We start from the raw sequence: 287,543 nt of genomic DNA, 5'->3' as shown, positions 1-287,543 counted from the left end.
GCCGTATCAGACGGGGTCGACATACTGTAACTCCCTGCACCGGTTATTCATGCTTGTCTACCCGGAGCCAATTATAATTGCAGCTGTTGCCAGACCTTCAAGTGACATTAAGAGGCTATTAAATCAGCACGAATTAGACTTAGTCTGTAATACACTGCCAGACAAAATGCCCGTATCATACAGCTCTTTACCAGCTAGAATACCATATCATTTCCTCTCGTCTTAGCAGGAGGGATCATGAAAATGAAAAGTTGAATCAATCCAACACATGATAATGTCTGTATTTACTTGAGAACGTGAAAGGAAGTTTTAAAAAAAGTAAATTATACTTGATTTCTGTAGTTTGTTTAAAGATGAGACGGAGCAACCACAATAAATATAAGTACATATAAGGGTCAGATTATTAACAAAGAGTATTTTCTTGCAGTATTTCTAAGTTAGACAGAACTGGATCAACACAGCGACACTATTTTCTACAGAAATCAACTGATAAAGTTTGGAAAATCACGTTGAAAGCATACCTCATGTTAATTAACCTTTGTTTTTTAAATTTACAGTCAGTTTTTAATCATGACTGCGGCTCTCGAGTTTAAAACAGTTCTTGACAGCAGGCGAATTAAAGCTTAAATTTCCGTTTAAAATTAAAAATAATTTCCTTCCAGTCATAAGAAAAGACACCCTGCTCACCCTGAAAAGAGAAAAAAGGTTTTACATTCTTGGAATAAAGACTTAGTGAAGATAAAACACTCAAGCAAATCTTCTAGTAAACTCATCCTTCACATATAGTAACTTAATAACTTAAAAGCGCATACTTGGTGCTATATTGACTTTGGCAATTGAGACACATTTATAGAAACCTACTCAGAGGATTCTGAATGGATCTGTGGAGCCACAGTGGATTTATTGTTAACCTTGTTATCTGGGAAATCGCCTCTCAGTCACACAGAAACAAGGCCGGAGGGTTTATTTTTGTTGAGCAGGTTGGAATTGTGAAAAGTTGAAAGGATTTTTAGTAGAATTCAAAATAACTTTGATCTGCGAAGACGAGATGAGCAGCAGATTGTCTTTATCTTCATCTTCTACTAGTGTCTGGCGTTCCTTACTTCAATATTCTTGCCTGGTCTGACATGAACACAAGATACACGACAAATAATAAAAATAAACAATACAGAAACCTACATAAAATACAATGCTCATCAAGTGTATTTTATGTAGGCTGCAACTAATGATTATTTTTGTTATCGATTAATCTGTAGATTATTTTCTTGATTAAATAATTAATTGTTTGGTCCATAAAATGTCAGAAAATGGTGAAAATGTCTTATTTTGTCCCGACCAACAGTCCACAACCCAAAGATATTCAGTTAACTGTCTGAGAAGAATAAAGAAACCAGGAAATATTCACATCTGAGAAGCTGGAACCAGAAAATTTGGACTTTTCTTCCTAAAAACTGATTTAAAACGACTCTAATTAAATGACAACATCACATAAAACCTGGAGTACATCCAGCCGTCGCTACCCAACCTAATAATCAGCGGTTAAAAACAAATCTTCATTCCCACCAAACCATTATCTATCAGAGAGTTATTTCATTTTATGCTTTCATCAAGTATTAAATTCAAATTGGATGTTTCTGTCTTTTGGCTGATTTGCTCCACTTACTTTACTTACAATAAAATACACACTAATTTACATTTTTATTATCCAAATATGCTGGATTTAACCAAACGGCTGATTGTTAGCAGCTGTCAAACAATCAAACAAACAAGAAAAGAAAAACTGAGACAAAATGCAGACAAAAATAACTAATTCATGCTCTCACTGTGTTATCTCTGAGATCTTGTACTGTAAACACTTTCATGCTCCTGTGGATGTCATCCAGGTCATAACAGCTCAGCTTTGGATCCAACTTGGATCAGAAACTGATGTTAGACATGTAACCAGAACAGGAGAATATCTTCTTTGTGTTTAGTGCTCTCTTCAAGAGGGGAACGCGCAAAATAAATCTTGTGCAGTGGTCCTTGGCTCTGTAGAAAAGCCTAAAAAGCCAAATACATCATGCAAACAATTCAAATGCATCAAATGCAACTTTTACATAACAACAGCCAAGACCAAACATCACAAAGGAGAACAAAATATAGTGTTACAAGCCAATAGAAGAAGAAAACACAACACACAAAAGAATCAGTATTGAACATCAACAAGCAGAAACATCTTTAACAAATGTGGGTTAATCGAGACAAGCCTCAGTCTGGAATGTGCTAAATGTTGCCCGTCAACCCCGGCTGCCCCCAACACAAACCCAAACAGTCCTGTGTAATCAGCTCTGCTCCCCAGACAGCCAATGCCAGAATTTCAGCGATGCCCTAACAGACCTAATCTTCCCTGATCCCAGAAAATGAGGCCCGCCGTGTCGGGACCGTAAGCCCTCTAAGCTATCGTCCTTAGCATTCATTGCTTTTTTTTAATGGACAGTCTGAAGGATTACAATTGAAACTGTTTAAAAGTGACACAATACAGCTATACATAGACAGTTCCTAAATACAAAATGGACATACTTGACTTTTCCGAGTTGGCGTAGAAGCCAGATCTCCAAATATAGGAGAAGCTGTGAAAGCAGGAGTGAAAAAAGCCTGACCATCCCTTATAAAAGCTGTCAAAGTCTTGTTAGGGGTGAGGTATGTCTGTGGCGTATTGTTGAAACAGTTAGCAACAGTACAGAGTCACATTCAAAGGCTCTGAAACGTTCTCTGAGCCTTGTTGGATTCGATCATCTTATAACCTTTATTTAAAGTCTGCAACATTCAAGTAAGTATGATGCTACAGCCATTTTTTCCATTCTTTCTGGTTTAAATTATTTTGAGTGTATGTGTTTGTCCTGATGATGCAGGTGGAAAAAAAATGAGTGATGCCGAGATGGAGATATTTGGGGTTGCTGCCCCGTACCTCCGTAAATCAGAGCGGGAAAGAATCGCAGCGCAGAACATGCCGTTCGATGCCAAAACAGCCGTCTTTGTGCCTGATCCGAAGCAGGAGTACGTCAAGGGAAAAGTCAAAAGCCAAGACGGCTCTAAGGTCACTGTGGAGACCGAGGATGGAAAGGTGGATGAATTTTGTAGCATTTTATCTGTTTTTTTTTCATTCAGAGAATCAAATCTGAAGCAGTCAAAGAGATTGAAGAACATTTGTAGGCTTTTACATCACATTTCCTCACTTTTTTCTAACCTTTATCTGTTTTTATCTCCCATTTAATTCACTGGATGTTTGAATTCATGCTTCAGGTTGTCACAGTGCACCAGGACGACATTCGCCCCATGAACCCTCCTAAGTTTGACAAGATCGAAGACATGGCTCTGCTGACGCATCTGCATGAACCAGCAGTGTTGTTCAACCTCAAGGAGCGCTACACTGCCTGGATGATCTACGTAAGGACAAATATATGAAATCTAATTATATTTCATTCAAAACTTGATAAACATCCTATAATTTGAGTCGTTATTTCCTTATCGTGGTGGTTTTTGTCTTGCCGTTTGTTCACAGACCTATTCTGGGCTCTTCTGTGTGACTGTGAACCCCTACAAGTGGCTTCCAGTTTACAACCCGGAGGTGGTGGCCGGGTACCGCGGGAAGAAACGCCAGGAGGCCCCCCCACACATCTTCTCCATCTCTGATAATGGTTACCAGTACATGCTCACAGGTCTGGTCTCATCATAATGCCAACCATATGCCTGTTATTATTGATTCTGCCCCTATCTGACTAACTCTAACTGGTTTAATTTGATTCATGTGCACTTATTTGAATAATTGAAGCTTCCTTGATATTATTGGAACATTAAAAGCATCATAAAGTTTAAACTACTGATTTCTACAGAAGAAAACACAACTATCAGTGTGATTTATTAAAGTTACTACAAGGAAGTTTCATTTTGTGTTGATTTAAGTGACCCCTGTGGATAAAAGCGGTAGTGTTTTCCTGGAATGAAGACTGCGTTTCCCATGAGCACCACCACCTCATGATCAACAAGAGGCCTAATTTTTCTTCACTAAAGTTAGACCAAATGGTCTTAATTTGTTGACTAAAGTTAGACCAAAATGATAATTAAAATGTAATTAAAACTAATTAAACATTTCATTATCAGGAAAATCTAAGGCACAACCATCAGGGTGCTAAAGATTGCTAATAATACACCTTGAAACAAATAATTAAACTTCTAAAACTAGACTAAATTGGCTCAAGTTGTCGACTAGCAAAAGATTAAAAGATTGAAATAACTCAGATGTGACTAAAACTAATTAAAAGTTTCATCAGAAGAAAAACTAAGGTACAAACATCAGGGTGCTTAATGAATGTTTGTTGCAAAGAAAACTTTAAAAAGAACAAAGAGACTGAAATTGGTTTTAGTTTCTGACTAAAACTTATGGTAAGGTTTGATTAAAAAAGACTAAACATAAATAAAATAACATACTAATAATTAAGAAAACATAATCATCAAAATAAACACGGATAAAAACCTCAAATGAACCTCAAATACAGTTGAAATATATCAATATCCACCCAATTTCTTTCCTTTTAACAGATCGAGAGAACCAGTCTATCCTGATCACGTAAGTATGACTTTATTTGTTGTTTACTTACAAGTCTTTTATTTACTTTATTTCCCATCATTCATATCATGCTGTACTTTTGTCAGTGGAGAATCCGGTGCTGGAAAGACGGTCAACACGAAGCGAGTCATTCAGTATTTTGCAACAATTGCATCATTCGGTGACTCGAGCAAGAAGGAGCAACTCCCGGGCAAAATGCAGGTTCAGTCATATCGTACATTAAAAACTGAAATTATATATGTTGCAAAAACTACTTTGAAAACACAAGCTTTTTATTCTTGAATTTATTTACCAGGGAACTCTGGAGGATCAAATCATCCAGGCCAACCCTCTGCTGGAGGCTTTTGGGAATGCCAAGACTGTGAGGAATGACAACTCCTCTCGATTTGTGAGTTTAAATGTGATTAGTGTGGAATCCGAGAGATGCCATGATCGCAGTCGTAGTTTTTTATTCTGTTATCTTGAGATAATGAGAAAATTAATCAGGTCTTAGAAAACAACTTTGTTATATTGATATAATGAGGTGATTAACTTGTGATAACATGTTTTTTTTTTTTTTATTATGTTGGCCATTCTCAGCTTCCATACAGCCGAGCAGCTTTTAATTGAAATATACTGTAACTTCTATGTTAAACTTAAATAATAATTTAACTTTAGATGATAAAACATAATTTGTGCCTTCAATTTTAGCTACATATTTAATCAGTACGGAGGCTGAGAGTGGCCATTACTGCATTTAGTTTTTAATCCTGTTATAATGAGAAAATTTGTCTTCTCATAAGAAAACAATATTGATGTAATACGCTGATTAACTTGTGATCTTCAGATATTCTTGGTTTCCATATGTCAGAGCTGTTTTTGGTAGAAATATATTGCAACTTATATGTCTAACTTAAATATAATTTAATACCTTTTCCAGGGAAAATTCATTCGCATCCACTTTGGAACAAAGGGGAAGTTGGCATCAGCTGATATTGAAACTTGTAAGTTTGCTTATATCAGTGTCATAAATATTCCACTGTTGCTCTTAGTTTTGTAAAATATATTTCATCTCTGTTTATGTTTTATGCTTTTAGACCTTCTGGAAAAATCCAGGGTGACGTTTCAGCTGCCAGCAGAGAGGAGCTATCACATCTTCTATCAGATCTTGTCAAACAAGAAGCCTGATTTAATTGGTAAATATACTATATATATATATGTGTGTATTATACTATACTGATGACCTGAGCTGTCTTATTTGTTTATTATTCTATATTTTATTTGTTTTCCTTTGTGTTTCATCTTAGAGATGCTGCTGATAACCACCAATCCGTATGACTATCCTTTCATCAGCCAGGGTGAAATCACTGTGCTGAGCATCAATGACACAGAAGAGCTGGTGGCCACAGATGTGAGTGTACATGGGTCAAACATATATGTAGGGCTGGACAATGTGGTCATAATTATAAAATAAAAAATAGTTTTATGAATGAATATATATCATGATATGGCAAATATGTGACCAATCACATATAAATTAATCAAGTTATTGTTCAATGTTGTAAACTCTGTTCCAGTGTCATGAAATAAATCAGACAAAACTTTTAAAACTCTTATTAAACCCTAAATGATCGAACTTTTGAAAAGCTATGTTTTGATTTTTAAAAAAGTATCATAAAATTTGAGTGTTTTTTTGGGATCTGAAAAAGGGAGATGAAGTTATCTGTAGATGGAATTATATTGAAAAGGTATCTGAAATTACATTTTGAGGTGTAATTATAGACCATAAACTCTCTTTGAAACCTCACATAGCTTATATAAAGACAAAAGTGTCCAAAAGTATTGCAATTATAAACTAAGCAAAGTACACGTTGGACCACAAGGCACTTCAGATGTTTTATTTTTCACTTATTTTACCATATTTTAGTTACTGTATAGAGGTTTGGAGCAACACATATACTGTAAAACTATTATATACACTACGGAAAAGAGCAATGAGAGTTATAGACGTGGATTCAAGGGAGCATACTAACAAACTATTTATCAAGTCATGGGTCATAAAACTGAATGGTTTAGTGGAATTATGAACAAAGCCAAAAACAGATTATTGCCTGAAAATGTACGAGGTTGAAGGAAATATTATTTTAAAACCCGATATGCATGTACTTCATTAAAGCAGAGGTTCATTTCACTGTGCAGAATCAAACTGGAATCATTTCAAATGTTGTTCAACTATTATTCAATTTAAGCAAATGTACAGAGATCAGATATTTGGACAATATGAACAAAATTAGTAATGTTTATGTTTTGTCCTCTGTCTTTGGTTGAGTGTTTTGATATGTGCACATGTGTCTTAAATGATTGTTGAAAGTACTGGCAGACCTTCTAGACCATTTAGGTAATATAAGACTACCCTTCCCCCTGCTCCTTTTCAGTCATGGACTGTGTATAAGAAGGATGAAGAATTGATTTAATAAGCTTGACTTAATTACAGTTTGGTTGTAATAATTAATTTGGACGACAGAATCATGTAAAACAACGCTGGAATATCTTAATATCATCATGATACGACTCCACTGACAGTTGATAAACTAAGACTGTGCTAATTATAATGCTTCCACCAGAGTGCCATTGACATCCTGGGGTTTAACACGGAGGAAAAGGTCGGCATCTACAAGCTGACTGGTGCTGTGATGCACAACGGGAACATGAAGTTCAAGCAGAAGCAGCGGGAGGAGCAGGCGGAGCCAGACGGCACCGAGGGTGAGACGACGACTGAGCTGTTACTGCAGCTTTGAATTAAAACCGAATGAAGCGACATCACAGTTTCACATGTCATCACTCTCCTTCTTTACACTTCTCAAGCCTAGTGTGTGCTTTACAAATAAAACTATATATACATCCTATAGTGGCTGACAAAGTGGCCTATCTCATGGGTCTGAACTCCGCTGATCTGCTGAAAGCATTGTGTTACCCTCGAGTGAAGGTTGGGAATGAGTACGTTACCAAAGGCCAGACTCCACAGCAGGTACAGTATATATTTCCACATCTGAAAACAGATTTTCACCACAATCAATCCGAGTAAAAGGTCACTGAAAAAGATGTTTGATTCTCAGGTGAACAACGCCATGGGTGCCCTGTCTAAGGCCGTGTACGAGAAGCTGTTCCTGTGGATGGTCACGCGGATCAACCAGCAGCTCGACACCAAACTTCCAAGACAGCATTTTATCGGCGTCCTGGATATCGCAGGGTTTGAGATTTTTGAGGTGATTCATGCCTCTGTATGTCTCTTTCTACAAATATCGATATTTATTTGATTAAAATGAAATGTTGCTGTTTAATTCAGATGAACAGTCTGGAGCAGCTGTGCATCAACTTCACCAACGAGAAGCTGCAACAGTTTTTCAACCATCACATGTTTGTGCTGGAGCAAGAAGAATACAAAAAGGAAGGGATTGTGTGGGAGTTCATCGACTTCGGCATGGACCTGGCAGCCTGCATCGAGCTCATTGAGAAGGTACATCACCTTTTTATAAACTCACATATTCATATCGATGCAGAGAAATAAAGCAAGTGAATAAAACACCAATATATACTGTCTGTCCTGCAGCCGATGGGTATTTTCTCTATTCTGGAAGAGGAGTGCATGTTTCCAAAGGCGACTGACGGCTCCTTCAAGAACAAGCTTTACGACCAACACCTGGGGAAGAACATCATCTTTCAGAAACCCAAACCTTCCAAAGGAAAGGCGGAGGCTCACTTCTCACTGATGCACTACGCCGGCACCGTAGACTACAACATCAGCGGCTGGCTGGAGAAAAACAAGGACCCGTTAAATGACACTGTGGTGCAGCTTTATCAAAAAGCTTCCCTTAAACTGCTGTCTCAGCTTTTTGCCACATACGCATCTGCCGACGGTCAGCTCACTTTTAATGACGAACATCATTCAGATCACAGAAACACTACAATGACAACATGTGCTGTGATTATGTTTAATATGTGGGTTCTTATGTTTCTGTAGCTTCTGCTGATGGAAGTAAGAAAAGTTTCAAGAAAAAAGGATCTTCTTTCCAGACAGTTTCTGCACTCTTCAGGGTAATAACTAATAATAAGATCACAGAGGAAGGAATTACAGTGATAATATGTACTTTTTTGGTGGTAAAGTGTGTGTTGATGCACACACTTAGGAGACATAGACACTGTTTTTGGAAATATTGAGGTCATAAATCCAAGCAGCTCTCCCCCAACCCCAGGATAAAATATAGAAAAGACACAAAAATTCAGTAAAAATATCTATTAATATGGATATTCTTCTATGTTTAATTCATTTTTATACGTTTTTTAAACTTTTTTTTTTTACATTTGTTGAAAAACTCCCATTTTTCTCTACACGATGGTCTAAAAGCTGCTTTCGTTACTCTGCTGCATTAATTTCTTTCTTTGTTTTTCTGAAAATTGACAAATCTGAGCATGCTCAGTCTAAAAATGTTATCTGCCTTTTAAAAATCAACAACTGATAACTAAATTATAAAATGTAAACTGTACCTCAGCTCCCCAAATTTGTGTCCTCAATTCTAGCTGCAACTCTGGACATGTGAGGCAACACGTCACGTGAATTAAAGAGTCGAGAACAACAGCAGAACACGCACAAGTTTAGATGAAGATTTTCAGCCACAACAGAACATGAACAAAAGTTTAACTTTCGGCATATCAAGCCGTCAAATGAACCAGTTACCTGCCAGATAAAGTGAGCAGCACTGAGTTATTTATGTAAATCTGTCCACATTTAATTCTGTTCATTTCTGTTCTGTGAGCCACCAGCTGACTGCAAGACGACTAACCTCAGATCAGCGTCACTACCTGGTATGTTCGGACTTTTAAGTTTAAGTGTTGCCTTTTTATCTCCTGCAGGAAAACCTTAACAAACTGATGGCAAACCTCAGGTCCACACATCCGCACTTTGTACGATGTATCATCCCAAATGAGACAAAGATACCAGGTAATAAAGAGAGAAAAATGGAGAATCTTAATTACATTTTCACTCCAAAGTTAACCTGAAATGTTTCGTCCGTGTAGGCTCGATGGATCACCATCTGGTTCTGCACCAGCTGCGCTGTAACGGCGTGCTGGAAGGAATCAGGATCTGCAGGAAGGGCTTCCCCAGCAGGATCCTCTATGGAGATTTCAGACAGAGGTAACACACTGACCAGAAACACCAAAACTCACTCAGGTTCATCAAATTTATGATATCAGCATAAACCGTCTGAGATGTAATCATGTAGTTTTCAAGGTGGTTCCAAAACATTCACTCACAAGAGTTTGAACTGTTTCTGAGACAGATACAGGATCCTGAATGCCAGCGCGATTCCTGAAGGGCAGTTTATCGACAGCAAGAAGGCTTCAGAGAAACTGCTGTCCTCCATTGATGTGGACCATTCCCAGTACAGATTTGGATACACAAAGGTATTTTTAAGACAAATGAGTATGTGTGTGCCTGCGTCTGTATTACAGGTTGTGAGTATGATGGTATTTTATTAGATATCAGACAGCAACAGCAACTTTGTTTATAATAACTTTATTTATATAACAAAAGAACATATAAATAATAATACTTTTTTAAATTAAAACATTAAAGCAAAATGCAATAATGTCCACAGGAATAAGATAAGAGGAAAGAAAAGGAGATTGTCGTGGAGATTGTCTGAAAACACTAAACACACATATGGAATAATACACAAAACACTGCTGGGTTGAAGATTAAACAATTGTTATTGTACAATAAGGAGACAGAACACACAAAGCAGCAAGCAAAAAGCCAACCCCACTCTATTGTAGTTGAAGGAGCAAAGAAATGATCTGTGATTGGTCAAATCCATAGACTGTATAAAAATATGGACGTAGTTACCGTGACGTCACCCGTTGGTTTCTGAAGAGCAGTTTTGAAGCTCAAAGTGAGCCGCTCCGGCCGTCACCATCTTGGCAGTACGTGACTCTGCCTAACTCCCAGCCAATCAAAGATGGGCGAAGAGGTGGGCCGAATGGCTGAAACAAGCGGACCTGTCACTCAAAGCAGCCATGTCCTTCATTATGCATAACTTTACGGCTTAATAAAATTTAAACGGGTGAGTCATAAAAAAATTCATCCCCCGTACAGTTGTCATGAAAGAGGAAATTAGCTACAGAGACCAAAACCGTTGTTTGCACCAGGCTGTAAACATGTTTATTTCTGCTGTAAAGTTGGGCATTTTAACATGGGGGTCTATGGGGATTGACTCGCTTTTGGAGCCTCAAGTGGTCATTCAAGGAACTGCAGTTTTTGGCACTTCCACATTGACTTCATTTTTCAGCCCCGGAGGTTGCCGCTTGGTCAAATCACACAAACTTATGGATTACAGCCAATGGCAAAGAGCCACAAGTTACATTTACATGCACATGTATATTAACTAGGAGCCACATCACCTAAAGACACAAATCAAGAAGGAGCCTCGAGCCATAATGTGGCCTTCGACTCCTCAACGTGTCCCGTTTACTGCGAGACGCAGAGATTTACCTTCTTGAGGATGAAACAGGATAGAGAACAATAACAAAAGAACATATCTGTCCAAAGGCAAACACGTTAACGAGTTACAGAGAAAATGTAATAATCTCACTTTGCATTTGTATATTAAAATGATAAGCCAATCCTTTCATCTTTCATTACTTTTACAAGATCAATAGGGAAATTAATGAGTGTTAGGAGATAGAAGATAAGAGGTAAAAGACGATAAAAGATGACATCACATAAAAGCACATCTCATGTTTTAGTCAGAATTTGTTGAATCTGACTTTGACAACTCATACAAGCAAACCTGTCAGAGAAAATTCAGAGAGACGAATACGAAAAAGCTCTCGCATAAGGTCCAATGATGCCACAAATTGAACTGTTTCATGATGTGACCTGTGAATATTTTCTTCATTTTTTTGGCCTGATGGATTCAAACATACATCAGACAATCTGACATTTATCTGTCAAGTTACTGCAGTTCCCAACATGGATTTCCACCTCACTAATGACTGAACATTGACTCAAACAATCTACTTCAGTGTAAAATTGTTAATTGAAAAGTCAGGAGAAGTTTCTGAATCCATGCCACGTAACTGAAATGATCTGAAATCCAGTTCCATTGAACTTGCAGGTGTTTTTCAAAGCCGGCCTGCTGGGTCTGCTGGAGGAGATGAGAGATGAGCGGCTGGCTGTGCTGATGACTCGTATCCAGGCTGTGGCCAGAGGTTACGTCACCAGGCTGAGGCTCAAGGAGATGTCAAAGAAAAGGTCTTAGAGAAATGTTTTCCTTTCATATAAGTGGAACTTCAGTTAAATTAATGGATGTAACATTTCTTGAGTACCAATGTACAGAGGTGTTATCCAGATTTAGTTAATTACATAAGAAATATCTGATAAATTGAGGAAGGATTTTACAACTGGGTCACTTAGTTGTAAAATTATTATAACTTAACTCTTTCATCTTGTTTTAATTTAATGATTATTAACAGTGGGAAATATGCTGCTCTTCCCAGAAAATGTGTTTTTTAAAGTTGAGTAAAGTATCTTAAAGCAGCTATAATTGTTATTTTTCATAATAACAATGTACAAAATGACGTGTGTAATGTGTTAGTTGTGGCTTGTAGTGATGAACCTGCAGAGAATTATCAGTGACTCTGCACCTCCTCTCAGCTTTACGGAGCTTTATAGTGACTTTCAGCTCGTTGTTTAGATGTCCGGCTGCAACTTTACTGTTTTGGTTCACTCTCAGCGCTCTCATAGCGTCGTTTTGGCTTCAGCAGGCAGCTGTTTTCAGAGAAAAAGCTCTAAAAAGCCACTGTACACTACCTGCTCAGCACCAAACGTCAAACAGACACAGTTAGCTGTAAAGCTGCAGCTAAAGAGCCAGATATTTCCCTCAGGAGGTGGTGGAGACCAAACACAGAGCTAAAAGAGAGTGAATATTGGACTAACATTCACCAGGTGGACAGAAACACGACTCCAAATGAATGATAATGTAATGATAATAATAATAAAAAATAATTTGGCCAAAAAATCAGTTAATGCAAGTTTAAAATCATTTCTTTTTTTTATCCATGTCTAACTCCATAAGTACTTTTTTCTCTCTTTCTTGAACTTTCTTGAACTCTTTTGAAAGTAAACGATTACACTCAGACATCTGATTTTTTTTTAATTAGTTATGGAAAGCCTTGAAAAGTTCATTCAGGTTTTCATCAAAGTCCTGGTTGAATCCTGTCAACAGCTTGTTTTGTTAAAAGAATTTTCTTTTTTCACTCTTTAGAGAGTCAATTTTCATCATCCAGTACAACATCCGCTCATTCATGAATGTGAAGAACTGGCCTTGGATGAGGCTTTTCTTCAAGATAAAGCCTCTGTTACGAAGCGCGGAGGCCGAGAAGGAGATGCAGACCATGAAAGAGGAATTCTCACGACTCAAGGAAGAGTTTGCAAAGTCCGAGGCCAGGAGGAAGGAGCTGGAGGAGAAGATGGTCATGCTCGTCCAGGAGAAAAATGACCTTTACCTTCAAATCCAAGCAGTATGTAAACACTCAGCTCTGCGTAGAACAAAGTGGTCTGTTTGTATTGATTTAGCTCTGTCAGATAAAGAGATCGGGGGGGAAAGAGACATGTTTTCTACAATTCAGAAACATGATCAATAATGAGGTAAGATAAGAGGAAACTTCATTGATCCCGGCGGTGAAACCAGACACTGCAAAAGCAAAATAGACCAAAGTGAAAATAGAATAAAGTTAAAGTACGGAGCAGATGACGATCATAACACTAGAATATGTTATGAGAAAATTGTATTTCTGAATTTCAACAGGGTATATAAACTGTAAAAATACATTTAAAATACAGTATGTGCAATTTTAAAACGTAAAAATTAGTCAGAACCAACCAAATTGGGAAAAACAGTGTTTTTGACAATATACACAGCACACAATATGTGAAAATGTGCAAATGTCTATAAAAATAATAAATAAATAACTGTATGTAAATACTTATACTGTAACAAATACTGTAATAACACAACAAAAGAGCTGAAAAAGAATAAAATTAACACAAAACAACAACTATCGTCTATAGTAAAACAGTCAACGTTTACTGCACTATAATAATCCATCATCATGTTTCTGTACTTTAGGAAAGGGAGAACCTGTGCGATGCCGAGGAGAGGTGTGAAGGTTTGATAAAGAGCAAGATAAACCTGGAGGCCAAAGTCAAAGAGTTCTCGGAGAGGATAGAGGAAGAGGAGGAGATCAATGCCGAAATCACTGCTAAGAAGAGGAAGCTGGAGGATGAATGTTCAGAGCTCAAAAAAGACATAGACGACCTGGAACTTACCATCGCCAAAGTAGAGAAGGAGAAATATGCCACAGAAAATAAGGTGCCTTTCAAAGAGGTTTTGGTTTTATTCCAGATTGTAAGAAAACATATCAGCTCTGTCGTGTCAGTTGTTGTTCAAAAAAATTGCTTCTTTCCTTAGGTGAAGAATTTGATAGAGGAGTTAACCACTCTGGAGGAAAATATGCTGAAGTCCTCAAAGGAGATCAAAGCTTTGCAGGAGGTGCACCAGCAGACACTGGATGACCTTCAGGCTGAGGAGGATAAAGTTAACTGTCTAATGAAGACGAAGATCAAGTTAGAGCAACAGGTTGATGACGTAAGTATGAGAAGGTCTCTTGTGTGAGGTACAGTACGTGCAGCACTTCTTCATGTGCATGTTTTCCATGTGGTTCAGTGGTTGATATAAATGTCTCTTGCAGCTGGAGGGCTCACTGGAGCAGGAGAAGAAGGTGCGTGCAGACTTGGAGAGATCCAGAAGAAAACTGGAGGGGGATCTGAAGCTGTCCCAGGAAACCATAATGGACCTGGAGAATGAAAGACAGCAAATGGAAGAGAGACTGAAAAAGTACATTGTTTATTTGTTATTCAGCGCCATAATCCTGAAAAGTTATACAAAGATATACAAGTAGCTTTTATACTGCTGAAGCTTTAGTTGAGACTCAGACGTAATAAAGGTTTGCACAAGGAGGAACATGAAATATATCAACATCTATAATGATGATGATAATAATGAAAGGAGTTGTTTGTTTTCACAATACTCTTCTATAAAACTTAAAAAAAAACACTATATACCAACATTTTTAGCAATTTAAGTGTAAACAAGACAAAGAGCAGCTCTGTGAGGCTGTACTTATGTTGTGTTCATGTCCCGTGGGATTGATGGGAAAGATATGAACTCAGGAGGGTTGTATGACAACTGAATTGGTCATATGAGGGTTTAAATACTGTGTATTTACAAAATGACTTTACTTTTCAATTCAACTTGGGTTTAATTACATTGATTGTAATTAACTTGGCTAACACGAGGCATCCAGGATTGCTTGGCTTTCTTATTATCAAGTGCTATGTAAAGTCAAAAATATTGGAGCTTTTAGAAAATCCCAGTTTCCCAGTCATAATTATGACTTGGAGGTTTATGTGGTGGTTATTTACAAGACAAAAACTCTAATTACAGTAAAGACATGAATATGACATGAATACAGTTTTAGTCACAGCGGAGCGTTGAGCTAAATGCTAACATTAGCATGTTAATATGATCACAGTGACAATACTAATGCTGTGTTAGCATTGTCACTGTGATCATATTAGCATGCTAATATGAATGTAGAGAAGCATTACAGCATTAGCATTGTCACTGTGATGATATTAGCATGCTAATATGAAAGTAGAGAAGCATTACAGCATTAGCATCGTCACTGTGATCATATTAGCATGCTAATATGATCACAGTGACGATGCTAATGCTGTGTTAGCATGCTAACACTTGTTAATTAGCACTAAGCACAAAGTACAGATGAGGCTGATGAGAGTACCATTAGTTTTGCATGCATGTTAAACCAAAGTATTAAACAAAATTAAATTTAAATGAAGTCAGGGGATTACCAGAGTGATTACAATTTATCCTGAGGGGTCATGAATGTCATAGTTATCCATCTAATAGTTTACATCTAATATTTCACCCATGTTAAGGGATGACTAAAATCTTTAGGACTCAACATGGGAATCATGAATGTCTGTACCAAATTTAATGGAAATCCTTCCAATAGTTGAGAAATTTCACCAAAAAACACAAATGTGAACCCCATGGTGGCACTAGAAAAAAGTCAATGGATCACCAAAGAAAGTCATTTCATCCAAAATGTCATAGCATTCTAATATTTGTTCACATATTTCAGACTGGACCAAAGTGGTGGAGCAACAGTCCCACATTGTTGTTAGCATGACTAAATGAGCCACTTGACAAGAAATTTTAAGATTTATGCACTGAAAAATAACAATTCTTTTCAGAAAGGACTTTGAAATCAGCAACCTGCAGTGCAAGATTGACGATGAGCAAGCCCTTGGCACTCAACTGCAAAAGAAGATTAAAGAGCTTCAGGTATGTTTTATTATTTAACAACAGTAAACATATTTCAACACATTTTCTTTCATATTTTAAGTACACAAATTATTACAACTTGACTGTAGGCTCGCACTGAAGAGCTAGAAGAGGAAATCGAGGCTGAGCGCTCGGCCAGAGCCAAAGTAGAGAAGCAGAGGTCTGATCTGTCCAGGGAGCTGGAGGAGATCAGCGAGAGGCTGGACGAGGCCGGAGGAGCCACCGCCGCTCAGGCTGAGCTCAACAAGAAGCGAGAAGCGGAGTTTCAGCGGCTTCGTCGTGATCTGGAAGAGTCCACCCTCCAGCACGAATCCATCGCTGCGACTCTGCGCAAGAAACAGGCCGACAGTGTTGCCGAACTCAGCGATCAGATAGACAATCTTCAAAGGGTCAAGCAGAAACTGGAGAAGGAGAAAAGTGAGCTGAAGATGGAAATCGATGACATGGCGAGCAACGTGGAGAGTGTTCTGAAAAGCAAGGTAACAAGGAGACTGTCTATCAAAAAGGCATGAATGTTTTTCCACAATATTGTGTGTTTCATCTTGTTCGTGATAACCAACACTGAATTTTTCAGGCTAATCTGGAGAAAACGTGCAGAACCCTTGAAGACCAAATGAATGAATACAAGACCAAATCAGATGAAGCCCAGAGGTCACTGAGTGATTATACTACACTCAATGCTCGTCTACAAACAGAAAACGGTAGGTTTCTGTTTATAAAGACTGAAAAAGGATACTAAAGATCACCTAAGATGTGCAGATGGGTCAGTTTGTATCATCTTTGTCTTGAATAGGTGAACTTTCACGTCTGCTGGACGAGAAAGAAACTACTCTTTCCCAGTTGAGCAGAGTGAAATCCGTGGGGAGTCATCACATCGAAGAGTTGAAGAGACTTTTGGATGAGGAAATAAAGGTTTGAAAAACACAATTAAGCCTGATATACTGTATATGTTCGGTGTATATGTCAGAAAATGGTGAAAGATGCCCAACACAGTTTTCTAGAAGCCAAGCTGAAGTCGTAAAATTGCTTGGTTTGACCGCCGAACAGTCCAAAATCTAAAGATATTCAGTTTATAATAATACAAAATGGAGAAATCCTCACATTTGAGAAGCTTAAGACTGAAACAATTCAACAATTGCCAGAATTGATGTAGTTTGATTTTCTTTTTTTGTCAATTTATCAATTAACTGTATAATTAATTCTCCACTAACACTGCATTCATGTCATTTCGGATGGATAGTGTTTGCGGGCGTTCACGTCATGTCGGCAGAATGGGAAGAATGGGAGTTGTTCCCATAGTAACGAGTCAGGAGCGTTATATACACTCACCATACAGCGAGTGAGTAAATTGTGTAGTTGCCACACTGCGAGCTGTCACACCCAATAATATTAACACAGTTAAATGACAAAGTAGCCTTAATTAGTTAATTAATTCATAATTTCATTCTTAATTAATTAATTTCTAACTGTTTTTTGAACAAATTAAAGCAGTTGTGAACACATTGTCCAAACTATTTCAGTCTATTTTCAGTTTTATTTGTGTATTTGTGTAAAATATCAGGTTTAATTACCTTGAACTTTCAACAGCAGTGTTTTGTTGATGCTTCCGAAAATCTTTCTGGAAATGAGACACTCATAATAATACTCATAATAACAGTTTCATGTGAATGCAGCATAACCTACACTTGGGAGCTTTGCACATCAGAAGCAAAAGCTTCATAACAGCTACGACCCAGAAATCCTGTAAGGTGATATTAGCAATCAGCCAGGTGGGTCTGTAATATTTTATACCAAAGGATACTGAAGGAAGATGAGATGTAGTGTTGCTCAGTGCAGCTTCCTCTCAAAAGTGTGATTGAGGTAGTTCAGATTTTTGATTCATCACTTCCTGTGGATGTGCATGATTTTACATCATGTCAAGGGTGTTTTAATTGAGGCTATACACCAGATTTTTGTGTATGTTCTTGCTTTTTCAGGCAAAAAATGCCCTGGCTCACAGTTTGCAGTCAGCTCGACATGACTGTGAGCTGCTGAGAGAGCAATACGAGGAGGAACAGGAGGCCAAAGCTGAGCTGCAGCGCTGCCTGTCCAAGGCGAACAGCGACGTGGCTCAGTGGAGAACCAAATACGAGACAGACGCCATCCAGCGTACTGAGGAGCTGGAGGAGGCCAAGTAAGAACTGTGCAGCATATTTCTGAAGTCAGTGCTGATGTTGTTTGTCTTAAACAATTTATCTATGGTTCAAAGGAAGAGGCTGGCCCAGCGGCTGCAGGAATCCGAGGAGATGACAGAGGCAGCAAATGTCAAATGTGCATCGCTGGAGAAAACCAAGCAGAGGCTGCAGGCTGAGGTTGAGGATCTCATGGTTGAGCTAGAAAGGTCAAACGCAGCTAATGCCACATTGGACAAGAAACAGAGGAACTTTGACAAGGTTTTTTTTTTTCTTTTCTCTTCTCAGAAACACTTCCTAATTAGCATATTGTTGAGGCTGTGCTGATTACACATGCTGTTTCCTCCTCTGTTAGGTTCTGGCTGAATGGAAACAGAAATACGAGGAGAGTCAATCGGATCTAGAAGTTTCCCAGAGAGAGTCCAGAGTACTGAGTACAGAACTCTTCAAGCTGAAAAACTCATACGAAGAGGCTCTGGATCACCTGGAGAACATGAAAAGAGAGAATAAAAATCTTCAGCGTAAGGCTTCTAACTTGTTCTTTTGGTGCTGAGAAGCTGTAGTGGTCATGTTTTACTGATGAAGAACATGCTCTTCTGTACGTTTTCAGAGGAGATCACCGATATCACTGACCAAGTTGGACAATCTGCTAAAACCATCCACGAGCTGGAGAAGGCTGCAAAGCAAGCCGAACAGGAGAAAAGAGACACCCAAGCGGCTCTTGAGGAAGTTGAGGTTTGTATTGTCCTTACGTGCCATTATACCTTCAGTTTCATTAAAAATGATTATTACTTCTTTTCTTGTAGTCGTCCCTGGAGCACGAGGAGGCAAAAATCCTGCACCTTCAACTGGAGCTGAACCAGATCAAGTCAGAAGTGGACAGGAAGGTGGCAGAGAAAGATGAAGAGATCGACCAGCTCAAGAGGAATTACCAGAGAACCGTGGACACTCTGCAGAGCACGCTGGACGCCGAGACGCGCAGCAGAAACGATGTGATCCGCATGAAGAAAAAGATGGAGGGGGATCTGAATGAGATGGAGATCCAGCTGGGTCACACCAACCGCCAGGCAGCCGAGGCGACCAAACAGCTGAGAAACCTGCAAACTCAGTTAAAGGTTTGGGTTAATGCGCCGGAAAACATAGAAATATTAACAGAAATGTTACACAAATGTAATGCTCCAAAACCTTTTGATCCTCTTTGATCCAGGACACCCAGGTCCATCTGGATGAAGCTCTCCACAGTCAGGAGGACCTGAAGGAACAACTGGCCATTGTAGAGCGTCGCAACAACCTGATGATGGCTGAGATTGAGGAGATGAGGGCGGCGCTGGAGCAATCTGAGAGAAGCCGCAAGCTGGCTGAGCAGGAACTGATCGACGTCAGTGAGAGGATTCAGCTGCTACACTCTCAGGTAGGACGGTACAAGACATAGCAGGGCATGGCAAGGATAGCTAATGGCAGTGCAGGGCCTTCCCTTTTACCCGTAGTGGTCATTAACTTACAGCTGTTGTGCAGATGTAGCACAAACTGTTGTTTTTGTGGTTCTGTGATTCGCTCGCTCACAACCCTGTGCAGCTCCGGTGTTTCAACAGAAGACAATGAGATGTTTCTGACATCCAGTTTATCCTGAGCAAACAAAAGATCAGAAGTGTATCTGGCGTTATTAAGCCTGGATTGGTCTCCATCTTGATTCTGTCAGCTCAGGACATCCCGTTTTTCGCTTTCATTTTAGCCTGCAGGTCATCATATAGTTTATTATTGTTTTAATAATACCTGACTTGAGATACTAATTTTTTTTTGCCGAGAGTTAGACGTGAAGCTCAATACCACTCTGAAATCTGTACAGTAAATGAAGTTACTGCCACTGTTTTTTTAGGTAAACCCGTTTACCTATTAGCTTAACTGTAAAATCTGTAAATAATTTAATCTGTAAAAAATACTATTTCTTTGGTTCTAAACATACCTATTTAAATTATATGTATTGAGCAGAACACCAGCCTCCTAAATGCTAAAAAGAAGATGGAGTGTGATTTAGCTCAGCTGCAATCAGAGATGGAGGACACCATCCAGGAAGCGAGAAATGCAGATGAAAAGGCCAAGAAAGCCATCATGGATGTGAGTCTCTCTCTCTCTCTCTTCTATCCAATTCACTGTGGAGAGTCATTAATTCAAATGAGGAACCACTCGACTTTGTTGGTTTTGCAGATTAAATTTCACAGTGAGTTCACATTTGCATACAGGCTGCCATGATGGCTGAGGAGCTGAAGAAAGAGCAGGACACCAGCGCTCACTTGGAGAGGATGAAGAAGAACCTGGAGGCCACAGTGAAAGACCTGCAGCAACGCCTGGATGAGGCCGAGCAGTTGGCTCTGAAAGGAGGAAAGAAGGAGCTTCAGAAACTGGAAACTAGGGTACGAATCAATAAAGGACAAAAACATTCTGTAGAAAAATAGAAAAACAATTTAAATTAGCTGGGGGTTTTTTGTTTAAGGTCCGTGAGCTGGAAAATGAATTGGAGGCAGAACAGAAACGCAGCGGCGAGGCTATGAAAGGAGTGCGGAAATATGAGAGGAAAATTAAAGAGGTCACATATCAGGTAAGAGGTATATCCGGTTATATAACAGTGAATTCCACCAGAGAGGAGACTTCACTGCTTAAAGCTGAACAGAAAACAGGTGAAACGAGATATGAGAGCAATACTTTAAACTGTTTTAGGGTGAGGAGGAGAAGAAGAATGTGGCAAGACTTCAGGATTTGGTGAACAACCTGCAGCTGAAAGTGAAAGCATATAAGCGGCAGTGTGAGGAGGCGGTGAGTAAAAATAAATGATTACTGTGTGAACTGTATGGCATGATGTGTACCTAAAAAAAAAAAAGTCTTCAATCATATATTGTTTTCTGTGTCACGCAGGAGGAACAAACCAGCATCCATTTGGCTAAATTTCGGAAGGTGCAACATGAACTGGAGGAAGCCGAGGAACGAGCTGATATCGCAGAATCCCAGCTGAATAAATTACGAGCGAAGAGCCGTGATGGTGTCGGAAAGGGGAATAGAAATCTGCACTTGTCCGATCCACTTTAGGGAATATAACAATGTATAGGATTTGGATAAAAATCCGACATTGAATCAGTAATAGTAATAACTAATAACTAAAATGGCATGGCAGTCAAACAAATCATAGTAAAAATGTAATAAACTGAACTTCTAGAGAGCTGGAATGTCATAAAATATGTTAATGTAGTTAAATAATATTATTATGATGAGGGGAAGCATTTGATCAATGATGCGCTAATCACACTGATTAAAAATTTAACATTTCTAGTTATTAAAGTCTTTATTTTTCTTTTCCATGAGTGATAACATGAATAGTAACAAGAATTATTACATCATTAGTAAGAAAAAGAACAATAATCGCAAATTAATACAGTAGCATATCTAATAATTTATATATACAAGACATTTTGTCTTTATTTAATAGTAAAGAGTAGCACTTATAATAATATAATAATAGAAACTGATAACAATATAGGTATAAAAATAAATCTACAACCATGCTAGCAGCTCTGAGGATGGTGCTTTGAGCTAAATGCTAATGTTAGCATGTTAACACATTAACAATGACATTGCTAACATGCTGATGTTTAGCAGGTGCAATGCTCACCATCACAGTTTAGTATGTTAGCATGCTAACATGTGCTAATTAGCAATAAACACAAAATACAGCTGAGGCTGATGGGAAAGTCTTTACATGTATTTGGTCATTATACCTAATAAATATCAAAAACCAACGGATAAAAATGTAATTTTGGCGCAGAGGTTCACCAAAGTCATCTGGATTCAGCCTCTGTGGACCATTAATGTCAATTTCATGGCAATCGGTCTAATATTTGTTGAGATATTTCAGTCTGGATCAAAGTGGAGGACCAACCAGCAGTCAGGCTGACAGTGATATCCATATAGCTAAAAATGATTAAGCTTTGTCACTGTTTACATCTCTGTATTGACAGACTGACTAGTCAGAACTGAACCATTAATATGTTCAGAAGAGAAGCATCTGGTCACCTTTCTGCATGGTTAATCCTGGGATCTGTCTAGACTGAGCTGGGTAAACAGTGACAGCTCAACATGTTCCAGAAATAGTGACTCTACACTGCAGTTATTTATGCATGAACATGAACTAAAACCTAATTATTCCCAAGACACAGAAAAATGCATTTCATGAAGGTCTGTGAAATGTAACTGGACTTAATGGCAAATTGCTGGATGACAAATCCCTCATGAACATATCACATAATGATTTTATTATTTTATTTCATTTCATTTCCTTTATTTTGCTAGAAAAGTAAATTTTTCAATCAATAAAAGAACCAAAAATACACAGACAGTGACTTAAAAAATGAATCACTGTTTCTTATGATAAAGGCTCAAGAAAAAGAACGATTCATCTTCAATTTGGAGTATTTCTTCCATATTAACCTGTTACAAATTCATCAGAGTTTGATATGAATAAAAAACACCTCATCAACAGTCTTGTCCTGCTACCTGCAATAAAATTTGGCCGCCAACAGATGGAGACACTTTATCCATGTTTAACCTTATTCCTGGAACATGGAACCAATAAAGACCATAAAAGCTGATTCTCAGGAGAATGTCTTTTATTTCACCCACATTTACATCCTGAATCTGTCAAGAATCTTTATGAAGAGGTGGAAAGTAACTAAGTACATTTACTCAAGTTCTCTACTTAAGTACAATTTTGAGGTACTTGTACTTTACTTGGGTATTTCCATGTGATACTACTTTATACTTCCACTCCACTACATTTCAGAGGGAAATATTGTACTTTCTACTCCACTACATTTATTTGACAGCTTTAGTTACTTTTCAGATGAAGATTTGACACAATGGATAATATAACAAGCTTTTAAAATACAACACATTGTTAAAGATGAAACCAGTGGTTTCCAACCTTTTTGGCTTTTGACGTCTTACAAAAAGCAGTGTGTAGTCGGGGTCACATTTCACATGTCTATGAGTTGTTAACAGCTCCACCAAATAGTGATTTTTCCCTCTAAACTTCTCACATGCTTTCATTTCAATAAATGTTCAAATGATCCAATATTTCACCAGAAATCAAAGATTAGAGAAAAAGTCCAGAAACTGAAAACAGATTATCAGACAGTGTATCAGAACTTTGTTTTTTCTTCTTTCCTCTCCCATTAATCATCTCACGACCCCTCAGATTTATCTGCTGACCCTTTGGAGGGGCCCGACCCCTAGGTTGGGAACCACTGGACTAAACTAGCTAACTGTATATAAAGTAGTGTAAACTAGCTCCACCTCCAGCAGCTACAACAGTAACATGCTGCTCTAACACTGATGCTTCACTATTAATAATCTAATGATGTCATATATAATAATATATCAGTCAGAGGGACCAAACCACTACTTTTACTGCAATACTTTAACTACATCAAGCTCATAATACTTATGTACTTTTACTGTAGTAGGGTTTTTCATGCAGGACTTTTACTTGTAATGGAGTATTTTTACATTGTTGTATTGGTACTTTTACTAATGTAAAGGATCTGAATATTTCTTCCACTGCCTTTATCTACAAAGAACAAAAAGGAAACACACAGCTGAGTAAAACTGATATCTGATACTCTAGATGAAAATATTTGGGGAGCTGAAATCTGAAATTTTCAGACATGCAGTAAGATAATAAGAACAGACACACACACACACACACTTATTTATGCACACAAATGAAGACAAATGAATGCAGAATGGTCCCACTCAGACGCTGCTACCACGCTGGTGACTTTAACTTAAAACTGAGGCACACAGCTGATAATGAAAAGCTGCTCGTTAACACTGCAGTCACTCACCAATTCAACTGTAAAAAAAATCACATTAACATCGGCTCACGGCTTCAGCTGAAAGCCAAGAGATGAGATAAAAACCTAAGTAACACAGGGCTGACATTTGGGCATCGTAGAGAGCCTGCGAGTTCAAATGGACCTCATCAAAATCCACCTTTTTTCACTCCTGTCAGCGGCGCAGTAATCAGCAGCAGCTGGTATGTTCATGACATTTGTAGAAATCCCTGTCAAGCAGGGTTAGAGTTACTGCTGTGCATGTGTGACTTTCAGCAAGCAGGGGAGGGTTACGGGAACGACTGCTGAAGGTAACCTCCAAGTGACGAGAAAGTACAAAGACAAGGAGGAGGAGGAGGAGGAAGAGGACTGGTGGTGCTCTTCAGGAGCTGACAGGTTGTTGTTTGCAACATCAGAAACAGGACACAAAGTGGACAGCCGGAGGGACAAACACTGTCCACCAGCTCCTCAACATTTACAGTCAGATTTCTGGGTTGTTTACTCACCACACAGTGGACTGGAAGGCTTGTAGCAGAAAGATTTACAATGAGAACATGTACAGCATACAAACACAGAACAAGAATTCATTCATCTTATAGTATTTAGCATTTTCTGATTTGTTAAAGTGTTGCTGTCCAGCTCCAATTATGTCAATTCAAAGTTAAACCTGCAGTCTGGAACTTTTGTCTCCTTCTTCTGGCCTTCAGCTCTGGCAAACTGATCACTGCTGGTTGATGTAAAACGCATCACTACCGGTGTTGCCTCAGACACCAGATTTAAAAACTTTGTGAACTTTGAAATACAGCGAGATTTACCTGATGGTGATTGGCTAATTCAGCATTGTGTGAACTTGTTTGGCGAGGGCTTGAATGTAACAGTCATTCATTCAGGGATGAAAACAGTACAAAAAGATCAGATAAATTTTGGTTTATTTTTTCAGATAAACTGAGGTATTAAATGTTTATTTATGGGCTGAGAGAATTATCCCATTTCTTTATGTTAGATATACTTAAAAATCCTTTTGCCTATCTGAAAAGTGGCATCAAATGAACGACATTTCCTAAATGGGACACAAAAACTCTCCACTGAAACACAGGATGACCAAAATATTTCATTAAATTTTCTTTATGTTATTGTCTTCCTGCAGGTAAACTGTACAGTTCTCAACTCTAACCAAGCACAACTACATATTATATGTCACATCATATCTGACAACACTGAGCGCAACATTTTTCCTTTCATCAAAACAAGATTTCAAGCACTGATTTAGTAACTTGTTGTAATTTCTCCTCGTTACAGAGCCTATAAACACACAATCTTCCTCACTGCTGCATATTAACAGATGATGTGATGTATTTTCAAGCTGACAAGCTGCTGTTCACACTTGCCTCGGTGCACTACTCCCCCTAATATGATGAGAGCTTAAGTTTCAGACACTCTCCCATGCTTATTCTAAATGTGGTACGAAGCGGTCGTCATGTGTTTCCACCCACTTGTGATGCTCACAGAGCCTTAAGTATAGCACACGCTGAACATCATTATGTGTTAACTTGTAAACAAAGCAGACAAACCAGAGAACTTCCCTCAAGGTGGCTGGCTAGCACTAACCTTGGCATGGACCAGCATCCAGGAAAAAGGCGAGATATGTTGCAGGCATTCAACCTTTTCGAGGTAAATCTCTAAGAAAGGCTGAATAACATGCACATAACATTATTAAAAAAAAGCAGTTAACAGATGATAAGCAGCTGCAACGATTAGACGATTAATCCCGTCGAGTCATTCCAGCTTTTTTCAAATCTGATTTGAGATGCTTCTCCACACATAACGTGCAGACGAGAGAGTGATACGGATCTTCTCACGCAACATTTCCATGAGTGTTGAAGGATTCCTTTAAAAGTTTCACATCAGCAAAGGCAGTAATTGTTAAATCTTCGACTCAACATGAGGGGCTTCCCGAATCTATTTTTGCATTGACCGTTTGGCTGGATGCAGGTGTTGCTGCTGTATGTCGTCTCCCTGCAGAATGTCAAACTTCCTTCCAGATTAACAGTTACATGTTGTGTCAGAGAAAGCTTTGGTAATGATAAATATGTGCCTGGAAACAGTGTAAAAAATCAACTGCAGGCTTCTTTTTGATGCCATTCAATGTTACTGCTGCAGATGGATCCCTTTTCACAAAGGTTAACTTTATAATAATGTTATGGTTCCAAACTGTACATGCATGTATGACTGGTTTAGACCCCAACAGATGTACATATGGACGTATCAAAACAATGATAATGACCATTTTCTCCTGACACAATCCCAAAAACAAAATGTTGACATTGTCCTGACATCTGTCCAGAGTTAAGGCCAGTAAATCCAAGAGAGGGGCTTTGAAGGTGAATGAGCAGGTGGTCCAGGATGAACATGAAGGTCATGATGCATCACGGAGACACTAAGAGTTACATACGGTTCATTTTTTCATGAACTAACACAAAGACAATCCCTCTCTGAATAAATATTATTACACTAAACGCAATGATTAGGAGATTCCTGGGCCATCTGAGCAGCAAACACAGCATAAACGTTCAGTAGCTAATGACAGTGCTTGACGGTATGGAAGGCATGTAAAAATAGTGCGTGAGGATCATCACCTGTTGCTGCTGACATGTTCCTATTACCACTAGAAGATCCTGTGCCATATTTAAGTGTTGGGTAGAAATCGATAATGCGTCTTGATTGACATTTGAACAGAGTGACTTTGCCGAGTTGGGAGCATCCTGTTTGCTTCGTCAGCACATTCATCTTGATAAAAGGAGCTTCAACCTCCTGCTGGTGTTCACTTAGAGGCCTGGACCACTGGTAGGAGCAAACACTTACCCTTCTAACACAGGCATCTGTTAACAGCTGTGCATTTGATTCAAACTACTGAGGTGTGCAAACCCTGTAAGTAAGTCACACAAATATCCTCAATTTCGGTGAAAATCTTTTGAGTTTTGAAAGAGGATGTGCTTTATTTTCTTTGTTGTTTGTCTTGAGGAATCAATATGAGCTCTGATGCCGAGATGGCCCAGTACGGGCCGGCGTCAATCTTTCTCCGTAAACCCGAGAAGGAGCGAGTCGAGGCTCAGAACCGGCCGTTCGACGCCAGAACAGCCTGCTTTGTGCCTGATGCCAGGGAGCTGTACATCAAAGGTGTCATCCAGCAGAGAGAAGGTGGCCAAGTCACCGTGAAGACCGAAGCTGGGGAGGTGAATCCGTTTACCAAGTACAGTATCACTGATTCATCCATTTTACCACAAATCAGGCATCAAGCAGTAATAAAGCAGAGTAATTTGCAGGTATTTAATGGTTCATTTTTAGGACAAATTCAAAGAAAAAACAAAAATAAGTGTGAAGCTGGTTTACTTGGTTGTGTCCAATCATATTTGGGTTCATACATAGTTGTTAATTTGCAAAAGTTCTTAATAAATTTTTTAATTGACAGAAAATATTTAGTTTCAGTGTGTAGTTTTGTGTGTCAAACGATATATTAGTATATTAGGTTGCTTCAATAATTTTTAAAAAATGGCTGCTATGTAAATTCTTAGGACATTTCTTTGAAAGAGATGTAATTTGGTCATATATGGGAACACAAGTCAGTCTCTAAACGCTTCGCTCAACTAGAGACTGAGGACAATCTCCTAGCTTTCACTGTTAAAACTGGGTGGAAACACATAAAGGGTTTTAAAAAAAAAACAACCTGTATTGCAGAACGAATCCAAAGTCTTTAGGGTGGCCCTTCATATTGGGGTGCTGACATGCAGTTCACTGTGGAGGAGAATGGGGGGCGGGGGGAGAGCATCATTTTCAGTAAGGCGGTCCTTGACAAAATGTAAAGGCCGTAGGTTTGTTAGCTGCTGTACTTGCTGCCGTTCAAGCAACTACAGTACAATTAGAAATCCCTAAACGATCGGTAGGCAGGGAGATCTTTGATTGTCTGGTATTGCAAGACTAGAGAAATGTGCTCGTTATAGAGTTTAAGAAACAACCTAATATGCTAACATGTAGTTTGACACACAAAACTACACACTGAAATGTCACTGTGTTTTGTAAAATGTTTTGTTTTGTGAAATGCTGTTATGTTTTGCACCTCAGGGCCACCGTAACCTTCTGTTTAATATCTGCAAATTACACAAAATGAAGCGTTATCCATCAAGTGTCGTGTTCTAGATGTCGGAATCTAGAGGCAGCTATTTGTTTACGTGTCTACTTTTATTGTTTTATAGCTCATGGACTCAATTTCCACTTATAACTGCATTATCCAAAACTATTTGAGAGCAATAAAAGCATACTTTACTGCAATGAAGTGTAACAGGTGGCTGCCTGGAAGGTGAGAAAACACAATCAAAAACACTACAGTGTGCTTTAAAAGTGATCAGTAAAGGCTACGTGATTTGTTTAAATTACTACACATTATAATTCATTTTTATTCTTTCATTTAAGTTGTTCTTGTGTGCTATTTTTCTTTTCTCTTTGCTGAATCCTATTCGTTCAAGCAGCAGGGGACATTCTATTTTCACCAATCAATAAAATCCTCTTCTTTTCTCTTCTCAATTTATTTTTTTCCAGACTGTAACAGTCAAGGACGAAGATTGCCATCCTATGAATCCCCCAAAGTACGACAAGATTGAGGACATGGCCATGATGACCCACCTCAACGAGCCTTCTGTGCTGTTTAACCTCAAAGATCGTTATGCAGCGTGGATGATTTATGTAAGTATGCCGGCGAGAACGGGGCCTTTTTCATCTCATTTGTCTGACTGATTCTCTTATCTCTTATGTCTCACATGAATTCTCGTCTGCAGACCTACTCCGGGCTCTTCTGTGTCACCGTAAACCCCTACAAGTGGCTGCCGGTGTACGACATGCAGGTGGTGGCGGCCTACAGAGGGAAGAAGCGCATGGAGGCCCCGCCGCATATTTTCTCTGTCTCTGATAATGCATATCAAAATATGCTTACAGGTTAGAGAGAGAAAGGAGTGTTTTGATGACTGGTGACTAAAAAATGTTATTCATCTTTATGCGTGTCACATAATCATTATGTCTGTATAGTCTATTGGCAACTTCAGTTCCCATTTGACTACCGATCAACCCTTATTTTTAAAGTCAACCCTTTTTATTTCCATTTTTATTCGACATTTAACTGTGATAAAACTGTCACTGAAGCTTTCTCGTATCTCCATGTCTCCAACAGATCGTGAGAACCAATCTGTCCTGATTACGTGAGTCTGTTGTAGAGCTGCAACGATTAGTTGATTAATCGTTTGGTTGATCGACAAGAAATTAATCGGCAACTATTTTGCAGATTCAGTAATCTTTTAAGCAAATGCTTGCTGGTTTCAGCTGCTCAAATGTGATGATTTAATGCTTTTCTTTGTCATTGATTACAGTAAACAGATTATCTTTCATTTTTTTAAAACAATTAATTGACAAAATAGTCATCAGATTAATCAATAATGAAAATAATTATTACTTGCAGCCCTAAACTAAAACAATGTTTCATGATAATTCAGTCGGTATGTTTTTTAGTTGCATGCAGGTGTCTTCTGTTCTGTGTCCACAGTGGAGAATCCGGTGCAGGGAAGACTGTCAACACCAAACGTGTCATCCAGTACTTTGCGACAATCGCAGTGGCTGGTGGCGACAAAAAAGATCACACACCTGGCAAAATGCAGGTACTGGAAACAGGACAGAAATCTAGTTCATAATCCCTCAACAAGACACAAGACTGAAAATAAACTTCATGGAGTTCTGATGATTGCTGTTTTGTGTTTTCCAGGGGACACTGGAAGATCAAATCATTTCAGCGAACCCTTTGCTGGAGGCTTTCGGGAATGCCAAGACTGTGAGGAATGACAATTCCTCACGATTTGTAAGTATGAACCATAGCCTGTATGTAAAGATGGACATAGCAAGGTTTAATCATGGATGTATAAAGAGAACTGGATACAGGAAGAGCGCCAGGCTTTGAAGCCAATTTGACATAGCGGCCAAACCGTGTAATTACAACGTCACGTGATGCACACTGGCCCAAAAAGACTGTTTCCCATAGACCTACATTGTGAAAGAGACATCTGTAAATCAGCGGATACATTTTTCTGAATGTCATAACCCTGCAAAATGACTTGTCTCACCATCAGAATTAAATCCGTTTGGTCCGATCACATTTCAAAAGCCTAGAAGAGCCGCATGATTGAATTGTTTTATCCCCATTCAAGTTAGCCGGAGGGCTAAACCAGCTAGACTCGGCCAGCGAAAGTCGCTAGTGCGCATGCTCTATGGGCCGCACGATGCGGTAGATCTGGGTACTTTCATACCAGGAAGTTCATTTTTTATTGCTTCATGCGCCACTGAGCAACTGTATCCAGTTCTCTTTATACATCCATGGGTATAATGTAACCATTGGTTACAAGCCTCCAGTCGTGGTAGCTGCTGCTTGGTATGAGCTCTCATAAGGAGATTATTGACACACAAAATGATCCAAGAAATGTAATCTTGCCTTCTTCATTCTCCTGATATGTATTATCAACATTCATGATTTTGAGAGACGTTTGCCTGATTTCACAGAGGTTCTTATATTTCACAGGGTAAATTCATCAGAATCCACTTTGGAACATCAGGGAAATTGGCTTCTGCTGATATTGAAACTTGTAAGTTTGTCTTTCAAAATGAATAATCTCCAATATATTTATACTTGCAACAGCTAATCTTTACCTGACGTGTTATTCCATGTAGATCTGCTGGAGAAGTCAAGAGTGACGTTCCAGTTGTCTGAAGAGAGGAGCTACCACATCTTCTATCAGATCATGACCGGCCACAAGCCAGAGCTTATAGGTACGGTGAGAGCAAATTATGGGTACGTCTCAATTCCCTCGTTTGATCTTTTCTCACTCCTCGTTTGACCCAGAAATCATTCGAGTCTGCCATGAAGGACAAAAACCAGCCTTTGAGGAAGTGTTTTAACAGACTGACACCATTGAACATCTGTGATTTGATGCTGTAGCTTATCGGACTGCTCTGTTTTATGTTTTATAACAGGACTCATTTTCTGATTTACCATTTAGTTAAAAATACAGAATCTGTGTTAACTGTATGCCTGCAAATATTCATGAACAACAAGACTTTTCTTTTTGTGAGCTGTTATTTCTCATTTTAATCAGAATATTTAATAATATTTATAGTTAGAGAAGATTAGTTTATGATCATTTCTATTAAGTCCCACGCAAGGCTGAAAAATCTCAGTGCGTCGGGTAGGAACTATAGTTTGATGTGAGTTATATTTACATAACTTCCACTTTCCCTAAACCATTTGAACTAATAAAAAATATCTCTACAGTATAGAAGACATTCTGATCCTAGATTATTAAATAATGAATTACAATCACAATATCAACAAATGCAGTCCGCTGCAAAATAAATGCATCAACAAAACTGTAAAAGCCGAGATGCAAAGAAAAGACACAAGTGAGGGAATTGTGGATGCAGTTAAGGGATTTGGGATTTGTACCCTGCAGTATATCTTTCAGAGTGAGATATTTGTAAGACTAGATGTGAAGAATAAAAGTAATCCTATGTGTTTCTATCTGCAGAAATGCTGCTCATAACAACAAACCCATATGACTTCCCCATGGTGAGTCAGGGGCAGATCACTGTGGCCAGCATCGACGACAAAGAAGAGCTGGTGGCCACAGACGTGAGTTATCTCTTGTCGGTCCTTTTCAATGTTACACACATGCATTTTATTGGTTTCCACTAAGTGGTTGTTTATTATATTATTTTAAAGGGTTGAGTTTTAATGTAATACTTTTATTAAATGGGCATGTATGAAGCAACAATAGAGATATAAAAAAAAGAAGAAGGTTGTAGTGAACAAATTCAGATTTTGAGACATATTCTAGTTTTAGGTCTTCCTATTTTTGTCAAGGATTCATTTATAACATTCATGTTCGAACAGGGAACAAGACTTTTCCCTCATTATTATTAGCGAGACAAGACCAAATAGGTGAAAGACAGAACATAACAACAGTAAAGGAGCAGTAATGAGGAATGGTTAAAAACTAGTGAGTCTTAGGAAATTTTTAAAAAATCATAAATTAAAAAATAAACCTAATAAAAAAAAACTTTACTGACTGATTTTTAAATGTGATAGACTGCCACTGATGTCTTGGGCTTCACCAACGAAGAAAAGTTGTCCATCTACAAGTTGACCGGCGCTGTGATGCATTATGGGAACATGAAATTCAAGCAGAAGCAGCGGGAGGAGCAGGCAGAGCCTGACGGCACAGAGGGTGAGGCGCTGCACTTTTAGTCTTTCTGTTATCAGTAAAGACATGAAGGTAATATTAACAAAACATTTCATTTTATCTCTCAGTGGCAGACAAAGTCGCTTTCCTCATGGCGCTGAACTCTGCTGACTTGTTGAAAGGCCTCTGCTACCCCAGAGTGAAAGTGGGGAACGAGTATGTCACCAAGGGCCAGACGGTCCCACAGGTACTGTGACAGCTCCGAGATTGAGCAAGTGATAATGCATGACAAGGTCTATTTATATAGACGAATCTGGGTTGTAGGTGGAAGAAGACGCGCTGCCATTAGCGCCTCACTTGTAAACCTGCATATAACACTGTAATGTATTTAAAAGGATCTCACTCTTTGTTAAGACATCCCTCCAGGAGATCCCGTAAAAGTGGTTATATGTTGGAAATATAGCCATCATATACCATTAAAATGAAGGTTATAATTTTAAAAACTTTTAATGAAGTGAAATGAAATGTATGAAAGTTTTAATAGACGGCTAGACATCTTTTCTGGGCTGTTATTGGCTGCTTCAGCAGTGCACATCAAATTTGGAAAAAACCGTAAAAGCTGCGAGCTCCATAAAATATATTTTACTTTCATAAATCATTAAATCCTCAAGTTTCAATCGGATCCTGAGCTGCATGTCAACCAGGCACCACTAAAGACTGAGCAACAGTTGCCATTCCACATATTTCTTGCTAGCTTGGTGCTAGCGTTATGTTTCCTGGACAAAATTTAACTTTTACATTATCATGTGTGTCTGATTTTTAATACATTTGTAATAACTTTGTAATAACTAACATTTTTTCCTCAAGTCAGTGTCATAATCAATTTCAGACTCATGTTTGACTGAATAACTTCCACATTCACACAGACTTGCTTCAACTGTCGACCGTAGTTAACTTAAACATCTCTGCTTTCACTGTCTGTGTAAATGTGTTAATTTACTCTCTGCTCTGCCACTGCAGTAAGCAGCAGCACATAGGAGCGAACAACAAGGTGTTCCAATATTAAAAGTAATAGTCTCGGCAATTTGAAGAAATGCTACTCTGCTTAGCATCAGTTTGCCTCCACCTCATGTATTATTTTCTTGTAGACAAATCCGGTGTCTAATTTTTGTGTTGCATTAATGTATTTATAGTATATTCTGACTTGTTGCCAGAGGAAATTTGGAGCAGTAATGCAAATGTGTAATTGATGCTTCAGTTTTTACTGAATATTGTGTTAATAACACCTTGATATAGAATTTTTATCAGCCAGTCAGAAACTTCTTTTATCTCGTGGCCAAGATATAAATTATAAGATGCCTGTTTGCAAAAAATACATGTTTTTTGTGCTAAGGATTACTCCAAAACAACAAATTCTTGACTTTACATATCTTCAAAATCTCCTAATCAGGTCGCCAATGCAGTTAGCGCTCTGGCCAAGTCTGTTTATGAGAAGATGTTCTTATGGATGGTTATACGAATCAATGAGATGCTGGACACGAAGCAGCCCAGGCAGTTCTTCATTGGAGTCTTGGACATCGCTGGATTTGAAATATTTGATGTGAGCATGTGGACTCATTGATCATTTTTGGTCTTTTAATAGTGATAGGTTTCCATCAGTCAAACATATAATTTTATGGTATAAGTTAATACTCAGTTCTTGTCACAGTTCAACAGCATGGAGCAACTCTGCATTAATTTCACCAATGAGAAGCTGCAACAGTTTTTTAACCACCACATGTTTGTGCTGGAGCAAGAGGAGTACAAGAAAGAAGGGATAGACTGGGAGTTCATTGACTTTGGTATGGACCTGGCAGCTTGCATTGAGCTTATTGAAAAGGTAGGATAAATCTGCTGCACACAAAGTGAATATCCCACCTCATTTTAGACATCATCATATCTCATATGTGCTTGTAAAACATTCAACAGCCAATGGGCATCTTCTCCATCCTTGAAGAGGAGTGTATGTTCCCCAAGGCCTCAGACACGTCTTTTAAGAACAAACTCTACGACCAGCATCTTGGAAAAACAAACGCTTTCCAAAAGCCCAAGGTTGTCAAAGGCAAGCCTGAGGCTCACTTCACCTTGGTGCACTATGCCGGCACCGTGGACTACAACATCACCGGCTGGCTGGATAAGAATAAAGACCCCCTGAATGAGTCTGTGGTGCAGCTTTACCAGAAGTCATCAATGAAACTGCTGGCTTTCTTGTATGCCTCATTTTCTGGTGCTGAAGGTACGACATTCATAAAGCATTGAAATAATTCATATCAAAGCCCTGAAAAGTGCCCTAAGATGACTTTTGTTGTGATTTGGTGCTATATAAATAAAAATGACTGAATTGATTGATTGAAAAAACAAATTTGTGCTCTCAACTCATGTTTTTGTTGTGTAGAATCAGGTGGTGATGCTGGCAAAGGAGGCAAGAAAGGGGGAAAGAAGAAGGGTGGCTCCTTTCAGACGGTGTCTGCAGTTTTCAGGGTACAGAAATGATGATAATCTATGTAAAGATTACTTTCTTGCCCTGCATTGACCCCCCAAACTCCATTAATTAATAGGTAATGGTTGGTTAGACTGTTGCACTTTAAGGAGGCATGATCTGCATGTAGTTATAATCTCATCTCTACCTTGCAGGGCCAATTCAGGGCAAGAAGCACTAATTGTTTTTTATTTGTGATAAATTATTTCAAATTTTATTCTCAGTGTTTGATGTCCTCAAAAGAAGGTGTAATGACAACTGTACTTTTGTAGGAAAATCTTGGGAAACTAATGACCAACTTGAGGAGCACACATCCTCACTTTGTGCGTTGCCTGATTCCAAATGAGGTTAAAACACCAGGTACAGAGTTACAAATACTTCAGCACCAAATACTCCCAACTCGAAATACAAAAACACAAAATCATGGTGTTGAAATATGCTCCTTGTCTCAGTTGCCAATCATTTTCTGTCCGCCTCTCCGCAGGAATCATGGACAATCACTTGGTCATCCACCAGCTTCGCTGTAACGGTGTTCTGGAGGGAATCAGGATCTGCAGGAAGGGATTCCCCAGCAGGATTCTTTACGCTGACTTCAAGCAGAGGTCATTGATTCCTTACTTAACACACTTGATAAAGACAACTAAAACTAAATTATTCCTTGGTGATAGTTGGTGATGATCTTTTTTTTATCCAAATCTTAACAGATACAAAATCCTAAATGCCAGTGCCATCCCAGAGGGACAGTTCATAGATGGAAAGAAAGCCTCTGAGAAGCTTCTTGGTTCGATTGACGTTGATCACACACAGTACCGATTTGGGTCTACAAAGGTATGTGTCCGAATGGATTGAAGGGTAAAGTTTAGAATAGACTTGAGCCTTTACTACCAACTTAATTGGTTCATTGTAATGCACTAGATTCAGCATGACTACACTGTATTGTTGCAGGTCTTCTTCAAAGCTGGCTTACTCGGTACTCTGGAGGAGCTGCGAGACGAAAAACTAGTTTCTCTTGTGACGCAGACTCAAGCCCTGTGTCGTGGTTATCTCATGAGAAAAGAATTCTCCAATTTAATTGCACAAAAGTAAGGTCAGCACCAATGTTATCATGGAAACTACAAAAAATACTGTACAGACTAAGAATTGTTGCTGTATATCTTACAGAGATTGTGTCTGGATCCTGCAATACAACTTGCGTTCATTCATGAATGTCAAACACTGGCCATGGATGAAGCTCTTCTTCAAAATCAAGCCACTCCTCAAGAGTGCAGAAACCGAAAAGGAGATGGCAACCATGAAAGAGGACTTTGTGAAATGTAAGGAGGATCTGGCAAAGTCAGAGAGCAAGAGAAAAGAGCTTGAGGAGAAAATGGTTTCTCTGCTGCAGGAGAAAAATAACCTCCTCCTGCAAGTACAGTCTGTGAGTATTCATCATATCTGAAAGACATTGATCTCATGTGAAACACTGTCTGAATGATCAAACATTAGTTTCATCTCCCTATTCTTCTAAGGACTCAGAAAATCTTTGCGATGCAGAGGAAAGATGTGAGGGCTTGATCAAAAGCAAAATCCAGCTTGAGGCCAAACTCAAAGAGGTGACCGAAAGGCTGGAAGACGAGGAGGAAATGAACGCCGAGTTGACCGCCAAGAAGCGGAAGCTCGAAGACGAATGCTCTGAACTTAAGAAAGACATAGATGACCTGGAGATTACCTTGGCTAAAGTTGAGAAGGAGAAACATGCCACAGAAAATAAGGTGCGTTATTTCACCTGGACTGTCTGATTGGTGCTTGTGTCAAGGACGTTGTGATCCCTTTGCTTGCTTGGACATCTCAACAACTACTTTACATTTTAATTAAATTGGGCAGAAAATAAGTCCGCGGGCCACAAAGGAAAAGATTAGTTTTTGATGCAGAGAGCGTCACCATGTGTCCATTTATACAGCAATTTGCAGTCATAACTCCTGAATTGCAAGTTATAGAAGAAAATTTCCTACCATCCCATCTCAGTGTAGCTCATGTTCATTTCAGCCAGATTTGAAAACATTTTGGTTTAACTTTTTTTTTTCTTCCAGTCCACACCTACTGGTACATACCATGTTTGGACAATCATGAAAAATATTTTCTCCTTTCCTATAATTGGTTGCCAATTGTTGTAGGTGTGGCCTATTTTACATAAATTGCCATAACTCTTAAATACATCATGCATTTGCAACTGTATTTAGGTTTTTTTCAAACCATAATTTGTTTGTTTTTGTCTGAATCAATGGATGAGATTACTTTTTCCTCTTGGTTTGGTTTCTTTTCACACAGAATAAATTAAGGCAAATCGAAACGCATCACTAAAAGGCACCTGAGAACGTTCATTCTGCTCATTGGTCAAATCTGTCTGGGAAAAGTAAAAAAGAAAAAGTAAAGAAAAGGTCCTATGTGCCCAAATATCAAGAGAACATCATACTACATTGTTAGTCCAGGTCAGACCTCAATGCATTCTCCGGCTAGCTGCTAGCTAGCTAGTTCATCAGCATCTCAGTATGCAAAATGCACCTGGCTACACAAGCCGTTTAGCTCAAACTTGCAGAGTATGCTTAATAGTTGGGTCGGATCAAGGTTGGATCACATTTCACAAAAAAACTGCTCCTCTAAAGGGTGTTTTGGTCCACACCTGAGTGTGATTGCTGTGTTCAGATCTGCCCAAATGAATCAAACCAAGGGGGAAAAACAACCAGAGCACTTTTTAACTGGACTTAATGCAGGTTTGATAATTAGATGGCATTTCACCTAAAGGTGTTGCTGCTCCAACATGATTATTTTACATGGCCAACACTCAGTGGGTCGTGAGTCTGACATGTTTGAAAGTTTTGCACATTTCATTCTAATATTCTAAACATGATCGACAGAATGATGTGTATCACCATGTCCAGATGCAGATTAAAAACTTCTGACAAAACTTTAAACATTTTAAACTATTTAAATAACAAAATTGAAGATTGAGTACAGCCTTGCTCTTTTTAGTGTTTAGTGTTTTTATTCATAATGGTGCATATGCATACTTCCTGTTTCAGGTTAAAAATCTTATGGAGGAGCTGTCTGGTCAGGATGAAAACATTGCCAAACTGACCAAAGAGAAGAAAGCCCTTCAAGAGGCCCATCAACAGACACTGGATGATCTGCAAGTTGAGGAAGACAAAGTCAACTCTCTGACAAAAGCAAAATCAAAGCTTGAACAGCAAGTGGATGACGTGAGTTAAGTCTGTAGACAATAATACATGCAAACACCAATGTTACTAAACAACCTAATTAAATTCATACAACTTGCTTTAAAGCTCGAAGGTTCACTGGAGCAAGAAAAGAAGATCCGCATGGACCTTGAAAGAGCCAAAAGGAAGCTTGAAGGTGATCTGAAACTTACGCAAGAATCCCTAATGGATCTGGAAAATGACAAACAACAATCTGAGGAGAAAATTAAGAAGTAAGTCAATACACTGATTGTGTGTATGTATGAAGGAATTAAGTCTTGGGATTTAAATTGACGACATTTATCTTCTTGTTCTCACAGAAAAGAATTTGAAAACAACCAGCTGCTCAGCAAAATCTCAGATGAGCAATCAATAAACAACCAGCTGCAAAAGAAGCTGAAAGAGCACAATGTAATAAAGCTTACATTTAATACATTAATCACACTGATAACAACCAAACCCCCCCTCAATGACGGTTTATCATTTTCTGTTTTTAGGCTCGCATTGAAGAACTAGAAGAAGAAGTTGAGGCTGAACGAGCGGTCCGGGCAAAGATAGAGAAGCAGAGGTCTGACCTCACCAGAGAGATCGAGGAGATCAGCGAGAGGCTGGACGAGGCCGGAGGAGCCACCGCCGCTCAGATCGAGATGAACAAGAAGCGGGAGGCTGAGTTCCTCAAACTGCGACGCGACCTGGAGGAGTCCACCCTGCACCACGAGGCCACGACCGCTGCACTGCGCAAAAAGCAGGCGGACAGCATGGCCGAGCTGGGAGATCAGATTGACAACCTCCAAAGAATCAAGCAGAAACTTGAGAAGGAAAAGAACGAATTGAAGATGGAAATTGATGATTTGGCCAGCAACATGGAAACTGTTGCAAAAGCTAAGGTGAGAAATGTATTTGATAAGAGAATCCAGAACTCACTTAAGCGCTATAATATGTGACTATTCTACATTAAAATGTCTAAAAACAACTAGACCTATGTTATATATTTTGTGTACTTACATTATCCCAAATGTTTCCAACAATTTTCAAACCCAGAGAAATCTGTAATTTTAATCAAGGTAACGGTCCGTTTCATTTGGTCGTCTGTCAATGGCGTCATACCTCCTCTACCAAAGAGTATACGGATACAAGATAATAAATTGACTTTTATTCAGTTTTAAGCCACATTTTTATGATAAACCTTTTAGATCTTGATTGTTTTTAACTGGATGAAGGATTTTAGTCATTTGACGTCTGGATCTTAACTCCTGTCCCAGAGAAGCTGGTTGTTTAACAATGAAGACAACAGCTCCTATGATCCCATGTTACATCACACCGTCATCCAACATGTTCGCACTCCCAACTCGTCAAATATCTACGCTTGGTCAGGACCCCCTGGCGTCACGTTTTAAAGCACGGGGTACCCCTTTAGCGTCATTTTTCAACGCGCAGTATCATGTCAGTCACTGTTAAAAAATAACTATATTTTATGGTGTGAAAACGCGGTGGTAAACAAAGATCATGGTTTGAGTTAAAATCAAAAATAAAATAAAAACAGCGAGGTGGTCTCGAACCGTGCTCTGCGCTGACTCTTTACAAGTTTCTGCCACTCTGTCTTTTGTTATTGTTTTGATTGAGAGACCCCTAGTGGCAGAAATGACATATTGTGCGTTTAACTGGTTGAAGGTCTAATTTGTGTTACCTTCACTTTATAGGTCAATCTGGAGAAGACGTGTCGCTCACTTGAGGATCAGCTTATAGAGCTGAAGACCAAGAATGATGAAAACATGCGACATATGGCAGATCTCACCAATCAGAGGGCCCGTTTTCAAACTGAGAATGGTAATTCCGTTCCTCCTTTTATTACAAATTTGTGAAATTACAGCCTTTAATTTAAAATGTTTTCCTGTTTTGCTTGTCGTAGGCGAACTTTCTCGACAAATGGAAGAGAGAGAGAGTCTCATTTCCCAGCTGACCAGAGGAAAGCAGGGATTCACGTCACAAGTCGATGACCTGAAAAGACTGGTTGAGGAGGAAGCAAAGGTAGTCAAAGGTCACGTTTGCAAACACAGATACTTTTCCTGTTTTACTTTGATGATGATGTTCCATATTGTTGTATTCCTGTGTAGGCTAAGAACGCCCTGGCTCACAGTTTGCAGTCAGCTCGTCACGATTGTGATCTCCTTCGTGAGCAGTACGAGGAGGAGCAGGAGGCCAAAGCTGAGCTGCAGCGCAATTTGTCGAAAGCCAACACTGAGGTGGCTCTCTGGAGGAACAAATATGAGACCGATGCCATCCAGCGCACAGAGGAGCTTGAAGAAGCAAAGTAAATACATACCAGGATTAGATCAATAGATCAGACTAATGCTGGATTTGCAGTTTATTTCTTAAAGGACCATTTCGCTGACCATGCTGCCGATGTTCTCTGTGTTTCTGGGGCAACTGCTACAAAATCTGTTGATAATATTGGTTCACTGTTCACAGGAAGAAGCTCGCCCAGCGTCTCCAAGAGGCCGAAGAACAAATCGAAGCGGTGAATTCAAAGTGTGCCTCACTGGAGAAAACTAAACAGCGACTTCAAAACGAGATGGAGGATCTCATGGTTGACGTGGAGAGGTCCAACAGCTTAGCAGCTACGCTTGACAAGAAACAGAGAAACTTTGACAAGGTATTTTTGGTTTGAAGTACATCTCATAGCTTTATAGCACATCAGTAATTATTACAGACTAATGTTTTAATGAATTCAGATCCTAGCCGAGTGGAAGCAGAAGTATGAGGAGACTCAGGCAGAGCTCGAAGGCGCTCAGAAAGAATCTCGATCTCTGAGCACTGAGCTTTTCAAACTGAAGAACTCCTATGAGGAAGCCCTTGAACACCTGGAGACGATGAAAAGGGAAAATAAAAACCTGCAACGTAAGTGTGAGGAGCAACTTTTGAAGTAGATTATTTCAAAAACCTCTCTGTAATTCATTTTTCCTTTCAAAACGCAGAGGAGATCGCTGACCTGACAGAACAGATTGGGGAGGTTGGGAAGACGATCCACGAACTGGAGAAATTCAAGAAGCAGGTGGAGACAGAGAAATATGACATGCAAACTGCGCTGGAAGAAGCTGAGGTATAACTGGTAGCCGAGGTGTTCATTTAAAACACAGCATGCGTGTTGTTTTCACGTAGAAAAAGGACAGATTATTGTAACACACTGTAGATGTATGGTGAGAGTAATCACAGACGTTTAAATGTTTTTTAAGGCCTCCCTGGAACATGATGAGTCTAAGTTCCTGCATGTGCAAATGGAGCTGAACCAGGTGAAAGCCGAAGTGGACCGAAAGGTGGCGGAGAAAGACGAAGAGATGGACCAGCTGAAGAGGAACAACCAGAGAGTGGTCGAGTCCATGCAGGCCACTCTGGACGCCGAGGTCCGGAGCAGAAACGACGCCCTGAGAATCAAGAAAAAAATGGAGGGAGACCTCAACGAGATGGAGATTCAGCTGAGCCATGCGAACAGGCAGGCGGCCGAGGCTCAGAAACAACTGAGGAATGTTCAGGGGCAACTCAAGGTACAACAGCATTTAGCATTGATGTCCACTTTTCATACCATTAACAGAGAGTAATAGGTTTAAGCAAGACTATGTAACTTCTGAAAGAATAATTAAAGAATAACGCTGGCAATGTTCTATATTTGTCTTATTGTCAACAATGAAGCCATTTCTAAACAAACTACTGTAGCCTTCATAATGAAGGAACAGTGATCACGTTTTTAGTCTCCAGAGAGTAGTTCTGTGTGTTACATATCAAGGTCAAGAAGTTGTGATTTGTAGCACAACAAGCTAATGAAACTCTGTAAACAGAACCATGTGCCAGACATGCTCAATGGCGTCTGCCTTACACAGAACTACTCTCCGGAGACTGAAAACGTGAACGCTGTTATTAGCCTTTGGAGCCATTTCTAAACAAACTATTGTGACCACAATATTCGTAGTAAAGGAACATGTCACCCAGTGCAGCCGTGTGGCTCACTGATGTGTTTTTAATCATTTTTGGACAACAACAGAGGTCTACAGCACAGAGGATTAAGATATATCAGGCTTTGGATACACACACAATACTTGTAAGTAGATAAATCATTGCTGGTTTGACTCTGCCGACCAGAAAGCCTTATCCTTTAACACATTCTTTCTCTCACGAATGAAACATTGAATTGACAAGCAATATATTGTAACATGAAAGGTTTTGTCGCTACAAAAGGTCTATGTGGATACCTTTACTATACAAACCACATTTCGGCGACCCACTTAAGCCAGTTGTAAGCAGCTTAGCATCTCGCAGTTATGAGTCAAAGCAACTGGCACAATTTGGCCATTTGGAGATGTTTTGGATAGGTTTGGGGACACCAGTCACACCACAAACTTGCTACCTTAAATTAGGCCTAAAGGTCTGGAATTTTATGCAGGTGTGGCTGAGAAGAAGGTATGTGGTGATTTGCGTAGTTCTAGCATAAAGTGTGTCCTAGTTATTGTTATTCAAATATGACTCATTATAGACGAGAACCAAAAACACTTTTTTGAGCCACATTTGAGCTAATGTAATTTTGTTTGTGTTTTAGCCACATGCTAAACAAGTACGTTTCCAGGAATGAAACCTAAGTCATGCATTTTGGCCTTACAGTTATCTGTTATAAGCTTTTCTATTTGTGAAAATTCAAAAAAAAGGGGGTAGATGTTAAGAGGCTACTGCATTTGCATTGTCAGGATGCCCAAATCCACCTGGATGACTCTGTCAGAGGGCAGGATGATATGAAGGAGCAGGTGACCATGATGGAGCGCAGAACCACCTTGATGCAGGCTGAGATCGAGGAGCTTCGAGCGGTTGTGGAGCAGACGGAGCGGAGCCGCAAAATCGCTGAACAGGAACTGATTGATACCAGTGAGCGCGCAGGACTTCTTCATTCTCAGGTAGGTTGTTTACCAGTGTTAAACGGACCCTTTTGAATTGTATTATTTAAATATATGTCTAAAATCTGCTTCATGTTTGGCAGAACACCAGTCTTTTGAACACCAAGAAGAAGCTTGATGCAGACGTTACTCAGCTTCACACTGAAATAGAGGAAGCTGTTCAAGAGGCCAGGAATGCAGAGGAGAAAGCCAAGAAAGCCATTACCGATGTAAAGTGCTCTTAAACGGCTGTTATTTGGGTTAAGACTGACTTCATTAAATTAAAAAGAAATCAACTCTTCCTATTGTGGCACTTGCAGGCTGCCATGATGGCCGAAGAACTGAGGAAGGAGCAGGACACCAGCGCTCACCTGGAGAGGATGAGGAAGAACCTGGAGGTCACAGTGAAAGATCTGCAGCACCGCTTAGATGAGGCTGAAAACTTGGCCATGAAGGGCGGAAAGAAACAGCTTCAGAAACTGGAGGCCCGGGTACGAATATCACAACGAACGGATGTGCACATCAATCATCTGCACGTCAGATATGCATCTTGTATAATGAGCATCTACTATAATTAAATCACAACACACAATTTTATGCATAAAACTTTGTTACTAATTTTGTTTATTTTGTGTTACTGCATGTCCTGTTTGAATCTGTGTGTTTGTATTTGTTCGTTTTCTTGGTAAATTTATGGAAAATGTGTTAGTTTAGGTTCTTTTATGATCAGGCAATCAACAGAAAATCAGTCTGCAGCTATTTTGATAATCGAATCATTGTTTTAGTCATTTTTGAAGCAAAAATGCCAAATATTTACAGGTTTCAGCTTCTCAAATGTGGAGATTTTAAGCTTTTTTTGTCATATACACAAAATAAACTGAATATCTGGGTTTTAGACAGTTTGTCGGACAAAACAAGACGTTTGACAACTTCGTCTCCGGAAAATTATCACCATAATTTTTCACTAATTTCTGACATTTCATTGACAAAAATGATTAATCAAGAAAATAATCAGCAGTTTACTCAAATTGATTTATTTATTTGGATCACCATTAAAAGCTCTAAATTCAAAATACTTCTGCAATAATTTCATGTGATAATGTGAATCAAAAGTAAGTAAAAGTAATATTACATCTACACATATATATGCAGAAATATAAACACCTGTATAAAACAGGTAATATAATAGAATAAAAAAAGGTACTTGATAATGTGAATAACTGTTAGTTGTAAGCCCTGAAGTAGATATTTTTGTACTTAAGTAGTTCAGCAAAGGATTCAAAATGTTACTAATAAAGTAAAAATACAGAACTATTATCAGCAAAATGTACATAAAGTATCAAAAGTAAAAGAACTCGTTATGCAGACTGACTTCTTTTGGAGTGATATATTATTACAGTATATTATATTGTTTTTTATTATCACTAACAAATACATGTCAGGGCATTTCAGTGTTGCAGTTCATCAATGTGGAGCCAATTTTACATACTTTGGGTAGATGAATAGTAATAGTACTGCATCATATTATATAAGTGTGTCTGTATATAGCACCTTTGACACACTAATGCAGCTTTAAGTGCTTTTTTTTTTAAAGAAAAGAGCAAACAATTTAAAAGTTAGACTATTAAAATACATTATTTTATGTAAATTTTCATCTGAAAAGTAACAAAAGCTGCCAAATAAATTTAGTGGAGTAGAAAGTACACTATTTCCCTCTGAAATGAAGTGGAGTACTGAAGTACAGTGCTTGAGTAAATGTACTTATTTACATCTCACATCTGAACTAACTTGCTCCTTTAGGTCCGTGAGCTGGAAAATGAACTAGAAGGTGAGCAAAAACGTTCTTCGGAGGCCATCAAAGGAGTCCGTAAATATGAGAGAAAGGTCAAAGAGTTAACCTATCAGGTAAAATCTACAACATCTTTGTCTCATTACTATATTTTAATTGTTAAAATGAACTTAGAGAGTTATAGAGAGAATTATTTGGAGGCCCGTCCAGCACTTCCCCTGAGAGAGGTTTGTTTTATTTCTTTCAGTCTGAGGAAGATAAGAAAAACATAACTCGACTGCAGGATTTGGTGGACAAGCTCCAGATCAAAATGAAGGCCTATAAACGCAACGCCGAGGAAGCTGTGAGTCACTCACACACATCAGCGAAAACCTACACAGTGATTCAGCGTCCCGTCACTAATACATTCAACATTATTCATCCCCCAGGAGGAGCAGTGTAACGTGCACATGGCCAGATTCAGAAAAGCTCAGCATGAGCTGGAAGAGGCTGAAGAGAGAGCCGATGTGGCCGAATCGCTGGCCAACAAGATGCGAGCCAAGAGCCGTGAAATAGGCACAAAGGTACTGAGTGTCCTGTGTTTTATAAAGACTGTAAATACTTTGCTGCTCCTTTGAAAAGAGGATCTCTACCCGGTATGTGCATCTCAATCACTGAGGCTGACACGATATGCATGTCGATGGCCAAAGTGCAAAACCTCCTATCTGCAGAATTTTCTGAATGGCGGATTTCGATTTGGATGATGAGAACAAGGAAGAGATAATCCCGCCCTGCGTTGAGACAGAAAAGTCACACAACAAAACAAATGCTGTGCGATTCAGTAAAGTACAGAGAGTTTGATTTATTTCTTAAGCATACAGCAAATTATAAATCAACTAAAAAAAGTGCCATTTTTACTTTACATATTTGTTTCTCTAGTACTGCAGCTCAGTAAGCATCTTGTTTATGTTGTTTCTTTCTGACCTTTTAAAAAAAACACTTGGACATGCATACGCGCCATGACTCAAACAAATACTGTCAAAATAATTTAATAATCACTTACTCCGACATGCGGAACAATAATTCTAGAGCGCGAGTTCCACCCGGGAACGTTTTGGCAGCGCACCAATTAGCTGTAGCATGTTAGCACCTCTGAGAGAGTTTAGAGAGGAGGATTCAATCTAAATATCAAATTATTGGTCACATTTCTGAATAATGAAGACATAGAGACTCTACTAATAATTATATATAAATAAATCAAATTTTGCTAATGCAAAGATGTCGAAATGATGCATCGTAAGTTCATCCTGCATTGTATCCGGTGCACACTCTTTTAAACCAGGTAACTGCAACATAAACGTTTATGGCAGTGCACTGATGTGAACCAGTGAATCTCCCCATCTCTAATATCTACACTTTGTGACCTCTGTGTTTATAGTAAACAGAAACTGACCTCACTTAATCACATCATCATTTTTTTATTATTTTATTATTTTTATTGAAGTATTTATATAATTTATCTATCTTTTATTTTATTTTTTGCTACAAGCATAACACACCCGAATCTCCGACCACCTCTGTCAGCGTTCGAGTTGCATTGTGGGTAATGTAGGTGCCACGTTTTGATGAGGAAGAAGAATGCGTGTAGTTAAAAAAGATGATATCTCTGGTTCTGTTGTTTTTTTTCTTTTGTTGACTGTCCGTCATGAGTCCAACAGTTTTATAGGAGTGCATTGCTAAATTGGTGGAGTGCTCCTTTAATACTCGTGTTAGAAATGATGCCTCCTTGTAAAAATTATGTATTAATATACAATAATTTTGTTTTTTTTTGATGTGTTTGTTTTCCAGGCACAGGAGGGACAAGGCGAGTAGCTGAACAAGACCCCGCCTGCTGTTTGAACACCAGCTGATACAAATGTGCATGACAGACAAATAAGATATACAGCAGTAGTTTATATTAATATTACAGCGTGTTAAATAAGTAAGTCTGATGGATCTTTGACATTAGCTACAACATGAACAACATCACAGCTGGTGTTTTGTAGCTACAACATTAAAAGTCTCCAAATATTCAAATGACAATAAATCTCCTTTAAGACGTGAGATAAATGGTAATTATTCCTGATCTTGAGGCTCCCAGTTTCAAAATCTAGTTTTAAAATCTACATTATTTAAACTTAGAGCTGCAATGATCACTCAAGTAATTAATCGTTCAACAGAAAATCAATCGCTAACTGTTGAGTCATTTTTAAGAAAATGGTTTCTTTAGTCGTCATTGATCATTAACTGAATATCTTTGGGTAGGACGTCACCTTCAGCTTAAGAAAACAGTGACCAACATGTTTTTAACCATTTTCTGACATTTTATAGACCAAACAATGAATTGATTAATTAAGAAAATAATCATTAGTTGCAGCTCTATTTAAATTTAATACTGTATATGTTACATATTCCTGAATTTATGTGATGAATCAATTTATTAAACAGCAAACCTGATTAATTGGTTAATTGATCTCTTCTGTTTAATAATCAATAATCAATCAATAATAGATCATTTGGTCATTCTGGTCAAACTGCTTTTACAGTTTCTTCACAGAAATGTATTTCCCCAATTCAAGTCAAAATTGATACATTTCTGTAGTTTCCTTCATTGTCATGGTTTAGTTTCCTGCATATTCTTGTTGTCTTTGTTTATTACAACAGTAATAAATATTTAAAGTTAAAAACAATTTGTCCTGTTTTCTTGCTCTTCTTCTGTAACAATCTGTGCATCCTGGAAGAGGATCAAAACTTCCTGAGGCAAATTTATGATAAATAAAAATTGACTTGACTTTTATCTATCATAATATATCAATACTTGTACAACTAATATTGAGCATCAATCATAGAAATAAAGGTGTCACTGATATAACTCTCTAGTAGGGATGTGCAGAGGTCCCAGTATTTGTATTTGTATCTGTATTTGTTGAGGCGGCAAAATTATTTGTATTTGTATTCGAATAAAAGTAGAAAGAGTCTTAAAAATCCTGTTTTTGTTTTTATAATACTTTTAATTTTAGAAAAAAGTGTTCATGAAGTGTTCCCTTGGGAGCACTCCAGGAGTGATGTCCAAATTATAAAATGTGCGTCATGTAGCAGGTGGATGTGACTCCCCTCGTTGAGACCTGCTGTTAGACGGAGCAGAGGAGAGAGACTGAGAGAGCGATGTAAACGACCTGCGCACTGGTATTTGACATGTTTTTTTTTCTTCCCAAAAACAAATAATTTTTTAAATATTTGTATGAAACAAATATTCGTAAAAACAAAACAAAACAAAAAAAACATTATTTGTGCTTTGCATTCAGGCACCCCCCTCCTCTCTAGATTAATAAAGTAAATCAAGCAGTTTTTTTTTTTAGATTTTATTGCAATTAAGGCAACATACATCCACTACTACAAAATAAAAGAAATTCAAGCAAGAATACACACTATGGCTTTAAATGAAGAAATAAATACATATTTGGTTAAGAGTATGTTGCAAACTACAATAGTTCACTCTTCAGAAACACAGCAGACTTTATCTTCTACGTGGCAGCTGATGATTATTCTCCGCTGTCTTTTGTCTGGTAAATGAGGAGAGACAGATTATCTGTTAGAAGTTTCCCTCTTGTGAAAGTATTAATAAGATGCCTGTTTGTTACCTGAAGCTGGCTGACTCACCTTGCCCATGTCACGACTCTTGACTTTCATCTTATTGATCTGGGACTCGGCGATGTCAGCACGCTCCTCGGCCTCCTCCAGCTCGTGCTGCACCTTCCTCAGCTTCGTCAAATGAGTGTTGGCTTGCTCTTCCTGTAGGGTACCGAGCGACTGATTAATAAAAAAACTCTTGAATAATATTTCAGAGTGAGAGTCCACAGAAAAAAAGTCACTCACAGCTTCTTCGGCCTGCCTCTTGTACACTTTGACCTTCAGTTGGAGTTTGTCCGCCAGCTCCTGCAGTCTCATCATGTTTTTCTTGTCCTCATCAGACTGTTTTTTTGATAAAAGAAAACAAATACTCCCCTCAAAATGTCCACATTTATAATTTATTGACCAAAATGTCAAGTCTTTGCATAAGAAAGAATGAAGTTTACCTGATAGGTGAGCTCTTTAATCCTGCGCTCAAGTTTGCGTACCCCTTTCACAGTATCTGAGCCGTGTCTTTGTTCCGCTTCGAGTTCATTTTCCAGCTCTCGCACCTGCAAAAGAGAAATTATAATCATGGAAAACACAGAGTTGACAACATTTCTTTAACTGATTGTGAAGTTTAAACAAACTCTGCTCATCCTTGCTTGTGATTTTTCAGCAGTGATTGTAACATTTTACATGATTACACACTTTCAGGAGCTCCTCTACCTGAAATAAATGTTTTTTTTTACCCTTGCTTCCAGTTTTTGGAGCTGCTTCTTTCCACCCTTCATGGCCAGGTTTTCAGCCTCGTCGAGACGCTGCTGCAGGTCTTTCACCGTCATCTCCAGGTTCTTCTTCATCCTCTCCAGGTGAGCGCTGGTGTCCTGCTCTTTCTTCAGCTCTTCAGCCATCATGGCAGACTAAAAAATACACAAATGGTTATAAGATTGCTGCCTTTTTTTTCCCAGATGAAAAAAATAAAAATCCCACTTACACAGACTTACATCAGTGATCGCCTTCCTGGCTTTCTCTTCAGCATTCCTGGCGGCTTGGACGCTTTCATCCATCTCACCCTGAACCTGAGACAGATCAGCCTCCATCTTTTTACGACTATTGAGCAGGCTGGTGTTCTGTAAGAAATGCAATACAGTATAATATTACAGCACTATAATGTATGTATGTGAGAAATTAACTGGAGGCATTTCAAGAAGGCTGTACAGATGATTCACAGTTCGCGCCTTCATTCAGACAAACTGGACACTTGTACCTAAGTGGGTCACAGCACCACCTGCTTGATTGGTCTTTTGCTTTAGATTTTATTTATTTATTATTATTTATGTATTTATTGCGACCATGTACAGTGTTAAACATAAATGATACCATTTGATGTACTGTACTGAGTTAGCTTATAGCTAATTTTCATCTGCAGTCCCTTAGGCAGGTCACAATTAATACATATAACAGTAAGTATGGCAAGAAATGGACCAGGGGTCAATAATTAGGTTCAAACATGAGCCAGTTTTCCAGGATTCTTTATTGGGGAGCAGTGGAAACACAGGGCTATATGTTTTCTTTATTTATTTTTAATTGATTGAAGAAAGAAAAGATTTATAACAGTGTTTAGGGTTGTATCTGAGCACAGATGTCATGTTTCACATTACAGCTAAAAGGGGCTAAAAGAGTTAAAGCTTATTTTAATACTCATTTGAAGGTGAATATTATATATATATATATATATATATATATATATATATATTATACATGTTCTGTGTTGCACTTGGAGACTTTATCAGTCATTCACACACGATAAATTATAGCTGATTGAAAGTTCAGTTGGCATCAACACACTGTTTCTGTTTGACTACAGATACCTACAGTATCTGTGTTTGAGAAAGACAAATCTGTTCTGGTTGAGTCGGTTAATAGTGTGGAATTAAATCATTCACACATTTAATTTCTGGTCGGACTTAATCTCAGCAGCATACGATGTTCAAACAGCACAGTGGCACCATGGTTTTAATGCCTCTCCTGGTGGGATTTACACAAGCGGCAACCTCTGGGGCTGAAAAATGAAGCCAATGCGGAAGTGCCAAAAGCAGTTCCTTGAATGACCACTTGAGGCTCCAAAAGCGAGTCAATCCCCATAGACCCCCATGTTAAAATGCCCAACTTTACAGCAGAAATAAACATGTTTACAGTCTGATACAAAAAACAGTTTTGGTCTCTGTAGCTAATTTCCCCTTTCATGACAACTGTACGGGGGGTGAATTTTTTTTATAACTCACCTCTTTAAGTTTTATTAAGCCGTAAAGTTATGCATAATGAAGGACATGGCTGCTTTGAGTGACAGGTCCGCCAGCCGCTAGGTGGCTTGTTTCAGTCATTCGGCCCGCCTCTTTGCCCATTTTTGATTGGCTGGGAGTTAGACAGAGTCACTTACTGCCAAGATGGCGACGGCCGGAGCGGCTCGCTTTGAGCTTCAAAACCGCTCTTCAGAAACCAACGAGTGACGTCACGGTAACTACGTCCATATTTTTATGGATTTACAGGAGCCATTTTTTTATATCAACTATGAAAGTCAAAACTTTCAAAACCACTGAAACAGACCATTTAGATGTGAAATCATGCATAATTTTACACCTAACAAGCTTTGACAGTTTGGAGATGCATATCTATGTAATTGTGCTTTATGTTTTAAGTTTATAGCAAGAGAGAGGTCGTCTATGAGGCTACTTTTACAATAAAAACTGATGATTTGAACCTGTGAGTGAAGCAGCTGCACTCTCTCGCTGGCGTCCAGCAGCTCCTGCTCTGCTAACTTGCGGCTCCTCTCAGTTTGTTCCACAGCGGCTCTGATTTCCTCCATTTCAGCCTGTATGAGGTTGCTTCTGCGCTCAGACATGCTGACCTGCTCTTTCATGTCATCGTTGTTTCTCAGGACGTCCTCCAGATGAATCTGAACCTCCTGAGATCGTAAAATAAAATCAGATCTTTATGTCACTAAAGCAAATTCAGTTGGTCTTTAGATGTTCTTCTCTTACGAGGCTCACCTTCAGCTGAACTTGTATGTTTCTCAGTTGTTTCTGAGCCTCGGCTGCCTGCCTGTTAGCATGGCTCAGCTGAATCTCCATCTCGTTGAGGTCTCCCTCCATCTTCTTCTTGACTCTCAGGGCGTCGTTCCTGCTCCGGACCTCGGTGTCCAAATTGCTTTGCATGGTGTCGATGATTCGCTGGCTGTTTCTCTTCAGCTGTTCGATCTCTTCGTCCTTCTCGGCTATCTTCTTGTCCACCTCGGACTTCACCTGGTTCAGCTCCAGCTGCACTCGCAGGATCTTGGACTCCTCGTGCTCCATGGAGGCCTGAGTACAGAGGCAGCATGCAGTCATAATGATCAGAGAAGGAAGAGTATGTGTAAATATGATTTGGATATGTTTTCTGCTCTTTACCTCCGCCTCTTCCAGAGCACTCTGGGCGTCCAGCTTCTCCTGTTCAGTCTGTTTCTTTGATTTCTCGAGCTCGTGGATGGTTTTGCCCGTTTCTCCCAACTGCTCAGTGAGATCCATTATTTCCTCTGGAACAAAAGGAGATGTGATACGTTTCTATCGTTTCCCTTCATGTAAAAGACATTTCCTAACATTTCCTATCAGATGCAAACATACGTTGGAGGTTTTTATTTTCCCGTTTGAGCGTCTCCACTTGTTCCAGACATTCTTCGAAGGCGTTCTTCATCTTGAAGTTCTCAGTGCCCAAAGAACGCACCTCTTTCAGAGCAGACTCCAGTTCTGCCTGACCTTCCTCGTATTTCTGCTTCCACTCAGCCAAAACCTAAAGGCAGACATTTTACAGTTGAATATTTAAGCCAAAGATGTGACTTGCTCAGGATTATTTCAGAGAGAAGTCGGGTCAAACTTTGTTAATTTATTCTACAACAGAGTTAAATAGCCAGTCATCAGTAGACTATTTGGTGTTGAGCAAGTTAACTGTAATAAATGATCATGAACATACAAAATCTGTGGCCCCTACTTTATTCTTGGGTACCTGTTATACTCTGAAAAAGCAATTCAGTGTGTGATAACCTGAACGTTTTAGTTCTGTCATGGTTTTTCAAGCAATGTTGCACCAGAGAAGAGCAGCAGTAATGCTTTTAGTCCCTGTTATGATAAAGAACTTAGTGGTTTTGGTGGCTTTGTGTAAAACTGTAAAATTAAAATTAATTGTTAATTAATTCACAAAATATTCACCTTGCAGGTTGCTGCTGGGACTGTCATGTGAAACCAGCCAATTATTCCTCATCTTTGAAGTCTTTTTTTCCTTCTGATAACTCATAAATGTCACCTTTGAGCAGCTTGCCCAAGTTTATTTTTGAGTTTGGAATGGGCAGATGTTTAGCCCTGGTGGCAGATGGGAAAAATAATACCCACTACGATGGCGGTCCTTATCATCAGTAAAGTACAAGTGTTTTCTTCTCTCCAGCCTCAGGGGGCAGTAATAAGCCCAACACGGCCTGGCACACCAGAATGAGGGAAAGAAAACATCATATTTGAAAACCAAAAGTATGATCCATGGATGTATAATAAGAGCTGGATAGGGCGCCGCCGCTCTGCCTTGCAGCCATTTTTCCCAGTGGCCACTCGCGGTATTGCAGGCGAGCAATTCCTCTAGGACTGAATGGGCAGTATTTTTAGTCCGGTATCCAGCTCTTATAATACATCCATGGTATGATCACATTACTTTTTTGTTGTCCGAAATTTCCCTGCACTCAGCCCTGAAAAAGGATGTGATGTCACATTTGTGATGCAAGTAATAAATAAATATTGATCATAAGAAAGATATCTCAAATGATATCTCCATTTCCAAACACAGTGCAGCAGTGATTCTATTGGCCGACGGTGCACATCTGTCTGGTCAAAGTTGAACAAAAGTGAACACTTGAATTTGCCCGTCAGACGGGCTTCAATAGAAGTGAATGGGAAATATATTTGTTGAATGGAAACGTCATGTGACCACATCTTTACTTGGAGACATGCAAATGTGAGATTTGATGTATCTGAAGTGTATTCAAACAGTATGTTTAGGTTTTACAAGAGATCTGGTAAACTTCCCCACCGCTGATCAAGTGCAGCTCAAAGCCACTTTGTTAAACTTTTCAATGGGAAGCATCTGTTCACAACTCACAAAAATTATTAAATTATATGAAGTCTCAAGAGTAAAACCTTGTCAAAATTTCTCTGCTTCTTGTCCAAGGCGGCAGCAGCAGAATTGGACCGCTCGACATCCATCATTAAGTCCTCCACCTCTCCCTGCAGCCGCTGCTTCGTCTTCTCAAGAGAAGAACATTTGGAGTTAACGGCCTCCACAGCTTCTTCTGCGTCTTGCAGACGTAACGCCAGCTTCTTCCTGTAGGAGAACAGATACTGTGACATCACATGGGAGCCCGTTTTGTGTTGAACTGACTGTGGAGTTTGTTCTTACTTTGCCTCCTCGAGCTCCTCGGTGCGCTGGATGGCGTCGGTCTCGTATTTGGTTCTCCACTGAGCCACCTCGCTGTTGGCCTTGGACAGGCAGCGGTGCAGCTCAGCTTTGGCCTCCTGTTCCTCCTCGTACTGCTCTCTTAGCAGCTCACAGTCATGTCGAGATGACTGCAAACCGTGAGCCAGAGCATTTTTTGCCTTCAAAGAAACGACAGAAACAGCACAAACACTTAGCTACGTCTTTAAACTTTAAAACTTCGCGCTTGTCTCTTTAGTCAGACCTTACCTTCACCTCCTCCTCATGAAGTCTTTTCAGTTCCTCAATCTGCTGAATATAAGCTTGTTTCCCCCGAGTTAGCTGTGACATTAAGGAGTCTTTTTCTTCAAGCTGGCGAGACATTTCAGCTGGATGATAAATGTAATAAAAACGATTAGAGCCAACTTGTCTGTGTCTGTATGTGACTACTAGCTTTATTGCTCAGATATGCTAAAATATTTCTCACCATTTTCCGTCTGCAGCCGAGCTTTCTGGCTTGAAAGGTCGTTTATGAGTCTGTGATGCTCTTCCTCTTTGGTTTTTACCTCATTTAGTTGATCTTCAAGTGAACGGCACATTTTCTCTAAATTAACCTTTAAATTTGAGAAAGAAAATATTTATTGCATCTCATCTATTGCAGCACACACGTCTTACAGGACGTGGAACTGAACATCAAACATTTTACAACTAACCTTTGCTTTGGCCATAGTCTCCATGTTGCTTGATAAGTCGTCCATCTCCAGCCTCAACTCGTTCTTCTCCTTCTCCAGTTTCTGTCTGACCCTCTGGATGTTATCGAGCTGTTCTCCCAGTTCAGCCACGCTGTCTGCATGTTTCTTGCGCAGAGCGGCGGAGGTGGCGTCCTGCTGCAGCGAACACTCCTCCAGCTCTCTGCGCAGTTTGAGGAACTCAGCTTCCCGCTTTTTGCTCATCTCGACCTGAGCGGCTGTGGCTCCTCCGGCCTCCTCCAGCCTCTCGGTGATCTCCTCCAGCTCCCTCGACAGATCAGACCTCTGCTTCTCTACTTTGGCTCGGGTTGAGCGCTCAGCTTCAATTTCCTCCTCGGACTCCTCGATTCTGGCCTGCAGACAAGAGATTGCAATGATGTGATCTTCAAGTCATCTAGTTTTGTAATATCACCTCAAACCCAAGCCAGAGATTGAATTCTTCACCTGCAGCTCTTTTATTTTTTTCTGTAGCTGTGCTCCGAGCGCCTGTTCGTCTTCTATCTTTGTCTGTAGCTGCGACAGCTCAAAGTCTTTCCTGTAAAATTAAATGAGGTGAAGCCTTATGTTTATTTGAATCAAACTGAGAAAAGGCTGTTTTTAATTAACTTTATCTGTATGTCATAATGAACCTGTGTGAGATAATAAGCTAAACATTATCAATAGAAAGTACTTAACTAGGCAGTGTTTAAAGGCTCTTAGCCTATTATCTAGTAGTAGTATCTAAACAATGGTATATATATATATGTGTATATATACATATATATATATATATATATATATATATATATATATATATATATATATATATATATATATATATATAATATCTGACCTCGGATGTTGTACCTGGAATCTGCTGGAGCCACTCTCCCAGTTTGTGGGTCACAGCCCCCAGTGCTCCAATTACCACTGGCACCACTGTTGCCTTCACTCCCCACATCCTTTCTAGCTCCTCTTTCAGCCCGTGGTATTTTTCGATCTTCTCGTGTTCCTTCTTCTTGATGTTGCTGTCGCTTGGGATTGCTACGTCTATCTCTACTGCCTTGTTTGTCTATACATTTGTTGGTTTAATAACACTATATTAAACTTAATTTTAAAAATATTACCTTTTTGAGGAAACTTACTTTTTGAGCTTTTCATCCAGCTGCTGCTTCTCATTTTCCAGATCCATTATGGACTCTTGAGCAAGTTTCAGATCCCCCTCCAGCTTTCTCTTGGCTCTCTCCAGTTCCATACGGATCTTCTTCTCTTGTTCCAGCGAACCTTCCAGCTAAAAATCATAAGCGCTGTCATCACAGGCATCTTAACAATAGCACATAAAAACTATACTTAGCTATATGTGCAGTGACTCACCTCATCTACCTGCTGGTCTAATTTGGTTTTGGCTTTGGTCAGAGCATTGATTTTATCCTCTTCTGACTGCAGGTCATCCAGTGTTTGCTGATGGGCTTCCTGCAGGGCTTTCTTCTCTTTGGATAGTTTGATGATGTTCTCATCTTGGCTCATGACTTCTTCAATCAGGTTTTTCACCTTCAATCAACAGTAAGAGCTGTGTTGACAAATCTCCTTAAACGTAATCATACAGAAATGGTAAGCAGCATAAAACACTTGATATTACCTTGTTTTCTACAGCGTGTTTCTCCTTCTCCACTTTGGCTAAGGTGAGCTCTAAGTCGTCGATGTCCCTCTTCAGCTCAGAGCACTCGTCCTCAAGTTTTCGCTTCTTGGCGGTCAGCTCAGCGTTCACCTCCTCCTCATCTTCCAGTCTCTCTGTTACCTCCTTCAGCTTGGCTTCCAGTTGGATCTTGCTTTTGATGAGTCCTTCACATCTCTCCTCTGCATCCAGCAGGTTATCTGACTCCTGATGTCAAGTTTGTGCACCAATATTACAGTTAAACATCCAAAAATACAAACTCTTATTAACCCATTAGTGCTTTGGTTTAACTTACTGCCTGGACTTGGAGGAGGAGATCATTCTTCTCTTGTACAATAGAGACCATTTTCTCTTCAATCTCCCTCCGCCGGTTTTCTGATTTGGCCAGGTCTTCTTTGAGCTTTGTGAAATCCACCTTCATTTGGGCCATTTCCTTCTCAGCCTCAGCACTCTTCAGGAGAGGTTTGAGCTTAAAGTAGAGCTTCATCCATGGCCAGTGTTTGACATTCATGAAGGAGCGAAAGTTATACTGGATAGTGTAGATTGCCTCCCTGTCAATATAAAAGCAGGGTAAGTTTATTCTGCAAGTTTCAGGTTGGATGGCACTATTTTTCTTACTGCGATGGGCAAGATTTTTACACTCCTGCTGATTGAAATGATTTCCCCTCCTCCTTGATTTCTGGTGTTCCATCAGGCAACAGGTAGTGCTAAACTGCATATATTTTACATTACTGCCAAACATTTTCCACCATGTTTCAGATTTCTGAAGGTGTTTTTCTTTTCTTTCAGGCAACATGCGACCAACATATCTGTCTTCATTTTTGTCAAAGCTACATTATTGCTGCATCACCACCCACCATTGAGAACACTGAGGTCATGTCCTCGGTAATATTTCTGGAAATTTGGGGGTTTAATGACATGAAGAGGAAATTCAGTTCTACAATTACACACATATTATAAATGCTGAGTTTTTAAAATTATGATTCTGGTATTATATTTATTAAATTTGACTAAAAAGCAGGTCTAGTTGCCTTTGACATATTATTATCGACTATATTATATCAACTTTATAGCAGTAAGAATGATTACTTCCTGGCCATCATCTTCTGGTACTCCAGCCGGACGAGGTATCCGCGACACAGCGCCTGAGTGGACATCACGACCTGCGCTAACCGCTCATCCCTCATTTCCTCCAAAGTGCCCAGCAGACCTGCTTTAAAAAACACCTGAAATCACAGGTAAAGTATTTGTCTTTTATGTACATTCACTCTTATTATGTCCAGTACAACTAGCATCTCCACCAGTGCGCTCAAACAAATGAAAACCTTAGTGTGTCCAAACTTGTACTGCGTGTGATCCACATCAATGGAGCCCAAGAGTTTCTCTGCAGCTTTCTTGTTATCCATAAACTGTCCCTCTGGAACAGCGCTGGCATTAAGAATCCTGTATCTGTAAAAGGAATTAACAGATCTGAACATGAGATCAAAAACGATGAAATATTGACATGTAAAGCTTTATTTACCTCTGCTTGAAGTCCCCATACAGAAGTCTGCTTGGAAATCCTTTCCTACAGATCCGGATGCCCTCCAGCACACCGTTGCAGCGTAGCTGATGGATCACCAGGTGGTTTTCCATGACACCTGTGATGAAGGCAAGAATTTGTTTTTATCCAGGTCATTTTATATGGTATAAACCTCATAATGTATTATCAATGAAATATAATCACGGTGTACAATTTATGAGAGGATTATCAAAAGTGACCTGGTGTTTTTGTCTCATTTGGTATCAGGCACCGCACAAAGTGAGGATGAGTGGTTCTCAGATTGGTCATGAGCTTCCCCAGATTCTCCTGTAAGAAAATGTACATGTGAACATGTCTGTCGAGCGTTTTCTAGTTTTGTTTGTTGTTTCTTTTTTTTGCTTGTCAGAAAAGCAATGAGCAAAACAACAAAGAGGTTTTAACTCCATTCAGTTTGTGAGGAAGAGATTATGTTTCTAGTTCCAGTGTGGTGATTTTAATAAAGATAAACAATATTCAAATGTTTTAAATTTTGTGATGTCAGAAAAAAAGTCTCTTTATGTCTTTACCCTGAACAGAGCTGACACTGTTTGGAAAGACGCTCCCTTCTTCTTGGATCCTTTCTTGGTTCCTCCTGCAGCTGGATCTGCATTGATTGATTTTTTTTTTCCCTCATTAGCATCACCACTCTGTTTTTTTTCTGCTTTCCACAATTATGCAATACAAATGACAGTAAAAACTAACAATAATTGGGTGATAAGTAAAGATGCTGCTGGCAAGAAATGAGGACTGCTAATAAATGATTATGAAATGTAAAGTTACCATCTGTTCCAGAGAAGCTTGCATAAAACATTGCCAGTATTTTGACTGAAGACTTCTGGTACAGCTGGACCACAGATTCGTTCAGCGGGTCTTTGTTCTTCTCCAGCCAGCCGGTGATGTTGTAGTCCACGGTGCCAGCGTAGTGCACCAAGGTGAAGTGAGCCTCAGGCTTGCCTTTCACTATTTTGGGCTTCAAGAAGCAGCTGTTCTTGCCAAGATGTTGGTCATACAGTTTGTTCTTGAAAGAGGTGTCTGTTGATTTTGGGAACATGCACTCTTCCTCGAGGATGGAGAAGATCCCCATTGGCTACAGAACAAACCGCTTTTAATTAATTCATAACATCACAGTTGCAACAATTAAAGAATGGCTGATGATTTTCTATATTGTTCTTATTGTTAACAAATCTCATGTGCAGAGCCAAACCAACAATGAATTGATCAACTTAGTAGACCTCCGTTGTTGCCCAAAACCTATTAAAAACACATCAGTGAGCCACACCACTGCACTGAATGACATGTTCCTTTACCACGAATATTGTGGTCACATTAGTTTGTCGGCTCCGAAGACTAATAACAGCGTTCACATTTTCAGTCCCTGGAGAGTAGTTCAGTGTAAGGCAGACGCCATTGAGCATGTCTGGGACACGGTTCTGTTTACAGAGTTTCATTAGTTTGTTGTGCTACAAATCACAGCTTCTTGACTTTGATATGTAACACACAGAACTACTCTCTGGAGACTCAAAATGTGATCACTGTTATTAGTCTTTGGAACCGTTTCTAAAAAAAAAAAAAAAAACATACCCAAACTCTTCATAGTGAAGGAACCAGGGCAACAGTGTTTTTAATAATTTTTGGAAAACAACTGAGGTCTACAGCACAGAGGAATAAGATATATGCACATGACATTTTTTGACAATAAGAAAAATATAGAAAATTACCAGCCTTATCTTTTAACTTCCTTTTAGGCTAATACTTTAAATTACACTGTACCTTCTCAATGAGCTCAATGCAGGCTGCCAGGTCCATACCAAAGTCAATGAACTCCCACTCAATCCCTTCCTTTTTGTATTCTTCTTGCTCCAGTACAAACATGTGGTGGTTGAAAAACTGTTGCAGCTTCTCATTGGTGAAATTAATGCAGAGTTGCTCCATGCTGTTATACTGAAGATAAACAGAACAAATACTGAAAAAATACTTCTTCAAATAAGTATTCAGTGAGCCAGTGGAAAAAAACACCAACATTCAGAATTTAAAACACTTACATCAAAGATTTCAAAACCAGCAATATCGAGAACTCCAATGAAGTGTTGTCTGGGTTGTTTTGTGTCCAGCTGCTGGTTAATTCGTATGACCATCCACAGAAACATCTTCTCATAGACTGACTTTGCAAGTGCACCAATGGAGTTGTACACCTAGAAAGAGGTTAAGTTCAGGACAGACTAGTTTCTTCATCTACATACCATGCAGTCAGAAAGTCTTTGTTGGTTCTTTACTCTGGAGCATTAATATGAAGGATCAAACAGACAGACCAAACAGTAGGAACTGAAGCCCTTTTTATTCACAGTCCCCTAATTTTAGGGGACAGACTGCTTTGACAAGTTAAAGCTACAGTGTGGGACTTTTGTCTTGCCCTTTTGGCAGCGAGAGTTATTACAAAAACACTGTCAACAAGCTGACGTCATTGGCTCTGCTGTAGCCTTCTCCATTGCTACTGTTGCGGCTGTAAAACAGTGGATAAATTGTTTTGAGCGTCACACAACCACCATGAAATGACTCGTTTCACTATCAGAATTTGATCCGTTCAGTCTGATAACATTTGGAAAGTCTAGAAGAGCCACATGATTAAATTATTTTATTCTCATTCGAGATAGCAGAGAGCTAACCGGAAGTTATCCAGCTCAGCTAGTCTGTAGTGCGCATGTTCTGCACATAGAGCATGCACAGTAAGCATTCATCTGGCCATTGCAATATAAATGAGCAGGAGAAATCAGTATTGACAAGATTGTTTTGAAGTAGTCTTACCTGCTGCACACTTTGTCCTTTGGTTACGTACTCATTCCCGACCTTTACTCTGGGATAACAAAGGTTTTTCAGCAGATCAGCAGAGTTCAGGCCCATCAGATATGCGGCTTTATCAGCTTCTGTACAGAAAGAAAAATAAAGTTTTATATTTATAACTGTTTTCTTTACATTCATGACAGCATAAAGTTTAATGGAGGTCCTTACCTTCAGTGCCATCGGGCTCTGCCTGCTCCTCCCGCTGTTTCTGCTTGAACTTCATGTTCCCATAATGCATCACAGCACCAGTCAGCTTGTAGATGGACATTTTCTCATCAGCAGTGAAACCCAGAATATCAAAGGCCTCCTGTGTCATAAAAGTCAGATTTAAATCTGCATTAATAGATATTTTGGCCGCTTAGGGGCAGTGGAAACAAGTTTGATATATTTAATTTGTTAGCAAACAGTTGCTTATTTCCACATCCAGCAGTTACGGAGCAACATTATCATTCATTTGGAGTCGTGTTTCTGTCAACCTGGTGAATTTAAGTCCAATATTCACTCTCTTTTAGCTCTGTTTATTGCTCTCTACCAACTCCTGAGGGAAATATCTGGCTTTTTGGCTGATAAATGCCCCACTATGTTCACCAGCTAGTCTACAGCTAACTGCATCTGTTGCCGTTTGGTGCTGAGCAGGTAGTGTATAGTGGCTTTTTAGAGCTTTTTCTCTGAAAACAGCTGCCTGCTGCGGCTGGAAATGATGCTATGAGAGCGCTGAGAGTGAACCAAAATGGTAAAGTTGTAGCTGGACAGCTAAACAATGAGCTGAAACTTGCTATAAAGCTCCGTAAAGTCGAGGGGAGCTGCAGAGTCACTGATAATTCTCTGCAGTTTCATACGAGTGGTGCTCCACATTACATTTCATACATATATATTGATTACAGCTACTTTAAAGCAACTGGAATGACCACGAGTTCACTCACATCTGTAGCCATTAACTCCTCAGCGTCATTTATGCTTTTGACGCTGATTTCCCCTTGACTGATGAAGGCAAAGTCGTAGGGGTTGGTGGTGATGAGAAGCAGATCTGAAGTGAGAGAAATCAAGTTAAAGTTCTGTGTGCATTAAAAGAGAAAAAGAATAATGAAATTATGAAAAAGTGATTTATCAGATTACCAATAAGTTCAGGCTTCTTGTTGCAGGTAAGTTGATAAAAAATATGATAACTCCTCTCAGCTGCCAGCTGAAATGACACTCTTGATTTCTCTAGCAGATCTTTGTGTAAGAAAAGCAAACATTATATGTCTGTTGGGGCAATATATAATCTGTCTCAGTTAATATACAATAAAACATCTGTATTAACTTACATGTTTCAATATCTGCAGATGACAGTTTACCAGTCGTGCCAAAGTGTATTCGAATAAATTTACCCTATTCAACAAAAAAGTGACATCTTTACTCTCTGTGTTGAACAAATTCCTGGAACATCAAATCGAACCGAAGTCTTTCAAGCTGACTCACAAAGCGGGAAGAGTTGTCATTCCTCACAGTCTTGGCATTCCCAAAAGCTTCCAGCAGCGGGTTGGCCTGGATGATTTGATCCTCCAGAGTCCCCTGATGAAGAGCAAACTTGTAAATCTGAAACCCACTCCTCTCCAGAATAAACAAGAGGCTGCCTGTCAAAAACCTGCGTCAGCCTAACCTTCATTTTACTGTTCATCTCCTTCTTCTTGTCTGCAGACACTGCGATTGTCGCAAAGTACTGAATGACACGTTTCGTGTTGACAGTCTTTCCTGCACCTGATTCTCCTCTAAGCAAGAGAAAAAAAAGACATATTTCAACTTTTGGTTGTTTTATCTGTCAGAACTTCTTCCACAGATGTACAAAATCTGTGCTGCTTACGTGATAAGTATAGACTGATTTTCACGATCTGGAGAATAAAAGAAAAGAGAGTAACATGAGAGAGGTAGAAGGTAAATTATGATCATTCAGTTGAAGTGATTTTGGCCTGCTGCTGTACCGGTGAGCATGAACTGGTAGGCGTTATCAGACAGGGCGAAGATGTGAGGAGGAACTTCCATCCTCTTCTTCCCTCTGAAGGCCTGGACCACCTCTGGGTTGTAGACCGGTAGCCATTTGTAAGGGTTCACAGTGACACAGAAGAGTCCAGAATAGGTCTGCATGGAAAACACAGTCACATGCGTATTTAAATCACAGGACCTGGGGAAATTCAGCATCATTGACATGTTGTGTCATCCCTTAACTGAATGCTCGATCAGACTTTTAAAAGGAAGCTTTTTACATTCATGATCAGGAGAGGAGACAGAAGTGAGGAAGAACTGCAGGATGTAATGGTGTAAAGGATGTAAAGAAAAACAAGGAGAAAGTAAAGAAGATGCAACTGATTCAAGATCGAAAGAAAAAGTTGAAGGAGGAAAGAGAAACACATAGAGGCAGCCCAGTAGGGATGTGCAGAGAGCCCAGTATTTGTATTTGCATCTGTATTTGTTGAGGCAGCAAAATTATTTGTATTTGTATTTGTATTCGAATAAAAAGTGGAAAGAGGCTTAAAAATCCTGCTTTTATGTTTATTACACTTGTAATTTTAGAAAATTAAAGTGTTACAATAAGTGTTCATGAGTCTCCCAGACCATAGTTATACGACTGCACTGACTACTGAGCTAAAACTTTACTCATCGACTCATTGCAGACCTTTGAGTATTTATACACCCATAACACAGAGACAGCACACCGTGTAATGTGTGGTGCAACTTCAAAGATGATTCTTGCTTTGCAATTTTCATTTATTGCCTATTTTTTACAACCTAACTTTGTGGAAAGGAGAAGGGGAACAACAGATTATGGAGAGTCTCTTGGGACTCACCCCTGATATATGTAACAGTGGAGCAGAGGAGAGAGACTGGAGGTAATGATGTGACCGACCTGTAAACTGGTATTTGACATGTTGTTTTTTTTTTTCTTCCCAAAAACAAATAATTTTTAAAATATTTGGATGAAACAAATATTCATATAAAACACACTATTTGTGCTTTGCCAAACAATGTATTTGTATTCGGGCACACTCCTACAGCCCAGACGTCATGTGACGGAGCGACATGAACAAATTCAAAGCAGGAGGTAAAACTGGTCAAATATGACTTACACCTGTATCTAGATGAATTACCGTTCTGGTAAATATCTTTAAAAGCACAATCTGTTTGCAAAATGTCCAAAATGCAGATCCAAATGTACACTAAAGGGCATCCCCACCAACAAAAGTCAAAGCACAAGATTGAAACCTGCTATAAAAAGATTTACAGATCTTTGAATACAGGCACTAACACACAACAAGTCGATTAACGTGATGTTTTCGTAAGCTGTGAAAATGTAGTTGACCTCAATAACTTAACCTTGACGAAATAGGTGAGACGCTAGCCAAGACGCCACAAAGAACACATCAACCATCTGTACAATTACAGCAGGGCCGGCAGTAAAGGCACCTGCTGATTAGATCTCTGGAGCTGAGAGAGGAAACCCTTTTCAAAATGTAAAAATTATAGTCACGTTGGGTCCCAGAAAAATCTCCCTTATTTTCAAAGCCTAATGTTGAAAGGTATGCTTGAGATGTCAGTGATACATTTTCAGTACAAACAATGTATATGTTCATATTACAAAGATTTGTAATAAGCATCAAACCTGATTTGGGAATTGAGTTTTTCTACAGTTGATGGTCAACTGAGTGGATTTATTGTGTTTTTCTAGCTTTGATGAGGCAACAGGAACATCAATTTTGGCAAGATTGACCTCTTAAAGCACTTAAAAAGATCTCATTAAACCCATTTCATTATGATTTCATTATGGAACTTCAATGGAAAAAAGTGGAATTATCGCAAAACACAACCTGGTTTTTGTCCACATATTTAAAAGAATGCCAAATATTAAGTTCTGGCTTACACATTAAATGAATCCATACTGTGTTTATCTGACTGGCATCATATTCTGTGATAGACTTACATAGATCATCCATGCTGCGTAGCGCTCCTTGAGGTTGAACAGCACCGCAGGCTCATGTAGGTGCGTCATCATCACCATGTCCTCGATCTTATCGAACTTGGGGGGGTTCATGGGAAACACTTGGTCCTCTTTGACAGTTAAAGTCTAGGAAAAGAGGAACAGAAATGTGTGTTATTAAAACATTGGCAGAAAATAAACAGAAGGTTGAGACAAATGAGGATATTCAAAGGCCAAAAGGACACCTAAATGGTCTTTACGAACTTTAAAAACATAATAAGAACTCTTTTGGTGACCGCAGCAGTGTTTAGAGCTTCAGGCAACACTAAATGTCTCTATTGAGAGCCAGACTAATAAAATTTTGCAGGTTCTTTATTGCAGGTTTTACAGACAGACACCCTGAAGCTGTGTAAAATCCTTCCATATCACACTGGAATAACATCATGGTCAGACATCCGATATTAAAGAAAAGCCATATTCACCGGCTGTGTTCAGTGTCTAATAAAAGCTATGAATCAGAGTCCACCCACTCTGTCATCCACGGTCTTGACAGTGACTTTGTCATCTGCCTTGTCCTGGATCTCAGCCTTGACGTACAGCTCTTTCTCATCGCTGACAAAGCACGCCGTCTTGCTGTCAAACGGCCGAGACTGAGCCTCCATCCTCTCCTTCTCAGACTTGCGGAGGTACTGAGCAGCCGCCCCGAAGATCGCCATTTCCCCGTCTGTGCTCATTTTCTCCTCCTGAATCCAAGAAAAAGAAGCTGTTATATCATTTCATACAGTGGAAAATATGTGAAATTTAATCTAAAAAATCCATTATACTCACCCACTGATTGCACCAGTGTTTACCAGGAAGTACTGTAGAGGAATATAACTGAAGTTTGACAACAATCCTGCACAGTGGCTGTTACTGTATATACTGAAGGCCCTTTTTATATCACACCATTGTCCTTGGTGTGAAGCAGCCTTCTTCCTTTACATGGTCATGCACTGGTTGAGTTACACGAACCTGTCGCTCATGGTGGATAAGGATGGATCATGGATTAAGCAAAAGGTGCAGCACAGTTATATATAGCTTTTTCACTATAACATGTCTCTATTGAACAATCTTAAATGCACAATAACATTTTTTGCTATTAAAGTTTATAATGGAGAAACGAATGAACAAGCATTTATGGAAATTGCCAGACAATCCTATGAAGTAGAGCTGCTTTTAACTACAAAAAAACATTCATCTTTACAAGACATTTGGTCGCATATTTGGCCTTTATGGTTATTTTTTCAAGAGCAAGTAAATGGGTTTTCTCTATGATGTGAAATGTCAAAATTTCAATGCAAACCATAAAGTAGTAAAGCATCAAAAACTCCTCATCAGAAACCAAAGAATCCTGCACGCTGTCCATCACTTGAACTTTTATACTTTAATAACACGGACGGCTACTGAACTGCAACACCTGAAATATGCAACAAACTGCACTCATCACTTTAAATGACCATGCTGCTACAAGACAGAAATAGTCTCCTTCTCCTTTAACCGTGTACTGTCATTGCACAATCACTCAGTTTTTCACTATTTGTATTGTTGCTTTGATACACGCCATAGTCATAGTATCTAATATTTTTACTCATACGCTGTATATTTATTTATATTTATTTATAACTTTTAAATTCCTCATCTGCAACCGTTTTTCTTGTCTTTTGTTTCACCTTTTATCTTTATTGTTTATCTTATTATTACTGTGTGTGATTAGTTTTGTCTGCAGACACTGTGCCGAGCCTCATCTCAAGCATTTTATTGTACAGATGACGTGTTATTCTACATGAATGACAAATAAAGTTGAACTTGATCTCGTCTCAGTTCTGAAATCTTCATCAGGCAAAATTCATACAAGCGTGTGTGTGTGTGTGTAATAATTAAATGTCAACAAGTCAAATAATAAGACAGACAACTGCAGTAAAAACAAGATAATGACACTTGATTCTACAAAAAAACATCTAGAAAGAAGCGGATGTGTATTAGAAATAAGTGAAATAATCTCACCCCACTTGTCTGTATTTTAGGCATTGTATAAGAAATATGTTTTAGGACACATTAATAAACTATGCAATTTGTTAGATAAAAATTTTTATTTGCTGAATTCAGGACTTTCCTGCTTTTTAAATTATATTTTCGATATTTGTTTCATACTTTCATTTTAGACTAAAATCACTTTATATTCTATGTTTCAATTCTGCAAAATGCATTGTGATTGTTTTGGTTTTCTTCTATTGTAACCAACCTCAATGCGTATTTCCACCAGCAAATTAAAAAAGATCAATCACTTTGACATGATGCTGCAAGTTATTTTTACTATCCTTAGGATGTCGTTCACATTCAAACAAAACTAAGCTATATATTCCCTTTGATTACCCATCGCGTTTTAAAGGTCTTAAAGGTGCTATTTTTGTGGATAAAGCAAACTGAGGTGATTAGTGCCCGGAGACGAAAAGGCAGACAGCCTTTAAAAGTGGATTTGAAGAGGATTGATTATATTCCTTTTAGAGGATTATTGCAGGCAGCTGGTACGGAAGTAAAGGCCATCAAAGCCTGAGTGGGATACACTCGTTTTAACAATGAGACTATGGCAGCCGTCCAAAGTAAACAGTCCGTTGTGAGAAGTACATTGTTAGTCATGTGACATTTCAAGTGAAGCTTTCGTCGGAGGTTATCAAGTCATGTAACTGTAATGTCACAGCAAGGTGAGGTAAGGGACAGGATTTTAACATAGCGTCTGAGTGGCTTTGCCAGCAGGTTTAGGTTTCACTTATATTGGTATCAGCTGGACACCAAACATTTCATCCATCACGTGTCTTTGATCTCAGTTGTATATCGAGCCATTTTCCATCCAAAGTGCTTATAAAATCATACAACACCAAGGAAGATATAAACCTTTTAAAGAATTATTGTCTGTTAGAAGTCATATAAAAACTTGATCACCTGTGGAACGAGGACTTTTATTCAAGAATAGCTTAAAGGTTACAGAAGAGGAAAGCAGACAGCTGGAGAGTTGAGTCCTGAGGCAGCAAGTAATACATTTTTCTGTAGTGGTAAATAAAAAAGTGGATTAGATATAATCCCTGTTTTGAGAAGGTAAACCTCCACTGATATTAAACAAGACTAGGGTTTTACACTTGGTTGAGGTGGAAAAGTGAAGAGAAAAAACATAAGATCTGTGAGGAGACTGTGACGTTCCTCAAATCAATACATGAAACAAAGAGAAATGTCATATTTTCACCACGTTTCCACATGGTTTTCCATCGTTTGAGCTTTGACTGCCGCTTTCTTCTTTTGCAACAGTTTTATGGCAGCGACTGGAGAATCAGCTGTTTATCTTGATGAACCAACTCCTATAACTACATAATAGGAACAGTCGGTAAAAAAAGCACATTTATTTCCATTCTCTTTTGTCAAATTTGTTGAAATTCAGTAAAAATTTGTGCTACATTTGACGCTTGGCTTAAGACTCACAGCTAGTGGCTTTGCTAGGCTATATATAGGCAGAGTGGAGCTTTAAAGCTTCCAGGAACAGCACTAGACTGTGAATCCAATTTGACATAATGGCCAAACCGTGAAATCCCAACTTCCGGGTCCGACACGTGATGCGCACTGGCCCAAAAAGTCGTCATTGGAAAAGGAGCGGCTGTAAAATGGGAAACATATTTTTCTGAGCATCACAACTTCTGTGAAATAACTCTTTTTACAATCAAAATTTGATGAATTGTGTCCAATTCTGTCCCCGTTCAAGCAAACGAGGAGCCAACCAAGGGTCAGCCAGCTCGGCCAGCAGAAGTCTTGCTGGACAAGGACTCTAGTGAGCACACTCTGGGCCCAAAAACACTGAAGCTAGAGGAAGCCTGCCAGGCTTTTTTAGGCTTCATGCACCACTGAGCAACTTTCAAGAATGGGTGCCATCTTTAAACACAGTATCCAGTTCTCCTTCTAAATGCTAAATGCTAATAACAACATGCTGACATTTAGCAGGTTTACCATGTTCGCCATCTGAAATCACCAATATCTGCTTATTAGCATTAAACAAGTACAACTGAGGCTGATGGGAATGTCAATGGTGTTGCAGGTATTTTGTCATGAAGCTTTGACTTGCTGGTGGCTTTAGAGGAAAGGTCAGGGGATCACCAAAGTCAGTTGGATTCATCATGTGGGGACGATGGATATCTGCACCAAATTTAATGGAAACCCATCCAATAGTTGTTGAGAAATTTCAGTCTGGACACAGAGGTGGAAAAAATCAAAAAGGATAAAGTAAAGTAGATAAGAATTTTCCTTTATTCTACTTTCCTTTATTCTACTTTTTCTTTTCTAGCATTGTCTTCTGTTTATTTTGTCTTTCTTCTCTAGAGTTCATGGAATAATGCTGCATATTAAACTGATATCACAGTACTGTATGTTGCTTGTATTTTTATAACTTCTTCAGAGCTCAAACAGTAATGCTGCCTGTGTAAATCATATATTTCTTATGAAGAAATGAAAGCACTGACAATTAAGATGAACTTTGTCAGTTTCTGCCCAGCAGAGAGTGCTGCAACCCATCAGTTATTTAGTCTGTCAGTCTACAAAAGGGAAAACAAACTTTGTGAACCTGTTGCCTCTGATTTTATTAGCTGTTTACTGGATATAGAACCCAACTGCTTTAAAAACACCGTAATAGCCACAACTCTGTCAGCCTGGTGAAAAGTCAATAAAATGACAAACTTCCAAATGTCACCTAGCTCACATAAACCTATTTGGCACAACCCAGATTTTCATTTTTCTTCTATGTTTTATGTTTTGTTTGGGGTTTTTTTTTGCAGATTTATACATTTGTTCATTCTAGCAATATTTTATAATGATTTTGTTTTTTATTTTACAACAGTTGGACTGTAAACATGCGAATGATTAAAGGGGTATTTTTTATCGTTATTTGATGGTAAATGTTTGGCAACTTTTGCTGCCAGACTTTTTATCATTTTTTTTTACTATTTTTTTTCACATTTTTTTTTACATTAAATTGAGAGTTTTGCTGTAAAAAACAGAAAGTTGCCTTAATTTTACATTCAGTAATAGGATGTGTATTTTTTTTGTGTTTTTACATAGAATTCAATGTAGACCATTAAGTAATTGGAATCCTGTTAAAAAAAACCTATAATATTCCATTACACTCAATGTAGAAAAAACAAACAAAAAACTGTAAAAAAAAAAATAATACAGTAAATTTCTGTGAAATACTTTTTTTTTTTTTTTTTTTTTTTTTTACAGTGTATTGTGTTTGCACAATTACCTGATATACCAGAGAGGATTGACCTTTGCCCCCTCATCAATCACTATAAATGCTGTGCACACTTTCCTACTGATAAAGCACAGAAATTGGGGCTGATTTATTTCATATGATAACCAGCTTCAGTAGAAAAATAAAAGCAGATAAAGCTGATGCATGTGAGATAAGAAGAGACCTTATCCTGTCAGTCATGATGATGCTGTCATATTCAGTTTTCTTGATCTAAAAAGGAAAGAGAGATCACTCAGAGGTTTGTATGTGGTTGTTTCTCTCGTCTTAAAACAGCAGATTGGTGTCTAGAAGATGTAAAAACCATTAATATTTGAGCTCTTCTTGGATTTTGCTTCCAGTGGGACATGCAAGTGCTTTTGATCAGAAATAAAATGGACAATGTAACAAAAATAGCTTTTTTTTCCCCTTTTCTTTCGGCTTTTATTTTGGAGCTACTTTGATCAGTGATGACAGAATGAGGAAGAGAACATGCAAATGTTTTGATTAATTTATTAAAGCCCAAATTCTGAAACATTTTTTTACCAACTAAACATTTAAAGGTGAGAGAAAAATTAAATTTACATCACAAACTGCATAATCAAAACTTGTAACTTCAATGATAAATTAAATCATGAAATATGAGATGAACATTACAGAAAGATTATTAAAGGACCACTGGTGTCTCTGCTGGTCAAAATGCAATTCCAGGGTTACAGTTTTTGTGTGAGATTTAATGTGATAATGAGAAAAGTTGAGAGATGCTGGTAGGTAAACCTTTTTTAACCCTTGGGCCAGCCTTCCAGTCTTTATGCTAAGCTAAGCTAACCACCTGCTGGCTCTAGCATCATTTATTTAACACACAGACATGAGCGTGGTATCGACCTTCTCATCAAATCGACAAGAAAACCAAATGCTGAACTACTCCTTTAATTTAATTTAACATTTTGATTATTTGTTGATGTTTGCTGTATTGCGACACAGTTGATTTATATTCCAATGCAGATCCAAAATGAAAACAAATCTAAACACAATAATGAAATAATGAAATATCTTGTCTCTGCATCCCTTTGTTATTTGGATTGTCTTTGCAGCTTCGTACAACTCCTTAAAAAATTAGTTGTCTTTTGGAATTTCTTTTTCAGAATTAAAGAACTTGCCATAAACTAGTCAAGATTATGAAAATTATTAGGGGCACTGTGCTGATACATATTTTAAGTTTATGACCTAGTAAGTTTTTTTGGGTGCTGTACCAGAGCTAACAAAATTAGGGAGTGTATCTTAAGCCTGCATTAACTGATTTTTTTTGTCCACTTGGGGGCAGCAGAAACAAACGCTTTGAACACAACAAGGTCATATCATCAGATTTTTGTTGATATAAGTTGATATATTGAAGACCAATTCATTTGGAGTCATTTTTCTGTCCATCTGGTGAATGTAAGTCCAATATTCACTCTCTTTTAGCTCTGTTTTTGCTCTCTACCAACTCCTGAGGGAAATATCTTGCTATTTAGCTGCTAAATGCTCCACTATGTTCACCAGTTAGTCTACAGCTAACTGTGTCTGTTTGCTGTTTGGTGCAGAGCAGGTAGTGTAAAGTGGCTTTTTAGAGCTTTTTCTCTGAAAACAGCTGCCTGAAAGTTGCATCCAGAGCGCTAAACAATGAGCTGAAAGTTGCTATAAAGCTCTGTATGGATAAAAAATATTGATTATAGCTGCTTCAAGTTTTTGGATAGTTTTTATTTTTGCATTTGCCTTAAGAAGGACAGAATATTTGTTTTTTTGTTAACAGCTCTTCTTTGTCTTTGAGTTATTTTTAATTGCCATGAATTGTAGTAAACTGTTGCAGAGTTAACTATATGTCTTTTAAATCTTGGCCCCAGCCGGCGCTGCAGTATATCCACAAGTGGCTGCATTCTCCTGTGAGAGAAAGACCTTGTGTGTTTGAATGGAGGATGACCAGAATGACACTCGCTATATGCAGAGTCAATTCAATTCAAACAAGTCCTTGTTGTGCCTCCGTACATCACAGCTCAGTCTGACAGTGTCCGCTTTTGTGTCCATCTGTCAGACACACAACAATGACTCATAGAAAATGTCTCACATTGATCAAAACCAGGCCTTTTATTTGGCACAAGTAGGAAAAAAGAAGGCACTTAGCTTGAAACATATTCAGTGTTTCTTCATTCCTTCCTCTTTAGCCATAAGATCCCGCAGGCTTTGGGATCATTTTGGGTCCAATAAGTGTAAAAAGTTATCTGCTGTCCCTTCATTCATATTTCCAGTGGCTGGTTGACTGACTGGCTCTTCAGCACAACAACAGCATACAGTAGCAGCATGGTAAGAACTTCATTTTACTGGCCTCAAAACTGCAATAGACACAGTAAGATATGTATATATATAAGATATGGATGTGTACATTAAGCTGTATGGCAGGCAGGCTGTTTTGTCACTAGAGACTTTTGTGTACATTTTGCATGTTTGCATCTTTACCAGTAAATAACGCAACCATGCAGACATATCCACAGATGTTCATGGTCCCCCTACAGTATTTTTTTTTAAAACTCTTTTCTTTTTTATGTGTCAGAGTAAGTGTTTTACAGCAGATATGTAAAGAAACTTCAAATCTCACCTTGCGTCGCTAAAAGAGTTATTTTCGTATTTATGCGTATTAACTGCTCATAATTAAAGTTCCAGATGAGCGATGAGCATAACAAGAAGATGCTGGATGCATTCAAAATCATAGCTCATGCAGAAATAAAGAAAAACATGAAGATATTTGGTTTGAGGTGAGATCTGTACTCCAGACCAGCACCCCATGGAGGGAATCCTTTCAGTTATGGAGGAGTAAATAAAGTTTTTAAATTAGTTGCTAGCGGGGTTTAGCCTCAGGATCCTGCTTTTCTTGAGACATCAGGACACAATCTTAACTGAACAGCCATTCAGACAGCTAAAAAAGCAAAAGGGAGGTGTAGTTTTCTCTGCACTGACAAATTAATCATTGTTTATCTTTATTAAGATCACAAAGTTTCAACTTCTAGAAACTCTGGAAAAGATCACTACAGTCAACAAATGTGCAAGGCAAGGGTACATGACCATCAGAGCTGGCATTGATAGGTTACTTATGCTGTAAAGTTGCAGGTTGTTGCACCTCTACGCATGAAATGGTACTACAGTAAAAACACTGTTGTGCTAGAAAACAGTGAAATTTACTGCAATTCAAAGTAACCTGCCTAAATGCTCATGATCCATTCAGAATGAACCAGTTGGGAATCACTGTTTCAAACCTAATTGCTCAGAAAATATCAGATTACCACCATTAGGTTGTACAATCTATGTCCACATTTCCCCCTCAAATGTTGTGTCGTAACTGGGACTGTTTATGTATTTCAAACATTTGGTTTTAAGATGCGTCTCTGCTGACACACTCAGAGCTCTGCAGGAAGAAAAGCTGCCAGTGGGTTGATTTATGCATCACTATATGCTCATTTAGCCTCTGAGAGAATAAAGGGCTCATTGCTGTTTCTATGCCCGCCACTGTTTTTTTTTTCTTCTTCTTCTTCTTCTTTATCAGCATCCTGTGTGGAGTGACTGTACATTCCTCTTTGAGGCTTCCTCTTGGTTTATTTGTTTTTTTTGTTTTTTATAATTGCTGCAGTTTGAAAATCTCAGCAGCTGCCTCGAGGCTCAGGAACTAACCATGTGAGAAATTGTGCTTTTGTCGGAGACGTCTAAAATTACACACAGAAGCTTTTCCTTTTTGATTATTTAAGATTGCTTATACAGTGCATTCAGATTAGGAACCCAAAATAGATTTCTGTTATGATAATGTAAAACTTTACTCTTTTTTTGGGGGGGTGAGATGTCCCATTTTTAACTTATTTTTCCCATCATATTTGTCTGGTGAAAAATTATGGCTCTATATGGTGAATAAGGTGCAGCAATGGAGGACAAAAGCACAGAAATTTAAACATCAGCTCCTCTCCATCACTTCCTTAAGAATGTTGAAGTCCATTAATCCAGTTTTCCAGGTATAAAGCGAGCTCAAAGCTTTCTTTCTTTCCACTGTCAGTCCTCATGAACCAACTGAAGCTCAGGAAAGCAGCGAGAGGCATCCTCCCTTCTGCGGGAGTCTGACACAGCCTGTCTTGTTAGTTTCTTCCTATTCAGAGAAAAGTGAGCTAACACGACTGGAGTGAAGATCCTGGTTTCAGGGTAACACTGATAGCACTGCCCCAGGGGACTATGGGATTTGGCAAGGCTATGTTAAGGATCTGTGTTTTTCTTTTTTCAAAAGAGTTTCCATAAAAGCTCAGATGCCATTCGGCTGCACTTCTCCTAGGCAGCCAGAGGGCATGTGAAATCATTATGAAAAGGAAGGAGGATAAATGGCTGATGATAAAAAAAATCTCACGATAAGGGTTTATCTTCAAGGTGGAGGATTTAATGATTTGATTTGTTAGTGTGAGAATAAAATATGGATGGTTTTCAGTGCGTTCATATTTTAATCCTGCCTCTTAAAAATTGCATTCATCTGCAATTATCTGCAGAGCCAAACCAACAATGAATTGATCTGCTTACCAGTGCTGTGTGTGTGTATCCAAAGCCTGATATATTTTATTCCTCCGTGCTGCAGACCTCAGTTTTTGTCCAAAAACTATTAAAAACATGTCGGTGAGTCACACCGCTGCACTGGGTGACATGTTCACTTGCCAAAAGAAGAGTTTGGGCTCAGTAGTTTATTTAGAAACGGCTCCAAAGACTAATAACAACAATCATGTTTCAGTCGCCAGAGAGTAGTTCTGTGTAAGGCAGACAACACTGAGCATGTGCTGGAACGCGGTTCTGTTTACAGTTCTTTGCTAGCTTGTTGTGCTACATATCACGACCTCTTGACTTTGTACTGAAGTTCTTTGAGAAATTGATAATGTAGTACTCTGTGTAAAGGTGTCTGCCTTACACGGAACTTCTCTTCAGAGACTGAAAATGTGATTGCTGTTATTAGTCTTTGGAACTGTTTCTGAAGAAAATAACGTGCCAAAACTCTTAATGATGAAGGAACATGTCACCCAGTGCAGCGTTGTGGCTCATTGACGTGTTTTTTCTACATTTTTTAGGGAAAACAGCAGAGGTCTACAGCATAGAGGAATGAGATTTATCAAGCGTTGGATACACACATAATACTTGTAAGTAGATCAGAGATTTGTTGATAATAAGAAAAATACAGAAAATCACCAGTCATATCCTCTAAGGTTAGGGGACGATCACAGTCATGGTTTTTAAAAAACAGTGTTGACTCGTGGTTGGAAACAGAAAATAAATGGTGTTTTTTAATTAACCTCTCTGAGTTTTTCCTCGCCGCTGTCGCCAAGTGCTTGCTGATGGGGGGATGTTGGGTCTTTGTAAATGAAAGAGTGTGGACTAGACCTGCTCTGTGTGAAAAGTGCCCTGAGATAACATCTGTTGTGATTTGGCTCTATATAAATAAAATTGACTTGACTTTACCTACGTGGACTTTCTCGCTTTGTAATAACGTCACCTGATTTCTTCCCTCGCTGCCATCATAATTACTACAGCTGATAGAGGCCATCTGTCACTTGAACAGAGATATATATAGTTTTGATGTACTTGCTTAAACAACTGATTCTGACGTCTTTCTTCTCAATGAAATGGGTTGACCTTACATGAGTCACTGTCAGCAGAGGACGTCACTTATCTTTTCTGTGCAGTAAACGTCCCCTCAGTGTGAATTCAGCTGCTAAAATACTGCAGCAAACCACAGCTGAAGCTATCCGCTGCTTTCACATCAAACATACATCAGAAGCAGAGATAGAAAGATCCAGTGAGTCCCTTTAATGTTATACATCAATCGCCTATATCCACCCACTCTGCCCTGTCGCTGGTGCGGGCAAAAAGAACATGATACGACTACTTTATCATTCCGTTAATAATCTCCGCCATTTATAAATCTGTCCAATCGCTTCCACCCACCTCCCCTCAGACGTCTCATTGGAGTCCTGAAGTTCAGCAGGGCCTGTGTCAGATTCAGCAGCCAGATCTGTATGGGTCGTGCACTGCTGCATTTGAAAATGAACAGTCAGCCAGATCCTGCAGATTAAAAATGACTTTTCCCTTGTAAAGCACATTGCAATAATTTCTGGCCCAGTGTGCTTAGAGTGGCTGCTATAAAACGCCTTCATGGTGGAGGCTCCTGGGGACTGCTGATAAGGTGAACCGAGCATTTATCATTATTTATCCATTCAGTGGATCACATTTCACCATATGAATAACACCATTACTTAGCAAGTGGGAACTGCTGAAAAGCAGAATGAGAATTTGATGATAATAACATCACTTATTGTTGAGGCTGTCACGACTCCCACATTTACATTTACTGCATATGCAAGCTTGTAGAAATGTTGTAACTCTATAAACTTTAACGAAGCAGCAGCAGCTTGACATTATACAGTTGGATGTTTGAAGCGCTTAAGTTATGCGAGTAACACTTACTGGGTCTTTTTAAGGCGATTGGTTTGCAACAAGTAAATCAGATTGATGCTTAAAGGTATAATATGTAATTAGGTCTAGTTGTTTTTAGACATTTTAATGTGGAATATGTTATATATGTTGTTGAGTTGTGTACTTACATTATCCCAAATGTTTCCAACAATTTTCAAACCCAGAGAAATCTGTAATTTATTCAAAGTAACGGACCGTTTCATTTGGTCGCATGTCAATGGCGTCATACCTCCTCTACCAAAGAGTAAACACGCACAAGATACATACGGCGGCGCTGTGTTTGTCCTCTACAATGGCGTCTACCAAAGAGTAACTTACACACATACAAGATAATACATCGGCGTTGTGGTTGTTCCACAGAAACTGTTATAAATAGACTTTTATTCAGTTTTAAGCCACATTTTCATGATAAATTTAGGTAATTTTTAAATGTGTCTTTTAGCCGGAAGAAGGATTTTAGTCATTGGACGTCTGGATCTTAAGTTATCAGTGAAATAAACTGTACTAACGTTAGCAGCAGCTCGGCTAACAGCCCCTCCAGGAAGTCCGGTGGTCACCAAACATCGTCGGAGAAATATAGATTTTTTAGGTGAAACAGCTTAAATTAGTATTTTTAACGATTTTAATCTGTGTGTACGTTTGTTTTTAGAGAGGAGGAGACCTCTGCGGGTAATTCGGCTCCCGGGAGAAACCGACCGAACATCTGGATCTAAAGTTATAAGAGAAATAAACCGAACAAGTGTTAGCAGCAGCTCGGCTAACAGCCCGTACCGGACGTCCGGTGGTCGCCGAACATCGTCGGAGAAACACTGATTTTTTAGGTGAAACAGCTTTAATTAGTGTTTTTACCTGTAATCACCGGGTCCGTTTGTTCTGGAGAGGAGGAGACCTCTGCGGGTAATTTGGCTCCCGCTAAAAACATCCCGAATGATGAACACTGGAGTAATCCTATCCCAGTGAAGCTGGTTATTTAACAACGAAGACAACAACTCCCATGATCCCTTGCTACTTCACACCATCATCACACTCCGTCTTTTGTTATTGTTTTGATTGAGAGACCCCTAGCGGCTGAAATTACGTATTGTGCGTTTAAGTTAGGGGTGTGCTTGAATACAAATACATTATTTGGCAAAGCACAAATAGTGGGTTTTATACGAATATTTGTTTCATACAAATATTTTAAAAATTATTTGTTGAGGGTGTTCCCCAGAGATAAAGTTGAAGGATGTCTTTTGATTGAAGTCACTGATTGACCATGAGGTCTCTGTGGGATCATCGTATGACTGTATTTATTTGTAAGAAGGTGTAACAGTTTGTGGAAGTCTCCTTTTAGGGACCTTACTGCTTTGCTTCTGGAGACGTATAAAGCTGTCTGGTTTGGGTTCACAGTCTTTAGGGAAATGGCTGACTGAACAACATGCTTTCTCTCCAAAAATACAAGATGATTGTATTTTTGTTTGGACATTTGTATAATTGTTACTGATGGTGTGATGGATTGTACAGTGTCTACAAAAGCTTCAGCAAGTAACAATGTTTAATGCTTTCTTTGTGTCTCTGTGTGGCTCTTGAGCAAAGATGAAAAATTTAGTTTTTTTAAGGCAATCGGTCTGCATGCTTTTTTCAAAATAAGGTTAACTAATTAGATTTTAATGTTCCTGTTACTGAGGATGAATTAAACTGTATGAGTTGGGTTGTTTCACTCAGAGAAAAACATTCATTTTCACAGCACTCAAGATCTTCAGTAGTTAATGACTACATTATGTAGTGAACATTATACCAGAACATTATACTTCTTTTTCATAATGTCCTAAATTAATCAACTAAATTAAGTTTTTACTGATTAGAACAGATTGGGCCTGCAAGAACATTTTCACATTCATATCCTGCATTTTTTCTGTGAGGTTTGCTCGTAAAAAATGTTCCAAGTCGGATTCAACAAACTCTCTTAACTGCACAGACTTGTTTCAGCCTGATGAACGTCACCTGTTCATGAGATTTGATCATTAGCATAATCCATGCCCTTAAAACACATATAAGGCTACAGGTTCCACTCCTTTTGTGGGCAAGTTTCATTCACAAAAATGTTCCTAAAGAGTTAAAAACAAGAATTTCACACTGAAGAGAGAATACTAAGTATGAGAAAATTGATTAATGCCACAAATGTTTTAAATCACCCATATGTGCCTCTTAAGAACAAATCAGTTCTTAAGTAACGAGTGGTTCTTGCATGAGGCTTATTGTTCTCAACATGACTTCCTGTAGTCTCCAGAAATTATAGCATTTTTTAACTTGATAGAAAATTAGGAGAAAAGCCTGTTAACTGCAAAAAAATGTGTAATTAAGTAGTTGAGGTTACAATAGAATGCAATCCAAACACAATAGCACAACAATAATGTGTTGTGATTTTGTCCATCCCCTGTATCGTAGGTTTTAAGCCCAGATTTGAGTCGATTATGGTAACATCCTTCAGGGAGAAAACACAAGTAAACATCACTGATCTGTTACAGTTTGTACTGTGGTGGTGAAATGTGTTTGTGTTCGACAGGAGCCAGCGGCCGTGAGCTCTGCTGCACCCAGGGAGGAGACAGACAGCCGGCCTCTTCCCCCAGGGTGGAGGAGCTACATGTCACCTGAGGGACAGAAGTATTACGTCAACAGCTCCAGTAAAGGTAAGAGCCGGAAAACAAAGAGAAAGCCTCAGACCATCTGCTGGGATTCATATCTGCAAGGAGCAGATTGGTGAAAAGTGATTTTCAAAAGGATTTCATGCCCACAAGCATCTGAAATCTGTTGTGTTTCACAATAAATGAAGTTGGACAGGCCAGAAGATAGTTCATTTAATAAAAGGTGAAGAGAAAAAAGCAAATATGTTGCTGATTATGTGAGTTTCAAGCCAAATACTGTCAGGAAGAGAAAAAAAAGAAGAGAAAGAACAAATAGACCAAAAGTTCTGCATGATCATGGTGAGTCAAAATTTGATTTAATAAGTTAATGTCTCATCATTTCATGGCAATGTTTTTTTTTCATTGGCTAAAATTGGCTTCCATTTCAAAGGGGACGTATCATGCGTATTTCCAGGTCTGTATTTATAATCTGTAGCTCTACTGGAATATCTTTGCATGATTTACAACGCAAAAAACTATCTCTTACTGGCTCTTTATGCAGCCCCTCAGTTCAGCCTCAGTCTGAAACAGGCTCCTGTCTCTTTAAGGCCCACCTCCTGATGAGCCCACTCTGTTCTGATTGGTTAGGAAGCTGCCCCTGGCATCTCCTGAGACTACGTAAACAAACAGTATTAGTGGGATTTTTCTTTTTCTCATTCTTTACTCGAAATGTCAACTTCTCAACACAACACAACAATGCGGGAGACCCCTGAGTCTGTTTCTGTCACATTTAGTGGAGCAATATCTCAGCAGGCAGCTGTTTAAATTACACAAATATCCTGATGTATATGTGTTTTCAACTTATAAACTGTATCAATAAATCAATAAATACAAACACTGTTGATTTTTTCCTGTGGAGCTGACATGCAAACTGTTTTGGTTGAGTAAATTTCTGCTGTCAGTCAGCCTGGTGAAGACAGTTTGTCCTATCAGCTCACCAGGAGCTGCAGCTGACAGACGACAGAGACACTGGACGCAGGTCGAGTGAGAAGTGGGGAAAGTGTGGATGGACTGTTGTGCTCACATGTTAACGCATCGCTCTGGAGTCCGCCATATTGGCAATGCGCATCCATGAGTTTGGGGGGCGGAGCTTCTGAAGCTGCAGGAAGGGAGGGGTGTATTTGTTTAGGTGCTTCGTTCAAATATCTACCATCTTTCTCAATAATGACTGACTCTACCTTTAACATAGACATCCAACATCATAAAAAATACAGAAAATCACAAAAAGCATATGTCCCCTTTAACCAAGTACTTGCCTAAAATTAACCATATGCGGGACCATACCCCGACCACCTCCCTATGACTTCAGTGTGGTACATAAACGTAGCATTTTTAAAAAACTGACATACTGTAACAACAACATAATCCAGGCAGACGTTACGTTTGTCAATGTAACATAATTGAGAAAAAAATTTGTACTATATAAACATAATTTGTAGGAGACAGGGTTGAAATCTGATTAGTAAACATACGGCAAACTGAAGATATCCTCCTCATGTTGTTTACTCTGGTTATCATGGCGTTCAGCTCTCATTGCCTGAACGCTGTGAACTATGATGACTCATTATCATTCCTCCCCATCATCGTGTCTCAGCAGTCCATTCATGTGGAGACAGACCCACAGATTCGACCCACGTTAATCTGATTATCTTAAACGTGTGGCACTTCAGGCCTTCAGCAGCGCAGCCGGTAACTCCACAGAGAGATCTGTGGATTCAGAGGTGGAGGGATGTTTGTCTTCTGCTCTAATACGCTGCTACCTAACAAGACACTAAAAAGGGTTACATTAATACAGTAGCTTGAAGGCAGGCGACCTTTCACAAACATGCTATGTGCTGTATGGGTGTGTGTGTGTGTGTGTGTTTGTGTGTTTTACACCTCATTTGGGAAGGCGTCCAGGGGGATAAGACAGGCTCCCACAGGACAGACCGAGGCTACATCAACAACAACTCTGGCAGTGATTGCACTTTGGCTCACAGCACACACACACACACACACTGGAGCAAAAAAAAAAAAAAAACACTCAAAAGCTATTTTTACATTCAGAAGCCATATGCTGCAGCAGTCACTCTTTATTTTGTTACAGGTTTTTTCGTTTCATGTCTGAATATGGAAACAAAAAGCTGCTACTGAGACTGTGTGTTTTACCGTATTTATTAGAAAGCAGAAGCAAAGCAAATCAGATGAAATCTTCCCAGTTAATCCCCTCGGAGTTGCAAATATGACAGAGGGATTTGGAATGATAAGAAAGAATTACTGTGTTTTAGTTGCCTAAACCTATTCGTACATTAACCAACCTTAAAGGGGACATAACATGCTTTTTGTGATTTTCTGTCATTTATATACTGTTATGGTATACATACATACTGGTATGTTAGTCTGATTATGTGATGGCTGAATGGAGCAGCAGTACAAGACGACACAGAAAACACTTTAAATCATGTTGTGGCAGGAAACGATGTTGGCCTACAGCCGAGTAACTATGATTGGTGGAAAACTACTTTACCTCACGGGTTAAATGGCAGCCTGGAGAGTTTAAATATATAACCAAGACAAAATATTCATCCAGACGTGTTTTTAACTACCGAGCTTCAGCACCAACCCCCAGTCAGCTCTCCCTAAGCTCGGCTCTGTTATCACAGCTGGGCACCAGGTTAGCTTGTTAGCTTGTATGCTAGTTGAGGGAGGCTCGCGCAAGGCTCCATGGTGTCCCACAAGCAAGAACTCAGTGTGTGCAAACTTGAGGTAGGTATGTATGTGTGCTGCCTTCAAGTCAAAATAAGCCAAATACCCCGATTTCCTCCTTGTGATGACATCAAATTGTTCGCACATGCCCATGGACGGCCGTCCACTCTGTCGTCTTTGTGGTTCTTATTGTCTATTTGCATATTTTGGGTCTGATGATTTTGGCTCAAACATGTATGGATGTATTTGAGAAGTTCATATTTTGAGTAAAGAACGAGGGAAAAAAGTGAAATCCTACTTCTATACTTTGTATACGTAGCCGCCAGAGAAAGAGGAAGCTTCCTGAAGCTGACCAATCAGAACAGAGTGGGCTCATTGTGAGGGTGGGCCTTAAAGAGACAGGAGCTAAAACGGCCTGTTTCAGACGGAGGCTGAACTGAGGGGCTGCATAAAGGGCCAGAATAAGATAAATAACTGTAAATCATGCAGAGATATTCCAGTAGAGTCCCAGAATATAAATATAGACCTGGAGATGTGCAGAATATGTCATATTATATAATATGTGTTACTGTGTGATGTGATATTCAAACTTTCACGTTCCCATCCACACATGTTTGGACATTTGTTCCTCGAGTTCTTGCCGTAGTAACAGCACTGGCAAAACATTTGTGCTGACAGACACTACATTATTTCTTTATTAGAAGACTCAGATTACACAGAACACTGCTATTACAGCGTAAATGACTTCCTGCTCTACTAAGTGGAATGGGTCCTGATATGTGACTTGTGCGTGATAGAGAGCTAAAACACAGCAAGCAAGTTGGAAATCATCCAGAAGAGTATTTCTTTCCCCAAAGGTTCACATACATGGATAAGTAGAATCTTCCTGTTTTATCTTTTTAGGAAATGAACTTTCCCCTTCCAAAATGTTTTCTCATGTCTGTTTGAAAAACACAATTTTAGTTTTTACTTTTACAGAGTGATATTTAAAAAAGGAAATTTAATGGTTTTTGGTGCTGAAATGGGGACACCAGATAGGCAAAAAGCATGGACTATATGAGAAAATCACAATAACAAGACAAAATGTCCAAAGTTCTTCATATAGCCAAGAGAGTTTGAGGGTGTGTGTTAATATTTTTTTTATTCAAAGATGACATATTGGTAGAGGAAGAAAAAAAGGAAAACATATTGATGGGAGTTTCCAATTTTTAGCCTTTGATTAAAATGTCAGACATTACCAGCAGCAGATTAGATCAACTGTAGTTTATTAACCTTAATTCTGTAATAGCTGAAATAATACAGTTCTCTGGTTAATTTGCTGCTGTCTGTATTCAAACAAAAACACATCACTCTGTAACACCTCTGTACAACCACCAGCAAGCTGTGTGTGTTTTTGTAGTTTCACAGATAAATGATCAGCTGATCAACCTCATATCATTCATATAAGATCAACCTTTTTATTCAGATTTATAAATGTAATCATTCTGAATCAGGACCTTCAGTATTTGGAGTAAGTGGGTGGTGAAGTGCAGAAGGCTGCAGCTGTTAATTAAATCTGTCAGATACATTTAATGAACACATTCATATATTAAACCACTGAGCTCATTTTCAGGTTGTGAACGTTAATCGGGCTTCAGCTGAAAACAGTTTCTGCCTTCTCAGACAACAAGAGTTGTAGTTATTTTAGCTTTTAGTTACCTTCAAATGTAGAAAAGTACATAGGATTTGAGAAGGGGTTCGATACTGGAATTGAATTTGATAAAATGCTATTGAACTCCATTCTTAAATGTGTCATATTCACATTAAAAGGGTTTACAGAGGACCATACACCTCATCAAAACTAATGATGTTTGATTTTAATGCAACTTTTTCACGTCAAGGACCCTTAAACTGACACAAAAAACTGACAATCCATCAGTGTGTTACTCATAGTGAAAATAAATTATTCCTCTTTTGCTGGGGACCCCCTGGAACCCCCAGAGCCCACTTTGAGAACCACTGGATTAAGCAATTAGTGGATCAACAAAAAATTAAAATCACCAACTATTTTTATTATTCCTTTTGAGTCATTTGAAAAATGACAAAAAATGTCATGTCAAAAATTCTCTGGTTCCGGCATGTGACTGTTTTTGTCTTATATGGTGGTGAACTGAGTATCTTTGGGTTTGGACTGTTGGCCAGGATATAAGACATTTGAGTATGTCACCTTGTGCTTTGGGAAAAAGTGATTGATCCATTTTTCACTATTTTCTGATATTTTATAGACCAAATTGATTTAAAAAAAAAAACAGATTAATCAATAATGAAAATAATGGTTAGTTGCAGCCTTAATTAAAACAAGAGGGGTGTTGATGTGGGTTCTGTATCAACTCTGTACCTTGTAGTGTTTTGTATAAAACTTGCCAGTTTGGGTGTGTACTAGGGGTGTGCCCGAATACAAATACGTTTATTCGGCAAAGCACAAATAGTGGGTTTTTTACGAATATTTGTTTCATACAAATATTTTTGAAAATAACAAGTCAAATACCAGCGCACAGGTCGGTTACATCGCTATCTCAGTGTCTCTCCTCTGCTCCGCTGTTACGTCTATCAGCAGGACTCAACGAGGGGAGTCACATCCACCTGCTACATGATGCACATTTCCTTATTTGGACATCACTCCCAGAGTTGGGGGTGTTCCCCAGAGATAAAGCTGAGCTACTGACACGAGCCAAGTGCTCCCAAGGGACTCTCCATAACCTGTTGTTACTCTCCTGCTTTCCACAAAGTTAGGTTGTAAAAATTAGGCATAAATGAAAAATGCAAAGCAATAATCGCCTTTGAAGTTCTTCCCTACATGTTACATGGTTTGCTGTCTCTGTGTTGTGGGTGTATAAATAAGTAGAGGCCTGTCTGCATGAGTCAGTAGTCAGCACAGTCATTTATCATCTGGGAGACTCCAGTTCGAGACCCGATGTAGGGACCTCCTTCGAAAGGTAGTTTATTCATGAACACTTATTGTAACACTTTAATTTCCTAAATTAAACTCTTTCCACTTTTATTCGAATACAAATAATTTTGCTGCCTCAACAAATACAGATACAAATACAAATACCGGACCCTCTGCACATCCCTAGTGTGTACATTATTACAGCACCTGTCCTCTTATCAAACATTCAGAATGAACAAAATGTTGACGTGCAAGAATTGCTGTGAAGGACTTGATGTTCTGTGAAATTGTGCCACGTTCTCTTCTTCAACCGTGATCCTTCCTGTTGATTGTGTCATTCCAGAAACAACATGGCGACGCCCCTCCATGTCAGCTGAGGCCCCGCAGAGATCACTGGCACAACAGAACTCCTCACCATATGGTAAAACTGAGCCTTTACATTTGTAAACATCCATTTTTGGACTCTATTTCTAAATCATGTACATAACAAACATCCACATGAGCAAACAAACACTGAAAAATGGAGGCTGAAAGTAGAAATGAGATAAAAGAGTTTCATGAAGGTTTCAGTGGTAAAGAATGACAAAGATATTAAGAAGCTCTGTTTCCTGTATTCACTGAGTAAATTGCTCTTTCTATTCAGATGGTTTCCATGTGGAGCTACAGGTCATGACTTAATTTGTAACATTTTTCCAGTCGGACAGATGAAGCCTTTTGGGCAATCATTCATCAGCTGTAATCCGCTTATTATGCTAAAACCAGATTCCTTCAGCAGAGTAGTTTAACTGACACAATAGTGCTTCACTGTATTTCCAAGAGACTTCCAAGAGTCACATTTCGTTCTTGACAAATCCCGCTTGTAAAACAATTTTCCGCTGTGTCCGACTTTATCATGAACCTCAGTTAGTGTTACTGGATCAAATCCTACATTTCCTTAATGACTGGCTTATTATGTTTCATCGCTGCCAGCAACACGCTCGCTAACAGCATCTTAGCAGATAGCAGATGGTTTTCTTCTTTCTGCTGGCATGCAGCCTAAACACACTTAGAGGCAGTCAGCTGCAGGGGAGTTTGTCAGCATTCAACCAGACAAGTGTGAGCCTCCTTAGAGAGAGAGAGAAGTTTAATGAAGGCCGGGTTTAGATGGTCGTCTCCTTCAACCTCTGGACAGGAAACCGAGGATTAAACCGACTAATGATGCAGCGTCCAAAGGGAAGTTCACGAGACAAGGCTGAATTGCTGAAAATTAGCATCGCAGATACACCTACATGAACACATGTACAACAAATACAGATAATGCAAATCTGCTTGTTTGTTTTTCTTTGCAAAGAGCAGGTAGAGGGTTATGACTTCGCTAGATGCTACAATTTCTTGTTTTTTAATAAGCTCATTCGTGCTTCGTCGAAGATCCTAATTCCATTTTAAGACGATCCCAACCTTTAAATGACAAAAAACATAAATAAAATGCATTTGAAATGACTGTTGCCCCTTCAATACATGGAGGATCAATTGAATTTTGTTTGTGCTGCTAAAAATATTAAAAAAAATACATTTTAAAAATTTAATAACAACATGTATAATCAGAAATTACTCAGGATAATCCATAAATGTTGCTACATTCATTTGGACTATTTCTGAGGTAGAAACTCATTCCTTAACTGAGTATAGTTTAACATTTTGGGAAATATGCGTATTTGCTTTCTTTCCGAGGGTAGATGAGAAGATTGATAACACTCTCATGTCTGTGCAGAGCTGGAGCCAAGAGGGGGATTTGCCTAGCTTAGCATAAAGACAGGTAAAAATGTCAATATCTGGTTTTAGAGTTATGGAGTTATGTGCTGTGACTTTTAATTGGCGGACCACAGTTTATCCTTCTACCTCCTGCCAGTCCAGGCTGGGATCTGATTCGGGCTTGAACATGCACGGATGTATTTGAGAAGTTTATATTTCAAGTAAAGAATGAGATAAAGAAGCAAAATCCGACTGCTACTGTTTGTTTACGTAGCCTCTGGGCTTATCAGGAGGGACAGGGAGTTAAAACGGCCTGTTTCAGACAGAAGCTGAACTGAGGGGCTGCATAAAGGGTCGGTATAAGATAAATAAGGATTTTTTTTAAAATTGTAAATTATGCAACATTATTCTAGTAGAGCCCCAGAATATAAATACAGACCTGGAAATGTGCGTGTGAAAATGTCCTCTTCAACACACAGACACGAAAGCAGCATCATCTTATCTAACTCCCACAAAGAAAGTGATAAGCGTATCTTCCAAAATGTTGAATTATATCCTAACTTGGTAAAGATTGGACTACAAGAAAGTCCGACATTTCTGTGAAGGACAAAGCACAATTAATATTCCAGTAGCCTAGATGGTAAAATATTCCTTCTGTTACTTTCTCTCTTTTGTGCAAATGTGACTCACTCATGTCAATCACAGGGAGTCTCAGAGAGTTGTTGACGCTGTTAAATTGAATCGGTCACTAACAAAAGTCAGTGAAGGTCGTGGACTTCTTAAGGCTCCTTTAAGCTAAGTGACCGCCATCGCTATTTTCAGAGTTGCCTCCGTTTTCTTCAGGCGGGTCCGGTCCTGCTCCGACCAGCGACCACAGCTTCAGGGGTCACTCTGCCGGACTCACGTGTTTACCTTCAGCCGGCGATGGGCCGATTTGATATGCAACGATCGGACAGCTCATGAATCACAGGCGATGATAGAACCATTAGCCTGTAGGATGAAACCGGGGGACGTTACTACAGAGCTGCTCACAAAGCTGTGAGCCCCCCAGGGCCGGGCTCATGTGTTCATATGTGGGTCTGAGAAGAAGACGGACACTGCAAATACCTGAAATAAGAACATTCAGTGCCAAGAGGAGCTAAAAAAAGCTCCGTCATGGCCTCAAATTGCCTCAGACGCTGAGTGAAATAGTCATTGTTTATTGTGAAGGAGAACAAATCAGTGTCTGTCGGCTCTGAAGCTGCCAACAGCTCGGACATCCCAACATTAGGATGTCACATATTAAAATCTCAGCAGAACGTGACCTTTCTGCTGTAATCGAATTGAATTGTCGATTGCTCATTCCCTTTCTGTTCGTTATTGTGAAGTAATTGTTTGAAAGTGAGACTGCAGCTGTCATTCTTGACAGTAACGTGTGGTTTATGATGTTTCTGTCTGCAGCCAATGGAAGCCACAGCAGAATAAAACCCAGCCAGCCCACAGAGACGGCCAATGTTGCTCTGAGGAAACCTGTCATGAACAAACAGGTACGTCTCAATCTGAACGAGGCTGTAGCAGAATGAGTTGTCAGCATTGTTTCTACACAAACAGTGACAGGTGTTCTTCTTTTCTTTCCTTCATGGTTTCTTGTAGTGCTGAAAGAAAATGTCAATTAGTCAATTTAACAACAACTTTGGACATTCATGGTTTCCAGCTTCTCATTTTCTATGTTTTAAATTGTTACAAATTAAATATTTTAGAGTTTTGGACTGTTGGTCAGACAAAACAAACTATTTGAAGATGTCACCTCCGGCTCTGGGAAATAGCCAAATGGACAATTTTCACTTAAAGAGGCTATAATTGACATGTTTTATTATACCAACATATACACTGTCATCTGTCTCTGCAGCTCCCCTCAGCTTTAAGGAGTTTCAGCTCATTGTTTATCTGTCTGGCTGCAACTTTACCGTTTTGGTTCACTCCCAGCGCTCTCATAGCGTCATTTTTGGCTGCAGCAGGCAGCTGTTTTCAGAGAAAAAGCTCTAAAAAATCCACTGTACACTACCTGCTCAGCATCAAACAGCAAACAGACACAGTTACCTGTAGACTAGCTGGTGAACATAGTGGAGCATTTAGCAGCTAAAGAGCCAGATATTTCCCTCAGGAGTTGGTAGAGAACAATAAACAGAGTTAAAAGAGAGTGAATATTGGACTTACATTCACCAGGTGGACAGACACACGACTCCAAATGAATGATAATGTTGCTCCATAACTGCTGGATGTGGAAACAAGCAACTGTTTGCTAACAAGTTCAACATATCAACTTAAAAAGTGATGATGCGTCAGTGTTGTGTTCTCTAATTGTTTCTGCTGAGAACATGTGACCAAAAAAATCAGTTAATGCAGCTTTAATGTTTAACTGATCAATCTGTAGATTAAAGGTTAATAAAAACAATCATTAGCAAGCAGTTCACTTTCACTGACACCTTCTCTGCTCCTGTCTTACGTTGGCTTATTGAAAAGACTCCAATACATTTGGCGCTTTCTCCCGTTAAATCGTCTTCAGTTCACAATATGATATCAGTATTTCTGTGAGACAAAGCTGCCCCACTCCGTCCACTAAAGCTCCGATGAACCCGGGCCAACATCGGTTACATGCCAACCCACGTGACTAATTACGAGTCAGATGAGGGCATACCGTGTCATGATCACACAGGAGACTAGATGGACAGACAGTTGGGCCATATGGGCGGTTGAGATTTGGACTACACGTGTCAGAGTTTCTCAGCTTTTGGAAAGGAGGCCAGCCAAAACTCAAAGCTCACACTGGGAGCGCTGGAGCCCCCGATCACAAAAACCTGCCTGATCTCCGGCAGCCCGGACTGGGATCGTGCTGGTCAGAGCTGCCGCCGCCATGTTCTGTGCAGCAAAGGTGAGAACGTGAGTCGACGCGCTCCTCGGTGTGGTTTGTTGTGGCTGTGATGGTGTTGTTGTTGGACCGGCGCAGGTGGATGTTGTTGTGAGAAGGTGTGAGAGGGCTGCTGCCCCTGCAGTGATCACGTGTGCCGTCGTAGCCGCTCCTGCTCTGCACACAGCTTGTGTTTGACGCCTCAGGTGAAGAGCAGTCATATGAGGAAGATGATAACAACGTAGCTGCGTGCATGCACATATTTACTGTAAACACTCAACACACAGAAATGCGTTTTTTTTTTCCCCACAAATATTTTTCTGTTATATGCCTCCTCAGCACACCTTTTTAACCCCTTCATGTGCATGCAGCTCATCCCAACACGTAAACACATAATCAGAGAGGTGGCATTTCATTGGCTGCCTGTTTTCCCTCCTGTGCTCTTTCTCCTCCTCCTCCCCCCTCCATCCTCCAGTTCCCCTCCCAATCGTAATTAGTCTTTTAAAGATCATCATTCAACCATTTCCATCAACCCCACCTCCACCACCACCACAGCTGCTCCCTCCTCCCTCACTATCTGGCTCTCTGGGGAGGGACGAGGGAGGTGTGGCGAGGATCATGTAAATAAATCCCCCTCCTCCTCCTCATCCTCCTCCTCCTTCTCTTACTCTCTTTTAACTCTCCCTGTCTTTTTCCATTTCTTTCTCCTCCATGCTTTTTTTAAAAAAAAAAAAATTTCCTCTCTTCCTACTCGCATGCTCTTTTCTCCCTCCCCTTCCCTTCATGCTCCAGCATCTTCATCCACAAAGCGGTTCAGTGGTCTCTCTTTCTCTCTCTGCATGTACGTCGTTGGGTGAGGGGGTTGCGACGCAGAGCCGCCCCCCTCGCAGGCAGCATCCATCTCTTCGCAGACTTCAACCTTAAAACTCATGTGACAGCAGCTTAACCGGAGGCTAGACTTCGTTACGCTCCCACAGCCGCCACTGTCCCCCCCCCCCACCACCCACCTACAAACCTCCCCTCCTCCTCCTCCTCCTCCTCCTCCTCCTCACCCGTACCTTCCCACTGCTACACACCCCCCTCTCCCTGCAACGCGACTCTTCTCCACTCACTCCTGGCTTGTGAGACTGGAGGCAGCCTCGGTGCGTGGCGGGGGAAAGATAGAGAGAGAGAGAGAGAGAGAGAGAGCGAGAAGGAGAGAGAGAGAGAGAGTGTGTGAGGCTTTCCCAGAATAGAGAAGCAGGAGGTGGTGAGAGGGATGATGATGGAAGCCAGCTTTGACACTGAGGAGAGTTTTGACGATCCCTCCTGTCTCGCCCCGCAGCCCCCCGGCTCCGTTTCGCCGGCCAAGAGGCAGATCAAGGAGATCAAGGAGACCAAGATAACTGTGAGTACCCAGGAGCTCCAACTTAATCCTCTTCTTCTTCTTCTTCTTCTTCTTCTTCATCTTCTGGTGCTTCCATCTGCTGCTTCTGTCAACCTCTCCATCCTCTGTGAAGCTCCTCATGTGGCAGAAATAAGTTATTGTCTCATCTTTCTTTTTTTTTTTTTTCTTTTCAGCTGTTATCTTTAAGCTCACAGCTCCACACTAATGCATTATGGGTTCTCGCGGAGTAACATGGGGTTCCCTGCATATTGGATACTACATTAGTGTGAATGAACAAGCTGTCCAGGAGTCCTGCGCTCATTTCTGTCTCACTGATTGACTCGATCTCCATATTATTGATTTAATGTCTGAATTTATGCTGAAATGTGTTTCCTCGCCGTGCAGTTTTCATCATATCGAAATGTTACTGAAGTGACTGAAAAGTACAAAGCTGATGTAGTAGCCCGCGGACCGCCGTTGCCATTTTTAGACTCAAGATGTCTTCTGTCTGCCAGATAAAGAAAGGATCTTGATCTCTGAGTGTTTCTGTCACGGAGTTGCTGCTCAGTGCGCTACTGTGTGTTCCCTTATTCTTCCTCAAAGGGGGACTTATCTGCAGGGCAGCGCAGGTCACACAGAACTGCCGTTTTGTCATCCGGCAGCATTTGGAAAGTGAAGACTTTGTGCGCCAGGCTGTGAAGAACTCGTAGTAGAATTTGGGCACCAGGATCTATTCAGATTTCTGTAAAGAAGTGTACAGTACCTTTGTCTTAAGATGCCTAGACAGTAGTCGTGGTTATGTAATCCTTAAGTCCATAATGATGACTGTGGGAGGTGGTGGTGGTGGTGGTGGGGGGGGGGGGGGGGGGGGGGGGGGGGCGTGCGGTGGTGATGGTGATGATTTGCTGGGCTGAGGGAAGACAGACAGAGGTGGTTTTGTGTCTCGCAGGGGCTGATTTTGCGCTCGGTGGGCTCGCTGACCTGCCGCAACCACGGGAGCCGTCAGTCTGGCTTTTGTGAAAACCCCACAGACCTGCGAGAGATGCAGCAAGTCCAGTTTCCATGGTGACAAAGGCAATAGCACTGATTAATGGGTGTTGAAATGGAAAACACTGCCATAGGAAAGAGACAGGGGGGGTGGGGGGGGGCCATTCAGATATTCACTGAATACGTACTGTTTGAAAAAGAAAGAAGATTATTTTCTTCCTCTTCCTTTGCAGGGTTCTTTCAAAGCTTCTCATACATCTTTTGTGGACACTTTGGCTTCACTTGTATCCAGTGAATTCTCATGAAGAGATGAGGCGTGACAGTGTTTTTTTTACAAATTAATCAGTATCTTAATTAGTTCCCGATACACATGAAGGCGAAAAAGTGTTAATTTCTGAAAACACAGACAGAAATGAAGCACGTTCTGTGCAACAGTGTAAATATTCCTGCTGCGGTTGACAGGAGTTGGAAATAACACAGGTGATAATGATTGAATCTGTGGCTGGATGATGTCAGTCCACAAAGGTGTCTTTTTGTTCGCCACGGTGCACCTCACATTACACAACCCCTTTTTACAGCCGTGCAGTTGTCATGGAGACGCACACATCCATGACTGTTGTGCAAAATGGACCCCTCGCAGGACGCCGAGGCGGCTCGCGCATCAGATAGCAGAAGGAGCAGTAACCTTGCTTTCACCTTCACCGAGCGTGATCAATATGAAGCCGTCGGATGAGGCGCTTCACTCCTCCGTTTTTTTAGCTTATTAAACATTCATTTGTGTGCTGTTTGACTTGTTGCTATGCTGCGCTCGGCGTAGGCACTCGGGGAATAGCAGCTCGTTAAGAGTGTCATCTGGCTTTGTTGGCGGGACTTGGATGGGGCATCTTGATTGGTCTGTTTTCAGTCTGTGAAGAAGAGAAAGGAGGAAGGAGGGAAGAAAAGGCGATTAGAGAGAGAGAGAATAGAGGGGAAGTCTGAAATTGTTTTGTTATGAGAAGGTGTGTGTGTGTGTGTGTGTTGGGGGTGAGGGGTGGGGGGGGGTCCTTTACAGCAAAAGTAATTTGTCGCTTAGCAACAGCAGCATCCTACAGTCTCATTCGCTGTATCTGCTCAGAAATGGATGTGGGAGAATGTTTCAGTTGTTTGTTGCTTTGCCAAATCATTGTTTTTTTTTGTGTGTCTCATGGGCCGCTTGTTCTTCGACTGTGTCATGAATTTTTTTTTTTTTGCCCTCTGTTCAACGAAAGAAAAAGAGCAACAATGAATAAATAAAAAACATTTATATGTGTAATGAAATGAACCACCGCCTGAAGCCGGCATACAAAACCCTCACAAGAGCGAATGTTTATGAATGCCGAATGAGGACAAAATGTCCCAATTCACCTCGACAAATCACTGTTACATGCTGCTCGCAGCTTTGTTTTGTGCTAAACTGTAACATTCATGGATGCAATATGGAAATACAGCCTCCCGCAACACCTCAACCTCAAACCAGAAAGGCTTAAGATCCCTCAGATGAGAAGGCTTTATTACATGCTGTGTCATAAAGGTAATCTATATTAATATTTTATTCCTAACCCCAGAGTACTTCACTAAGCAGCCATAAAGGAGAAGTAAGTTAGCCACACAGCCTTCCTTTAGATAAATGGTCTAATTTTCTGCTGGATGTGAGAGGCAGATAAACAACAGTCATGATAGATGTGGAGCCAGTGTAATGGAAAATCTGGTGCCCATGACAATCAGTATGATCTGTGAGGCAGAAAATGAACAAAGTGACTGGTCGACACGCGGAGTAAATCACATCGCTGCTTCTTCAGATTACAAAGTGTTATTGTGAGTTAATGTGTCTCCGTTGTGTATATGCAGGACGTTTTCAGTGCTCGCATTTTGTTTGTTTTCTGTTTATATTCTGCCGTATTGGTACGTGTGGATGGCAAAAAGCCATTTTAGTATTTCCTCTGGATTTCACTGATTATATAACAGAGGAAGTATTACTCATCTGTTTTTGAAGTTGTTTATTAGAAGCTGCACGGATCAAGTGCTGCGGTGGCTATGCAGAGAATGAAGGGGGTCAGTAGTGTCGAGTGTTCATTGGAACATCGGCTTTTTAAAGCTGAGTGTTTTTGATGCTTAAAGCCTCACTTTATGCAAAAAATATACAGCCATCTTATCATCAAGTCAGGCTGCAACAAAGAGGAGTGCTCCATTCGCTTTGTGGAAATGTTCTACATGAAAGTAATATTTTGAAAAATAACTCAAATGTGCGTGTGCAGTGTCAAAGGGGAAACTGTTATTGCAGAGCCCATAGAAAATTATCACTGCAGCTTTTTGATTTGGTTCTCTGTCAAACATTTCCATTACTGAGCTCTGACAAGCTGATTGTACAGTACACTTCCTGTCCAGCACTGAACAACAGAGAGTTAGTGACTATTAAAGACAGTAGATGTTAGACGATGGATTGATCAGATAAGGACAGAAACATGTGGAGGATAATGTTTCTCTGTGGCTGCTGGATCAACTAGGAATGCAGCTAATGTTTATTTTCATCATCAGTTAATCTTCTGATTATATTCTCAATGAATTGATTGTCTAAAAAATGTCAGAAAATAATGAAAAATGTCTGTTATAATTTCTTAGAATCAAAGATGACAACTTCAGATAAGTTATGAGAAGCAACCGCCAAATGTTTGGACATTCTCCTTAAAAAAATGATTATTCAATTATCAAAATAGTTAGCCTAGTTTTCTGTCCGTCGACTAATTGATTAATCAACTAATCATTGCAGCTCTATTGCCACCGTAACTCACAAAGCCAATGTGTCATACCTGTGTATTTATGAGTTTTTGTATTGTCTTTGACCAAAATATGTAATATATATCAATTATTAATGCAGCTTTCTGAGACTCTGCATTTCCCTGCAAATCTACAGAGCTGTTTAGCATCTTTCAGCTCTTTGTTTTGGTTTTATTGTTCAAATTAAACCTGCAGTAACTGAATTTTTGGCCGCTTGGACACAAGTAGTGAACACAACACTTACACATCATCACCTTTCAAGTTGATACGTTCAACTTGTCAGCAAACAGTTGCTTAATATCACATCCAGCAGTTACAGAACAACATTATCATCTCTTTTAGCTTTGTTTGTGCTCTCTACTAACTCCATCTGGCTTTTTATCCGCTAAATGCTCCACTATGTTCACCAGCTAGTCACTGTCTGTTCACCGTTTGGTGCTGAGCAGTTAGTGTACAGTGGGTTCTTAGAGCTTTAGAGTCGAAAATGACGCTATGAGAGCACTGATAGTGAAGCAAAACAGCTGCAGCCGGGCAGCTAAACAATGAGCTGAAACTCGCTATAAAGCTCCGTGAAGCCGAGAGGAGCTGCAGAGTCGCTGATAATTCTCTGTAGCTTCATCACTACGAGCCATGACCAACACATCACTGTCATTTCATACATCGTTAATATAAAAATATCTATCATAGTGGCTTTAATGGAATATAAACAATATACTGATTGGGTTACTGGACCTAATGGCTGGTTTTTATGGGTCAAAGGGTGTCACATGACCTGCAATTTCAACCATGGCCGCCGCTCTACATTCATCACACATCCTGGTGCTGTTCCTGAGGGCTTAGCAAGATATCTGTCTAAGGAAAATTCAATTTACCAACATCATATCTTTAACCTCCCACTTCCCTTTGGTGTTCTTTCATGAATATCTTGTGATTTTCACGTTGCTCAAATGATTCAAATAATTCCTGTTACACCTTTTTATTTGAGTAAAAAGAATGAGGCAGTTGGGATGAGCCAGCTGGTCAGCGTTCCATGTTTTCCTTCAGTGTTTGTGACAGCAGTACAGTGGTGAACTCATGCTGTGAGTCAGTGTGTTTCTGTGTGTTTGTGGATGAAACATCCTGTCTGGATGTCCATGTAGTTTGCAGCAGCGGTTGACATGGCACAGAGGGTATCTTGTAGTGCCAGGAGGGAGGGCTCACAGATGGTGAACATTACATAATTGCAGCCCCAACAGTAATTGAAGACGCTTTGGACCATGGAGTCTGTATTCAGGCTGATGCTGGGTGTGTTTATCTGCAACGGTCCACATTTTGTTAAGTGTATAAAGTGTGTTTGTTCAATCGAAGGGATATAGTAGAAAAGGTTTCTCTTTGTTTTCAAGTGATTATGGTCTCTCTCTCTCTCTCCCCCCCCTAAAGGCTCATGGGTCACCTTCTGGAGGGCAAACATCCCCACATTCATATGTTTACTCATGCCTGACCTTTTTCCTCTCATCTGCATGATCCGAGTGAAACTCAGACTCAGGCTTTCAACAATATCATTTCCCACAGACTCCGCCGCTCATGTCTTCTTCTGACTGCTGCAGATCAAATTAATTCTCACAGAGGTGTTTGGCTCGGAGCCTTTAGCAGCTCTGTTATTTCTCATATTTTTCATCAGTTAGGTCATTGCTCTTCATCTCTGTTTCTTCTCCTTTTTTTTTTTTTCACCTTACAGATCAACTGCGTGACTTTCCCTCTGCCTGGAGAAGGCCCGGAGCAGCAGCTCCTCAAACCCAACGAATGGAGTTACTGCGATTACTTCTGGGTGAGTTCAACTAAAACACAGGAACTACAGCTAATCTTTGTGATATTTTGATGATGATGAGAGCCACCTTTATCTATAGACCACCTGACTTGGATAGAGGATTACCATTGAGGAGTATATACAATTATGAACTTACAGATCCGCCTTCTCTTACACTTTATTTGCCAAAAAAGCTGAAACTGTTTCTCGACAATAATGATTATAATAATAATAATAATAATAATAAACTTACCTTATAATAAAACCACCTACAAAATTCGGCTCATATTGCTTCTCAAATACATCCACACATGTTCGAGTCTCAGTCAGATCCAGAATATGTGAGCAGACAACTTGAACAACCCACTGAACAAATTCAACTAAAGTAAAACAGCAATGAGGACTATATATATAAACATGAAAGCCAACAACCACTTTCACCATCATCATCTTAATAATGGCAATCCTGTAAGATTGAGGAGCTGAGTACATAATCAAGAATCGGCAGCGGAGACGTAATAACAGATTCTAGACTGAAAAAGTGTTTGTCGAATTGGCTTTTTTAACTCAAAAGCAAAATCCAATTTATCTGAAAACATGAAAAAAAAATCACCAAATCTGGAGTAGAATGTTTTTCCCTCACAATATTTTAAAAAATGAGCAAAATTAAAATATATTACCCAACATAACGCGGAGTATATGTGACTACAAACAGCCAGTGTATTAGGGATGTGCAGAAAGCCCAGTATTTGTATTTGTATCTGTATTTGTTGAGGCAGAAAAATTATTTGTATTTGTATTTGTATTTGAATAAAGGTGGGAAGAGGCTTAAAAAGCCTGTTTTTGTATTTATTACGCTTTTTATTTGTAAAAAAAAAAAACAAAAAAAAAAACATTATTTGTGCTTTGCCGAATAATGTATTTGTATTCAGGCACACCCCTTCAGTGTATACAGGTTGAGCCTGACTAATAAATCATGGGCATGGATCCATTATCAGCCTGAGAAATTACAGCACAGAAATGCCAAAGACATGTTTGAGAGCATTAAGCGAGTTTATTTTTCAATTATAAAATGTCCTGCCCAGTTCATGTTTGTCTTTTATTTCAAATTAAATTCAGTCTAGTATCAGTCGAGCTTGAACAGGTAGCATGGTTGAGTTTCTGGTACGTAACTGTGGTGGAAATTTAAGATGAATTCACAGAAAGCAAGATGTCTTTCAGAGGTTTATCACAATATCCAGAATACACATTCTCCCAGTTTACTCGGCTGAAGAGATACTGTATGAAGTTCAGTGTTTGTTCATACATTCGTCATCCCCACAGGTGTCTTTTAATGAATACACAATGTTCCTTCTATTCATTCATAGCTTCTTATCTGTTTTTCCTGCTTAGGGAGTTTTCTTCTCTGCGTCTGTTTACTGAGGAATAGAAGTTGAAGGCCGAATCTCAGCTTGCTTTAATTAACTGATCCACACCTGTTGGGAGGCAGCGATGAGACACATGAGAGAAGAACTATGTTGTTGACCTAGCTGTAAGACAGTATAACATAAAACAATAAAAAATAATCTTAAGACAATAAACACAAGAGTAAAAATATCCATTACAGTAACCGTGACCAAGTTGTCTTGTTGCCAAACCTTGTAATTGACTAACTTTAGCTAAACTTCAGGCTTTACCTGAGTCATTTTCTTACCTGAACCATACCATACCTTATTATAATGAAACAAAGACAACTGTATTCTGCACATACAGTATGAAAGTATTTGGGTGAATTACCACCAACCCACAAATAAAAAAAAAGCTACAGACGGTTACTGTCAACTCGTTTTGTGACCTTTACAACATGTGTTTGCCGGGAAATGCTGCAGTCAAAAGCTTAAGGCGTTACATCAAATTGCTATGAGACTAAAAACATGGGAAAATGGTCGATATGCCTTTTGCCAGTTGAGAATGGATCCAGCACTTTACTGCTCGTTCAACAAAAGATACAATCGGCTTTCATGTTGGAGTGGGTGGATCACAGGTGGAAGGCTGATCGACCGGCTTCTCTGCAAACACAAGTGATGATCGCTGCTTCAAATGTCTCCCTCGTGTCTGCTGTAGTTTTCAGTTTCCATACATTTCCATCCTAAATTAGATTTGTATTGAAAAACCCTTGAGCCTGCATAATCGAGTGAAATCCAATGCCAGTTTCCTCCTCCTTTATTGCTGTGTTGCTGCTTGTTTGCGGCCTGTCGTGTCATGTTGCTTGTGATGCTTTGTACGTCCGCCGACCTGCTGCTCAGACCTGCTGTGTGAAATAAATCTGGCACCTTCAGTTCCACGTGGCGACACACATCACTCCTGTCACAAACGAGACAGAGTGCTGCACGACGCCCATAAAGTCTTTGGTGTTCTTGTGCTCTAAAAGCACACATAACACACATATCCGCCCGTCCAGTGATTGACACACACACACACACACCGACGCATGCCCTCCTTGACATGCAGAGTGTGAGTCACGCATTCATGCACATAGTTTCTGACTCACAAACCCCTCTCAAACGTAAACAACAAAGAGGTGTTACTGGACGTTCTATAACTCAGAGCTGTGTTTGTTTACTGGTCCGCTGTTGTATGTGTGAATGATGCTCTCCTCTTCCTCAGACCGACAAGAAAGACCCCCAGGGGACCACCTCTGTGGCGGGCTTCGAGGTTCTTCTGCAGAAGCAGCTGAAGGGCAAACAGATGCAGAAGGAGATGTCCGAGTTTATCCACGAGAGGTAAAAGTCAGATAAGACTCGACTCCACTGTCATAACAACAAAAAGGAGACTGTAGCTTGTTGAAGGCAGTTATGAATTATGCTTTGGATGCAGATATCATCCCCCCTGGTGGAGATGATAGTAACCCCAGTGACCTACTATCCTAATAGATAAGTCTGATGATATTCTGTATTTCTCTTATTGGTTATAAATCAGATTAAAAGACCAAAACCAACAATGAATTGATCGACTTACAAGTATTGTGTGTGTACCTAAAGACTGATGTCTTATTCCTCTGGCCCGTAGAGCTCCATTGTTGTTAAAAAACTATTAAAAACATGTCAATGAGCCACACAGCTGCACTGGGTGACATGTTCCTTCATTACCATGAACACACATACTGTCCTGCTGCCAGAAATACTCACTAGTGCACCACATGTGGATTCATCCACTACAAAAAATAGACCCTAACAAATGAGCAATTTATTCCTGTTTGAGTAACATTAGCTAAAAACTTTTACCTTTTTAAAAAAAATGAAACTATATATTTAGGAATCATTTTTAAAGACTTACAGTATATCTTCAGTAGAAACTAGGGATGTGCAGAAGGCCTGGTATTTGTATTTGTATTTGTATCTGTATCTGTTGAGGCAGCAAAATTATTTGTATTTGTATTCGAATAAAAGTGGAAAGAGGCTTAAAAATCCTGTTTTTGTTTTTATTAAGCTTTTAATTTTAGAAAATTAAAGTGATGAAGCATGTGTCAGTAGTTCAGCTTTATCTCTGGGGAACACCCCCAACTCCAGGAGTGATGTCCAAATTAGGAAATGTGCGTCATGTAGCAGGTGGATGTGACTCCCCTCGTTGAGACCTGCTGACAGATAGACTGAGATAGTGATGTAACCGACCGCTGGTATTTGACTTGTTTTTTTTGTTTTTTTTCCCGAAAACAAATAATTTTTAAAATATTTGTATAAAACAAATATTCATAAAAACCCCACTATTTGTGCTTTGCCGAATAACGTATTTGTAGTATTAGTAGTACCCCTAGTAGAAACCAGTGGGTTTTGGGCATATAGCAGAGTCTGTGAGAGACGAACTAACACAATATTGCCTGAATATTATCCTTAACATGCTGCTTTTTCAATGGATTTTTTTTTTTTCAACAAATTCAGTTTTGCCAGTTCTTGTAAATATCAAGGTCCTGGCTTCTCAAAAACTCAACCAGAAGCTGCCAAAATGATGCCAACAAGAGCTGCATTTGCACCTACAGGCTTAACTGTTGGCAGAGGGAATAAGAGCTACTGTAGCTCTGTGTGTGGGAAGTGTGGATTATAAAACATCTTTAGTTCAGACCAAACAAGCAGCATAAGATGGATTATTGATATAATGTGTCATTAAATACTACAGATTCAGATTCAGTAAAATTATTTCCTGTGGTCAAAAAAAAAACAGATATTTCCTAGCAACACTTTTTTTTGTTGTTGTTCATCGGGTTCAGAAAAATCAATAAATCTACCTTATCAGTCAATGTTCAGTAGGTCTTTCTGAGGTTTATCTTTGTGTTATCACCAACGGTTTTTGTATTTCTGTGCTCTTTTGTCATTGTGGTGGCACTATGGAAGATTTGAGTTATTTGAGTCACATTATTTGTTTTTTGAGAGAAATATTTCATGTTCAAATGTGTACTGGCCTTCATAGTAATGACATTTACTGCACCTTATTACATTATATACACTAAACTTTATAACCACAATTACCCAAATTACAAAGACACTTTCTGATGCGTGCAATGAAGAGAAACCATGTCGTATAGTGTCAAAAAATGTCATGTCTATGTATACATACATAGCAAATGCCTTTGTTTTGCCAATATATGAAAACAAAAATTAAATTCATTGAGATGATGCTACTAACGTGGCAAAATGTATTTCAGCTCCAAAAACAATCAGAGAAACAATCCAGAGAAAGCTCAGTTTAAAAAAAAGGATCTCAAGGGTGTTTTGTCCCAAATGTTTGTCTTACAGGAGGTTTGCGATTTATGCTCGCAACTGTTAATTAAACGAGTCGTAGATCCCGACCAAGTAACTGAACATACAGGGGAATTCACAGATTAGTAGTTCCTCCTGAATCCAAACCAGGATGTCAAAAGCAACATGAATAATAAGCAAATTCGGTTAAAACTTTTACATCCGATCTCACACCTCTCTATATAATTAGCTCCACCTAATTCTACAAAAGCTCTATTCACGCACAGGTCGTGGGAAGTTAACGAACGTTCCCCTTTGAATATATGTAGCCACACATTCGAGGCCGCCGTCTTCCAAATCAAGTAGATTTCTATTCACCGCTGACCTTTTCTGTGTTGTTTAGCTGGGTTGCTCGGCGCCGGGAGTATCCTAAAGTTACATGTAAGAACGGGTGTTGTGACCTTCTTTAGATGACAGATTTACTCAGGTGTGGATGTTAAATGTGAGTCCGGTGGAGGAGGTGAAGATCACAAAGTACAAAAACACGGCTGTCCTTGTTCCATGTCTCATTTCCATCTCATTTTTAGAGATGGAAACTGTTCTGTAAAATACTGATGGAGAATTTTTCACAAGCACAATGGGGGCTATTGATGTTACATTTGGTTTTCAGCCTCTGTGTCAAATTGTAGAAGTTTCTGTCATTCTACTGCAATGTGCCCCTGAAATTATCTCTGTTTTTCTTCACTAAAGCAGCTTCCGTCCTCCCTCACAGCTCACAGTTTCACATCTTGCTCTTTGTGTTTCAGGATAAAGATTGAGGAGGAATATGCCAAGAACCTCTCCAAACTGTCTCTGAGCCCCCTGGCAGCACAAGAGGAAGGGTGAGTGCAGTAAACATTCGCTGTAAGACAAAACCGTGTGTGTGTGTTTGTGTGTGCAGCCTGAAAGCTCCTTCTCTGCAAAACAGGACATAGATTTAGTAATTAACAGAGGCGTGTCTAAAGATAGGACTTTTTAAATAGATGTATTCCCACACTACTTTTTGTGTTTCATACACCTTTCAAAGACTGTTATCTAACCGATGAATGGATGCTTTTTCATGTTTGTCTGTCAGTAAAAGAACAAAAAAACCTTTGAGGAGGAGATCTCACAATCAGTAGAAAGGAAAAGATAAGGTTTGGGCCGAGTAACAGTCAATTTCGGATGCTTTCCTTATCCGATAATTCCATAATTACGGAGCATTTTTGTTTTGCCCATGAAAATGCAACGAATGGAGACACAAAGTTGAGTCCAAATATCAAGTGTGTTTCTGCAGGTTCAAGGAATTAAATGAAAGGAAAATTACTTCTCAGAGAGCTTAAACACTCAGCTATTGTCCATCAGGTTACAGTAAAGATATCACTTTTTTTTTTTTTTTTACACCATTAGTTTTATCAGTTATAAGATCGCTGAGAACTCAGAGCACAACGGCAAACAAGGAGAAAGATTGTGAACAAACCTCCAAGTTGAACCATAAATCACAATTTAAACTGTCCGTTGTAAACATCCGTCACAACTTATACCTTCAACTTTGACCCACCATACATACTGTAGTCGTTCACACACAGTTTTCCAAATAAAGTGGACACTAATCTGATTGTCTGACTGCAGTTGTTTGTTCAAGATCACAGCAATTACTTCAGTTAGTTCAATGTTACTGTAGCCAGTGGTGGAAGTAGTATCGAGGTCTTTTACCCCAATAAAATTAGCACTAACACAAGATAAAAATACTCCATTACCAGTAAAAGTCCTGCATTCAAAATGACCTTAAAGTATCATGAGTAAAACACTTAATATCCAAAATGGTCTTGTGTTTGTTTGGATAGTCTAATAATGTATCTTAATGTATATTATCTCTCCAAAGATTGTTTAATTTATTTCACAATCTTTTCTCAGGACTCTGGGAGAAGCCTGGACTCAGCTGAAGAAGAGTCTCCACGATGAGGCCGAGGTTCACCTGAAGTTCTCCAACAAGGTGCTTAAGACTTTTATTAGGGAAAGAAATGTTTTATTATCGTAGAGAGCTAAAAACAATTTGACTTTTCTCTCATTTTCCAAGCAAAAATGTTGAACACACTCTGATTTCAGCTTCTTGTTCTGTCATATATGATAATAAACTGAACTTGGATTTATGGTGAAATAAAACAAGAAACATGAAGTTTCCACTCAATGATAAAAAATAATAATTGGCTGCAGTATCTTAAAGGTTTTAGGAGTAAAAAGTAGTAGCTTAGTTACATTTATGCATTTATATCTTTCTCTATTGAGAAGAGTCTTCTTTCATCACTGTGTGGAAGCCTTCGGTTCGCAGTTTTCTGCACCTTCAGGTCAGGTGTTAAATGTTTTCAATCACCTGAAGTAATGGATATTTGATCTGACCACATCCTGAGGTGACCAGTGTTATTTACCTCAACCTTGTCGGTGTTGACACAAGAAAGTGACCCGTCCGTGGTCCGATTACCAGCGATGCAGAAACCACACGCTGGCTTCAGATGCAGCCTTAAATAACGCTTGGAGCTTTTCATAGCCCTCTGTTGTCTAATTAATTAGTTACGTGTTCTGATGAGCTCACACTCATGGCCAGGCAGACTCTTCCGTGCTCCATTTGCACTCTGACGCCTCATTATGAACAGGAGTGAGGAGAAGGTAATGCCTGGTTAGGCAGAGAGTCTTATCAAGCCTGCAGAAGCCCCAGCTCATATTTCTCCTCTGAGTTTCTAATAAGCTACATTTAAGCTAATAGCTGCTAGTTTTGGCATTTGCACCAGGTTAGCATTCTGTATGGAGAGCTAACACTGCTGACACGCTCTCTGTGGTTTATTGAGGTGTCAGAAAAAACACATTTTCTAATTATTGGACATCACAGTAACAGTGTAATAGTCTCCCTTTATGGGTATGGATCTCACTTTGTAGAACAGAATTTATTAAGCTATACTTTTCCATGGTTTTAACTGCGTCAAGCGACATTGATTTCAGAAAAAGGCTTTTGCACATAACTATGTTTTAAGAAACCAGGCAAATGTTTCAACATTTTGCCACAAATAAAAACAGTAAACAATAAATTAAAAATTCTTGTTCATTCAAGGAGCTTGGTTTATGAACAACACTTGAACAATGTGTTTGCAACACAGCACTTACTCTAAGTAGTATGAATAGGGGTTTTATATTGATAAAACTAATAAAAATGTAATATTTAGAAGAGGTTATGTAATCAGGTCTGCTCCAGGTGTTTTTTCTGAGCTGAACTACCCATATATAGATTTTACTTTCCAGTTCATAGACTTTATTGTCCATTTGGTGCTCATTAGGACATCAAATAAAGTTCTGACAAAACAGGGATACTGTATAATCCTTACAAGTTTGGAGAATATCATTAAGTAGTCCAAAGTTGTCTTTACCTTCTTCACATGATACTGCACAATAAGCATTGTTACCACGCTGTATTTCACCAACAGCTGAGTGACATGTTTTCACAGCTCCACAGTGAGGTAGAGAAACCCTTGTTGACGTTCAGAGGCGACAACTTCAAGAAGGACCTGAAAAAGTACGACCATCACATCGCCGACCTCAGGAAGCAGCTGGCGAGTCGCTACGCAAGTGTGGAGAAGGTACATCTGACGTGCCAGTATAGTAATACTTATGTAAAGGCCTCAAAGAGTACAAATTAAACACTGTTTCCCTTAATACTTAATGACCAATGTTTCCATCCAAGTGGTGCACAAATTTCCAAGTAAATCTCGAGACTCTGCAAGAGAAAAATACAAATCGATGTTTGTTTATATCAGAGAGATTACATAATGAAAAGATCTCCAGTAACTCCTACACTTTGTACAGGATAGTACACTACTTTGTTGCTGCTTCCCACCTGCTAAATCATTTCATGAATGAATTTGTTTTTCTCTGTGTACACATACCTTTTCTGTTTTTTATTTTTGCATTGCATGCGTTTTTAAAAGCAAGCCAAGAGAGAGGAGGAAGCAGGTTTAATCACTCTTGACTGCATTTTCTCGTTATAAACTTTTCCACATCAGTCAATAGTTAAAACATTTGCTATATTTTGGTCATTTTTACGATTTTATGGTGCCTCTGTTTAGGTTTTCTTAGACACATATTGAAAATGTGCATAAAAAAGTAGATGCTTACTGTTGAATCCCTACATACAAGAAAGTCCACATAGTATTTTTACCTAATTACACATATCTATTAAGCTGTTTCTTGCACGGCACATATGCAATGTAATTTTTGATACAATAGCCCATTGATTTCAGATAAAAGTAGACAACACACCCAGTTCTTGCACTCAAGGAAATCTTGTGGGCAGATCGTTAAATCCTAAACTGTGACTGTGAAGGGACCAAAAAAATCCTGCACAGTCAGCCATTTGTACTTACTCTATTCATGATGTTTTGGTTCTCGCCTTCATCAGGAAATGTTCAAAGTAAATTGAGTACAAGTGATTTTTTGATCCTTTCACAGACAAAAGTAGACAAAGGCAGCTCCTCATTTCTAGTTGGCAACTGTTTTACCAGATTCTGCTGGCTGGAACGACATCTGTCACTAGCAGATTTTATCAACTGTTGTAAGATGGCTGAGAACGTTAGCTCGATGAGTTGGTTTAAAATGCTGTCAGCGACGGATTCTTTAATGTTTCTACCTGACTTGTAGTAAAGAATCTCATAAAAGTCATCCCTAAATATGCACTTGACACTATATACAAGATGCTAAAAGATTAAATTCAGGCAACAAATCAGTATACTCACCAGTTGATGATCTGTGTCGAAGACGTGGAAATAGAGAAACAGCATTGTTCTTGTATATTGGACTGTATATCTAGGTCTAATATTACAGGTATGACGAAGAAAAATATAATATCTCACTGTTATTTCACTCTTAACATATCCCTGTTTGGCTGTTTAGCTTTATTGCATGTATCGTATTATCAAACATTTCATATGAGAAGAGAAAAGGCTTTGAGGATGAAAACTACACTAACTGATGTGTTTGGCGAACGTAACGGCGTACTATCTTGGGTAACAGTGGCTGGTGTTGCTTGAGTGTAAACGTACCTAAATCCAGTAAAGAGCAGGACAGAGCTGCTAATGATAGCATCCAAGACCGGCTTCCACACAGCAGGGAAATACTACACAGGAGTTGTGCTAGTTGTGAACAGGGATTCATTAAACATAACCTGTAACCTCACAAAGTAATGTAATTAGCTCACGTACTGATATTCTAACTCTCAGCCTTGGAGCTAATGTAGTTACTGTAGGTAGCAAGCTTGTTAGCCGGACATGTGCCAATGATTGCGGCTTAACGTTACAGAAGACATACTTTTGCTTCTGTGATTTAGGTTTTGGAACGGCTTAAAAAACCACACCACCCTCCACTGTTTACTATCACTGAAGCTATCCCAGCTATGAAAATGATTTCCAGCTAAAAACTTTTGGCTCCATCTCTGCTCCACTGCATTAGGTGACCTAATCAGTGGGTTTAGGCTGACTCCATCCCACATGGTTTCTTTTTGTTGTTGTCTGCTGAAAAAGAGATTTTCTTGGCTCACGCATCACTGTTACTGTATGTTTACCTTTCAAACACTCTTACACAATGACCTTGGAGAGAAGCCTCAACTCGAGAATAAACAACTCTATGATATGGATTAAAAATAGATTAAAGGATGAGTACAGGATCGGTGCGTGGATGTCAGTAGCCATCATGAAAAGGCTGTAATTACTCTTGTAATAGATGTAGGTACAGTAAATCTGCGGATTATGCTGAATGACTCATTGTTTCTACGTTCATACATGCTGCTTGATGTGTGTGTGTGTTTGCGTGACGCAGGCCCGTAAAGCCCTGGCAGACAGGCAGAAGGATCTGGAGGTGAAGACCCAGCAGCTGGAGATCAAACTCAGCAACAAGACGGAGGAGGACATAAAGAAGGCCCGGCGGAAATCCACGCAAGCAGGTCAGAGGTCACAGAGTCGGAGCTTAAATAGAGTTGGTCACAGCAAAACTTTGAAACATTTGCCAGATGTTACTAAATAACTTTACTGAGACACGGGGGAGCTGAAATGTTTGTTATGAGAGAGAATATATAGTACAGTAATCTGAACCAAAAGCAGAAAAAACTACAAAACTCAAACTCAAGGTGTCAAAGACTGTGTAGTAAAGCTAGAGAAGGTGAATCACAACAAAAACAAGTGTCACATGTTTAGCTAAAGTGAGGGTAACCACAATCTGGTACAATATCATCTGTTTTTGTGACATTTTGGGAAATACACATATTCACTTTCTTGCTGAGAATTAGATGAGCAGATTGAACCACTCTCTATCATCTTTTCATGAATTATCCTACAGATGCATCTCTATCATAACAACAACTTTTTGTTGAACTTTAATTACCTTAAAGTCCAACTGAAATTAAATTGCTTTTTTTTCTTGTCTGCTACAGCATACATATTCACCAATAAAGCATTTGCATAAAGCAGTAACAGTTTGGCAGAGCAGACAGTCACACTGAGCCTGATTGCATCCTGCTACACAACACAAGAACCACAGACTGAACAACAACCCAAATGAGCTTTCTTGCTAAAGTCTCATTATCTAACCCACAAACATAAACACACGTCTTGTCCTACACCTTCGCTTGTTGAACGAGCTGCCAAACAAACATTCACCAGGGAAAAGTGCACCGCCAAAACTCAGCAGGCTTAGCAGGCTGGATCGCTAATTAGCTGCTCAACTGCAGCACATTAAACAGCGTGTAAACATACCTGCAAATGTCACTTCTCTCGGTTTGTTTATATGCTGATGTGGTTACTTACTCTTCAATACCAGTGCTAATAACACACAGTCTGCCCATGACTTATAGCCACAGTACAAGTTCATTTATTTTGCCTCTTGCTCCGTACGGGGTTAGCCTGCCAGCTAATGTCAACCGAACACAGACACCGACACATCCTTCCAGTCAGCTGAGACAAAAAGGAGCATTTCTCATAATTCTCCAAAGACCGTTTTTCTTCATTTTAATAATACAAAACTATTAACAATACATTTTTAAAAGAACACATGGGGGATGACTAAATGTGATTTCTGTTGGACCTTAAATTGAAGAAACTAGAAAGACAAACACAGCAAAATAAATAAATCCTGCCTGAGATATTCTGTGTTTGACATTTTAATAATAAATAGGAGGAGTTCATGTTGTAATTGTTCTCTCATATAATCCTGCTTCAGTACAGGAAAAGTACTGCAGGAACGTATGTCCTTTCTCTCTTCCACTCAGTAGATTAGTCACAGTCCACAGCACTAATCAATAGCACCCATAAGGCAAAGTTAAATGATGTCAGCCTTGTGTCGGTGATCACCGCTACTACCTCAAGGTTAGACCAAATGTCGTTATGGCTCACTGCACACGCTGCCAAAGACAGAGATGTGTTTTTACCTTCACAGAAATTAATTTTAATAAGCCTCAGAGATGTTTTCTGTTTTACTATCTCACACATCTCCCTGTTTTTAGGATGAAAGGAGCTGAAATATCTTGCAGCATCTCAATTACATCTAATTTGGATTTGGGAGAGAGATATTTATAACTAGAAAAAAATATATACGATACCAGGAAAGTATGTCCAAACCTTTGACTGGTACTTGGAAGGTGACATTTAAAGAATTTATATAGAAACTTAGGTGATATTTACAGTGTTATTACAGTGTGAAGGCAATCTGACCTGCTGTTCGGTGTGGTGTCGTACTGGAATAAATAATCAGTATTAATTAATATCTAACCTTTCATAGTCAGGTATGAATCAGGTTCTATACTGCTACATATGGTCTTTATGCTTGGCATGTGGAGTTTGGGGTCACCAGTACTCCCAGCCAATCAGTGTAGTCAGCAATTAGGTTTAACCATGGGCCAGTTTTCTTCTGCACTGTTTAATGGGGGGCCGACATTAAGGCACAGTAAAAAAACAACCCGATATAGTTTTAATATGTTTTGTTTATGTCTTTAAATTAATTCAAGTTTAAAATTGACTTGACAGAGTTAAAATTAAATTGACAGATTTAGGGCTGTATCTGAGGGCAGATGTCATAATTCAAGTGACGGCTAACAGAGCTACAGCAGTTTATGTTAACACTCATTTGGCAAAAAATGACTCATAAACATGAACATATCTTCAGCATTACACTACGAGAATAGAAATGTAATTGATATGTTACCCAGCACTCAATAAATAGTGGCCTGCCTCATTTATTGCATACATTTATTGGGATTTATGTGAGCTGTGTTTACATTGTTATCTACTGTAGATTTATGGAAAGTCATATAAAAGATTTGTTATAATCTATAAAAGGGCACATGTTTAGTGTAATGGATGGTTAATAATGTTGTGTTAATAAAACCCAAGGAGCCTGTTTAAGAAGAGATCAGTGTGGTGCACTGTAAACCAAGTTTTCACAAAAATAGGAAACATTGTACAACACGATAAAAATCAGAGGAGAGCTTGTACATGGTAAAAAGCCATTTTAACAAGAACATGTCCACATTAAACCATGATTCCTCTGAGATGGAGTGATTCCTGAGCACCCTCTGCTGACCATGAAGGGTTTTGCTTCATGTGTACTGCATATTATGCACTCCTACCAACAACAACAGACATGCAGAGATGATCAGAGCGACCTACTTAACCAAATTACCTTGTAAATGCTGATTACTCTTTCCTTGAGGACTGACAGCAGACCTTTGTTGACCCTGACCTCTCCTTCACATTCCTGTCTATGTTTTCCAGGAGATGATCTGATGCGCTGCGTGGATCTCTACAACCAAACCCAGTCCAAGTGGTTTGAAGAAATGGTCACCACCAGCATGGTAAAACCCTCTCTGTTGAGTTCCAAATAAAAGTTTGCGGCTGTTTGACTCTGTTTCTGACTATAAACGTTTGTCTTCCTGCCACTTCAGGAGCTGGAGAAACTGGAGGTTGAACGGATTGAATGGATTCAGCAACATTTACGCCAGTACACCACTCTGAGGCACGAAACAGACATGTTCAATCAGAGTGTGAGTCTGTCTTCCTTTACTTACATTTTTCTGTAGATGTACTGTACCAAAAGTAGGTACTACAACAGGGAGTAGAGTAGAAATGTGGAGGCTAAACCCAACGAATATCAATTTATCTCCCTTTGCACCATGCATACATCACAAATCATAAAATCTATGTAACCTAAATTCATAGTGGCCAAACTGATGTAGGTTATATGAGATTATATGGCTTGTTTAGACGGGGTAAAACATTAATCCATAGTTTTCTCAAATCAAACAGTACAATTAATAACAATAGTAGTTATACTAGTATTAAGTAATATCAAACTGTTGTGCACCATGAATATTGAGTATTTTACCGGAAACAACCCTTAACACATTGTGTTTAAATTGGAGATTATTTGCATTTCTCTAGAAGTCCCTAACCCATACCTTTTTACTAACAGCTAATGAATAGATCAGCAACTGAGCAAACCATTATTAGACTTGCCAGTGATTGCAACTGGCTTTGATGTGATTTGCGTGCCACTTCAGCCGAGAGTGTAGAGCCCTCGGTGTTCCCCTGTCAGCCTTTCATCCAGCACGCTGCCTGTCATCACTCTGCGCCTCAGAGAAGCCCACCCAGACGCTCTGCTTATTTAGGAGACCAGAGTAAACCCTGTAAATCTAACGAGACGTATTCTGTCAGCACTGTGTGAATCTACCATAACAAGGGTGTTTCTGTGTGTGCTGGCCGAGAAATTCCACAGAGATGAAACACACACCAGAAACTCAATATGATGAAATGCTAGAAGAATGTACATTTCAAGTCATGATATTTTGTCATATTAACTGATTGTTGATGCCAGAAAACTGAAAGAGTAACCCAGAAAAATAAAATAGTGAGCCAATGATGAGCTGTTCTGTTAGCGTAACTACTGTTACGCTAGCTAGTTAGCCAGACACGCTAAAGTTTGCAGTTCACGTTAATCCATTCCTTACACTTTTGCTCTTGTGTTTTTGGTTTTGGAAAATGTTAAAAATGAAACCTTGAACCGTCAAAACTGTTTAAATACCATGTATTACTCTTTCTACAGCTCCACGCGCACCGCTTCTAGAGAGCCGAAAGTCCCGACATTATATCCTAGCTAGCCTTTGCTCCACTAGCCACTGTAACTCGATGCAACCCATTTAGCATTTCTTTCATTGATCATTATAAAAAATTAAAATGTGTTCCTAACTTTTCCACATTCTAAGGCAAATTGGCTCCATTATAGCACTTGCAATTCGAATTTGAAACCTTTGTGATTTTTAAGAAATTATAGCTACCATGACTTGAAACTTGAAAATTCACCAACACTATCTTCTGATATCTTTTAAAAACCTTTTTTGCTGTAATTCCTATTCCCTCAAAAACAATATCCCATCGTCTCCGTCATGTTGTTTTACAGACAGGTCTGAAATAACCACAGACACTTGACTCGTCTGCGGCCTGTGACGTTTAACCCACAATGGTCTAAAGTGTGTGGGAAATTCTGTTCATCAAAAAACTGAAATACTGAATAAACAATAAACAATAAACAATATTCAATCTTTTTTTTTTTTTTTTTTTTTTAAAAAAAAGCCATCTTTCTCTAAGCATATGAAGTGACCAACTAGACATACTGTTTAGACAGGCTATGTTTGGATTTTTTTGTGGATTTTTAGTTATTTACGTCACTACAAATGTCAGTGAATGAGACAGGCCTGCAGTGCCTAGATGCAGTTGATAAACTAAGACTGGACAATTGCTAGGGGAATTGGTTTTCTAGATAGTTTGTCATGGTCTTGAGACCAAGTAGTTGTTGAGAACTCTTGCTTTGGACCAGAGTGTTAAATGGACATGCCAACAAAGTGACTCCTCTACTTATTCTGTACACTTTATCTGATGCACAATCCTGCACCCAGTCGGTTTGTCTTATTTTGAATGCCCTTGACACAACCTTTCACCATTCAGTTCACGTCCTGTCAAGTAATAGAAAGTCACTGATGAAACAGTAATGTAGGCTAGCAGCTAGCACATCAAAATGGATGATGTAAAGACAAAAGTAGCCAGCGGTGAATACAAAATTGTGGACAATACCTCATCGAACTCTAAATCAGACATATAGGAGAAATTTGGTGTTATCAGAGACTGTGAGAACACTGTTAGTGGCTTTGCGGATTGTAAAAAGTGCCAAAAAGTATTAGCTTTTGATAGCTGCAAACTAGGCACATTGTCGCCAAGGAAACACATCAACTGCTGCAGGAGCACAGGTGCACTTTTATAAGAACACAACTCTAAAACCAGCAAAACAGTGGACAAAGAGGCCAAGACCCAGTTAGCAGGTAAATTTGCTGTTGTATTTTTGTATACACCAGGCTATGTTGCCCATGTGTTTACTTACAGATTCGGGTCGGGACTTACATTAACAGGATAATTGTTGGTAATAGGTTGGTTCTAGTAGCTTTACAGGTGCAGGTTTGCAAAATTGGACCCGTGCAAGACTCTGATCTGACATGTTGAGGTAATAATAATAAATGTACTGAATATACAAATGTGTATGTTTATTTCTAGACGGTGGAGCCAGTCGACCAGCTGCTGCAGAACGTGGATCCAGCCAAAGACAGAGAGCTGTGGGTGAAGGAGAATAACACCGGTGAGGTTCGGCCCGTGGACATGGACATTTAGACCATCCTGACCTGGCTTCAGCCATTCTGTCCTCAGTATTATAACACATCCACAGAGTCCCAGAACACTTCTAATAACACTGATCCAGGGACAGTGCATGTTCAGACCACTGAGGTCTGCTCATCCTGACTGGAATAACAGGAGCAAAGGTTCACACTTAACGCAGTCTGAGGCCAGAAAAACAGTAATGGATCAACCGTAAAAGTACCAGCATGTTCCTTCTAAATTTTAACCCTGTCATAATCAACATTAGCTTATTGAATGCCATTTAACATATTCTGCTGTATACCTGTTGTAAAGTTGAGACTATTAAAAAATTATATGTATTTTGAATCGTTTAGTTTAGCTTCAATCAACACTTTTCCAGTTTGAGTAAACCAAACACACACACACAAAAAAAGTCTGATTATTGATATTGCCTTTATTTTAGATACGGATATTGAAGCATATTGAAATCTTAGAATGAATATGATATATTTTCATATTTTGCTGGTTCATTTTGGTGGAAATGCATGTTTTGAATATCTTGCTTTTACTGTATATGGAGAGCTGCACAATTTGTGGAACCATGATGGTTGTTTTGGTATAGTGCAAGAGTTTAATTCACTGAATTTACACAAGGTATTCTCTATCTTGTAAGTGACTAAGAATCAATTTAGGAGCTTTTTCACAATACATGAGAATTCGCATGTACAGCGTTAATATCCAGTAACCTCAGTTGTTTAGGGAAAAAAAAAAAAACACACACACACACAGTGTTACAGGATGTGAAATTGATTTTGCTCGCCACAAGTCCCAACATGTGGTCAATCGAATTTAGGCCAGGGTCTATTTGGATCAGTCCGGAGGAAAAAGGTGGTCCAAGTTACACTGAAACACCTTTTAGTGCCTAACGGTTATATACCTGGAATGTCCTTGATATATCCTATCTGCATCAGTGTACATTTGTACATACAGGCTAGATGTATTTTGCTGTCAAATGTTAAACAGGCCTCAGATCTTTGGGCCGATGAGGTGTTTGTACTGTACAATGTTGTTTGTCTTATTTTTGGTAAATGTACAGAGAATATCCTCACGATGGTGTTTGGTAAAAGGGGCAACATGCAGCAGAAAGCAAAATTCACCAAATTACATATTGCAAAAGAGAAGATAAGGTAGGGAATTTTTAAATTTCACCAGTCATATGAATTGATCTGATGATCAATCCAGTGGAGCAAAAGCCACCTGACTCATCCCACCGATAAAACACATTTTATCAGAGATTGCATGTACCTACAGTATGTGTCTGTGTTTACATGTGTATGTGTGTGTGTGTCTGTCTTTGTCTTTACATTTTGTTGTGGTCTGTCTGTTCTGGATTTATTTGGATTATTACCTTTCTGTGGCCGTTCTTTAAAAGGACAAAGCCGATCAAATCACAAGTTGTAATCCAATCCAGTTTCCAGGCACAAGAAAAGAATTGTTATGAAAAAAAAAAGAATGCTTACCTGCCTTATCACCAACACATTAAGAATGCGTAATGTGCATTAAATTCACTTTGTGTAACATTATTTTTTGTGTTAAATGAATCAGGTAAACTGGATTCAATATGATCAGACCAGACTTTGCTTTGAAGCTAATCCCAAACTGCTCCATGCGCAGGTTTAAAATAGCATATCTGTTGTAGAGTTTTATCAGTGTGTGTCAATGTTGTGCACTAAATGTGACAAGTTATTATGTTCCAACTAAATGTTCTTGACAAAGAATCAACAATTTCATGATGAAGTAACGGTTGAGTTAACTGCCCTTCTGTGATGAACATTTTCATGACGTGCATTAAAATCCGATGTTCCCCATGTTTTAAGAATGTTTAATCATAGGTGACCTCTGTCCAGACAGTGTACTGTGGAATGCAGTGTCCAAAATAAATCTCCTCTTTGAAAAAATTAAATATCATGGTGTGTCGTTATGTAACTGTATTGGGAAGTTAGGATTTCAGAAATGGCAAATAATATTTTCATGGTTTTCAACTATTATTTCATGCAGAGGAACACACACACACACACACAGTATCTGACCCTTCTGTTTGATCAGCTGAAATTTTGTACCTTTTGGTCGGCTCATGGGGGGCACCAAACGCTGCTGGATCCAGTCCAGTACAGATTGGAAAGGAAAGTAAGGCAGGTGGATGGACACTGATACAGTATTCTGCCAGGTGTTAACCTGGAGTCAAAACTGGCTTCAGGACAAGATGATGCAAAGCCAACCACCCGCTCAGCAGAGCAGTATATGAGCAACTAGACTTTGATTGTATATGCTCAGCGTCTAAATACTGCTGCACATAATGATTAATTTCATGATCAGTTGACCTGCTGATTATTTTCTCAATTAATCAGTTAGTCGTTGGTTTATAAAATGTCAGAAAATCATAAAAAACTGTCTGTTTCCCATAATCCAGGTTGATGTCCTCAAATGTTTTGTTTTGTCTCAACCGAAACTCTACAACCCAAATATAGTCAGTTTACTATAATAGAGGATTAAAGAAAACGAGAAAATATTTAAATCTGAGTCAATGAGCCACACCATGTTCCTCATATCACAAAGGGTTTGGTCACTAAGCATGTGCAGGAGTGCAGTTTTGTTTACAGGGCTTCACTAGCTTGTTGTGCTAAATATCACAACCTAATATTAAAGTTGAGATGAAATCCTTGGTCATATTGTGCACCTATTCAACAATATATGCCGATTTCTTTTTACTCTTATGTCAAAATCCAAGCATGTTTTCTTCCTGTAAAACTAAATATGACGTGTCCTTACACATGCTTAAACCAACCAATAATATCACGACATCCACCCATCAATCAATCTTTCAGCAGCGGAGAGAGACGCCTACATTTCAGTGTTCCAATGAAATTCACCCCAACGTTATGTGCCACCTGTCTGTCCTGTTTCACTCTCAAAACGTTGTTTCATCTGGACTTTAAAGTTACTTATAATGAATGAGAGCTTGTAATATGTAGCACAACAAGCTAGTGTAGCACTGTAAACAAAACAGTGTTCCTGCACATGCTCAGTGGCGTCTTCTTTACACAGAACTACTCTCCGGAGACTGAAAACAGGATCACTGTTATTACTCCTTGTAGCTATTTCTGACCAAACTCTTTGTGATGAAGGAACATGTCACCCAGTGCAGCGGTGTGGCTCATTGATGTGTTTTTAATAGTTTTTTTTTACAACAACGGAGGTTTACAGCACACAGGAATAAGATATATCAGACTTTGGATACACACACGATACTTATAAGTAGATGAGTTCATTGTTCTGCACATGAGATTAGTTGACAATAATCATAGTCATCCTTATCCTTTAATGGTATGACACAAAAATAATAAATTCATTCATTCATTAATCACTTAGCTTGCTAGAAATATCGATAACAGGACACTAAATGAAAACAAAGATGACAAAAAAGTGGCAATGAGATTAGATTTGAAATTAAAGTCAGACTGTGCAAAGTATAGAAGCCATCCAGAGGCGTGTATTCAAGCAGTGTATCCCTCACTGTGCCAAACCCATATTATCCTAACTAGACACTTGAGTAAGGTTGTTTGTCTCAACTGACCTTCAGCTCCTAATAGGATTGGCTGATACAGGTGGATTGTTAACCTGAGCCTAATTCCTTTCATAAGGAGCTCTCGTCCCGAGTTTCTTGCTGTCAACCTAATGAATGAATCCAGGTGTGAAAAAACATGCTGTTACGCTGCCAGACACGAGAGAGTAAATTGGCTAGCATGGTGGGGGGGAGGGGTCATCGTTCAAACATTGTTAAATGGGATATAGAGGCTTATAAAGATGTTGTTGCACTACATGTTTAATACAGAACCACAGTGTAATCGCACAAAACTCACGGCTTAAAATGCCATTTCCAGAGATCCTCAGTTGCTGTTTTCTAGTATCAAATGATTTCTGAACAAAACTGCAACACTGTTTGGCTGGTTGCTAAGACCAAGAAAGAAAAAAAGAGCAGCGTGGGTCAAGCGGACAAGCAGCCAGATCATGTAAGAGTGTAAACATAAGAATAAAACAGTCTTAAAAGCACAAGAAGGGCCTTTTTTCCTGCCTGTGTAACTATTGCTTCTTCTCTTTCAGCTTGTCTTTAATTTTCTGAGGTTCATCGTATTGTATCAACCGCAGGATGTCCTTGTTGTCCATCACACCTTGAATGAATTCTCCCTCTGAGATTTTATCTGTGAAAGGACAAAAACAGAACAAGTAGAGTGGCATAAACACATCTGGCTGCATGTGAAGGTACAGTATAGAGAAGGTTTAAAGCAGTTGGTAAAGAGTTAAAAAATTTGTATGTTACCGTTGTCCTTTTTCCCGAAGAATTCCCAGATTTTTTCAGCCCTCTTCTCCGGCGTGTTTTCATCCTCGGGGAGGTTGTCCTGGTCATCAGCAGGAATCATGTTGAATATTGACTGCATGAAAGTAATTTTATAAGATGTATTCAACAGTTCATCATGAAATACAAAATAATCACACAAAATAACACCTTAAAGTCTTCAAAGTATCCATGAACCTCAATTTGGTGTTGAAAATATGAGAAAATTAATCAATTTTGATAATCAGTTGATAGTCTAATTAATTTATCAAGCAAAAATGCCAAAAATTTGCTGGGTCCAGATTGTCAAATGTGACAATTTGTTGCTTTTCTCTGCTTTGTATAACTGTAAATTTAATACTATTTTAAACAGTTTTTACAGACTAGTAGATTAATCAAGAAAATAATATGTAGATAATTTAATAATTGATATAATAATAATAATGATAATAATTGATAAATGATGAAAATACAATTAGTGGTAGTAGCACTTGCCTTGGTATTTAGCCTGGTTATTATTCTGTAGAGTCATTATTGTATATTGTGTGTACATATAAGGATTTAAACCCATGTCATAAAATCGACAACATTATGGATTCATCACAGTCTCATTCATCACAAGGCAGAAGTGCTAAATTCATTCCATTAAAGAAATTTAGCTATGAGAAATAAAGTCCAATGGACCATCTTGTTTTCATTGTTTATCCATATAAAAGGTTTTTTATACAGAGGCCGAATGGAAGTCAAAGTGAGTAATTACTGCGGGGAAACAGGACATTTCTATCAAATATGTACAGAATATAATATCAAATATACTTCAGGTTGTTAGCAGTAAATAGATAATGTTTTCTGTTCCACCGTGATCAAAGAAGAAGGTATAAGTACCCTAACAATCTCTAGGATTTCATTTTTGTTGATGGTTCCATTCCCGTCCACATCATACAGGGCAAAGGCCCACTCCAGCTTCTGCAGAGTCTTTCCACCGGAGGTGAGGTGCAGAGCAACAATGTACTCCTTAAAGTCCAAAGTGCCATCTGCATTGGTGTCAAAACTCCTGAATACGTGCCGAGCGTAGGCTGTGGGGTCTGCGTTCGGGAAGAAGCTGGCGTAGATGCCTTCAAACTGCTGCTTGCTGATCTTCCCGCTGGGACACTCCTTCAGGAAGGACTGGTACCAGGTGCAGAGCTCAGCCTCGGAGTATTTGGTGTTGGACTTCAGGTCTTCCAGGATCTCCTTCGACAAAGCACTGCTCTTTGTATTCCCCATGCTGCAAACTGGCTTTCACAAAGCTGAAATTGGTCTTGTTCTTCTTCTTGTCTTTCTGTCCTCCTGCTCCTCGCGGTTTGGCGGTAAAACCTCTGCGGTGCTCGTACGGGTTTCTGCCTTGTGTTCGCCCTGGCAGCCCCTCAAGGTGCCAAATGGGATTATGGTCATCGCATCTCTAAATCCAGACAGCTGTCTTGAAGATTAAGGGGATAACCACGTCACATCATTATGACACCTCTTTAAAGACACAGTTAAATACTGTAGGTACAAGCAGATGATTAAACACAACAGGTGGCTAACACTTTAAAGGTCAACATCTGGGAGACTTTTTATGCCTTTTGCAGCATTTTATTGCTTACACTACAGTACCATCTGCCATCCCTGGGCAACAACGCACTAATAATAATAATATTTAGTTATATAACCCTCATCCTACCAACATATTACCATACAAGGACTACCAACTGGGGTCCCCGGGGACCCCAAAGAATAAGTAACCATCATAGCAAAATGTTATTTCTTCTCAAAATATTATTAGTTATGTAATTAATGCATTAATGTCTGAATATATATATATATATATATATATACATATATATTATTATTTTAGGGAAAATTACAGTTGATTTGCATACTGTGTAAAACGAAAATATAAACTTTTCTTTAATACAAATTGCAGCTTTTATCCCAAGTACAATCTTTCCACAAAGCCTTCAAAATGACTGACAGAGGGCCCCCCCACCCTACCTCACCCCACCCTGATAGAGTGTGATACTTTAAATTAGGACCCATGGCAAACATGAACTCAATAAATAGTTACATCTATTACAAAAAAGCATAGACGGCATTAGGTGCTTTTGACCGGGTTCCCTCAGAACCCTAATACACTGGTATTTTTATATAGCACTAATTAAAACAGAAAAAGAAAACAATAATATGAAGTCATCAGGAATAAATTGATTGACAAAGTCTTGTAAAATTGGAACGATAGAATAAAGAGGCACCTGTGAGATAGAACAAAAAGTAAACCTCTGGGGTCTGCAGGTCACCCAGTCGGTAGGATTAAGGATAAAGCTATTCATATAACATGATAGGTAATAAAAGAAGCATGTTATCAAGCCTTTGTATATTACTGCACATTTATTTTCCTTTACTTTAGCGACTACCCTGCTTCCCTCTCCTCTTTTTACTCTCTTTTCTGACTTCTATCCATCATTTTCCTTTTTTATGTTTTAATCCTTTGTTTGTTTTACTTACTTTGTGTTTCTACCAGAATAATAAAGAAAATAATTGGTAGAGTATTTAATAATGAAAATAATGGCGGGAGCCTTTGCCTTGGTTATTATTCTGCAGATTCATGATTGTACACTGTGAGTGCTTGTAAGGATTTAAAACCATGTCACAAAGTCAACAACATTATGGATTACAATGAAAATACATTTGTTTTTGAACCATGTTTTATCACTGGGGACCTCAAACAGAAGTATAAAAGTAATTTTCTGTAGCGACTTCTGAAACATGTCATTGGTTCAAAATCATGTTTATAAGCAACTCTAATAAAAATTTGTATCAAGCGGATAAATAATGTTTTTAAGCTGTTAAAGAAGGCCAGTTGTCTCTAGATACCCAAACTGATCATTTGATTTAAAAATGCATCATCAGTTAAAAATCTGGTATATCTGATAGGACGTAACAATGATAATATAAAAACATTACCAGATTAGTTGCTGTACAATTGTAGGAAAGGAAAAACATACCCGAACTAAGAATATCCACATTTTAAGTGCTCTTGCTCACCTTTAAAAGTAGTGAGTAGTGAGTAGAATTTAATGAGTTATATGAAATAAGTTTTCGTAAGTGAATGGGTGAGGAAAGGGAAACAGTTTACCCACCTTTTTTTAAACCATTTTTACCATAACATGAGTCTTGATCTAGATCTAGCTGGGGGGGGGGGGGGTCATGGTGAAGCTCTGCGTGGTGCGGGCGGGCTGCTCCACCACAATGGGATGAGATTATCTGTGTCTCCAGTGTAATAGTCTCAGGCCAGATTACAAGACCATCTGCTGTAGCGGTGCCGAAACCACAGCAAGTGAAGGTAATTAAAGAACCAAGATGAATGTATGTGCTGTGTAACGGAGTGTTGGAGTTGCGTCTAAGCTATTCTAAGTACTGCACTGACATTTAAACTACGACAAAGGTGTCAGATGTGCCTCAGAACCCTAAAATCCTGCCGTGCTGATGATGCTTTTTGATGAGAATGTCTGATTAATATTAAATGAGACCTACACCCATATTTATGTATTTAGGATAACAGTGAGAGGACAACAGAATTCATACTGTATGTGTGCGGATCAGATATTGTGACTGGCTTGCAAAGGATCAATCAGAGCCGGTTGTTTTTTCTCAACTGGGACAGATTTCCTGATTTAACTAAAGCTGCTTTCATCCCAATGAATGCATGTTGTTCTCTTATTTTCTATGTTGGCCGATCATTCATTAGAGTGCACTTTTTTCCCCCTGCTTTACAGGCTGAAATATAGAATTAACCAGGTGTTTATGTTTTGTGTGATATTTTCCTTTTCTTGGCATTTTTTAAAATATGCTAAAAATATGAGAATGTCATTGGAATAATTACTGATTTCCTCAGTGGATAACTTTATATGTGATTCCTTAAATAACTTTTTAAATACATGCTGAGTATGTGATTCACTAAAGAAATATAATATACACAAATAGAAATGCACACACAAATATTTTTGTGTAGTTTATTGTGGGTTTCCCATTGTTTCTGACATCTGAAACAACTGAATTTGGGAGCAATGATCTGGCAATCTGCATATCTAGAAAACCCCAAATTATTGCTTAGTCTTAAGAATATCATCACGTAATTTTACATAATCACATAACATTTAGGTTTTTGTCAAAAAGCATGTTGAGCATCCCAGGGGACGGAGAAATACGCCCACTTTCAAATCTATCATCTGGCTGTCGTATACTCTGATATTACAGGGTTTGTCAAAATGAGTCCCCCCTGGCAGGTAGTTATTATGTAAAAAGGATGAGTCAAGGAAATATACACTGTACAACAGGCTTATTGCTTCATTAAGTGTAACACTGGACTTATTCGCCCTGTGTTTACATTTTTATTACATGAAAGCTAATGTTCAGAATAATCTCTTTGTATTCAGGGGAATTACTTTGTGAAACGTTGGCTACGACTTGGTCACTCAATGTACTGCTGTCACGAATTTACTAAGCAGTGAAAAAAAAAATTTCGGATACAAATACTTTTCTCACAAACAAAGCTAAAATAAAGGCTTTGCTGTATGCTCACACTGTCAGATCCTCATGCTAATTTCTGTATTGCTGCTCATATCAGAGTTTTGTACACCTGTTGGTATGCAGCCCATATCTGGTACCACTATAAAATGTTAAAATGGTATAAAATGGCAGTTTAAAACACATACAGATACACAATAAGAAAAAACATTGCATGTATTTCACGTGTTATTCAACTACCTAAAGGCACTCCAATATTCAACACATTAAATAAGTTTAGTTTAAAACTCCTTGCAACACAACTGTTTATTTAAAAAAAACCAAAATAAAAACATGTCACTTGTGAGATATCATTTAATATGACCACAGTCAACCGTGGTTGTGTAGGTTGTGTATACATTGTACCTACATGAGTTTGACATGGTCAGAGTTGTGATTTGCAGCTAGAGGATTTAAATCAGAATAATCAATCTTCCTTTCTCTCCTTGTATATCTTTAAGCTAACCTTTTTATTCAGTGTATTTTGGATTTGGCCCACAGAACATGACAAGGTTGCTATGATTGAGGGAATATTCAAGTTTTATCTCTAGGTTGTGAAACAAGACTTAACATACTCCATCAGAACTGCTTGTTGGACTGTCGAATAGCAGGTTAGGATTAGGGTTAGGGTAGGGTTAGGGGTTAGGGGTTAGGGTTAGGATTAGGGTTAGGGTAAGGGTTAGGGTTAGGTATAGGGCTTAGGGTTAGGTTAGGGTTAGGATTAGGGTTAGGGTTGGGTTAGGGTTAGGGTTACGGTTGGGTTAGAGTTAGGGTTAGGGTTGGTTAGGGTTAGGACTAGGGTTAGGGGTTAGGGTTAGGGTTAGGATTAGGGTTACGGTTAAGGTTAGGGTTAGGATTAGGGTTAGGGTTAGGGTAGGGTTAGGGTGGGTTAGGGTTAGGACTAGGGTTAGGGTTAGGGTAGGGTTAGGGTTAAGTTGAACCCATTCCCCCACACCTTTAGGGTGGGTTGTAACTGACTATTTCAGTAACTCTCCAAAACTGATAATCCGATAGTCACACCCTCTTCATGGTGTGATTAGCCAGCTATGCAGAGATGAGAAAGGAGCCTCTCTCTAGCTCTCTTTTTTGACACAACTATTTCTGTCACTTCTCATGTGAACAACCAAGTGTAACACTGGGAGCACCCTCTTTAAGAGACTATCTGAAATACGTGCACTGTTATCCATGTATTTAAATGATATCATGCCCTCTACGTCTTTATGGCAGCCACTCCACCTTCGAGGCCATTCAGAACAACTATAAACACAACCCGTCATATAAATGACTTCTGATCGAGCATAAATCGACCCTCATAGTGCGTTCCATTCAAGTTTGAGGTCAAAAACTTCCAAGTTGAAAATGATGAATCCTGAGCTCAAAGTGTTCCACGACTCACAACGTCAAATGGAAACATTCAACATGGCTGACTGTGAGAAACTCATCTTCTACATATAGCTAGTTAACTAGCTTGCAACATTTATGACTAATTTTAAGCTCTACATAGATAATCGGTCTTATTTTATTTACAGTGTTTTTAGCCAGGAGAAATGACTATATAGCCTTAAGTTGATTACTTAACATTCACGGTGTTGATCTCCATGTTCACTTCTGTAGACGCGGCTATATCGAGTGATGTCAGAGCTTCGCTTCACGGTGAAGTCAGGGTGCATGAAATTTGGCCCAAGTTTCCCAAACAGAGCTCCAACTTCAAGAGCTGTTCCATCATAATTTTTTAAGTAGGAAGTTGTAAATTTTCAAGTTCTGAGTTGCCTGAAATGCAGCATAAGAGTCTTCGGCCGTGCTAGTGTCTCTGTGAGGTGGTTCCTTCAGGTAAATAATAACGTTAGCATGATAACATGCTCACAATTACAATGCTAACATTCTGATGTTTACTGTAGCAGGTATAATGTCCACCATCTTATTATAGTGTGTTAGCATGCTAACATTTGCTAGTTATTACTCAACACAAAGTACAGTTGAGGCTAATGGTAATGAAATAAGTTTTGCAGGTATTTGGTCATAAACCATAGTACAGGACAGATTAAAATTTTGACATCCATCCAACTCCCATCCATCAGACGCCTTTAGAGCTAAAACTATCCAGTATTTTGCAAGAAAATGGCTAAAATTTGAAAGAAGTAAGCAGATTACATTTTCTTCCTTATTTCCCATCTTGTTTATCATCTCACAACTTGTCATAAAATCTCAGACAACACTGATCTGACATTAGCAAGACTCAGGGAAACTGCATTTCAACATGACAACAATTTACCTGCAGTAAATTACAGCTCAAACCAAAGGCGACATGTTTGTTACTGAGAGTCTGAGCTGCAGTGTTTTATGACACGTTTAATGGAGTGATGGAAAATTATAGACAGGAAGAGACAAATGTTTCAGAGCAAAGGCAGCACGTGTTTTCTCCTAACATCTGTCATCTCCTTCACATACTCCTGTAAGTAATTTGTCTTCATTTGGGCAGTGCATCCCACTTCAGCAGGCTATTAGACATGAAGAGATTTTCCCTGCATGCACACACATTATGGATGGATTTCCATATGAGACTGTACACATTATGTCACGGGTCACTGACTGTAAAACATTTGATCTTATGTCTGTGGCTGCAATTACTCTTGAGATTCGCTTTGACATGAAATGCAGAAAAAATCAGGGAAATGTAAACAGGAAGAACCTTGTTCTGGATAATAATCTAAGATTATAGTAATCTTTTTTATTAATATGCTCAGAGGAAGTCTGGAATATAATTTGCCATTTGTAATGGATGATATTGCAGGCAAAGATTTGTAGAAGGGGAGGAGCGATGGGGTTGGACGAGCTGCAGAGAGTGAACAGTGAAATAGTTCAAATGAAGCAGAGAAAAACAAAGAGTTGTTGCAGTGCAATGGGTTTCTATTGTTTCTGTGGAAGTAGAGAGAATGAATCCTTTAATCGACGTGGTGGCACATCGTCAGAGTCGGCAGAAGGATGCACAGAATTCTCCTTCTCACCCAAGGAGCCCCAAACGCAACAAGATTATGAAGATTTGATATATCTGCTGGGAGGCGAAACACGGTGGCTACATATCGAAAGCCAGGATTAGTTGCCTTTTCATTTCATCTCATCTGGCCTGGCCTCGACCATGAGGCTAGAGCGCGGGCGACGGGCTTCTCTGGCACTCACCCTCAACTTTGTGGCGTTCGCTTTTGCCTTATCAGCGGTGACCACCAACTACTGGTGCGAGGGGACCAGGAAGGTACCCAAGCCCTTCTGCACAGGACCGCCGATGAAGGTGAAGCAGTGGTTCTGCATCCGCTTCAACAGCTCCAACATCAACGACAGCCGATTGGTCCAGTACATCTTTGAGACCGGCGAGGAGAAGTTTCTACTGAGGAAGTTCCACACGGGCATATTTTTCTCCTGCGAGCAGGCCGCTGACATGAACGGTAAGACAACTAACTGACAGCTTCAGCTAGGTGTTCAAGAACAGGAAGTGATGATGGAGGAAGCACTTAAATACCAACGTACAGTTTAGAAATATTCAGATGTTGCAGCAGCTAAACACAAAAATGTGGTTGCATGTGTTGCATGATGAGCTGTAACTTTCTACTTACAGCCATCAGGTTTGATCAAAGTCAAAGCTAAACCACATCAAACAGAATATTTCTCTGCATTTCACCAGAAAATCATAACAGCAAGTGAAGGTGCACTAGAGCAAGTATACCTGCGGTTTGGATGAATAACTCCAGCTAATAAAAGTGTGCCAGGTCCAGTGATTGTCCTCGAATGCTGAAATATAAGACACTTTACTCTGTAAATATTGCTTCAGAAGAAAACAGTAGGCTGTCCTGCAACGAAAACGGCAGTGATATAATAAACAATAGAAATCTTCTAGTCGTGAGCTCAAAAACACCTTCAGTTTCATATTGTTATTGTTGTTCTATAGTTTCAAATTTATGTGATCAGAAAGTCTCTTTAACAACTTTTCTATCAGGACAAGACCTTTGGAGTTTGAGTGAAATTGGTGATTTAATTGATGCAAGTGCTGCAAGTGCTAAAAAGAAGCGCAAAATGTCCATGTAATATTGCATAACCGAGATGTATTCAGTATGCCTGTGTGTATTTCAGGAAGTATCTGTTCTATGGGTCAATTATGGGTCAAAATGCAGAATAAGCAAATGCATTTGTAAGATTCTGTTATTAACGTCGCTTGCAAAGCTACTGTCAGTCAGAACCGGATTAAAATAATTTATCTTAGCGTTGCATGCAAGCCATCCCATTTGGTTTCATAATCTTTGGTAATAAGACTAAAATAAAGTAAATAAGAGTAAAATATAAGGATATAATATAAGGATTTGCATGCAACCCCGAGACAAATTGTTTAATATACAGTACAGACTTCCACCAATATGACCAGTATGTATGCAAGCAAGTTTCTCAGAAAAACAAGCTCTAAAAAATATATTTATCTGCCCCACAATCGAATTTGCATACTGTATATATTTAACACTGTGCAGCTCATATTAAATTGTTAATTAGAATAAGTCTCTCTTTAAGTAACAACAGAGAGACAAAACATCTGGAGACAAATCCTGGATCATCTCCAGTGAATAATGGAACTGCTGGGGCTCTTTAACTGGGATCTGGGCACATTTTTTTTTTTGATTCATTGCTGCAAGTTCTGCATTCAGTAGAGTCACTCGTTAATTCAGAGTCAAAGGAATAACTCACGAGATGATAATCAAGTCATACCTACAGCTGAGTCTTGTTTGTACAGATTGATTTCACTGTCTGAAATTATTCTAATAATGCAGTGTAAATTCTTTAGACTGGATTTGTTCTTTTAAGAGCAGGGTTATGATAGAACATCTTATGTTTATAAGGCCAATAAAATTTACATAGTAAATTTATATGCAAGATTTTATAGGTGATAATCTATACAACAGCAGAACTGGTGATATGATAATTACCTTTACATACATCCTGATGAACTGAGCAGCAAATTTTATGTGTTCTGCTTATTTTATTTCCTTTATTTGCTGAGAACAGTTATGACACTTCTCAACTGCTCATCTATACAGTATACTGTATATTCTATACATACAGTATATATGACATGTACATCCTGTAAAAATGCTGTAAATGCACAGTTTGCTCATCACTTTCTTGACAGTTGCATTATGTTGAATTATACCTGCTGGTTTATTCCAGCTCTGTTTACTTGATTGCAGTTGCTGCTTAAACATCTAATTTTGACTGTAATCATTTATTTCCATTAATTCTATGTGCTATAATAACCAAAGTAATCATATCTGAAAGTGTCAGTTCATTCCAAAAGAAGAACCGATTTTACTGTTGATTGTTTTCTTTTGTCTGATCACAGGGTTTGACTGTCGAGACTTCTCAGAGATTGCACCTGAACATGAAAGAGGTTGGTAAAATTATGGAAATATAAAAATGTTTAAATATGAGTAATTTTTTATAGATGCAAGAGTTTCATTTTGTGATGCAATCCTGATCACAGATAGCATATTAAAGAGGTCATGTGACAGCGGTAGCATGGCTGACAGAATCAGTAATTGTCTAAATTTCAACATTTACCTTGATGCCTTCTAAGATTAAAGAAGACCTTTTTAGTGTGAGCCATCAACCAATCAATCATATATTTATGAACACCCCAAATTACCCACAGATCCAGTTCCTTTGTTAATTTATCTTCAGTTTACCAGGAACTAGTTCTCATATCAACACAGTGAAATCTTATTTTTGCTTGTTATGAGCATCTAACATCAGTAGCTGCTGTCCTGATTTCATAAATCTGTCCAGTCCAGGCGATCAGGTTGAGAATTTCAGACCTGAGATGAGCAGACCTGTTGCAGTCACATACATGTCCGCCTTCAGACAAGTGGGATTATACAGCAGGGACATGGTATTATTAGGACAACACAGCTCAATTCTGTGTCCCTCCCTTCCTCCCTCTCTCCGTCTCTCTTCTGTGTTCCCAGGGGTCCTGTGGTTGTGTATAGTGGCAGAGAGTCTGTACCTCACCCTCCTCTTCGCAGGCGGGACTCTGATGACCCTGGAGCAGTGTCCCTGCTTTAGTGTTATGAACAAACTGAAGCTCAGTGCCTTCGCTGCCTTGTGCACAGCCCTGTCAGGTAATGCTGCAAAAGGAGCACGGGTGTTTTCTTTTTTTTTTTTTTTTTTCATCCATCAACTGTGTTATTCAAACAAGCCGACAGCAGGGATACTGTGTGATGTTGGCGTGGGCTTTGAATGAAAGCAGCTGGTGCCGACCTCCCACTGCCGTGATAAAGCTGGTACACATAGAAATCCCGTGGTGAGTTTGATTGGAGTTACAGTTATACAAACATTGCTTAGAGGCAGAGCTGTTCTGGACAGAGAAATATTCTCATTGGTTGAGGTAAATCTCAGTGGGCAGACCCAGAGACCTGCAGATCTTCTGGCTAAGTTGGAATGAATCACAGTGCAAAAGACGAGTGTCCAGTTAGCTTGTTAGCTGACTGATCTTTACAGTAGGTATGTGGATAAAGTGAAATATTCTGCTAACATTTAAAGCTGATAATGCTTTAAAAAATCACTGCCTTTACGATATAAATTTAGATTTTGTGGTGGTAAATTATTATAGTTTACTTAATTGATACATTTAGAAACATTGTGTAAAATGTTAAACCTACAATAACTGATTGTTTGTCCACTTGGGGCAGCGCGAACAAATTTTGAACACAATATTGACATTTACACAACTTTTAAGTTGATGTGTTGAACTTGTTAGCAAACAGTTGCTTATTTCTACATCCAGCAGTTATAGAACAACATTATCATTCATTTGGAGTCATGTTTCTGTCCATTCGGTGAATTTAAGTCCAATATTCACTCTCTTTTAGCTCTGTTTTTGCTCTCGACCAACTCCTGAGGGAAACATCTGGCTCTTTAGCTGCTAAATGCTCCACTATGTTCACCAGCTAATAGGGCTGGGTGTTACGGACAAAATCAAAAATCACAATGTTTTTGACCAAATACGTCAATATCAATTTTTTAGGGATGACTAAAATTTTATAAGATTTTGATAAATAATCATCAGTAATGTGAATGTAATGACTAAGTGGGTAAAAGGCAAATAATAGAACAGCTACAACAGTCTGGTAAGTTCAAAATTACATGATTTCACTGTAATTCAGCCTTTAAAATCAGGAAAAGACGACACTTATGTCATATCACGATATTACGATCCAAAATCTAAGACAATATCTAGTCTCATATAATGATATTGATATAATATCAATGTATTGCCCACCCCTGCCAGGCAGTTGTTAACTCGGTGTGCCTCCATCCACGTAAAGTTACAGATTTGCGCTACACTGTGCTTTGAGTGCAAAAATAACATTTAAAAGGATAGTGAAAAATTGTTTCATTTATCATTTGATAAATAGTTTGTTCACAATTTGAAGACAAAATCAATTCAATAAGATTCTTTAAGAGTATTTTGGGGCATTTTTTCCTTTATTTGACAGTTGAAAGTGCAGAGAGACAGGAAACATGTGACCTGGAACAGCGAACATCGACTTTGGGCTTTACGGTTATGTAGTTTGCATCTTAAACAATAGTCTACCAGACGCCCCCAATTACAGTAAATAAAATTATTAATTGGCACAATTATCATTTCACATTTTTTTCTATATAGAAATATTTTCTCAATACTTTTCTCTATACTTTTAAATCATATGGTACAAACATAAAAAAAAAAAAAAGTTTCTAATTCAGATTCTAATTAACCACTGACAAAATCTAATTATTCCCTGTGACACACTCAGGCCTCCATACATCACCTTTCAGGTTTGCTACAGTAGTTATCTAAAAACTGTGACGCCCTTCAGCTCCACTCACAGAGACTATGTTCTCAGCTCTGCCTGTTAGAATTGTTTGTTTACCTAAAACTGAAAAAGTCTGAGAGTTTTATACTGAACGATGTTGGGATAATACTGTACCGACTGGCACAGATCAATCAAAACCGTACACATAAAAGCACCGTTTTATAGGTTCCTGCCTTAAATCTGGATTACTTAATAGCTTTCATGTTTTTAGAATAATGTCTAAATTCCAAAAAGCTTCTATTCAACTGTGCTTTGTGGGTAATGAATTCAGTATATTCATGCAAGTGTGAAATGCTGTGCGACTCACTGCAATTTCTAAATAGCTCTTATCACAGCTGAGCTGAGAAAGAGTAATGGGGCTGCTTTGTTCGTTTCAGATTGATTAATCTGGTGATTATTTTCTCAATTATGTCAGAAAATGGTGAAAAAGGCACCTTACAATTTCCATTAGCCAAAGGTGATACGTTCAAAATACTTTGTTTTATTCAAACAACAGTCCAAAACACAGAACATATTCAGTTTACTATCATATATGACGGGGAAAAGCATCAAATCTTCTCATTTGAGAAGCTGGAAACAGAGAATGGTTGGCGTATTGGCTTGAAATATAATTTCAAAATGGTTGCTGATTAATTTTATGTCGATCAACTAACCAATTAATCAATGCAGCTCAAGAATTACCTTCCAAAACTAAATATAATGTACATTATTTTTCTAAAACTGTCTTTAGCAGATGTATGCTTTGATTTTATTCAAAAACATCTGCACTCCTTAAAAATCCCTCTATAGTAAACATGCATCTTTGTGAAAGACAACGTTGCAGTAAATGAGTAAGAAGAGGATCAGGGCAGCAGGTCAGGCTGGCTGCAGCAGGACCAGCGACCAGCGAGCGTACCGAGCAGTCAACTGTACTGTGTCCACTCACTGCCTCGGAGGATTTGCTGGTTTGCGTACTAATCGGATTGGAGCCGGGGCAGTGGTTTTGGGCCGTGCCAAGACCTGCCCAGAGGAGCTCCCTCCCACCCCCACTACTCCCCCCATCCCCTGACCCTCATCCCCCCCTGTTGTTACGAGTTAATCCCAAGAAAAGCAGCTGTGGCCAGGCAGACTGTTGGATGAGAGAGGGCCAGCATCCGACTGGAGGGAGAGAACAGAGAGGCACTGGCCAGTTCACCTCACCCACAATCTGTGAATATCACACATCCCAGTTTTTACCAGTCAGAGCGTGTTAAATCAGGCTTCAACATTGTGTCCTTGTTCCAAAGTGAAACACAGTTTCCTGTCAGTAAATACTTGTTCCATGTCGAACAAGACTACAAAGTGCACATTTAATTTTGTGTTTGTTACAACATACATAATGTTTATAAGTTCTACCTAGTTAAAATTCATCATTAAATGTGGATGAAATCAACTAATCCATTAATCATTATTATCTTTTTTAACATCAACAATAGAAACTTCACACTAAATCTTATATGGAGGAAAAGTATCGCTCCACTGTCTTCTATGGGTTAAAAGGTTCAACACTGTTGCACTTTTGTCAATATACAACATCACAGGTGGACAGGTGGACAGGTGTGGTCTATATTGTACTTGTGGCCTTTCTCACCTGTGATGTAACACTGCAGAACTGCACATATGACGTACTGTACTGCAAAAGGTGGGGACAGAGCACGCAGCTACCTTGATTGTTAATCATTAGCCTGGGTGTAGTTACTCCTTGAATTAATTACTCCTTGAGAACCATTTCAGAGGTTGTTATGAGTTCAACTAGGAGCTGAATGTTTGCTGAACAACTAACGATTACTCTTATTTTCAATTAATCTGTAGATTATCTTCTAGATTAATTGTTTGGTCTGTAAAATGTAAGAAAACTGTGAAAAATCACAATATCCTTAAAACCAAAAGTGACAAAAGTCTTGTTTTTTTCTGATCAACACTCCCAGACAATACAACCAGCAAATTCTCACATTAAATAACATGGAACCATCAAATGTTTATTTTTTAAAGAAAAAATTACATTAACAATTATGAACATAGTTGCAAGACAATTTTCTGTTAATCGACCGATCAATTTAATCGAACACTAGTGGCAGCTCTACTTCCCAGCATGCATTTTAATTGGGTCAGCGCTCCACAAACCCTTTATTCTCCTAGTTTAAATAAAGTAACATGATGTTTTTCTTGTTATGTGTTTTCATGCATGCACTGTATCTAGCCATGCATGGGTATAATTTGTGATCAATGTCAACCATTAAAGAGATTAGTACTCACTTCAATCCCTGATTACCATGTTACTAAAAGTCAACCTTCACCTTGTTAATGTGTTTATCAGAACCTAAAGAGGAATGGCATTAAGAGAAAAAAGTCACCGGAGGATTTCAGAGACACATATGACTGCACACAGGCTGATATTCTCTTGTTTTCAGGCCTTTGTGGGATGGTGGCCCACATGATGTTCACCACCATATTCCAGCTGGCTGTAGCTATGGGGCCAGAAGACTGGAGGCCCAAGACCTGGGACTACAGCTGGTCTTATGTGTAAGAGCTTCTTCCATGTATTGTAAAAATGTGTCATCCCAGCTGGTTAGTTTAAGACAAACAACAAATGTGCAGAAAATACTTATCTCTATTCATTGGGGCTATTTTGTAAGAGTTTGTACATGTGTTGTAGAATAATAATAGTCTCGGTTTGTGCCTCTCATGTGTTATGAGGATACATTCGTCTCACAGATGTAACCATCGGTTTCTCTGAGAGATAATTAACTGATGATGTTTGAAAAACCCAGACGGTTGTTTAAAAACGCTTAAGGGCTCTTCAAACCATCTTGAGGAAAAAATATTCCATCTGCTGATTGATGAAAAATGGATCCAAAGCCTGATATATCTTATTCCTCTGTGCTGTAGACCTCTGTTGTTGTCCAAAAACTATTAAAAACACATCAGTGAGCCACAGCGCTGCACTGGGTGACATATTCCTTCATTACGTAGAATTTGGTCTCATTAGTTTGTTTAGAAACGGCTTCAAAAACTTATAGCAGCGATCACATTTTTAGTCTCTGGAGAGTAGTTCTGTGTAAAGCAGATGCTACTGAGCATGTGTGGGAACGTTATTCTATTTACAGAGCTTCACTAGCTTGTTGTGCTACATATCACAATCTCTTGACTTTATACTAAAGTCAAGAGATTGTGATATGTAGCACAGCAAGCTAGTTAAGCACCTGGCTTACACAGAACGGAGAGTGAAAACATGATCGCTGTTATTAGTCTTTGGAGCCATTTCTAAACTAAACATGCGCAAACTCTTTTGAACACAAGATCTACAGCACAGAGGAATAAGATATATCAGGCTTTGGATACACACACAATATGTACGTGACATGTGTTTACAATGAGAAAACTATAGCAAATCGCAAGTCTTATCCTTTAATAATCTTTTAAAGAAACCTCTGGGACTGGAATTATGCTAATACATGAAAGGCACAAACTGGGGCTGAGTCTGACACTGTTTTCTGTTGATACTGTCTTCTCAGCTTAGCGTGGGGCTCCTTCGGCACCTGCATGGGCTCTGCGGTGACAGCGCTGAACAGGTACACAAAGACCATCATAGAGTTCAAATACAAACGGCGAAACATCGAGAAGAGCCTGATGGTCAAGCAGAAGATGATGGATCTGGATCTCCCCGAGCAGATGTGGGACATGTACCTGACTGCTGCGCCCGCTTATGCCGAGGCACCGCCAGAACTGCAGGTCAACGGCCACAAACCGTCCAAAGGCACAACAACATATGTGGTCGAAATGGACGATGTACCAGAACAACAAGGAGAGGCATACTGCTAAAAATGGAGTCACCATCCCTGTCCCTGTGCCCCACTGGAACACATTTCGGGCTGATTTCCTGAACCTAAATTGACTCTTGTTCCTGGATTTAAAATTCTAATACAGGAGAATATTTGTTTGTTTTGTTCCTTGCCACATATCAAATGTGTGTCTGCGAAGCCAGAGCCTAGAATCTTTCTCCGAAAATAATTTAACACGGTCGGCTCGGACACAACATGCATTTCATCAAATCTCTCCATGCGATATTATTTGTGGGATGAAGGGACGTCTTCACATTTCAACGTCTTCACACTAAGCTACGGCGAGCTGCAGGATGTGCAGGCTACTGCTGCAGTACAGACACTTCAATATCTGTTTCAACATAGAAGATCTTTTGTTGAATTAGCCTTTTAAACTGAAGTTGCAATCAAGTTTTTCTCCTCTTATCGGGGGACGAGGCTTGGTGACCTGCTCAATAAGAGAGACAATGATCTCACTGAAAACATTACTATGCTATACCGTAACACAGGAGAGGAGAGATTGTGCTTGTCAACAAAAACCACATCTTGTATGTGTCTAGAGGCGACACTGTGAATATTCTGATCACGACTGTTATTCAGGAACAGATGGGATGAGCTTTCTTCCCCAAGCTGTCTGTGCTCAGTTCATCATACAGCTCATACAAGGCTGAAAAGATCAGCCAGCACTTGTTGGTATATTGACGATCATTACTTGGCAGGTATATTTACAATTATGCATATGGGAGCATGTCTGCAAATATGCTTTTTTCATGGTACACACTCCATAGATGATACGTCAACAGGATGCTTGCATGTATCGCATCTTTTTTTTAAGCAGTATTGTCTCTGTGAGGGCCTCTCTCATGCAGCATTTGGATTCATTTAATCATGTTTATCCACACTTTAATTCTGTCATAGATTATCATTCAAAAATCAACTTTGTATCCAATTTTAAATCAAGAAATTCGCTTTGTATGTCGACTCACGTCCATTGAAACTGTCATCTCTGATGGTTAATTATGATTAATCATAAGATAAATGTTTTTTGATGGGATATTATTAGTGTAATGGATGTTGAACATTTTCCAATTTGAGATATGTATAAATCAAACATTGACAGTTCTAGACCAAAATGGGAGTGAAGGGAAATTTTCAGTGAAGTAAGACTGACATCTATTGGAACAAAAGTATATTATTTCAAGCACAACACAGAAATGCATGTTTTGCAGCATTGGATCATCCAATATACAGCTATATCACTGAATATGTAATCAAAATGCAAAATAAAATGTGGTTCACACTTTTCATGGCATGGTACAGTATATATCCTCAACCAAGAGGCAAACTGTTCAATGAAATTTTATTAAAACCTTGATTATTGTTGAACTTGTGCTTTACTACACAGCTGTGGCAACCCAGTGACTTTTGAGTGTGACAACCTGACACTATCTCACTAGAACACGGGAGTTATTTCTCAGAGGCGGAGCCGCATGGTGACAGAAATAATCTCATTTAAGTGGCAAGAATCCAAGATATACAATGCTCATCTAACATTCTCATTTCTTTCCTAGCTTCTAGGCTCATGGTGAAGTCTACAAGTAATGATATATTACATTTATTACCAAAACTGCCTGTGCTAAATGTCCATTAGATTTTGCAGAGCTACCCCCTTGTTCCAAATATATCTACTTACTATACATGTATTTTTAGCCACTCTAGCAGCTTGGTTCTAGGGATAGTAAAGCCAGTCTGCCAGTGGGTCAGTCCACCGTGACCGATACCTCAACAACTATAAAATGGATCGCCATAAAATTGTGCAGAGACATTCATGGTTTACAGATGATGAATCTTAATAACTTTGGTGATCCCCTGACTTTTCATGAAGTGCCACCATGAGATTCACATTTGTGGTTTTGAGTGAAATGTCTTGTTGGATAGATTACCATGAAATCTGGTTGACATTCATGTCTGTGCTTTGGATGAATTACAAGAACTGTGGTGATTGTTTAATTTTTCATTTATCATGACATTTTCAATTTGTTCAGTATTTTTGGTTCATGACCAAATAATCCAAAACTATAGTGACATTCATCCTCAGCTGTATGTTTAGTATTAATTAGCAATTGTTAGCATGTTAAAGCTGCAGTGCAGAACTTTAAACGTGTAAATGAACATCTGTTACATTCAAGCCCTTGCCAAACGAGTTCACATAGTGCTTATTAAGCCTATCAAGGCCAGATAAATCTCTCTGTATTTCACAGTATACAGAGATTTTAAATCTCATGTCAGGAGGGACATCCCTGCACTGGTTGTTTGAATGTGCTAACTTCCGGTTAGCCCTCTGCTAACCTGAATGGGGATAAAATAATTGAATCTTATGGCTCCTCTAGACTTTCCAAATGTTATCAGACCAAATGGATCAAATTTTGATAGTGAAACAAGTCATTTTGCAGGGGTTGTGTGACGCTCAAAACAACTTATCCACTGTTTTACAGCTGCAGCAGTACCAACTGAGTAGGCTACGGTGCCTATGACGTTAGCATGTGTTGTTTTTGTAATTACTCTCACTGCTAGAAGGGGGGAGACAAAAAGTCCTGCACTCCAGCTTTAACACACTAAACTACAATCATGAACATGGTAAAAATTATACCTGCTAAACATTAGTATGTTTGTTTGTGTGCATGTTAGCATTAACTGTGCCTACAAGTAGCTTACAGCCTCACAAAGCTGCTAGCATGTCTGTAAACTCGAGACACTGTAAAAGTAATGAATAAACTGTTGAAATAGTTAGCTAAAAGTTATGGATAAACAGTTGAAATTATTATAACAACAGTATCCACTTTATATAATTAATAGTGTTAAAGAACACTGTATTCTAAATAATTCAGTGACAGCTGAGGGTTTCAATGAGGAGTTACTTGAACTCATCTGACAGGGCTGTAAGGGTACAAAAAAGGTTGGGAACCTCTCATCTGTGTTTTCCACTTTAACATTTAAAGAATGACTTTTTTGAAAGAAGTACAGTGTTACCCCACATAGTATTTAAAAACATAAATAGCAACAGTTTGTCTTAATGTCAGAGCCTTTGGACTCTGCCAGTTAGCAGATGTTCTCCGCTAAGGTTAGATTTCCAACTTGACCTTGAATCTGTAGAGAGTTTAGAGAAACATTGTGCAACACCACTACTGCCCTGAAAGACTACAGATGTGACTACAGGTAGTTACTTCAGATATAATGAAACCCTTTGAGAGGCTGTTAGTCAGGTGGCACATCAGACACTCAGCAAAGGAGTTAGCAGACACCTCCAATTTACATACCAGGCCCACATAGACATGGACACAGCCATCATTTACCTGCTCCACAAGGTGCTGCAAAGGCCGGGAAACGTGGAGAGAGACACGTGCTTTGATGTCGTCAGACCTTTCAACACTAATGAGATGCTCCTGCCGAGAGACAAGCTTGCAAGTGGACAATCCGGTAGCATTGGCGATTACAAAGTGACCGTTTGTTCACTACTAGCATAGCATATTAGACACCCTGAATCAAATGGCAGGTTAATACTAACCCCAGGGAGTTGTAATACTTTTTTCTAGTTCTTCAGATCCAAGTCATTCACCTCCATAAAATCCCAGAGAATTCTTCTTTTAAGGTATACATCAAAGGAGGCAACGGGGACTGAAGCAATAACCCAGTAAGGCTGTAGAAGAGCCAAATACTTGCAAGACGCCTCAGGTCTTCAAAGAATCCCAATAAAAACTGATTTTGTGTTGGCTCCGTGCTTAAAGGATAGGATCATAATATTTCAAGCCGATCTTAAAACAATAGTCAGGAGCCCAAATGAACACTGAAACTGTTCTCGCTGTAATCATTCCTAATGTTCATACTTAGATCTCCTCCAAATGTACTAATAAAATCTAGTCCTCATTTTGAGCAAAAAGTTTATTTGAAGATAATATGAGGCTTCAGTCGACTGAGTTAGTCAAATAAAGTGGATCTTACATTTGGACACTGAAGCTTCATATTATTTTCAGATAAGCTTTTAAATACATTTTTGTGCCACATCACTTACATCACATTATGAAGGGATCTTCTAATGGTCAGTATGAACAGGAGTAATGATTAGAGTAAGAAAAACATGTTTCAATGTTCATTTGGACACCTGACTGTTTTTTTAGAACAAATTTGAAATATTGTTAACCTAGCTTTTAATGTTCCCCAACTGTAGGCCTATTTCTTCTATCTGGATGTACAGTATACTTCACTTTGCAGTATCACTTTCTCTTAATGCAGTCATATATTCAGTGGTCATATAGTAATATTCTCCCATGACAGCAATACATGCAGAGAGGAAAAGATCAAGTTTTAATTGTCAAAATAAGTTTCTATCAAGAAAAAGGTACAGAATATACTGGCAAAATATTATAATATCAATTTCCAAACATTATGGCATGATAAATATTTCAATGTCTTGTTCCAACATTCAATAATTGATAAATATTACATGTTTGTGAGAAAATATACCGGACAGGTCAGAGAAACAGGATTAAAAAGTGCAATCTGGTATCAAAATAAGCACCAATTTACTAGTTTCAGGTTGGTAAAAAGAATTTATATAAAATCAATATCATGCAGCCACTTCATCTTCAAACCCTGAATTTTATGGAGAGATAATGAGTAACTTTACTCACATTTATTCAGCATTCAAATTATGAATCTTTAAAAATAATACTAATTTCATTGCACTTATTCGTAATTGTTGTGATTTGGCATTTCAGTAGATGAAATTACAAGCAAATCCATCAAACAATCAATCATTCATAATGATAACTTCTAGATGTTGCACATTCTACAGATCAAGTACGCTGTGCTTTACATCCTCCATTTGGCCTCCATAGTAATTAACAGTGAGGTACGTGAGGTTTTCGTTGACTCGAGGTAGCAAACTGGACAGACAGGCTGCAGTCAAGTGATAATGAGATCTTTATAACCTAGAAGTGGATTGTCCTCAATGTATTTCTTGATGTACCAGCAAGAGACATGAGCCTTGAGGTTTTCTTCAACCAGAAAGTCCATGGCGGCCTGTAACAAGAACAGAAAAATTCACATATAATATATACATTTTATAAACAATATATACCTTTATTCAATTTTGTTTGTTGTCTGCTCTTCAGTAAAAAACTACAGGGTCAAATGTGGGTTTGCTTAGGCCAGTATACAGTATGGCCAACACTCAAACTTTCCAAAACAAAGGAGAGAAAAGTTTTAATCTTACCTTTGACAGCAGCGCTGCGACACCTTGGCCCCTAAACGACTCTGGCACATATGTTGACATTAAATCCACCTCCTTCTCCCCTGTGAATCTGTAGAGCAGCGTTGCACGTTCATGGGCATCTGTGGACAGAGGACATGGACGATTTTACACCACATTTGAAATTACTGGGATCCCACACTGGAATATGACAGGTGTGGTGGTTTACAGATGAGCTGGAGGCATGAAGCAGCTGCTTAGGGCTGACATGTCTCTTCACTGTGAATATTTTAACTTTTACTTCAGTAAATTAACATGTTATCTCTTACAGGAGCATTTATATCTTTTTTTTTATTTAAGTTTAATGTATGGGGGAACATGGAGTGGAAATTAAATTCTGCTTAGGACCCTAAAAACACAGTATATAGCTGCCCCTGTATTAACATGTCAAGGGAAACTATAGATTGTTAATAATACCAAACCTCTGTCCGAAAATGTCTTTTTTTAGGTGACTCTCACGTCCCTGCTACGACTGTGCAATGTGGTAACTTACCCAAAAATGTACTATAATCAGTTGCATTGCCGGATAATATTAATACCGAACTGTTAGGCGACTATAGACAAATCGTATAATCTAAAAGTCATTAATATCATCTGCGCAACATTTGCCTTTGAGCAAAGAAAAGTTAAATCTTCACAATTTTTAATGGAGTTTCGCTGAGGCCTTCCCTCCTCACTTAAAGAGAGCCAGACTGTCAATAAGCGAGTAAAATCCAAATAAATATCTACAACTGAGCAGCTGTAGTATCGTCTAACTGGGAATTAATCCACTGAACAGAAATGTGCTACAGCAGGCCGCGAGTAGACACCGGGCTCCCTTACAGAGTCTTCCCCCGTGCGCCGGAGCTTTAACCCCGGGCTCTCTGCTTACCGGCCCCGGTGCCCGGAGTGACGCTGAACCGCTGGTTCTGTCGGTCATGTTCCACCGTCAACCTGCAGCTGGAGCTCAGCGCAGCGAAGGCAGCCGGATAGGATTTCACTCTCAGAGTTAACGCAGTGACTGTGGAAAATATTTTAAACGCCATTTATACATGAAAAGACACGTAATACAAGACAGCATGTAGTAGTAATTGTGCATAGAGTCCTCTAGGGGGCGACAGCTGCTCACAACACAATTATTGATTATTTTCATGACCTTTCCTTGACCTCTACACGTGAAAATGTGGCTTTTACTGCTCAGCATCGACCCACAGCAAAACCACAGGCATGATTTAATGATGAGAGGAGGATTTCTCATTTTTATTATAGGTTGTACACTCTTTTTGACACACACCGGTACACTGCAGTATGTGCAGATGGGTGATAAATAAATGAGTGGAGAAACATAACGAATGCAGATGCTTCCACACAGATGCACTGCATGATACAAGTAAGCAATTAACATCCAATCATGCTCTGTGGGATGTATAAAAAATGCTGAGCAGGGCCAGTTGATTCTGATTTTGTATCAAGATGGCAAGAGGAAAAGATCTAAGTGACTTTGGAAGAGGGTTCATCATTGGGGTACGGATGGCAGGAGATTCAGTCACAAAGACTGCTCAACTGGCTGGTGTTAAAATAGGAACAGTGACTAAAGTGACATCTGCATTTAGATCTATGGAAAAGATATCAGCACATTTCATAACCGTCATGCTCTTGCATTAGTGTGATATGTAAGGAAAAACAGAAGAGCAGCTCTTCTTGACCCCTACAGTGAGGGGATCTGGTGGCTCTGTTATGCTTTGGGGGATGTTTTGCTGGCATGGTTTGGGTCCAGTTGTCTCCTTATTATTGCAAATCAATACAAAGTTGTTCTGAGTGATCATCTTTATCCTATGATGAAACATTTCTATCCTGATGGATCCAGGATGACAATGCCCCAATTCACAAGGCACGAGGGCTCACTGAATGGTTTGATGAGTATGAAAGTGATGTGAATCATATGCTCTGGCCTTCACAGTCACCAGATCTCAACCCAGTTGAACACCTATGGGGGATTTTGGACCGACGTGTTAGACAGCGCTCTCCACCACCATCATTAAAACACCAAATGAGGGAATATCTTTTTGAAGAGTGGTGTTCATCCCTCCAGTAGAGTTCAGAGAGTGTAGAATCAAAGCCAAGGCGCATTGAAGCTGTTCTGGCAGCATGTGGTGACCCAACACCTTACTAAGACACTTTATACTGGTTTTTCCTTTAATTTGACACCCGTCTGTATGTCTTATCTTTTTCCTCCAGTATGGTATGTGTGTGCTCTTGGTGCCTTAAACTAAAAGAAATCTAAAAAAAAAAAAAAAAAAAGAACATTTAAATGACTTGGGCTGACACATAAATACTTTATTTATATTCTAAATTTAATCAAGTCCACAAATACATGAAGAGATACAAGATGTTCTTCTTGATTGACTAGTTTTATGCAGTGATATGATCATTTTATGTCAGGTCCATTTGTCAACCTGTATAATATACAGAAAACAAGTCTTTCTGATGGAGAAATAATGCATCACTGTACCGTTTTCATTTTCCAACAAGATAGTCATATGAGGTGTAGAGCTACAGCTGATGGTTATTTTCACTGTTTTCTCAATTAATCTTTAAAACATCAGAAAATAGTGAAAAATATCCATCCCAGTTTACAAGAGTTCAAGGTGACTTTAAATGTCTTTATTTTGTCTGACTAACAATCCAAAACCCAAATATATTTAATTTACAATGATATAAAACAGCCAATTCTCACATTGTGGGTGAATTTTAACATTTGTTTCTTTAAAAATGAGTCAAAACGATTAATCGATTATCAAAATAGTTGTCAATTAACTTTCTGTCAATCATCTAACTGCTTGTTGCAGCTCTAACGAGGTGTTCTTTGGTTGTCAATACGGCCCAGGATGGCTCGTTCTTTAGCATTTAACACAAACCTGTATGTACCTGTACGAGTTTAGTACAGACCAAAAATGATCATTTTACTCATAAATCTAAGTTTAAGACCATATTATTATCAGTACATGTGTATATTATTGTCATATGTAAATGTATATGACATGTAAGACCTACCCTCAGATGGTTTAAAGGGTCTTAAATGTATTTCAGAAGATGTTTCATATTTCAGAAAAACAGGACAAAACAATATTATCAATATTACTTCTAGATTGTCAGCACAGATGGATGTGAGGACTGTGAATATGTCATTGTCATGTGTCATTTCCAACCATCCTTCATTTTCAAATTTTCCACTCATTTGTTTCACCTCCACCAGAAAATCTTGTGTCATAAATATCCACAATCATTACAGTGCAAGGCTGCATATGGCGGCAGCGTTAAGTGTTACATCCTGTCAGCGACGGCAGCGTTCTTCACTCCTGCAGCCATCACAGCAAAGAACACATTAGGGAAGAAGGATCTGGCGTAGATGGCCACCTTGGGGAGCGAGGGAGCAATTACCACCTCCTTCTTCTTGTTGTTTAGAGTCTTCACGATCTCAGTGGCTGCCTCATCTGGAGAGACGCCAAGCGGCTTCTTAGTGTACAACACTGCAAAGAGAGAGGTGGAGATAGAAAGACAAAATAATGCTTTTGTTAATTAAAAATTATAAAAACAGTCTAACCACCCTTAAACATAACTAGAGTTTACATACAGTATATTTTTATGATACATAATTGTTGTAGTGGTGGCACACTCAAGTTTTTAAGTACATTAACTTCAGTATTTCCATTTTATATATTTATATTTAATTTTTTTATATACTTATAGGGAAATATTGTTTTTTTACTCCACTACATTCATTTTAAGTTATTAGTTACTTTTAATACCAAGATTTTATACATACAATATGTTTTTTTTTAATGAAATATGCATTATTAATAGGTTATACCGTATGTAAACTTGTTAGAATTAGCTACACTTACACTACACTAATGAATTAATAATAATGTTCCAATATATATATAATATATAAAGCACTTGAGTATATTTGCTTTTGATACTTTAAATACATTTTGCTGTACAGATTCTGAATGCAGGACTTTTACAGAGTATTTTTTGATTGTGGTACAACTACTTTTTAAGGCTGCAACTAACAATTATTTTCATAATCAATTAATCGATAAGTTGTTTGGACTATAAAATGTCAGAAAATTGTGAAAACTGTTTCCAAAAGCCAAAGATGTCTTCAAATGTCTTGTTTTGTTCTGACCATCAGTCCACAACCCAAAAATATTCAGTTTACTGTCACAGAGGACTAAAGAAACAAGAAAATATTTACCTTTGGGAAGCTAGAATCAGAAAAAAAAGACTCAAAACGATTAGCCAATAATCAAAATAGTTGCTGATTAATTTAATAGTTGGCAACTAATCGATTAATTGACATGTTGGTAGTGTCAATCAAAATCATCCTCTAGCAATCACGAATATACACATTTTCATAGAAATCTGACTAGTAGTTGTAAAGACACTGCATGTTGTTGTGAAGTAGTAAACAACAAAATAAAGTTCGGTGTACTTCTTCCTGCTTTCTTTTCATTTAACTCACATGACCAGATGGATTTGGAGGGGGCTGCCTTTGATGCACCGCTGCTGATGAAGGTGTGGTTTATGGTGCTGACGGAGATGCCGTACTCTTCCACTTCAGCCCTCAGACAGTCAAAGAAGGCCTGAACTGCATGTTTAGAGGCAGCGTCTGGAAGACATGAGGTAACATCTAAATGTCCTCACTTCTAAATATTACAGCCATATATATTTTATATATTTTTTAATTTTGCATTTTTTGCATCTAACTAAACCTCAAACTCAAGTGTTGCAGGAACAAGACTGTGTGTCTACATGTCTTTATGAGCCATGACTGTACTGTGCACAGTGATGCTTTGAGTAAAATGCTAACGTCAGCATGCTATCATACTCAAAATGACAATGCTAGCATAATGATGGTAATATCCAACTGAAAACATATTTAATCAGCCCTTTTTGCACACAAAACTAATGTCAACATTTTTAAAAAATGTATTGTTAATAGTTTTCTTTTAATAAAATGAAGAAAAAAATCTACTGAATGAAGACAAAGTAAAGTTAGCATGTCGCTAACAGGGATTTTGAAGAGCAAAGACCAACCCAGCATCTAACTGGTCTGAAGTGACATTTTCAGGTATGTTTACATGCTGTTTAATGTGCTGCAACTGAGCAGCTAATTAGCTATTTAGCCCGCTAACAAGCTAACGTGCAGGAAAAGATGTGTTTTCATGTTTGTAAATTAGATAAGGAGGAGACTTTAGCAGGAAAGCTAATGTGGGTTGTTGTTCAGAGTATGTGGCTCTTGTGTAGCAGGATGCTATCAGGCTCAGTGTGACTGTCTGCTCTGCCTATAATAGAACAACATGTTACTGCTGTATTCAAGATTTGATTTGCTGTATTGAAATAAGGACTCCAGCTACGTAAGCAGACAATGGTACACTATTCAATCGAATCAAATTTCTCCCTTTTGGTTTCTGATTTTTTTCTCAATGGAGAACACAGGGCAAGAGATTTACAAAGCAGATGCTGTAGTAGAGAAAAAAGGCAATTTAATTCCAGTTGGACCTGATCATGTTCACCATCTTAGATTAGCATGTTAGCATGCTAACATTTGCTAATTAGCTCTACATGCAAAGTACAGCTAAGACTGATGAGAAGTTCAAAGTATTGGACAAATTAAAAGTTTGACCTGATGATGATAAAAAGTTGAGATTACCAAAGTCAGCAGGATTCATCCTCTTGGGAACATGAATGTCTGTACAAAAGTTTATGGCAATCTATTCAACAGTTATTGAGATATTTCAATCTGGACCAAAGTGGTGGGTGTCCGCAGAGCCACACAGCTACACTACACTAATATTAATAAATGCTTTACATACAGTAGCACCTTGTATAAGAATTTAAAATATCCTGTGTATTTCCCATAATAAAACCCCTGAACTCACATGTAGTGCGAAAAGGCACAGCTAGTTTTCCTTGAATGCTGTTGACCAGAAGCAGGTGGCCAGTCCTCCTAGAGATCATGGAGGGCAGCACACCTGAAACAGAAACGTACTACTCTGCCAAGCCAGAACAAGCAAGCAACAAAACAAAAATGACAAAACCTCAAATCTTTTATGATGAATTATCTTCTCCTTTGCAGACTGATATGTAATTTCATAATCTACCTTTAGCCAGTGTTGCCGGTCCAAAGTAGTTGTTGTCCATTAGTAACTTGTCCATCTCCAGAGACACATTCTGAGCAGGTGCTTTAACCTTCATACTGCTGTTGAAGATAAGAATATCCAGGCAGCCGTAACACTCCAGGATCTCTTCGATTGCCTCAGGCATGCTCGCCATGTCTCCGAAATCCAGCAGCACCAGCTTAGGGGGAAACGTCTGAGGAGGAAAAACAGCAACAGTAAAGGGACAGTAATCAGTCATCATTCTCTTTCATGCTTAAGTGCTGGTGCACTCACCACACTGGGGTCTGAAGCATTGGCCAAATCATCAGCGAGTTCCTCAAGTTTCTCCCAGCTTTTCCCACAGAGGATCAGCCTCGCCCCTCCTTTGTGAAACACACTTGCACATTCTTCAGTGATGAATCCAAAGCAAATTGAAAACAAGACAGAGAACAATGTAAAATCAGATCAAAAGATACTTTATAAGTTTTTCTCTTTTTTTTGTCTCTAACTACAAAGTACATTACCTTTTCCAAGCCCCGATAAAGCGTCACTTAAAACCACCACCTTGTTGCGTACTGATGTTTTGGACAATAGACCGACAACCAAACCATAGAGGTAGAAAAATCCTGCTGTCAGCACGACTACGCAGGGCACCAGGAGAACGGTGGTCGTCCATCCTGGGTCCATGTCTTGGAGGATATCCTGAAAATGTGTTTTATTTTTATATTAAATATGCAAAATTTATATAATACAAGGGCATGTCTTTTTAAATACTCACAAATAACACTGTTTGACATTTGGGAAATATGCTTAACCGTATTTCCTCAAATACTGGCTGGGGCCTGCATAGGGTACCAGCTGTTTATTGGAAGCAGGCCTTTATTTCTAATTCCCTCTGTTCGATGAGTATATTTGCTCATACTTTAGTACAAAGCCTGTTTGTTTTCCGATCTGCTTCTGTTTGCTCTGTTAAATTTTTGTTACATTACTGGTAATCCACTTACTCTGACATGTGGAACAATAATTCTAGGGCTTGAGTTCCACCTGGAACGATTTGGCAGTGCACCACTCAGATGTAGCATATGGGTAGCATGCTCATGGATGTATGCTTGCTAGCTTAGCCAAGTTACCCTGGTTACCCATGCTCATGTAGTGTTGCTGCCATCATTATTATTAAAATATGCATTGTTGTCCCTGTATTTAAACAATATCCCATCTCCGCCACCCCCCTCCCCTCTCTCTGACAGTCAGCTAGACTCTATATATGTACTCATAGAGCTGGACTTAAATCCAGGTAACCACTATTTATACTTAACTGGTATGCACATTATGTAACAGGCACAAGGAGTTTACCTACCCTTGTTTTTTCCCCAACTTGTTTTTGGGGCTGGTCTTTATTTATTCACCCCTGGCTATTATAAGAGACCCATCTTTTAATTGACTACCATCTTTTATTTGAGGAAATACAGTATTCACTTTCTGAGCGAGAGATTGGTGAGAAGATTGAAACCACTCTCATATTTGTCAGACAGCAGCTGGTTAGCTTAGCTTAGCACATAGACTGGAAATGGCAAAAAGCTAGCCTGGTTCTGTCCAAAGTTAGGAAACAAAATCCACCTACCAGCACTTCTAAAGCTCACTAACTATATTACTAATTATATCTTGTTTGTTTAATCCATACAAAAACCGTCTGTAAAACAGTAATTCACCATTTACAGTCTTTTTGCTAAGCTAAGCGAAGCTAATGGACTGCTGACGGTAGCTTGATATTTAGTACTCATGACATGAGAGTGGCATCATTCTTCTCATCTAAGTCTTGGCAAAAAAGAGAATTTCCCAAAAAGGATCAAAGAAATCCCTTATAAACCAACACTGATGTCATCATGAAGGCCATGGTTAGCTAACAGGTTTTTGTGGTTAAAGTATGTTTAAAGACGTAAACATACTTTTCAGATGGACAGTGATTTTTCTGAGAATGCCGATGAGATGGGATGAGATGTCAAAGACCATTTAGGATCTAGTGAACGTGATTTACATGAAAAAAGGAACATTTCATACCCATAAGCTCTCCGGCTCCGTTACATTGGAATCCATCTCACCCTCTACAACCATTTTTAAATATACAGTAACTATATTCTTACAATTCTGAAACAAAAACAGAGGAAAAGACTTTTAACCATGTTCTTACATTAGCAATTAAAACAAAAAGTAAATGATAAACACAACATCATTAATATCTCAATATGGGATTTGTGCCAATCAGGGTGCAACTTTTATACACATAAAATACACACATAAAATCACATTCCCAACTCATAAAACTGAAGCTAACTTTTATTTGGAAATCTGCCAGCTGATTGAATGTATCAGATTGGAGCAAACCTGATTTGTTTACCCTCTAGTACTGGTTCTAGCAGTACTACCACTACTGGTTTGTGTTGTTTTGAGCTCCTAATTCTTTAAGCATTTCAGATAATTTCTCATAAATCCAAGCATGCAATGAAGGCATGTTCAGAAACTGTTTTTGCAAACATTATAAGAATGAAGCTGTTATTATAAGCATTAAAATCTTAATTTTGAACTTTCATATCCAACTTTTTAACTTTTCAAACCATATTTTAAGCTTTCTAAATATACTTTCAACCTTTCAGATATTAGTTTTAATTCTATGGATTGTGAATGTGATATACAGACAGATTATTTTTCATAACCAGCTTGGAAAAACTATGTTTCCCTCAAATTCTGTGTTAGAAACCACATGACAATGCCAGATTTTTTTTTTCCAAGAGATTGTAAATACTGCCACTCACATGTGCTAGGTTTGTGGGCATTGAAGATAACCTTTTGGTTTAGGTTTACGATGCCAGGCACTGGGTGTTTGTCCAAGAGGGGGCTTCTAAATATAAACTGCCCTAGAAATAGATACTGTATCTCTCACAAAGGCTGAATGTCACAGAGTACTCGCACATTATTCCACAACGACGTCAAGAGATTCATAAACACAAGGAAAAACTGAAGTGGAACAAAGAAGCAGAGCGCCTGTCATTTTATGCAGCAGCTGTCTAGCATGAAATTAAAGATTAAAAACAACTTGTCACTCAAAATCCCGGTTGCACACTGCCCTGGCACTTTCTACAAATGACTGACTACTAAAGAGAACAGTTCAATTCTAACTGACTGAGTCATCTGACCTCAATATTGTAAGACATGAATTAACAGCCAGCACTTACTGCTTGGGTTTCTCAGGCCTCTGCAGGTATTCTGGACTCTCGATTAATTCCTCTCCTGAGGAGCTGTAGCTGCACGCTTCAGCTCATTCAGGGAGCTCCTCCGACATGACAGCCGGCCGGCCTGCTGCAGCAATACTTTGGGATTTGAGCTCTTTTAATAGCAGCACAGCTGAGTCAGTTATTTTCCATGTATGTTGTCGACATGTTATGTTTAGAATGACGGACAGCGAGGGGAGGGGGGGGGGGCGCTAAGTAAGAGGTGTTTATATTAGCTGTGGTATGGCTTCTTTTAGGTGAAATTTCTGATGTACTGTACATCATAAATAATAATTATACACAGACACAGACACACACACACAAAGTCATACACATATAGGGAATTGTAGATTATAGAAAAGAAGCAAGCTCATAAGAGTTATGCATTTAATTTTGGTGTTGAGGTCTTGATGGTGGGATGTCTGAGTGGATGAAATGCCCTTAAAAAAATAATAAATAAGGAAATAGACACATTTCTTTGTCCTAATTTCTATGCTAACACTTTATTTTTGTCCAAGTACGTGAGGCCAGCTCCATTTTTCATCTTTGCCTCCAGCTCCTTACAGAATCTGTGCACAACACTGGCAGAAAGTAAGTAATTACAAAGAATATTATTACAGCTCCATATACAGTTCAATCTTTTTCTTTCTTTTTTTTTATTTGCAAACATTTGTCAAGTGTATGTGTGTAGTTTAATGTTTAAATGTTCTGTGATTTGTTGTAAATTAGTTGTATGTTTTAGCTTGTTTTCTTATTATAGTTTATTAAAATGTGTGTACATTTTTAAAAATGTGGAGGTCAATTCTAACATCAGTCTGGTTTCATGTAAAAACATTTTTCAATAATTTTACCCAACTAGGTTAAACTGTCCTACAGCTGATTAGACTCCATACTTGTGTACCAGGTATTCCTCATGTTGTGGGGACATAAATCTGTCACATTGTGGGGACTTTCTCCTCCGATTTGAGGACAAAAGGCAGTAGTCCCCATAATGTAAATCAATAACAGTAAGTTAAGGTTAAGGGTTAGGGTCTCCTAGAAATTAATGTAAGTCAATGTAATGTCCTCTGAAGTGATGGAAACAGGACTGTGTGTGTGTGTGTGTGTGTGTGTGTGAAGAAATTAAAGGCTCGAAAATTCTGTCAATCAAGTTGGAAATGTTACACAGACTGACCGGATATTGACTTCATCACAATAAAAGCATTCAACATACGCTCTTGTACAACTTAATGAATGAATGAATTATTGAATGAATGAATGAATTTTAAGTACAACTACGCAGATTTGTACTTTTTCTGTATTGTTTTGTGTAACTGACTAAACACTATGTGGCTGCCTTGAACATGTGTATCTTTAACAGGGCCATACGTTTTAAATCTAAAGTCTAAACATATAATCTTACTGACAACTAAAGACATTTTTGCGGAAAGTATTACATTATTCACAAGCTCTTCTTAAAAGCATAATTTACTCTTAATTATGAGTGTAATTACATTTTATTTATACTTAACCTTTTAACTTTTTCTATGTAATATTTTTCTATGTGTTAATTATTTAATCTCATGTCATTTCACTTCATCTCAGTACTGACTTGATTAGTGCATCTGATTATCCAATTTGTGAATTTTGTGGTGCTCTGATTCCATATATTCCTTCTTTAATAATTCTTTATAAAGCCTTTCATCCCTTATATTATCCTGTTTGTTTTGATTCATTGATATTCCGTTTGATGTATGTGAATGACAAAAGGTGAAACAATTTATTAATATTAATAATCGACCAAAATCTACTGCAGGTAATACACTGATTATGGATTACCTCATACAACCCCACTTCAAAAAATCCGAAATATCCCTTTAAAGGTGTCCATGTGGTTGTAATTTGAAGGTTTAACCGGATGTTGTGTGTTTACTGTGTCTGTATTGACACCAGGGGAGATTTCTGTGTGTGTTTTTTTTTTTTTTTTTTTTTTTTTTTGCTGCACTGATACGGCGGACAGGCTGCCGTCATTCCCCTCAGACAAGGCAGACCTGCTCATTTTTACACTGACACATAACAAGTACAATGTCGGATTTTGAGGAATTTGAGAAGCAGCTCAGCGAAAATCGACAAGGTAAGTGTTAACGGTCTGTCTGTGCCCCAATTCAGTCTGCAAGCTAGCAATGCAACGCTTTACACAGCACGTAACGTCAGCCCCCCTGTTTATTTTATGAATGAGTTATTAACCTAACCTGACAGCAACTTTAGCGGGCACTTAACGCGGCTGTGACTCAGCTTGTGTGCCGTCTTCATGTCAACATTTAGCTCTGAAATGCCGGCGGTAACCTCATCCTCACCTCTTAGCCACTACACAGCCGTTGCTGCACAGTAACTGAAGGCAGTTAATGCACCGGTGTTACACCGTATTTGGCGACCCATCAGATTCTGTGACCTGCAGTGCTGGAAGAAGTGCTCAGATGCTTCACTTAAAGTTACTACAAGGAACTTTTAACTGGTTATGAAATAGTCTCATTATTACCTCTGATGCCTCTATATGACCTACATAAGCAAACGAGACCATCACCGAGAAGATTGGCTATTTCTATATAGTTATTCTAAATATCTGCAACCGGGTCGGATTCCCCGCGAAATCAGACGAAACAATTTATGGCACACAGACGAGAAGAGCCGATGTTTACATTACATGTAGCATTGTAGCATGAGGGAATGCATAGATGTTACTTGGACAAGGGGAGGACATTTTTTTCTTCATTTGATAAGTAAAGTGAGACTTGTTTTTTGATTATTAAAAAATGAGAGACCCTGTTTACACTTGTTTTTAAAATGCGTATCGGGGTGATCGAATCAAAAGTGGACAGCGCTAAATACAAGTATAAACGACCACCAAGACGCGTTGTGATCCGAATACTCAAACCACTTGCCAAGGTGGTCTGGGACGCATTTGACCACATATTTTTTGTGGTGTAAACGCTAATGCGTTCTGATCATGGATGTATAAAGAGAATTGGATACAGCGTCGGAGGCGGGGGCCGTTCATTCCTATGTGAGTTGCTCAGTGGCGCATGAAGCCAAAAAAGTTCGACTTCCGGGTATAAAATTAACCGCATCTTCCGGGATAATTGGGCCCACAGAGCGAGCGCAACTGAGCAACTGAGCCGGCTACTTCCGGTTTAGCCCTCCAGCTAACTTGAACGGGGATAAAACAATTCAATCATGCTCAAAAAAATTAGCCGCTGATCTACAGACGTTTCTTTCACAATGTAGGTCTGTGGGAAAAAGTCTTTTTGGGCCCAATAGCATTAATATTTTTGTTTTCTTAGCTAGCCCGTGTGAATCAAATCTGGCGAAAGGCTGACGTAATAACTGTGCGTGGGGCTCTTTGACCTTCTAGCGGAAGTGACAGGCAGTAACGAAATCTGAACACAAATGGCCAGCTGGACACCTTGGAGATGCATGATAGACACAGGTCAATCAATCAATCAAGCAATCAATCAATCAATCAGTTTTTATTTATAGAGCGCCAAATCACAACAAAAGTCATCTCAGGGCACTTTTCCCATAGAGCAGGTCTAGACCGCACAGGTGTGAACAATGATGTGTCTTGACTGTCTGCTTGTGTTTGGACACAACACATTTTAAAACCAAGTGTAAATAGCGCTAGCGAGCTGAGAGCACTAGCGAGAGAGAGAGATAAAGCAGTGGTGGTCAAGCAAGCTTGAGAGTGAATGATGAGAGTGAGCGACAGTGTAGCGAGAACAAAGTTTAGAGCCTAACAGATATATCGGTCAGCCGATGTTGGCCTATCACAGATATATCAGTATCGGTTACTCCCTAATATCGGTATCAACATTGGTCTCTAGTTACGGGCTCTAGTTACGTTCTTAAACACAAATAAACACACCCGCACCTCCGCACAACCCTGTGAGGTGCCCCCATTGCCCCCATTGCCCCCATTAGATTTGGTGTGAACACAGCCTTACATGTAACCTTATAGGGGTGCATAAACGCTACTAAAACAAAGTTTACTCTGCGTCACCGTTGTCATATTACAGTTATTAATCTTTCATAGCCACAAATAGATACATTACCTCATTGCTATGCATCCTTCAAACAGCAGGATGCATAGCAAACATAGCAAACAAATGCATGCGCTAGCAAAGATTTTACGACACAAGGCAGTGGTGGTCATGGGAAATGCAGTCTTCATTCTGTGTAAACACTACCGCATTTGTCCACAGGGGCCGCCAAAATCAACACACAATGAAAGTTCCTTGTAGTAACTTTAAGTAGGATTAAGTAGGAAGATTTTTACTCGTAATGAAGTATTTTTACATTGTGGTATTGATACTTTTACTTAAATGTACAATATACAACATTCAGCCCCATTAGATGTCAGCAAACAACTGGACCTGTTTTATATGTAAAGATATAGTGAGTAATGGCGTCCTGAGCAGAGCGTGAAGTCACTCCCTCTGTGTGTGTTGTTATCCGAGCTTCTCTGTTCTTTATTTTGGAAGCCGGTCAAGATGAGCGTGCATGTGAGTGCATGTGAGTCCCTCCCTGTCCTCCCCGTACCCGTCCTCAACATGGCGGCCAGGTCATAAAGTTTCTCATATTACAGCCAAACAGTATACTAAAATATGTTTCTGAAAACATTTGAGGCTTATACTTTAAATAAATTTAGCTGGTAATACTTCTATACTTTTACTTAAGTAGGATTTTAAATGCAGGATTATTACTTGAGTTAAGTATTTTTACATTTTGGTATTGATAGTTTTACTTAAAGGTGCAATATATGACATTCAGAATATCTATAGACATAGACGTATTTTATTTTATTCACTTATTGTATTCATATTTTAAATTTTAATTGATCTTTTATTACTAATATATTTCCTTCTCATTGATTTTATTTGTCTTTGTGTTTACAATTTATTATTATAATCTATGTAGTTTTTTAATACAGTTTTTATTTCACTAATTTATTATCATAATTATAGCTTTTAAATCTTATTTTATTACATTTTCATATTGTCTTATTTCTCATGTGCATTAGTCTCAAATTGTTTTACTGGTTTGGGTTATTCCCCCTGATAACGAGATTAATGACAATGATAATAAAAGCATTATTAACATTATCCCCATCATAATTTTGATTTGTGAAGCAAAACAGAAAAAAAACAGAATTAAACAAACTTAAAAATACGATTCTTATAGAGCTGAAGCAATTGGCCGATTAATCGATTAGTAAATCGACAGAAAACAATCAATCATTTTCAGTCATTTTTTAAAAGTAAAAATGCCAAACTCTCCCTGGTTCCAGCTTCATTAATATGAGTATTTGCTGCTTTTCTTTGTCTTATGTGATAATAAATTGAATATCTTTGGCCTTTAGACTGTTAGTCGGACAAAACAGAGACGTCACGTTGGACTTAAGGACGTTTTTCACTCATTTCTAACATTTTAAAGTCCAATAATCTATTAATTGATAATCAGTAATTTAAACAAAAAATAAAAAATCAACTCAAGAACAGTGAGGTAGGGCAGTGGAGTAACATACAGCACATAGAAGTGTACCAGATACAAAAAAATAAAGTAAGAAAGAAAGAGATTTAATAAAAAATCCGTCATGTCTAAGAGTTGACATGTAATCAAGAGTACCTCTTATTGATTGGTCTAAAGATCTTCAGTCATGTTGTAGCAGACATTCCTCTTTTTCCAAGAAGCAAGTCCACATGAAACTGTCAGATTTCTCAAATAAATATGATGCGGTGGCGTGTCCACAACACAGAGCATGTTGTAGGCAATAAATATAGAAATGAGACGTTAGTTTGCAGTGAGGCACCACTTACTGTTACCTCATGCAATATTTATTAGTAGAAAAATGTAATTACCTGCAGTTTTTGCCATGAAATAACATCAGTCACGTAATTATAGGAGGAATTATGTTGAATTGGAAATATAAAAACAGGTAAATCAATTATTTGTCATTATTTGTATGAAAATGCTGATTATTTCTTGCCGGTTACACAGAGAGAGAAAGAGAAAGACACAAAAAGAGGAGTCGCAGCGGATCTGCGGGCGGCCGAGCCGACAAGCATCACAGCTGGAGCAAAGACCGAGGGAGCCGCAGCCGTGAGAAGCGAAGCCGCAGCAGAGACAGGAAGAGCCGGGACCGCAGGAGCTCCTCCCGGGACCACAAGAAGCACAGGTCAGTGGGTGAAAGCTGCCAGCAGCAGGGCAGCCACAGAGCTCACAGCTGCACCAGGCACAGCTTTCATGTTAAAATGCAGCCGTCTCTGCATGAATAACACTGTTGACTCATGTGCTGTAATGTATAGAGCTGAAGAGATTCATCGATTGAAAGACACATAATCAGTTTTATAATCATCATTTTCAAGCACAAACAGTGAAAAAAATGCCAAAAATACTCTGGTTCCAGCTTCTCATATGTCTTTATATCATTATGAACTGAACATCTTTGAGTTTTAGACTTCTTTTAGACCAAACAATTAAATGTTTGATTGAAAAAAACATCCCCTTTAACTCCTGGGACAGCATGGTGGGTATGGAAGTAACAAAATGACTAACTGAAGAAACCCAGGATTAAATCAGTAAACAATAACTGAACTTAAAAAATATAAAGAACTTATAAATTAGGGCTGCAACATGTTTTCATCACCGATTAATGTTAATATAAATCATAACTTTATATTACATATTTAACTCCCAGAATCAGACATTAATATTCTTAAGCTGGCTGTACATGCTGGGTCTTTAAGTTTCAATGACAAACCGTCCAATATAAATATTGAATTGAGTTTATATGGTCATGAAGACTGTTATGAGGAAACAGACAAAGCAAAATTAATTAATCATTTAGAACCCCACGACTAATTACTTCTGCCTGAGCTCGTGTTTTGTTTATCTTCTTATTTTCTTGCATGTAGCCATTCTCCGAGGCGAACGAGGAAGAAAAGGACCTGCAAATACTGGGATGTGCCTCCTCCTGGCTTTGAACACATCACACCAATGCAATACAAAGCTATGCAAGGTATGTCTCAGGTTGTCTTTGCTTGTTCAGTGTCTGAGTCAGTCTGCACCTACAAGTGCTTCTTTCAGGAGTTTGCATACATTAATGAGCTGGTATCCAGACCTGCACAAGGCCGGACTGAGGACCGCTTTAGTAAAGTTCACTTGAGTTCCAAAAGGGTTCAAACAAGGTTAAGGACAATATTTGCAATTAACCAACCAGTTACAAACATAATGATTCTAGCTGTAAATAAATAAATAAATGTGTCTACTGTGAATGACATCTATACTTTTAATATCTCTTTTTTTATTTGTTTTCAATGGCGCCATTAAAAGAATGCTGAATTAGCGACTAGCAGTTCCTGTTTGCAACTTAAGATAATGATGTCCTCGGAAAGTGTAAGTCACATTGAATCTAAAAATATCATGTCTATGTGTTCAGATTTGAGCCTAAGAAAGAGTATGAATTTTTATGCAAATTGCAGCAGTTGGGGCGCAAAAAGGTTTTAAAATACCTTAATTGCCTCCATGAACTGTGTCACAGTCACTGCTGCAGCTCCAGCTGAGACAGTGTTGATAAGCAGCCAAACTACAATAACTAATGTTGTTTTTAGAAAACGGGCACGCACGTATCTGTTTCACCTCACTCAGTATCTTTGCCTCACATCTCTCCCTCCACGACTCTCCCGTGTGCCTCACAGTTTGAAAAGCTCTGCAGTAGATCACGGACAAGGTGGTAATGATCACAGGTCAGCTTTAATATTGCAGTACTGAATTTTCATATGATGTTTTTAATCAGTGTGATGAAGTACTGTGATTTGTCAGGTGGATCCCTTTGTTTTTCCTTTATCTGGGAACATTAATTTCATTTAGATTCCCAGAAAAAATAAAATAATAATAAAATAAGATTAAGTATACACTGATAAAGGATTTTATTAATACTGCCCTCCATAACTTTAATTTAATTTGTTCAAGGAAGATTAGATATACGAGTTTCTGTATGTCCCTTAAATATTTTTTCTTAAACTAGGAATGTCAGTTTTGGTTAATTTTTCTTTCGTCAGACAAACACCCATTAACCAATGACTAACTGGTTTATTTTTAAGAAAAGTTGTGACGTAGCTTTCATTTGTGGGAGCTGTCCAGCAGTCGGTGGTCAGAGCTAACGTTAGCTTGACTTTTAGCTTGTCCTTCTTCTCCTCAAAGTGTTTTTCAGTGCGTTTAGTCACAGTAGCTCTCGATGGTGTAACATACTCGGGCTCGAATAATACTACGAATATAAGGTGACCCCGATTATAAGACGACCCTGCTTGTCCAACAGCTGTTTTTGGAAAAATAACTTTACTTTTTGAATATAACTTACATCACAGTAGAGTTAAATACTCACACTCTCTCCTGCCAGGATCTTGGAAGTAGTCAAAAATAATTTTCTCCAGCAGTTAGCATTTATAAGACTGCCTCCTTATCATCTGTGACAGTGGTATTTGGCGGCTTGACATGTTCCATTTCTGCAGCAGAGACGGCGGAAGACATTTTTGCATGTCATGAATTTATTTCCTCTGTGGCAGAAAAACACATTACATCAGCCTTCAGAAACTCCTGCAGGTTAAACTGGACTAATAAAACACTTTTAGGGCTGACTGACTCTAACACACTCACTATAAACAGACTTAAAGACACTCGCTAGCTTAGCAACATTAATGCTACAAACAACCCATAATGCAACACCGCTACTTTATCCATTCAAAAAGAATATCTGATGTTGTGAACACGTAATTGTCTAGCCGTTAGCGGAGTGTGTATGCAAATTAACCTATAGACCGACATGCATAACCAGTCAAAAATGTATTTTTTAGATTTTATACAGTAGGCAGAACAATGAAGACGCACAAGTCAAGAAAGTCATGAATCTGTTCTTGAAGCTGCACTCAAGGCAGAAACGTACAGATTTAAATCACTGAGCCAAACAAACTCTCAATATTTATTACTTTCAGCAGAGACGCATTAATGCTCCCTACAAATGAATCATCCAGAAATGAGTCAAAGCAATTATAGATAAAGCAGCAGAGGTTTCAAATGATAATAGCTCTGTAGCTGAAGGTGAAGTTCCTCATGTGCTCGTTCTGTTATTTTCACTAAGCGGCCGGGCAGATACCAACAATAGCTCTGCTGGCGACGTCCACCACCACTGGAGTAGCTGCAGCACCGACACAAGTGCCTGTAGTTGGCAGTCAGATGACGAGACAAGCCAGACGCCTCTATGTTGGAAATATTCCTTTTGGAGTAACTGAGGTAAAGTTGCCCTCTTGTCTGTCTTTATGTTTATTCCAATAACTATGATGTTAATATCAAACACTCATATGTGTTTCCTGTCATGCTGGTTGTGGGTTTTTTTTGTCTCTTCAGGAGTCCATGGCAGAGTTCTTCAATGCCCAGATGCGGCTTGCAGGCCTCTCACAAGCCCCGAGCAACCCTGTACTCGCTGTGCAGATCAATCAGGATAAAAACTTTGCTTTCCTAGAGGTATGTAATGTTCACAAAGTCTTTAAGAAATAGTTTGGCATTTTGGGAAAAGCTTATTCGGTTTCTTGCTAAGAGTTAGTTGAGAGGATTGATGCCACTCTCACATCTGAGTGTTAAATATGAAGCTTCAGCCAGCAGCCTGTTAGCTTAGCTTAGCATAATGACTGGAAACAGAGGGAACTGTTAGCTTAGCTTAGCATAATAACTGGAAACAGAGGGAACTGTTAGCATAGCTTAGCATAATGACTGGAAACAGACGGAACTGTTAGCTTAGCTTAGCCTAATGACTGGTAACAGAAGGAACTGTTAGCTTAGCTTAGCATAATGACTGGAAACAGAGGGAACTGTTAGCTTAGCTTAGCATAGTGACTGGAAACAGAGGGAACTGTTAGCTTGGGTCTGTCCAGAGGTGAAAAAAAATCCACCTACCATCGAGTAAAGCTCATTAATTAACCCGTTGTATCTCATTTGTTTAATCTGTACAAAACTAAAGTGGAAAAAGCCAGTTCACTGTTTTATGGCTGGTGATGTGCCGGATTTCTTGGTTACAACAAAACTTCAGTCCAAGAAATATGTCAGAATGTAACCAACTGTAAAACAGCGACCTGTCTTTTTACACTCTTTTCTGTACAGATTAAACAAAGGAGATACAATGTGCTCAGTAGACTGACCTTAACCCTGCGTAAAAAAAACATAGCCCTCTCAGTCATTTATATGGGGTCAACTTTTTGATGGGGCGTCAACTTTTTGATGCAATGCAACATCATCCAGCAAGGGGCCACGTTGGCCAATTGCATACATGCAAGCATTCCTGGTGGATTCATTTGTAACGTGAACGTCATATTCGTCAGTCGCGTTCACACAAGGAAAGGTAAAACAGTTGCCGCTGTGATAACTTCCTGGAGTTGTAAAATCCTTTCTGCGAGTGTTTGCAGCGTTTTGGCGTCTAATAAGTCTTTAAACACATTAATCTGTAGCTCCAACTGGACTTCCTGGATTGGATTTCATGATCTCACCGATACCTTAAACAACACACTCCCACCAACAAAGCCCCTTGTATTATTTTAACACAGGACTGTTGAACCCACAATGTTTGATCAGCGAGATGCATTCTGTATCAAGTGAGCTAATGCTTGAGACAGAAATTACTGTGTAAAACAAACAAAATAGTATCACGAAGCATAGTAAGTGATGCCTGTGTGAGCAATTATTACACAATGTTTAAATGTGATTGATTTTATGAGTCTTGGCTCAGCAGGTAGTTGTGTTTTTTAACTTTATTTACAACAATACATTACAATACAATTTCTAGTAGGAATATTGCATTCCTCAAAACAATAGAAACAGATTCAAACCAGGAAGATTATATTGATAATAAATACAAATAGATACATTGATAAATAACAATAAAAGTACTCAGCCAAACATACCATTGTACAACAAATCATTTATATTTTTAGACCCTATCAATAAATCACACAGACCACCCCTGTGGTAGCACAGCCAATTAAATGAGAAGTTGTGTGAAAATAACAAACTTCAATTACAAGAACAAACGATCATCTCTGTCTGCTGAGATTAAAGTTGCCCGCAGCTGTTATGAACTTAGGAGCGTGTTGTTCTAAGCGCCGAGCTAACACGGCTCACACAGGACAGCAGATAGTCATATTGAGACTTTTAATAGCACAAAAAATAAATCTTGCACTTTTTTAGATGTTTCTTTACAATATTAAAGGGAGCAGCAGAGCTTTGCCAGCTCCCACACTAATAATTTATGTTGGACATAACTAATGATTACTGCCCTGATCCTGCTGGATATTTGTTTTTAGCGTTAGAGCCTGGAATCGTTTATATGAGTGAAGATGTTTGCACACTTCCTTCACATTCGTATGAGGAAGCCCTGACAAGTTGAAAACATGTAATTGGTTAGTTGATTGCCAGAAAATCAATTGAAAACTAATGATTTTCATTGGATGATTGCCATCCTGTCTGTGGTTCCAGCTTGTCCAATGTGAGATTTTGCTGCTTTTCTTCTTTTTATATCATTATAAACTGAATATCTTTGAGTTTTGGACTGTTGGACAAACAAAACAAGATATTTAATGACGTCACCTAGGACTTGAGGGAAAGCAAGACGGAACATTTTTAAATGTTTTGTGACATTTCAGACTAATGAATTAATCAATAATGGAAATAATTGTTAGTTGCAGTCCTACAGCTAAGAGACAGAAACTGTCAGTATCCATTTCTCTCTACTGCTCAGATTGAGTCGGGGCTTCGGAAATGGCTTTTGCACATCAGGGAAAACTTTAAAAAAAATAGTTTGTTACCAAAATCAAAAGAAGCAAATTAGTGTTGGACATTTTTATCGTGGATTTCTTCAACAACATGTTTTAACGACACATTTGCAGCGCAGCGATAATTTATTTATTTTAGTGGAATCATCAATTAGCCAGTAGATTAATGCGTCTATACGACCGTCTGACTATTTATCTCTTGAACTAACCTGTTGATGCTAAGTCGTCGCTACTACTTATCACCTCTTTTACATGTTGTCAGAAGTTTGCATCATGTCAGTGGTCGTGTTTGGACAAAAAGGAAAACCTTGCAGCAGAAAAACGACTCAAAAAACGATTCTCCTTTCTAGTTCCGATCCGTCGACGAGACGACGCAGGCCATGGCCTTCGACGGAATCATTTTCCAGGGTCAGTCTCTGAAGATTAGAAGACCTCACGACTATCGGCCGTTACCCGGTATCTCAGAGCAGCCTGCTTTCCACGTCCCAGGTTTGTTACCAGCAAATCATGTTCTGTTATGTGATACAGAAACTTTGATTTGGATTTAACTTGTTTTTTTTCTTCTTTGCTTGTCGTATTTCAGGCGTCGTCTCCACAGTCGTTCCCGATTCCCCTCATAAACTGTTCATAGGAGGTCTGCCTAACTACCTGAACGATGACCAGGTATTTAACTGAAAACAGACCGAACAGGTGCAAACACTTTGCTGAGGTTGTTATCACACTTTTTTTTTACTGACATGGAAAAAAAAAGAAGATGAGTAAAATAGTATAAAAAAAATGTTAGTTAATGTTTATAATAGCCAGAAGCAGAACGTGACCCCATAATGTCATAAAGACAAAAACAAAAATTAGCTGCAAAAAGATTTATTTACGCAGTTTAGAGGAAACATTTTTGTCCTACAGTTTTAATCTGAAGGTAATATTGATATTTAATTAGGTGATATTCACAATGGATGACTTCATTATTAGATTTATTTTAATTGTGTCAACTGTACACATTCTTAGTCAACTTAAAACCATCAGATATTAAACATACAAGCATGTTCTCTGTCATTAATCATATGAATATTGTAAAAAAAAAAAAAAAAAAAAAAAAGGCTTTTTTGTGACTCGGCTTTCTGAGTAAACTGCTTATACCTTTCTCATGTTAAGCAAACTGATTTAAGAAAGGTAAGCACAGTCCAGCATTTACATAAGAGGCCCGTAAACTTGACATGTTGCTCCCTTTTTTCATTTTTAGTCAGTATTGTCAAAGAAAAATTCCACCTAAAGAAACCTTTTCTCTGCATTTCTGGATTTTGTTGCTGTTTGTTGGCTTTGATTTTCTGTTTCGTGCAGGAATAATAATAAAAATATCATTAATTGGGCGAGACCTCCATAGACTATAATGCTTTGCTGCTCCAGCTGAATTTCAGTGTGAATACTGCTGTGGCTGCAGTGGCCCCATTTTTGAAACGCATTAGTAAACAGCTGTTTACTTATTAAAGGTGCCCTGTGGAGTTTTCTGGTAAACAAACAAAAGTTATGTTTACATCAATGTTTCTCTAGCAAAACGCATCATGATTATCCTCGAGGTCTAATTAACATATTGAAGAAAAAGAAATACTTTATCGATCCCTGTGGGGGAAACTGATCCTCTGCATTTGACCCGTCCTACACACCCACATGAGGAGCAGTGAGCAGCTGCAGTGCGACGCCCCCCCCCCCCACGGAAACCGAGTCCAGTTCTTTTGCCAGCACCTTGGTCCAGCAGCAGGAGTATTAACCCTAACATACATGTCATAGATGGTGGGAGGAAGCCGGACTGAGCCACCGAGCTGCCCAATGAATGCATTTTCCTCCTCATAAAACATTTGTAAAGACGATTTTTTATTAATTTGCTTTGCTTTGTTACTAGCTCACAGTCTTTACCGCCTTTGTTTGCAAAACCAGGACCCGCTTTTAGAAACATTTCTCCACATATAGAGATACTAGTGGTCACAAACTCCACAGGGTACCTTTAAGCAGCCGTACGATCAAGCAAGTGCGCCGATACGTGCTGATGTATTTTTAATGCATTTGTCTATTTTTATTAAAAGCTTTTTTATTTTTAACCAACCACGTCAGTGCCTGGAATTGGATTTTTTTTTTTTATGCCACATCCCACCAATGGATGAGGACATATTTTTTTCCTCTTAAAGACAGCTATACAATCAGCTGATTCAATGATTTGTTGATCAACCGAACAATTAATCAGTTTTGACTGTTTAATAACCGTACAAGTGATTTATCAAGAAGAGAGTCTTCTCAAATGTGGAAAAATTCTTGCTTTTTACTGTTGTATAGCGTTGTTTAGTGAATATCTTTGGAGTTTTTGACTGTTGGTCAAACAAAACCAATCAGAAGACGTCTTGTGATCAGCATTTTTCACTATTTCTTGACGTTTTATAGACTGAATGATAGTCAAACCCGTTTTTTGCTCCTGTGTTTTAACTGAATCCAATAAGTTTAGATCTTTTATGGATCTGGGATAATTGAGGTTAAGCGTGCGCACTAAAAAAAGTCACTAAACAACTCGGAAAAATGCATTAATTGTTATTAAAAGTACGAGAGGATCTGAGGGTGGACTTTATCTTTGAGAATATCAAAAGTTAGAGTGAATATTTGCTGATCAATAGGCCTTCATACTTCTGTGAACAGCTGTAGAGCTCCATCTTTTCTCTCAGGTGGGCAGACGCCCGCCGCACAGTGAAATTTAATTCTAACTGTCCATTCTGTCTCGTGTTACCACTAACAGAGCACATGTAGCCTGATGTATATTATTCACTGACTTATTTCTTTTTAATACTTGCAGTCACTGCCACTGCGTTGATACTCACAGCTCTTTCATTTTTGTTCCCCCACTTTGTCCCCAGCTAGGGGCCTGTAAGATCGTTAAGTCTGCGCTCATAATTTGTTCAGTAGTACTGATCTACTGCTGCCATGCCAACATGTAACACAAGGCAAGTAAGACATTCTGGTCCTCACACGGATACACTCCTTAAGCCAGCAGGCTCCCTTTCTGGCTGCTTTCTTTCTCCCATCATGCTTTTGGAGCGCGTTTAGGACCCGGGGATTTTGGGGTTTAGGACTTGGGGATGTTGTTGGAGGTGGGTGGTGGGTGTTCAGCTGTAAAAGTAAAGGTAAGAATATTGTCTAAACTATTCTGGTGCAGTTTGCCTGTAGATGGCAAAATATAATACGTCTCTTAAATAAGATCATTTATTTCTGTTATCTTGCACCATTTACCACGCAGCTTGTTTGAATATGAGATTATTATTATTATTATTACTCTTTCAGTATCTGTGTCTCAACACTTCAGATGATCTCAGGGGTTTTTTTCTCTGCTGTTGTTACCCAGACGTACTCCAGGTCGCAACATCATCAGCATTTACTCTTCACGACTCCACTGAAACAGTTTTACGCTCTGCTGTCTCTTCTTGTTTTCTTTTTTAGAAATCAGCATTGCAATGCAAACTCTGTAGAAACTCAGTACAAGACTGTAAAATGCACAAATGTACATGCAAATTCTGTTGAATTGCATACATGTTGTTGTTAAATAGACTTTTTTTTTTTTTTAATCCATTCCTTGTGATGTTGAGTATCAAACGGACATTTAGAATACAGGCAGTAGATTTAACATACGTTCGCTATGAATGATCAGTCTCATATCTTGTTGTCCGACTTGTTTTTTTTGCAGGTTAAGGAGCTATTGACTTCATTTGGGCCGCTCAAAGCTTTCAACCTTGTGAAGGACAGTGCCACGTCACTGTCAAAAGGTTACGCCTTTTGTGAATACGTAGACATCAGCGCCACTGATCAGGTAACAACAGTGGAAAGTTTCTCTGTATGCAGACGATTAGTTGTTTTCCCTGATATGTTGCTCTGAGGTTTTCTGTGTGTTCCTCGTCAGGCGGTAGCGGGGCTCAATGGCATGCAGCTGGGCGACAAGAAGCTGATCGTCCAGAGGGCCAGCGTGGGAGCTAAAAACACCAACCCTGTGAGTCCTTATAAGTCATTTAGAACTGTAACGATTAGCCGATTAATGGATCGGTTGATTGACAGAAAATTTGGCAGAAAAATTGGCAGCTTTTTTGATAACTGATTAATTATTATTGATTAATCTTTTAAAGGTGGAGTGCAGGACTTTTGTCTCCCCCTTCTGGCAGTGAGAGTAATTACAAAAACACTGTCAACACGTGTTTTACGTCACATCTTCACCGTAGCGTACTGCATCGATACTGTTGCGGCTGTAAAACAATGGATAAATTGTTTTGAGTGTCACACAACCCCCGTGAAATGACTCGTTTCACTATCAGAATTCGATCCATTCGGTCCGATAACATTTGGAAAGTCTAGAAGAGCCACACGATTCAATTATTTTATCCCCATTCAAGTTAGCAAAGAGCTAACAGGAAGTTAGCCCTCCTGACATGAGATTTAAAATCTCTGTATACTGTGAAGTTCAGAGAGATTTATATGGCAGTGATTGGCTTAATCAGTGTTGTGTGAACTCTGGATTGAATGTAACAGACATTCATTTATATGTGAAAGTTCTGCACTGCAGGTTTAAAGTAATAAAAAATACAGTGATGAAGACAAAATAGAGACATTTTAAGACGTCATCTCGGACTGATTTTTCACTTTTCTCAGATGTTTTCACCATTAAACGATTAACCAATTAATTGAGAAGATGATTGACAGATTCATTGATAATGTAATAATTACCATATGCCCTCACAAAAAGAAAGAATACAGACAAAAAATAAGAATATACACAGATTTTTTCATCAGTTGTTGACAATCTTATGTTCAAATCAAATTTCATTTATGTCAAGAAATCCTGTGTTTCCTCAGAACAGGATGAAGCAATCATGTTAAAATCAAGGAAGAATACTCAACCTTAATGCACCGTAGCATGACCCTGAAACTCATTCCTTCATTTTATTACTAACATCTAGTGGTGTGTTGAAATATCTTCTTAAATACATATAAAACCTGAGCGCTAAGATGTGACGTCTCTGTTCTTCCAGCACAAAAGGAGCTCAGTTCTCTCTCTATGGCAGATGGTGGGAGTGAAAGGTCAACGGAAAAATGACTTCCAACATGTTTATCCTCTCCAGTAATACCAAACATACCATACGAGGCAGAGGAAGGGGAGGGCAGGAAGCAGCGGGGTTCATGGGAAATAAATCTTGAGAATCATCAGTAGGACTGAAATCATCTCTAGTAGGAGATCAAGTCATTTGTTTACACTAACATACCTGTCCTCTACCTGCAGACCTCCATCATAGAGACCCCGGTAATGCTGCAGGTCCCCGGGCTCCAGAGGCTGCAGAACTCGGGCATGCCCACGGAGGTGCTGTGCCTTCTCAACATGGTGATGCCCGAGGAGCTGGTGGACGACGAGGACTACGAGGAGATCCTGGAAGACATCAGAGAGGAGTGCTGCAAGTACGGCAGCGTCCGCTCCATCGAGATCCCCCGGCCCGTCGACGGAGTGGAGGTCCCTGGCTGTGGAAAGGTGAAGTCCGTGTTTGTTTAACAGGAACTTAACGCAAACATGAGGAACATCTGAATGAGCATTAAGCCCTGTTGAATGGGACTTATATTACAGAAGGAGGTGAGGAATGGATATCATTATCTCAAATGTCTGTCACCAATAAACCTCCATAAATCCACTTAGAAATCCTAGAAAGAAGAGACTTGTCTGAGAATCACCACATTTTTAAGTTTTCTTCAGTGTCAAAGTCATCCAGTGATAGGTGTCTGTGGCTACACTGCAAACAGGAACTGCTGATCAGCTAAATCAGCGTCCTTTAATGGCCAAAGTGTAAATAAATATCGGCTCAAAAGAGAATATCAGCTGACATTATAAGAGCCCATTTAATGAGCTTTTATGCTCTCCTGATGGTTGTATTTTGACTTTATTGTTGTTGACTTCACTTTCTCGAACTAGAATTTTACACTGAGCTGATAAAAACAAAAGTAAACACTTTAAAATACAAGGACGTCATTCCAGATGGGATTTCAAATTAATTACAGGAGGAACCAGTCATTCGGCTGGTGGTAATTTTGGCTCTAATTATTTCTTCTAAACATGACCCACATGCACACTCCAGACCAGAGCAGGTTATGTTCAGATCATCTCCTCCAGAGAGAGAAATCCTGGTCCAAATGGGGCTTAAAGGACGGGTTCACGATTTTTCAAGTCTGTCTTAAAACAACAGTCAGGAGTCCAGGACTTTACAGTCTTTTTAGTCAAAATTGTGTGTTTCCTCGGACAGTGTTTCCCTGTTGAGCTGCAGTGGAAGTATAGTAACAAAAAGAGGGACTTTGGCACTAAAAAGACTGTAACGTTGAAAGATATCTACTTGATTTGACTCATTTGGACGCTGAAGCTTCATATTAGCTTCAGATAAACTTTAAAATATTGTAAGTGCATTATGAAGGGATCTTCTAACGGTCGGTATGAACAGGAGGGATGATTACAGCAAGAAAAACATGTTTCAGTGTTCATTTGGGCTCCTGACTGTTGTTTTTAGGACAGACTTGAAGAATTGTGAACCCATACTTTAAAATCTCTGACTAGCAGATAATGTTCAGATCAGCTCCTCTAGAGAAATAAATCCAGTCCAAACGGGGCTTAAAGTTCTCTCTGCGTAGATTTATGATCTGATCTTCATACCGTTGAGGACTCACCGACTGTTTTTTCACCGCAGATCTTCGTGGAGTACGTTTCCGCTGCAGACTGTCAGAAAGCCATGCAAGCCCTCACCGGCCGCAAGTTCGCCAACAGAGTGGTGGTCACCAAATACTACGATCCGGACATGTATCACAGACACGAGTTTTGAAAGCACAGACGAGTCTGACGGGGACGTTGTTTCCTTCTTCCTTTCTGTTTGTAAGCTTGAGTTGAGTCCGTTTTCTTTACTTCTCTGAATGTTGTGAACGTGTCTTTAGAGACTAGACCTGGAAAAAGACTTTGTTTTATTACACACACCACATCTATTTAACAAACTGGACTGCAGTGTGTGTTTTCTTTTTTTTGTTTTCTTCAGTACTGAATATCTAACTCCAAGCTTTAGCTTAATACTCGCACAGTGAACTGATCTCATTCTGAATAAAAAAAAATATATATTGTAGTATACATTACATTTGCAGTAGATTGAATATGACATGTATCTTACCTAAACCTAAACTAATACTGCCTGACAACGCCAGGGTAGCTGTCTATCGAGTATGCACTATATCAGAAAAAAAAAACAAGTCAAATGTTTAGATTTCCCTCCTGAGCACAAAAAACATTTAGATCTAGATTTGAGAAACTGTCATGATGTTTATCGTGTGGCTATGACGAAAGAAAATATTGTTTTTATTTATTTATTTTTCCAAAGTAATATTTTTCTCTCTTTATGCGTCACATATTAATCTTCCTTAACCGTATACGATGCTGTCACCTGTACTGCTTACATCGACCAAACGTCAACTTGTTTTGTCAAAAGTGAAACATTTTCTTATAACGGCCTCAAAGGTCCTTCATGACGACTGTCATTTTGTAAATAAATGAAAAAATATTAATGTCTAAAGGCAGCCATGCACACTTGAAGATATGTAATTTCAAAAATTATATAATAATAATAATGATAATAATAATAATTGTCTTGGTTGAAAATCTTTTATCAGACACTAGTAATCGTGTCAATCTAAGAAACAATATTCTGCACTTTGTTGTAAAAATCAGTTTAACAAACTCAAATCTGTCTTCACGGTCGGATTTTAAAAGATAAAGCAGATACGCACATGTTAAGAAAAGCACCTTTTACGTTTTGTAGATAGCATACTGAATGAATTTTATAAGCTTTATTCTTGAATGTGCTGTTTTTTGCATCTGTTGAAGAAAATATGTTAAAATTAAAGCATTTATTTATTATGAAATAGCTTTTAAACTGCTTGAAGAGTGCAGGCACAAATACAGTATCCAAAAGAAATATCAGAAATTAGGATGCGTGAAAAAAAATCTGCATTTGGACTTTATCTGGTTTGCACATACAACAAACGAGTGAACAAATTGTATTTTAGAGTAAGAAAGTGGAACATATCAAATGATAATTAACAACTACTGTATTTTCTACGTTTTTTGGATTGCCAAACATTTTTAGTTTGAACAATCCCTGCCACTGCCATCGCCTTCAATAAATGCTTGCATCCACTGTCAGTCTGTCTGTGTGGGATTCCTTATTTCTGCATTATCTGTGAATCAGTTATATATAATGATACAGATATTTATTCTTATTACTAATTTAGTAACAACATCAGTAGTATTAATATTATAACAATATGAACCCCATATTATATTTTATATATTCAGCTCTGTGCAAACATTTTAGGCACTTTAGATGTTTAGATTCTTATCCATAATGCAACACCATCAGGGAGGCATCTGATTGGTCCCAAATTTATTCAGCAGCATGACAATGACCCTGAACATTCAGCCAGAGTCATAAAGAACTATCTTCAGCAGCAAGAAGAAGTAGGAGTCCTGCAACAGATGGTTTGGCCCCCACAGAGCCCTGATCTCAACATCATGGAGTCAGTCTGGGATTAACATGAAGAAACAAGCAGCTGAGACGCCGAAATCCACAAACGAACTGTGGCAACTTCTCCAAGATGCAGGAACAACAGACCTGCCAAGTACCTGAAAAACTGTACAGGTGTACTGAGGAGAACTGCTTCTGTTTAAGGGCAAACCTGCTTGCACCAGATATTGATTTGACTGTTCACTGCCCTCCAGTGGCCATGGTGAGGAACTGCAACTACATTAGTGGCTAACACGTTAGCATACTAAGTGTTTTTACTCTTAATCTTCCTCTTGTTATCAGTGTAACTACAACATTAATTGATTTTTGTCCACTTTTTAAGTTTATGTGTTGAACTTATTAGCAAACAGTTGATTATTTCCACATCCAGCAGTTATGGAGCAACATTATCATTCATTTGGAGTCGTGTTTCTGTCCATCTGGTGAATGTAAGTCCAATATTCACTCTCTTTTAGCTCTGGTTTTAGGTTCACTAAACTAAAAAATACCGATTATACCAGGTGTTGTGTTAATAACAGTTCGGGCCTTGTAATTCACAAAAATTGACACAAGTGAATATTGGTGCCCTCTAGTCGTCACATTGAGGAAGTCAGACATAGTAGACCCAGTCTCCACGCGGTCATACTGCGCCGCTATCTCCAACACATGCCAACATTGGTTCTTCCAACAACTTTCTTTGTACATAATCCAATGTTAGCACTGCATCTCTTATTAGATTATCAATGTGATCATTGAATGCACAGTCTTGAGCAGTCTGGCGTAATCTGGTTACAAACTGCTGCACCATTTCCTCCAGTTTCTGTGTTGTCCTGGCGAAAACTTGGCGCGCAAACACAGAGTTCATTTGCGGTACTAAGTAGGCTTTCAGTGCTGTGACTGCCGCATCATAATCCGCACATCCTGTGGATCAGTACCTGTGTGATGTAAAAGTAAAGCCTGTCGTCTTTGCCTCACTGAAGCTACAACATCATTAGACAGAATCAAGGCTTTTCCATCTGCAGGGCTGCTGAGTTGTGACTTCTGCTGACTGAGATTACTCTGAGCAGGATGCATACAATATATTGTTGTATATTTCTTGCTTACCCCCACTGCCATTGCTCGGTGCTGCTCTGTCTTGTCTGTCTGTGCGCTGTCAGTGTCCTGTTTTAACACTGTTTTTCACCTTGTGAGAAAATGGACAGGTGGCATGAGATTGTGTGAAAAGTGTCAATTGCGTGAGACGCATCTGTTTACAGCTCAAATGCCGTTAGCCATCTCAGTCCTAGCATGGCAGGCTCATTGTAGCAATCGAACTTCGGCAAAGAGTTGTCCATCTTTCTCAACTTAACTTTTCTGAATTAACTATCATTGTCATCCTCGTCGCTATTGTTTGATATCAACTACATATAACAAATTAAATCCTCCAGTCCGAAATGGAAAGTTCAACTACCAACTTAACTGAATGCTCATCTCTATAAACCTTTGCCCTCTCTCAGTATACGACTTAATTATCACGAGCATTTATTTTAGTAACAATCTTATCAATAAGAGCTGTTTTAATGAATTTTCTGATACGGCCACCCAAATGTCAAGGTAGACGTATAGTATACCTTCTTTTCCGGTTCATACTTTCAAAATAAATGATTACTATCATCCCCAGCTGAGTTAGGGATAATACTGGGATATGTACCATTATCATATATACACATATCACATTTAATCCATCATAATTATAAAAAAGTATATACAGGGATAAGAATAAGAGTCAGGGATAATGAGCTAATCCATAGCTGAGCTGTGTCCGTAACATAAAAACATAAACATGCAGTGTATGGTAGCTGTGTCTGAATGACATCACAGTCAGAGTTGTTTTGTAGCTGTATGTATTTATTTATTTTTACAGAAAGCTGAATGTCAATGTTGTGTCATAATGCAGCTTCATTATGAATCAATCCGCTTGTATTCCTTACACACTTTATATTTTTTTCTTTAAAATTTCCATAAATGAAATGCAACAATAGATTCAAACCATTCTGCACTCTATTAACACAAAGCCTTAAAGACTTTAAAGACTATTTAAGACTATTAATACATGTTAACTGTATAAGATCATTGTCTGAACTGCTGAACCTCTTTGTTTTATCTATTTGTAACGTTATCTTTTGCTTCTTCAATATTTTATTTATTTATTTCTTCTTTTATTTACCTTTAAACCCTGGTATATTTCTTCTATTACTGTTTGTTATCACACAGATTTGCAGTAAAATGAAAAGATAAGATACCTTTATTGTCACTGTACAAGTACAATGAAATGTTGTTTTGAGCAAGCCTATAGATGCCCAATCAAGAATAAACTATAAAAAAAATATATAGACACTATACGATATAAGAAAAAATAAGAAAATATAAACAAAATAATAACAAAAAATGTAAAATAGATAAGAATGAAATACTGTATATACACAGAAACTAAATAATACATTTTTAAAAAGCATAAAAGCATAAACATCATGTAGCATACGAGAGCTGATTGGAAAAAATATTAATTGGGGAAAATGTATGAACATGGCAGGAATTTTTGCTCCCAGTTTACTTCATTTATTTGTTACTTTGACCAAAATTTATATATTAAAAATCAAAATTTACAAGCAAGAAGCTAAACTTCACTGAGTTCATCATCTGTGTCAAATAATACTCTTCATCAATAGTTGAATGTACCACTAAAAAAGCTGTTAAAACATAGAATGACTAGGGGTGCACCGATCCAACTTTTTCAGTCCCGATACGGATACCTGAGCTTTGGGTATTGGCTGATATTGAGTACCGATCCAACACCAGTGTTTAATTATTGAGTCTTATGCCTCACTGTGTGGAAGAGACTGGGATCATTCTTTTATGTGTAAGGCAACATCAGGCTTGACTTAAACATTGTTTTTTTTAACTGTATAAAACTAAATGTAACAAATAAATACACAGTTATAAATTTACTGAATTGTTAGTCATTAAAATAATGGTATCTGATACCAGATCGGCACATTGTCACCGATATCCGATCCAGTATCAATATCGCTGCATCTCTAACAATAAATTTTATTTTCGTTTCTTTCTATAAAAAAGTTGCTGTTTACTTGAAACTTAAAAGACAGAAAAACTGTCAGTGTTGGTTTTATTTTGTAGGTTCCGGCCGGATGTTTGTATCGTGATCCTGCGTAATGACGTCAACCATATATGACCATATATGTCTACGACCATGACGACAACAGTTAGTCAACACACCGCTGATCTGTGTTTGACAGATGTTCGCTCCGGATAAACCACTTCATTCAGTGCCGAGGAGAGGAGGAGGAGAGCGGTCACTGTTGGGATTATTCACCGCCGAGCACTAAAAACATGTCGGGGGAAAAGACGACGAGTCCCTGCAGCAAATTTCAAGCCAACATTTTTAATAAAAGTAAATGTCAAAACTGCTTCAAGTCCCGCGAGCTGCATCTGTTGAACGACCATGACATGGAGCAGGTAACGTTCAACTAACGTACATCAGATTATGCTTCATTTTAGCAGTTAGTTTATGAATTTAAAGAGTATGCTGGATTTAACTTTGTCTTGTTCGTTTAAAAATGAACGTTACATATTGAAAATTAAGTTTTAACACTCTTTAAATATGTTTTTGTGACTAATATTCGACGTAAATTAAGATATACTGAATGGCTGTTAGCTAGTTTTCTTCCATTAACGTTAAATTTGTTTGCCGTTAACTGAATATATCGATTAATCGTTATTGTAAGTTATAAAAGCTACAATTTTTAAGTTAATCTCTGTCAGTGGTAGTATTAAACTTCTACTGAAGGAAAAGTATCAATACAACAGTGTAAAAATATACAAATTCAAGTAGAGCCACAACGATAATTAATCAATTTTATCGTTTTGAGTCATTTTTTCAGAAAAGAAAATGTCCAAATTCTCCGATTCCAGCTTCTCAAGTGTGAATATTTTCTGATTATTGACAGATAAATCAAAATCTTTGTCTTGTGGACTAAACAACACATTTGAGGACGTCACCTTCAATTAGTTGACAACTATTAAATTAATCGTCAACTAGTTTAGTCATCGATTAGGCGATTGTTTTTAGTCACTTTTTAAGAAAAAAAGTCCAAATTCTCTGGTTCCAGCTTCTCATATGTGAATATTTTCTTCTCTGACAATTGGGTTATTGACAAAACAAGACATTTTAGGACGTCTGACTGACATTTTTCACCATTTTCTGACGTTTTATAGACCACACAACAAATCGATTAATTGAGAAAATAATCAACAGATGAATCGATAATGAAAGTAATTGTTAGCTACAGCCCTGATTTATACTACAGTATAGTTTAATTACAGTACTTGAGTAAATGTACTTGTACTGTAGTATTGTAGTATCATCTGATTTTCATTTGATTATCTTACCAATTAATCTATTAATTATCATTTTGTCTTTAAAAATCTTGAACCACAATCTTCCACAGCCCAAAGTGATTTTCTTTTTATTGATTATATTGTTGATATTTGTTGTTTTGATTCTTGATATGACACAGAAAATAAGCAAAACATCTTTTGAGTCAATCAGAAAATGCTTTCTTTTCACTGGATATATAACAAACAATAAATAGATTATCCAAATAGTCATTTTCTGTCAATCCACTAAGAAGTTTCTGCGTTACAGACAAGTAACTCACAGGTCAGTCCCCTGTGAAAACACTGTTCCTGCACGTCTGTCATGTCAAGGTGATGTAAGGATCACGATGGCTTCCTACATGCCTCACATTGTTAAAATATGTTATTACTCTCTGTCCCCTGCCTGGTTTCACTGTGCCCTGTAATTTGAGTGCTGTTGCTCAACCTGCAAACACTGTACGGTCAGCTCATCTGCTACTCTGACTGTCAACTGTAGGGAAGAGAAGTTGTTGAAGAGAAGTTGTTGTTTTGATACATATGTGGATCATCTTTTATTTGTTTATAATATGCTGTCAAATTATGACACTGCATTAATCAGTGATATTTCTCTCACTGGCCCATCTTACTTTTCACTTATGATAGAAAGAGAAATCCTCTTTTTCTTCTGCTTAAAGGGATAGTTCATATTTATTGAAGTGGGGTTGTATGAGGTGGTTATCCACAGATCAGCTGTTTGGGTCAGAGAGTGCTGCTGCGGTGTATTACAGTGCGCAGAATGTGTAGGAATACAGAAGTTCTATGGTTGAGAAAATATAGTGTCAAAGGACTATTTTCGTAATCATTTATTCAATAAACTGTCAAGAAAACAGCGAAAAAGTCCAAGATGACACCTTCAGATTCCTTGTTTTTTGTCCGATCAGCTGTCCAAAAGTCAAAGATATTTATTAATTCACAAAAAAAAAGCCACAAGTCCTCACAATGTAGAAAACTTGAGGCTGTGAATGTTTGGCATTTTTGCTTGAAAAATTTACTCAAAAGATTAATCGACTATCACAGAAGTTGTCAGTTGACCAATTGATTAATCAACTTATCATTTCAACCCTAATCCTGGTCTATATGGGGACATCACAGAGCACAAAGCCATAAAAACTATCCGCTATATTCACAAAAAAAGTCTACAAAAAAGTGTTTATGTAGACTTTATTCCAGTGTTTCACCCACTTAGATTTACCCTCAAGAGAAACAGAATGTTTCTTTCACATGTCTGAGTTTAGAGCTGAAAGTGTAGATCGACTGAAAACTGGCCAAAATAGAAGATTTTATATGCATTTCAACATATGCATCTACTCATCACCACATGACACAAATCTCAACAGTCAACATTATAGCTCAACAATACACACATAGATGCGCATACACAGAAAAACAAAACAAAACAAAGCAAACAAACAAGATAAAACAAATACACCGAGGGTGGGCGGGGGGTGGAGGGGGTTCAGGGAACCTGTACTTAATGTTTTCATACAACAGTTTGTTCAAAGTAGGAGAGGAAAGGCTTCCAGACTTTAGAGATCTGTGTACCGAGCACCCTGTAGAGTAGTTTAAGTTTTTCAAGCCTTCACACTTTCCATCCATTTACAGTGTGATGGTGGTTTGGCAGATTTCCGGTGAATTGCCAGAATAGAATAGAAAAAAATGCATTTCCTTAACAGAAACTGGCTCTTAATAAACTCCTGTTGTGCAGAGTTTAAATGTTGGATCTCAAAGCTCAACACACCACTACTAATAAATTCTCAACCTGTGAGGAAAAACTGTAGAATCCACCTTTATAACCCAGTGAATCTTATGATACTGTATCAAAAAGATGATTCTCGTTTCCTCCTCTTCTCCTGACTGACAGGCGAAACCCATCTATGGAGGCTGGCTCTGCTTGGCCCCCGAGGGGACAGATTTTGACAACCCGATGCAGAGGTCGAGGGTAAGACATGACGAAACCGCTCTGTAACTTTTCTCACAAGAAAAAAAAATGTTGCTGTAATGATTTTGTTTCCCGTCTCTTAACGGCAGAAATGGCAGCGACGCTTCTTCATCCTGTACGAACACGGCAGCCTCAGCTTTGCTCTGGATGAACTGGTAAGAAACTGCAAAACATACATAAGCCGCGTTCTGTATATATATGCATTTACAGTACGTCGGGGATCTAGCAGGCATCTTTAGGCCAGATGTCGTGTGCAGAACCACAGCAGATGATTTGGGCTTAGCCTGTCCTCTAATGCACACACCCCCCCCCCCCTCTCTCTCTCTGTGTGATCCCCTCAAATCTCATTCCCTCATCTCTTTCATGCAACGCTTAAAACCGCAAACTACGCTCTGTTTGACTGTCATTTCATCCGCATTCTGGTGGTCAACCCCGGATTTCATAACTCACTCTTCAACCTGCGACAGTAATATATATATATAGATGCTCTGATTCTCCTCCAGCCGAGCACGTTGCCGCAGGGGACGGTGAACATGAATCTGTGCACAGACATCGCCGACGCCGAGCCCAGGACGGGCCAGAGAAACGCTCTCTGCGTCATCACGCCGGAGCAGGAAATATTCATCCGTGGTGACAATAAAGAGATCATTAATGGGTCAGCATCAGCGGTTTGACTCTGCTAAATTATCTTCATCTTATGAGTTCAACTATAAGAAAATTAAAGGAGGTTTCCTGCTTCCTACACATGTGATTTCTTGTCTCTGCTGTGTCTTTACCAGGTGGAGCGAACAGCTTGCTGTCTATCTACGGACTAACAAGCAGAATCAGAAGAAGAAACGCAAAGTGGAACCGGTTACCAACCAGGTAGCAAAGCAGATGTTAACTCTTCAGTGGACTTATAGCAGACACACTGTGTTAGTCGTATGTCAGTCACTCGTTCCAACACTCAGTGAAAGATCACTCAACAACAACCAGTCTGATTGCCATGAAATTAAACACATATTTATGCTTCCCAAAGGATGAATCTTGATGTTTTGGTGACGTCTTTAGCCTCCATCTCGGGTCAGTATGAGACCAAAATATCCAAATTTCATGGCAAACCATCCGTCAATTAGTTATGAAATTACTCAAAACCACAAACATCATTGTCATGGTGGAACTAGAGGAAAAGTCAAGGGTTCTCCAAAGTTATAAAGATTCATCCTCAGGGGAAAGTTAATGTCAGTACTAAATTTCATGGCAAACTATGTAATGATTGTTGAGATATTTCAGTCTAGACCGAAGTCGTTGACTGACCGAACCATTATTGTCGTCCCAAGAGCCGCGCTGCTAGCATGGCTATAAACGTTAAAAATCTACCGGGCAGGATGCCACCAGAGTTTCTTGGCACAGTGATGTTTTCCAAAGGATGAGCCTCTTTCAATTTTGGCTTCTTTTTGGCAATTTTGGTTTACCACAAACTTCTAATAAATTCACTTTGCACACAAGATACCTCGTAAGCTAATCGGCAGATTACCATGAAGTCAGCACATTTATGTTCCCGAGTGGAGGAACTGTTTTGGTTTTATTGATCTCATTGGTCTTTTTTTCTTTAGCTCATCAAGACAGATTATTTAGCCCCACAATCAAAAAGGCTGTTAAAAAAAACCCCAAAAACCTTAATCTAAAGCAATAATACTAAAATCAGTCCATTAACCAATTAGACGATCAGCAGAAACTTCATCTACAATTATTTTTTTGTTTAGATTATTCATTAAGCTAAATGCTAATGTTTGCTGTTATCTGAAGATTTGCTGCCTTTCTCAGTTTTATATCAGAATGCAACTAATTATTTTCAATATCAATCAATTTGCTGATTATTTATTTGATTAATAGATTAATCATTTAGTCTTAAAAAAATGACAGAAAATAGTTGAAAAATGAGAAGCAAACAATGACATTTTTGCCATTTTTGCTTGAAAATTTTATTTAAATAATTATTTTTCTGCTGATCGATGAATCATTTTAGCTCTAAATTCAGTATTTTTGGGTTTTGGACTGTTGTCACCTTCAGCTGTTTCCTTACAGTCCATAAAGTAAACAATGAATCAGTTCATTGAAAAAATAATAGAAAGATGAATTGATAATGAATTAGTTTTAGTGGTAATATGTTGATTTGAACACTTTCAAGAACATTTCAGACGTTAGAAACTGACATCAGGAGAATGTTGTTCATACTTTCACTCTGAATTATCTTTTTCATCTTCTAACGAAACATCAGGAACCCAGTCCAGCAAAGATGGCTGCAACTCATCCAAGTTTTCCATGCGCTGAGAGCGCTGCTGCAGAGTCCGGCTGCGGCCGGTGGCAGGAAGAGCAGCGGGGCAGGGGACCGGATAAAACCCCTTTCTGGACTGTCACAGACTCAGATCCCCCAGGCCTGGAGCAGACCCCTGCAGGTGCAGCAGAGTCAAAACACACACACACACACACACACACACACACACACTCACACATACACCAGGCTTTCATGTCGGTCAGCCAATCACAGCCACTTCCTGTCCTCTCACACTGTCCTAACGTCCTGCAGATGTTCACACACTTGCACGGCTTTTTATTTTAACATTTCATTTAACCCTCGTGTGACCAGGCATGGCAGCTGATTTGGAAAATTAGCAGGAAGCAAAGTCACAAAAACACAGAAACACGCTGCGAGATGTGCAGGAAAACTTACTCTCTAATCTTCAGACATCATAAAAGCCAAATTTCAGACATGATCCATAAAAAAACCTCTTAAACACGTCCTAATGGGCTTGACGATGAGCGCAGGACAGATAGTCCTCCTCACTGCAGCTTCGTGTTTTGACAAAACGGACACCGGCACTCATCTGGCGTCAGACTCATTGCAGAGTCTGCAGAGGTGGTGTAATAAAGGTCTGGATTAACTCCTGCTGACTGTGCCTATAGGCTGCTTCATTATACACAAGGGTCCCTCTGAGAGGCGAACTGGGAGGCTGTCTAATGAATGATGCTCTGTCAGGATTCTTCCACAAAACAAAGTTCCCTCTTGTCACTGAATTCCTGGACCGTCATGGATTTTTGCAAGGTGTTTTCCAGACAGGGACAGTCAGATCAGTTTTGATCGGTTCTCTGAGGAAGTCTGGCAATATCTGAGGAACTGTCACATATTTTCCAGTTTCTTGCACACATTTAATGATGGTTTCCTGGAGAATTGCAGTAGAAATTAAACTGCTTATCCTTTTAAGAAAAACAGAACAGAATACACTCACCAAAAACAGGAGTATTTTACTGGGAATGCTGGGAAGGGTCAATTATGTTGTCTGAGACATAAAACAAATAATTTGAAAGATGCTGTTCTATACAAAACGTCCTGAGACTGGAACCTTTTACCAACCTACATCAATCTTCAAGTATGGAGTGATATAAATACTAACATCTCTCTCTCTCTTTGGTTATGTATCAGTTTCAGCCTTATTTTACATCGACTGTGTTATTCATTCTTTTAATTTAATTGAATCTTATTTTCCTCTTATAACTTTTATTCTTTTCTTGTGTATTTGTGTGCACTAATGGAGCCCAATAAGACTAGCAGCCGCGTCAGCAGAAGCTAATGGGAATCCTCTTAACAATAAACAATAAGCAGTCAAATATTTAGGTCATAGATCCACTCTGATTAATACTGTACAAGGAAACTCATGTGGCTGGTAACTTCACTGAAGCTTTTTAAGATTTCCCTTTAAATGCACTTAAAGCAGCACTAAACAACATAACAATGGATTAAATGACAATATGTGATGAACCATCAGAGATTTATCACCCGACTCTGCAGTTTCCTTCACCTCTATAAAGCTTTTTAGCGTCTTTCAGCTCATTGTTTTGGTTCAGTGTCACCGCTTTCATCAACGTCATCTCCAGCAGCAACAGGCAGCTGTTTTAAGTGAAACCAGGTCTGATAGACTCACTGAACACTACCTGCTCAGCACCAAACGGCTGGTAGGCAAAATTAGCAACTAGCTCGGGAACATAGCTGAGCATTTAGCAGCTTTTACGAGCCACATATTTCCGTCAGGAGTCGGGGGAGTGAATATCGGACTTATATTTGCCAGGTGGCCAGAAACACGACTCCAAATGAATGCTAATGCTGCACCGTGTCTGCTGGATGTGGAAATCAGCAACTGTTTGCTAACACGTTTGCCATGTAGACTTAATAGAGAAATAATATGAGATTGTTGTTGCTACAGTTTGTTCTCCTGTCCCTGATTGGCCAAAACATCAATTAATGCTGATTTTCTTGGAAAAAAGTTACACCGAAATCACTTCATGTGTTTGTATTTCCAGGTTGTGTCTTTTCTCCTTAAACTGTTGCACAAACATCCTAAATATCAACCGTTTAAAGGTTGAAATCAGGTTAAAGTCAGATTTACTTTGAATCATTTGTATCCTGTTCCTATATTTATCACTTAAAGGCATATTTTCTTCTTGAGTTTGTCATTTGTAATTTGTCTGTTTTCTTCCCTTCTGATTAAGATGCTTCTTTTAAGTATGTTAAGAGCGACAACTAGGGGCGTCTTTGCCACTAGACAAAATGATCTCATCCAGTTTGTGAGAGTCTGGGTTATGTGGCAGAATATAAATAAAAACAGCTACCTCAGACTTGTTGGATTTTCTGCCCTCAGTGTGTGTAACTCCAGTCTGAAACCTTTTCATTGTTGTTTTCTACATCCAGGCAACACATCTACCCACCTGCGCCCGGTCTCCAGGGACTCTCTGACCTTGGATGGTCCCGGCAGTTTCGCTAGCCAAGTCGGATCCTTGGACTTGGCGATCAATGGAAGTACGGACCCTGGCAGTAACAACCAGCTGGCTGAGCTGGAGCCAAACAACATCCAAATATCAGCAAACAACAAGAACCACAACGGCGACAGGAGGTTAGAAACAAATCAAGGGAGAATTAGCCACTTCGAGCCAATTTTAAAGATAACATGATGTAATAACTCTTTCATACATTGTGTTTGGCGTCAATCTGGGGTTGACTTTTTAACGTATGTTTACATGTAATCTGTTGGTAACTCTAACAGCCATTTAAACTGGCTTGGCAGAGGAAAAAGGGTAAATGTGCAAGCAATTAGCACAAAGGACATCCAATGCCTCTCTGCTTCCCCCCCAGCATAAAGCCATCACACACCGCTAAACACCAGATCAAAGGCTCACGCTCTACCCCTCCATTAGAGATCCGACTGCCGCATTTTTAAATTTAGCATACAGAAAGCCTCCCAGTTTGTGCCCCAGCAGCATGTAAACCGGTCACGTGAGAAGAATACATCTCCCTTCTTCACTCGTTGCCTTTTTGGGAAACAAAAACACAAAATACTTATCCCCCCCCAAATAAGGCCAGAAATTCCAAAACGCTGGTGTAATTAGATATCTGCAGCATTGTTTCTCAGGACCTTAGCACTGACTGTCTGCCTGCCTGTCAGAGGACGTAGACCTCAGTTTAAATCCCAGTTTCAGTCTGGGCACAGTGGTCTTCTGCACCCAGCAGAGGCAGAGAGGCCACTGAAGCATCCTGCTCAAGAAGAAGTGACAGAAGCTACTTACACATATGGATGCAAAATGAGTAAATCTTATTAAAAATGTATTAAAAGTCCATTTATAATGCAGCAGAAGTTGGAAAGCAACATAGTAAAACAGACCAGATTTTTTCCATTCCAGTACAAAAGAGACAGAGTTCAACATGTTTATGTTTTTACAGACTATATCAAGTCCTCGGGGTTTGAAAAGTTACGTCAGAGTCTTACACATGCTTTGACTTGTCTGCTTTTTGTATGTCTTGTTCTTCTTTTCTTTTTTTTTTAAAGTGTATAATATCAACCTGCAATAGAGGTGCAGATGAAAATTAGCTGTTTGGCTAAATCTGACACATTTCATACATATCATATTTATGTTAATTTATGTGTGTTGTCCCTGATAAATAGTTAGATAAACTTTTTATTTGTGATCAAGAAAACTGAAACTCTCATCCTTGTTTTCAATAATGTGACGATACTGACGTCTCTTTTTAGCAAAGAACGAAGCGAACATAAACTAGCAATACAGCACCGTAGCTAGTTTTATGGCTAGTTTGCTAAAAGCTAACTAAGCTACAATGACATTAATAACTTTGACGAGTTTTTATTCAGAAATGACTGCAACTAACAGTTTTTTCAGTTAATCTATTAATTATTTTTTAATGAAGGAGGAATAATTTATTCCATGAATAAATGACAAATACCAGTTACAAGTTACCACAACAGTAAGTCCAAAAAGCTGTAATTTTACAGCGCTAAAAAACAGAGAAAAATCCAATTAAGAAGTTATAATCTGATAAAGTTTGGTATTTTTACTTCATTAACAATACAAATATCAGAATTGTTGCAATCAATACATTTACAAATCATTCAGCACTAGATTCAGCTGAGTTTATTGTTCTTTTTGATTTTCTAATGCTTAAGGAGGAAAAGATTGTAGCTTTTTTTAAGTATAACGAAATCCTGCAGTCAAAACAAACTCGACTATATAAACTTTGATTACCGACTCCAAAAACCGCCAACAAATAAACATGTTTAAAATATTTAATTAAAAGCACATAAATGCCTGAACATTTGAAACACATCAAAACTCACACACACACTCCTAACAGATGTCCACTGATCCTAAAGCCAACTTTTAACTGCTTTTCATCGTTTGACAGTCTGTGTATACATTATATCAGGTTACTTTGGGGGGTAGTTGGCCTGTGTGATACCTGCTCTCCTTCTACACAAAACACCTCTGACACTAACGCGAAGGATGTCGGTTCTTATTTAGTCTCTCAACAGCAACATTAGCGGAGAAGGATCTGGGCTGCATTGAACGTCCTCTGGGCTCTTTTCTGCTGCACAGGTGCAGTTTGGAGTCCATTATCAAGCTGTCATCCTCGGTGTTATGCTGGTCGAAATGATGTCAGAACCCACCTGTGTGTGTGTGTGTGTGTGTGTGTGTGTGTGTGTGTGTGTGTGTGTGAGCGAGGTCAGGGAAGCCACGCACATACAGTGTTTTTGTCCACAGATGAATTTTTCTCACTAATTAGTTGTTCATGTTTTGCAGCCCAACAGAGAGGCTGCTGAGTTCAGAGGCCACCAAGAAAGAGCATGAAGGAGGAACAGCTGCTTCCAGGAAGGGCAGGAGTGAAGCTCGTACCAACAAGCGAGAGGTAACCACACCAGTATACCTTCAAAACTACACAGGCTGGTTTTCTCCATCCATTTTCAGTCACTGGGAGTCCTCCTTATTGTTCCTGGGGGATCCCTAGGCGTTTTCAGGCCATATAGGCTACGTAATCTCTCCAGCGTGTTCTGGGTCTTCCACAGAAATACCTCCCAGCTAGATGTCCCCTGAATACCTCCAAAGTCATCCAGGAGGCATGTTGTGTGTAACAGCATAGACATTCAACTTTCAATTTCTGTCATTTCTGTGAAAAACAGCATTTGTGTTTTCATTTTTGGGAAATACACTCATTCACTTTCCTTCCAAGAATGAGATGAGATGTCTGTACAGTAAATATGAAAATGCAGACAGCAGCGGATTAGCTTAGCTTAGCATAAAGACAGGAAACAGAAGGAAAAAGCTAGCCTAGTTCTGTCCAAAGGTATTAAAATCTGCATACCACCACCTCTAAAGCTCGCTTATTAATATGTTATCCAGTACCAGTCAAAAGTTTGGACACAGCTTCCCCTTCCCTTGAACGTGTGTCCTGTATCTCATTTGTTTAATCAGTACAAAACGAACTGTAAAATTTAAATGTTGTGGTTTTATGGGCGATTGTGTGCTGTTTCCCTTTGTTTCCAGTTTTAATGCTAAGCTAAACTAACAGGCTGTTGGCGGTAGCATCATATTTAGTTCAGTTGAGTTAACTTTGTTGCTGTTACAACAAAGTTGTTAGAAAATTGCCCTGGTGAGCTCATAGTGACACAGAATAACATTCAACACAACATACAACTAATAAAACCACATTAGAACATTTTACAATACACAAAGTATCATAAATATTAAAGATAAGCTTTAAAAAAAAAGATGTACTTTAAAGGGGACATATTCTGCACATTTCTAGGTCTATATTTATATTCTGGGGATCTACTGGAATATCTTTGCATGTTTTCCAGTTCAAAAAACTCCTTATTTATCTCATACTGGCCCTTTATACAGCCCCTCAGTTCAGCCTCTGTCTGAAACAGGCCGTTTTAGCTCCTGTCTCTTTAAGGCCCGCCCTCCTTCAGGAAGCTTCCTCCCTCCGGCTCCGCAGGCTACATAAACAAACTATAGTAGCAGGATTTCACTTCTTTTTCTTGTTCTTTACTCAAAATGTCAACTTCTCAAATACATCCGTACATGTCTGAGCTGAAATCACATCCAGAATATGAGAACGGACAACGCCAACAACCTCAGCGACAGAGATTACACAACACATGGCCGTTTATGGACGTGCGAGACGAGCTAACATCATCTTGTTGGGAGCATTTTTATGTATGTTCACCTCAGGTTTTGGAACTTTGACCAGATTTAACAGAAACATCCAACATTATAACAGTATATAAATGACAGGAAATCCCAAAAAGCATAATACGTCCTCTTTGAAGTGCAGGAGGTTTGTGATCCAGAAGTTAAATAACCTAAATATATTAAAAGTAGGCAAAATACCATAAGTATCTACAGAGACAAGCATAAACTAGAAAATGTACCTTATTGAAGTGCCTCAGGTGGAATAGTCTCAGGGAATGTACTTCTTTTAAATCACTCAGATTTAAGAGACAGTCATCAGTCTTTTTCAGCCTCAGGAGACTATTATTCAGGGGGAAACTACATTTTAATATAGATTTTGGCACACAGGTCCATTTAATATCAGCCACAAACAGCCTCAATCCAAAAATATCATAAATCTTCATAGATCTTCTAAATCGACGCCTCACTGGTAACCTTAGCTGAACCAACACCAAACACTTAAAAACCCATTTCATGACTGCCGTTTGCTACCATATGATAGCAATAATCATAAATACGTGATGCTGATTAATCCTAACGTGGGTTGGTTATTATGGAAAAGTGTATCCAGCTGTATCCAACCTGTACTGGGCTGGGCTGTGGGCTGGACTGGTTTGGACGTGACTCACACAACCAGGTGTTACGCCAAGAATGACGTCACTTTAACGACGAAGCTCCGACCTGATCCCGCTCTGTGGGAGTCTAAACTGTTTGGATCCTGATTCATTTAAGACCACATTCAGCGCCATGTTCAACGCTGAGAATCAGGCGATGAGAGTTTGGCATGAAAAGTGTGCCGTGTCAAGGCATGTGTTTCTTCTGGCATGTGTGTGAGTGGGTTCATGTGTCAGCAGGTGGGAGCAAGGCGGTGATTCACTCAGCGTTGCATTTTGTTTGTGAACAGAACTGGTTTTGATGCCCTGAAGGGATTCAGTTCGCCTGGTGTTGTGTGTGTTGTAATCTGGGAAGCTGCATTCCTCCTTACAGAATTTTTTCCAGGGATTCATCACAACTTGAACCGAGACACAGCGTAATGTCGGGAGCCGTGACTCTTAAGGACTCTTTACGAGAATCTAAAAGCTCTGCCAACACAAAAATCCAATCTGCACGATCACGTGATGCTCTGTAAGCACATATTCACTGAACTTGATAAACTCTGAGGAAGCTCCAAAAGTAGCGCCTCCGTTTGCAGCTCCTTTCCAAGTGCACATCTGTTTGTGAATGACAGTCGCTTTGTGTTGTCCGGAGGAACCCAAGTGATTAATGAGGTGACTAAACCTTAACAAGTGTCTGTCTACGTGTGACAGTATCAACAAAACAGAAACAAGAAGCACAAACGGTGCAGAAGGATGATGTTACATAAAGCAGATTACCAGTTAAACCAGTTTTACTTCACTAAATAAATAAACTTATTTTCAAGAAATTGTGTTTCATGAAGGAAGCATAAATAAATGTGACCTAATTTACCTTATCCTTCCTGACAAGCCTGGTCAGGTTAGTTTCCATGTTTAGCTTCACCTCTAACCAGTGTTACAACCAGAAACAGTGTTAAATCCAAAAAAGTTCTTCCCTTAAAGTTCCAAATGTATTATTTTATTTATCTTGTCAGATTTTACATCAGCTGTTATTATTGTGTACTTAAAGTCATTTTCAGTCTAAAGTATCTGCACAGCAAAACATATGTGCTTTTAAATTGCAAAATAAAATGTACAAAATTAAAAATTGAAATTAAATAAAACTAATAAACAATCTTGACTTGTGGCTGCATAAAAATGGATGAAATTAAAGGTAATTATACAGTATTTTTCTCATACGGGAACTGTTATATGTACTTGTATAGATCAAGTAGCAAAGTCCGATAAAAAGTTGATAAAATGCTAATTATCTTATTTTCTTGCTATAAAATGAATTACCTGGCTGGGATCCAATTCGATACTATGATACACTGATCTTGAACCTACAATGACACGATTATTAGCAAAGTGCTGCAACAAACTGAGCAAACAGAAGAGCTGGTCTACAACAAAAAGTTCTCTTTATGGCGTTTAATTAAACCTGCACACATAAAAACCAGGCGCTTGCAGGTGATACAAGCGCACAGAACAGTATCCGCGAACGGAAAACCATCCTCTCGAGGGAGCATTTCTGCGAGATGAGCACAACCCTCCCTGCGTGGTCGCAACTGCTTAAGACTCGCTCGTCAAGCTGACTTTTGAGACTTTGGAGGTGGAATACACAGCGCCTGACGTCTCCGCTCCTTTGACTGGTCACTTTGAATACTGACCATGACCTTTTAGCTCTAAGCTGGATATAGAAAGGCAAGACATAGTACTTAACATAGCTAAAACAATATTCAGAATAAAGAGGACAGGAATAGAAATTACGTTCATGTGGATCCTTTCACTTATGGGTGTGGATAGAAATGAGCTGCCAGATAAAAATGCAAAAGGAGCAACATGGGGGGAAAAAAATGAATAAGTACGGTCGTAAAATATAGCAAGGCCGAGGTTAAAAAAAAGTATAATCGAATCAGAAATGAAAAAGAAGAGTGAGATAGAGGAAATAAGGGCTGATACTACTACAGCATTCAAAGAAAAGTGGGATAAATGAGGTAAAGCAATAGAAATAGAAAGGAAGAGGACATTATATCAAGGATGAGGTTTGGTCACACACGTCTGAACAGTATGTTAAACATCATGTATGCTACAGGTAGATGTGAACATTGCAGACTACAGGAAACACTGGAGCGTTTTTTATACTGTCCTAGATATCAACAAGAGAAACTTAAAATGATGCTCCAAGGGAATCACATGACACAAGGTGTTGGAGAAATGTTGCAGTGGAGTCAGTTTTTTTTAGAAAACACTGGAGTTAACAGGATAATTTAAAGGAATAGTAATCAGCCACTGTCTATTCCATCCCCGCCTCCAAAGTCTCAAAAATCAACTTATTGTAGTTTTCATGTTGTGAGGGAGCAGTAGTGATTATCTCCTCACAACAAGGAGCTTGTGAGTTTGAATCCACTGACAGGCTTAATAGATTGGAAATATACTAAGAGGGTGTTTAGTTAGTCACTGTGACCTGATGTTTAAGGGAAAATCTGAGGAAAAACCGTTTGGGAACTGCTGCTTTAATGTGTAGCTCTGTGGCCACCAGCATTGCAGTTTTGTCTTTTCATATCCAGTTTCTTTGCTATGAATAGATGTGATCTGTGCTTGTTGTCACAGGTCTATGTTTATGAAGTCATGACATAAACAGTACGTGACTCACTCCGTTCACATCAGCTCTGAGTTGGCTTTATGAATCAGTTTAAATCTGGTTTACTTCATTAGGTTCATTCAAGAAAGGCTTTTCTGAGCCACCTTTTGTGAAACACGCCTCGGTAGCCAAAGCTGACGTAGAAAAAGTATGTAAAAGTATGATCATGGTACATTCATTCTGACAGTGCAACACAGATGGTCATCAGTGTGGCAGCTGTTAAGCTTTGATTAAACACACAGGCTCATTCCAGAGGATTTGTCTTTTTAAATACACCAGCAGAACGTTTTATCCCATGTGATGATTTATGTGTCTTTGGATGCGTTTGTTTTGGTAGCCAGGAGAAGGTCAAAGGGGCCTGGCCGGAGTTCATTCAAGCCTCCTGAGCTGCGATTCCCAAGGCAGACTCTTCCTCTCTTCCTCCTCCCTGCATCCCCCCGCTTCTTCACAAAACAGAGGACAGACTCTGTCTGCAGCGGTCAGCCATTGTTTGGGAAGAAACAAGACTAGGTCAAAACCTAGTAAATGGTCGGACAGTGTATGAAACAAAAGTATTTAGTTCCATGACAGAAATATGCAGAAATAGAGAAAACCCTGACCAGCAGCTTTCCGAACAAGCGTTATTTGGATAAACTGACCACATATTGGGAATCTAAATGGTTACTCTCGCCTGAAAAAATATTAAAGCTTAATTAAGTGACACTCAACCATCACTGATTGCTTGTGGTTGGTGCGAAATGCATTCTGGGATACTTAGCTGTCCCCACCTTCGGCCAACTCCGGCCATCCAGTGGTTTAACTTCATCAGTCAGTCAGTCAGTCAGTGACTCAGTGACGGACAGACATTCGTGGGTGTTGGGTTGGCTCAGCTGTTGCGGTCCAGCCAAAAAGGAGAAGTTCACACAGCAGCCAGAGCACAGTGTTCTTCCGTGTGTTGTGTCCTTGGATAGTTTTCAATGTAAATGCCTAAAAAAATACAAAGAATGTTCTGTAACGGTTAAAGTGGTCATTTTTTCCCATTAAAGTGGTTATATAACAGGGAAGAATGAATCTTTTGAATACCAGCGGCTCAAGTAAACAGAAAACGCACTTTTGTCTCATTTAGTGCTATGTAATCCAGATTTGAAAGACACTCTGATACGTGCTGTTAAAGCAGTTCTATTAGCCAGCATGAAACCAGATAATAAGGAGCATGCAGGAATCTCGCTCAGTTTTTGGACTGGATTCATCATTTCGAAATTTAAGACAAAAAAAAGCCAAGGAGTGTCAGGGATTATATACCCTCAAAAACCTTCTCATGCATTCCATAGCCAAATTCAGTCATCCATGTGCAGTTCACTGGTGATGTGAGTAAGAGTTTAACAGGCAGTGTAGAAAAGCCTGTTTGGCTCCCCGCGGTGCTCTACAGCAGGCCTAATCCTTACAGCTGACATCTCTGCCAAGGATCCAGACTATCGGTTACTCCGGTTGGTGGAATGCAGGCTGCCACCATCCTGATTGAGAAAACACGTCACGTCTTTGCACGAGTGAAAGCCTGCTTCTGATAAAACCAAATGCTGGTGATGAAAGGAGCTGTTATAATCTCAGTGTGCTGCTGATGTTTTTACAGTCATTTCATTTTGACTTTTTTTTTTTTCTTTTTTTTTGTCTTCACCAGAAACTCCAGTCATGTGGAGACATAGCCCAGCTTACTGCACCCCCCCCTCAACGAAGAGCCAAGTCTCTGGACCGCAGGACGTCAGACACTGTCATGACGGTACGTCACCAATCAGATACAGTTATTACTAATTAGTTGTGCTCTCACAACAAATAAAAAAACAAAATTCTTTTTTTTTTCTTCTGGAAATTGAAGCTGCATCAGGCAATATTACACATTTGTGCTCCAAATGAAGCCCCTCTTGCAGCCCCTAGAGGCCGTTCACCTCCGTTACACCCAAGAGTACAGACCAAATTGTGTTGGTTGCACAGAGCATTGAAGTTGATCAGATTCTTGTTTACTTATTAGATTTAAGTAAAAATGTGTTCATCCTAAACTCTTCTAAAGTTTTTTGTTTTAAGACAATATCTGTATTTAAACCAAATTTTTACCCCTCACAGTAGCAGAAAACAGTATTTTTACTGAAAAATGAAAAATATACCAAAAAAAAAACATACATATAAGTGTTAAAGTGAAAATATTAAGCACTGATGGATTTGCAAGGTTGGGCTTATGTTATTAAATTAAAAAGCAAAATAGTCTAGAAGAACAGTACAGATCTGTCATTATTTATGCTTAAACTTATTTTCTGCTCTTCTTCGGCTCCGTAAAGCACTTTGAACTACTTTTAGTACTGCAGCACAAATAAACTTGAACTAGTAAGTAGTAACTAAAGCTGTGAAATAAACATAGTGATGTAAAGAGTATTTAAGTATAAAATAGCATTTATACAGTGGAATGGAAATACTCAAATCAGTTTAAGTGCTTTAAAATTATACACAAGTAAACTGATTCACTTCTTGTCAAAATGTTACCCAACCCTCTACCTACAACGATGAAAAGTATCCCATATTCACTACAAATACCCTACGTTGGTCATTACAAACGCAACATAAAACAGAAAAAAAAACTTTAACATTTAAACCACAATGGTCACTGATATCACATTTAATTCATATAGTAAACTTACATACAGGATATTAAATCACCTCACACAACTCTTCAAATGCTTAATTTAGTTCTCACAAGTTTGATTCTATTGTAAATAGCAAATATGTTTTCCTTTAATCTTCTTTACAGCCGGATTTATTAAACTTCAAAAAGGGCTGGATGGTCAAATTGGACGAAAATGACAAGGTGAACACACATTTAAATAGAAGTTGTGATTTTCTACTGAATACACTGGTTACTGTTTCTGAACAACTTCTTGCATAATGAACGTTTTAAATGTCTTTTGCTTCCCTCTAGTGGAAGAAATACTGGTTTGTGCTTTCAGCCGACAGTCTGAGATACTACAAGGACTCAATAGCTGAGGAGGTATTTTGAAATTACTTGTTTTATAGAGTTTTTTTTTTAAAAAAAGGATTGTCTGTGTTTGATTCAACACTTTAAGACGTCTTCTTGTTTCTTCTCCAAGGCGTCAGATCTGGAAGGAGAAATCGATCTAACAAAGTGTTTTAACGTGTCTGAGTACCAGGTGCAGAGAAACTACGGCTTTCAGATCCATGTAAGAGTTCACATTGACAGGTCATATGCTAAACAGTAACATCTGTATTTCCTGCCTTAACAAGAAGTTAAATGTTTGTATGTCACAGACCCCGAAAGGTGTCTACACATTGTCGGCCATGACGGCGGGGATACGCAAGAACTGGATTCAGGCTCTGATGAAAAACGTACATCCAGCTAACGCTCCTGATGTTGCCAGGTGAATTCAATTCAAAGTACTCCAAATACTCAATCTTCGATATTAGTTGAAATATAAATTATGTTTAGTGAAGCACAAAAAAAGAAGATAGAATAAAAAAAATCTATGACATCTACTCATTTTTAAGACAGTCAAGACCAATTTTAGAGCAAATCTTCCCTTTATGCTATAGTCTCATGACGCATTGTTTAATTATTTATCACACTGTCAAAATAATCATAAATAAAATATGTACTCTACTCTGCTTGTACCTACAAAATTAGTTGATATAATTGTATTCAATCCATTATCCATAGCTTTGCTTTTGGATTTAGAGACATTATGTCTCTACATTTGGACTGCTAACAAGCTAATAATTAGCTTGTTAGCAGCTAAGCTAACAATTACTTTCATTATCATTATTTTTATGATTAATCTATTGTTTATAAAATGGTGGAACAGTTAAAAATGTCCATTACAATTTCCTAGAGCCCAAAACTGTCATATTTTAATAATTTAGATATTAGAAGACAAAGATATTTAATTTACAATGATACAAAACCAGAGGAAAGCAGCAAAACATAACATTTTGAAAACAGGAAAGAGTAGTTTAGCTTATTTCCTTGAAAAAATGATTAATGATAAACTTCAATGATTGAATGATTATCAAATTGTTGCTGATTATTTTTCTGTTAATCAGTTATTCAACTAATCTTTTCAGCTCTACACTGCATTGTTATATTTTTCCATCCTCCTCTATTCTAAACATACCTACCTGTTGTGTATAGTTTACCCGGCCACCACTTTCCCTGCAGCCCACCTGAAGCCCTCCCCAAACCAGACGTGACTCAGGACTCTTCCTCCACCGAAATCCCCACAGAAAGAGACCCTCACCCCAAACCCAAGAGTGTGATGGAACGACGACGGGAAGGACGCTACAAAACCTTCGACTGGGCTGAGTTCAGGCCTCAGAGCAAGCCGACATCGGACACAGACCCTCAGAAGAGTAAAGCTCTGTGCTCGCTAGAGTTGGGCGACCTGGAGAGGAGGAAGAGGCGGGAGGAGAGGAGGAGGAAGTACGAGAGCATGCTGGGCTTCTCTCTGGGTTGGGAGACGAGCGGAGATGAGTCGGCTGACGGCAGCGACAGAGCGCTGAGTCCGAAATCACAGCAAAGAATGGAAGAAGAGATGGAAGACTGTTGGAAGCAGGTGGAGAAGACCGTCTTCAGACTGGAGAGGACCGTCCCGCTTTATAATGACGTGAAAGACACTGCAGAGACGGAGAAGCTGCTGGACAGCTACAGGAAGGGGGTGAGTACTTCAAATCTGTGTTCAACTCATAAATGTTGGCCTGAATATAAAACTTTTCCAACAGCTGCTTTTGGAAAAACACTTTTTTAACATATAACACTTTTTTAACCCTAACCCTAACCCTGACCCCTAACCCTAACTCTAACCCTAACCCTAACCCTGGCCCTAACCCTAACCCTAACCCTGACCCCTAACCCTGGCCCTAACTCTAACCCTAACCCTAACCCTAACCCTGACCCCTAACCCTGGCCCTAACCCTAACCCTGACCCCTAACCCTGGCCCTAACCCTAACCCTAACCCTGACCCCTAACCCTGGCCCTAACTCTAACCCTAACCCTAACCCTAACCCTAACCCTAACCCTGACCCCTAACCCTGGCCCTAACTCTAACTCTAACCCTAACCCTAACTCTAACCCTAACCCTAACCCTGGCCCTAACCCTAACCCTAACCCTGACCCCTAACCCTGGCCCTAACCCCTAACCCTGACCCCTAACCCTGGCCCTAACCCTAACCCTAACCCTGGCCCTAACCCTAACCTCAACCCTGACCCCTAACCCTGGCCCTAACTCTAACCCTAACCCTGGCCCTAACCCTAACCTCAACCCTGACCCCTAACCCTGGCCCTAACTCTAACCCTAACCCTGGCCCTAACCCTAACCTCAACCCTGACCCCTAACCCTGGCCCTAACCCTAACCCTAACCCTGGCCCTAACCCTAACCTCAACCCTGACCCCTAACCCTGGCCCTAACTCTGGCCCTAACCCTGGCCCTAACCGTAACCCTAACCCTGACCCTTAACCCTGGCCCTAACTGTAACCCTAACCCTGACCTTTAACCCTGGCCATAACCCTGGCCCTAACTGTAACCCTAACCCTGACCCTTAACCCTGGCCATAACCCTAACTCTAACCCTAACTCTAACTCTAACCCTGACCCCTAACAAAGTGGAACGTTTAATAGAACCAAATATTTCTCCCAGGAGTCGGTAGAGACTAAAACATCTAAAAAAAAGAGTGAATATTGGACTTAGATCCATCAGTATAGACCTCATAAATATTTTATGCTTATTTAGTTTATGTTATGAGGAAAATACCTCATAAAGTCTAAATGAATGTTAATATTTGTCCGTGTCCGATGTACGTCAGCTGTTTGCTGTTGTTAACCGTTAACTCTAACAACTTTATAAGGTAATGATATTTCCGTGCTGTGTGTTTGTTGTTACGGAACCCCAAGTGGCCAAAAATTATTTGCAATTATTTTATTATTATTTAGCCTTGTAACTGGCTTTCTTTGTGTCTGTTGAAGGTCGAGGATCTGAAGGCCCAGCTAGAAGACTCGGAGCGTCGCAGACTGGAGCTGGAAGCTCAGCTGAGTGCAGCAGGACATTATCAGCAGCAAGTCTGCAAATCTGTAAAGCAACATTTTTTTTTTTTTTTTTACCTCAGCTACTTACTCTTGTTAGTTTTTGATGACTTGTTATGTAACAATCATTCTCTGATCAAATGTAATATTTTAAACATCTGGTAGCTAATCCTCCTTTTTTCCCCTTTTCTCTGTTGTTTTTCCGAAGCTTGACCCCTCGCCAAGTTCTGAAGCAGATTTTTTCCCTTTGGACACAAATGAAAAACCATTAAACAACCACACACAGAGTCTGAATGATACATACAAAGAGACTAGAGAGTCTCTAGAGCAGCAGAACGTTATCAGACAGGAGCAGCTCACACCTGCACCTCCTTTAATAGCATCTCAACACACACCTGAACATCAGACGCCCAGCATCTGGCTGCACGATACAGACGGCAATCTCCAGGAACTTGGAGATCTTCTTCCTGACTGTCCTGAGGCAGTAGACACACCTTTACTATCACCTGCATCAGACAGCACAGACTTATTGTCTGAGAGTGAAGAACAAACCGTAGGATTGAACTTGGATGACGTAATAACCAACCAGCAGAATCAGCAAGACAAAGAGGACTGTCAGCTATTTCCTAACTCAGAGACTCAAATAAATAACAGCGAATACAGTTCAAGTTCCTTCATCCTGGAGAATCCTGCGGAGAGAGATGACGCCTCGCTGAGCTGCTGTGTAGAGCAGCACACACCTCCAGACCAGGTGATACTGAGGAGGCTCTCCCAGGAGGTGGAGCTGCTCACCAGCCAGAACGAGGCGCTCAACCAGCGCAACCAGGAGATGCTAAACCAACTGACGGAGGCAGACCGGGAGATAGAGAGGCTGAAAGCAGAGCTCAGCAGCAGGTACACTGAGCCCCATCACCTCCCTGAAGTGGAACAACTGGGACAAACGCATGTGCAGGATCTGGAGAGGGAGCTGAGTATGAGAGAACAGCAGCTCCAGGAGGCCCAGACGTTGATCACCTCCCTGGAGGAAAACCTGAGGGACACGGAGACGCTGCTGCAGATGGGCGTCACGACAGAAACGGAGGAAACGGGACAGGAGGAAAGCGACTGCGCCAAGAAAGCAGAGGGATACCTGCTGCGGTGTTTCGAGGCCACCGAGGCCAAGCTGACGGAGCTGGAGAGGCAGCTCGACCAATCGGAGCTGACCTGCAGGAAGCTCCGGGCACAGAACACAGAGCTGAAGGAAGCTGAGAAAGTTTACTGTGAGAGAGCGGCGGAGACTGAGGCCGACATCAGGAGGTTGAATCATGATTTAGAGAGGGAGAAGTTAAAAGAAGGAGAGAGAAACAGATCTGTTTGTGGTGAAGAAAGGATCCAGCAAGTGATAGAGGAGATGATCATGAGGTTGAAAGCTTTGGGGAAACTACTGGAGGTTATTGACAGGTTGGATTTCGATACGATTAAGAGATCGACAGAAAGTGAGGAGGAGGAGAAGCCTGCAGTGGTGAGTCAGCTGAAGTGGGAGGAAGAGTTTTGGGGGTTGTTGCTCAATGAAGTGAAGGTCAAAACCTCTCAGCTGAGTGAGGAAAAAGCTGTAGACGTGCTTCTCAGCGAGGTGACAGAACATATGATAGTGGAGAAACAAATGCTGCTTTTAGGCCATGATTTACTTTCTGAGAGAGATAAAGAAAAGGAAGAGTTGGAGGAGACGTACGAGAGCGAGACTTTGAAAGATCTGGACGATATTTGGAAAAGTGTGACAGCATCAGAAACCAAAAAGACAGACGACAGCAGGAAGTTTGATTTTAGTAACCGGCTGTGCGAGATGGATAAAAACGTGATGGAACGTTTTAGAGTCACCACACAGATGAAAACTTCTTTGCTAGACGAGATCGCCTCCTCTGTCAGCACCTCCGCTCGTGACAAACTGCGGTCGATGGCCGACAGGCTTTCTGACTCTCGCTTTTCGGAGCATCCCGGGTTTCGTTTCATTCACTCTGCGGCGACCGAAGCGATGTACTGCTGTCACATCAACAGGCTTCAGTCAACATACCAGAGAGAACTCGAAGAAGCCAAACAGAGACTCCTCACCTGCTCTCTCATCTGCAGCGACTGTGTCGACCTGACGGAAGAAAACAGAGAGCTGAGAGCGAGACTGTCAAACCTAGAAGAACAACAGACGTCCTCATCCGCCGCAAAGACAAACGCGTGCTGCCAGACGGAGGAAACTCACCTACAAAACACAGATACCGAGCTACAGATGGGAGATGAAAGTGCCGCAGATGGAATCGAAACAGGAAATGTACCAGAAACATCAGAAGAAACGGCGGAGAATGAGTCCTCGCTCAGCTGTATGGAAATCCCGCTTTCAAGCGGCGAAGGTCATTGGGGAATCCAGGAGACCTCAGATGAAAACACAGAGAAAAACGAAGCCTCCCGCAGGGAAACAGATCCAAGCGAGCAGGTTTTAGCGCTGAGGAGAAGAGTGGAGGAACTGGAGGAGCAGCTGTCTGTCATAGCAGAGGAACTGAAAGAAGAGTTTGACGGCAAAATGAGTTCCGCTCAGACGCAACATGAGAAGGAAATGGAAAAGTTGAAGGTGGGTGGCGCAAAATAAATGTGACTCTTTGTGCCAGACAAAATAATCGTATAATAATAGTCATAATTGTGTTTTTCTTCCAGTGAGGGAACAACTACTGACACATTTCACCTCGTTGTCGACTATTTTTTTATAAGAATACCACAGTTTGTAGTTTGATGTCCTACTTTCTAGGCAGGTTTTAGGTTTCATTCGCTTCCATATTGTGTGAAAATCAACTTATAGAGACTGGAGCCTTATTTATCACAGTGACCACCACGTCTGCATTTACTTTTCTTACAGCGCAGTGTTGTTAAAACTCAAATCAGTCTATATTTTCAACAGCACACCTGCAGACATGTTCTTAGTGAACTCAAGCAGGTGTCAAGTCTTTGTTCATCTATTTTCAGACCATTTAGACCAAAATACTATATATTTATACACTATAAAAACTCTATATCATGCTTTTTGAAATGCTATGAGCAGTGATATTATGTACAGTAAATGTGATTTGTAGTAACTGGAGGAAAAACAGTTGCATGATCCTTTAAACTACATCTTATCCATCATATCAGACATGGAGGACACTGGCTGGCTAACACCAGGACACTGGATATCGAACTTTAATTGAAAGCAAAAAACAAATTAACTTTAGTCCAACATATAAGCAAAGCAGTAAAGTCTAGCTGTTTAACTCTGGGTTTCACTCTATTTACATTTAATTTTAGTATTTGGAGCATTCACAAAACAGCTCTTCATTGATAAAGACTGGTAGCAGCAAAGCATGTCAAACTGTACTCCGATGATTCAGCATTTCACTCCTATAACACTATCAGACTTCAAGATGCAGTTTTAAAAAACGATCAAAATCGACACAGAAGAACTAGAGATATCTTTTTTTTTAGTCCATACATTCTTCTTCCTTGTCAAAATCTGGTGCCTACATTACCCACAATGCAACTTGACTGCCAGTAGTTTGGTCGGGCTCAAGCAGGTAGCCGATGCGACGCTGACTCAATGTTTAAAATCCCTTTAACTGTAAAACCCTGAAGGTTTTAAGTATGTGACCCACGTGTTCGTCTCTGGTTCCTTCAGGCCACCTGCGAGCGTGGCTTTGCCTCCATGGAGGAGTCTCACGTAAAGGTTGTGGAGGAGCTGCAGCGCCGACACCAACAGGAAGTGGAGCGCCTCCTGGTGGAGAGAGACAGACTGCTGGAGGAGGAGAGCGCCGCTACGGCAACCGGTGAGGAGACATTCAGTCATTCAGTCACAACACACTTTAACATAACGTGTGTACGTGTCAGGAAAAGCTACAAGCTGCTTCTGATATTCAGTAGATTATTCAACACGAGTCGCTTGTTTTCTTCTTCTTCTCTCAGCGATCGAAGCCATCAAGAACGCTCATCGCCTGGAGCTGGAGAGGGAAGTGCAGAAGAGATGCCGGTCAGAGAACATCACAGGAAACACACACCTGGAAGACATATACAGACAACACACGTACGTCTAGTCATCTTCTAAACTTGTAGACAAACAGCGCACTGCGTGTTGTTAAGTGGAGACAGTTTAATGTCTGTGTTTAATATCTGCATATGTGGTTGTGTTTGTAAAGTGAGGAGCTGGCCTCCTACCAGCGGGAGCTCGAGGTTTTGTCAGAGCAGTACTCTCTGAAGTGTCTGGAGAACGTTCATCTGGTCCAGGCTGTGGATGCAGAGAGGAAGGCCTTGTGTCAGTGCCAGCAGGAAAACCAAGACCTGAGGACCAGAAACCAGGTGAAGAGCTCCGATACACACTAATCAATCAGCTGCCAGCTATTTTGATCATCAATTCATTGTTTTAAGTCATTTTTTTTAATTAAAAAAAAAAAAGTCCAAATTCTCTGATTCCAGCTTTTCAAATGTGAATATTTTTGGTTTCTTTAGTTTGTGTGATTGTAAACTGAATATCTTTGGGTTGGTGGTCGGGACTAAACAAGATATTTGAGGTTGCATGTCGGGGTTTTTTTCACCATTTTTCTGACATTTTATGGACCAAACAACCAGTCAAATTCCATGAACAAGATTCTTAAATATCTTCTCTTGCATGACGTTGGCAGTAAATTGTAGTTTATGTGACATTAAAATTGTCTTATAAAGTCTTAAATTTAACTAAGTGGACCCTGCAGAAACCCTGACTCCATACAGACGTTCAGTATAAAAACAACAAATACATGATATTCTGCTCCCGTGTGTCAGGATATAAAAAAATACTGTAAGCAAGGATTAAATATCTATCAAGTAATTCAGGTTCATTTTACAATAAGTCTGATTTAGTGTCCTTTTTTGATTTTCAGTGATATTTATTTGATATAGTTGGAACATTAAGACATAAAGAAACATGTCAGTAAGTTGTTTTTGGCTTGTTCAGGAGCTGAGCGGTCACCTCGCAGCAGAGATCACCAGACTGTGTTCACTGGCCAAACAGGACGCCCTGCCGCTCAGTCAGGGAATGAACGCCTACGAAATGGAGGTGAGTCAGACAGAGAAAGTGATAACTGTGGTAAAATTTCCTGTGTCAAGATGATTTTTTGGCATTTTTTCCTTAATTGGATACAAGGGTAGAGAGAAAGACATTGATGTTAGAGTTATATGGTGAACGTCTGAACCAGTAGAACACAGATTTGTGTTTTTTTATGACGGTCCTGTCAAACTTCACCTTTGTTCATCTTGTCTTCTAAATATTGACCAAATATCAGTTTAAAACAGCAATTATTTCATCTGTTGTAAATATTTTATCTGTACAGCTGATTTGTTTTTGTAATTCTTCCACAGTTACATGTTGAGTCTGGTTTTCTCATCTGAAATAATCTGCAACATAATATTACCTCGCTCATCGCTGAAATAAGATTAAAAACTTCAAACGTTATTAAGACACCTTTTAATAATAGATATTAACATAAAAACGTGGAGATGTACAGAACAATATATTCAGAACAATATACTGTAAATCCAACTTATTCTGCCAGGAAACAAAACAGAAATGTAATATTACAGTGAAAAGAGTATCAATAAAGTAGCATCACTATCATAACTGTGTTCTCCAACCTCTGCTATGATCACTGTGTGTGTGTTTACTGGAAGAAGTCAGTTTTATTACAGCAGCTGTCATACACAACGGTAGGTCCAGCTGCTTTTCATATCAGCATAAAAACAGCTGATCAACATGATCAAATCATTTTAATATGAAGAAATACAACAACAAACAACAAAAATGAACAAACTCTCTCTCTCACACACACACTTAAATTAAAAAATCAGTTGATTAAAAACAGAAGACTAGTGTGTGTGTGTGTGTGTGTGTGTGTGGTAATGGGCCTCATCTTGTGCTGGTTGCCAGTTATGGCTCAGGGGTGTTTTCATGTTTTATAGGCTACTAAAATGTGTTTAAATGAGTCCAATCAAGTCGGTTTTATTTATATAGCCCAATATCACAAATCAGTCTCAAATTAGTCTCAGAGGGGCTTTACAACATCTGTAGAGCAACACAACATCCTCTATCATTAGACTCTCCATTCAAATAAGGAACAGAACAGACAGGAATAATAAATGTTGTGTACACAGAATAGACCCAAGATAACAAAACTACAGAAATACAGCAGGAAAAAACAGGATGATGAAATTATAGATTAATTGATTAATATATATAAACACCTCAAACATGTTTGTTTTAACCTTGTTTTTTTTCCTGAAGTGTCCCAGAATATACGAAAATTAAGCGTTAAAGCGTTAAATTTGACCCAAATTCATTCAAAAATCACCATTTGCATTCTTTACAGTCAATAGCATTCACTGAGATCATTATGGTGGTTATATTGTGCTGTTTGATGTAACATAGGATCATCGTATAGTGTGATTGTGAATGTTTTTTCTCTATAAACAATAAAACCTAAAGAATACACTCTCTCTGCTCTCTGAAAGCTTCATTAAGGTTTAATTACCCATTTATTAAAGACTGATGATGTGTTTATGAATGAAAAATAGATTTGTGGTTCAGAAGTTTGTTCTAGAGACTAATTATTTAATGTTTTTTTTATCTCAGATCACCCTGCGAGTGAAGGAGTCCGAGGTCCAGTGTCTGAAGCAGGAGATCACGTCTCTGAAGGACGAACTCCAGTCAGCACAAAGAGTGAGAGTCAAACACAATAATAACTGTGTAATAGTCTGAATGTGTCATAGAAAGAAAAAAAACCCATCTCTGTCATATTGCAGGACAAGAGGAACATTACGAAGAAGTACAAGGACATGTACACCGAGCTGAGCATCACGAGAGCCAAAGCTGAGAGAGACATCGACCAGCTGAGAGAGAATCTGCGGCTGGTTCATCAGGCTCTGAGACAAACTTCACCCTGAACACGCTGCCGCTTTACTCTCAGACAAGCTGACGTTCGCTGCTTTTCATCCTTTCTCCTGCTCTTTTATTCTTTATTTTTTCTTCCACAAAGGCGGTCGCTCGTCTTCCTGGCAACAAATAAAACAAACGACAATTTAAAATCACATCAATCAATAAATAAAACAAGAAAAAAGCAAAACAAACCAAATATAAAGATCAGGAAATAAGCAAAATAACTCTTCATATGAAAAAACAGCCAATAGAAACTTATAATAAATACAAAATAGCAAAAATAAATAGCAACAAAAACAAAGTATTATATTTTTTGGTGTGAATTTTGGAAAGAAACTATTTTCATTTTTTAACATTTACATTGTCTTCACTGTAACACTCAAGAAATCTAATTTAAAGAGAATTATTTCCTTCTACAACCTGTTATTTACTTATTTAATAAATCCTGAAACTCTTATACACATTTTTTTATTTCTGTTTTGTACAGAAAAGCTGTATATTCATATTGTCTGTCATGCCTGTCTGAACTGATTATTAGCATTTTTAACAGAGTTTGTGATTTAGATTGAATCCTCTTGTGATGGTTCCTTTTTTTAATCTTGTCTTCTAAATATTGACCAAATATCAACATTTAAAACAGCAATATTTTATCTGTTGTAAATATTTGTATCTGTACAGCCAATTTATCGTTGTAATACTTTCACCAGACTTGCACAGTTCCATGTTTCATCAGATATGTATGTTAATTGTCAGCCTCTTCATCCCTGCTGTATGTGTCCTTGTTTTGTTTTTTAAGAATTCTTAAATTAAACATTTCTGACAGGTAGCTTTACTGTCATTCACAGACTGTAATTTATATTTGTACACTGCAGTGTTATTGACATAACGTGATTTTTAATTAAATTAAATTGGCACTTGAGGCCTGTTTCTTTTCCTTTGTGTTGTTGACTGTCGTCATGCCACAGGTCTCTGCATGCTTCACGGGCTGAACACCGGAGACATTCATTTTGTTTTTTTGTCATTTCCGGCAGCGATGAGAGAAAATTCAGGAAGGATAAAAACTGAAAACAGCTGCTACGTTATTTTAATATCTCGTCAAGGTGAAGCAAAAACACTACATGTTCAGGCTATTCGTCAACAGTTTTCAGCCCCTTTTTTTTCTGGAGGAAGAAGACTGTCGAGTTACCTAAAGAAATACAGGTAACTTCCGAGTCGACATTTCAGTATAAAAGCCCTGATCGACGTGACGTATGAGAGTTGCTTCAAGCTTCACACACTGAAAAATAACTAGAATAAGATTTGAATTGATTACGACTATTGAATTAATCATATATATTTTTTTATAAATTATGAAGAAAACAATTACAAAATGTCGACATCTTAATATATATTGTGTAAACTCTATATATACCATAGACTCACCATGACGTCATCTATTAGTTTGTGGACTGTTTTGAAGCCTGGAGTTCAGCGATTGACCGTCGCCATCTTTGATTTTTGGAACCAGAGATTAGGGCTGACGCTAGTTGACAGTTTGGTTAGCACGGTGCATTTACAGTCTATTGTTAACTGTGACAATGCTAATGCTAATTTTCATTAGCAAAAAACAGGCCTAAAACCATTAAAACAAAATGTACTTACTGGAAAAACTGAACATCTGATTCCTTAGAGGGTCTTTTAGTACAGCCAAACGTTGAACAAGACGTTTTTACACGATCAAAATGTTACAATTAACCTTCATGAACCGAAAACACACTGTGAAATAGCAGCAGCTACGGCTGCTATACTCTGTAAATCTGGGGTTACGCCATGTTTACGTTACCGTTTTCGCTGTGGTAGCGACTTGTCAATCACCATGTAGCCACGCCCTAAAGCATACCCTGCTTTATCGTCAAATTTAAATTAAATGGGACTATAATTTACTAAATGAACATCATGCTGCATTGAAGAAGACTTTAAACTAGTGATTGCGACCATAAACTCATTAGGAAACTGTTTACTGAGGTAATAAATCAAGTGAGAAGTAGGGTCATTTTCTCATAGACCTCTATACAATCGGACTTCTTTTTACAACCAGTGGAGTCGCCCCCTGATGGCCATTAGAGAAAATGCAGGTTTAAGTCACTTCCGCATTGGCTTCACTTTTCAGACCCGCATCTACCTACTTTGATATATAAACACTCAAACTGAACATGTTTGCTGTTCAGTCAACAATTGTTTTCTTTTGACTTTGAAGTAAATCAGTCTTTTCCTCCATGAACTACGCTGCCTAATCAGCACTGATCCTTGTTTTAATGTGTCCAAACAGGGATGTGTTGAGATGAAAACTCTACATCATACTTTCCATTTAAAAAAGTAAGTGTTTGGTTTGATTTTGGCCCTCGTGCTTTTGTAATCTGCGGACCAAAAGACTTGCTTTTTGACTTGCATGTCACATTTTAAAGAGTTTGACCAAAAGACTTAAAAACAGCTCTTGTTTAAGTCCCCCTCCTTCTCAAAAAAATGTGTTTTTCTACCTGTTCTTTCACTTGGATGTTTGAGCTTCACTGTGCAGAATGAAATATGTGCAGTTTGTTTCCACCTTTACCTTCTGTAGGTGAAAATCGTGGTCCAGTATGCAGTTTACACAAGTGTGATGTGGAAACCTGAAGCCTCCAGTGCACAAACACTGATAATTAACTTTATAGTGAAGCAGGAGACATCTTGTGTCTTTGTAGATTCATAATTTTTCAATGAGGGAGAAGGAGAAGATGTCATGTTAAGAATTTTTACGGAAAAAAATGGACACAAATTAATATTAAAAATAGAGTATTTTATATATCTTAAAATGTTTAGAGTTGATATTTGTTAAGCTTTATTTATTCAGGATATCTCATTGAGACCAAGGTCTCTTTTGCAGATCTGAGAACAGGTTACATATACACAGGATTACAATAAGACAGTTCATTCATATCACAGTCACAAAACAGTCATCATACACACTCACAGACACACTAATTAAAATAATCAAAAACATTATAATTGTTTTAATCGGGAGTAAAAGTAAGATTGGCATGTGGTAGATAATAGTGTTTATACATGTTATTTAGCGTAGCTTCAGATTATAAAGGTTAACAGACACTTCATTTATTAAAGTAACTATGAAATGAAATGTGTTCACTAGTAAAGCTGTTTGATTTTTGTGCTGTTTTGATTAGCTTTTCACAAAAAGATAGTGAAATGTTATATTTTTAATCCCAGATTAGTAGCATAAAGTGGTGGAAGAAGTATTCAGATCCTTTACATAAGTAAAAGTACAGCAATGTAAAAATACCCCATTACAAGTTAAAGTCCTGCGTGAAAAATCCTACTAATCCTATATAAGTATTATCAGCTTGATGTAGTTAAAGTATTGCAATAAAAGTAGCGGAAAGAAGAAAAAACATTAAAAAGACAAATACATCTGATTGACAAGAGCCGTGACACTGTGATTTTTGCTGAAATATTGGATCATTTGAACATTTATTGAAATGAAAGCATGTGAGAAGGTTAGAGGGAAAAATCACTATTTGGTGGAGCTGTTAAGAACTCATAGACATGTGAAATGTGACCCCGACTACACACTGCTTTTTGTAAGACGTCAAAAGACAAAAAAGGTTGGAAATTACTGGTTTCATCTTTAACAATGTGTTGTATTTTAAAAGCTTGTTATATTATCCATTGTGTTAAATCTTCATCTGAAAAGTAACTAAAGCTGTCAAATAAATGTAGTGGAGTGGAAGTATAAAGTAGCAAAAAATGGAAATACTCAAGTAAAGTACAAGTACCTCAAATTTGTACTTAAGTACAGTACTTCATTAAATGTACTTACTTCTACCACTGCAAGTCAGAGTACTTAAATGTAACAAACACACATCTTACAGGAGGTTGAAGATTATTTGTCCAAACTTTGTTTAAACCCACAGAACTTTATTTTAAATTCTATCGGAGATCCCGAATTTTCCAAATGTACCAAATATTTGAAGCTTAACTTCGGTTTTCCCGAGTGAGGAAACATAAATTTGTCTCACTTTTACTTCCATACACTGTCAGACATTTCTCATATATTCTGTATCTGCTTTACATTGAGCTTATAAGATGTTTACAACAACTTTCTATTAAATTGGGGAAACAAAAAATCCACTTAATATTTCCCTCTGAAATGAAGTAGAGTGGAAGTATAAAGTAGCATCAAATGGAAATACTCAAGTAGAGTACAAGTACCTCAAAACTGAATTTAAGTACTTGAGTAAATGTACTCAGTTACTTTGCACCGCTGGCAGCGCAGCAGGTTACAAGCTTTGACGGATACGTTGAAAGCAAACGGCTCTCTTCCGGTGTCTTTGCGGTTGTTTCTGTTTGACTTGACGCTGGAAGGAAGGAGGTATCCATGATGACAACTTTAAAATACCAACAGTAAGCTAGGGCTGGTGATTACCTGTCGGACATACTTTAACAAACATGTTTATCCGTCGTCATCGCGGTGCTTGTCGCCTGGATGTGGATGCAGCTCAGTGGGGCTAACGTTAGCTCGCCAGCTAGCATGAACTCGGGCTGTCGCTGCTTTTGTTTACATCCAGTCCTGATGACGGGCCTGGAGAGGTGTGTTAGCTAACCCAGCTACCAGAGCTGTTTGCGGGGAAGCCTCATCCTGAAGCCCGCTCTCTCCAGGACCGGGGCCGTCCGATAAAACTGCTGACACCTTAGGGGTAAGATAGCTAACGCGTTTAACTTTTAACGACAGAGTTAACACTTATTATAAGGTCACATTACCTTTTACTGTACTGTTTGCATTGTGTAATACCATCTTAGTGATGTTTCATAAAGCTCTAGAAACGAAAAACAGGCATCATATATGACATATCCATTAATCTGTTTATCATTTCCTGATAAATCATTTAATCCCTTCTTCTGAAAATACAGAAAAGTGCCTCACAGTTTCCCAAATCCCAAGGTGACTTCTCATCAGTGGTGGAAAGTAACTAAGTACATTTACTTTAGTACTGCACTTCAGCACAGTTTTGAGGTACTTGTACTTTCCATGTGATGCTACTTTATACTTCCACTCCACTACATTTCAGAGGGAAATATTGTACTTTCCACTCCACTACATTTATTTAACAGCTTTAGTTACTTTTCAGATGAAGATTTGACACAATGGATAATATAACAAGCTTTTAAAATACAACACATTGTTAAAGATGAAACCAGTGGTTTCCAACCTTTTTGGCTTTTGACGTCTTACAAAAAGCAGTGTGTAGTCGGGGTCACATTTCACATGTCTATGAGTTGTTAACAGCTCCAACAAATAGTGATTTTTCCCTCTAAACTTCTCACATGCTTTCATTTCAATAAATGTTCAAATGATCCAATATTTCAGCAAAAATCAAAGATTATAGGAAAAGTCCAAAAACTGATTGAAATAAAAAGATTTGTGTATCAGAACTTTGTTTTTTCTTCTTTCCTCTCCCATTAATCATCTCACGACCCCTCAGATTTATCTGCTGACCCTTTGGAGGGGCCCGACCCCTAGGTTGGGAACCACTGGACTAAACTAGCTAACTGTATGTAAAGTAGTGTAAACTAGCTCCACCTCCAGCAGCTACAACAGTAACATGCTGCTCTAACACTGATGCTTCACTATTAATAATCTAATGATGTCATATATAATAATATATCAGTCAGTTTACTGCAATACTTTAAATACATCAAGCTCATAAAACTTATGTACTTTACTTTAGCAGAATTTTTCATGCAGGACTTTTACTTATAATTGAGTATTTTTACATTGTTGTATTGGTACTTTTACTTAAGTAAAGAATCTGAGTAGTTCTTCCAGCACTGCTTCCTTTTGTTTGTTATGTTTAAACCAAAAGTCTAAAACCAAAAGATATTCAGTTTATTATCACATAAGACAAAGAAAATCAGCAAATCCTCACAACTGAGAAACTGGAACCAGATCATTTTTGGCATTTTTACTAGAAAAACTAACTACATGAAAAAAATATTTAGAAAAACTTATTTCAGTGTTTATTTGGGCACCTGACTGTTGTTTTAAGACAGACTTGAACATTTGTGAACCCGTCCTTTAATGTTCACTTTAAATTAAATGTGCTGAAGCGCAGAGCAACTGTCCAAGTATTTCATGTCAGTGTTTGATATGTTTCGCAGTGATGGAAGTGTCCTCTCAGGATCCATCTCTCATGGCTATGGACCTGTCAAAGAGCTACTCAGTCAACCCCCTGACCCGCGGCCACGCTGAAACCATGGACCTCGCCAAGAAGCCGGAGTGGTACCACAGACGCCCGCCGAGCTGCAGCACGGAGATCGGCTCCTCGTACAGATCCCGAGCCTCGTCCTCCTACAACTCTCTGTCCTCCCAGCTGCGTCCTGAGGCAGGTGCTCCTGTCCACTGCAGAGAAATGGAGCAGGGCCCCGAGGCTTTAGGTAACTACATGAATTCAGCGCTCGCTCCAGGGCTGGATCTGTACCACGACGGAGTTCACGGCAACCTGTGGCACCCGGGGTTCTACGGGGCCGACCAAAGCGGAGGCCCGGGTCCTGAGAGCAGCGGCGGAGAGGAGAGCGACAGCGGCTCTGACGTTATTGTCCTGGTCTCCTCGGCGAAGGAGCCGCTCTTATGCGGTTCTTTCATCCAAGACAGCGTGAGACACATCGTGGAGCCTCTGTCCCCGGCTGTGTCCTCGCTGGATGAAGGGAGAGGTTGCTACCACCTACCTCAGCCTCTGAGCTCACCCAGTCCTGACAGTTCGTACTCGGAGGACTCTTCCGACAGCTCAGTGGACATTCCTGTACATCACACCAGGCCTGTAGTCCTCCTGTCAGACCTCAGCGCTGTTTACGGCAACCCCGCTGATTCTCCGGTAGACATTTCAAGCGACGACAGCGACGTCATCGAAGTTTCAGTCACTAACGAGAAGAAAAAAGGCCACACTTTTCCTTGTAAGAAAAGCGTTCCTTGTAAGAAGGGTCTGGTAAGAGAAACTCCTCCTCAAAGCGAAGGTGAAAAAGCTCCAACCAGAGAGGTGCGACGCAGCTCCAGGATCAGGAAATCCGTCTCCGAGATGCCTCAGTTTACCTGCAGCGGGTCGCGGCACAGTTTGAGGAGGCAAGTCAAAAACGACGCGGTGGGCATCTATAACGAAAGCTGCGATTCCGACGACATGATGGAGTACGCGGTGAGGTTATCCAGCTCGGACGCGGACGAGACGGCGTCACAGCCGAACCTGTCGCAACGAGTGAGCAGCAATTCAGACGACTCTGACGCCGACGCTCAGACAGACAGGAAGTCGCCCTCTAAATCGCCGCAGAGAGAGCAGCAGCAGCAGCAGCAGCCTTGCCGCAAAGCTTCGTACACAAAAAGCATCAACCATAAACGAAAGAAGCCCCTCAACATTCCTAAAAGTAAAAGGCTGAGAAGAAGCAAGCAGAAACAAAACCACAGAATCCCCCCAAAGCAGCATCAAAGGGCCGCGGCCGGCAGCGACGCGGCAGCAAACAAAAAAACTGTCATGAGACGGAAGAAGAAGCGACGCTCACGGACTGGACCGTCCGCTCCGTTTCCTCCCAGAGAGCCAGAAATCCAGCTCAAATATCTGAAGGTAAAAGAGGGAAAAAAGGACAAGAAATCAGACAGTTTTTGTCCCTTTGTTCACATGGAGCGGCGAGTGTGCACCGTTGTCAACTATCGAGAGGAGGAGGCGACCGTCAGGAGCAGCAGAGGAAAGCAGCAGACAGCCGCCAGGTCCGTGTCCGGATTCGTCCCCAACACTTCCTGTTTCCAGCTGGGTCGGCTAAGCTCGGAAAGCAGGTGTCACGCCACCCTGTTGTGCTGCCTGTGCGGTCAGGTGGCCAACGCCAGGGGTCTCGGGGACCTCCACGGCCCGTACTGTCCAACCGGAGCGTCTGCGGACTGCCAGCAGCAGCAGACCTGCAGGACGGTGCAGAAACAGGAAGAAAACTTACACGGACTCGCTAGCAGCCACTCAGTAAATTCCTCAGACGACGGTTGCGAGTATGACTGCTCTGCCGTCAAAAGTCTGCCTGAGAGCGACGACAGCTCTCTCCCAAAGGTGCCTCTTCATCTCGATGAGTGCTGGATGCACGAGGACTGCGGCATCTGGTCCGCCGGTGTCTTCCTAGTCAGAGGAAAGCTGTACGGGTTAGAGGAGGCGGCTCGGCTCGCACAAGAAACAGTGAGACACAGAATTAAATGTCGGAATGAATGTTTATCACCTTTTTGTGAAATTGTATCAACGGTTAAAGGTATATTTGGTATTTTAACTTTACTAAATTCCAGCAAATTAGTGATTCTGAGCAGAAAATTAGTTATTTAAAGTCTCCGTCCACTGAAAAATGTGTTTTTCTTGTTAGTACCTCAGTTGGATCGTCTCTGTGCAGAATGATGTATGTGCAGGGTTTGTTTTCACATTTATCTGCTGACGGAGGAAAGTTTATCTGTGCTCACTTTAATTCTCACTTTAACACGTGTACCTGCGAGCAAGATTTGTGACATCATAACTAGGTGAGCCAATCGTGGTCCAGTATTCAACTTAACACAAGTGTGATGTGGAAACTTGAGCCTGCAGGGCACAAACACTGAGAATGAACTTTACAGTGAAGTAACCGTTAACTGAAGTTAACTCAATTTTTTGTGGAAAAACTATATCCTACACAAATTATTATTCATGGCAGAGTTTTATAGGTATTAAAACATGTGGGGGGTTATTAATTTACCTTTATTTAACCAGGAATTCTCTTTTACAACAGAAACCTGGTCAACATGGCAGCGTAAAACAAGTGTAACATACAGTAGTTAGATGTAAACTTGACTATTTAAAAAGATGACATTCCTCATGAAACATCTTTTTTAATGTTTGATATGAAGGCATCCTTTTCAGACCGTTGCATATCATGAGAATGTAGTTTTTCCAAGTTCAGAGCAGAATCTAGAGATACTGAAGATAATTTATCTAGATGATCGGAGGTCTGTACTACGAAGCAGGATGTGTGCTTAGCGAGGTAACTTCAGGGTTAACTCTGGGTTTTCAGTCCTACGACGATGCTTCACTTCTTACCGGGGTTCATCACCATGGTAACTTATACTGAACAACAACCTCAGAGGATTGGATCACAACCTGTCAAAACCTTCACCAATCAGATCACTGTAAAAGAAACAGTCATCACTCCTACAGGATCCCGACACGGACAAAAGTCCTGAGTTACAATAATGTGACAAGTAAAAAAGAGCAATATATATTTCTATAAGTCAGTGGAAACATTTTATTGTTTCAGGCTTTCTGTTTCCACTCTGGTTTTAAAACAGAGATCGTTTACGACACTTAAACACATAATGATGATTTTAGCTACATTTGAATTATTTAAGTTGATTTTCTTCCTGGTTTGACAGCTGACAGGTTCGATGATTTTACTCTCTGATTCCATCACTGCAGCTCAGAATAACACGAGACGACCAAGTGATGATAACTGTAAATAAAAATAAAAGATTGTCTTTTATTAGAAAAATAATCAACACTGTTAATTGGCTCCATGACTTTTCCACTCTTTACTTCCGTAGCTGAAAGTGTTTGTGACATCCAACTAAAGAGCAAAAATACTCCCTCTATACTTAAGTCATATGTAATAATTCCTACATGTATTTTAAGCCTTAGCCAACGTTTAATATGTGGAAATTATGTCTAGTGTTTTATTCTGTTGTATGATTACAGGCTCGTTTACATTTCACTTCATTGAATATGATTTCTGTCTCTTTAACAGAAGTTTTCTGCAGTTACTTTGTATCACTGTTTCATCTCATATCATATTGAGTATTTCATTCATGGTTCTGATGATGTCGCTCGTTATTAACAACCCGCCTCTTCACATGAACGAGCTCATAGCTGTTAAACCCAGAGTTGACTGAGCTGGTTGATAGTTGTGGTTCTCAGTGAAGCCAGATAAGTAAAAGACGTCCTGGATATGTTGAACTTGCTTCGTAGTTCAGGCCTCTGGTCTGATAGCTGGTTAATATTATTGTTTATCAAATTATGATTCTGAGCAGAAAATTGGTTATTTAAATTCTTGTTTTTACATGTGCGAACATGAATTTGATTATTTTTAATGTGATTCTTTTGCATGCGCGTGCATTATGTTCTCTACATTGTAATATTGATTTCAACCTTATCACCAAAACAAGATTATGAAGAGAAGATGTCATGTTTGTGTTTTTCTTTTTTCACTGAGATCTTCTCTTTTACAGATATGTTCAACATGCCAACTAACAGGTGCAATAATGGGATGTTTCCAGAAGGGCTGTCCCAGAAATTATCACTACAGATGTGCCATTCAGTCAGGTACGGTATGAAATATGCGTCAGGATTATTTAGAGCGTCAACAATTTAATTTTTAATCAGAGTTTCCCAAAAATGAAGGATTAGCAACAATTTTTATAATCAGTTAAAGGGGACATATCATGCTGTCATTTTTATACTGTTATAACGTCGGATGTTTATGTTAAACATGGTCAAAGTTCCAAAACTTGAGCTGAACGTATGTGAAAATGTTCCCTGCGAGTCAAAATCCAGGGCTTCAACATACCCTGAATACTTCGCTTGCAAAGTCACCTCTACTTTCTCCTCGTGATGACGGCAGATTGTTCGCACACGCCCACAAACGGCTGTCACGTAGTCTTTGTTGCTAAGGTTGTTCCACGGGTTGATCACATTGTCCACTCGCTTATTTCAGCTGGAACATGTACAGATGTATTTGAGAAGTTTCCATTTCGAGTAAAGAAGGGGAAACAGAAGTGAAATCCTACTACAGTAGTTCGTTTACGTTGTCTCCGGAGCCAGAGGAAGTTAACCAATCAGAACAGAGTGGGCTCATCGGGAGGGGGCCTGAGTGGCTGCATGAAGGACCAGTATAAGATAAATAATAATAGAGTTTTTTGAACTGTAAATCATGCAAAGATATTCCAGTAGAGGCCCAGAAAATAAATATAGACCTGGAAATAGGCATGATACGTCCCCTTTAATCATTAAAGTCAGTTTTCAAACAAAAGTGCCTGAAATTTGATAGTTTTAAATTCTTAAATTGGACAATTTGTTGCTTTTCCTTCTCAATATTTATCTTCTGGTTTAAGAATGTTGGTTTGATGAAACAAGACATCTGATAACAAAACCTCAGGCTGGAGGAAATAGTGACGACATGTCTGACGTTTTGACCAAGTGATTAATCAATTCATTGAGAAAATAATCTGCAGATTATTTGCTATTATCCAGTCGTCATTATACGCACTGCTTGTAAATGTGTTTTATTAAAAATGATTCTGTTTTCATGATTATTTTATGCCGGTCGGGTTTGTTTTTAACCGCTGTGGCTGCCTGTGTTGACTCTGGCTGTGAAAATGATGTTTGAAGTGACGGATCTTTGAAGGGTGAGATCCTGAGTCACTTGTGCTTTTCTTATGTGTGTGTGTGTGTGTGTGTGTGTGTGGGAAGGCTGTCATTCTCGCTCAGCCTCAAATGACGAAGATTTAAGGATAATTTTGTGTGTGTATGTGTGTGTGTGTGTGTGTGTGTGTGTGTGTGTGTGTGTGTGTGTGTGTGTGTGTGTGTTTTCAGGGCTGTCATAAGCTTGAAATGACGAAGCTTAAAATGTGTGTGTTTTCAGGCTGTGTCTTAAATGAAGACAACTTCTCAATGAGATGTCCGGAGCACAAGGTAAATATAAAAAAAAAAAAAAAATCAAAGAGTTTTAACCGTGTTTGTGAGAGAAAAGTTGTTGTTTTGGTTTCATGGAGTGTAAGGAGCCACTCGGCCTCTGGGGGTCACCGCTGCAGCGTTTAGGATCTCGTACTGTGTTTGAAGATTTCACACCACAGACAAGAAAGTGAAAGAAGCAGCAGCAGCAGCACATTTAAATTCATGTATAATAAATAGTGTTTTTAGCATAGAAGAAGTGTTAAATGAAAGAAAGATTATCTGATAATCCTCACAGAACGTCCTGCTGATGTGTGTTTTAATCCATCAGAACAAACTGTTCACAAGTGTCACCAGACAACACAAGAGATGACGCGAAAGACATCTGGGGACACTGGAGGTATGTGATATTTATCATTTAGACATAAAAGTTTAATTATAGTAGTTTGTAGAGCTGCAACGATAATTGCTAAATTGTTTAAGTCATTTATCAAAGATTTCATGTCCTTCTTTTCTTGGTTTTACGTTGAAGTATATTGAATATTTTTGGGTTCTGGACTGTTGGTCGGACAAATGAAGACGTTTAAGGATTTAACTCGTGGTGCGGATGGGTGATTTTTTTTTTTTTTTTCCCCAAGCTTAGGGTTCACGGTTTTAATCGAATCCTGCAAAATGCAGGATTGGAACATCTTTTTAAGACAGTTGAGCAAGATTAATAAAAGGCCTAAAAGGCACCACCTGAAAGACTACTGACCAGATGCTCCAACTAACTAGATCATATTTAGTTTAATAACCAGTTTCAGCACAGACAGACCAGAAAGGTCCGTTCATCAGTTGATCTGCTGTTGTTTGTGTCTTTACAAGACATCAGTCTGATATCTGCAGACTGCTGCTAGCTAGCGTTAGCTTCCCGGCAGGTAACTGTACAGAGTAGAATCTGGAGACAGTCGACACCCAGGACGTCAGCTCTCGTAGCCAGAGAGCCAAAATGAGAGCACGGCAAAGTGTGCAGAGTCATTTTGTGCTTCTCATAGGTGTGAACGTTATATTCACTATAAGAGACAACAAGCCACCTGGAGTCATGACAGTCACAGTTGTGACATGAATAGCTGGCTGATGTAGCAGCTATCATCTACATTACTTACATTTATACATTAATTTGTGATATCACCCGGCCTCAGCTCTAGATCTATTGTGATTTTTCACTTTTTTCTGACATTTTATGGACCAATAATTGAATAATCTAGAAAATATTATGCTGATTAATCAAAAATATAAGTAATTTTTAGTGTTTGTAATCTGAACACTTATTAAACTACTTTACATTCAGAAATCTGTTTGTTCATCTTGAATGTGATTTTTGTGTCATTTTTTTCCAGAACGGTCCACAGCTCTCCTCAGGGTGCGACGTGACGTGCCCGACTTCACCTCTGCTGTTTTATAACACTAATTAAGGCGAGCGTGTGTGTGTGTGCTCGAGCAGAAGGAAAACCTTCTGGTAAGATTTCACTTCGTCATGACAGACAGATCAACCAGGGGCCACTTTAGGAATTTTTAAGATGTGTCTTTGTTTTGTTCTATTTCTATTTGTTGTTTTGTTTTTTTGTAGGTCTTTATCACAGGCAGTTTCACCTAATGGACTGAGCCAAGCTGGGGTGTGTATGTATGTGTGTCTGTGGGTGTGTGTGTGAAAGTGTATATGACTATTTATTCCTCTTCTTGAAGATCTACATTTGGACTAGCCACGTCAAATACAGTTTATTATTTCAACATGATAATTATATAAGAATTTAAATTAGCTTTATTGATTTGTTGTATAGAATATAATATCTTTATGTAAAGACACTTTTCTTTCTAAAGTTTTTGTACTACTTTTCTATTACTGTTAGTGCTTCAGTCATCACCTAACATAATTTATTTTCATCGAGTCGCATGCACAGTCGATGTTTGCTACAATGCACTTTATAGTATAATTTTATGATAACAGTTATTTGTCTGTCTCAAGACTTTGTTCCTCCCTTTTTACTAAAATTATTTAAGTTTAATATAAAGCTGCACTTAGCAAGATTTATATGTTAAAATATGAAAATACCTGTTTAATTAGCTGAAATCACAAACTACGGCTTCAACATCGTATCCACACTAAATGGAACCGCAAACTGTACATTCACCATATTGAAGCAGATTTATTTCTGGTGTCAGGTTTGGATGCTTCTCTGCTCACAGGATGTGGAGACTTGAGACTGACAAACATCACAAACTGTTCAAGCCAGAAAAAAAGATGCAAATATCAGTGTTCAGTGTTTTGTGGCTGAGCTGGTGAAACATGCAGAGTGCAGTAAATTCTTCTTTTGCGTCATGTTGCAGGATTTCAGAAAAGTTAAAAGCGTCAGTTAAACCAAAACACAAAAAAAAATCACCCCCCAAGTGGTCTGATTCAGATAGTTTTGATTTTTAGAGTTGAAACAAATAGTCAATTGACAGAAAAGCCATCGATAACCACTTTTGTTGTTTCTAACAAAACGTTGATTCCAGCTTCTCAAATGTGAGGATTTGCTCTTTTTTTATATCAGCATGAATTATATATTTTAGGGATTTTTGGTCCGGGTATCATCGGATAATTTGTAATTCATTTGTAATTCAAAAACCAAATAATAGTTAATCTGTTATTTGTTTCAAAACAAAAAACGGAAAACCGTTTTTGGTGTCAGAATCAAATAACGAAAAACCAATCAAACCCGGCCCGTTTTTGGTTTTTGTCGATTTGTTTTATCGTTATTCCTTTTTGGATTGAATATCAAGCAGGTCTGCGGACATTCAGCCAATTTGTTCTTGCGTTTGAAACCAAAAACGGAAGTCACATGTTTTTTCCTTTTTTCATTTTAAACCAAAAACGAAAAACGAAATCACATGATCTATTCCTTTTTTGTTTCCCAACGAAAATCCAGAAAACCAAATTCAAAAGACCGTGCAATTTTGGTTTATAAATCAAGTAGTTCTGTCAGTTCTGTACGATAGCGGAAGCGGCTACATTAGCCTACCCATGATCAGTGACCGTTGCTATGGTGAAGACGCCAGCGACAGCCGTGCGTGTGTGTAAACGGGATGAAGACGGGGTTATAAAACTGAGCTTTACATGTCACATCCCTCATTTAAGCCCTACCCTTTCACTTTCGTAATTTTAATCAAACTGGACTTTAGATGCATTTTATTCAACCTCCACTGTTACATAATGTAATTATTTATTAATTATTTATTTATTCTCTTGTCACCTTCATATATTTCATACACTTCGTTTCTTTGTCCATAGCACACATTATTTTCTTTACAGTTCAATGTACAGTAAAGTACGTTGATCCCGATCATAACCAATAATCTGCAATACTACATAATGTTATACTGACTATATGTTAAGGTTGTCGCTGGCGTCTTCACCATAGCAACGGTCGCTGAGGATCATGAGTAGGCTAATGTAGTCACTTCCACTACCGTAAAAAACTGACAAAAAATTACTTGATTTCTAAACCAAAATTGCACGTTTTTTGAATTTGGTTTTCTGGATTTTCGTTGGGACACAAAAAAAGGAATAGATCACGTGATTTCGTTTTTCGTTTAAAATGAAAAAAGGAAAAATCCCTGTGACTTCCGTTTTTTGGTTTCAAACGCAAAAACGAATTGGCTTTATGTCCGCAGACCTGTTCGATATTCAATCCAAAAAGGAATAATGATAAAACGAATCGGCAAAAACCAAAAACGGGCCGAGTTTGATTGGATTTTCGTTATTTGATTCTGACACCAAAAACGTTTTTTTGTTTTTTGTGTTGAAACAAATAACAGATTTACCGGTTTTTGGTTTTTGAATTACAAACGAATTATCCGATGATACCTGGACGCTTTTTTAACAGTTTTTCAAACAAAACAAAACAAATTTTTGAAAAGGTCTCTTTAGGCTCTAGGACATTGTGATCGTCATTTTTCAGAATTTTTGGACATTTTATAGACAAAACAATCTATTTACTTAGAAAATAATGGATACATTTAGGGATTTTACATACAATACCAGTCAAATGTTTGGACACACTTTGTCATTCGAGGGAACGGGAAGGTTTGTCCAATTTTTGATTGGTATGTCCTGATATGAGTGATGGTAAAAATGCCCACTTTAGCGGCAGTAAAATGCCTAGCGTGACACTAAAAATATCCAATAAAAATGTCCCAATGTGACGCAAAAAATGTCCAGTTGGTGGTCTCAATCATTGCTCTCCTGCTGCTTGTACAACTTTTTGCCAACCAACTATGTAGCCTCCTCCTAATAAGCCAAAATCACCTCATAAAATAAGACTAAGTCACATTATATTGACACGAAAAAGCGTAAAATGCATAGTGATAACGCAAAATAACAATACATTGTTGCATTTAGTCATACACCATTAGGTGAGACCAGGCAGGTTGGAAAATATGTTTTGTGATTTGGTTGAACTGACCCTTTAGTATTTTTATTATCCTCTTGCTGCCATGTAAAGCTGATGTCACCCAGTGCATCTTTAACCATCCATCTTTGTATGATCCCTTGTGTTTCATTTGACATGAGCTGATATGACTCGTGACAAACAGGCAGTCAAAGCATTAATTGTTTAAAAAGATGGTTTTGAGTAAAGTTGTGTTTGGGACACTTCAGAGTTTGATTTCATGCCTGCACTTTTTATTATTTGATGAATAAAAGATAATTAATGTTATTTAATAAAAGTCAATAAATCTGACCCCTTGTTTTTCTCTTGAAATGAAAGAATAGATTCTTAAATGCAAACATACCCAGTGAACCTTTCTCAGTGTTTGTTTTGCAGAGCTCTTTAGAGAGCGTTATAAATGTTGTTTGGGCATAAATTGGTATCCACAATCATTACTGCTCCTACACAGGAACAAAATGTTTTCGCCGAGAGGAGTGTAGTGTGTCTGGGTTTTGGCAAATCTCCAAACATCTTGAAGGGATTTATTCTCATATTCAAACTTAAAATCTGTCTGTTCCTAAACAAGTGAAAATATCTGCTGGGTTTGTGTGAAAGCACCACTTGAATCACTTTTTTCAAGAACACTAAATCAAACTGACAACTTGGGTCATTTTTCTTTTCATTTCAAAGGTTTAAGATGCAATTCTGGTTTTAATTCTTCCTCATATGTTGTGATCATGGGGTTGCAGGTTAGAAAACTACAATATGCTGTAAAACGGAAAATCCTGAATTGATAGACCTCATGGGACTCCACATTAACCAGCCAAAATCCATTAGCTTCAAATATGGATGTATTGCACATTTTCTTTTTCAGGCTAAACAGGGCTGTTTTCAAAATGAAAAAAAAAGTAAAGTGAGCCTCAGAACAGTCTGATAACCAATAAATAAAACATTTCTATTCACTGTCAGACTACATAAATGTGCTGGCCTCTCTTGCACTGTTCCTAAGTGGTTAACGTCTTACCTCACAGGTAGAGAATTTTTTGTTGCCCTCGACAAACACTCTAAGAAATATGTTATCAACTGTGGCGTACCACAAGGCTCAATCCTAGGTCCAGTCCTTTTCAGTCTTTATATGATGCCCCTTGGCAGTGTCATCAGGAGACATGGCACCAATTTTCAGTTATGCTGACGACACTCAACTCTATATTACTGTGTTTCCTCATGACACAAGCCCTATAGATGCCCTCCACAAGTGTATTTTTGGGTGGCTCAGAACTTCCTTCAGCTCAACCAGGATAAAACAGAGGTACTCGTCATTGGAGCAAATACACAGAGAGAGAAACTGACCTCTAAGTTAAAGTCACCGGCACTCAGTCCCAGGCACCAGGCTAAAAACCTCAGTGTCATCCTAGACTCTAATTTGTCCTTTGATGCCCACATCCAGAGGCGACTAAATCTGACTTTTATCACTTGAAAAATATCGCCAGTGTGGATTATTGTAATGCTCTCCTTTCTGGACCACCAAAAGAAAAACCATAGATCAACTTCAACTTATACAAAATTCAGCTGCTCATGTGCTGACCAGGACCAGGAGTTAGCTTAGCAGTCTTTATGCTAAGCCAAGCCAACCGACTACTGGCTTTATATTTACTGTACAGACATGAGAATGTCTGTACATCTCATCATCATCATCAAGAAAACAAATATGTGTAAATAAAATAAAGCAAGTATATCTAACCTTAACCCAAATGTGCGAATAAGTGAATTTCCCAAACTTTTCTCAAACTTTTACTGTAAGGAGAATGGGGCACAACTAAATTTTATGCACACGTGTTGCTCGGATTTCCGTAAAAACATGGAAGGAGTGCCTATAACCAAATGTGAAAGTTCATTTAGCTCAGAGGGATCAGAGCTATTGATATATTCACTGATAGTAACATACACAAATTGGTTCATGTGCAAGCCTCACTTAAATTTGGCTCTTAACCCTACTGATCCCAGTGGAAGACCAGAATCTGTTTAAGTCGTTCCTGTATTTGTTTTTATCAAAGTGAAGCCAAACAGCTGACCACGTAGGCAGTGTGCTGCTGCATTACTAATGCAGAACAGTTAATATCTTAGTATTTCAAGTGAACACAGACATTCACACCCAGCTCTGTTTTTGAGTCACAACCTCACTTCGATGGAAATAGTCCTCGATCCAACACATCGTAATGATAAAATCTATCCCTGGAAGCATTTTGCAGCTCTTCTCCGTCACATCATTATGAGGCTGCCATGTTGAAATGCAGCAGCGTGTGAAAGATGTTTCTCACCTCCTTGTACCACCTTGTTGAACTCAGAATAGATTCACCGCTCTCACCTGCTGAAATAGCCAGGCAGCAGTGTGAGCATACGGTTAGGTTACCATGGCAGAGAGCATCATCCTCATGCAGTGTTTCGACAGGGCAGGTGACAGCAGCTGTTGTGTTTCACTCCAGCTGAAGATGATATCACTTAGATTCATAAGTTCGAGAAAATAAAATGTCAAGATAAGCATTTACTGAGAGGGAGGGAGAGATATTTGAAGAGAATGAAATCAATATTACTTTTTATAGTTCTTTCAGAGGAATCATGCTTATCTGGAAGTTGGTAAAACTGGGATCAGATGGTCAATTGATATTCATGTTATTTGCTGAGTCACCTCAGGAGGTGTTACATTTCCAGATGAAACATTTCCAAAAAAGACTGAGAGTCTACAGCCAACACAAAGTACATCTGAGGCTGATGGGAATGTCATTAGTTTTTCAGGTGTTGGTATCATAAACTAAAGTAAACAGGTTGACAGTAACCTGATGATGGTGCTATATGAAAAGTTAAGGGGTCAAAAGTTATTGAAATTCATCCTGAGGGGGGTATAAAATATATAACAAATGTCAACCTCATGGTGACGTTGTGTAGTGCAAAAACTTAAGTATGATACTTGTGAGGGGGGTTGTATATGTTGCACTAGGAGTCACTGTTTGGTCTGCTGAGAGCAGAGGTCATTGTGAAGCTTCTCAGCAGAGGAAACAAAGGATCGACGCTCCTTTGAGCACTGCGGACGGATGAGCTGCTCACTGAAGGAAATGTTCAGGCCTGTTCAGGGAGAAAACAGTTTTTGTTTCCCAGTGAGTCAATCATTTAGATTATTGCCACAAGCCCCACATATTTCCCTTTGATTTTAATTTTTTTTTTAAAAAATATTTATTTATTCAATGTTTATTTGTACAGGGACAAGTATATAGTAGAACTTAAGCCACAACCACAGCATTTACAGCCTGAGGTATCTTGCAATGCCCGTCACTAGATGGACTTTTAAAACACATGACACTGCACAAGACTCAACAATACATATACGTACATAACAACACTAAACAACAAAGTACAGACATGAAAATTTTAAGGTTAGCAAATTTAATAAAATGATCCAAACTTAACATATTTTATGATAGTTCATATAAAATATTTTAAAAGCAAAGGGAAACATCTTTGGCTTGAGACACGAGAACGAATGCCATAATTTAATTGTTTGGATATTCACTTAAATTTCACGTCTAAGCAATACCTGCACACAAAGAAACACACAAAAATGAAATCCAGCAGTGTTTCCTGCATGTGGCTGTAAATAGTTCACAGTGGAGACACACCCGGACACACCTGCCCTCAATCAAGCCAATGAATCACCACTATGGCCTCCCAGCAAATGTGAAATCCCCCCCCCCCCCCCAACCACACACACACACACCCACACACACACCACTACCCACAATCAGAAAATACAACATGTGCAACCACGTCTTCCCTGTATGAATGCACAAAACCCATAGACTAGATGTATAACATATACTGTATAACTGAATAAACCAGCTGTAAGCAGTGAAAGTGTCTAATGACTTTGGGACAGAGAAAACTATATCTGTGAGTAAAACACATGCAGAAATGTAAAATGAAGTTAAAAAGGTTGTAAAATCAGTTTTAAAGGTATAAGGTTGTAAAGTTACACAAGTTAAATCAATTTTTTAAGCTTTATTCTTGTTTAATTCAACATTAATACTAGCAAAAGGCACTTGGGCAGCTGTCAATTATTTTCAGGATTATGAAGGTCAATTTACTTGGGAGATGATTCCACTAATGTCTGAAAACCAGAGCTACATAGTTTTCTAAGGACAGACTCTTCAAACAGCAACAACATTAGAATCAAATGTAGCACGAGGATAAAGACCTTTGATATCTGAGTGGAACTTATTATAGGTCTTATCTCAGCCGAGTTGGCAAATGTTCCTCTAGTCCTTCTAAGGGAAGGTATAATACCATTTGAACTTTATGGAAAGAGCCAAACATACAATTTTATTAGAGGAATATGAGATGTGCCAGTGTCCTGGAACCAGCGGCACTTGGGTGCTTCTCCAAAACTGTTTGCCATTCTTGGCTATGCATGTGTAATTGCAAGGGTAATTAGACACGACCTCATGTTACAAAATTATGAAATCCCTCTCAAATAAGTCAGAATCTAAAAATTTATGGGAGTTAATTATTTATTGGAGCAAAACCAGTGGTTCAAAAACCAGGGAATATATTCCAACAGCATCTATTTTGGGACATACTTTGGACATTACCATGAAGTTTTATATGCAGAAATAAAGCCAAGTTAAATACATCTCTGTAAAACATGTTGCATGATATTACTAATATTACATGTCATATTTCAAAACCAATATATGGTGTTTAAGGGTTTTAAAGTTACAATGTTAAGTGTGTTTTACTTATTTTTATGATACTATGGCCCTGAAACTAAATTTTACTGTATTTCAAATATCTGAAATGTGGACAAGCTCTGACACTCAATACCAATGACATTTAGAGTGCATCTTACTAAGAGTTTATGGGTTCAAAAATGGATGTCAAGGCACAACCCCTGTAATAGATTTAATAAATGCTTGAATATGTATTTGTCATTATTTTCTTCTTTTTCATTTTTATTTTTACCCAATTCTGATCCTTGTCAGCTTGCTTAATATAGAAGCTATTTTTGCAATTTAGGAATGACGTGTATTAGACACAAAAAAGCTTACTAAACCTGAGATGTCAACAGGTGGGTCTCAAGATGACAGAGATACTTGACCAAATCGAGTGGTCGACTGCTGCTGACCAAGCAGTTCCAGCCTCTATATAAACAGCAGCTTCAGGCTCTTCTGAGAACTGACAGGCATCTCACCCAGGTTAGTGCTTTGTGTGTGCTTCTGCTCATCTTACTTACAATTTACAATTTATAATTTCATTTAGCAGATGCTTTTATCCAAAGTGATGTACATCTGAGAGCTGATATAACACAAGCAGGGATCTAGTCAGGAGGGACTTGCTTTGACTTCAAGTTAAATTAAACATTAATGTCATGTGACACTTTGTCATCATGTTTTTAATGTTGAGTAATCTCAACCGGATAATATCATTAATCAAGGATGTTTCTTTTTAATGTGAAGCATGAGGCAAATATAATTTTTCAACTAATCCTAATAGCTAATTTAGAAAGGCTCAGTAGAGAAAAATATAACTGAGATTAGAGTCTTAATAATCAAAATATTTTTAAATTACTGGAGAGGCTATGAAAATGGTCAACTCATATAACAGGTAACTGTAAAAGTTTATGGACCCATTAAAGTTTCAATAATTGGTTTAAATTTATGTAGTGAGACTATTGTTTACTGATGTAAGCACTAGGCAGTGGGAAATATTTTAATTTTGAGTCCTGTGCAATGACCATCACAATCTTTCTTTAACAGTATCCTCAGACTACAACAGATACTGTGCTGCTCATCTGGGATAAAGGGGGGTAAGATGTCAGAAACAACTCAAAGATCCATAATATCAAATAAAGACACTACATGTAAATCATTTAAACTATAACAGAATGAAATATATTTAATGTAATTCAAACTCATCTTGTTTTCAGTCCCAACTAAACCGCCATCATGGGAGACGCAGAGATGGAGTCATATGGCAAGGCTGCCATATACCTCCGCAAGCCAGAGAAGGAGAGACTTGAGGCTCAGACCGCTCCGTTTGATGCCAAAACGGCATACTTTGTGGCTGAGCCTGAAGAGATGTACCTCAAGGGTAAACTCGTCAAACGAGAGGGTGGAATGGCCACTGTTGAAACCCTTGAAGGGGGGAAGGTAGGTGAATGAATACTTTCTTTGAAATACTTGACATACAGTCCTTTTAAAACCTTGATAGACTTTTTACACCATTTGTTATGAGACCATGACAGTGAAAGAGGATCTCATGGATCTTTTTTTTCCCATTCAGACACTCACTGTAAAGGAGGATGACATCCATCCCATGAACCCTCCAAAGTTTGATAAAATTGAGGACATGGCCATGATGACCCACCTCAACGAGCCTGCTGTGTTGTATAACCTCAAAGAGCGTTTTGCATCATGGATGATCTACGTGAGTGTTTAACTTGATACATAGATCAGAGTGAATACACACAGGTCATCAATAAAAAAACTTTATACACAGTAATGTTTGAAGCTTCAATTTAAATTATATATTTGTCAAATGTAGAGGCAATGTGTTTAGATTTAGTTTAGAGTGAATTCTCCCCTCTTTTCAGACCTACTCCGGCCTCTTCTGTGTCGTCGTGAACCCCTACAAGTGGCTTCCTGTGTACGATGCCGAGGTTGTGGTAGCATACAGAGGCAAGAAGAGGGTTGAGGCACCACCCCACATCTTCTCCATCTCTGACAATGCCTATCAGTTCATGCTCACTGGTAATATATTTTATGAAACACAAAACGAGATACAGCAGATATGACATGAAATATGTCTTTTATATTTGTACCGTATAAGGTACTTACTGAGAGATTACATGAAATCATTTGTTCATTTCAGATCGTGAGAACCAGTCTATCCTTATTACGTGAGTAATATACAAGCAACTGAATAACTATAAATGACATTTACAGATATGGAAAAAAACACTCAAGGTATCTTTCTCTTCCCCCAGTGGAGAATCCGGTGCAGGAAAGACTGTCAACACCAAGCGTGTCATCCAGTATTTTGCAACAATTGCAGTGGCTGGAGCTAAGAAGGCAGAGGCAACACCTGGCAAGATGCAGGTAAAACTGGTTGCCTTTACTCAAAACATTTGTTGGAGAATTGCCTGTTTATGGTTTATATACTATACATATATCTTCTTGTAGGGTTCACTGGAAGATCAAATCATTGCAGCCAACCCTCTGCTGGAGGCCTATGGTAACGCCAAGACTGTGAGGAATGACAACTCTTCTCGTTTTGTAAGTGTTAAAAGGGCCAAGAATAAACTTCACAGAATCTTATTGGGCTACATATGAAGACTCCTGCTAACATTAATCTGATATGTTCAGGGTAAATTCATCAGAATTCACTTCGGAACCACTGGCAAACTGGCCTCAGCTGATATTGAAACATGTAAGTCATTTTTACATTTTGTGCAGGAACCTTTGTTTTGGATTTACACTTAGGTATGACGCTAGGTTTGAAAAGGTTTAATACACAGTTCTTTCCACTGTATGATGTCATGTGTGCAATATACTTCAATCTGACCTTGTTATTCTTAGATCTGCTGGAGAAGTCCCGTGTCACCTTCCAGTTGTCTGCTGAGAGGAGCTACCATATCTTCTATCAGCTGATGACCGGCCACAAGCCTGAGCTCCTGGGTATGTTGCGACAGAATATAACAATTAGCAATTACAATGGTAGAATTAAGACAATAACACCAGGAATGTTGCAGGATTTAAAAAGTGTTTTTCTTCAAATCTTTTGCAGAGGCTCTTCTGATCACCACCAACCCCTATGATTACCATATGATCAGTCAGGGTGAAGTGACTGTCAAGAGCATCGATGATGTAGAAGAGTTCATTGCAACAGATGTAAAGCGTCCAATCGTTATTATTTTAAGAATGTAAAATTAAGAATCTTCAACGAGACTGTTGCGACTCACAATTATTTTCTTTCATGTACAACACAGACTGCTATTGACATCTTGGGCTTCACTGCTGAGGAGAAGTTGGGTATCTACAAGCTGACTGGTGCTGTGATGCATCATGGTAACATGCATTTCAAGCAGAAGCAGCGTGAGGAGCAGGCTGAACCTGATGGCACTGAGGGTAATTCTGATGATAACATCTTGTAACAAATCTACCAAGGATTTCAGTGTAATGTATAATGCTAAAATATGTCCCAGTTCACTGACAGCTAAAGGTTTGTTTTTCCATCAGAGGCTGATAAAATCGCCTACCTCTTGGGCCTGAACTCAGCTGATATGCTGAAAGCTCTGTGCTACCCCAGAGTCAAGGTCGGAAACGAGATGGTGACAAAAGGCCAAACCGTGCCACAGGTAAGACTAAGAAAATTTAGTGTTTGAAAAAATAAAAGGATAACGTTTGCATTTTGACATGAAAATATCATTCTGAGAAATGCTCATTACAAAATCTGTATTTCTAGGTCAACAATTCTGTCATGGCTCTGTGCAAGTCTATCTATGAGAAAATGTTCTTGTGGATGGTCATCCGTATCAATGAGATGCTGGACACAAAGCAGCCAAGACAGTACTTCATTGGAGTGTTGGATATCGCCGGATTTGAGATCTTCGATGTGAGTGGTTGAAAAATATGTGAGCAGTTCAAAGATCAACATTGTTTTGACATGCCACTGAATACATTTCTGTAATCACAGTTCAACAGCTTTGAGCAACTCTGCATCAACTTCACAAATGAGAAACTGCAACAGTTCTTCAACCACCACATGTTTGTCCTGGAGCAAGAGGAGTACAAGAAAGAAGGAATTGAATGGGAGTTCATTGACTTCGGTATGGACTTGGCTGCCTGCATTGAGCTTATTGAGAAGGTAAGACAAAGTCAGGTAGAACTGAATTCCTGCTTTCTGAGTACCGGCTAAATGATTGATTCTTTTCAATATGACATAATTTCCTCTCAGCCAATGGGCATCTTCTCCATCCTTGAAGAGGAGTGCATGTTCCCCAAGGCCTCTGACACAACTTTCAAGAACAAGCTGCATGATCAGCATCTTGGCAAGACCAAGGCTTTTGGGAAGCCAAAACCTGCAAAGGGCAAGGCTGAGGCTCACTTCTCCCTGGCTCACTACGCTGGTGTAGTGGACTACAATATCACTGGCTGGTTAGACAAGAACAAGGACCCCCTGAACAACTCAGTTGTCCAGCTCTACCAGAAGGCCTCAAACAAACTGCTTAGTCTTCTGTATGCAGCCCATGCCTCAGCTGATGGTAAGAAACTAATCAGCAAAAAGTGGTAATCTATTCATTTATGTTACTGTAACATACAGTTTTCATGAGGAGATAAAACTGAACAGGTAAAGCAAAAGCAATGACTCAGTGGAATTGTTAAAACTATGAAATACAGATGCTGGCGGCGGCGGCGGCCACAAGAAGAAAAAGAAGGGTGGTTCCTTCCAGACTGTGTCTGCTCTTTTCAGAGTATGTAAATCCTTCTTTGTTAACAGTGAAATACCATTTTGAAATCATTTTCCAATTGTATCTTAAAAGGGACATTTTTGAATGATTACTGCTGATCCACAGGAGAACTTGGGCAAGCTGATGACCAACTTGAGGAGCACTCACCCTCATTTTGTCCGTTGCCTGATTCCCAATGAAACAAAGACCCCAGGTAAGAAGCAAATAATCCACCTTTTTGCACTTTGTGCATAAAGTATTAGAAGGAATTATTTTTAACAATGTAAGTATGCTATTTTCAGGTCTTATGGAGAACTTCTTGGTCATCCATCAGCTGAGGTGTAACGGTGTGCTGGAAGGCATCAGAATCTGCAGAAAGGGCTTCCCCAGCAGAATCCTCTACGCTGACTTCAAGCAGAGGTGATGCAATTTCCAGTATACACAAGTCAAGTTGATCTCAGCCGAGTTAAAACAGCTGGCTAAGATGTGGGGTCAATGTAGGTAACAACATAATTTTCTCTTGTAGATACAAAGTATTGAATGCCAGTGTCATCCCTGAGGGACAGTTCATTGACAACAAGAAAGCTTCAGAGAAGCTGCTAGGCTCCATTGATGTGGACCACACTCAGTATAGGTTTGGGCACACTAAGGTACGTTCTTAGACAATGTCAACAGTGTTTACTTGTGTAGATGCCTTGTGGTATCCATGTATGCTGATGACTGAGTTCCTTCAACTGACAATGCAGGTGTTCTTCAAAGCTGGTCTGCTGGGTACGCTGGAGGAGATGAGAGATGACAAACTGGCTACGCTGGTGACCATGACTCAGGCTCTCTGCAGAGGATTCGTCATGAGGAAAGAGTTTGTTAAGATGATGGAGAGGAGGTAGGATTATCATACAGTACACGGAGCAGTTCTGTCAATTTTAATTGTAAAAATGTCACATTATCATCACAAATTTTACAAAATCCCATTACAGTAACATTAACACTTCATTCATATTTATTTTCCAGAGAGGCTATCTTCTCCATCCAGTACAATATCCGTTCATTCATGAATGTCAAAAACTGGCCATGGATGAATCTGTACTTCAAGATAAAGCCACTTCTGAAGAGTGCTGAGACTGAAAAGGAGCTGATGAACATGAAGGAGAACTATGAAAAGATGAAAACAGACCTGGCTACTGCTCTGGCCAAGAAGAAGGAACTGGAGGAGAAAATGGTTTCTCTGCTGCAGGAAAAGAATGACCTGCAACTGCAAGTAGCTGCTGTGAGTAGAATATAAAAGCACACATACCTCTCTTTGTTTTGGTGATAATTTACTACAGTTAATTACATGTTTAGTAATTTAGAATGAATAACAATTTATTAATCAGATCTTCAGGAAGTTCAAATTTTGTGTATGCATTGTATGCACGCTTTGCCAAAGTCTAGCCTTTATTCAAATGAAATCTACTATATAAGTATTAATATTGTATACTAAAGGAATACTAAATAAGAAATTAATATCTTAATTGTTAATCTAAAAAGCAGTATATTGGCTAACACATGTATGTTCAAAATATAGGAAACTGAGAACCTCTCAGATGCTGAGGAAAGGTGTGAAGGTCTGATTAAGAGCAAGATCCAACTCGAGGCCAAACTCAAAGACACGACTGAGAGACTGGAAGATGAAGAGGAAATCAACGCTGAGCTGACTGGCAAGAAGAGGAAGCTGGAGGATGAATGCTCTGAGCTGAAGAAAGATATTGATGACTTGGAGCTCACCTTGGCTAAAGTGGAGAAGGAGAAACATGCAACTGAAAACAAGGTTAATTTAACTGAAATCTAAATGTATACAAAAGGAGGAAAATATGTCCATTCATTATTTAAATATATACCTTTCTAAGTGACATTTAAATTACCTTGCATGCCACTTTCAGGTGAAAAACCTGACAGAGGAGATGGCAACTCAAGATGAGTCTATTGCCAAGTTGACCAAGGAGAAGAAAGCCCTCCAAGAGGCTCACCAGCAAACACTGGATGATCTCCAGGCAGAGGAAGACAAAGTCAACACTCTGACCAAGGCCAAGACAAAGCTGGAACAGCAAGTGGACGATGTGAGAAAACATTGCTTTTGATAACACGTTTGTATTAGTAGCTTGTGTGTTAGAATTGACATTCCATGATGAAAATAGAAAACATATTTCATATCAACATTATAATATTATCTCAAAAGCTTGAGGGATCACTGGAGCAAGAGAAGAAGCTCCGTATGGACCTTGAGAGAGCCAAGAGGAAGCTTGAGGGAGATCTGAAACTGGCCCACGAATCCATAATGGATCTGGAGAATGACAAGCAGCAATCTGAGGAGAAAATCAAGAAGCAAGTTTTCTTTTTCATTTTTAATCCTTACATTGAACAATCGCCATAATGCAACACAATGATCCTGAGTCAAAACTAACACTGTAAGTGCAATAACAGTTTGTTTCCTCTTCCAGGAAGGAGTTTGAGACCAGCCAGCTGCTCAGCAAGATTGAGGATGAACAGTCTCTTGGTGCACAGCTTCAGAAGAAGATAAAGGAACTCCAGGTTAGTATTTGACATGAATATTATCACTCACTGACTGAAAAACAACTTGTTACAGTATGTTCCAGTCAACAATTCTTCTTCACATTCCTAAACCTAGGCTCGTATTGAGGAGCTGGAAGAAGAAATTGAGGCTGAGCGGGCTGCTCGGGCTAAGGTGGAGAAGCAGAGGGCTGACCTCTCCAGGGAACTTGAGGAGATCAGCGAGAGGCTTGAGGAAGCTGGTGGAGCAACAGCTGCTCAGATTGAGATGAACAAGAAGCGCGAGGCTGAGTTCCAGAAGCTGCGACGTGACCTCGAAGAGTCCACCCTGCAGCATGAAGCTACCGCAGCATCTCTCCGCAAGAAGCAGGCCGACAGTGTTGCAGAGCTGGGAGAGCAGATCGACAACCTCCAGCGTGTCAAGCAGAAGCTGGAAAAAGAGAAGAGCGAGTACAAGATGGAGATTGATGACCTCTCCAGTAACATGGAGGCTGTGGCTAAATCCAAAGTAAGTGTTTTCTTTATAAGTGAAGGTTTTAGCTTTATACCCTTATGTTTAAAAACATCAACATGTAAATGCTGCCTTATAATATATTTATTGTTAATAGGGCAACTTGGAAAAAATGTGCAGAACTATTGAGGACCAGCTGAGTGAGCTCAAGGCCAAAAATGATGAGAATGTTCGCCAGCTGAATGACCTTAATGGACAGAGGGCAAGACTCCAGACGGAGAATGGTGAGTCTTCTAAAATAAAACCACCTGTGGGCGAGTCCGTCATTTTCACAAACTGATTTATATTTTGTCATTCAGGTGAGTTCTCCCGCCAGATTGAGGAGAAAGATGCTCTTGTTTCCCAGCTGACCAGGGGCAAACAGGCCTACACTCAGCAGATTGAGGAACTCAAGAGGCACATTGAGGAGGAAATTAAGGTATAACATGTTTATATCTCCTGTTATTAGATTTTAATACTGGTGGAACTGAGTATTCCATTTCATATACTAGAAACATCCCAAACACAATCATCTTCCAAATCTGAGTACCTCAGAAAAATCCTCCTTTTAAATCATCAGTCAAACATAAAATATCAGAAGCAGTCAGCATGAAAGGAAAGTAATGATAAACAACTATGGGAAGACTCATTATTTCCATATATTATAAACTATATTTAACCATTAGAGAGTAAATTGATGTCAACTGATTTTTTTTACATAAACTTTGCTTTCTAGCAGCATCGTTTTTTTTAATTAATTTCCTTTTGGCCGAGTAACATCTTCTGAGGAAAAGCTCTGTTAAAGGTTGGATTTTGCAGAGACAGGCATGGGACAGTTAAAGGGTTTGGATGATAGTTGTGGGTAGAGAAAAAAATCTATTGTCAGAATGCCCATCCTTTGAGTGAAATGCACCATAACATAAATAAAATGATTATGACAACAAAAAACATTTTGAAGAAGATTTACTAAGATACTTTTAGCCCTGGTGCCGTAAGCAGTTGTTTTAACTTAGAGAACCTATTTACAAAGTATTTCTGATACATAGATGAATGAAAATGTCTCTTGCCGTGTTTGTTAGGCCAAGAACGCCCTGGCCCACGCTGTTCAGTCAGCTCGCCATGACTGTGATCTGCTCAGAGAGCAGTATGAGGAGGAGCAGGAAGCTAAAGGTGAGCTGCAGCGAGGAATGTCCAAGGCCAACAGTGAGGTGGCTCAGTGGAGAACCAAATATGAGACTGATGCTATCCAGCGCACTGAGGAGCTGGAGGAAGCCAAGTATGTAAAACCTTTCTACTCTTTCATATATAAATCATTTTTGATCACTTTTTTTTGCTTTTCAGACAGTTTGTGATCTATATGTGCAATTAAGTACAAGAAAATACTTGCTCACTGCAGGAAAAAGCTTGCCCAGCGTCTGCAGGACGCTGAGGAGTCCATTGAGGCTGTGAACTCAAAGTGTGCCTCTTTGGAGAAGACCAAGCAGAGGCTACAGGGTGAGGTGGAGGACCTCATGATTGATGTAGAGAGAGCTAATAGTCTGGCTGCCAACCTTGACAAGAAGCAGAGGAACTTTGATAAGGTAAATGGTTATGAGGAAAGAAAAACAAATGTATTTAATCATAATTACATTAATGTAAATGCTAATTTTTGCTCATTTATATAATTTTAGGTCCTTGCAGACTGGAAACAGAAATACGAGGAGGGCCAGTCAGAGCTGGAAGGAGCCCAGAAGGAGGCTCGCTCTCTCAGCACTGAACTGTTCAAGATGAAGAACTCTTACGAGGAGGCGCTGGATCAGCTGGAGACCATGAAGAGAGAGAACAAGAACCTGCAGCGTATGTCAATGTCACTTTATGTAATGTTTACCTCTATAGGTGTAGGTCATGAGGTTTTGTGGTGGTAAAACCTAATTTCCTAGATATAATGTATACTGCAAGTTTCTCTAAACTGAATTTTGGCTTTGGTTGTTCTACAGAGGAGATCTCAGACCTGACTGAACAGATTGGTGAGACTGGAAAGAGCATCCATGAGCTGGAGAAAGCCAAGAAGCACGTGGAGACTGAGAAGACTGAAATTCAGACAGCACTGGAGGAAGCAGAGGTAAAAATCTAAATGACAGTATTAGATGACTTATATGATAAAATACAACAGCATGTGTATTTAATGGCATGTATTCATTTGAATTTTTCTTAAATGTTTCTGAGACAGACTGGTAACCTTTGGGTACATGTTCAACTTTTTCCTTAAGGGTACATTGGAGCACGAGGAGGCCAAGATTCTCCGTGTTCAGCTTGAGCTTAACCAGATCAAAAGTGAGGTTGACAGGAAGCTTGCAGAAAAGGACGAGGAGATGGAGCAGATCAAGAGGAACAGCCAGAGGGTGATTGACTCCATGCAGAGCACTCTCGATTCTGAGGTCAGGAGCAGGAATGATGCCCTGAGAATCAAGAAGAAGATGGAGGGAGACCTGAATGAGATGGAGATTCAGCTGAGCCATGCTAACAGGCAGGCTTCTGAGTCCCAGAAACAACTGAGGAATGTCCAGGGACAGCTCAAGGTGAGCTTTATCTGATCAATGAGTAAAAAAATGTTGAAAAGCAAAGAAAATTAACTTTTTTTCGTCCACATGTTGTCAGGATGCCCAACTGCACCTTGACGATGCTGTCAGAGGACATGAAGACATGAAGGAGCAGGTTGCCATGGTGGAGCGCAGGAATGGCCTGATGCTGGCTGAGATTGAGGAGCTGAGAGCCGCTCTGGAGCAGACAGAGAGAGGACGCAAAGTGGCTGAGCAGGAGTTAGCTGATGCTAGCGAGCGTGTCGGACTGCTTCACTCACAGGTTTGTCTTCAGTGATTCACAAGAAACTGCATTTATACGTAAAACATAATGAATATACATAACAAATGTGACTTTTTTAATATTCAGAACACCAGTCTTATCAACACCAAGAAGAAGCTGGAGGCTGACCTTGTGCATGTTCAGGGTGAAGTGGATGATTCTATTCAGGAAGCAAGAAATGCTGAGGATAAAGCCAAAAAGGCTATCACTGATGTGAGTTTACACCTCTAACTCTTCAATTTTATGAGTAATTTAATATTTTTGTATACTGCCTCACACTTATAATATAATAAGCTCATTATGACTTAAATTTGAATTAGAAAACTTCTCTTCATTTCAGGCTGCCATGATGGCTGAGGAGCTGAAGAAGGAGCAGGACACCAGTGCTCACCTGGAGCGGATGAAGAAGAACCTGGAGGTCTCAGTCAAGGACCTGCAGCACCGTCTGGATGAGGCTGAGGCCCTCGCCATGAAGGGTGGCAAGAAGCAGCTCCAGAAACTGGAGTCAAGGGTATGCACTGTATATAAATGGTCATTTTCTGGAAGCGCATCACACTTTCAATGCGTGAAATAAATTCTATGTGTATTTAGATTGATTGTGATCTTTGTAGATAATACTGATGGATCATTTATCATCTCTTTTCAGGTGCGTGAGCTAGAAAGTGAAGTGGACGCCGAATCGAGACGTGGAGCTGATGCTATTAAAGGAGTCCGCAAATATGAAAGAAGAGTGAAGGAGCTGACCTACCAGGTATTTCCTACTTTAAATAAAAACTACCTTAATATCTCTTAATTCTCCATTTATCATCACTTACAAGCATTTATCTGTGCAGACTGAGGAGGACAAGAAGAATGTGCACAGACTTCAGGATCTGGTGGATAAGCTGCAGCTCAAAGTCAAGTCTTACAAGAGACAGGCTGAGGAGGCTGTAAGTCAAATACGTTGATATGATCAATCATCTACACTTGGATCAATGATATAATTTGTCTTGTAACTATATGAATATTACTCCCTTCACCCTTCACAGGAGGAGCAGGCCAACACTCACTTGTCCAGGTACAGGAAGGTCCAGCATGAGATGGAGGAAGCTCAGGAGCGCGCTGACATCGCTGAGTCCCAGGTCAACAAGCTGAGAGCAAAGAGCCGTGATCATCATCATGGAAAGGTAAATTTGTTCTATGTTGTTTGCAGGGTCACAATATCAATTGTTTTTAGAATGATTTGATGCTGTGCACTTTTGATGTTGTAAATCAATATCCAACCTTATAGTACTCAAATGATTACATACTTCCACATGAAGATGGAAGACAACTTATAAGGCAGTTTGTTTCATAGATTTGAACTTTCGCTGTTGCTTATGTATTTTCACTTCTTTTTTCAGGGTGAACATGCTGAATAAAGGTCATCATAGAGTTTAGGCCTTTAACAAAGTTCATAAAATATGAACATATGGTTGAGGTCTCTTTGACATGCCAATAAAGATGATCATTGCAATCCTGGATTCTGTCTTTTTTTTTCCTGTTTGAAACAATTACTCCTAGACAGAGATGCAACTAAGTAGAGCAGCTGTAATGTCTTGTGGTATAATAGCAGAATCACTGGTCACACTTTGACTATGTAGAATCAAGTTTGCCTATATAAGATATTATATGACTAAACAGAACTCGTTGCCCACAGTGAGGAAGTATTCAGATCCTTAAATTAACTAAGCAGCACGTTGTAAAAATACATTGTGTCTTGTGTTCAAGATTTTACTTACCAAATATTGTATATCTTTTGTTTTCAGTGGTGGAAGAAGTGCTCAAATCCTTTACTTAAGTAAAAGTACCAATACAGGAATGTAAAAATACTTCTTTACAAGTGAAAGTCCTGTGGCTAGGTGCTCATAAGGGCAATGACGGATGAATTGCATTGATACTTCAAGTCCTGGTTCGTCAACTGAGCGACCTCTCCGATTTAGACAGACAACAACATGCTCCATATTTTCATTAAGCCGGAGCCAATAATCAAACGCAGTCTCACCAGTGCTTGGCAAGGTGGCGTAGAAGTCAAATAGGGGAGTTGATGAGGAGATGGCTTCACCAAAGTGCTGTTTAAGAATATTCAACACTGCATCAGGGTTACACTCAAGATTGTAGGGGCTGTTTCTCACTGACACTTTGACTATTTCCTTAACTTTGCCTGCAAGTCTTTCCATTATTTCCCCAAAACATTGCTCTGTTTCAACATGTCTCTTGCATAGATAGGCCGTCATCACCTCTATCCACTCATATTTGTCCGTGTGATCTCCTCTAAATATGGAGGGTTCTTTGATATCTGGTTTCACGACCAGATTCACTTTGGACAGATCAAGTGTACTGCAACTGGTTGTGCCAATACTGAACCCATGGGAGGGAGTTTGGGATGCTTTAATATGAGTGGAGTTGTTCACTTGCTGAATGGAGCCATTAGCAATCAACTGAGAAGTAACAGATGCTCCAATTTGCTGCCCTAACTGCAGAATTATCTTGGACAGTTGCTCCCCATGTGCAGTACTTTGACTTGCATTATAAGTGTTCAAGGTACAAACAATTGACAATTAAATATAAATAAATGTATCCCCATTAGCGTAATCAACCAAAATAAAGCTAGTTAGTAGTGACGTTAAAAACATTAGCAAGCTACGTAGCTTGCGCTAGCTTACACTTGTTGCTTAGCAACCAAAATAACTCGGCTGACAGTCGGAGTTCAGGCTCCGTTGGAGTAGCAGCTCTCTCGGTGCACAGCTTTGCTGAAAGTGTCCCTGGTTTAAGGCACCAAATGTAACGGGGGACTATATTAACCTTATAGTTTATAATGCGCCCGTTAAGTTTATTTTATATCGCTGATATTAGTGACAGCCTACAGTCTCTGCGTAGTGTTGTGATGATGGTGGTGGACTAACGGCTGACAGTTGGTAGTTGACTCCAACGAAGACACACAGACGCTCCGATGTCGATTCAATGATGACTGCTTATTGCTTACAAGCACTTCGGGATCTGGGGGATACAAGCCCGGTCTGAGTACAACTGTTTAATGAAAAATAAAATCATAATCAAAAGAAAATTACAATACTAATGAATGATTTCCGTGACGAAGCTCAATAACCGTTAAATAACAAATTACAGGGCCAACGGTCCAATCTTGACCAGGATCAAAGACTTACTATATTACAAATTACACACAGACACTATTGATACAGATGAATCAGTACACATACATAATCACTCTGAATGTCAATATAGTTATAATTAGTAATTAATTCTCTCTCAGATTAGCTGTACATTAATATTTACAGGTTTCCATTTAACAGTCACTCACTCACCTGGGGGATACAAGCCCGGTCTGACTTGTTCCCCCGGTGATGGGCTTTATAGGTGCATCGTTACCTTGGATACTGTGTAGCCAAGTATTAGATATGAAATATAAGATAACAGCATAAAAATATGAAAATAACAACTATTAAATAAAGGTTAAATTACTGACAAAATTATATTCTATATTACAAGATTTTGCTATTAGATAGTGACCATTTGTAATGTATTTAATATTATTATATTTAATATAATATCATTCTAATGTATTTAATGTAACATGCAAGAGGCATATGTTACACATAAAAAATCCTACTTAAGTAAAAGGGCATAAGTATGATCAGCTTGATGTAGTTAAAGAATTGCAGGAAAAGTAGTGGTTTGGTTCCTCTGACTGATATATTATTATGTATGACATCATTAGATTATTAATAGTGAAGCATCAGTGTTAGAGCAGCATGTTACTGTTGTAGCTGCTGGAGGTGGAGCTAGTTTCAACTACTTTATATACAGTTTAGTAGCTAGATTAATCCATTGGTTCCCAACCTAGGGGTCGGGCCCCTCCAAAGGATCACCAGATAAATCTGAGGGGTTGTGAGATGATTAATGGGGGAGGAAAGAAGAAAAAACAAAGTTCTGATACACAAATCTGTTTCCAGTTTTTGTACTTTTTCTCTAATCTTTGACTTTTGCTGAAATGTTGGATCATTTGAACATTTATTGAAATGAAAGCATGTGAGAAGTTTAGAGGGAAAAAAATCACTATTTGGTGGAGCTGTTAACAACTCATAGACATGTGAAATGTGACCCCAACTACACACTGCTTTTTGTAAGACATCAAAAGCCAAAAAGATTGGAAATTACTGGTTTCATCTTTAACAATGTGTTGTATTTTAAAAGCTTGTTATATTATCCATTGTATCAAATCTTCATCTTAAAAGCAACTAAAGCTGTCAAATAAATGCAGTGAAGTAGAAAGTACAATATTTCCCTCTGAAATGTAGTGGAGTGGAAGTATAAAGTAGCATAAAATGGAAATACTCAAGTAAAGTACAAGTACCTCAAAATTGTACTTGAGTACAGTACTAAGTAAATGTACTTAGTTACTTTCCACCACTGCTTTTGAGTGCACTCACTCCCAGTGGGATTGAGAGGTAGCTGTAATGTGTCTCTAATTTGTTCCTTCTAAGGCACGGTGGCTGTGGTCAGTTTTTGGATACCAGTGGTTTCAAGTTTCCGCAACACAAAAAAAAGTATAAAAATATCCTTAGTGACTTCTGAAACCACTCAAATCTACTACCCGTCTGAATGCTCAGTGTGTTGCAACATTCAAAATTTCACACAAAAAAAACCTTTCAATACTTGTGAAGTAAACATATAATTCTGTGTAAATCTGAAACACCAGAAGTACCAGAATCTGAAACTTGTTTGTAAGCTCAGTACTTGCCAAATCTGTTGGCCAACTGGCAATATCGATGCGGACATGCATTCTCACCATTTGCTGAAATTAATCAGTATATGTCATAAGAGCCAGCTTGAAATGAGTCAGAATCAGTTAAGTTACAACTGTTAACCCACTTCAATATTTATATATTTATATATTTTCTGCGGTGAGCCAAATTAACTTAAAAAAATGCCATAATGAGCATAAACCTTCAAGACCTGCCAGGACACTTGTATCGTGCCTCTTGAACAGACCTTGTTAGTGTCAAATGAAGCAATTGGATGAAGTTCATTTTGCGTTGTGTGGAACTTATTTTGGGCTTGATCTCAGATGAGTTGCCAACAATTCATGTCCAGTCAGGGAGATATATAACAGGCGATTGAATTTTTATGGAGAGTAATTCATCTGTAATTTTATTACAGGAATATGAGATGTGTCAGAGTCCAGTAACTGTAGACTACAAATATTTGGGTGCTTTTCCAAAACTAAGCTCCATGCCTGCAACTGAAATGACCCATTAAAAACATTAATCATTATTTATAGAGCACTTTTCAAAATATAAAGGCAAGGTTTTAAAAACAAAACATAAAAAAACAATTTAGTGTATGAAAAACAATTCAGTGTAGGGAGAGGCTAGAATAAAACGTTTTTTTTTTAAAGAAATAAAAAACAGTTCAATGAAAATTAAAACTCAAGTAAATCAGGAAAGGCTCTCAGGTAGAAGTATGTTTCAAGAAGAGATTACTGACTCAGCTGACCTGATTTCCTCGGGCAGATCATTCCAAACCCTCGGGGCCCAGACTGTTTTCAGCCGTGCTTCTGGAACAGACAAAAGACCTCTGCCCTAAGGTACTAAGACGTCAGAGATATCACAGGGTGAGGCTAAAACAGGAGTGATGTGATCACGTCTCTTGGTTCTGGTTAAAAGCCTGGCAGCTGAGTTCTGCACAGTCTGGAATCAATCAATAGATTTTTGGTTCAGGCAAGTAAAAAGACAATAATCCAGGTGTGATGAGATGGAAGCATGGTCAAATGCTCTCTGTGTCTTTAAAAGTTCAAATAGATAGTATTTTTGAAATGTCTAAGATGATAAAGACATGATTGCACGAGCTTTGTGGTGTGCTGCTCAAAACTAATATTACCATCAAACCAGATGCCAAGATTCCTGCAACAGGCTTGATATGATCAATGACAAGGAAGGATCTCTGTTTTGTTTGAGTTCAGCTGATGAAAACTTTTTGCCATCCAGTTTTTAACATCACAGAGGCAGTTGTTAAGTTGAGTCAGCATTCCAGGGTCTGTAGATCTAACGAGCAGGTAAATCTGTGTATCATCGGCATAACAATAGAATGACATGCCATGTCTATGAATAATGTGCCCAAAGGGAAGCATGTATAAAGAAAATAAAATGAGGTGCACCAGTAGAAGAAAATGAAGAGATATAGTTGTTAACAGAGACACAGAACCTCCTATTTGTCAGGTAAGATGAAAACCATTTTAAAGCCGGACCAGATATCCCCACCCATTGCCTGAATCTGTCTAACAGTATGCTGTGATTGATTGTGTCAGTCATTCTGGAGAAAGATTGATGATATTTGAACTAAACATGCAGACAAATACACTCCTCCCTTCGTGTTCCTTCAGAAGCTCCACCCCCCAAATTCATGGACGCGCATTGCCAAGGCAACAACCGATAGAGAAATATGCCGGAATCCAGAGCGATGCGCCAGCTGTAGAGTCACTGCTGTTCCTCTCACACTTTATCAAGAGCAGAAAAAAAGATGTCGTCTCATGTGTACAACAGTCCATCCACACTCTCCGCCTCTCTGCAGCCTCCCTACTTCTTCTCACTCGACCTGCGTTCAGCGTCTCTGTTGTCTGTCAGTTTGCTGCTCCTGGCGAACTGAGAGGACAAACTGCCTTCACCAGGCTGACTGACAGCAGAAATTTACTGAACCAAAATAGTTTGCATGTCGGCTCCAAGGGAAGAAATCAACAGTGTTTGTATTTAGTGATCCATTGATACCGCTAGTAAGTTGAAAACACATAAACAGCTGCCTGCTCAGATTATGCCTCACAAAAGGCGACAGAAACAGACTCGGAGTGTAAAAAAACATGGGGGGTCTCTGTGCGACCGTCTGGGATTCAGTGTGGAATAATAGATTTTAATAAAATGGAAGCATATCTGTTTGGTGACAAAACACTTTCTGTGTGAATTGGCCACGGCGCCTCTCCCTTTCTCTACAGTTCGCCAGCCCCTCCCCCGCTCCCCCCACCATTCAACAGGTGCTGGAGACGGGAGACTGTCATCAGCTGCTCTGATGACTTCCAGCCCAGAAACTGTTAAAAAAAAACGCCAAAATCTTCCAAAATATTTGATCAATATTTAGTTCAGTATTTTAACAGTTTACTGTGTCACACTTAAAAGCAATGCACACCTGCAGCTGAAGCGTACATAATAAAATTCCTATAGTTAGAAACAGCAGCAGCAGCCAACCACCACAGCAAAAACAGCTGCTTTCACATGATAAGTCTTATTTATTTAAGTTTTGTTCAGCTCTGCCATAAAGTAGAGAGAAATGCCCTCCATATAAGTAAATGATGTCATCGAATGGCTTCGCCGTTAGTTAGCTTTAGCTTTGGCTAAACTCACGGCGAAAATATTAGGCAGCTGTTGTCTTTTTGCAACTCAATCTCATTTGAGCCGATGACATGATAAGCTTTAACTTTAGGAGATTTTGGGTACCACATAACTGACAGATGTTGCTCTTTGTTTGATCGCTACGGTTAAAGTTATGGTTACATACAGCTGTTGTGTCATTACAACTAGTAACCAGTGACTCTGCAGTGTCTAGTGTCTCGTAATGTCATGATGACTGATGGGATGGAGCACATGTTCTCTTAGGTTTTGTTTTAAATTAGCCTATAAAAGCCATGTGTGTAAACTGTCAAACTGATCCCAACTGGCCTAAATTAATTAAAAAAAAACGCCCAATCTGGCAACACTGATGCACAAGCAAGCATGCAATGTTCTGTGCACAAGCATGAACGCCCCCTGTTGCTGATTGGCTGGATTAGTGTTGTGTGTCTCGCTCTGAGCCGCTATGTTTACATGCCCATTTACAGAGCCAGTGCTGTGTATGGACACCAGATTTTTTTTCAGCCACACACAGCTAACAGCTAACAGACCATAAGGAGATTTTTGCTCAGTTTGACAAAATATGTATTAGATTAAAATCTCTGAAAGCCAAAAAACAAATTGAAACTTTTCAAAAATGTTATTTTCCAGTGCAGAGAGAAATGATTCGGACACTATTTTTTCAAATTTTTTTGATATTAAAGGCAACTTGGAAATTGGTCTATAGTTTTGATGGAGGGTGGATTTACCAGCTGAACGACAGTCTTAAATAAAAATCCAGGGTTATGTTGAGAGTCCTTTAGAGCGAGAGAGACCATATTTTTCTATCTGCACCCTGCTTTCCTACATTCCCTTTGACAGCTGTGAATACCATTGTTTATCCAAGGTTGCTTTCTTTCTGAGGACTCAGACCTGACCTTAAGAGATGCAATAATAGGGAGCAACTTAAGAGTGAATCAGAAAGGTCAGCCAGTTCATTGGTGTAGGACTATTCAGACAGGTGTAGGCTTTGAATATTAAACAATATGCTGAAATTTGAGACGTTTTGCTCATTAAAGATGCAGGTACACAGAGAGCAGGTGGGACATAATTAATATCTGATGATTCACAGTTAAAAACAACTCTGTGATCATTAGTTTGCAACCAAGATTCAGTTAAAAACATAAAATCTAAGTTTGCAGACGGGATAAAATCATTTAAAATGAAAGACTTACTGTCCATTTTAAGTGTATTTGTGCTGGGAGCTAAAGTTGATGCATTTTTTCCGAATCTTTATTTCTGACTGGGATGTGTGTGTTTCGGTTGACAGACCTATGAGTTATGATAACAGGGATATCAAAGCTATGTGATACTCACCCAGACTCACCCAGAATCAGTTGTTTTTACAAGACTTCACTGTGAGTTGCATGTTCATCGCCATCAGATTGGATCCAAGCCTATTTGGATGAAATCCATCACATCTGAAGAAGGTTGGTCTATTCCAGAAAGTTGTAAAGTTTTCCACATATGGAATTCCCAGTGCGTCGCAGCAGCCCTTCATCCAGATGTGAAGTTGGCAAACACGGATAAACTTTACATCTCGAAGCGAGGTGAGGGCAGTGGACCAGATATAATACAGCGCTTGTAGGAGTCCGGTAAATAGTTTATGAGTATTTTAAAATCCTGTTTGAGCATCTCGGAGCTTCAGAGATTGAGATAATTCACTCCGACATGGACGATGGCTGCTTCAGCAGAAGGATATTTCTGTGGCAGATCAGGAATCCTGGCATCAAAATCGGCACTCTAAAACTCTGAGGTAGCAGCAGGTCCTAGAAAGAGGGAGAGCAATGTGTTGGACCACAGATGATCCACAACCAGTGCTTTTGGGGTTTTTGGGTAATTTCTATTACTGTAAGTATTATATATAATTTCCCCCCAGATTTGGTGTATAGTATAGGTTTATAGGGGGAAATATATTAAAGGTGAATATTACCGTTTTATTGAAGTGTGTTGTTGACAACTGTCTTATTTTAGTGTCATTTAGGGTTGAACTCTCTTTAATCTTGGAGATCTCAAATACGCAAATGTCCTGCAACTAAATACCGGCGGAATCTGGATGAGTTTCCAAAACCAAAGCCCAAAGCTGCCACTGAATTTAAAAAAAGATTATTGGTGTTAACTACAGGTTTCAACTTTCAACTTTTAAATCAGAAATTACTGTTATTGGAATTGTACACAATCATAATCTGCACTATTTAATGAACGAGAAAATTTTGGCCATCATTGCACGCCTGCACTCGGAGGAAGCAGTAGTGGGCCAATGTTTATTATAGCAAGTTTGTAACTCACTGAGATAACCTAGCGGAAAGATGAAGAAGCACCTCTGTCTTTTGCTCTAAATCATTTTATATTTATGCCTCCTTAACCCTGCAGTGTGGAACTTTTGTCTCCCTCTTCTGGAAGTGACAGTAAATAGTTAAATAATCAAGTTAGCGGAGGGCTAAACAGGAAGTACGCTGGTTTGGCCGGTGGATATCTCTGGTGTGCATGCTCTATGGGCGTCCTTCAGCTCAGGCAAACCAATCATTGCTGATTGATTTCTCTTTTGTTTTCTTTAAGATGTGTTCATAATGTGTTATGTGGATATCTGTGCAAAAGTTCATGACAAATCCATCCAAATTGTTGAGATATTTCAGTTTATTACAGACCGAAATAAACTGAATAGGCTCTTCTATAGAGCTGCTAGCATGGATAAAAGCAGATATCAGGCCCAGGTGTTGCAATAGGATCTGTGTGATGTAAGAAAAATGCTTGAAATGCTAAAAAAACACAAAAAAACACAAAGGAAGTGTTTGTTTCTCAGCCAACAATGTATTTTGTTTTTAATGAAAGGCTCATTTTAGGGCTATGATCTGGTTCTGTGATGTTCAAATGACTGTCAGTCTGGTATTATTTTGAATTTCAAATAGACGTCATCTCATTAAGGTCTTTCCTCCTGCAGCTGCACCTCAAGCCTTCTCTGTCTGTCTCATTGTTTTTTATTTCTCCTCTTTTACTGCCTTTCTTCCCTTTTTATCGCTCTCCTTCTCACACCATCTCACTCGTGTTCCATATATTCGCTCTCAATGTCTGTCTCTTTAGCTTCTGCCTCGACATACACCATCCTTCGCTCGGGGTGCAGTCTTATCTCTGCTTTTAGGACTCACAGGCTCCTACGATCATGGTCCTCTTCGCTATCTCTGCAGCGCAGCTTTTACAGGTAGTTCAGCACAAACTGTGCTAGAAATCATCTAATCACTGCTGCTGAAAATGACACCCGTCGAACATGCACATAAACAGCAGTTCTCTGCTCTGAGCCACGTTTTGTTGCGTAATATAAAAAACCATCAGCACAACGAACAGTACAGGAAGAACATGCAGAGTCGGGAACATTTAGTTTATGTTTTAGATTGAATTCTGTATCGTGTTTTTAAGCCCACAGAGATCATCATGGTTTAGTGCCTCATGCTGTGTCAGCAGTTAAAAATCTTCTTAACAGCACAAAACCAGAGTCAGTTTGCCGCCTTTTTTATTACAGGTCAGAGTTTGTTATCAAGACTCAGCGTGGTGCAAGTGTTGAAGTTGTAACACATAAACACTCTCTTCTTATCCAGTGTTTGATGAATCAACTTTGTATATTAATGGCTTAGAAAGCGTGTTTGTTTTGTTCTTTTCCATCTTCACATTCTTCAATCAGAAACAAAAAAGGCCAAAAGGAGCCAAAGATGTCCTCATCAGCAGATCCACACAAGACAGGAGGACAAATTAACTTTAAAAACCAGCATTTATTACTCTTGTCTTCTAATTTTCTATATGATTGCATGTACTACATCATGTTTTTCTTCACCTATTGTTGACTATTCTCACCCAAAGCCATAAAATGCAGTACTTTTCCACTCTGTGATCTCTTAAAAACTGAGAAATGACTCTGACACCTGAACATATATCACATAACCCTTGTTTTTTATTAGGATTGGCTTTATTTCCTGATTGTTTAGGGTTCCACAGACGCCTATGCTGTGTGTGCAAAAAGAATAATAATAGTATTTAAATACTTTTCTGCTTTCCTTCTGACCTTATACACAAACTGAGCAGCACATTTGATAAACAGAAATGATCACAAAGTATCGTTATTATATGACGGAGTATTAGGGCCACTGTTAGAAAATATGATTTCAAGAATTAAGTCATAATATTAGTAAAGTTGTAATGTTTTGTGGGGAAAAAAATACAATATTTTGAGCAAAAAGTTATGATATTTTGAGAATAAAGTCGTAATTTTTCCAGAAAAAAGTGTAATATTTGGAAGTTTAAGGTGTAATTTTTAATGAAAAAAGTCCATATTTTGAGAAAAAAGTCGCAATAGAATAAGTTGTTTTGAGAGTAAAATGTCATGTTATACTTACACGTTGAGTGAATGACGTATATATTTTAGGATTTCTGAGAGTGGAAATGCGACTGTAGTTTAAAACAACTCTGACCAGTAACTCTGCGTTGCTGTGTCACTGGTTCCCTCTCACTTAATGAGGCTCCGTTGCTCCATCTCATTATACACCGAATTCATTCTCATAACATTACAACCTTTCCTAAAAAATTACAAATTTTATCTCAAAATCTCTCATTTTCTCTCTCTGTCGTGTTATTTCACCAAAATAAGGAACTACACTATGTCTTGTTGTATATGTTATATGGGTGATACATGAACAAACAAGTCAATCACAAGTATTGATACAGTTTTTTATCTTTTACAGTGAATGTTACTAATGTTTGTGGCCAATTAGACCCCAGAAACTCCCTGTTAAACCTCTTATGAACAAACTTTTATAAAACTCCAATAAGAGAAATCAAAATAGATTTATTTTAGATTTGGGAGATTTGTAATGATGTGTAATAAAATTCTCATAAAATTAAGAAAAGTCATGTTAAGTATGTTTTTTTTTTTTTAACTCAAAGTAAAAAAAGAAAGCCTTTAGTGACCTCATCTGTGCCCTCCTTGCTTTTGTTTATTTATTTATCGAGGTGCTTTCACAGCACGCAGCACTTTGAGAGAGCATCTCATCTAAATACCAAACTCTCCCCTCTGCCTCCTCGCTGGTAGTGAATATGCAAACATGGTGGTGGGAGAAACACTGAGATCAGTGAGTGCAGCGCTCAGCTGTAATTGCTATGCTGAACATGCAGTGCTGCTTGATGATTCGCTCTCCAGCTCAGCTGCACTTGGCTGTTTGTTTGTTTTTTTCTTTTCTTTTCCTTTGGTTTCTTTATATCTGGGCAGATTCACAGGCTGAGTTTGTTTTTTTGGATTGACATTTGTTCTTGTCACTCTTTATTATTCCGCTACTTCTTATTATTCCACATTCCGAACGTTTTTTGGACCTTTTCAACTGCTGCATACTTTGTGTTAGAAAAAAAAAAACATTCAAATGTCAAACTGTGCAGCTCATTCAGCAGATGTGTGCTGTTACTTTTCTGTTTTTATAGCATATTCCAGCCATTTCACATTCATTTTTAAACATCAAAATGTATAACAGCAGGTTATGAGAGAATCTGATGCAACCTTTGTCACTTTGAAACTCAACTGCTCGGACATCCCTTATTCTACAGACCCCGTTCAAACTTTAAAACAGTGGAAACATCTTTAAGTGTGGGGTCTCTTGTTTAAACTGTACTTTCTAACTGGTTGAGGAGAAGCGCTAAATAGTTACTTCAGCTTAGCTCTCTGCTTAGCAACACAAGACTAAAGAGCAGGAATGCAATAGACTGTTATGTTTCACCCAGTTTCACCATCCTGTTTCACTCAGGTCCCTTCTGCATACTTTCCTGACTTTTAATGGCTCAGTCCAGCTTCAGTCCATCACAATATGATTAAAGCAGCCAGTCATAGACATATTAAAGGCTACAAAATCAATCTTGTGAAAAAAGTTTAATCAAAAATCTTCCACTGATGTTTCACAACACACTCGGTCACTGATCTTTTTGTTGAGCTGACAACTTCAGGATATTTAATTCGTATTTCCTCACATATATGTTCCTCTTGTTTGATAAATGAGTGTCTGCAGATCCAAAAGTGTCTCTTCAACCAATACTGCAATTCAAAGCAGCCTGGCATCAGCTCTTACTTAACGGCACTCCATGCAAATCAGATGAACTGCGGCCGGGCTCATTTGCATGTCGAGTCTTAGTAAATAACACCACTAAATTAAAATAAAATTGCTGTGACGCAAAAGTTTGGCTTAGTAAATATGCAGTGGCGGAGGAATATTTCACTGTAATCACATGTAGGTTTGTTGCCAAGACAAAACAGCAACAATAAACCTACGCTGGACTGCCAGGACAAATAAGAGACTGCTGAAGGCACATATTAGCTTCTGAACTTAAGAAAACATTTTTTTTTACATGGAACAAGGACTGTGGATTTGCCCCTAATTTTTTTTTTTCAGTTGGATCATGTTGGGAGGGGATGTTGCTTTATGAGTGTTATGGAGAGGAGGAATAATTTCTGCCCACTAAATTTGTCATCATACATTTGACATTTGAATATTGCATTGAGATAGACTTGGAGAAACTCCAAACCTATCCTTGAATTTTTTAAAAATGCTGCAGGAGCTGCTGCTGTCGGGGGGGGGGGGGGGGGGGGGATCATTTCTCCCAGAATGCTATGCAGCGAGTGCGTCAAAAAAGAAAAGTGAGAGACGGAGCCGATGTTTACACACCTCCTCGTTTCACACGAATAAAATGAAATCAGTCAATAAACCAAACAAGGATGATTATGGCTCTCTATCATCATCATCATCATCATCATCATCATCATCATCATCATACAAATGTACAATAAATACAGACACAACTAAAATCAAATTGCAATAAAAGAAGAATACATGGCTATATCAATGAAAAACAAGGTAAAAGTAACAATGCTAAAAAGTGTAGAAGCTAGAAAAATGAAAAGCAATGACAGTTACAGTCTTCCAATCTTGGAATTGGTTCTACGGTATTAATGAGGTCAACCTGAAGATTTGTTGTAGCATATATTCCAAGTATGTGGGGCACAGTAACAGAAAGCAGATCCTCTTAACTCTGTATGAATTTTTTGGCACCTGCAGGATGAGTCACGTTGATCCCTCCTCACTCGTAGAGCAGGCAGGCCATTTTTTTTTTTTTGATACAGTAGGCAATGGTGTGTCCCATAACTATCTCCTGTAATGAATCGTAATGGGGAGTGATATGCTGCATCTAAAGGTTTGAGAGTGGAACTGGCTGCCCGCCCGTAAATAAAATTCCTGTAACATCCTGTACAGAGAGGAAAACTGCTTCGACAATTCTTTTCCTCGTAAATAAAGGAAAGGAAGATTTATTTCTAAAAAGAAAGCTCAATTTCAACACAAACAACAACATCAATATGGACTTTAAAAGTAAGTCTTTCATCGACCCAAATGCCAAGATATTTATAGTATTGCACTTTCTCTATTATGGTGTTATTAACAGAACAAATTTCAAAACTATAATAGTCAATATTTCTTTGCATTCAAACACAGCCTCCATTTTGTCTTTTTGCACAGTTTAGGACCAGTTTCAAATTACGAAGGTGTTGCTGAAGGAGGTTAAATGAAAGCTGTAGATTTCGTGTGGCAGCATGAATAGAATCTGCACAGGAATAAATGACCGTGTCTACGCTGGATTATGAATGAGAGCTCATTAATTTCCTGTGTGTGTGTGTGTGTGTGTGTGTGTGTGTGTGTGTATGTATAGGTGTGCTTAAATTTGTGTGTGTGTGTGCAAATGTGATTATGCTTATATTTTACAAGGGGGAGATAGCATGCCTGAATTAAATTATGTTAATTAATATTTATGAATATGCATTAATTATCACAAATCAAAACAATTTCTTGCAGAAGTCGACATTTTTGTAATTATCTTACTTCAATACAAAATTCAATTGCAACCAAATTTGAGAATAAACCCAAAGGACCACGATGGAAAATCAGCTCTTTATTGCACTTTATTGTGTTTTATCCTTTTGACAACTACTCTACAAATATATGATGCCTCCTGGTTGAGACTGTGCATATATTATTTATTTATTTATATATGTTGTATATATTTAATATTGTCAATAAAGCATTTCAATCAATCAATCAATCAATCAGTTGCACGAGTGTGTAACATTTCATATAGTTCTACCAACAGTCGGCACTACAGTAAGAAAATAACACGATATTTCTACAATTCTGTTGTCTTTAATAAAATGAAACTTAGTACATACCTTCTCCATGAGATTATGCAGGACATATTGAAGCATGGCACCAATAGCCCCACCCTGTGGCCGTTAATAAAACACCTCCATGCTACTTATTAACTTCCATATCTATTAAACGTAATATTCTATAGCAACCAAATTGAGCAAAGTTGTACAGATGGAAAGGCTGAACAATACTGTCCTTTTTGCTTTGCTTGGTAGCATAGGCAAAATAGGCTACATCAATTTGAATTGTGCTATATGCCCTTACTCTTGTAATTATATTGATTTATCCATCTGATCACAACATCAAACAAAATAAGCTATTTTACTAGTATATATTTTTTCGTTAAACCTGAGATCTATTCTTTGAGATTCTTTTTGACTTATTAACTGATCTTGATGTTTTGGTGTTTTTGCTCAAACTGTGCTCTTGAAATGAATTTTATTCCAATTAAATGTGAAAAGCATTGGACTTGAATTAAGTTTTGAAATAAGTCTTGCCAACTAGCTACGTCTGTACTGTTGCTAAAATCATCTCTCATTTCAGTGGCAAGTCACCATTTCTGAGAGTGGAGCTGGACTAATCAATTACATGGTTTATATGCCAATTACTTAATTTCCAATATGACTTAATTTTATGTAAATGAAGTCCATTGTCTGTGTAGTAGCTTGAACTACTTTGTAACTGAACACTGTGGATGCTCGGTCCGAGCTTTGCTGTGAAATCCTGGGGTATTCTGCCACCAGGGGGCGTCACAAATGCGAAAAGTTTATATCTCGTAATCAGCTGCACAGATTCATATGAAATTCGGTTTGCACAATCTATGGTGATGACTCAGTCAATGCATAAAATTTGGCAATGATTGATTAATGATTGATTATTACAACAAATCCCTCATGTATGTCAATGGAGTGGACAAAGTATTAGGGACACTTTTCAATATAACGCACTCCAGTACACCAACACCATCACCCATTACCACCTCAATAATCAACATAAAGTAGAATTATCACCTTTCTGACAATGTCAACAAAAACTGAAAATGTATAGCTTCGTAAAAGTAGAATTTATGGCAGAGCTGTTTGATTGGATTGCATTAGATTGCACAGGTGTTAATAATGAAGTGGCCAGTGAGTGTATAATGACACTCACTGGCCTCAAGGTGACGCTGTAATAATCAAATTTACGTTTTCACAATTATCTCAAAAATGGCTTGGCCCAAAATTCTTTCATCATTTTAATCTCTCAAGTCATCTGCATTTGGTCTTCTGCTCTAAAAATATCAAATTTTGTGATTTTTCGCAATCTGCTTGGACCCCAATTATTGCTGCTTGCATCTATATTATTTATGAAATGTATTATGTCTTTATTTGTGTACAAGGTTAATACATACTGCACTACTTGTTTAAGTATTTACTTTTTAAATTACTGAACTTTAAGTTTAATTACCTGAATAAGCTCCATGCTTTGTTTTTTCTATTATTTGCTAATTTTGTACAAATGGGGTCCTCTTATGATATTTTGTTACTCACAACCAGCTTTAATTGTTTACTGTTTTTCATACTTAAACTCAGGACCTTACATGATAGATGATCTCAGACTTATTACCTGGAATGTTCAGGGAATTAGCCATGTAATTATAAGGAAAAAAATCTAACTCACTTAAAAAAATAAAAAGGCTTCTATAGCAATTATTCTGTGTATTTAGATGTCAAGTTAGAATCTGATATCCCCAGAACACAACCCTGACAGGTCAACTTGTCATTTCTGAATAGTGATACATTTTGTTCATATGTTCTACTATATGGGATGCAGCTAAAGCTACTTTACATGGCTACCTTATTTCTTATGCCTCCCCACAAAAAACAACTTGGATAGTAAGAGGAAAAGTAAGAAGAAGTGATTGCCGAAAGCAGCCAGACTTTGTTCTTCTCATGCTTTATTATTCTGCTACTTCTTATTATTCCACATTCTGCTTTTTGGGCCTTTTCAACTGCTGCATACTGTGTGTTAGAAAAACCATTCAGATGTCAAACTGTGCAGCTCATACAGCAGATGTGAGCTATTCCTTTTCTGTTTTCTAGCATATTCCAACGATTTTATTAAACACCAAAATGTATAATGTGTGTGTATACCCTTGTCACTTTGAAACCCAACTGCTTGGACATCTCTTATTCTACAGACCCCATTCAAACTTTAAAACGTTCACAAAACAAAAGTTGTGTTCTGTGTTGTGATACCTTTTGTACTTTTGGAGCAATTTAAGTCCAAAGTGATTGCTTTCACAGCAGTTTTCAGATCTCATCAGTGTGTGACATCATTAGGCAGAGGGGAGAGCGGAGACCTCCTGCTGGCTCTGTGGTTGAGCCCTGTTAATGGTCAACTTTCCCTGTTAGATTTTGAGGTTCAAAACTCTGCTCTTATAAACAAAGTTTCTTAACATGTTTATTATGTACCATCATGCTGTGCGACTCCAGCTCCCCTTATTATTGTGCAGCAACCCTTATTTTTTTTGCAATTAAAAGTCTGAAAATCTGTTCCTGCTTACTATCTCGGTGCATATTATTGCTGTCTCTCAGACATGAGGATGTGGGATCAAACCCTCCTACAGACAACATCAGTCTTGGTAGAATTTAATACTACTCAGCTTCCAGCAATGCCACACAATTAATTTAAGCTTTCAGCAATCACACGCAAGTTCTTATGAAACTGCATTTTCTAGTGTTCTTCTCAGCCTGTAAACCTGCTGTGTGATGTGCATGTACAGTCAGTTCTAATATTTTGCTCTGCTACACAAGAAATATGTTTTTTAACCTCAGCTGTGTTGATCTACTGTAGATATTTTTTAAACAGTAACATTAAATCAGATTCAGCCCTACCTGGGTGGGTGTGTTATGTAATGCAGCTTCCAGCTAGCTTTTGGAGGCTCATTACAGCCGAGCCAGAAACATGTCTCAGTGGTTTTAGAGCTTCGCAGGGCATTGTGAGTTTACTGGAGCATAGTTATGTGACCGGCATACAGTAAAGTCTTGTTTAATGCTCAAAATGATCTGAATCTTTGTCTGTTTTTGTGACATTTTGGATAAAAATCCAGGAGCAGGAATCTTGATCATTTCTGCTGCTATAAATCTGCAGTTTGATCACATAAAATGAGAAGTTGGCATTGACGCTTTCCACCTCAGTCGTTCCACACTTCAAAGTCTCACAGAAGCTGAAGAGTCGAGCTCCATTTCTGATTGCCTTATTTCATTTTTAATAAACTGAAAGAAAGGTTTGAGGAGGATGACGTCCTTGTGGAATAACTGCACACGACATTATTTCCTGCGGTGTTTCATCTGCTTTCTGAAACTCAATTCAATAACGCATCACAGCACAGATAACATCAAATAAAATACCAGGCAAGATATCCAGCTGTCACTATTAAAACCACACATACTGCACTGTTATGCAAACATTATTTTGTAGAAGGATTTTTTTCCCATGTGCACTGATTTTTAAGATGTAATAAAGTATTGTGACAGTTAAAGGAATATTTGGGAAATACATTTATTGTCTTTCTTTCTTTTTCTATGTTTGCCCCTCCTTTCTCACATTTTCAGGGTTTTTCCACTAGCAGCAGCTCTAAATAACATGCTTTATCTTGTTTGTTTAATCCGTACAAAGCTGAGGCATAAAAACGTCAATTTGCTGTTTCTTGGCTGGGGGCAGTAACAATTAGAGACTTTGCTCCTAGCTAACCAATAGTTAGCGCATAACAATTGCCAAATACTTCAGTTTTCATAGAGATTAAGCAAACATAACCTGTTAGTGAGCTTTAGAGGTGCTGGTAGGCAGATTTTGTTACCTTTGGACAGACCTAGGCTAGCTGTTTGCCCTATTTTCTAGTCTTTATGCTAAGCTAAGCTAACCAGCTACTGTAGCTTCTTATTTGCTTTACAAACATGATCAGTCTTCTCATCTAAGATAACTCTTGGCAAAACAACAAATAAATGTATTTCCCAAAATGTCAAAATTCATGTAATACTTCTTAAAAACACAAAAGAGAAACAGATTTCTGAAACATTTAATCCCAAATCCAAAATATTTTTGTGTTTCCTACATTTGTCCATCCTGTCTCACAGTTTCAGGGTTTCACTTTCAGAATTTCTTACATTTTAATGTGATGTAGAATGACTTCTACAATATTAGCAGCAGTACATTACGTGCTGTGTTACTAGGGACAGCTGGAAATATTTCCTTGTGTTTAATTTGACGTAAACTGTGCTGTGAATAGTCCTCCATTAGTTTTCCATATGATTTATAAGATATAACCAAGTGTTACATTGTTAAAGGAACAGTTTGACATTTTGGTAAATACACTGATTTGCTTCTTTGCAGAGAGTAAGACAACAATACCACTTTCACATCTGTACAGTAAAGCTAGCCAGTTAGCTTAGCATAAAGACTGGAAAAAGCAGAAGCCTAGCCTACAACAGTGACAAAATCCACCTACCAGCACCTCTAAAGCTCACTAACAGGATATATATTATTGAGCTTTAGAGGTGCTGGTAGGCAGATCTTCTTACACTGGACAGAGCTAAGCTAGCTGCAGTCTTTATGCTAAGCTAAGTTAACCGACGTGAAAGTGGTATCAATCTTCTCATCTAACTCGGAAAAATGTCAAACTATTCCTTTGATTAAAAAAAACAAGAGACACTTTTTCACTCGTAGAGAGTTTATTTCAACAAATTTTTACCACAGTAATATCACTTCATGCAATACTTCTTAAAAACACAAAAGAGAGACAGATTTCTGAAACATTTAAATCCCCAAATCCAAAATATTTGTGTTTTCTATGTTTGTCCTTCCCGACTCACATTTTCAGGGTTTTTACTTTGTGAATTATACAAAAACTAGAAAAGGTAGCATCCTCAATTATGATACTGTATTTTTATCCTTTTCATGTTGAAAGACAATTCAACTGGATAAAATCCAAATATGCCACTTGTTAAATGTTTAAATGTTTATTGCCAGGTGAGATGTACAATTTAAATTTTCTTTGTAAATCATGCAAGTAGAAATTATTGGATTATTCATGATATTTTGTACGCTTTTGTCTTATTTGTCAGATTATAAATAGTAGATTATTTTATGTGATCATGTTGGTGAGTTTTACCGTAAAGGAAATACATATAGGCCACCTTACAAATGGTTATAAAAGTGGTAAATTGTCCCTTTTGGGGGCTGAACTGGGCCAGCAGCTATCACAGTATTCAGTCCCAGTGTACTGCATTTAAATGGGAGGACTTGCTAGATAGATAAACCCAATAAACACTTACTGCTGACCATGAGGTGAGTTTTCAGCCACTCATATTGTTGATTGCTACTGTACAGTGGGTTTAGGCATCACAGGCAAACATGAAAAGGACATTTTGGGTGAGAAAAAAAAAACAGTCTTTGTACATCTACTTTTATGAGACATCACAACAACAACATGATGACGAATATTAAAAGAAAAAAAACTAGCTCTGTGAGGGCCAAAATCTAAGCAATCTGCTAAGCAATTCAAATTTTCAGTAATTTGAAAAAATTAATCTTTAGTAGAGAAATAAAAAAAACAGACTTCAGATCTCCACTCGAAGAAACAAATCATAAATATAGGCATCTGACATAAATAAATAATTTAACTTCAAGTAAAAAAAACTAAGAAAAAACACACGCACTTTACAGAAACATATCTACCAAACATGAAAATGGTACACTACAATAAACACATAATAGTACAGTACCATCAGTCACAGCTGATCACACTGATGATCATCTTACTGAAGCAGTGAAATCACTTCTTTCTCTTTTTCTTTTTCTTTCTCAGATCATTTTTGCAATGACTGGATTGTTCCAAACATTTTAATATATTGCTTGTAGATTATGAGTGTTGTTTTTGTTTTTTTTTCTCCCCTCTTCAGCTTTTTTCCAGGTTGTCAAGTGAGTTCATGAACTGTTTCAGGAACTGAAATATAAACCACATACAGCAGACTACAGCTTGTGATTGTCTCTCGTGTCATTTCCTCAGAGTTCGTCTTCATCGGAAATGAGTAAATCCGCAGTGAAGCTACGACGTTTGTCAGACTGTTGACCAGTCGTCACACTTCCCTCCTTTCCTCCTCACTTTTCTCCTCTTCTTCATACTCGGAGAAAGCTTCCTCTTCAGCACACACTAACCTTACATGTGTGAGCATGTAGCCTGTAACGCAGCGTCGAACTCCTCTACACGCAGATCTCGATGGGTGTGGCCACAAGGATGCGTCCTCTCTCGTTGTTTTCTCTGTTGACCCGATCGTAGCTGCCGGTGGAGGACGGCGAGCTGTTGGCGGACATGGAGGAGTAGTGAGTGTCCATCATGATGCTGCCCTTTGCCACCACACAAGCAGGCGACAGGGTCTGCTGCTTCAGTCTGTCCACTAGCACGTCCTCTTCAGATGAAGACGAGCTGATTTCCAGAGGAGGCGCGCTGCTCGCCAAGCCCCCGCTGCTTCTGCTACTGTTCCCGTTCTCCGTGTCTAGCATCCAGCACTGGTTGAAGTAGCTGAAGACCTCTTTGACGGAGCAGCGGCGCCCCTGCTCTATGGAGAGAAGCCTACGAAACATTCGTAGAGCTTCATCTGTAAAGCGGCGCCACTGTGATGGCACCGTGCCCGTCCGGCGACGCTGCCAGCGGACAAACTCCTCATAGAATGCATCGTTAGGCATGGCCTTCTCCCAGGGGAAGTTGCCTGTCAGCATGCAGAAGAGCAGCACGCCGAACGCCCACACGTCCGTGCTGTAGTCCACGCAGAAGCCTTCGTGCCGCGAGGTGTCGCACAGCTCTGGCGCCGTGTACGGGATGGTGCCACTCACACGCTTCACCGGGGAGCCGGCGCGCCGCGTCATGCCAAAGTCTGACAGCTTGACCTTACGGCACTCTTTGTCAAAGATGAGGATGTTCTCAGGCTTGATGTCCCTGTGGACCAGTTTTTTGCAGTGCAGGTAGTCCAGAGCAATGGCCACCTGGTGGACACAACGCTTAGCCACCGACTCAGGAAGTCCCACCTGGACAGAGAGAGCAGAGCAGTGAGGTCACAACAGGAAGTGGCAGAGTGACAATTCTTTGCAGTTTGATTATAGTACTGTTGGTGATAGGCGAGTTGTAGAAGATAAATTTTCTATATGTTATCAAATTTGGGGGCTTTTCCTTGGTTTTTTGGGAGGTAGATAATTTTTCTAAATAGATTTATCGCTTTAATCTTGTATTTATTTATTTATTTATTGTGTGTGTGTTTATGTACAGTGTTTGTTGTTTGGGTGTGTGTATGTATATCTGCACTACTTTACTCTATTGTCTGTAGCTGCAATTTAATTATGTAAAGGTTGTTTTTTTTACAAAGATTTTCGCTAACGGCTACCCATCATCCCTAATGGACTTTCATCATAACCTATAAACTGTGTAATTTCAAGAGCTGGATCTCCTGTTTTTGTGGTTTGTTTTAGGAAAGGGGCTCAGAGGTGTGTGGGTAATTTTATTTACCTTATTGGTAATTTTGTGTTGGTCGATTATTGTATAAAAATGATCATCATAAAACATATTTGAAAGCTAACGTTATGGCAAGATTGCTACAGGAACTCATGTTAGTATCTACTATTTTGACAGTAGCTAACCACACTGCAGAGATTTTGCTTTGCAATTTGCATTTTAGAGAAGTGGTGTATGATGAGTAACATTAGTTAAAATGATGAACTCTGTTTTGGACTCACTGTGGACAGTGTTAAGACAATCTGACTTGCAAATTTGTGTCACTGACCAATAACAAAGTTTGCCAAAGTTGAACTCAATACAAAACCCTCACGCAGATTTACTTTGAAAAGCAAATCCTCTGATCGCAAAAATTATATTTAAATATTTAAAAGATTTCAAGAGAAATTTTGCTGGTGTGACCAGAGCTTTAGGAGTTCGGATTCCAAAAACACCTGTCCAACAGTCATGCAGTATGTTGCCAGGTCAGATCCAGTGGAATGATAACTAAATGTCATGTACAAAATAACACAGAGGTAAACAGTACTGGATGCCAATGTGTAATCCACCGGAACCAGTGGTGGAAAGTAACTAAGTATATTTACTCAAGTACTGTACTTAAGTTCAATTTTGAGGTACTTGTATTTTACTTGAGTATTTCCATTTCATGTGACTTTATACTTCCACTCCACTACATTTCAGAGGGAAATATTGTACTTTCTACTCCACTACATTTATTTGACAGCTTTAGTTACTTTTCAGATGAAGATTTGATACAATGGATAATATAACAAGCTTTTAAAATACAACACATTGTTAAAGATGAGACCAGTGGTTTCCAACCTTTTTGGCTTTTGACGTCTTACAAAAAGCAGTGTGTAGTCGGGGTCACATTTCACATGTCTATGAGTTGTTAACAGCTCCACCAAATAGTGATTTTTCCCTCTAAACTTCTCACATGGTTTCATTTCAATAAATGTTTAAATGATCCAATATTTCAGCAAAAATCACAGTGTCACGGCTCTTGTCAATCAGATGTATTTGTCTTTTTAATGTTTTTTCTTCTTTCCTCTCCCATTAATCAACTAACGACCCCTCAGATTTATCTGGTGACCCTTTGGAGGGGCCCGACACCTAGGTTGGGAACCACTGGACTAAACTAGCTAACTGTATATTAAGTAGTTGAAACTAGCTCCACCTCCAGCAGCTACAACAGTAACATGCTGCTCTAACACTGATGCTTCACTATTAATAATCTAATGATGTCATATATAATAATATATCAGTCAGAGGGACCAAACCACTACTTTTACTGTAATACTTTAACTACATCAAGCTCATAATACTTATGTACTTTCACTTATGTAGGGTTTTTCATGCAGGACTTTTACTTGTAATGGAGTATTTTTACATTGCTGTATTGATACTTTTACTAAAGTAAAGGATCTGAATACTTCTTCCACCAGTGACAGGAACACAACATGTATGCTTGTGTGGAAAGTAATGAATATAAAAATATGTTCCAATATTCGGAGGATTAAGAAATAATCATTTGGATTTTGTTACAATGAACGCTCACATTTCTTACGTGAAATTGAAAGGAAAGAGAATTTCATACTTTTGAAAATATGGATGATTGAATGATGATGACTAAATTTCATGATGTGTATAGATCTGAGTCTCAGCCAGTCTTCACCTGTGGAGGGATGATGTCAAACAGGTCTCCTGCCAGCGCGTACTCCTGAGCGAAGATGTAGTACTCGTCCGTTTCGAAGGCGATGCCGTACATGTTGATGATGAACGGGCAGGGCGACAGGTAGAGGGAGATGCTGTACTCTCTCAGGAAACTCTTCAGCTTGGTGGTCTTCTTCCTCAGAAACTTTAAGGCCATTTTTGTGCCTGAAGAGGAGGACAGGAAGCGTTACATAAGTCCAATCTCATTCCTCGCTTCTTCGCTCTTTTCCACCCGATTAAATGTTTGGGGATTTATTTCACAGCTGCCTAATTGCATGTTATGAAACTTAATTAAAATCATTTCAAATTTGATGAATAATTAAAATGTCCAATATCACTGAATTAAATCCTGCAGTTTTGTTTTTTTTCTCCAGGAGATTTATACTGTAAGTATTTCAAATCCTCTGCCAGACTAGTTATGTTCCCACAGAATGACCAGAATGTCGCTTCGATCTGCTTTCATGTCGGGGATTTTGCAGTAAAGTGATGTTTACAGCTGCTTAGAGCTTGTAATAAGATTAGGAGGCCGACGACAAGGCGAGGAGTCTCATTCTGTCTTGACTTAAATAATTTCACCTGATATAATAACATAAAAAAAGATGCACAAAAACACATTCAGTCGTCTAGAGGGAACACAAGAAGGCAATTTGCGGGGACACGGTTCAGAGGGTTGACTCACCTCGTCTCCCCTCGGCAGCCACTTACTGCTCAGGAACAAGAGGAGCAGCGAGGGGAGACAAATTACCAGGACTAATCTGAACGCCGGGGAGAATAAGACAATAACCTGGAGGGCTGCCAGGTTCAAGAGGTTGCCACGTCTGCCTCTCCCTGCACCAACAGTCAGTGTGTCAGCCAAGATGAGAGGGGACACTTCTCCAATAGCACCGGCTCAGCTCTGCAGAAGTGCTCTGTGCATTTTAGAGTGTGCAGACACTTTAAGGAAGGTCAACAAAGTGGGGGGGGGTGGTTCTGTTTGTTCGTAAGTCTGAGATTTATGAAATTTCATGAGAAAAGAAGGAAGATCAGTTGAAGATATATTGACGGCCTACAGTCACAGTGTTAATGTAAACACCAAACCAAACTGCTACCAGTAATTATCTGCTCTGGCTTCTATGTTTATGATCAAACTGGCCCCGTAGTATCTAGAACTATAACTGAATGACACTATATCGCATTTAACTCCTTAACATCCACCCTTTTTATAGAATTTTTGGTCCTCGTCTATCATGAGTCATATTTGAATAACAATAATTAGGACATGCTTTATGCCAGAACTTTGTGGTGTCACTGGTGTCCCTGAACCTCTCCAATCATCTCCAATTAGCCAAATTATGCCAGTTGCTTGGACTCATTACTGCGTGATGCTGCCGTTTACAACTGGCTGGTGACCCGGTGGATTTTAAAGGGTTAATAGTAATATTGAAGAAGAAAATGTGAGCAAAAAGGCTTTAAACTCAGGGGCAACCTACTAAATCATTATAAGATCATTTCCTTCCTGCTCCAGTTTAGTTTTCTTATGTTTCCATTATTGCCAGTTTCTTATTGTTTAATTCCTATTTTATATCAATATATTATAAATATACTAAATAATTGCTAAACAATTAACAATTTCATGTTAATAGAATGAACTTTCCTAAAAGTTAACTAAAATTTTAAGGATTTTTAAAAGACAACATGGCAGATTTGGGTTAAATCCTTGTCTCTGATTGGCTATTCCTGCTCTGATCATGTGATACATTATTTGATCAACTGAGAACTGCTCTTAACACATCTGTTAAAGGCAGCAGATTCTGCTGGTTCTTAGTGCTTTGTTGGTTCAATTTGTTTTAATCACTGTCTCCGGCTGACGATTACTTTCATTATCGATTAATCTGCCAATTATTTTCCTCGATTAGTTGATTAATCGTTTAGACTATGAAATTCAAAATTGTGAAAAAAAATGGCATTCATAATTTCTCAGAGGCCATGGTGATGTCTTCAAATTGGTTGTTTTGTCTGACTTAAGTCTAAATTGTATTGATATTAAATTAACTGTCATATATTAAAAGGAGAAACAGCAAATCTTCTCACCTGAGAAGCTGCAACCATCAAATATTTGGCATTTTTGCTTGAAAAATGACTTAAAATATAAATAGTTGCCAGTTAATTTGATTAATTGTCTAATTGTTGCAGCTCTACTCTGGTTTAAGCTTTAATTAGACGAGACATCGGATTGACGTAGAAATACCAAACTCAATTTAACCCTCCTGTTGTCTTCCCATCGACCATGCAACTTTTGTCGTCCCGGGTCAATTTTGACTCCAGAGGACAAAAGTCCACAGATGCTATAAATTTTAATAAAACACCTAAAATTCAATGAAAGTAGTGATTACTTTTACTTGCAAAGTGTGTGGTATGGAACCATCCATGTGATTTTCAGGCAATTAGATGAAAGAAATCCATATTTGTGATATAAAAACATTTGAAAATGGGTCAAATTTGACCCGAGGACAGCAGGAGGGTTAACATTTCATTATTGTTTGTATTTGATTCAAAACCTATCACAGTTTTATCCAGATGTTTACCTCTGTATATACAGCTGGCTCTGTGAGACTGACCTGTTAACTAGACGTTGCTTGTATTATGTTTTTAAGCAGGTTTTTCTTCTTTTTTAAATTTTTTTAATGCATTATGTAAAGCCCTTTTGTGTGAATTGCCCTTGTGTGTGCTACACAAAATAAACTCACCTCGAGTTACTTTCTAGGCCTCTTGACAACTTAATTTCTCAAAAGTGACTAATAAGAGAGTTGGTGACTATTTATATTAAACTCCCAAAGCACGTGCAAAGAAGCCTGATGATCAAAGCGTAGCTCCCTTCTGCTAAGAGCTTAACTGTAGCATGAAGATTAGCATATCATTTGGAAATGGAGTAAATAGCTGCTTTTCCTGGCTATGCAGTGTGTTGGAAAAACGTCTGATTTGCACAGCAGCCAACGAGTGGCAGCTTGTGTTACTTGTGCTACAGCAGTTGCGTGTTTACAAGGAAAAAAAAAATGAGTTGCCTTGTTAAATCAGCCTGCTGGCTAATACAAAGAGACACCATCTGGTCCAGAGAACTCAGCTGACTCTTGTAAAATCTACAACTCTGGGTGTTCTGGGGCAGAAACTAAAGCTAAGATAACCTACATTTGGCAAAAAAAACTACCCTACTGACCCATAATGGAACTATGTGGGGTTTTATTTCTTTCTTTTAACCAGATGTCACATATTTAACGGTATTTTACTGATTTACTGTGAAATCATGTCTTGTTCACAGTGTATTTACATGAAAAAATACCATCTTTTATTCAGTTTTGGCACAATAAATAAGCAGGATGGCGGTTTATACAACAGTGAATATGACGCCAAAACATTTCAAGATTCAAGCCGCTAGCTGAGCTGTGAGCAAAACTCCAACTGCCGAAGTGCTTTTGAGCAAGAAAACGAACCTCTACAATCTCCATGCTGTCTGGTAGCTGACGCTGACCTCTGACCTCTCATGTTAAAATTCATCAGAATTTCACTCAATAATTACTTCAAAATTGTAATAATGTAAACTGAACAACCCTTTTTTTTCTTCCCCATAACAGTTATAATTAGTTTTCCTGCTTCACTTAAATACATCTGCACACGATTATGATTCAAAACGTCATTTATTTCCATAGATTATTAAAGCCAGACTAAAAATATCTGTGATACAGTAGCAGGTCACGACACCGCAGGTACACGTGGTTTCTTTATCATCTTTCAAGCACCAAGGATGTACTGTACATTCTTCAGCTGCGCATTTTAGAGGCTCGAAAAGGTCAGGATTCATCTCTGTGACAGACTGCAGCCACTCTAGACGGGCAGAGTAACTCTGGCTCTGTGCTCCATAAAAGAGACTATTAAGAGGCTCGGAGCAGATGGTCAACACTTTAGTTTTTAATGTGAGGAGGTTGAACAGATTTCCTATTAGTTAAGCAGTGAGTGTAGGCAGCCTGGATCCTGATCTGTGCTAAATCGCTGCATAAAGGTGTCCTACATTACCTCAAATTTATTTTCACAGGTCACAAATGAATAGGAGCGCTTCACCTGCGCTCCAATTTCATGTTGGAGCATTCTGTTGATCTTCAGAGAAAGCAGAATTATTTTTGATTCCCTCAGTGGATGCTGCTGCTGCCGCCGCTGCTGTGATACCAAAGTGAAACGGAGGCATTTCAGAGCTGCACTCTGCGTGATTGTTATGTAAAATGACCCCGTCTTATCACTCTGAATCACAGAGTAAGGCCACAAAAGAGAACAACATCCCATTTCCTTTAACTGAAACCCTGAGGATTTGCTCACTCTGGTCGAATGAATTCCTGGTGGCGAGTCTGGGGAGTCTACTCCTCCCGCAAGACGTGATGGATTGAAACTTGAAATGCAAACTGTCTCCTGCTCGGTCCAAAGAAATACGGACTCATCAGTGTTGGATCATTTGGTTTACTTTCACTTTTAGTGCCTTTTGGTGAACATGAGCTCGCTGTGTGCAGTTTTACATCCATCATTTCAAATCATTTTGGGGGCATATAATTTCTCGCCTACATGTGAACCCTCTAACGCTTCAGCTAATTCATTACCTCTGATTTTGTGGATGACCAGGTCCACTTTCCCGTAGGTGCCCTTCCCCAGTTCACGGACGACCTCATAGTATTTGTTGATGTCCAGTTTCTCCAGGTTCTGTGCAGCAATCAGCTGGAGTTCCTCCAGGATGTCGATGGAGGCGCGGGAGCTATGGGGTGAGGAGTTCATTCTGGTGGAGGGGCGGGCCGGGGCCGAGGGCAGGTCTGGAGACAAATGTTCCTGTGGAAGAGGAGGAGCAGGAAGGAAAGCGAGGTTCACTATGTGGAACAGCATGTCTCCATTCCCACACGACCCCCCTTGTACTGTATACAGAGCACACCTACTGTACTGTATTGTATATGTACACATGTAGGAGCGGTTATCACCAGGATGCTCTGTGTCCGGGCCAAATGAACTCTTTGTGTTGTCACTTTGTGTTTCTGAGAAAATACTTTTTCCCAAGATCCCAGGGCTTCATTACCAAGAGAGAGAGAGCTAGCAGAGACTCAGAGGACAGGGAGAGGGTGAGGGAAGTGTTGTTTCTACTTTATTTTTGAATATTTTACCATTATGTGAATATCAAAAGTAAAAAGAAAACAGTAGAGCTGCAATGATTAGTCGTTTAGTTAATTGACAGAAAATTAAGCTGCAGCTATTTTGATAAAGAAAATAATCATTTTTAAAGAAAAAAAATGCTGATTGCAGCTTCTGAAATGTGAAGATTTGAAACTTGTTTGTATCATACATGATTCTAAACTGAGTATCTTCAAAACATCAAACTTCAAAACAAGACATTTGAAAACATTAACTTGGGCTTTCAGAAATTAAAACGGACATTTTTCACTGTTTTCTGACATTTTATAGACAAAACGATTCATTCAGGAAATAAATCTTTAGCTGCAGCTCCGAGCAATCAATACATAGCAGGAGGCCACAATGCATTATATTCTCAAAGAGTAAAATGGGGGAAAATATAAATGAACTCAATAAAAATAAAAAAAATCAGAAAAAAATGTACACACACACACACACACACACTAGAGTGGAAGTAATGTCGGGTCTGATGTAGAATAAAAAGGGATTTTAAAGTAAACATCATCCTTTGAAGTATGTAAGATAGTCAGGAAATATGTGATCAAGTATAACTCTGTAAAATAGGTTGAAAGAGTTTTCTGTGTTTGTCACATTTAAAACCTGCATGTGACACACTGAGCAGTAAGCAGTGAGGATACGGGACTCAAGGATTCTTTAAATCTTGTGACACGTTTCCACATTTTGCATTTAGGACATAATGCCTTGAACTTGCTGCATTGATTCAGAGATATATATGAGCCATGCAAAGTATCTTATCTACTCTGATTTTTGCAGCTTTTTCAGCAAAACATCCTCCCTAAAAAGTTTTGTGAGAAGTCGTTATTTTGACCATGAATATTACAGTATGTACGCTGAAGTGACTTTTTGCACAAGTGGCTTGTAACTTGCTCAATTTGCATTTAGTCGCCTCAACGCAACAACATGGACTCTTTCTGTGTGGAGTGTGCATGTTCCCCTCATCCATAAATATGCACGTCAAATGTAACGAAGACTCTAAACTGCGTTGTGTGAAGTGAGTAGGGCGGTGATGTAACCCCTATCCACAGTGTTTCCTTGCCTTCCAGCCAATACTTTCATGCATGCACTGAACTCTGAAAAGGATTAAAGCATTTAAAGAAAATTAAAGTGCGAATGAGTCAAACTGGATTTGCAAGGAGTAAAGTATCGCTAGTTGTGGAGCTGATCCTCTGCGCACCGATTAATGATCTTCCTGCATTAATGAAAGTCTAATTCTGATCCGATGTGTTTCCACTCCGTCACGCCTGCTGGGTTCCATTCTCAGCAGATCTGTCTCACCTTCCTCCTTCTGCTACCGAGAGAAGCCAAGCAACACTCGTCTGCTGTATCCTCCATCGCTCATCACTCCCGACGGCCAAGATCTCTGAATGACTGGAGAGACTTTGCAGCCCTGATGGCGCAGCAGAATTGTACCATCTCTCATTAACGGCGATGAGAAAGTGTTGAATGAGACAGGATGCTAGCACATCCTGTGCATCTGTGTCTGCCTTGGAGACAGCTCCTGTCTACACTGTGTGTATGTGTGTGTGTATGTGTGTGCGTGTGTGTGTGCGCCTGTGTACACATAACTCATGTAAAGCGTGTCAAAACAATGAAACCAAACAAAAATATACAGTATGTTCTACTAGAAAGAATTGCAGTGACAGTAAAACTGTGTGTTTGTTGTTTTATTCATTGATTCTAGCAAACACAAATTAGAAAAAATGATGTTTTAATCTTTAAAGGGGACATATGATATACATTTCCAGGTCTGTATTTATATTCTGGGGTTCTATTGGAATATCTTTACATGATTTACAGTTTTTAAAACTCCTTATTTATCTTTTTCTAACCCTTTATGCAGCCCCTCAGTTCAGCGTCTGTCTGAAACAGGCTGTTTTAGCTCCTGTCTCTTTAAGGCCCGCCTCCCGTTGAGCCCACTCTGCTCTGATTGGCTGGCTCTCGGAAGCTTCCCTTGGCTCTGGAGACTACATAAATAAGCAACAGTAGTAGGATTTTGCTTCCTTTTTCTTGTTCTTTACTCAGAAATGTCAATTTCTCAAATACATCTGTACATGTTTGAGCCTGAATCCGATCTGAAATACGCGAGTGGACAACGCGAACAACCCGAGGAACAACCTTAGCAACAAACGCTACGTAACAGACAGCTGTTTATGGATATGTGCAAACAATCTGACACAGTTCGATGGGGAAGTAGAGGTAATTTTTCGAACGAAGTGTTCAGAGCAGACTGAAGCCCTGGCTTTTGACTTGCAGGTAGCATTTTTACATACGTTCACCTCAAGTTTGGGAACTTTGACCACGTTTAACATCCGACATCATAACAGAACATAAATGACAGAAATTCACAAAAAGTATAAGATTTTCTTGAAATCAAACCCTGTGTCTGATACCACTTTTCGTAAGCATTATCTGCTATAATCATTCACTGTGTTTACATTCTCTATTATTTATATATTAGCTTTCATTGTTAGCAGCTGAGTTTGTCATTCCCGTGCTAGATTCAAACTACACTTCACACACAAAAGGGATTCACAGGAAATGATGCAGCATGTAATCTAGTGCAGTTTCATCACTCACCGTTTACTGTTCACTCTCTTTAGAGCTGTGAGCAGCCAGCAACTAACGACTATTTTCATTATCGATTAATGAAAGATTGAAGATTGATTTGTCTACAAAATGTCAGAAAACAGTGAAAAATGTCTGTCCCGAGGTGACATCTTCAAATGTCTTGTTTCGACTGATCAAAGTTCAAAATTCTTTTCAGTCTACTGTCATGTGACACATTAAAGCTTCATATTCACACATTTGAGAATCTGTATTTGTATTTGTTGTCGTCAAATCATCATCATTTATCAAAGACATGTCTACAAGACAACAGCCAATTTTAGCTTGTTTTTAAAAAAACAGATCAGTTTGAATTTTTTCAGGACAGTAATGGAACAAGAAGGAGCAGCCACACTGAGCTGATGGAAAAAGACCGATTATTGACCGACTTCTTTATAAAAACAATGTGGGTTTGTTTGGCTGCACTGTAAACAGAAATACAGCAGTTGTTTCTCTGTTGCATTCTGACAAAGTAGTGGCCCAAGAAGCGTCTGACGGATAGGATTCAAACAAAAACGTCATGAAATCCAATGTTGAGATCAATATATTGCTTTACACTCCCCTGAGGTATTTGAGCCAATACATTGAAATTGAAAACAAAACATTTACAGAAGCTCAAAAAAAAAAAAAAAAAAAATCACGAAGAGAATTGGATTGTTTTGCAGTGACAGAGGTGGATGAAAATGTCTCTTGACACAAACAGTATGTGCTGAGCATAAAAGTACGACAAGCAAATAAAAATGAGGAGTCAGCCGAACCCGAAGGAGCCAAATGGCTGTCTATCACCGGTCCACTCAGCATCCCCCTGACAAGGTCAATAAAACACACAGCGGATGAGACAGCCGGATTGTGTCTGGAGCTGCAAACATGGAGAAAAACCACCAGTTCACAGATGAACACACAGTCTTTTCACTTTAGATTCTGGTTTTGTGATTAGATTTCATTTAAAATTCAACCTCTTTTCTGAATAATGACTGTTTTGTCCGGTTTATCTGCACATCTTCGCATCACAGTTACAATTTCATAGTGCTGGTTATCAATAAATGAAATGGGTTTTGTGTGCACATGTATAACGAGTCCCTTTGGATGAGCAGCGCAGACACCTCTGCATTCAGCATTTTCAAATAACACTGACACGTCCGAGAGGGGGCTCTTTGTTCGTTCCTTTGTTCATGTGTCTCGCACAAGGCTCATTATTTTCAGTTTTTGCAGATTTTCAAAGAGAAATATCCAGATTTTTAAAAAGGAGCAGATAAGTTTAAATATGATTTTCACACAGACTTTTATGTCCCCACGCATCTAAACTTTGGTTTTCACAGAACAAACAAAAACACAAGGCTCCCTTGCTACAAACACAGGGAGGAGATGCAAGTAAGTTGCTGACTGTACACCAGAGTCTCTCTGAATATGTGAAAGAATATACTAATATTGATTTTTGGGACATTCTTTGAATATATATTGTTGTTTGTGTGTTTTTTGTGACTTTCTTCAGGAATTGATAATGAGCTAATCGTGATCAGGCTTCGATTGTTGCCAGAAAATGTGTCTGTGATGACGTCTGTCATATTGACCCGGTGACGTCTTTTTCAGTGACTAATAAAAAGGCTCTGGGAGCTACAATCTAGTGTGCAGATACTCTGATTTTTTCCTACGCAAAAAAGATTGGTCATAATAAAAATAAGGGTTAAACTACAGCTGTTGCAATAATAATAATAATAAATTATCTTTCAGGACTTGCGCTGTACATTGCAAATGTCAAATTTTTACTTAAAATGTTCATACATTTTTATCTTTCTTTTTCTTTTTTGTTTGTTTTGAAAAATAAAAACTAAAAATAATGAGCTCTTGTCCCATAAAATATATCAGATGATGCTAAAACTTCCACCACTTTATTGTAGATATTCTCAGAATTACACTGACTGCCACAGAAAAAACTGTTAACTGTCCTTGAAGAGGCTGCATCATTTAAGTGGGACAACATGTTTACTACTGCCTTTTTTATTATCTTAGCTTCACTTAACCATAACAACCTTGACACGTACGCATGCAAAATGTACAGTTTCACACTCGATTTCTTTCTCTCAACCATATAACCTCCTGAGCATAAGCACACACATGTATGCTCTCACGCTGCTGTCATATCAAAGAGCCTGGAGATGAAAGAAGTCACAACTAGCACTAATTAGCAGCATCTTCTGTTCGCTGCAGCTCTGATGCAGCTCCCAGCGCTCCTTCTCAGGGCAACGGTGCCACGGCTGCTCCCGAGAGGGCCTCAAGGGGCGCCGAGCCCCGTTTGCCTCTCAGACAAGGGGGACGAGACCTCCTACCTGTCTTTCTTTCTAGTGAAATGCTCGTCTGTAATCAAAGCCAGCTGGAACTCAGACAATCTATCTTGCGTCATTGCTGCTTTTCTCCCCGTCTGTACCTCCATGATAATATTACCTGCCTATTGCACCACACAGGAAGGTGAATGGAGTGATCTAAGTGTGGGAACACCTGAACACACTCAGAGTTTTACGGACCTTTCATTCATGACTAAAATGAATACTCTGTTTCCAACTGTTCCTTTAAGACTAAATGCTTTAAATGGATTGTCAAAACACTTATAACACTGTATGTATTGAAAATATGAATCTGGTTTAGCTTAGCAACTATTAAACCACTTGGTTTATAAGTGATGCAACAGCTTTGATTAAAGTTGTAGCTGAGAAGCTTTAACAAAAAATGTCTTTAGACCAAATTGCAGCTTCCAATACTATTGATCACAAAATTTTTACAGACAGGTTGGACAAATGAGCAGGACTCTTGGTTGCAGCTCTTTTACATTCTCCCTATCAGGTCGCAACTTCTTGTCTCCATGCAAAACTTTCCATGTGGAGTTCCACAGGGCTCAATTCTGGTTCCACTACTTTTCAGTCTTTATGTTACTGCTGGTAGTCGTCATACGAAAACAAAGTATTGATATGCAGAGCAATGCTGATGACTCCCAACTCTATGTAGCTATTGATCCTTTTAGATCTGAACCCCCTTTACCTCCCTTCTAAATGTATCTCCTTCCTCTGAATGAAGTTCAAGTTATCGGTCCAAAAGAATAGAAGCTTTTCATAATCAACCACAAAATCTAACATTGATGAACAGTTTTTTTTTGAAAGAAGGATCAAAACTGACACAGCAGAACCAGAGATATTGTCTTTTTTTTATTCCATGCAGTCTTCCTTCTTTATAAAAGAAGAACCTACATTACCCACAATACAACTCAACCACCAATAGTTCAGTTTGAAGATTCAGGTGTGTTATTCTAGTAGCACCTAATGTAGCCTGGAGCTGCTAGCCTCAAGCAGAGATGAAAAGTGGGCTACAGAGATCTGATAACCTCACTTTTTTCTTTCAGCCCCAGATTTCACACAGCTCCCTCTGGAGACACAAAGGGCTTTATGAATACAGTAATACTCACCAACACCTGTAAACAGACGCTGATGTTTAAAATCTACGTTCCCCTTAAACACATTTCACTACAGGCAGGAAATTCATGGTCTACTAACTAAATGTCAGTACTATTTCCCAAGACACATAGAGGCTTGCGCATGTTTTTAGTTAAAAGTAGCCTCAACTACTGCAATGCATTACTCTCAGTTCTCCCCAAAAAGTCTGTAAATCAATTACAGCTCGAACAGAATACTGCTGCCAGAGTTTTAACTGGAACAAAGAAACAAGATCACATCGCTGCTGTTCTACAGTCCCCGCACTGGCTTCCAGTTCAGGATAGATTTTAAGATCATAGTACTTGTTTATAAATCTATTCATGGCCTCCAACTATCACTGGTACGCTGCCAAGATATGTTCCTGCTCACTGTACCAAACACTCACTGTGCCAAAGACCCAAAGGCTCCCTGAAATTCTCTCTCTGTATCTCAGGAGATCAAGGGAGCTCTGATAATTTACTTTTACTTCTTATTACTACATATGATTGTACGTAAATGTGACATCTGCCAAAATTGCTGAGTAATGGTCTCCCTGTGGTGTGCCAAACATGAACGCACACACACATTGAGCAATGCAGGAAAACTGCCTCTGCCACCTCGACTTGTAGAACATCGGCACCTAATTAATCATTTATAATGCTAAATCAATGTGTCACCCAACTGAAAATACTTAATGAACAATGCTGCCATCTCAAGCCATATTTTTCTCCTTACAAAAACCCTTTATACCTCAAAATGGTTCCAGAAAGAGAAATAAACAACAAGTTTACCCAGTTAACTTATACTGAGTAATTTCTACATTAGAACATAAAAAACAGGCAAGAGCTAATCGTACTTCATGAATCTTTTAGTTGTTGTAATATTTGGAATGTTGGATTATTTTAACTGCATTTGGATCAAAGTCATCTAAATACAGCACAATTAGTGATAGACAATCATGGGATACATGTGGCATATTTTAAGAAAGTGCAGCAGAAAGTGGAACAGAAACAGAAACCCCAAAATATTAAGTTTACTATCATGTATGATCAAAAAAAAGTTATAAATTATTTAATTATCAAAATAGCCGCTTAATATTTTGTTGATTGATTAACCCTTTCATTCATGAATTATTAAATCACAGAGTAAAACATTTTTTTATTGTTTATTTTTACTCTTAAACAAGTGAAAAATCATGTCAGTAACTTTTTTTTTAATATATTGAATTTTGAAATGTGTCCACTGTAGTGGACACCATGCATCAACAGAGTAAAAAGTGATTTATGGAAATCAATATAGGCAATATATATATATATATATATATATATATATATATATATATATAAATAATTTTATTACTAAGAGCAAATGGTATGAAAACACATAGGAACTTTAGATAACAACAACAATAGAGAGGATATTTGAAAAACAAGACCTAGGCCCAATAGACAGAATCTACCCTTTGTTGCATGACGTCCACTGGAGTGGACAGATGTATTTTCAGTCACAAAAAATAATGTACAAGAAAAATATTATTAAAAACTTGATAAAAGTATTTCAAACATCTTTTTTTTACCTGTTTTTATCTCTGAGAATAAAAGTATTTAACAGATATTCCTGAGCTACTTGGTGCATTTCCTCTATCCTCCACCATTTTGAATTTGTGATTCAATATCACAAAATCACAGAGAGAGTCAAAAATGATATTCAGATGGAATTGTAGACAACTCTTTGGGGGTTCACCACCTGATAGTTGGGACATGGTACTACAACTTAAATGGTTCAAGATGGCTTCCAAATATGTGTCTACTGTAGTGGACACCATGCATGAAAGGGTTAATCAATACAATGACTGAGGCTGCATTCAGACCAAAAACATTTGAGCTGGAGCTACAAATTCATGCATTTAAAGGCTTATCAGATGCCAAAACATCGCACAGCAGTTTGTAATACTCATAGACAGGATTTTACAATTCTGGAAAATTATCATGGCAGCAACTATTTTATCTTTCATCACTTGTCTTACGCCCTAGCCTTAATATCTGCCAAGTATGGAACATGTTTTTGAGATATCATGCAAACAAACAAACCAACAGGACTGAAAACATAACCTCCTTAGACGACTTAATAATCATGTCCAACATCAGCATCCATTTTTTTAGCCATCACCACTCTTCTCTTCCAATACAATGTGCTGGTTCTTGGCCCTGTGTTGACCCATGCCTGAACTCATTTATGACCTTGACTTACAAATTTGTTCAACAAATGTTTCTCTGTTAACAGAGATATAAAATGTCCAAAGCCAGAAACACTGGTGCACACTTTTGCATTTGCCTATGAAACCATTCATGCATCTGTGAATCCAGCTCATGCTATGCTGCAACATCCGCATCCTCTCCTAAGTGTACCATCTGAAAACACCAAAGTAGGATGCACTGCATTTGTTTCAAATGAGTACACAACATGACGACAGGATGAGGGAAACGGAATCAGTGCTGCCTGATTTATGAGCTCTGACTGTGCACGTCTCACTCGGTTATAAAGTGGCGGATATGAAGCTCACTCAGTATTAAATAAAGACAGTGGGGCGTGTCATCGTCTTCACTGCTCACACGCAAAAAAGAATCTGATTTACAGAGAAATCCTGATGCTGTAATGCAGGTTTTGTAACAGAAAAGCAACATTCAGTGGTATTCCCTTTAAAATAAACTGAAAATAAGTTGCTAGTTAGTTAATGTTGCTCCAGTTAAATAATAGAGGACAATAAGGGTCACTGCTTCGACAGAATTGGAATTTAAGTTGTGCCAGTCTGGCAGGTTGTTCAATTACCTGGGCTGTTGACTTGCTGGGCCAGTGGAGCTTGTACTATGCTTAAATAGAAAGAACAGCTTTATAACACAGTGAGGTTTTTCCGCTTAACTGGTGAAGGCTTCACCTCTATTTACTGTACATTTCCAATCAGCACAGACAAAATACAGTTTAATGTCACAGTGGCGTGAGCATCTTTCATGCTGCTGCAGAATGGTTTGTGGATTAAAAATAAACCTACCAGCAAAATCTCCAAATCTCTGATTCCAGCTTCTCGATTATGAATGTTTTCTGGTTTCTTTAGTCTTCCATAGTAGTAAACTGAATATCTTTGGGTTGTGGACTGTTGGTCGGGACAAAACAAGACATTTGAGGGTGTCATCTTGGGCTTTGGGAAAATGTGATCGACATTTTTCACCATTTTCTGACATTTTATAGACCAAACAGCTTATTGATATGACGAATCAAAATGTTTTTTCTTGTTTGTTTAATCTGTAGGCAGATTTTGTCATGTACAGTACATACAAAGCCAGGCTAGCAGTTTCTCCCTATTTTCTGTTTCTTGTGCTAAGCTAAGCTAACTGGCTGTAGTCTTATAATCAATCTTCTCATTTCTCAATAAGAAAGCAAATAATGTATTTCTCAAAATGTCAGACTATTAATAAATAATAAATATGCATTTCAGTGTTTCCGCTGGGTTGACTGCTTTGGGGCGGCAGGAACCCAATTAATTACAATATTACAGAACATTTGGTCCTAATCAAACAGTCACCAGATTCGGGTTGGGTATGTTTAAAAAAGGTGCCAATAACGAGAGCTTCAGTTTTGCTGCTGTTTAACTGGAGGACATTTGTGCTCATCCAGGCCTTTATGTCCTTAAGACAGGTGCTGAGGTGTAACATGGCTGCAGAAGGGCTTGGGGCAGTTTTGATGGACAGCTGAGTATCATCAGCATAGCTACTGATGACACGTCCAAGGGGGAGCATGTGGAGGGTAAACAGGATGGGGCCGAGAACCGATCCTTGCGGAACACTACAGGTGACAGGGAGCGATCTAGACCTGCATCCTCCCAGTGAGGCATACTCAATTCTAACAGAAAGGGACTGTCTGAGACCAGACACAGTTGAATGGTGGTACGGAGATGATCTAATAGGATAGTGTGATTCACAGTGTCAAATGCTGTGCTCAGGAGAATCAGAAAAGGAGAATCAGGAGAGAAGGGGACCCTGCATCAGCTGCCAGCAGCAGGACATTCACAACCCTGAGCAGAGCTGTTCCAGTGCTGTGTGCTGAACAAAAACCTGACTGAAATTTTCAAATAGGTTGTTGTGTTTAAGGTGGTCTAGAAGCTCTGAAACAACAACTTTCTCCAACACCTTGTACAGGAAAGGGAGGTTGTAGGTAGGTCTGTAGCTGGCAAGAACTTCTGGGTCCAGGGTGGGCTTCCTGAGGAGGGGGCGGATGACTGTGACCTTGAGGGAAGATGGAACACTAGTAGTTTGAAGGGAGAGGTTGACAGTTTGGGTGATCAAGGGGCTGAGAGTGGGGATATATGATTTGAGCAGAGTGGTGGAAATGGGGTCCAGAGCACAAGTACAGGGTTTCAGGGTTTCAAGGATTTCCTCAATGTGGCTCTGCTTGACGCCAGTAAAATGGCACCAATGTTTCGACATAGTGTCGAAACGTTAGTCTGTTTGCAATTAAAGGCTGCAAATTAATCAGTGTGCTCCAGTCCCTTCTGTTTTATGAAGTCTGCTGTCTGCAAACTGAGAAGCACCTGATTCAGCAGTTTTTTTTGGAAGATGCGTGAAGAACCCTGTTTCTGCCAGTAAAATAGCAGTAGGGACGGCGAGTTCCCAGAGGGTCGATAACAGGAGGAGGCAGAGAGGAAGAGTTTGACATCAGTGAGCGGATATTGTTGACTTTGTCTCTGAAAAAGTAATAATAATCAAAGTGGGCCGACGATGCATCTCTCTCACTCTCGTTTTTGTATAACGGGCTGCTCAAGTGGCCCACAGAGTGACTGGCCCACTGGGATTCCTCCCGGTGCTCCCGATCAGGCCAGTCAGACTATGAATGTCTGTGAGTGACTATGAATGAGGCAGAGCAACTGTGGAGGCTGAAATTATCTCAGTGTTTGACTGAGACCTCTGTGGGCGAAACAAAGAATAAAAAATATTTTCTGCCTAAGTGATGAAACACAGTGAAAGACAAAAGATGTGAGACAGAAAAAAGCTTTGTTGATGTCGAAAAATAACACATAAAGCCACTCTTGTAAAGGAAAGTATAGTTAGCATGTACTAGATGGTAAAATGTCTATTTAACAAAACAATATTTTCTTAAAATGAAAGGTACAGTTTGATACTTTAGGAAATGTGTTTATTTACTTTCTTGTCAAGAGTTAGCTGAGAAGATTGATTCACCTCTTGTGTCTGTACAGTAAATATGAAGCTATCGCTAGCAGCTGGTTAGCTTAAACAAACAACATATAACATGTTAATCTGTGAGCTTTAATGGGGCTGGTAGGCATATTCTGCTACAGTTGATAACATAAATAGCCACTCTTAAACTGAGATTAAGTCAAAATAGGACAAACAGATGCATCAATAATCTCCTAAAGTATAACCACAGTTAGCATGGCTCAGTTAAAAGGCTACAAAATTCACCTACTAGCTAATTAACACATTTTATTGTGTTTGTTTGATCTGTACAAAAAGTGAATTGTAAAAAAGACAAGTTAGCTTACAAGTTTAAGCTCCTGGGGGCTACATTGTTGAATGCTAATAAATAAAACCCTTATTTTACCTTTGTTATAATGATAAAATGTCACATTTAACTAGCAGAGGATGCTAGTAAAATATTTAGCTCTTAACTTCCACAGTTTTCACTGTGTCAGTATAGTAGCTTATATATTCTGTATCATCTTGTTCCAGCTCTTTATTGAAGCTACATAATGTTGGCACCATATTAAATGTTCAGAAAGAAGACGTGCATTGTTCCATCAAATGGAAATTTTCACGATGTTTTGCGCATCATTTTATATTAATTTTTCCAACTTTCAGCCCAACATATTTGGTATCTTTGGAAACTTTGGTCTCAACCTCCATTAGATTTTAAAATACGGTTCAGTGTGTATGAACGATGTTTAACTGCACAGCAGGAGTTTATAATGACAGACCTTCCAGCAGGTCAATAGAGTTTACGAGCAGTTTTATAAAGCGTTTTGTATTTAAAGCAACAATAGAAAATGTTGATTTTTAAAATGTATTTCGCTGACAGAAAGTGAACAGACTCCCTCTCCTGTACCAGTCTTTCTAGGCCTTTTGTCATTCTTACCTATTCAAGTCAGCGCCAGTGAACTAACATGAGTGCGAAATGTTATTCTCTGACTTACTCTCTGACTGCCCACCGAGATACAACAAAACCAGGGAGATTATTTCTGCCCCGTGAGCAGCTCTTTCCTCTGGAAATGTTTGTAGAGCTAAAACTCCATCCTGCCAACTGTCACAGCGCTGCCACAGCTTTGGCCTTCACACTCCCACTGTGTGTGTGTGCATGTCTCTCCCTGTGTGGCGGCCCGCGGGCGGCTCCGTCCTCCGGGGTTGGGGGGTGGGGGGGGGGGTGGTGGGGCTTGGCAGTCGGCTCCCACAGCGCTCATGGAGCTGTGGAGCACATCAAAGCAGCGAGGCTTTAACTGGCTCGGCCTACAGCATCTGCGAACACTGGGGCTTTGTGCCTGCACGCTCGGTGGCACATCACTGGGCGCTCCTTTAATGCCAACCCATTTCTACTGTGAACCCCACGCTACAGTAGGTAATGTTGCATCCTTTGTCTGCTTTAATCTGTCTCTCTTTCTTTCTTCTTCTGACTTTCTTTCATTCTCTGCGCTGTCGGTGTGTGTGTCTGTGTGTGTGTGTGTGTGTGTGTGATCCCCTGTCTCCTGGACGGCTGTGTGTACATATGCATCAATGTATAAAGAAAACCACCAGCCAGACAGACATCTCAGTGTCTCACAACAAACAGCTGAGAGCCCTGACAGCATAATCTCTGCAGCCCAAATGCTTTTGTGATGCCGCTTCTGTTCCCTTTAATACCAAAAATCAAGGCTGGTGTATCAGCATATCACTCCAAGACTCAAGTGTCAGTAAGACTGTTTACAGTCTGGCAGTCATATAAAACCTGCCACAAACTGCAGCACAAAGACACGAACTGTGAATCAGCTCTGCAGACACAAAGCATGCATTATCTCCATCACACTGTGTAGTACATGTGAAGTTGAGCAGGTGCACGTGAGCATGTTTGTAGGATGGAGGGAGGGTACAGAAAGAGAGAGAGAGCACGAATGCATAATCAATGAGTTAGGTTTTGCAAAATGCCAATAAAAAAATGAAGAAGTCCAATGATTGCAGATGTGTAGCTGGAACATAATAGCCTGACAGCAGCTCTCCATTGTTCTGCACAGTCAGTGTTTTGTCACATGGTGCAGGTGTAACTTTTTTTAAATTGTATGTCTGAATTTATAATATAAATTGTATAAATATAGTTCTGAAAATATTAAATGAAGATACGTAACAATGCAAAGCCCTGGTGAGCCAAACAATGCTGGCTTGTAAACACAACAGTAGTGTAATGCTTTGTAATGAGCCACAGTGGCAGCACAAAGACATGCAATAAGACGCCACTTTACTGAATCTGAGCTGTATATGTACGAAAAAAAAAACACATTTTGTGACACAAACAAGCATTTAATTAGCAGTTAATTGGTCTGGTTGGGTCGCGAAATGGTCTGATCTTACCTTTCAGGATGTGATGCATGCAAAATCTGCGGCTGTCAATCCATTCAGGCAACACTTGACTCTTTCACACGGAGGAGGAAATACTGCAGATCCTTGAATTGTGTTTTTTTTTTTTCTTCTTCTTCACAGTGCAGAGAGAAGCCGAGCCGCAGAGGAGCCTGTAACCTCAGCAGAGACCGCCGATGCCTGTCACTTGTCTCTCCGCTGCTGATTGTCCCTGGAGCCGCTCTCTCTCTCTCTCTCTATTGTCTCCGCACTCACCGGCGGACCCGCCCACCGCCGCCGCAGACCAATCAGAGCGCAGAGCGGCGGTGCGCTCCTCTGCGACGGTGCTGCCTTCCAGCGCTGTAGGAATTTATCATTTCTCATCATCAAATAAACCGCTGATTTCTGTGGCTCGTGCAAAAATATTGAGCATAATTATGAGCAGAAACGTTGTGTTTAGCAGGAGTCGTGTTATGTTTAGGTGTTCAGATTATACTTAATAGAAACACTTTGCTTTAAATTCCCCTATTTGTCATTTATAAGCAGCATGCAAGCTTTTAATTTAAGTGTTTATTGATATATTTTATTATTATGAAGACATTTTATGTTACTACAACTGTGTTTTACTATATTGTCATTCATTACCTTGTATAAACCAGCGTCCACTTACAGAATGGGTGCTCACAGGAGGCGTTATAGTTGTTGACAAATATATTAATATACACTTATATCTGCTTACAACCACATTATATTATTGTGTGTTTATCAACTGTCAATCAAGCACAGTCTGTACAGGCTAAATAAGCACAACAAACCTTTAATTAAACCCAATTATCTAGGTAAAATGCCCAAATGTAGCATTTATAAGAGGCATATTCACATATATATATATGTGCGTGTGTGTGTGTGTATGTGTGTGTATGTATGTATATGTGTATATGTGTGTGTGTGTGTGAGAGAGAGAGAGATAGATAGATAGATAGATAGATATATACATATGTATATATATATGTATATATATATATATATATATATATGTATATATATATATATATATAGATAGATAGATATAGATTTATTTTATATTTTCTTCAGGGCGCTTTACAACCCGTACAACATACAACATCCTCTATCCTTAGACGCTTGATTTAAATAAGGAAAAACCCTGCAAACCCGTCAGAGCTGACTGGACATTGCACCTAAACAGGACATGCATGCTTGAATGTGTCTGTTGTGTGGTCATCAATAGAAGTGAATGGTAACTATTTGTAGGACAGAAGCATAATGTGACCATACCTTAAGTGAAAGTTATTGTGTGGCTCTGCAGGAACTCTAAGGAACATAAGCAACTTGTCTCTATACATCTGAATTCATAACACATCGCTCATTTAAAGCCTCAGAATTAACACTTTTTGTCTCAGCCGGGTGGGGCGGTGTGTTGTTTGATTGACATTAGCTGGCAGATTACAGGTGTTACTGAATGGAGACAGTAAACAAACTGCTGTAGCTACAAGTCACTAACAGGGATTTTGAAGAGCAACAACCAAACCAGCATCTAACGGGGTCTGAAGTGACATTTTCAGGTATGTTTACATGCTGTTTAATGTGCTGCAGCTGAGTAGCTAAATAGCTATCTAGCCTGCTAACTGACATTAGCGGTGCACTTTTCTCTGGTGAATGTTTGTTTGGTGGCTCATTCAACAAGCTAAGGTGCAGGACAAGATATCTTTTCATGTTTATAAGTTAGATAAGAAGGAGACTTTAGCAGGAAAGCTAATGTGGGTTGTGTTTGTAGCAGGATGCTATCAGGCTCAGTGTGACCGTCTGCTCTGCCAGTGATTTGCTGTATCAGAATGAAGTCTTAGCTACATAGACAGATAATAAAATTGTATTTAACTGAAATAATGTAAAACTAGGGGGCACAATCATGAAGTTAATGAATTTAAAATATAAATTTTCCCTTTTGGTTTCTGATTTTGATAGCAAGTATGTATTTCAATTCAATTTGTTGGGTTTTTTTTGTTTTCTGTGCTGATTGAGCTGTCTGCGTGAGCTGCAAAAACTTGGAAAACCAGATTTCCTATGAGAACACGTATCATAAGTGGGTTTTATGTCAAATAAATATTAGATTTGCTGGGTTGGCTGAGCAAATGAAAATCAGGCAAAATATAGTAGTTTGCATAAACCAAACATTTTACATTTGATATAAAATCCATCAACTGTAAAAATTTCCCAAGAAGAAATAAATATTTCCTGTAAACTGACTTGCACTGTTTCACTGTTGCTTAATTTCAAACAGGAAAGTCATTTTTAGCATGATTCACCTTGTCCATGAATGCAGCATGAGCAAAGGCAGAAAGCAAAGCACAACATGTACCGGCTGAAACGTGTAGCTGTGAGTGACTCAGTTGCAAATTTGAATCGATGGCTTACAATGAATGTCTATTTGCAGCTGCAGCAGCGGGAATGAATGAAGAGGTGTGAGTGACATCAGACGTGTCGCTCATTCAAGACTTAAAGTGGCCTTGAGATTGTTATTGTCTCCCACGGCGAGTAAAAAGTGGTGAAACCTGCCTGATTTGAGCTTTTCAAAGACAGTGAAATGTGCTTTTTTATGACTCCATGACACTGCGGTTTGGTGTATTGATTTATGTCTGCGATGGGAAGCCTGGGCGCTGTTGATCATCAGGATTATATTGTAGTTTATCTGGTGAATGTCCTCAGGCTATGATGCAGTTGTTGGACTCTGAGTGTGGGCCAATGAATGATAAATAGGATTAATTATCACTGTTGTAATACAAAACAAAAGAAAGATGTGAATCATTGAATGTTTCCATTCATTTAAAAGACCTTATCTATATGTGCTGAAGTATTTTTGACATTACCTACTATTGCTGTATCCAAACTGCACTAATTTTAACCATGTTTTGAGTGTGTTGTATGTTCAAACTGGAGAATGTTGACATAAAATATGCTTAAAAATGAATGAATTTTAAGGAAAACATTGTCTATTTGGTGTTTTTTCAGGTTTAAAGACCCCTCCATGTTGTAAGAAATATAAAAAATACTCTGCTTTGAATACATACATCATTCTGCACATCCAACCAAAGTAGCAGTAAGAAAAACACATTTTCAAATGGATGGGGACTTATCAATGATATATTAAACTTCCAGTTAAATTGAATTATTTCTTGTTTGTTTACAGCAGCACAGATCAATGATTTGTACTAACTGCCAAAATAGTGTGTCATCAACATTACATGGTGTAGTGTACACTTCAGTGTTATTATTAAAGTCTCCCTCCGCTCAGAAATGTGTTTTTCTTATTTGTACTTCAGTTTGATGTCTGAGCTTCATTGTGCAGAACGATAAATGTTCAGAGTTTGTTTTCATAAACATCTGATGAAAGTGGAAAAGTTTCTCTAAGATCACCTTAAATCTGAGTTTAAGACGTACCTACGAGCATGATCTGTGACATCACAACAATTTTGGAGCCAATCATGGTCCAGAATGCAACTTGCACCAACCCTTCCTCCAAGAAATTACGTTCACATACGACTCAGTTGCAACAGCAACTATTTTTTGCTAGAAATGTAATGTTGGCTGAATTCTCTTTACTGTCTTATTATTGGCTTGTCAGTAATCTGTGAAGCACTTTGAATTCTAACCTGTATGAAAGGAGCTATACAAATAAAGATTGAAAACATCTTAAAACAGATCTTAAAGATCTTAAAACATGTCTGGAGGAGGTCTTTCAAATGAAACTGGGGTGAAATTCGGTTCATACTATGAATTTACTGTTATAAAGACCTCCTTCAACTAAAAGTACTTAAGCCAAGTTAGAATGGGTTTGGGTCAAAGGTCAGGGTTATAGATGAAGTGTCAGACAAACACAGACCTCTGCAAGTGGTATAAAAGCAGCAGAAGGCCATGAGACTAATGTGAGCAGAATAAAGAGCAGAACAACAACATTGATCCGCTGCGGTTTGGTTATTCTGCGTCAATCCTCGCCTGCACCTTCAGTATCATAATGTCAGAGGATCATTTCAATTCATCAGGTCCTGAGTCATTGGCTGCGTCACCACAGCGGATTGCTATTCTGCAGGCAAAGGAATTAGTCTCAGGGGAGACAACTTGAGAGCCACAGCCTGGATGGAGCAAAGCTGAGCAACATGGGGAGGGAAAGACATTTATTTTCCTCTTCTTCTTCTTTTTTTTTTTTTTTACCATGCAATCGCTGCTGAATTAATTCAGATGCCAGAGTTGATTATTCAGTTTGCACTTTGGACATCTATGTATCTGCCTGAAAGCTTCTTTTAACAGCTCACATCTTGAATTACATTTCACATTTTAGATGTTCTTATTCGAGGCAGACGAAGTGGTTCCCCTGCCAATTTTGCAATCACGTCCTCTCGCAGCCCAGGATGAGTGCTCCTTTAAAAATTGACTAGCTGACAACACCTTCAATCAGACTGAACAGCAAATCCCCGAAGAGGAGAGAAGGGAGAGGTGATTCTGGCTTTTGTGTATTTCTCCAGGGACAGGTGTGTCCTCATGGTTTGTAATTATGTGAGCGTGTATGTAAGAGGACAAAGAGAGGACACAGAGGACAAGAGAGCATTTTATTACATTAATGCTGCAAGAATAATCAGCGTTTTAACATGTTATCAAAGTAACAGTCTGATATTCAGGGAGCAAAGAGAAACTGCTACCCTACAAACCCTCCAATAAATCAAAGACATTGTATTTTGTAATGTGTAGAAATAAAAATGTAAAAATAAGCCATTGCTGAGTTTTGCAATTTGATAAATATCATAATAGTGTGCCCTTGTGTCCTGGGGGTTAAGGCGCTATCGTTAAATTCTCAGGATTAAACGACCAAATATGTCTTTGGTCACGTGGCTCCAGAACAACACCGGCAGTAATCAACAAGGCGTGATGATGATATGATGTGACAACGCTGTGGTTAAGGTCTGGTTAGGTGTAGGGAAAGATCATGGTTTGGGTTAAAACGATCACTTTGTTAAGGTTAGAGGAACATGGTGTGGGCAAGCGGCAACCTCCGGGGCTGAAAAATGAAGCCAAAAACTGCAGTTCCTTGAATGACCACTTGAGGCTCCAAAAGCGAGTCGATCCCCATAGACCCTCATGTTAAAATGCTCAACTTTACAGCAGAAATAAACATGTTTACAGCCTGGTAAAAAAAATGGTTTTGGTCTCTGTAGCTAATTTCCTCTTTCATTGTACGGGGGGTGAATTTTTTTATAACTCACCCGTTTAAATTTTACTAAGCTGTAAAGTTATGCATAATGAAGGACATGGCTGCTTTGAGTGACAGGTCCGCCAGCCACTAGGTGGCTTGTTTAAGCCATTCGGCCCGCCTCTTTGCCCATTTTTGATTGGCTGGGAGTTAGGCAGAGTCACGTACTGCCAAGATGGCGACAGCCGGAGCGGCTTACTTGGAGCTTCAAAACCGCTCTTCATAAACCAACGGGTGATGTCACGGTAACTACGTCCATATTCTTATACAGTCTATGGGTGTGGGTTAATGTTACTACCTCCTTAAATATAGGAAACCTTCATCATCATGGCTACAATAATAAACACAAGGTTGTTAGGGGACGATCGTAGTTACGTTTTTTTAAAAACTGTCCTGACTCGCGGTTGGAAACAGGAAACAAACAGCAGTCACCTGTGGCAAAGTCCACTGTTGGGTTAATGCACCCCATCACTCCGCCTCCTCTGAATATGGAAATTTGTCAACATGCTGTATATATGTCATCTGAGCTGCATAATTACTACAGCCGCTAAATGGCATCTGTCACTCAAACGTAACTACAGTACCAGTCAAAATGATACTATATATGTCATTTTTGGGCGACTGACATCACAACCCATTGTGTTCTTGCCTCAAACAGTCTCAAACCACAAACACTAGCTGGTGACCTTTGCTGCATTTCATTGCCGATCACTCTAACTCCTCAAAAAATCCAGTCCTCATAGTTTGGAGTTGCAGGAAGGTGCAATTTTTGTCACTTTCGATGGAGCAAAGCAAATATTGTCCCTAAAGCTTAACACATCCTGACTCAATCTGTCTGCTGAATGCATAAATCAATATTTTTATTTTAACAAGGGGTCACATGGCAACGTTTAAGTGAAAGGGGTCACTCAAACTGATGATTCTCCTCAGCTCTACATAGCAACTTTTAGCTAATTGTTTTGGTTTTCTGGCCTGCAACTTTAACGTTTTGGTTCATTCTCAGTGCTTTCATTGGAAGTTCAGCGGTTTGATTCCTGGCTCCTCCAGTCCGCATGTTGAAGAACTGAACCCCAGATCGTATGAATGTGTGTGAATGGGTGAATGTGACTAGTTGTGTAAAAGCACTTTGAGTGGTCAGAAGACTAGAAAGGCAAGTATAGTCCATTTACCATTTACTATTACATTGTGTTGTTTTTCATAGAAAAAGCTTTAAAAACTCACTGTACGCTACCTGCTCAGCACCAAACAGCAAACAGACACAGTTAGCAACTAGCTGGTCAAGTAAGGTCAAGTCAAATGTATTTATAATACACAGTTGACTAAAATACAATCAAAATAGCAAAAAACATAAAGCAACACAATAAAGACAAAGACCAGTTTAAAAGAAAAAAAATACAATGTGAACATTTAGCAGCTAAACAGACAGGTATTTCCCTCAGGAGTTGGTAGAGAGTAAAAACAGAGCTAAAGAAAGAAAAAAAATGTTAATTACAAAGCTAAAAACAATGAAAGATTATAAATTTATAATCATGTTATTGCAGGTTTAAGCATATTTCCCAAAATGTAGAAGCATTTTGTCTAAAAACGTCAAACGAATGAGATTGTTTTTTTTGTGCTGATGAATATTCTAATATGTTGTTGTTGAGAAACACTGAAACACCACATTTACTGTAATTAGAGACATTCTGCATCACAAGCTCAATGTTACACGTTGGCTGATTGTTTTTTTTTTTCTGCACATCAGCAACAGCGAGAAGAGACCACTCCACTAATACCAGAATCTGCATCAATTTTGCTGTTTGAATTACACAGAAAATTACAGATTGAGAGTTTTTAAATTGTTGCAGCAAAAGTAAAGAGGTTTTTAATGAGATTTTGTTCCATGTGCCCTCCTGCTCTGTATCATGTTGTTATTGTTGTGCCCTCCACAGCTTTAAGCTGGGTGATCAGAGTCCGTCCTCCTCTCTCGGACAGTAAAACAAGTCGATGAAAGGGGTCGTTGGCTGACAGTGAAATACATAATGTGCTGGAGGACACTCAGGGTGTCTGTGCTGGGCCACAGAAGATAATTTTCCTATAGGAGGTCTAAGAGCAGATAATTAGTTGGCTGTTGGCTCATTACCATGGCGCTGTGTTCGACTGCGCTGTTTGATCAATTCTCTTCGGGCAGGAGTAATGAGATCCCAGGATTTTGGGGGGAAAAACTGGGACGATGTTGGTGTATGTACCACACAAGCACACACATAAATACTGTATGTCAGCAGGTAAAACAAACCTGAGATCACTGGATTACGGGTTTTTTTAATGTGAAAATGCAGCATTAGTAATCCCGGAGGGATTTGTGCCACAAAGAGCTTCACATTTGTCCTTACTCGCACCCGCTTTGTTTACCAGCAGACAAAAATAAATAAATAAATAAAAAAATCCACCAAACAGCTGGGACTCCTTCAATCAAGGTTACGGCAGCAATCTCCCAGAATGCCACGCAGCGCCATGAATCCCCCCCCTGGGCTGACATCCAGTGTTTTTTAATCTCGCCAGGAGTCAGACGTAGGGGAGCCAGTTACTGCCCTGTCTGTTAGAGCTCTCTTCAGATAACCAGAGTCAATTTCCCAGGCTGATGACAATCTCTCTGAGCGCTGGCAGCCCGAAGCAGAAGGAAAGATCAGGTGAAGATTGCTGCTGTTATGTAATTACGCTAAATGTTGCGTTTGCATAGCAAGAGAGGGGAATTAGCAGCAACACCGCAGCCTCGTGCTGCAGCGGAGATTTGTCCTGATAGTGAAAAATGACGTGTTATCTGGAAACGTGCTACTCTGGAAACCAGTCACGATTACAAACACCAGTATTAACTCAACCGATATCGGCCAACATGTGATGCTTGTTCATGAGTCAAACTAATTAAAACTTATGATATTGCAACAGTAATTGGCCTGCAGGACCATGAATGAATTACCAGACAAGTGTCCCACTTTGTAGCAGCAGCGGCCGCGCTGTTTTCCATCTTTTTCAGCAGTATTTTGCAGGATAACTTTAAATTTAAAGTGTCAAACGTTGGTTAAAAACTACTCCAGAACTTCCTCATGCAGGAAATGAAGAGAGACTGAGTGTGAATCTTTTCCAAAGCTTGGAGGATCCGAACCGACAGTCTCTCCACAAGAATCACACAATACCACGGGGTATTGTTAAAAAAACGCTCTAGAAAACCATTAAAGGAAACTCAAATCTACTCATCTGTCCGGGGATGTCATGAGGTTTCACGATGCATTTTAACGTTCACACCAAGTTGTCCCAGTAATTATCTGCTTTGGCTTCTATGTTTATGATCAAACTGCCCCCCTATCAGTAACTATCTTAAACTATAATTGAATGACATTTATTGGCACTATATTGGATTTAATGGTAATATTGAAGAAGGAAATGTTAGCGAAAAAGCTTGAGACTCTGTTTGCAAATGATGTCATTCAAGCAAGATGGCAGCTCCCAGAAACGAGATATTTTGGCTTCACTTTGACAACGTCTCGTCCATCTTTATATACAGTCTACAGACAGAATATTCAAGTGTCTCTCTGAAATACACCATATGAATATTCAGCTCTCTCCGTGCATTGCTTTATTTGGAGTTTTACCAGAGAAGACTGATTTTTAACTAATTCTTTCCTGTGTTTTTTATATAAAAGATTGTTTTTTTGTTCTGTTTTTTCTTCTTTCATTTATTATTGTCATTATTTCATCATGTATTTATGCTAGCTGTGTATTTTCTATATACATACCCTGTGTGTGTATGTGGGTTTTGCCATATTTTTGTTAGCTTGCTTCTTTGCTTTTCTCTGACTCTGCGTGTTGTATTTGTTGTAATGATGTTTAAAGATCTATAGAATAGAACTGACTTGTTCTTATTCTGTTTGTATTCCTACTAACAAAACCAGTTGAACAAAACAAAAGTCTTTCCTCTGCACGTCTCTCAGCCTTCTGGGTCAAATCATCCTCTTTTGCAAATCCTCACACCACCTCCTGCTTGTCCTGCTGCTGTTGTACAAAAAACAGGTGTTTGGACCTGCCATCCTCAACATCTGCCATGTAGCATGTGTGCTTTTTTACCAGCAGAGACAGCAGCAGCCGCCCCCACACAGGCCGCAGCACAGCACTCCAGCAAATGAGAGCTCCACGTGTTGCAGACACAACACTGCGTGGACACGTGCACAGAAGGAAAATAAATTGCACCCTGACATTGCTCTCTCACCCTTGATCTTCTCTGGGGTTTTTTTTTTTTTTTGTTGTTGTTAAGCACTTCTTGACAACAGCGCTACAGAGAGAATATTTATTTCTACCAAGGCTCTCTGGTCTCCTCTGTTTGCCTTTGACCAAAACTATCCTGTTAATTAGAGCCAGTGGTTTATAATAATCATTAAATCCTCAAGGCACAACAGCATAAATATTCCAGCTTGTTCTCGTGTTACAATGTCAAGATGAGAATGGTTAAAATGATTCCTCTCTCTCTCGGCTACAGTCTGAAGCATAAGGACAACGGGGTGTTGGAGACTGTGCAAACCGACAGGGCAGGATGTATAATAGTACAGCATGCTCTGGCTATAAAATGTAAATGAAAGCAGTATCACAAAATAGCTGTAGCCTGGGGGAAGAGATCGATTGATTGTAGTAACTCTGCATCTAATGATTTTAGAAATTACAAGCTTGTGAGAGCACATATGAGTTTCTAAAGCTCAAAAAGCTCAAAAAGCTCACATTAAACCGCAGTGGTTGTGAGGTTTGATGCACAGGGCTGATAGCTACTGTGTTCCTCCGGCCACAGATGAGTATAATTCACCATGTCCAATATGACATCTGTGTAATTAATGGACACGTGTGCACGGACACGCTCATGTGATTTCCCTCTTAAACACAGAGAAAGTTTGGTCACGCGTTCACGCTCGGAGCAGGATATTCACAGCGGCTCCGCCTGAACAGACTCACTGCTCAGAATATTAACTCTGTCTGATTATCAGCAGACTACAGACGCACTGAAACACAGAGAGACAAGACCTGCTATCACCACACTGTAAGACATGTTTCCCAACTCAACTTTATATGTCATAACGCTCACTGTTTCATGGTTTGAACTTAAATGACCCAAACACACCTGCTTGCAGTTTGATTCTTCTGGATTCAACAATCATACCTTAAAGAAATTGGCTTATTTTCTCTCTTGTTAGATGTTAGATGAGAGTTGGATGAGAAGATCGATGCCGCTCTTCATTTAAATGTCAGTACAGTCGATCTCACTGCACAGCTGCTGTCATTAATTTGTATTTTTGGTCATTAAGTCAGACGATGTCACGATCATAAAATAATTATTTTATCTGCAGCAACAGCTTGGTAATGACTGCTGGTTAACGGGTGATATTTATGAGCTGTGATCAAATTAAACACCTCTTCCGATGTCTGATAACAGAAACAGAAAAATATATAAATGAGAACAACTATATTGTTAATTCTGGTCCATTAAAACACTGTATGTGATCACAGAAAGCAGAAGGAGGACTGAACAGATGTTTGAATGAGATCCTCTCCCTTCTCTCAGCTTTTTCTAATAACAAACATGAAAAACTAGTTTTGCTGTGTATGTGTGAAGACAAAGTCAGTAACAAATTAAATGAACCATTAAAAGCAAATTATCAGTCAACTGCCAATCAAGTCAGGCTTTTATTTACATTCACAAGTAAATTTCATGCTTGAGGTAGTTTTAATGAGCCATGATCAAATTTCACACCACTTCAGATGTCAGAAAAACAGAAAAATATATAAATGAAAACAACTATGTTTAGAATTTGACTGCATTAAAACCAAGCAACAACCTCCAGGGCTGAAAAATGAAGCCGATGCAGAAATGCCGAAAACTGCAGTTCCTTGAATGACCACTTGAGGCTCCAAAAGTTCCCATGTTAAAACTTTACAGCAGAAATAAACATGTTTACAGCCTGGTACAAAAAATGGTTTTGGTCTCTGTAGCTAATTTCCCCTTTCATGACAACTGTACGGGGGGTGAATTTTTTTATAACTCGCCCGTTTAAGTTTTATTAAGCCGTAAAGTTATGCATAATGAAGGACATGGCTGCTTTGAGTGACAGGTCCGCCAGCCACTAGGTGGCTTGTTTCAGCCATTTGGCCCGCCTCTTTGCCCATTTTTGATTGGCTGGGAGTTAGACAGAGTCAGGCAATGCCAAGATAGCGACGACCAGAGCCGCCCACTTTGACCTTCAAAACCGCCCTTCAGAATCCAACGGGTGATGTCACGGTCGCTACGTCCATATTCTTTACAGTCTAAGATTAAAACACAGAGTGTGTGATCACAGAAAGCAGGAGAGGACTGAACGGGGGTTTGAACAAGACCGTCTCCTTCCCTCCTTCTCTTGTTTTTTTCCTTTCTCTCTAATAAAAACGAAAAACAAGTTTTCTGTATATGTGTGAAGACAAAGTCAGTAACAAATCAAATGAATGATTAAAAAATAATTTGAAGTCAACTGCCAATAAATTCAGACATTTATCTGCAAATGAATTTGATGCACCAAAGTTGATCCAGGAAAAATATCGGATGCTCTCTCTGCATCGTCTCCGGCAGCCAGAATGGAGCCGGATGTTGCGGACGTTGCAGGTAATTCTTGGCCAGGTGCAGTTACTTCCTGGAGTGTAACCAGCAGAGACCAGCACATTTTTGCATTTAATTGCTGCTTTGTTTTCACAACATTTCAGTTACAGTGAGTGATTTTTTTTTCTGATTACTGTATTCTCCTGTATTGATAGAAGAACTAGGAGACTCAGGAGATATTTATCCTCACTGCCAGTCAAATAAAAACAGCTTCAGCTTCTACAATGTTTTTGTTTGGGATGACACACACTTATATAACACACTGCCTAAAAACACACATCATGAAAACTAACCTCACATGGTCATCACGTCTCACATCTGTTCCTCAAGGATGGTTTCAAAGTTTCTGGCATTC

The 287,543-nt window shown here is 39.0% G+C and overlaps 13 protein-coding genes and 2 long non-coding RNA genes across 25 annotated transcripts; 8 read left to right on the top strand and 7 right to left on the bottom strand.

Moving 5' to 3' along the window:
* Window positions 1-2,902: 2,902 nt before the first annotated feature.
* On the top strand, window positions 2,903-21,752 carry LOC122967242 (myosin-4-like). The gene is made up of 38 exons (XM_044331782.1): window positions 2,903-3,103; window positions 3,283-3,426; window positions 3,542-3,698; window positions 4,579-4,606; window positions 4,693-4,807; window positions 4,902-4,994; window positions 5,526-5,589; window positions 5,683-5,781; window positions 5,893-5,996; window positions 7,210-7,348; window positions 7,495-7,613; window positions 7,702-7,851; window positions 7,932-8,102; window positions 8,196-8,502; window positions 8,607-8,680; window positions 9,497-9,584; window positions 9,662-9,779; window positions 9,925-10,048; window positions 11,761-11,897; window positions 12,910-13,165; window positions 13,774-14,016; window positions 14,116-14,292; window positions 14,396-14,541; window positions 15,984-16,074; window positions 16,164-16,553; window positions 16,649-16,775; window positions 16,868-16,986; window positions 18,051-18,247; window positions 18,323-18,506; window positions 18,601-18,766; window positions 18,856-18,980; window positions 19,052-19,360; window positions 19,453-19,656; window positions 20,235-20,360; window positions 20,486-20,656; window positions 20,737-20,841; window positions 20,961-21,056; window positions 21,156-21,752. Exons 1-38 carry the CDS (start codon window positions 2,903-2,905, stop codon window positions 21,324-21,326), a joined length of 5,835 nt encoding a protein of 1,944 aa, XP_044187717.1. The 3' UTR covers window positions 21,327-21,752.
* A 3,546-nt stretch (window positions 21,753-25,298) lies between these two features.
* On the top strand, window positions 25,299-47,051 carry LOC122967223 (myosin heavy chain, fast skeletal muscle-like). The gene is made up of 39 exons (XM_044331750.1): window positions 25,299-27,357; window positions 28,718-28,861; window positions 28,954-29,110; window positions 29,343-29,370; window positions 29,712-29,823; window positions 29,928-30,020; window positions 30,735-30,798; window positions 30,884-30,982; window positions 31,738-31,841; window positions 32,298-32,436; window positions 32,520-32,638; window positions 33,842-33,991; window positions 34,100-34,270; window positions 34,360-34,666; window positions 34,826-34,911; window positions 35,182-35,269; window positions 35,394-35,511; window positions 35,614-35,737; window positions 35,855-35,991; window positions 36,071-36,326; window positions 36,418-36,660; window positions 37,969-38,145; window positions 38,230-38,375; window positions 38,463-38,553; window positions 38,640-39,029; window positions 39,843-39,969; window positions 40,052-40,170; window positions 40,257-40,453; window positions 40,612-40,795; window positions 40,875-41,040; window positions 41,118-41,242; window positions 41,376-41,684; window positions 42,876-43,079; window positions 43,163-43,288; window positions 43,379-43,549; window positions 44,859-44,963; window positions 45,095-45,190; window positions 45,276-45,410; window positions 46,675-47,051. The coding sequence occupies exons 1-39, from the start codon at window positions 27,154-27,156 to the stop codon at window positions 46,696-46,698; spliced, it is 5,835 nt and encodes a 1,944-aa protein (XP_044187685.1). The 5' UTR covers window positions 25,299-27,153; the 3' UTR covers window positions 46,699-47,051.
* Window positions 47,052-48,284: 1,233 nt separating this feature from the next.
* Window positions 48,285-65,456, bottom strand: LOC122967243 (myosin-4-like). Its single transcript, XM_044331783.1, has 39 exons — window positions 65,249-65,456; window positions 64,722-64,865; window positions 62,728-62,884; window positions 62,610-62,637; window positions 62,409-62,517; window positions 62,228-62,320; window positions 62,074-62,137; window positions 61,883-61,981; window positions 61,690-61,793; window positions 60,935-61,073; window positions 60,731-60,849; window positions 59,971-60,120; window positions 59,699-59,869; window positions 58,709-59,015; window positions 58,456-58,532; window positions 58,129-58,216; window positions 57,890-58,007; window positions 57,693-57,816; window positions 57,457-57,593; window positions 56,663-56,918; window positions 56,332-56,574; window positions 56,067-56,243; window positions 55,838-55,983; window positions 55,158-55,248; window positions 54,678-55,067; window positions 54,452-54,578; window positions 54,235-54,353; window positions 53,950-54,146; window positions 53,691-53,874; window positions 52,137-52,302; window positions 51,924-52,048; window positions 51,528-51,836; window positions 51,239-51,442; window positions 49,482-49,607; window positions 49,227-49,397; window positions 48,942-49,046; window positions 48,742-48,837; window positions 48,526-48,657; window positions 48,285-48,428 (listed from the first exon to the last, which is right to left on the bottom strand). The coding sequence occupies exons 1-39, from the start codon at window positions 65,450-65,452 to the stop codon at window positions 48,408-48,410; spliced, it is 5,817 nt and encodes a 1,938-aa protein (XP_044187718.1). The 5' UTR covers window positions 65,453-65,456; the 3' UTR covers window positions 48,285-48,407.
* Window positions 65,457-72,272: 6,816 nt separating this feature from the next.
* gas7a (growth arrest-specific 7a) lies at window positions 72,273-114,770 on the top strand. 2 transcript variants are annotated; one of them, XM_044331768.1, is made up of 14 exons: window positions 72,273-72,360; window positions 79,085-79,208; window positions 85,160-85,237; window positions 87,988-88,073; window positions 90,759-90,821; window positions 96,298-96,387; window positions 99,013-99,128; window positions 101,885-101,959; window positions 103,014-103,092; window positions 104,594-104,725; window positions 106,956-107,079; window positions 109,901-109,980; window positions 110,071-110,169; window positions 112,727-114,770. In XM_044331768.1, the coding sequence occupies exons 1-14, from the start codon at window positions 72,358-72,360 to the stop codon at window positions 112,838-112,840; spliced, it is 1,263 nt and encodes a 420-aa protein (XP_044187703.1). In that variant the 5' UTR covers window positions 72,273-72,357; the 3' UTR covers window positions 112,841-114,770. The 2 variants fall into 2 exon arrangements, with proteins under 2 accessions (XP_044187703.1, XP_044187702.1); XM_044331767.1 differs by lacking the exons at window positions 72,273-72,360; window positions 79,085-79,208; window positions 85,160-85,237; window positions 87,988-88,073 and having other exon boundaries at window positions 90,445-90,821.
* A 609-nt stretch (window positions 114,771-115,379) lies between these two features.
* Window positions 115,380-118,932, bottom strand: LOC122967240 (S-modulin-like). The gene is made up of 3 exons (XM_044331778.1): window positions 118,086-118,932; window positions 117,186-117,297; window positions 115,380-117,066 (listed from the first exon to the last, which is right to left on the bottom strand). Exons 1-3 carry the CDS (start codon window positions 118,464-118,466, stop codon window positions 116,948-116,950), a joined length of 612 nt encoding a protein of 203 aa, XP_044187713.1. The 5' UTR covers window positions 118,467-118,932; the 3' UTR covers window positions 115,380-116,947.
* Window positions 118,933-122,677: 3,745 nt separating this feature from the next.
* LOC122967237 (germ cell-specific gene 1-like protein) lies at window positions 122,678-134,898 on the top strand. 2 transcript variants are annotated; one of them, XM_044331772.1, is made up of 6 exons: window positions 122,678-123,614; window positions 124,997-125,224; window positions 127,162-127,209; window positions 127,784-127,936; window positions 132,103-132,214; window positions 133,207-134,898. In XM_044331772.1, the coding sequence occupies exons 2-6, from the start codon at window positions 125,065-125,067 to the stop codon at window positions 133,511-133,513; spliced, it is 780 nt and encodes a 259-aa protein (XP_044187707.1). In that variant the 5' UTR covers window positions 122,678-123,614; window positions 124,997-125,064; the 3' UTR covers window positions 133,514-134,898. The 2 variants fall into 2 exon arrangements, with proteins under 2 accessions (XP_044187707.1, XP_044187706.1); XM_044331771.1 differs by having other exon boundaries at window positions 122,678-125,224.
* Window positions 134,899-137,851: 2,953 nt separating this feature from the next.
* LOC122967241 (protein NATD1-like) lies at window positions 137,852-139,935 on the bottom strand. Of its 2 annotated transcripts, none has more exons than XM_044331781.1 (3): window positions 139,643-139,935; window positions 138,785-138,903; window positions 137,852-138,591 (listed from the first exon to the last, which is right to left on the bottom strand). In XM_044331781.1, exons 1-3 carry the CDS (start codon window positions 139,737-139,739, stop codon window positions 138,475-138,477), a joined length of 333 nt encoding a protein of 110 aa, XP_044187716.1. In that variant the 5' UTR covers window positions 139,740-139,935; the 3' UTR covers window positions 137,852-138,474. The 2 variants fall into 2 exon arrangements, with proteins under 2 accessions (XP_044187716.1, XP_044187715.1); XM_044331780.1 differs by having other exon boundaries at window positions 139,692-139,921.
* Window positions 139,936-141,132: 1,197 nt separating this feature from the next.
* dhrs7ca (dehydrogenase/reductase (SDR family) member 7Ca) lies at window positions 141,133-148,316 on the bottom strand. Its single transcript, XM_044331769.1, has 7 exons — window positions 148,197-148,316; window positions 145,491-145,668; window positions 145,261-145,373; window positions 144,970-145,180; window positions 144,748-144,840; window positions 143,328-143,474; window positions 141,133-142,329 (listed from the first exon to the last, which is right to left on the bottom strand). Exons 2-7 carry the CDS (start codon window positions 145,651-145,653, stop codon window positions 142,124-142,126), a joined length of 933 nt encoding a protein of 310 aa, XP_044187704.1. The 5' UTR covers window positions 145,654-145,668; window positions 148,197-148,316; the 3' UTR covers window positions 141,133-142,123.
* A 689-nt stretch (window positions 148,317-149,005) lies between these two features.
* LOC122967232 (splicing factor U2AF 65 kDa subunit-like) lies at window positions 149,006-168,320 on the top strand. Its single transcript, XM_044331763.1, has 11 exons — window positions 149,006-150,345; window positions 154,266-154,443; window positions 155,183-155,286; window positions 157,405-157,556; window positions 157,671-157,787; window positions 160,435-160,573; window positions 160,668-160,747; window positions 163,803-163,925; window positions 164,016-164,102; window positions 165,384-165,626; window positions 166,825-168,320. Exons 1-11 carry the CDS (start codon window positions 150,297-150,299, stop codon window positions 166,954-166,956), a joined length of 1,404 nt encoding a protein of 467 aa, XP_044187698.1. The 5' UTR covers window positions 149,006-150,296; the 3' UTR covers window positions 166,957-168,320.
* A 3,617-nt stretch (window positions 168,321-171,937) lies between these two features.
* On the top strand, window positions 171,938-200,835 carry LOC122967227 (myosin phosphatase Rho-interacting protein-like). 3 transcript variants are annotated; one of them, XM_044331755.1, is made up of 22 exons: window positions 171,938-172,197; window positions 175,019-175,096; window positions 175,186-175,251; window positions 175,600-175,751; window positions 175,876-175,960; window positions 177,357-177,534; window positions 179,823-180,024; window positions 182,222-182,327; window positions 188,568-188,666; window positions 189,687-189,743; window positions 189,855-189,923; window positions 190,024-190,113; window positions 190,202-190,311; window positions 191,106-191,601; window positions 192,908-193,012; window positions 193,173-195,560; window positions 196,635-196,782; window positions 196,919-197,036; window positions 197,149-197,308; window positions 197,943-198,044; window positions 199,614-199,700; window positions 199,784-200,835. In XM_044331755.1, the coding sequence occupies exons 1-22, from the start codon at window positions 172,072-172,074 to the stop codon at window positions 199,922-199,924; spliced, it is 5,163 nt and encodes a 1,720-aa protein (XP_044187690.1). In that variant the 5' UTR covers window positions 171,938-172,071; the 3' UTR covers window positions 199,925-200,835. The 3 variants fall into 3 exon arrangements, with proteins under 3 accessions (XP_044187690.1, XP_044187688.1, XP_044187691.1); XM_044331753.1 differs by having other exon boundaries at window positions 191,079-191,601; XM_044331756.1 differs by having other exon boundaries at window positions 191,079-191,601; window positions 199,614-199,876.
* Window positions 199,945-201,973, bottom strand: LOC122967246. The gene is made up of 3 exons (XR_006398566.1): window positions 201,558-201,973; window positions 201,339-201,404; window positions 199,945-200,032 (listed from the first exon to the last, which is right to left on the bottom strand). It is a non-coding gene; the product is annotated as an uncharacterized LOC122967246 (long non-coding RNA).
* Window positions 201,974-203,803: 1,830 nt separating this feature from the next.
* si:ch211-165g14.1 lies at window positions 203,804-214,042 on the top strand. 5 transcript variants are annotated; one of them, XR_006398563.1, is made up of 8 exons: window positions 203,804-204,643; window positions 206,106-208,150; window positions 210,214-210,307; window positions 211,626-211,675; window positions 211,986-212,054; window positions 213,034-213,152; window positions 213,264-213,309; window positions 213,857-214,042. XR_006398563.1 is itself a non-coding variant. In XM_044331758.1 (6 exons), the coding sequence occupies exons 2-5, from the start codon at window positions 206,108-206,110 to the stop codon at window positions 212,025-212,027; spliced, it is 2,229 nt and encodes a 742-aa protein (XP_044187693.1). In that variant the 5' UTR covers window positions 203,804-204,643; window positions 206,106-206,107; the 3' UTR covers window positions 212,028-212,054; window positions 213,034-214,042. The 5 variants fall into 5 exon arrangements, 2 of the variants coding, with proteins under 2 accessions (XP_044187693.1, XP_044187694.1); XR_006398561.1 differs by having other exon boundaries at window positions 213,264-214,042; XR_006398562.1 differs by having other exon boundaries at window positions 213,034-213,309.
* A 7,858-nt stretch (window positions 214,043-221,900) lies between these two features.
* LOC122967225 (myosin heavy chain, fast skeletal muscle-like) lies at window positions 221,901-232,971 on the top strand. Its single transcript, XM_044331751.1, has 40 exons — window positions 221,901-221,956; window positions 222,077-222,299; window positions 222,433-222,576; window positions 222,743-222,899; window positions 223,021-223,048; window positions 223,136-223,247; window positions 223,332-223,424; window positions 223,515-223,578; window positions 223,728-223,826; window positions 223,936-224,039; window positions 224,138-224,276; window positions 224,388-224,506; window positions 224,614-224,763; window positions 224,845-225,015; window positions 225,106-225,412; window positions 225,549-225,622; window positions 225,725-225,812; window positions 225,901-226,018; window positions 226,125-226,248; window positions 226,345-226,481; window positions 226,610-226,865; window positions 227,163-227,405; window positions 227,518-227,694; window positions 227,814-227,959; window positions 228,076-228,166; window positions 228,264-228,653; window positions 228,754-228,880; window positions 228,956-229,074; window positions 229,715-229,911; window positions 230,032-230,215; window positions 230,306-230,471; window positions 230,612-230,736; window positions 230,885-231,193; window positions 231,273-231,476; window positions 231,564-231,689; window positions 231,817-231,987; window positions 232,123-232,227; window positions 232,310-232,405; window positions 232,505-232,642; window positions 232,859-232,971. The coding sequence occupies exons 2-40, from the start codon at window positions 222,096-222,098 to the stop codon at window positions 232,874-232,876; spliced, it is 5,820 nt and encodes a 1,939-aa protein (XP_044187686.1). The 5' UTR covers window positions 221,901-221,956; window positions 222,077-222,095; the 3' UTR covers window positions 232,877-232,971.
* On the bottom strand, window positions 232,866-234,870 carry LOC122967247. Its single transcript, XR_006398567.1, has 2 exons — window positions 234,821-234,870; window positions 232,866-234,524 (listed from the first exon to the last, which is right to left on the bottom strand). It is a non-coding gene; the product is annotated as an uncharacterized LOC122967247 (long non-coding RNA).
* A 16,975-nt stretch (window positions 234,871-251,845) lies between these two features.
* unm_sa1261 (un-named sa1261) lies at window positions 251,846-275,642 on the bottom strand. Of its 2 annotated transcripts, none has more exons than XM_044331765.1 (4): window positions 275,298-275,642; window positions 261,031-261,253; window positions 256,374-256,576; window positions 251,846-254,217 (listed from the first exon to the last, which is right to left on the bottom strand). In XM_044331765.1, the coding sequence occupies exons 2-4, from the start codon at window positions 261,200-261,202 to the stop codon at window positions 253,396-253,398; spliced, it is 1,197 nt and encodes a 398-aa protein (XP_044187700.1). In that variant the 5' UTR covers window positions 261,203-261,253; window positions 275,298-275,642; the 3' UTR covers window positions 251,846-253,395. The 2 variants fall into 2 exon arrangements, with proteins under 2 accessions (XP_044187700.1, XP_044187699.1); XM_044331764.1 differs by lacking the exon at window positions 275,298-275,642 and adding an exon at window positions 262,904-263,148.
* Between the last annotated feature and the right edge of the window lie 11,901 nt (window positions 275,643-287,543).

The sequence above is a fragment of the Thunnus albacares genome, chromosome 17, assembly GCF_914725855.1.
Source record: "Thunnus albacares chromosome 17, fThuAlb1.1, whole genome shotgun sequence".
NCBI lineage: Eukaryota > Metazoa > Chordata > Actinopteri > Scombriformes > Scombridae > Thunnus > Thunnus albacares.
The sequence above is the reverse complement of the archived record's forward strand: the minus strand, read 5'-3'. Positions and strand labels throughout refer to the sequence as shown.

Excerpts from the sequence above, each read along its gene's own strand:
- LOC122967223 (XM_044331750.1), top strand. The coding sequence starts at position 27,154 with ATGAGCTCTGATGCCGAGATGGCCCAGTACGGGCCGGCGTCAATCTTT. Across the intron at positions 36,661-37,968 it reads AACATGCCACAGAAAATAAG|GTTAAAAATCTTATGGAGGA; the intron begins GTGCGTTATTTC and ends TTCCTGTTTCAG. Across the intron at positions 41,685-42,875 it reads ATGTTCAGGGGCAACTCAAG|GATGCCCAAATCCACCTGGA; the intron begins GTACAACAGCAT and ends TTGCATTGTCAG.
- LOC122967243 (XM_044331783.1), bottom strand. The coding sequence starts at position 65,452 with ATGAGCACAGACGGGGAAATGGCGATCTTCGGGGCGGCTGCTCAGTAC. Across the intron at positions 54,579-54,677 it reads AGACTATGGCCAAAGCAAAG|GTTAATTTAGAGAAAATGTG; the intron begins GTTAGTTGTAAA and ends TCAAATTTAAAG. Across the intron at positions 49,047-49,226 it reads TCCAAAAACTGGAAGCAAGG|GTGCGAGAGCTGGAAAATGA; the intron begins GTAAAAAAAAAC and ends TCTCTTTTGCAG.
- LOC122967241 (XM_044331780.1), bottom strand. The coding sequence starts at position 139,845 with ATGGCGTTTAAAATATTTTCCACAGTCACTGCGTTAACTCTGAGAGTG. Across the intron at positions 138,904-139,691 it reads CACTCCGGGCACCGGGGCCG|ATGCCCATGAACGTGCAACG; the intron begins GTAAGCAGAGAG and ends CTCTGTCCACAG. Across the intron at positions 138,592-138,784 it reads TCGCAGCGCTGCTGTCAAAG|GCCGCCATGGACTTTCTGGT; the intron begins GTAAGATTAAAA and ends TTCTTGTTACAG.
- LOC122967232 (XM_044331763.1), top strand. The coding sequence starts at position 150,297 with ATGTCGGATTTTGAGGAATTTGAGAAGCAGCTCAGCGAAAATCGACAA. Across the intron at positions 160,574-160,667 it reads GCCTGCTTTCCACGTCCCAG|GCGTCGTCTCCACAGTCGTT; the intron begins GTTTGTTACCAG and ends GTCGTATTTCAG. Across the intron at positions 164,103-165,383 it reads GAGCTAAAAACACCAACCCT|ACCTCCATCATAGAGACCCC; the intron begins GTGAGTCCTTAT and ends CTCTACCTGCAG.
- LOC122967240 (XM_044331778.1), bottom strand. The coding sequence starts at position 118,466 with ATGGGGAATACAAAGAGCAGTGCTTTGTCGAAGGAGATCCTGGAAGAC. Across the intron at positions 117,298-118,085 it reads AAATCCTAGAGATTGTTAGG|TCAATATTCAACATGATTCC; the intron begins GTACTTATACCT and ends ACTTTCATGCAG. Across the intron at positions 117,067-117,185 it reads CTTCGGGAAAAAGGACAACG|ATAAAATCTCAGAGGGAGAA; the intron begins GTAACATACAAA and ends GTCCTTTCACAG.
- LOC122967227 (XM_044331753.1), top strand. The coding sequence starts at position 172,072 with ATGTCGGGGGAAAAGACGACGAGTCCCTGCAGCAAATTTCAAGCCAAC. Across the intron at positions 175,252-175,599 it reads GCTTTGCTCTGGATGAACTG|CCGAGCACGTTGCCGCAGGG; the intron begins GTAAGAAACTGC and ends ATTCTCCTCCAG. Across the intron at positions 177,535-179,822 it reads CCTGGAGCAGACCCCTGCAG|GCAACACATCTACCCACCTG; the intron begins GTGCAGCAGAGT and ends TTCTACATCCAG.
- LOC122967242 (XM_044331782.1), top strand. The coding sequence starts at position 2,903 with ATGAGTGATGCCGAGATGGAGATATTTGGGGTTGCTGCCCCGTACCTC. Across the intron at positions 3,104-3,282 it reads TGGAGACCGAGGATGGAAAG|GTTGTCACAGTGCACCAGGA; the intron begins GTGGATGAATTT and ends TTCATGCTTCAG. Across the intron at positions 14,542-15,983 it reads ATGGAAGAGAGACTGAAAAA|AAAGGACTTTGAAATCAGCA; the intron begins GTACATTGTTTA and ends AATTCTTTTCAG.
- gas7a (XM_044331768.1), top strand. Across the intron at positions 79,209-85,159 it reads CGTCAACAGCTCCAGTAAAG|AAACAACATGGCGACGCCCC; the intron begins GTAAGAGCCGGA and ends GTGTCATTCCAG. Across the intron at positions 103,093-104,593 it reads ACCTGAAGTTCTCCAACAAG|CTCCACAGTGAGGTAGAGAA; the intron begins GTGCTTAAGACT and ends ATGTTTTCACAG.
- LOC122967237 (XM_044331771.1), top strand. The coding sequence starts at position 124,921 with ATGAGGCTAGAGCGCGGGCGACGGGCTTCTCTGGCACTCACCCTCAAC. Across the intron at positions 127,937-132,102 it reads CTTGTGCACAGCCCTGTCAG|GCCTTTGTGGGATGGTGGCC; the intron begins GTAATGCTGCAA and ends TCTTGTTTTCAG. Across the intron at positions 132,215-133,206 it reads GACTACAGCTGGTCTTATGT|CTTAGCGTGGGGCTCCTTCG; the intron begins GTAAGAGCTTCT and ends CTGTCTTCTCAG.
- si:ch211-165g14.1 (XM_044331758.1), top strand. The coding sequence starts at position 206,108 with ATGGAAGTGTCCTCTCAGGATCCATCTCTCATGGCTATGGACCTGTCA. Across the intron at positions 208,151-210,213 it reads CTCGGCTCGCACAAGAAACA|ATATGTTCAACATGCCAACT; the intron begins GTGAGACACAGA and ends TCTCTTTTACAG. Across the intron at positions 210,308-211,625 it reads CAGATGTGCCATTCAGTCAG|GCTGTGTCTTAAATGAAGAC; the intron begins GTACGGTATGAA and ends GTGTGTTTTCAG.
- LOC122967225 (XM_044331751.1), top strand. The coding sequence starts at position 222,096 with ATGGGAGACGCAGAGATGGAGTCATATGGCAAGGCTGCCATATACCTC. Across the intron at positions 227,695-227,813 it reads TGGAACAGCAAGTGGACGAT|CTTGAGGGATCACTGGAGCA; the intron begins GTGAGAAAACAT and ends TTATCTCAAAAG. Across the intron at positions 229,912-230,031 it reads GAGGAGCTGGAGGAAGCCAA|GAAAAAGCTTGCCCAGCGTC; the intron begins GTATGTAAAACC and ends TGCTCACTGCAG.
- unm_sa1261 (XM_044331764.1), bottom strand. The coding sequence starts at position 262,960 with ATGGAGGATACAGCAGACGAGTGTTGCTTGGCTTCTCTCGGTAGCAGA. Across the intron at positions 261,254-262,903 it reads TCGGTAGCAGAAGGAGGAAG|GAACATTTGTCTCCAGACCT; the intron begins GTGAGACAGATC and ends CCTCTTCCACAG. Across the intron at positions 254,218-256,373 it reads TTGACATCATCCCTCCACAG|GTGGGACTTCCTGAGTCGGT; the intron begins GTGAAGACTGGC and ends CTCTCTGTCCAG.
- dhrs7ca (XM_044331769.1), bottom strand. The coding sequence starts at position 145,653 with ATGGACCCAGGATGGACGACCACCGTTCTCCTGGTGCCCTGCGTAGTC. Across the intron at positions 144,841-144,969 it reads ACCGGCAACACTGGCTAAAG|GTGTGCTGCCCTCCATGATC; the intron begins GTAGATTATGAA and ends TTTCTGTTTCAG. Across the intron at positions 143,475-144,747 it reads TGTGCCTTTTCGCACTACAT|ACGCTGCCTCTAAACATGCA; the intron begins GTGAGTTCAGGG and ends CATGTCTTCCAG.